The sequence below is a fragment of the Microcebus murinus genome, chromosome 3 (genome assembly GCF_040939455.1).
Source record: "Microcebus murinus isolate Inina chromosome 3, M.murinus_Inina_mat1.0, whole genome shotgun sequence".
NCBI lineage: Eukaryota > Metazoa > Chordata > Mammalia > Primates > Cheirogaleidae > Microcebus > Microcebus murinus.
In genome coordinates this window covers 21,055,891-21,291,165 of record NC_134106.1, presented here as the reverse complement: position 1 = coordinate 21,291,165, position 235,275 = coordinate 21,055,891, and the positions used below count along the sequence as shown (strand labels likewise).

The following is a 235,275-nucleotide window of genomic DNA, read 5'->3' as shown; positions in this document are numbered from 1 at the left end:
GTGCTCCTCTGAAAAAAGTCTCGGCCACCACAAAGATTGCTCATAAAAGAGTCCTGGATGGGAAAAAGTGGCCATGCCCTAGTTCCCTCTTGATGCTCAGTCATCTTGGAGCTGTGGTGAGTCCTGAAGGCCTCTAACTGGGGGAATCTCCATTATATCTGGAATCCTATGAGAAGGACCTACTAAAAGGACCTGGATATGAATTTTGAGCCAGCCAACAAATAGTATCTATGGGCCACATACCCCTACCTCAACACCATACACAAAATAAGTTTCAGATGGATTAAAGAGACAGAGGTAAAAAACAAAAAGCCTATACATTTATTAAAAGAAAATAATAAAGAAAATATAAGGGACATATTTCTATTACCTTGGAGTAGGGAAGTCCTTCTTAAGAAATACACAAAATCTACAAAATATAAAGCCATATTTTAAATTAGTTTTTATTTATCTCTAAATTTTAAGAAAGTAATTAATGCTAACATACCTGATAGTGAAAAGTGAGATGGTGTCCCCCTAAGATCAAGAGTAAGACAAGGATGTTGCCTCTCACCAGTTCTATTCAAACATTGTCCTAAAAGACCTAGCTAATGCAATAGGACAGGAAAAGGAAATAAAAGGTATACAAAATGGGAAGAAAGAAATAAACTGTCTTTGTTTGCAAGTAACAAATTATCTATGTAGAAAATTCTAAAGAATCAACAAAAAACTCCCAGAAGCAATAAATAACGATAGCAAGGTTCAGTGTACAAGGTTAATATATGCAATGAACAATTGAAATTTGACATTACAAACATCATACCATTTATATTAGAACAAGAAAGAGAGAAAAAGAAAGAAAGAAAGAAAGAAAGAAAGAAAGAAAGAAAGAAAGAAAGAAAGAAAGAAAGAAAGAAAGAAAGAAAAACAGAAAAAGAAGGAAGACAGACGGGCTGGTTTAGACATAAATCTAACTAAAAAAATACGTACAGATTGCATATGAGGAAAACTACAAAAATCTGATGAAAGAAAACTGATAAGTGGAGAAATATTCCATGTTCATGGATAGAAAGACTCAATATTGTTAAGATGTCAATTCTTCCTAACTTAATCTATAGATTCACAAAATCCCAATCAAAATCCCAATATGTTATTTTGTATATATCAACAAACTGATCTTACAATTTATATAGAGAGTCAAAAGACCCAGAATGGCCAATACAATACTGGAGAAGAACAAAGTCAGACATTTGATTTCAAGACTTATTGTAAAGCTACACTGATCAAGACAGTATTATATTGGTGAAAGAATAAATAGATCAATGGAACAGAATGGAAAGCCTATAAATAGACCCACACAAAGACAGTCAAATAGTCTTTGACAAAGAAGCAAAGGTAATTCAATGAAGAAAAGATAGTCTTTTCAACAAATGATGCTGAAACAATTAGACATACACACAATGAATCAATTGAATCATTGATTGATTCATTGATCAATGAATCAATTATTAATGAAGGAAATCAATGAATCTAGACACAGAGCTTATACCCTTCACAAAAATTGGCTCAAAATAGATCATAGACATAAATATGTAATGCAAAACTATAAAGTTTCTAGATAACATAGGAGAAAATCTAGGTGACCTTGGTTTGGTGATGACTTTTTAGATAAAACACCAAAAACATGATCTGTGAAAAAAAGAAATTCCTAAGTTGGACTTTATTAAAATTAAAATTTTCTACTCTGTGAAGGACACTGTTAAGAGAATGAAAAGACAAACCACAGATTGTAAAAAAATCTTTGCAAAACACATATCTGATAAAAGACTTGTATCCAAAATATACAAAGGACTAAAAACCCAATTTGAGCAAAAGATCTGAATAAATACCTAACCAGAGAAGATGCATAGATGGCAAATAAGCATATGAGAAGATGCTCAAGATCATATATCACTGGGGAATTGCAAATTAAAACAATCACAGCAGAGTGGCAGCTCATGCCTATAATCCTAGCCCTTTGGGAGCTGGGGCAGGAGGGATCACTTGAGGCCAGGAGTTCAAGACCAGCCTAAGCAATGTAGTAAGACACCCTCTCTACAAAAATAGAGAAAAGTTAGCCAGGTGTGGTGGTGCACACCTGTAGTCCCCACTACTCAGGAGGCTGAGGCAGGAGAATCACATGAGTCCAGAGGTTTGAAGTTACAGTGAGCTATGATGACACCACTGCACTGTAGCTTGGGCAAGAGGGCAATACCCTGTCTCAAAAACAAACAACAATAATAAAAAGCAATGAGATACCACTACACACCTAAAATGGTTAAAATCCAAAACACTGATGACACCAAATGCTGGCTGGAATGTGGAACAATAAGAATTCTCATTCATTGCTGAGAATGCAAATGGTATAGCCACTCTGGAAGACAGTTTGGCAGTGCCTTACAAAGCTAAACACAGGCTTCCCACACAACGCAGCAATCATGCTCCTAGGTACCCACCAAAATCCACACAAAACCCTGCACATGAGTGTTTATTTATAGCAGCTTTGTTCATAATTGGCAGTAATTGGAAGCAACCAAGATATTCTTCAACAGGTGAATAAACAAGCAGTGACACATTGGTACAGTGGGATATTATTTCTCAATAGAAAGAAAGGCAATATCAAGCCATGGAAAGACATGGAATACTTTAAGTGTGTAGTGCCAAGTGAAAAAAACCAGCCCGGAAAGGCTACATGCTGTCTATGATTCCAATTTTATGACATTCTGGAAAGGGCAAAACTGTAGAGACAGTAAAAAGATCAGTGGTTGCTAGCAGTTCCAGGGAGAGTGGGCAGGATGACTAGATGGAGCACACGGCATTTTAAAGGCAATGAAACTAGCCTGTATGACACTGTAATGGTGGACACGTGGCATTATGCATTTGCCAATACCCATAGAATTGTACAAGACAGAGAATAAACCCTAATGTAAACTATGGAATTTAGTTGACAGTAATTTATCAATACCAGTTCATCGATTGTAACAAACGCACCACACTAATGCAAGATGACAGTAACAGGGAAAACTGGGTATGTGTGCGTGGGGTTGGGAGATAGGCAGGGGATATCTGTACTTGATAGGCGTGGGAACTCTGTACTTTCTGCTCAGTTGTTCTGTAGAGCTAATACGGTTCTAAAAATAAGTCTATTCGAATTTTTAAAAGTAAGTAATATACTTGTAGAAAAATTCGGTAACAAATATAACAGACAATAGTAGGTAACCATACCTTCTAGTTTTCTCAGGATGCTTCTAGTTTATAGTTGCTGTCTTGTTGTCCCATCTTGTTTAGTATTTGTCACTCTCAAAAGTGTCTTGGTTTAGAGAATAATTTATATGGTCACCCTAGATTAAAAGTTATTATTCCTAATCTATAAAGACTCCTAACAAGCAATAGGAAAAAGATAAACCAGGAGAAGAATGGGCAGTATATATGAATAGGTGTTATCAGTTTGCTACAGCTGCCATAATAAAATACCACATATTGGGTGGCTTAAACAACAGAAAGTAATTTTCTCATAGTTTTGGAGACCAGAAATCCAAGATCAGGATGTTGGCAGGTGGCCCTTTTGTTCTACAGAGAGGTCAGCTCGCTGTCTATGGCAAATGCATCTTGCTCTTGCTCTGCAAACCTATCATGTCCTTCCTCAATAAACTTCATTTCACTCTTAAAAACATTTAAAAATTTAATAAAATATGTTAGAAGGCTTGTGTTTTTTTTCTGACACCACTGTCCTTATCTTGTAGATGGCAGCCTTCTTGCTGTGTCCTCACGCTGTCTTTCCTCTGTGCATGTAAAACTCTGTGTCCTAATCTCTTCTTAGAAGAACACCAGTCATATTGGGTGAGGACCCATCATATGATCTCATTTTACCTTAATTATTTCTTTGAAGGCCCCATTTCTAAATACATCATATTCTGACATGCTTGGGTTAGGGCTTCAATGTATGAATTTTGGGGAGACACAATTCAGTCCATAACAATATGCAATTCACAGATGAAGTACAATTGGCAAATAAATACATGTAAATACGTTTAATCTCACAACAAATATGCAAATTAAAACAGTAATGACACCCCTTCCTCTAATAGGACGAGCAAAGAAAGAATAAAAGAAAGACTGAGTCTATCTAGAGTTGGCAAGGATGTGGGGAAATGCTGTTGGTGAGAAAAATGGATGCAGCTTTTTTGGAGGGCAACTGGGCAGACTCTGACAATGAAAATATGCATATCCTTTGACCCAGAATTTTCACTGCTGAGACTTGATCCAAACACTCACAGAAGCACAAAGAGGCATGCATAAAAATATTAATTGCAGTAATGTTTATAACTAGAAAATTTGAAAAAAATTATTTCCATTGATAGGTAAATAAGCTATGGTACATCCATATTGTGGAATACTATACCTGAGTTTAAAAATAATGAGGAAGACATGATAAAATGGATACCATATATTAATAACATCCTATGAATAAAGTAAATCTATGATAAAATAGAATCATGGGCCAGGCATGGTGGCTCACGCCTGTAATCCTAGCACTCTGGGAGACCAAGGTGGGCAGATTGCTCGAGGTCAGGAGTTCAGAACCAGCCTGAGCAAGACCCTGTCTCTACTAAAAATAGAAAGAAATTAATTGACAACTAAAAATATATATACAAAAAATTAGCAAAGCATGGTGGCACATGCCTGTAGTCCCAGCTACTCGGGAGGCTGAGGCAGTAGGATCGCTGAGCCCCGGAGATTGAGGTTGCTGTGAGCTAGCTGATGCCACAGCACTCACTCTAGCGTGGGCAACAAAGTGAAAGTGAGATTCTGTCTCAAAAAAAAAGAAAAAGAAAATAGAATAATGAAACATATTAAGTAACTAAAAAAGAGGAAGTAATAAACAAAGAAGAGATGGGACAAATAGAATACAAATAGCAAAATGGTAGATTTAAACTTAATCATTATCTACAATGACATTAAATGTAAATGGTCTAAACATCCCAATTAAAAGGCATAGGTTGTCAGATTGGATTTTTTAAAAAATCATGATCCAACTATATAGTGCTGATAAGAAATCCACTTTAAGGCCGGGCGTTGTGGCTCACGCCTGTAATCCTAGCTCTTGGGAGGCCGAGGCGGGCGGATTGCTCAAGGTCAGGAGTTCAAAACCAGCCTGAGCAAGAGCGAGACCCCGTCTCTACTATAAATAGAAAGAAATTAATTGGCCAACTAATATATATATATAAAATTAGCTGGGCATGGTGGCGCATGCCTGTAGTCCCAGCTACCCGGGAGGCTGAGGCAGAAGGATCACTCGAGCCCAGGAGTTTGAGGTTGCTGAGAGCTAGGCTGACGCCACGGCACTCACTCTAGCCTGGACAACAAAGCGAGACTCTGTCTCAAAAAAAAAAAAAAAAAAAAAGAAATCCACTTTAAATATAGTCATAAATAGGTTAAAAGTGAAAGATTGCAAATACTCATCAAAAGAAAGCTGGAGTGAATATATTATCATACAAAGCAGATTTCAGAGTTTCCAAGGATTACAAAGACTCATTTCATAGTGATCAATTCACAAGAGATCAATTCACAATTCATCAAGAGGACATAGTAATCCTAAATGTATAGGTACCCAATAAGAAAGCTTCAAAATACATGAAGTAAAAGAAAAGAGAGAAGAAAAGAACTATAAGGAAAAAAAGACAAACCCACAACTATAGTCAGAGATTGCAAATCCTCTTGTTCTTATTTCACAATTTTCTGTTCTTGTTATATGGGAACTTCATCTCTTTAAACTTTCAATCAAATTTTAGGCCCTTTTCCGAGAAATTTTTAGCCTGCAGTGCCTCTGGTGTGAGTTATCCCATTTGTCAGTCAGTAGAATGTCTATCTTGGCATTGGACTTCCCCATCTATTTAATAGTTTTTTTCTGGGAGTTCATCTTCAACAGGAGTTTGGTTTTTGGTTTTTGGTTTGTTTGCTTTATAAGAGACAGGGTCTCTCTCTGTCATCCAGGCTAGAGTGCAGTGGTCTGATCATAGCCTTGAATTCCTCGAGCAATCCTCCTGCCTCAGCCTCCCAAGTAAGCTGGGACTACAGGCATGCACCACCATGCCCAGGTAGTTTTATTTGTAGAGATGGGGTCTTGCTATCTTACTCAGACTGGTCTTAACTCTTTCCACCTTGGCCCCACAGAGTGCTGAGTAACAGATGTGAGCCACCACACCAAGCCTTCAACAGGAGTTGTTTTGTTTTGTTTTGTTTTGTTTTGAGACTGAATCTTGCAACCTCAAACTCCTGGGCTCAGGCAATCCTTCTGCCTCAGCCTCCTGAGTAGGGGGGAGTACAGGCATGCGCCACCATGCCAGGCTAATTTTCTTGTTTCTATTTTTAGTTGCCTGGCTAATTTTTTCTATTTTTAGTAGAAATCAGGTCTCACTCTAGCCCAGGTTGGTCTTGAACTTCTGAGCCAAAGTGATCCTCCCGCGTTGGACTCCCAGAGTGCTAGGATTACAGGCGTTAGCCACCGCGCCCAGCCAGGAGTTATTTTTTACAGGAGTCCTGTAAGTGCCCTGGTTATTAAGGCCTCCTTTTGGGGTGATTTGACTTCTGCCTCCTCCTATTCTTTTTGGGATTTGTCCCTTCTGACCCATTATGGTTACAGATTTCTGAATTATTTTTGGTACCTAGAAATTTTGTTTTTCTTGCTTTTGAGCTTAGTTATGTTTTAAGGTGAAATTTTAAACAATTAGATAACATTTCACTATTTGGAATAGGTTTGGAAAATTCCCATGTCTGATTAGATTTTGGGTTTGGTTGTGTGAATAGTTCTCCCACAAAAAAACTTTGAAGTCAGCCTTCACCTTCTCTGTCTCCTTGTCATCCTTGTCCTGGAATTATAAAATCATTTTATGATAAGCTGAGTTTTTTTTAACTTGGGGAGAAAAATGACATTTTAGGATTTATAAACTGTGCCTGCCTTTTCTGATGGAGACCAGAATTTGCTTTGTGGAAGATGTTCCTTTGTTTTCGGAATGTACCACTTGGGAGTTGACTCTTTGAGCTATGCTAACATAAAGCAAGGACCTACAGCTCCCTGTCATTCTTGATGCGTGCAGGAAAACACTAAGGAGGGCCTGAAGGGGATTACTTAGTCTGAGATGTTAATACCCTTTAGTAACACACATTTAATGAATTTGTTGAATTATGTCCTTGAGGACACAGTTTATTTGGAGTACCATACCACCGTCTCCTAATTTGAAATTACACTATCCTATGCCTGAAATTGGTGTGGTTCTTGCAAAGTTGTGATTGCTACTCTGGGATCAGCTGTTTGCATAAGATAAGGAGCTGGGAGGGCGAAGCACATGGGAGAGAAGTGCTCACTTCCTTAGCTTGTGTTGGAGAAAACAGCTGTGCGAATGACCCCGACCAGGCCTGGTGCAGCCCAACCTGGGCCTGGGAGTCGGTGTTCCACATGAGGTGCTACTTTAACCTGGCCATCCCAGCTTTGGGGAAATGTCCTGGCAAGTATTTGTTTTAATATCCCTATTATCAGTAATGCAGGGAAGAGGCCAATTCTGGGGCAAGCAAGAGGGCTGGGGGGGGTAGATCTGAGATGTGAGCGCGAGGAGAAAACCCTCCCTGGGCTAGGGAGCTGGGAAGTCACTTAGGAGGCCTGGACTCCAAAGAAGGGTGATCTTTGTCATAGGTGTGGTGGTGGCAGGAGATTTGTCCCTGGCCACGTGGAGGCAGTTGGCAGATGAGGTAGGGAGAGGGCTCGTGAGGGACTCTGAAGTCAGCTCTGGGTAATGTGTTCTTGGCAGCGCTGCTTCTAAGAACAGTTATAGGGTACACTCTGCAGTGTACTTCCCCTTCCCCACTAAGATTTCAGGAAAGGCTGTTAACTTGTCTTCAACTGTGGTGTAGAGAGCTAGGAGGAAGCTGGCGCACGCTTTGCCAGGAGGCAGCGAGGCCCGACTGGCTCTGGGCGAGTGGTGCAGTGGCGCGGTGGTGCGGTGGGTGGTGCGGTGGTGCGGTGTGTGGTGTGGTGGTGCGGTGGGTGGTGCGGTGGGTGGCGCGGTGGTGCGGTGTGTGGTGTGGTGGTGCGGTGGGTGGTGCGGTGGGTGGCGCGGTGGTGCGGTGTGTGGTGTGGTGGTGCGGTGGGTGGTGCGGTGGTGCGGTGTGTGGTGCGGTGGTGCGGTGTGTGGTGCGGTGGGTCGTGCGGTGATGCGGTGGGTGGCGCGGTGGGTGGTGCGGTGGTGTGGTGTGTGGTGCGGTGTGTGGTGTGGTGTGTGGCCCGGTGGGTGGCGAGGTGTGTGGTGCAGTGTGTGGTGCGGTGGGTGGTGTGGTGGTGCAGTGGGTGGTGTGGTGGGTGGTGCGGTGGTGCGGTGGGTGACTCGGTGGGTGGTGCGGTGATGCGGTGGGTGGCGTGGTGTGTGGTGCGGTGTGTGGTGTGGTGTGTGGCCCGGTGGGTGGCGCGGTGGGTGGCGAGGTGTGTGGTGCGGTGTGTGGTGCGGTGGGTGGTGCGGTGGTGCAGTGGGTGGTGCGGTGGGTGGTGCGGTGGTGCAGTGGGTGTGCAGTGGGTGGTGCGGTGGGTGGCACGGTGGCGTGGTGGTGCGGTGGCGTGGTGTGTGGTGCGGTGGTGCGGTGGTGCAGTGTGTGGTGCGGTGGGTGGTGCGGTGGGTGGTGTGGTGGGTGGCGTGGTGACGTGGTGGTGTGGGGAGAGAGCTGGGCGGGGAGACGTCGCAGGGGAAGCTGAGCAGGCAGCCAGGGCCGGAGCAGGGAGGGCTTTGCAGGCCATTCAAAGGAACTGGACCTCATCTTGCAGGCGGTGGGAGCCATTAAAGGATATTAAGATGGTGATGTGATCAAACTTGCATTATACAGGAAGAAATTAAAAAGGAAAAAACAAGCTATGTCAATAATTTATGGACAGCTGCAGTGGCCATCTCCTGGCTTTGTCTGCCTGGCACCTCTGCCACCCCTCATGTGGTAACAGAACCTCTCTTTCCTGTGGGGAACCTATTTCATGTGATTTGGGCAGAGATGGCTATGGTCTTCTCAAAAACATGGAGTGTGCTTGTGACCCAGGGCCACCAAATCTAGTACTGCTGCAGGGACATGGCTGTGATCCAAGCTTGGCCCAACCAGCTGGGCCTAGGATTCTCCAACAGAGCTGCCAAGAAACACTGTCTCATTCTGGTAGGGTCTCTAAACTGAAAGGATATGAATCGAGGGCTGCTGGTGACCAAGAAGGCTCAAAGGATGGCATGAGACAAAGCCCTAAGGGTGTATTTTGGATCCAGCCATGGGTAATGCCAATTAGAAACAGACGGGAGAAAGAGAATGAGAGAATCCTGAGGACATGGTTGAGCTACTGGATCCAGCCATTCCTGAAGCTTGTTATTCCTTCCTTTTACATGAGCCAATACATTTTTTTTTCTTGCTTAATCTACTCTGTTGGATTTCTCTCATTTATGAGTGAGAGGCCTCCCCAATTTGCTCTCCCCTAGATTCAATATTCCTAATTCATTTTACATTTGAAATGTTTTCTCACTCCTCCCTCCCTCCCTGGTCACCCTCCTCTGCATAGAGATGCCCACAATAGTTCCCTAGGGAACACTTCTTTCTAAAGCTTGCATTACAATAAAGTACATGATGGACTCCTCTCTGAAGAATTGTGATATAAGGTCAGGTCACCAGCACGTGACACATCTACCTGGGGGTCAGGTGCTGGTGAGGCCTTTTGAGGGCACCTGGTCACAGCCATGTGTGATCTGAAAATCTATACTTCTTTAAAGCATAAAGCAACTTGGCTTGACCAGGGAGTTCTGAGGTCGGCACCTTGAGCCACTTCTGCTTCTAAGTGGTAGGGAAAGGAGTGTGTCATCGTTTATAGCCAAAAGGATCCCAGGGCTTTCCTGAAATACAAATGAAGCCACTCAGTCATCTTAACTGGCTGCTAATGAGATGATCCATAATTTAAAAGTGCCTTTAAGGAGCCCAAGAGGAAGGAGGCAGCGAAGGCAGGCAGTCGGACCTGTCCTTACTGTTGAGCCGAGGTGGTTTGTGCGTGTGTGGGTGGGGAGGATGGGTACACGCATGTGTGTGTGAAGCAGGGAATAGCGTGCCCACTTCCCAGGAGGGTTTCTGTAGTCCCCTGGGTTCGGGTGACTGACCTGGGCAGAACAGCCCTGGCTTTAGACTCTTAAATGACAAAGCCCCTCAAGTGCCCCTTAGGTTAGGGGCTGCCCTGAACCCCACTGAGTCCTGCTCTTTCTTCTTGCTAATCTCTTAGTTTGTTGCACACATAATAAAACCCAGATGTCTGCCATTTAGATGTTCCCAAGTCCTCTGGCCTCATGGAGCCTCCTGATGTTTTAATACCCAAGAGAAAGGGGATCAAGCCCTCAACCCACAAGAGGGGGAAACCCAAGGTCTCCTGCAGTAACTCTGGGCACATGTTGCCAGTCCCCTTTACTCTGGTGTCCTCTTTCTACCGAAGTCCCACCCTCCTTCCCTCCCTCCCTTCCTTCTTGCCTGCATACCTGCCTGCCTTCCTCCCTCCCTTCCTCCCTTCTTTCCTTCCTTGCCTCCGGAAGCAGTTTTCTTCTCTCTGCCCTGTGTCAAGACAAGTGTAAAATGTAGGCCCTTTTCCCTGATTTCCCTAAAGTAGTTCTAGTATAAGGCATATGGGACATATTTTTCCTACATGTACTTGGGAGAGCTGCATTGCATCTTAGCTAGAAAACACCTTGAAGTTGAGTGTCAGCTATTCCCTTGGCCATGTGCCCCACCCCATCCCCTCTCACTAGCCATCTTCTCCTCCTTGAGGCCCAGCCTCCACCAGGCCCCCTCTCTTCCCACCCTCTCTCTCTCTCTCTCACGCGCACACACACACACACACACACACACACACACACACACACGCACACACACGCGCACACACACACTCACACCCAACTCCCATCTCCCATAACCTCCTCTCTGATTCTCCGGTAAATTAGCTCAGAACCGCACCCCTGCCCCAGACTGCCCCCAGGCCAGTCTCTGCCTGCTCAGAAACCCACTAAGGCCCAGCTTTGAAATTACTTTTTCCTTTAACACAATCAAATTATTCGTCTCAACTCCTTCCCCTACAGCCTCTACAGGCATGTAAAGATTCATCATCCTTTCGATATGAATTATGCCACCCCCTTGGAAGACAGAAGTAGCCAGAATAATTTCGTTGGTTGTTTAAAAAGCAGCTTTTATTCCTGCTGCTCAAGGTTAACTATAGCCCAGAGATGTCTCTGTTGGTCTCACCCCACCTGGCTCCATCCCTCGCCTGTCAGCACCTCCCCAGCCGCACCCCACCTCCCCAATAAAGAGCCTTCTCGAAATAGCCCCAGCCCTCGTGTCCCAGTTCTTGCTGCCTCCCAAGCGGGAGGATCAGCCAGGGGGTGCCTTGAGCCATAGGAAGGCCCTTTTCCATCCTCCAGTGAGATCCCAGAGCCCTGCTGCCTGCCTGGGCCCAGTCTCTGGTGCCACTCAGCCACTCGGTGGCTGAGGTCTCACAGTGTGCTATCAGGGGTCCCGAGCACCCGGGGAAGTGCCTAGCTCACGGGTAGCCATCAACGTGTTCACTTGCTACGCCGGGGCTCTGCTGTATCCTTGGCCCTGGAGGGAAGCAGCCGCACTGGAATTTGGTCTCTTACATGTTGTGTACACTGAGGGCTGCTCCCCGGGCTGTCCTCAGAGTCCCTGACCAGGCGGCCTGAGAAAGACAAGGGAGCCCTGCCCGGAAAGTCCATACAGAGGCCAGAGCCCGGTTCTGCTTTCAACTGACTTCGAGCGTCGGGCAACCCCCTTCCCTATCTGGGCCTCTGTCGCTCATCTGGGAAATGAAGGCTTGGACCAGGTAAGGCCCAGAGAGTTAGAGCTGAGTCCTGGGAAGGGGCTGGTCTCCCCTGTGGCCGGAGTTCATCATGCTGCCTGCAAGGGCAGAGGCTGTGCTGCCCCAGCAGGAGGGGTGGGGGCTGTGCCAGATGCTGGCCTGGAAATTTCGGGATGCTGGAGCTCTGAGGACCTGAAGGGAGGCCAGCATGGCTGGGGTTGAGGGACAGAGCTATGCAGGATGAGGCTGCAGAGACCGGCAGGGCCTTGCAGACCACGGTGCCACGGCCGTATTTACTGCCAGTGCCACGGAAAGCCGCGGGGGGGGGGGGGGGGTGGGACCTGGCATGGTCATGGTCAGACCTGTGTTTTTAAAAGGCCCTGCTCCTCTGTTCGGAACAGACTACAGGGAGGCAAGAGGGGGTTGGGGGCCATGTTGGGGGCTAGTGCAGTGGTCTGGGTGAGAGAGGAGGGGGCCTTGGACGAGGGTGAAGCAGCGGAGATGGAGCTGTGTTTGGAGGTAGAAACGGTCGCTGTTGCAGTCATACGGTGGGTGAGGACGCTGGACAACCGTGTCTCTCGGCACCTAGTTCAGGGCTGCTTCACTGGCACTCAGGCACCTCTGGCTGTGTAGACAGTCGTGGGGCTCAGCCGGCCTTAGGAGTAAGGACTGTCAGGTTGAGCGAGGGTTCCCCACACTTTACCACCAGCCTGGAAGGTGACTAAGGCAGTAGGAGCCTTGTGACTCCTTCCCAGTGACCCCAGGAAGGATCAGAACTGGTGGGAGCAGAGGTGGGAGCCTGTGGCCAGGGGATGGAGCCTGGCCTCCCCACCGGGCCAGCACGGGGGGCAGCCCCCTGGCTGGCCGGTCTAATTTCAGGAGCCCTCTGTTCTAGAAGTGGTTCACGTCGGCTTGGTCCACTCCAGCTCCCAGAGGCCTTTGGGCTGATTTCCTGCTTCAGGCTGCACTGGCCAGGTCTGGCAGACGGGGTGACTCAGTCAGCTGGGCTTGGCTGGCAGGCGACCGTCACTCTCTGGGAGTGGAGAGAGAGATAGGGGCAGAGGGAGACCCACACACAGGGGCCGGGTGTGAGAGGGGTGGGCCACATGTGAAATAAAATTTAAATCCTTGCCACGGTGGCTGCCAAGAAGAGAGACGTGGCTGATGAAAAGCACGTGTCCCCAAGTAAGTGGAGAGAGGAGCCCTGCTTTGTGTGCGAGGGCAGTAGAGATGTGTCTCCTATGCAATGGAAAATTCTCCTATTTTAAAGAATACAATGTTAAGAGGCACTCTGAGACAAACCACATTTCGCAATTAAGTAGTTTACAAGGTCAGTAAAGGAAGGACAGAATAAACCAGCTGAAAAAGGTCTTGCTCAACAACAAAATTTGTTTAAAAGTTCAATGTTACAATCCAAAACTGTAATATAGGCTTGACATGTAGTTTTCGGAAAAAAATAGGCTAACGAGATGTTCTTCAGCGGTGGAGAAGCAGTTCAAAGTGCTGTGAGTACTGGCGCAGCTCTTGTATTTCCCGATGTTTGGGGAAAAAAGGGTATTTTTTAAAAATGTAAACGGTATCATTTTTTACTTTTTCTAAATCGACCCTGAGACAAACCAAAACCAAGACACAGACAAATATAACTACTGTTCACTTTCAGTCTGCAGAATAGAATTCTCATTTCTTCATCCAACATTCGAGGTCCAGCATGATGTGGTTCCAACTGTCCTTCCCTGAATTTCCCTCCACCGAAGGCTGCCATGCCACCTCCTGCCCCCTCCATCCTGTTTGCAGGCTGTCACCGTGGGGTGTCCTGGTTAGCCGTTCTTTAAGGATATCAATTTCCAAATTCTGTCCCTTCCCCTATAATTTCCACTGGATTCTTTTGCATGGATTCCAGTTCTCTGGTGAAATTTCTCCATCTTGTCATCTACTTTCTTGATAGTATTAATCACAGTTATTCCAAAGTCTGTATCTGATATGACTCTAATATCTGGATCACCTGCGGGGATGGTCCTATTATGGAAGCGTTTTTGGCTCTGACGGATGTTCTTTCATCACGGAGGATTTACTTTTGCTTGCCGGGAGACCGCTCGGGAGGCGGAAGGTCACCCTAATCCGGGCTGGCACTGAGCTGGTTTGAAGCTGGCTGTCAGACTTAGTGAAGGCCGCTCTATTTCTGGATCACCCTTCCTCCTAGTGCGTAACCCTTCTGGGGTTCTCGCTGGGAGGCTGGCTTGTTTTCTAGGGCCCTCCTCTTTGGTGGGCCTTCAATTCCAAGTTTGTCTTCCAAGCCCCGTGAGACTGCCAAAAACTGCCCGGCCGCCCGGCCTCGTAGCCCCGCTTCACTGCCTGGGTGGCTGCTGCTTACTCCACGAATGCCTTCCGGGGAAAGGGGCCTTAGGACCCCGAGCTCACCCCAGCGCGCTTCTCTCCTCCCAGGCGTCTTGGCCCTCAGGTCCTGTGTGCCTTGTAGTTTGAACCCCAAATTTGTCTCCCGGCCCCTTGACATGGCCAACACCCCTCTCACTCAAGTTCTCAGCTTCTCACCCATCGCTTTCTGCGTGGTGTGTCGCCTCTCGGTCCCACGCTGCTCACGAACCAGCAGATGCCTCGAGGGGAAGAGTAGCAGCGAGGCCACCTCCAGAGGCTTCTGTTCTCCCCGCACGCTGCCCTCTGCAGCCCCGCCTGCCCTGGATAGGTGGCTTTTGGGTTTTGTCCAGCTCCGTCCTGGTGGGAGGACTGGCCCCTAGGGAGCCTCTAAGAGTCCTCCGTCCACTCCATTAGAACGTAAGCTCCATGAGGGTGGGGACCGAGTCTCCGTCAACACTGCGGTCCCTCGCTGACCTCATCCATGGCTTCAAAGGTCACCGATGCCTGCACATTCTCAAATGCCTGTCTGCAGCCAGAAGCTCCGTTCCGAGCTCTTAGCCCCGCACGTCTAACTGCCCCATGTCATCTCCGTGCGGCTGTCACACAGACATCTCAGACTTGACATATCCAAACCTTGTTCTTCCACCCAAATCTGCATCTCCTCCATCCACCCTGCAGTCAGAAACCCGAGGTTACCGGTGACAACTCCCTTCCCCCGCCCCGCACCCTCCCCCTCAGCGCTGCTGATTCCACCTCGAACATCACATGAAGTCATCCGGTTCTCTCTTCTTGAAGCCGCAACCTTGCCCTCGACTTCCCCTGTAGGTTACTCAGCAGTCTCCTCACAGTCCCCCCGAGCCGCGCTGGCCTCCTTCCAGCATGTTTGTCAGCCACCCTGTGGGCACACGGTCCCTTGGAAACAAAGATCTGATGATGTCATTTCCCTGCAGAACACCCTCCATGACTTCCCATTGCTTTTACAGAAAGCTTTGAAGATAAACCCTTACGGAGCCACGGCCCTGCCTGGGCTGCCCCAGACCCCCCCCCCCCAGCCTCGCAGACTCCTGTCCTTGACACACGCCCTGTCTGCAGGGCCTTCTCTGTCCTTCACACGAGCCCTTCTTCCGCCAGGAGACCCCACCCCCATCCTTTAGGTTCTAGATAAATGTCCTGTCCTCAGAGGAGCTTCCTGGACCCCCAGAATTGGTTAGGTGGCCCTGCTAACTCACCGTCATTGCATCCCCTGCCCTGTTTGTAGTAAGTAGCAGCACAGTCGTAACTAGATCATTCCTTGAGGGGTCATTGACTTCATTTCTCCCCTACTAGACTCTTACCTTCTTGAGGCTGGGGACTGTGTCTGTCTGGGTCATCCCTGTATCCCCAGCACTAGCAACGTGCCAAGGACATCTTAGAAGATTCAGAAGTAATTTTCTGAATAAGTGAATACAAAGCAGCCAGGGATAGCAGAGGACAACAGCCTGAGACCCGCACCCAGGGATGGCAGAGCAGGGGCCCCCGGCAGCGAGGGTGACTGGGCAGGGCTTTTATTATAGCTAGCGAGTGTTTGACAGTGTGACTATGAAATTCTAAATTGCCATCCAATGCAGTCTTCTGATGGCCCAGAAGCAAATGGATCTGGGTTCCAGTCCCAGGCCTGGCACAGATCAAGACAAATGGCATTTTTATAATGCTTCACAGTTGACATGGCATTTCCACATATAGGCTCTGTGACCTCCAGCAAGCAGCATTAGAGGCCAGCTCTGCCGTCATCTCCTGTGTGTTGGGCTCCTCTGGGGCCTTGGTCTATTCATCTGTCAAATGAAGGCGTTGGACAAGATGAACTTTAAGGTTTGTCCATGAAATTTAGAATGAAAAGTCAGGACTGCTCACACCAGAAAGCCAGTGTTTTTGCATTCCCCCTTCTTCTCAAATAGCTGCTCCCCACTTTCAGCACAAGATGCATGACAGCATCATGAGAGGTTCCTGACAGTACCGGGGTGACCTAGCATGGCGTCACTTGAAAGAAGAGCCTAAAACCAGGGCTCTTGTGTGGCAGCTTGAGAGCTAATCCCAGGAAGCAGGAGTGAGGGGCTGGGGAGAGAGGCAGGAAAGAAGAGAAGCCCAGATGGGCATCCAGGTGTGTCCAGGTCACCTCTGTCTCTAAGGGCCCTGGTTCCACTGGGACCTGCTGAAAAGCCATAGAACCCCTCCAGAACTGTCACCCAGACATATGGGTGAGGGAGCCTTTCTCCACCAGCTCCCGTCCGCACTGGTCGGGAGTCACCTCTGGGAGCGTCATTCTCAACTGCTGGGCTGTGCACACCCATAGGCTGAGGAGGCTTCTTGATACAGAAGGTTCTGGGGCAGAAAATAAGGACTCGAGAGTCCTTGAGGTCAGTGGGAGATGGATGAAGCTCACATGGACCTGTCCAAACAGCAGCCCCTAAAATCACGGTGTGACTTGGGGTACCAGGACGTCTAACGCAAGTTGTAAAAGGGCAGGGTCACTGCTGTCTGCCTGCCCAAGAACCAGAGCTTGCGTTTCCCCCCACATCCTTACCAGCACTCTGCTCTCTGAATGTCAAGGCCCCTCACCGAAAGCTCGAGGCAGGTTCTAGACGTGTGCGGGCCCCCGCCCCCACCCAGTGAGCTCAGGGATGTTTCTAAGCACCCCTGCTCCACTCCTTATCCTTGGGTAGTGAGCACCTTGGACAGTCCTGTTTCCTCACTGCCTTCTTCATCCCCTCTGTCCCCAAGACCGGAAAGGCAGCGCTGCCACCCTTTTTCTTCTGCCTTGCCTAGGATGTCCCTATAGAAACTACGATGTGCAACCCCAGGCCAGCTTCTTGTCAGCCAAAGGAATTTAGAAAATCCTTCAACCTGCTCAGTTGCTGGGAGCTCAAACAAAAGTCCAGTTGACAGTCAGACCCGGGCAGCAACTCGCCCCAGCATGGAATGACTGCAGTGGGTGGAGCCCCCCACCCCCCACCCCTACAGGACTCAGGCTGAGGAGACAGATCTGACACTGTTCCAAATACATTCTCTCATTTACACATTCCTTTAATAATATTTACGGTAAAGCACTGACTTAGTACTTAAACACATCTTGAAAACTTTTTAATAACAGTTTTAAGATACAATTGACATTCCATACAATTCACTCTTTTAAAGTGTACAACTCAGTGGTTTTTAGCATATTCATAGAGTTGTATACCATCTAATATCAAAATATTTTCATCACCCCAAAAAGAAATCCCCTCCCCATTAGTAGTCACACTGCAGTCTCCCCACTCCCAGCTCCTGGCAATAGCTCCCAATCTACTTCTTGTCTCTATGGATCTGTCTGTTCCAGACATTTCCTGTACCTGGAATCCTACAGCATGTAGTCCTTTGTGACTGGCCTTTTGACATTCATTCCTGTTGTAGCGTGTATCAGTACTTCATTGCTTTTCATTGCCAAATAACACTCAATGGTATGGATATACCACATTTCATTTATGCATTCATCAGTTGGTAAACATTTGGGCAGTTCCCACCTTTTGGCTATAATGAATAATGCTGCTATGAATATTCATGTGCAACTTTTGTGTGGATGTAAATTTCATGTCTCTTGAGTGTGTATTTAGGAGTGGAATTGCTGTAACTCTGTGTAACATTTTGAGGAACTGCCAAACTCTTTTCCAAAGTGGCTGCACCATCTAACATTCCCACCAGCGATGTATGAGGATTCCAGTCTCTCTCTATCCTTTCCAACATTTACTATTTGTTGTTCGTTTTTGCTGTTTAAAAAACCTCATCCATGCTCACGGGTGTGAAGTGGTATCTCATCGTGGTTTTGATTTGCATTTCCCTGATGGCGAATAGTGTTGAGCTTTTTGTCATGTGCTTGTTGGCCATTCCTATATCTTCTTTGGAGAACGGTCTATTCAAATCTTTTGTCCATGTTTTAGTTGGATTATTTTCCTTTTAGTTATTGAATTTTAGCATTCTTTAAGCATTTTATTCTCAATATAACTTTCTTTTCAACTCCTCTTGAATTTCAAGAGACGTCTACATCAAGGTCAGAACAGGGATTGCAGTTTTAGCAGTCTGTAGAGTTCATTGCAAAATGACAGAAACCTTGCAAAAAATGCATTTTGTCCCATGTTGCAGGTTCCTGCAGGGGCAGACCCTGGAGGGGAAGGACGTAGAATAGTCCTTCCCTGGAACCTGCTCAGTTACACCCCTCTCCAATTCCGTGCTGGAGAGGAGGGGTGGGGAGCTGGTTGGTTTAGTGTATTGAAGGCAGACTCATAAGGAGGGAGGATTTTTCTTTCTTTCCTTTTTAAGCCTCATTGGCTTTTATTTCTTGGGCAAATTAGACGGTACAGAGAGAAGCATTATGGAATGATAAAGGGATATGCAAATGTAAGGTGATATTGTTACTAGTATTATTGTAGGAGCTAATTTCTGGGCCAGGAGCAGTGGCTCATGCCTGTAATCTTAGCACTCTGGGAGGCCGAGGCGGGAGGATTGCTTGAGGTCAGGTGTTCGAGACCAGCCTGAACAAGAGTGAGACCCGCCCCCATCTCTACTAAAAATAGAAAAAAATAGCTGGGCATGGTGGCACATGCCTGTAGTCCCAGCTATTCGGGAAGCTGAGGCAGGAGGATCACTTGAGCCCAGGAGTTTGAGGTTGCTGTGAGCTGTGCTAATGCCATGGCAATCTAGCACGGGCAACAGAGCCAGACTCTGTCTTAAAACAAACAAACAAACAAACCAAAACAAAACAAAATGAAAACCTTTTCTAGGATGAAATCACAGAGCCTGGGGGGGGGCATTGGGCAGGAGTTGGGGAGCTGGGGATGAAAAGTCAAGGAGAGAAGAGGCTAGCAGTGTTCGAAAACCTTAGTTATGTGTGTGTAATTCCACCTGTGTAATTATTTACTTAGTATTTTTCTTTGAATGGGCCCCTATTTCTTTTAATGAAACAGATAAAGGAAACCTTATATCCCAGTCATAAGTGGCAAACCTGCATCACCTTCAAAGTGGAAGATACCATAGAAACACACAGAATGAAAGCCAAACAGCGTTATTAAATGCCGGCCGGATCCGGTTGCCTTCCGGACCTGGAAAACTGCCCGCGACTTCTCAGCCTGGCTCCAGCGGTGCCTCCTCAGGAAGCTTCGATAACCCAGTCCCTGCTTTCTCTCTTCCACAGCTCGTGCGCTGGCTGGGGGTTGGGGGAGGGTGCTGTCTGTCCCGGGCACCTCTGTCTCCACTGCCCGGCTCAGTAAATAGTGGCTGAGTCAGTAGCTAAACGCTCGTTGCTGCAGGGCAGTTCTCTGCTTTGATTTTGTTTTCCTCTTAGAGCGTGCCAGCCAAGTGTTAAAGTCACAACCAGCCTGTGCCAAGCTGCCACTTCGCCTCGATGTAACCAAGAGGACTGAGCAAGACGTGAGAAGGAAGTGACCTCCTGGGGTGTGATCCCGCAGGTTACCGGCTTCCTGGGGTTTCCTACCCCATGCCTAGGGAACCCCCAGATCTGCAACTCCCTGGCTTGCCGGCTGCATGGCCCCTGGGCATCACCTCACCTCACCAGCTCCGCCTTGCCCAGGGCGAGGGAGGGATGTACACTCATGGCCTCACACAGCTGCCGTGAGCACCAGCGCAGTGTGGACACGCTTGGCAGACCGAAGCTGATCAATCCATGATGGTGGAAGCTCAAAGGGCTTAGCAGATGATGGGATTTAATTACCAACTCTGCTTGAGAAAGTCCTTCATTTCTTCTGGGCCCCACTTTTAAAAGTAATATTACTTACCCTTTATTGAGAACTCAGTATGTACAGGTATCTTGCCAAATAAGAGCTTTAAACACATCACTTTATTTTATCCTTGCAATAATTATAAAGTAGGGATTTATCATTCCCATTTTACAGATGAGGAAACTGAGGCTCAAAGTGGTTTTATGACTTGCTTGAGGTCATGCAGCAAGAAGTGACACGGCCAGGCCTTTAATATTCCAGAGCTCATATTCTTAACCACCACATTATGCAACCACTTAAATGCCGCCACCTACATGAAGACTTGCTGCCCAGCTATCCCTCTTCTAAATATTCACCACTCTGGACCATCATCTGTCTGCGACGTCTGCCTTCGTCGTCGCCCTTGGGGTGCGTGTGTGGCGCATTCATTTCTTGAGGGCTGAGATCATGCTCAGTCATCTCTCCCCCAGGGTCAAGCTGAGTCCCTGGCACATTGGAGATACTCTGCCTCTGTTGAGTCAACGAAGGAATGAGGGCTCTGGATTTTCCTTTGCCATCTCCATGGAGGACAGACACAGAAAAAGTGGGCAGTTGCATTTCCTGAGATATGAATCAGCTCCTTCAGAAAGCCACTGGGACGTGCACCTAGCAGAGCACAAGGAAGGGCATGTCCTAGAACAGCGAGACCAGCCCCTGCACGATGAGTGTGGGCGTGCAGCCCGTCCTGGAGACAGCAGAGGGGGAGATGGGTTTCGGAGGACACTCCTGGCCTGTAAGGTTGGTGGCTGTGCTGGACTCTGCCATCTGTCTTCTTGGATTTTCCAGATTTGCTGTCCACCCCACTGCACCATGCTTTCTGCCCCTGCAGAAGATCAGCGAGAGAGGAGAGAGTGACGCTGGCGTATTTCTTCCAGGCACCGTTGGGCCAGGGCCGGTGCAGCTCTGTTGTTACTAGCCCCGGATTCCGTACGGTGCCAGTGGTTTCCTTGACTACCCCTTTGGAAGAGTTCCTTTATCAGACCCTCTTCACATTACCTGATTTGAATGTGTCCTCTGTTCCTGCAGGGACCCTGCCCTTTGCTGTGCCTTTGGGGCCACTTCCTGAGGTCAGGGTCTGTGCTTATTCATTTCTTTATCTCCACACCTGGCACTGTCCTTGGGATGTGGTCCTAATGGCTAATATTTATTGAATATTTACTATGTGCCTGGCATTGTTGCCTGTATTTACTAACTCTCACACAATCCCATGGCTCATCCCTACTTTACAGATAAGGAAACTAAGACACACGGAGGTTAAGCAGCTTGCCCCAGGTCACATGGTCAGCATGTGACAGATCTGGGATTCGAACCCGAACAATGTGACTCCTGAGCTGACTGCGTGACTCTTAACACTGCCGGTGGACTGACTTTCTGTTTGTTGTTTTGGGAGTGATGTCTCTTAGTCTTGGGAATGAAAAGAAGCTGTTTCTTTGCCAACTCAGGGGCTCAGGTAGACTGGCAGAAGGTGGAATGTAGGTCACCATGGCAACTGGATCAATTGGTTGCCCCAGTTGGTGAGCCCTTGGGGCTGAGGTTCTACTGCGGCAGAGAGAAGGGAGGTTATGGGGCAATGTTTGAGGTACCAGATGCACTGGGAGGACCTAGAAGAGTACCAGGTGGGTAAGCAGGACAGAGGTTCTGGGCAGAGGTGAGGGTTCCCCAAGGTGGGTGGAACGAATAAGGAAACTGGCCTGAAGCTCTAGACATCACCAGGTGGGACAGTGATGGCTCTTGCCTTTGCCAAGCCTGAATCCATGTGGCCCAGACTAGTCCCTGAGGCATCCACCTTCCCCCATCTGTCTCCTGCTGCAGAGCCCAGGGTTCTAGTCTTGTCTCAGGTCCCCTTTCTAGGTCTGTGCCAACACCCTCCTTCCCAGGGCCATCAGACTGGGAAGAAGGAAGGGCACCATTTCCTCCTCTGCTGCCACCCCAGGCGCTCTTGACCTAGGGCTGGGTTTCCTCCAGTGCCCCAGCTGTGCACCGAGAGAATGGTTCCTCCATTGCCCCACTCCCCAAGGGGCCAGGGCAGGGCTGGATTGAGTGGACGGGTCACCTCTCTGTGATTTGTTGCAGGCCCTGACCTTCCTGACCAGAAATGAAATTCTGTGGTGAGTAGAGGACCCCACACCCTCTTCCATCTCTCTGCTCCTGTCCCCTGAGCTGGGTTCTTGCCCTGGAGCAGCCGCTTCTGGTCCCTGCTCAGCCCTGGGGAGGGGGCTGGGACAGGGCAGGCAGAGAAGGACCCCACTGGAGTGGAATGAAAAGCCAGGCCTTAGGCTGCCCTCCCTGTCCTGGGGTCCGAGGCGGGGCTTCCTCCTAGGATCACAGAACGGGACAGAGCCTCCTCGCCATAATGAGGAAAACAAGGGAAGGACTTAGAACTCGGTCTGAAGTCCACTGTGGCTGCTCACTGGCTGGGAAACATGGATGCGCCACTGAGGCTCAGCCCTCCTGAGCCCCTCCCGGTGCCTGCCATGTGCCAGACCCCAACGATGCACCAGGGGTGTGAGGTATGCTCTCCCAGTCCCATCGTGACACAGGCCCTGTCCCCTGGGGAAGACTCCCCGCCAAAGACAACCCCACAAGCAGGGACAGCACGGAGGTGCCGTGAATGCCGTCCCTGTGGAGTAGCGGAGTGAACGGCATGCGAGATGTGCGCACGCTCGGCCAGGCCAGGTGCTCGACAGAACCTGCGAGATGAACAAATGAGCTCACAGAGGCACTCCGGAGGGAGGGAGGGTGGGAGTGAAGGGACTGTTACCCTCTGGCCTGAGCCCCTCTCTTCTTCTCCTCTACTCAGACTCACCATCCCCGGGCACCATGTCCCACTGGGAGCCACGTTTCCACTCAGGGTCTCAGGGCAGGGGATAACTTTGCAACAGGCATGAGACTGTCCAGTTATAAATGGGAACAAGGGATGACCAGGGCACACAGAGAGCTACAGAAACCAGGGACAGTCACGGGGTTATAATATTTCCCTTTAAAAAAATAATATTCACTCACTTTTTTAAATATAGAAACATATGACAAAACTCCAAATGACCCATATCCTGTTACCCCATTGCTATTTTTAAAAAGTAACACATGAATAAAAATAAAATTAAATCTAAAAAAGTAGTATGTGAGCATGGCTAGAAAATTCAAATCGTATAAAAGTTCCAAAGGAAAAGCCAATGTCTCTGTTCTCTCCGCCCCATCCTTCTCCCTGAAGGCAGCCTCCTCTCGCTGTCAGTTTATCATGCAGCCTTCCAGAACAACTGCCCAGGCACAAACCTATGTGTGTATCCGTCTGCAGTTGTACCCCATCCACACGGTAGCATTTATTCTATTCACACTGCTTTGCACCTTTTTGTTTGTTTGTTTTGAGTTTTCATGTTGGCCACTTTTACACAAAGCACACAGAAACCTGCTTCATTCTTTGTTAATGGCTGTGAGCTGTTCCTTCGTGTGGATGAACCATAATTCATTTTACCAACCGCCTATTATGGGCACTTAAGTTGTTTATGGTTTTCACTTTTACAAATAATGCTATATTAAACATTTATGTGCAAAGAGCTTATCCAACAGGTGAGAGTAAATGCATGAGAGAAGTCCCTAGCCATAGAAATGCTGGACAAGGGGTAGGTACAGCTGGAACTTTGAGAGGGATGATCATATTGTCCTTCAAAGGGGTGCACCAGTTTATACTCTCAGCGATGGAGTAGGGCCACGCCTGCTCCCCTTCCCACCCCAGGGGCCTCCAGTGGTATTCTTCTGGTCCTGGGGATTCCCTGTATATGCCTGGAGTTGCGCACAGGGGTGGGGGCGGTCAGAGAAGAGGGAGGATGGGAGGGGCTCAAGTGCTCTGTCTTGAGCATCATCCGCCATTGTCCTTTGTCTCTGTTGGACTTCTGAGAAACATTTCCTTGGAAGCAAGCCGGGCTCAGGGACTCCTTCCTTCTGAACTGCCCACCTAGGCCCTGAGATGGCCTCTGCCCAGATGCTGTTTCCAGCCTATTTCCATCCTGGTTGAAGCCACGTTTCCCCCCAGAAGAGCCCAGCTTGATCTGGGTTTCGCTGGGGAGGCAGGTCCTGCTGGGCGCTGCGGGGAAGGCTCCACTCCAGCGAGCTTCTCTAACAAGCTCCTCTCAGAGCTCTTTCCGGCTCACCCCTTCTTCTGACGGCTCCATTCCTGAGCACAAGGGGCCCATGCCTGCCCTTGGGGGCTCCCACCCTTTGGGGACTCAAATAACATTAGTGGGTCAGTGCTGGGACGGGGCATGCAGATGCCACTGCATGAGGGAGGCAGAGTGGAGGGTGAAGGGCCTGACTCCTACTCTGCTGTTGTTTCTCCATAGCAGACACGTTCCAACGCCCAAGCTGTGGGGGTGGTATCAGAGAGAGCTCTCTGTGGCTTCAAACCAAGGTGAGTCTCCAGACCCAGGAGACTACACCCTGGGGAGCAGCTGAGGATGTGGCACAGTGGCAAGAGCTTTGAGGAATGGAAGAGGACCAGCCAAGGCTAAAGATACTAAAATGTCCAGAATCAAAATGGGAAAGACACTTTGGCCAGGCCAGTGCACTTGCATCAAGAGGACACAGGTGCGGCCGGGCACAGTGGCTCACGCCTGTAATCCTAGCACTCTGGGAGGTTGAGGCACGAGGATCACTTCAACTCAGGAGTTCGAGACCAGCCTGAGCAAGAGTGAGACCCCCATCTCTACTAAAAATAGAAAATTTAGCCAGACATGGTGGCACCTGCCTGTAGTCCCAGCTATACAGGAGGCTGAGGCAGGATCCCTTGAGCCCAGGAGTTTGGGGTTGCTGTGAGCTATGATGACACCATTGCATTCTACCCAGGGTGACAGAGCAAGACTATCTCAAAAAAAAAAAAAAAAAAAAGAAAAGAAAAAAGAAAAAAAAAGGGCATGGATGAAATAAATGCTGACACATTCATCAGTGGGATGCTGCCCTTACAGAGGAGGAAGAGGAGGAGGGGCTTTATGTTTGCTAGGGGGCCATCTCCAAGGTATATTATTAAGTTATGAAGCAAAGTTCAGGGGGCTTCCAGTTAACATGGAGATCAGAGCATCTTCCTTTATCTCTGTTTCCTCTACTAAAAAGAGAGTAAAGAAATTTTTTTTTTAAAAAAAAAAGAATAAAGAAACCCATAAGGACAAAAAGAACACAAGCAATGACAGCAGATGAGAGAGGTCAAGAAAAATTTCAAAAGCGCAAAGCACACAGAGCCGTGATCTAGACTTAGCTGAGCAGGAAACTGAAAGAAAATTGCCTTGCAGGGGTTGGATGAGGGAGTCAAGAATCCAGGAAGGCTCAGGAACCTCTGAACGCAGGATGCAGGGTCAGGTGAAAACAGAAAGGGACACTGAAAGTCTAATGGGATTCCTTCCCTCTCCCTGCAATCCACTTGGCACCCCGCCCCACCCCACCCCACCCCAGCAGGAGACAGGGGCCAACCATCTGGAGGGGGCTGGAGCCAGACAGGCCCCTGACTCAGGGCCACCAGCCACATCGAAGAGCAGGGTGAGCTTCTGGTCAGCATTCTTGAGCCTCCCTGTAAGTGTGAATCCCAATTATGAAAGCCAAGGGACACCAGATATTTGAGGAAAGAATAAAAAACAGCCTACGTGCACTCAGTCATGTCACCACGATATTTCAGAATGCCAGCGACGACAATAAGAAGGTCCCAAAAGCTTCCACAGAGAAAAACACAGACTGTATACAACAGAACCAGAAATCAGAACAGCTATGGACTTAGGTTGGAAGACAATGGCTAAACACCTTCAAAATTCTAAGGAAAAAAAATCAAATCTACAATTAAGTCCTGGCTAAACTATTAATCAAGAGTGAAGGTAGAATAACAATATTTTTTTTTAACATGCAAATTCAAAAAAATTATCTCTTGAGAAGCTTTTAGAGATTGTGTTCCATTAAAACTAGTAAGTAAGCCAAGAAAAAAGACGACACAGAATCCGGGAAACAAAGAGGAAGGCCTGTCGCTCAAGGGAAGTCCAAGGATGACAATTATGCCGCGGGCCTGGAAAGCAATCAGTCCAGTCTGGAATTAAGGAATCAGGGGTTCCCGGAGTGCTACCTCCAAGAAAACAAAATCAACCTATAGCTCATGTGATGTATATATCGTATTGAGAGGAACTTTACAGTTCTGCAGAAAGTTTGGGTATAAAATAATGATAGGTGTACTGAAACCTAAGCAAAAACCAAAAGCAAAACAAACAAAAAACCAAACCAAAGAACGAACTGATGATTAACTCTGGGGAAAACAAAAAGCCTTGCAAGAAAGAAAATGTAATCATGTCGCACTGGGGAACTCAGCTGTGAGCTATGTTTGAATAATACATATATAATACCGATAACATAAACACTGAATATTGATTTAGGCAAATTGTTTGCTATTGGGAAGTGGGGGGAAGGAAAAGAAACAAGTCCTCTTCTTTTTTACTAGGAGGTCACAAGATAATTCTATTAAAAAATAACAATAAACAGGAGTAGCAGCACAGTATTTAGAAACACTATATAAATACTAAGTAAAAAACAAGAGAAACAGCAAAATGTTTGTAAAATGCTGCCTCAGGGAACAGGGGTAGAGAGGTTTTGTGTGGGGTGTTGGGTATTAGTGATTTTAATCATGAGCTTTATAATACTGTTTGCATTTTAACCTATTTAACTGTATTACTTTGGTAAACTAGACTGGTATAAATAGGATACTACTGTTCTTGTAAAATGAGGGGATATTCATGCATACACGCCAAGGGAGGTACACACGCCCTGGGAGGGTACACACTGGAACTAATAGGTCAACTTCTTGGGGGTCCTCTGGGGGCTGAGTTCATTAGGGCGGGTGTGGGCGTGCTGTCTGTCCAGTAAACTATCAGCTCTGACAGGGTGCCCAGCTGTGCTGGCAGTGGCCCAGGGAGCAGATGGCATGTGATGCTCAGGGAGAAAGTGGCCATTGTGGGCTGCCCCCAGGCCAAGTTGGGCCAGACCAAGCCCTGGTCACTTTGGAATGATTTTCCTCTGTGGCCTCTGACAATATGTTGTGATTTTCCTATGAGTGTGACAGAGAAATGTGGCTTGGGTGACAGTATAGTTAGATGGAATTAGCGAGTTGAAAAAAGTATCTAAGAGACTGATAGACAGAAGTAACCTTTGTGGGCAGGTTGGCTCTGTCTAACAGTTTCCCACCTTCCTATTGGTGACTTGAGTAAGGACATAAAGGCCTGGTCACCAGATCTGCAGATGACACCTCCTAGGAAAGGCAGCCCACATGTAACAGACTCTGATCTTAGAGCCAGCCCCTTCCCAGTCCAGAGAATTGGCTTGGCCATCCAAGGCCAAGGGACCCTCCTGTCCCCACTTAGTCTCCAGCCTGTGGGACTTTTCTTTCACTTGTTTTGATCTCTGAAGAGCAGGGTCCCTGTGGCCTCAGCTTCAGGGCAGCCCTCTCCGACTTCTGGTTGAAGCGGCTGTCACAGAAGCCCCTCAGGCCCTTCCAGCCGTGGCTGCAGCCCCCAAGAGGGCACATGTGGCTTCCTGGGCAGAGCACAGCCTAACTTTAGTCCGGACCTCTTGGTCTGAGCTCTTTGGACTACTCGGCATTGCTCAGGCGTCACTCCTGACACCTTCTCGGGTTGGGTGGGGCCTGGCTTGGGAGCCTGAAGCTTTGCACAGGGTGACCCAGCCACAGGGCTGCTCTTTCTCCTTAGCACCCCTGGACACTCTCAGCACTTTCTAGACTCCATGGCCCTGCTGGACGTTAGCTCCTAGGGCCTCCCAGAGCACCTTGAGGTCAGCAGGTGGACTGGTTACAGGACTGTTTCCTGGAAGCCAAAGGCCTGGGTTTAAGGCTTAACTCTGCCCCTTAGAGACTGTGTGACCATGGATGGGTTTCTTACCCTCACCGCACCTCTTTCCCTTCGTATAAAATGGTGGGACATGACAGTAGCAGATCTTCAAGAAGTTGCTATAAGCACCATCAGAAAATCTGTGTCATTGTAAGGGCAATGCCTGGCACCTGGGTCAGGGCTGCGCATGTCGGGGCTGTTATCATCATGGTGTTATTATCCCCTTTTTGCAAGTGAGGAAACTGGCTCAGAGAAATGATTTCCCCAAGGTCACACGGATTGCAAGTAGCAGATCAGGAAACCAAAAGCCACATTTTCAGGCTAAAGAAGGGACATTTATAAAATATCTGCAGTCTGTACCATAGTGGAGGCAAAGGCCAGAGAGCTGAGCCCATGCTGGGACTAGAGGAGTGACACTTGGTCTTGGACTCGAGCCGTGTTCTTGATCTTGCCAGTGCAAAAGAAACACTAGGAAGCTTGTAGAACCTATAGATGGCTGTGCCCTGGCCTTAAATGACAGTCTGGGGGTGGTGAGGGGCACAGATCCTTTTATAAACTCCCTGCATGATTCTAATGTGGGACCCAGTTGAGAACCACTAAACTGGAGGGTCTCAGAGGCAAAGGACAAACAGGACACCAGAGAGGGCTATGGAAACCTAGAGCCACAAGGTGCCTAAACTGAAGGGAGCTGGGACATCACTGAGACTCTGATTGCACAGAGGGGAAACTGAGGCCTGAGAGGGGACTTGATGGGTCCAAGGACCCATGGAGAGTTAGCAGCCTGGTGTCTCCTCCCCTGTCTCAGGCCTCCAACCCTCAGAGGTCTCCTCCCTCCTCCCTGGGCTAAGTGTGGAAGGAGCCACAGGCCCTGCCGCTTGATTTCTGGCAGGCTGAATGTGTGAGTTTTTCAAATGGCTTTGACTTTCGAGTCCATTAGTGATTAATTCAGAGCTCCATTTAGAGCCGGCTGATCCATATTTGGAGGAGGAGAACATTTTGTGGCAGCCAAGATGCAGCCAGGATTCATCCGCGGGCAGCCTGCCCACTTGGCGGCTTGGGAAGGCGGAGTCCGGAGTCTGGGCAGGGCCCTGCTCCAGCACCCCCAGAGGGCTCCCCGGGGGCTGGGGGCTCTCACCTGGGCAAGGGTGGACCTGTTAGGGGTGGGCAGCACAGCCTGAAGAACTGACCTAGGGTTCAGCCCTCCACTTTGTCTCTTCTCAGCTGAATGACTGTGGGCAAACCCTTAAATTCTATGAGCCTCAGTTTACCCATCTGTAGAAACGATTGCCCCTACACCTGTCCTGCAGGGGGTGTTGGGAAGATTCAAGGGTTTGATGTGTGTGAGTGTGCCCAGTGCATAGAGTTCGGTCAGGAGAAGGGGGTGGTGAGGGTAGGGGGTCCCTTCTCTTTTCCTCGGCAGTCCCCAGCGCCTATCTTCCCTGGGCCCCTGGGGAAAGAGCTCTGGTCTGTACCTCTGGCATTCCTCACACTGTGTGGCCTCAGGCAAGTTGTTTTACCTCCTTGATCTTCAGTTTCCTCATCTGTAAAAGAGATCACGGTCCCTTCCTTGCATGATTGTCATGAAAAATGCCAAATGTCAGTGAGAGTTGGCAGCATACAGCAGGCACACAAGGCACCCCATGGCGGGGGACATCGAGAGCAGTGGCCCTGGGCACAGGACATAAGGGTGCATTGCCTTAGGGAATCTTTTTTTTTTTTGAGACAGAGTCTCATTCTGTTATCCCTAGCTAGAGTGCCCTGGCGTCAGCCTAGCTCACAGCAACCTCAAACTCCTGGGCTCAAGGGATCCTCCTGCCTCAGCCTCCCAAGTAGATGGGACTATAGTCATGCACCACCATGCCCGGCTAATTTTTTCTCTATATTTTTTAGTTGTCCAATTAATTTCTTTTTATTTTTAGTAGAGAGAGGGTCACGCTCTTGCTCAAGCTGGTTTCGAACTCCTGATGTTGAGCTATCCTCCCGCCTCGGCCTCCCAGAGTGCTAGCATTATAGGTGTAAGCCACTGCACCTGTCCAGGGAATTTTTAAAAATTAATAAAACTTAGTTTTTGTTGAAAACTGGTCTTATCAAAAATTGATCTGTTTTTTATTATCACCTTGCATCAGAAATTCTAACAGGAACAGTGAAAAAATGCCCTTTTGCCTGGGGCCGGCCACTCCCACTGCCCCTGCGCCTTGTGGGCAACTGGCACTTCAGCAGTGACCTCTCCTTCCTCCCTGCTGGTCTGCAGACCCCACCCCAGTACCTCCCGGAGAGTGTCTCCCCCACCCATCCCGCACCCTGCTTCCTGCTCCCTCCACACGTGAGCCGTCTCTAGTGACAACTTGGGGGTCGGGGTGCTCTGCCCGCAGATCCACGCACCCTGCCAGCTGCCGTCTGCCAAGCCCTCTGAGGAGTTGGCATGACGCTCTTGGAAGGGGATCTTCTTCCCATCGGACAGAGTCAGGATTTGAACCGGGGTCTGTCTGCTCGGGGAGGCCCGACAGCTTGCCTGGGTCACACAGCCAGAGGTAGAGAAACAGGATCCCCAGGGGTCAGCCAGACTAACCTGTCAGCGTCCCAGCAGGAGATGGGCGGCACAGGAGGTGGGGGCATTGAAGGTGCTTTACAGTGAAGGAACTGTCAGAGGGAAACATCTAGAAACATCTAGGAGCCAGCCATTACCACCGCTAGGCCTGAGACACCCGTTGAGAGCTGAGCTGTGGCCACTCGGGCACGGCGGGGGAACACAGACACTGCAGAGTGGTGCGCAGCTGGGAGGGAGGGGAGGACAGATCCCGCCTCCTCTCTCATGCCTCCACCCTCCTGCTGGGACCTTCCTTGAGCCAAAGCCACGTGCAAGGTGGAGATCAGCCTCCCAGGGCGCAGAGCAGGGGCTGGGCAGACAGGACCCCAGCTTGCTTCTGCTATTCTGCGGCTGGGAGGTAATCAGTGAGCCATGAAAGGGGGAGTGGCTGCATGAGGCACTGCCCCCCCCATCAAGGCCCTGGGAGAGCCATCTTCTCTACCTCTGAATCTCCACCCGCAAAATCGCCCCTCAGGCTCACCACTTAGTCACGTGTCCCTAAATTCCACCAATCAGAGGTTCATTTGAGTGAACAAACCACACGCCGTGGAATGTCCATGGGGGGCTGTCGGTCACGCTTGTGAATGCAAATTAGTTCCATCAGCGTGCTGGCTGCCCAGCGCCCGGCCAAGGTTGATGAGAGAGAAGAGGGGGCTAGGAAAGGGGCGAGGAGGGAGGGGGAAGGTCATTGCAGAGCTTGAAGAAGACCACAGAGGGAGGTGAGAGCAACCTGAGCCAGGTTAGTGGGCTCCTGGCATCACGGTCTAGGTCTGGGACCTGCCCAGCCAGAGAGCAAGGGACCCTGGAGTATGGGGAGGGACACAGACGGAGGTGGGAGACCCCGGGCTCTCCTCCAAGGCTCTACAATATAAGCACTCTCGTGCCAGACACCATGCTGACATCATGCACCTCCCCTCATTTATTACCCCATTGCACAGACGGGGAGACCGAGGCTTGGGTGGATTCAGAACTTTGTTCAAAGTCTCAGATCTATTAAGTGGCAGAGTCAGGGTTTGCCCTCTAGAGACAGTGCTTTTAACCAGCCTGTGGTTACCCCACCACCCACCACCCACCACTTGCACACCCGCCCCCCAGCACCCAGTCTCCTTCAGGCGGAACTCCCACCCTGCAAGACAGGTATTGTTCTCCTCCTTTATCCAGAGGAGGAAACTAAGGCTCAGAAGTGCCACACGAGTGGCCCAAGGTCACACACCCCTGCCATGGCCACTTGGGATCTGGCTTCCAGAGCTCATCCACTCTCTCCTCTCCGCTGGCTGCCTTGGTTGCTGGTCCTGCAGATCCAAGAGCCCTCTGCTGGGCAGGCACCTGTCTCCAGAATAGAGTGAGGGGACAGCTTGTCCTCTTTTCACCTGGGGCAGAGCTCCCTCCTGCCCTCTTCCTCTCCAGGGTCACACAACCATTTCTCCCTCTGCCTGTCACTTGCAAGCAAAATCTCCCAGACTGGAGTGCGGGCCTATAGACAGATACATTGATGACAGGGACGGTTAGGAAGACTGCTCCGTCCACAATCTGCAGGAACCAGCTTGTCGCCACGGGGCCTAGTGGGGCTGTGTGGTTTGCTGGCTGCAGGCAGCTGGGTTCTAATCCGGGCTCGCCCAGGCCCGCCAGTGACCTCTTTTCTCTGGGCTGAGGGCGGAGCTGGGCAGATGGCCAGAGGTGGGGACCCCGGCTTCCCCGAGGCCCTGCTGGTTTCTCCATCTGTAGCTGAGGGATTGGACCGAGCGATGACAGAGCCCCGTCCAGCTCTGACATTCCATAACTAACATTGTAGAGTGTGTTCCAGGCGACCGAGTACATTCACCTGCCTTTCCTCATCCCCCACCGTGTGCCGGGCACACTGGAGGGCCCAGGGATGTTTCTAGAAGAGTAGAAAGATTTATCACTGCCTTTTTTATGTCAGTCAATCCTGAGCCCCTTCCCCCCAGAGACCCTCCCCACAGAGACCCCCGCCCCCGCAGGAGAGGGGCTTTCCGCCTCCTTTCCCAGCCCGTGTGGCCATCGTGTCCTCTCTCTCCTCAGCATCCACGACACCTTCCTGAAGCTCTGCCCTCCCGGGAAGTACTACAAGGAGGCGACGCTGACCATGAACCAAGTCAGCTCCCTGCCAGCCCTGCGGGTGAGTCCAGGTGGGTGGGTGGGGGTGAAGGCCGCATGCTGGCTGCTGAGGGGCTGGCTCCCCAGCGCTTCCGGCTCTGGCCTCCCTCCCTCTTTGCACCGGGCAGGAGGTACCGGCTGGAGGGAGGCTCTCGCCCACCCTGCTGCGCTCACTGGTCTGAGATTCTTTTGTGCTTCTGCTTGTGGCGGTCGCCCGAGGCTGTCGGACTCTCACCCGGTGGCCTTCGCATCAGCCACTTCCTCCTGCTTTGTCCCCTCCGCTTGTTTCCAAAACCTCCACACTTGTCCTCGAGGGAGGCCACATCAGAAGAACGAAAACAAGTGGTTTGAGGAGAAGGAAAGAGAAGTTTTATTACTTTGCTGGCAAAGGAAGAGGATGGAGACTCCTGTCTGAAATGCCATTGTCCTGACATTAAGCAGAGATACAGAGCTTTCAGAGGGAGGCCACTCAGCTTCAGGCCGTTGCTGTTCAACTACCTTTGATGATTCTCATGTCCCATCTCCACTGAGGACAATCAATCTCCTGACCTCCACCCAGGACCTCCCTTTACCAGGTCCAGGCTGGGCCAGCTTTGTAGCAGAAATAACAAAAGACTGACCCTGCCCCTCCCAACCACTGGCCTGAGGCAGGATGCAGGTTTTTGTTCTCAAAAAGGAGTGCAGGGTGCTTTAAAGAGACAGAAAATAGTTTTTCTGGTTTTTTTTCAGGCCGTTCCCTCTGTGACATATGCCCCACTGTCAATATTTCCCTTCCATATCTGTGGGAGGAGGGTGACTACCCTGTTCCATGCTCTCTGTTGTGCCCCAAACCGGGCCAGCGGGAAGGCTGGGATCCCCTGCACGACACTGAGCCTTGGGGAAGCCAGGGCATCACCTCAGCCACCTGCCGGCCCCTCAGCCCTTCTCTCCTGCTCAGGTGTCCTCAGTGGACTGCCGCTTTTCTGGAGGGACCGAGACTTGACGCCCAGGCCTGTCGTTCCCACCTGCCCACTCCCATCTCCAGGTGTGACTGCAGGAAAGAAGGGCATTTTATTTTTGCTCTTGCCATCCTCTTTCTCCTCATCTCCCCCTCAATTTAGCCAGCCCTCCTTGACCTGGAGTTTCCCGCTAAACAGAGGGCTGAGTCACACACACACACACACACACACACACACGCACACACACACACACACACACAGCTTCCCCTTGCTATGGGTGAGTCCTAGCACTTCCCTGGGTCTCGGCTTCCTCATCTGTAAAATGGGTATGGTCGAGGGGTGGGGGAGGCTGGGAGTTTCCACACACTCTCGTGAATGGTGGCACTGTAACAGGTGGTGCTTACAAGAGCTGTCAGAGCTCCCCCACCTCCCAAATCATTTGAGCCTTTGTCCCTGCTATGCAGAGGCCCTGCCCTTCCCCCAGAGCAGCCTGGAAGAGCCCAAAGGCACACAATAAAAAGACTGCAAAATCACTCCTGAGATTTTAATTAAAATTTGTGCATCACATATAATAGAAAGGCAATGTTGGGTTAACAAATCATGGCCTTGTCAGGCTACCCTATTTTTCATTTGGATCTCTGCAGAATCACGATTTGAGTTTATTGTTGTGCAACAGGAGCCCATATTCATTTCTATCTAGAACAAGGTGGGCTCTGAGAGCCGTGGGCACTGCCTGGAACGGGCCTGGGGCCCTGGCTCCTGAGGAAGTGACACGGACGGGGCACACACGTAGGCATTCAACCGCCAGCCACATGGGCCTTCCTAAGTGCCAGGCCTTGAGAGAGCACGCAGCTGGGGCTTGACAGAGGGGAGGAATGAGAAGACAAGAGGATGAGAAGGGCATGGGCAGTGGGGTGGGGGGAGCTGGGAGAATCTGGGGTCTTGGAGGGGAAAGAGGTAGGATCTTCAGGAAGGCAAACTAACTAGAGACTATGGCTGTGCCAGAAACAACATGGTACCCCATGTTCCTGGCACCCCACACTCACGCACAGTCACCTCTGTGCCCCAGCCCACACTCGCACACCTGCACACAGCTGCACCCACACCCCACGTGCATGCACACACATGCACACACACATGCTCTATCTAGCATGTACACATGGCGCTGGGACTTATCCCAGACCTAGACCATCCCCTAGGGGATCTGGGCCAGGGGTGGACAGAAAGGCTCAGCTGATAGGAAGCTTTTCCTACCCAGGGTAGGGGCCTGTCACTGCTTAGTCCCTGACTCTCTGAATGTTAAGACTCAAAAGAAACCTAGAGACCACCCAGTCCAATCACTGCCAAATGCTCCTCACTATGATTTTACCTATTGGGAAACTGAGGGCCCCAGAGAGAAATAGCTTGCCCAGGGCCACGTGATGGCAGAACGCAGACTGGCCCTTGCACTGGGGGAGTCAGGCAGTGTCGCGCCCGCCTCGCCAGCAAGGAAGACGCGGCAACCGGAGTTCTTCTGACAGTGCTTTAATGGGGTTCCCTTTAGACTTACATGATGCGGAAGACCCAGCCCGGCAGCGCGCAGGCTGCTATAAACCCTAGAAGCACAACCCCTAAGTTGGGATAGGCCGCTCAGCTGTCGAGCCACCAAAGCATTAGTCCATAGCAGGACCCTTCGTTTGCATGCTCGCGCCACAGGGCAACCGACAATTGCGCATGCGCTGAACTTGTTTGCTGCTCTAGGCAAAGCCGGAAACAGGCGCCAACTTGTAATCCCATGCGGGGCCTCCACTTCTAATCAGGGCTTAGCTGAGTGTGACCATGTGCCTGATTCTGCCAGGCGCCCTGGGGTCAAGGGGAGCACCTGGCAAAGACCTGCCCTGGGGGTGGCATGCAGGGTGTGGGGGACCTGTGGTTCCAACATACCATCATCCAGCAACAGTCTTGTCCCAGTAGGGTCTGGGGGCTCCGTTGTGAGCCCCAAAAGAGGAAGCACTGGGCTAGGATCAGGAGGCTGGGTCTCGCCCAGCGCCATCACATTCCATGTGTGTTACATCTGCCCATCCATAAAGCAACATGAACACCTTGTGCTGGGTAAGGGACCCAGCGGGGTGAGCCATCATCCTCTGCACCCTTCCTCACACCCTCCACCCACTCCTCTATTCCACTTCAGGGGTGGAGAGTCCAGCTGTCATAAGGGTTGGGTGCAGCAAGGGGTGACGGATGGGGGAGGGGCAGGCCATGCCCGCAGGGCCAGGCTGGGATCCTCCCCAGGGCTTGTTTGTTGCAGAGTGGCTGGGAAGTTAGGTCTTAGGCCACACAACTTTAATTTGCTTTTCTTACTTAATCTTTCAAAATGGTCATTATGTTATTCTTTTTTTTAAAAAAAAAAAAATATATATATATATATATATATTTTTTTTAGCGTATTATGGGGGTACAAGTGTTAAGGTTATATATATTGCCCATGCCCCCCTCCCCCCTTGAGTAAGAGTTTCAAGCATGTCCATCCTCCAAATGTTGCACATCTTACTCATTGTGGTTGTATATACCCATCCCTTCCTCCCCCCTCCCACCCTCCTGACACCCGATAAATGTTACTCTTATATGTCCACTTAGGTGTTGATCTGTTAATACCAATTTGCTGGTGAGTACATGTGGTGCTTGTTTTTCCATTCTTGAGATACTTCACTTAGTAGAATGGGTTCCAGCTCTATCCAGGAATATACATGAGGTGCTATATCACCATTGTTTCTTAAAGCTGAATAGTATTCCATGGTATACATATACCACATTTTATTAATCCACTCATGTATTGATAGGCACTTGGGTTGTTTCCACCATTATGTTATTCTATCATACAAGTAAGAGCTAGTTCATTGAAGAAAAACTAGAAAACATAGAAAAGCAAAAATAAGATAAAAATCATCTATTAACATTACCACAAGGGATGACTACCACAACTATTTTGGCATATTTCCTTCTAGACTTTTTTCTATGTAGATACATAAATGTTTATTGGGATGGCATGGACTTTTTTGTATGTTGCTTCCCCACCCCTCAACTTTGGTTCCTTTGTTGCTTTTCCAACTGGTCTGCAACATCCAGGAACTGAGTACCCAGAGTCATTGCCATGTTAGGGACTGACATTATACTTCCCTGATATTATACTTATACTGACATTATACTTTCCTGATTTAAGAATTAAATTTAGTGAGTAATGTACGCACTCTGCCCAGAGCATTTGAGAGTAATGTGTTCTGGACAGGATCCTTGGGACAAACAAGGTTGTTGCCTAGGGGCATAACAAAGGACCTGAGTTTCTGCACTAAGGCAAGAGCTTCCCAGCCCCACGGCAGTGGGGGTCTGGAGGCCGCATGATAAACACATTGTTCCTGTGATTGCTGCTTAGCCCCATAAGATGGCTGGTTAGTCAATGAGGATAAGATCCCTCAAGGGAGGGGAGACCTAAGACAGGCACAGCCACAGGGGGATCAGCCTAAGAGGAACTGGGGATGGAAAATGCCCCATGTGGCTGCCTTGACCAACCTTGCTAATCTCAGTCTGTGATCTATGCCTGGCACCTAGAGCAACCACCTGGAAGCCTTGAGTCAGGGGACATCTGTGTCCTTAAGGCTACATGTTCCAGAATTTATGGCCATTGCTGTAATGCCTGGGTGGTCACGTATAAGGAACTGACTTTAATTTTTTAGAGTATAAAAATAAACTGACCCGGTGTATTCGTCACTCAAGTCATGTAACCATCTTTGTGTGTGTGTCTGTGTTTTTCTTTTGTGTTATGTGTTCATCCCCCATCCTGTAAACGGGACATAGCATTGCCCCATATAGAAAACCAGGCATGGAGAACTGGGTTTGAATTCACTTGCAAGCCACATGATCTTGGGCAAGTCACTTCACAAGAGGAACCATTGGAGAGGGGAGAAACCAAGGTCCCTAGCCAAAGACGACCGAGTGGTGCCAACAGTCTTGGCACCTGTTTTCCTGTAGGTGAAATGCTGTCCTTTCCTTTTAGGTGGCCCCAGGCACAAGTTCAAGTCCAAGGACAACGGCATAGGTTCCTCAACACTCCAAGGAAACATTATCTAAGTGTCAGAGATGGACACAGAGGCAATGAGCTCCCCATCACTGTGGGATATTCAGGCACTCTTAGGTGTCCACAGGAGATTGGACTGACACTTCAGTGCCCTCCTTACCCTCTGAGTCTGTGGTTCTGGCCCTAGGGCTTGGTCTTATTCTTTTGTGTTTTTGTTTGGTTGAGTTTTTGTTTTTTGTTTTTTTTGAGGAGGGACGAGAAATGACAACTTTCAGTTTTGCCAAGTGAGGACATTTTTTAAAAAAATGTCCTCCACAATCACTACCATTTCACCTTTAAAAAAATGTTAATTTTAAAAGAAAAATGTAAGAAACATCTAATTGCAGAAGAGAGAATAGTTGGTTTTTTGTTTTTTTTTTTTTGCCATGCACATCTCTTTTTGTCCTCATTCTTCTCCCTTTGTCACCTGTTGTCAAGAACTTTGTCACTGACCCATTCGTAGTCCTCACATTAGCTTTTGGGGATTTAGACCTAGGACTAAAAGTTCTGTGTCTTTCTGATCATGGACAAAGCAGAAATCTTGCTTCCCAAATGAGCAAGAAGAGGCTGGAAGGGAGGTGGGGCCTGGGTGTGCCTGTGTCCTCTGCAGCCTCAAGGACACCAGTGGTGTGACTCACATTGCCCAGAACTCCTCTCTGAAATAGGCTTTGAGAACTGGGCCCCAGGGAGCTCCGGGTTACTGATATAACTTGCCTCGGGGGCTTGAGTGGTCTGGGAAGAAAGTTCTGTTTTCTTAACTTGGATTTCACTTGTGGAAAAAGCGGGCCTGTTACTATGGGGAAGGGTCTGCCCATCGTCAGAGAACACGGCAAGAGAACGTCGGAGGTAGCAAAGAGCAGCAGGAAGAGCCTGCTGACGAGAATGCCCTGCTAGGTCGGATTCCGCACCCCTTTTCCACTCAGAAGTTTCTGGGGTTTTTGTCTGCCGTATTTGGTGTATCTAAAAGTGAATTAGCTCAATGTTTCTGTTTGTGTAAATAATGATCTCGCTTTCTGTAAACACGGATGAGTGTGGCGTGGTGTGACTCTGGTTTCTAGGTTCCCAGATCTGTCTTTGTGGCCACAGGGATGGCCAGTGGCAGGGCCTGAGAGAAGATCTCATGTTCTCAGGGTGGGTACAGTGGACCGGTGGACCGAGGCCACCTCACTGCGCTGGCTTCTTCCCACCTCCCCCTCCAGGGTTCCTGCAGGCAGATGGCCTTTGCGTAGCCTGCCCCTACTACGTTTTATCCCATCTGTCAAAACACAGAGAGATTTGGAAACCGGCCTGACATATAAGGAGGTGTGAGTCAGGTATGGCTCCTAAGGTTTCAGCTCCATCTCAGTTTCTATCTACCCCCAATTTTTCTGAGCTTTTCTGAGCTCTGCTGATGGCTGGTGCCGTCTGCTTAGAAGAGCTTGCAAAGAACTCACTCCCAAGGCTGAAAAGCGAGGAAAAGTCCTATGTTTATTTAGCCTTTCAAGAAATCCTTAAGTAGCAGGGGTAGGAATGGTAGTGTATTTTTTTAATTTGATTTTTATTTTCATTAAACATTTTTTTTTGTTTTTAAATTAAAATTATTCATGCATGCCAAGAGCTAAGTTGCCCTAGGATGGTTTCCCCATGTCTGTCTCTAAGGCAGCCATTTTCAGCTCTTAGCTGATTCTTTTGGTATTTACCTCCCTATCTCTAAAGAGCACACTTGTGTCAATCAGCCCTTCTGGATAGTTCTGCCTTGACTTTCCCCTAGAGATGTTTAGCTCTTTCCCTTCCCCCATGCCCATCCTACACCTCACTCCCACTCCCCTGACTTTCAAATATAGTTATATGATAAGTTTGGGTAGACCGATATTCAGTGTTTCACATTTCTATGACTACATATGCTATTCAGAGCTAAGTCATGAAATAAACCAGTTAATTTTCCTTTCTGCACATTTTTGTTTGTTTTTTTCCTGGATGTAATCATTGTTTTTGCTTAGTTTACTATGTACCTCATCGTAAAATCAACACCAAAACTCTGCCAATCTTCTGAACCTACTCCAAAGGCATTCAGAAGTGAGAATTTTTCTATACATTCATCTAATTTTCTTAGCACAATTTCCTTTGGAGCCTTCTGAACCACTCTAGTCAGGATTGGGTCATCCTCCAAGCCTGGTACATGTTACTAACCTGGGATCTCAGGTACGTGTTACCACCTTGGATTCCCAATCATCTCAGATTCTTTTCACCTCTCATTTGGATCTTGCATTTCCTGTCTTCAGCTGTCTCCATTTACTCCCCTTGTTTTGGTGGAGCACATCCTCTAGCAGCTTTCTGATAAAGGGTGCATGGGGGTAAATGTTTTGATACCTTACATATCTAAAAATGTCCTTATTCTCCAATTACAATTGACTGGGAGTTTAGATGGAATTAAATAGGTTGAATATTATTTTTCTTCACAATTTGGAAAGCATCACTCTCTTACATTTTAGCTTTCACTATTATTATTGAGGAGTTCAAAGCCTTTCTGTTTCATGATTTTCTATGTGACTTTTTTTTCCTTTCGGAAACATGTAGGCTCTTCTCCTTGATTCCAATATTCTGAACTTTCCTTTCCAACAATATTTTTTGGCATGTAATCTATTCTCTGTGTGTGAGGCATGCAAAAGACCCATTGGATTGGGAACTCACGTCCTTCAATTGTGGGATTTTTCCTTTAATTATTTCTTTGGTAACTTTCTCCCTTGTGTTTTCTTTGTTCTGTCTGGAATTCTAATATCCTGATGTTGTACGTACCAGATTGATTATTTATTTTTCATCTCCTCTTTCTCATATTTCATCTTTGTCTCTTTGCTCCTCTTTCTGGGAGATTTCTTCAGCTTTATCTTAAACTCTAATTGGGGTTTTTACTTCTGCCATTATGTGCTTAATTTCTAAGAGCTCATTTTTGTTCTCTGATCCTTTCCTTTTTTATACTATCCTCACCTTTTCCCCCGATGCAATATCTTCTCCGATTTTTCCTTCGAAGCGCTTTTTCCCAGTTGCATGTTTGGGTCTTTGGCTTCTATGTCAGAAGCCTTCCGGGGATATCTGGTCATCACTTGCTCATAATTAAGACTGGGAGGTGGTCGCTAAAAAGCTGTTTCAAAGCTCAAGTGCATGGATGGGGTTTATCAACTGGGAGCCTTACTGAAGGGTGGGTGAGCTGAGGGGCCATTTCTTGAGGATTCCCTAGAAAAGCTGGAGTAAATTTGCCCACCAGCCTCCTAGAGCCACGTTGGGAAAGAGGGCTGGTGGGGTCTCAGAGCTCAGTGCCGCTATGCTTATCTCCGCCCTAGTTCTCAACGGGTGTCTGACTTCCCCGGTGCAGAAAGCCTCTGCATACTCTCTCCAGAGAACAACCCTCTCATCTCCTGCAGGGGCTGGGAAGGGGCGGTCACCGCACAGCACGGGCGGGGAAGTGTCTAGAACTCCAGCTGCTTTTAAACGCTTGCAATCAACCCTCCTTTTAGCCGACCCCTGTTTCCAGCACTAACAGGTGCTTCCAGTTCCAGAGCCTACAGGGGATTCTGGGATGTAGGTCAGGCGGGTGTCACCCTCCCCACTGCAGGCTCAGGGTCCTGCTTCCTCACGGCCACTGGTCGCTCAACTGTTGTCCATCTGCTGCCCGCGTGTGTCACTGTGTGACTGCTGCTGTTTCCTCTCGTGGTCTGTGTTTGTGCACCGCACCGCTAAGGGGCCCCTCTACTCTTGCTTCAGTGGGTGCCAGCAGGGAGTGAGGTTAGGCAAAGTGTTCATTCAAACTGTCGTCTTACCCGGGAACAACACCTGCCTTCCTGACGTACATTAAAACGTCACATTTCATCACAATAGATATATTAAAAAAAAAAAAAAGTCACAAAACCCCTCTCCTCACTGTCACCCTCTGACTCCACACACACCCAGCTGTCCCCTGAACTTTTCTCTCCCCTAGACTTTTCTCTTCCACTCTCCACTCCCAGGGTCCCAAATGCCCTACTCGGTTGGCATCCTCAGAGCACCGCTCCTGTGCTGTCCCCCTTTCTGTGCCCACGCTGCACACCCTGCAGCTGGGCTGCTCGGAGCCACCCTTGCCCCCGAGCAGGCCCTGGGCAAAGACCCCCTGGGAAATGTTGCTCCTCTTCCCTTTGATTTCATTACCAGGGAGAAAAGACCATGGATAAGAGATATTTGTGGGTGCTGCCTGGTTCTCACGCCTGGTTCTCATCCATCTCCCCGTATTGCATTGACTGAGGGGGGAGCACTGAGATGGGTCTTGGGGGCTCACAGGGCTTCTTCTCAGGAATTCTGGGTAAAGAACAGGAATTCACAGCCACAGGACTTTGCAGAACTCAGACTCTGACCCCAGTGACAGAAGCTGGGCCCAGACAGTCTGGTCCAGGGTACCTGGCGGGCACACACCCAGTGGGAGACACCCTGGTCATGCTCCATTACCTCTGCTTGCCACTCCTTAGGAGGCTGAGTGGCTTCCTGGGCAGGCAGGTGAGTCTTGCCGCAACACCCCTCCCAGAGGGCCCGGGAAGGACCTCCCGGGTGCTGTCCTGAGCCCAGGCCAGGGCCGGGCACTCAGCGCACCTGCACATAGACTCTCCCACAGCACCCGGCCCAGCGGGACCCCGACCCCTCAAGAGAGGTCCAGCTCTCTGGCCCCATGAAAGCTTTCGTATTAAAAATGACAGTCCCACTTACCCTCAGAGAGTCTCCCTGGCTTGTTAAAAAAGAAGCAAACTGGATGGGTACAGCAATTCTACTTTGGGTACAAGCTGCTTTCACAAGGGTATAGGCTGCCTTGCTTGAGTCTCATGCAAGCTCTATAAGCAAAGTGGTTCTCCCCATTCTACAGATGAGGAAACTGAGGCTCTGAGAAGTTAAAAGCCCTATTCAAGCCCACACAATCACAAAAATACACTTGAAACCAAAGCTTCTGTTTGCTCTTTTCCATACTTCATCTACTCAGGGAGAGAAAATCAAGGTCACCAAGCAGGTGACACATATACGTACCTGTATGTGTGTACATGTCTACATGTATGAACATGTGTGTGGCATGGGGAAGCAGGAGGATGGGAAGGAGCTGGTGGCCTGGGCAGTTGGTGATTGAAGGGGATGGCTTTTCCCATCTGTAGCTGGGATGCCCTGCGGGGCCCATCCTCAGGCAACAGATCACATGTGCGTGTCCCCTGTGCTGGGGTGGCCTGGATTTAGGTCCAGCTCCCAGCACCCAGCCTCTCGGCTGCTGTGGCAGGCCTGGGAATAGCCTGGGAATCGTCCGTTTCCCAAGTCCCCACGCCAGGCCCCACCCCTGGTGCCCGGACTCCTGAGTGGAACAAATGTTCCACTGAGAAAGAGGAGAGAACAAAGGGTCCGGCCCAGCCTCCCAGGCTCCCACCCAGAGGCTCAGGCCTCCCAGGGCCCGAGGTCACGTGACCCTCAGCCTTTCATCCCATCGAGAGAAGCACTGTGGCTCTGCCAGCCCCCTGGAGATGAATACGGGGGGCTGCTCAGAGACCCAGCACCTCCCCAATGGAGCTGGCGACCTCAGCTCTCCCCTCACCCAGGGCTGCAGGCGTGGACACCACCGTGCACCCAGCAGAGCTTGGGCCCGCTGGCGGCCACACCCAGCCTCCCAGGCAGCCTCAGATCTGGGCTGTGCCAGGCACCGTGCGGAGTCGCACCATGTCATTTAATCCTCAAGGTAGCGGTGTGAGGAGGGCGTCCTTAGCTTCATTTACAGCTGGGAAGCAGAAGATCAAAGGGGTTAAGCAGCCATTCGTGGTCACACAGCTGATGGCACCAGCAGAGCCTCAGTCCCCAGCACCCGCCCCGCCCCCGGCGCCGGTGGGAGGGTCCCGACTCCCTGATGCCAGTTGGAGCTGGGAGGGCAATTTGGCAGCTGGCTCACTCCCTGCATTTTCAAGCATCATTAGATCTTTTTCTGACAACTTCATCAGTTAGCAGGGCTCAGAATTGGCAAAAATCCTTATTTAGACATTCAGCCAAAGAATTAAGAAGTGGTTTGTTTCAGAAAAAGCTCCGTGATGTAGGAGGCAGTCTCTGTCGTGGGCTGAGCAGGCAGCAGTGGAGGGACAGGATCCGGCCTCCGGCCTTGGCCTTGCCACTGACACCCGACAGTCTAGGGCACATCACCGCTCTTCTTGGGGCCTCAGTTTCCTCACCTTCCAAATGGGCGTGATGACACCTCCCACAGGTAGTTAGGAGAGACTGGGAAGGTGGCGCAGATCTCTGGATTCTAGTTTTAGCTCTCCCATCTGCTGGCTGGGTGGCCCTGGGCCAATTCCTCCCCTTTCCTTGGCCTCAACTTTCTGCCTGGATCCCAGGGCAGGGCTCGGATGACCTGAGGCTCTAACTAGGGGCAGGGGTGGGGGAGCCTGCGGGGATGGTGGGCAGCCCCCCCCACGCCCCGGGCACCCTGAGTAGGGGGATTCTGCACCCTGCAGCCTATGCATGGTGCCTCTTGAAGGGGGCGACGGGTGGGCGGGACTTCCCACTGCTCGCTGGGTGCCACTTGCTCTACCCATCCTTCGCGAGTCTGGGGGCAGGAGACAAAAAGGCACTTTGTTTCCATTTGTGCAGAGCTTAAGGGTTCCTGTCTCCTCACATGTCACATGTTGTTGGACCCCTTCATCCATCCTGGGAAGCAGCTGCTGTTACTGTCTCCAATTCACAGAGGGGAAAATTCGGGCGGGGGTAAGGAGTGGCCTGCCCACAGTCACCCAGCTAGTACCGGGCGTGGCAAGGGCCTGAACTCAGGCCAGGACCAGTGACCCCAGGGCCAGTCTCCTTGCTTTTTCCCAACCCTCTCCATTCCTGGGTTTTTTTCCCCTCATCCAGCCAGACCCACCCAGGCCTCTAATTGGTTCTGTCAGCGGATTGTGATTTCTCTTGAAGCTCCCAAAAGCAGAGTGCATTGTCCTTCTGTGTCACACCCGAGGGGCGGTTTAGTGTCGTGGAGGGAAAATAGGATTCCATGCAAGTCACTTAAGTTCTCAGAGCCTCAGCTTGTTTTCCTTTAAGATGAGAATGACAGGTGCAGGGTCGGGTAAGGATTTCTGGCCCAGCCCTTCCCTAATCGTGCTCTGTGCACATCATCTTCACTTCTCCCCCGGAGAGGTGCGTGGAGTCGAGGCAGGGTGACCAGCCCCATTTGACAGATAGGGACATGGAGGCTCGGCAGATGGAGGGAGTCCGAGGTGGCACGGCCAGCCCGTGAGCCGCTGGAGCTGGGCGCCGTGTGGCACACAGGCTCTGCTGGGCTCTGCCTCCTGGGAGAACCGTTCACGTGTCTGAGGTGAGAAGCGAATCCAGGCTTCCTTCCAGAGAAAGAGCCTCCTCCCTCCAGCGCAACGGACACACTGGTGGGATCATTTTAAAAGTATTGCTCGCGCCTGAATTCCCAGTGGCACTGAGGGGACAGGCCTCAGAGGCCTCAGGGAGGGGGCTGGTGGACCCAGGGACATGCTGGTCCCGCACCCTGGTCACAGTCCCGCGCTCACAGAGTACAAGATAAACAAACTCCATCTCAGCTTTTCAAAGGTCCTGGTCTCCAGGGCCCTTCTCAGCCCTCTGGCTTGAGGCTTTATTCCACTCACGTCTTTTCTGATAACTTCATTTGTGCCCCCAGAGGCCTCAGACTTGTTTAAAAATAGAAAAATAAACAATACTGTTCCTAAAGTGTCCCCTCCCCCTTGGGGCCTCCTAACGAGGTGCTGGCTTAGCTGGCTGGGGGCTGTTCCCAGGGTTTTGGACCCTCTGCAGGCCTCAGGCTGCTGCCGCCTCCCAGGCCCACAGTTTTTAAGGGCTGCCCTGAAGCCTGAACAGCTAGTGTGTGTGCACGGGGTGTTGTGTCACCTGCCTGGCGCTATTGGTTGCCACTGCTCCTCAAAGGTGGGGTGTGGGGTGCAGAGAGACAGGCCAGACTTAGTACAGGCTCAACCACAGAGAGACCTGTTAGGGACCTTTCCCCTCCTCTCAGCTCTGCTCTCAGCCCCTCACAGCACCACAAGTCCCTTCTGTGTGCCAGACACTGGGTAGGGCCCCAGAACACAGCCCTTGAAGTGTCTCAGGCTTGTTGTTGAAAGATCTGGACTTGAATTTGCAGTCTGTGTATGACCTCAGTTTTTCCCATCTGCAAAATGGACCTAATGCCGGCAGCCCTGCCTATGTCAGAGGGTTTTTCTGAAGACTGGACAATAGGATGGATGTGAAAATTCTAAAATGCTCTGGGAAAGTGAGTGGGATCTCAGGCAGCATTCCTGGAGGAAGTTCTATCAGCAGGCCAACCCAGTAACAAGGGGGACTAAGGCCAATAACCAAGACATCACTTCTCAGGTAGCAGAAAACTCCAAGATCAGGGATAGGTTCTCTCTGGAGACGGCTGGAAGCACCTACCTCATATGGCCCTGGCCCCTCTTGACGAAAAGCCCCTGCCTTGTCCCACACCCTGTGAGCTGCTCTGGGACTCCACCTTTAGGAAGACAGCCCAGGGCATAGCTGGGGGTGCAGACTGGATCAGGGACTGGTTCCTTCCCTGCACAGGCAGCACCTTGCCCGGCCAGCTACTCCTGTTCTCTCTCCTCTGGGCAAATGGCTTCCTGGAACAGCAAGAATTGACAAGAGAAGGGGAGGCTGCCCCATAAGGCCAGGCAGTTGGTGGTGGTCTCACCTCCTCCCTTGAATCCCATCCTCCTTAGTGAGGCCTCTGAGCCTCCAGGGACCCGACACCCCTGTGCTTTCCCAGGCTTGCACACCAAGAGTACAAGCAGCGCAAGGGGCCAACAAGGCTCTTAGCACCTCACAGAATTGTCAGCAAAAATGCCCACTGCTTGCTAGTTATCTGTCTTTGGCTACGTATCTTGGAAAGTGCCTGGAAAGGTACAGACATAGGTGGATGCTCTAAGATGCAGGGACCGTGAGATGAGCTGGGGCCATCTTCCTCTGAACCTCGTTGTCACGGAGCACAGTGCTTAATGGGACCCCCATGTCCTGCCAGCCGTTGCAGGAAAAGAGCATCCATTAGCCCCTTGCTGGGTCTGGGACCCAAAAGTCCAGCTCTGCCTGCACCCAGCTACTGGCCCGCAGAGAATGAAGCAGAAGAGAGATGCACACACTGCTGCCTCCAACCCCCTAGGAAGGAAAGTTGGTTTGCTTGCTAAGCAAATTATCTCTAGAGTGCACTTTCTTTTTTAACTTGCTTTTTATTTATTATCAAAATAGAATGTCAGCAATAAAATAAAATTTCTAAAAAGCAACTCTTTAGCACCCAGCCACCCCCACATAAGTTTTCATTTTCTATTTTCTTTTGCTATCCTTTCCCCTAGGCAAGCTCTATTTTATAACACTGTAGACATACATAGCTATAATTTTATTTTGTGCTTTTTTTCGTTAGGCATAATGCTTTTTCATGTTGCTGCATAGCCTGTGTAATTATCATTTAATGGTTGCATAATTGCATTGAGTACTGATTTACTAAACCATCCGTTCATTGCTGGACATTAACATTATTTCCAGGGGGTTATTTATTTATTTGTTACTATAAATAATTTTATAATAAACATCCTCATGTATTATTCTTTTTACTTTTTGAATTATTTTCTTAGTTTAGATATCCAGGTTCTTCTTGCTGGAGGCTCTAGATAGATAGGACTGTCCATTTTGGGAATTTGAACTATGCAACCATGCAAATGATAATTATGCCGAGTATGTAGCAACATGGAAAAACATTTATGCTTCATAGAGAAAACGCACCAAATAAAAAGTTTGGGCTTTTAAATATCCTTAACCCAGATCAATGATACAAGATAGAGCCCTGTGACACATCACTAGAGACCTTCCTTCAAGGTGACTTCGTTGCATAAAGGCTACGTTGCATGTGGTTTTTCAATACGAGGCGGGGCATGTGTTGCTGTCCAGTCCATTTTCTCCATCCTCCCACGCAGATATGGTGCAAGAGCTTCCTCAGGTGCCCTGTTCTGTCAGGGGGCCACGGCACCGCGACCCGAGGCTGGGTCAGCTTTCTCAGCATCTCCTACCAGGTGTGTGGCGGCCCCCCCCCCCAGGGCTCCTCTGCCTGCACTGCTGTCCTGGTGGCGCCGTCCTGGAGGGAGAGGTGTGGAACTTCACCTCACTCCCGTGAACGATCATCAGCTCATCCGGCCACCCCGGCACGTGCAGGGATTCATGGGACACTTCTCCACCCAGTTCTCCACGAGCAGGCTTGTTCCCCTTGGCTCTCAGCCTGGGCCCGTTTGCTGGCCCAGGAGCCTGACACCTCCATGTGCATTTTTTCCATTGTGACGCAGGGGCTTCCTGGAACACACTTTTCCCTGGAAAGAGCTCAGGTTTGAGGGTCAGGCAGACTTGGGATCAAATTCCTGCTTTTCCTCTTATTTGGTTAAGTGACTTAACCTCTCTGCTCCTAGATTAAGAATGCTCCTGCATTCTTAATCTATGGAATGGATTTACTGATTTTACTGTGTGGGTTATTTTAAGGGATTAATAGGAAAATGCAAGTGAATGTGGCTGACACAGCATCTGATCGGTGGTAAATGTGTAACCAGTTTCCATCCCTCCTTCCTGCCCCATCTTGGGCCCCAGGGAAGGTATAGGGATAAGGTGTGGTACCGAGAGGTTTAGGCCAACAGTAGGTGCTTAATAAATGCCTGGGTGATGATGAGTCATGGCTGGCTGGCTGGGCCGTCAGCAGTCAAGGACAGCTTGCTGTTACTGGGACAATGTCCCCAGGATAAAGGGGAGAGAGAAGAATAGAATGTTGGGGGTTTCAAAAATTCAATAATCCAAAATATCAGGGGCTGAAATAATAAAAGACCTTTGAGCTGCTTCGGTTTGGACTTTCTGGTGTTTAAAGAGTCACTAAGCACCGGAGAGAGAGAGGCAGCTGCTGGCGAGAGAGGGCTGTGGTGTGAGTCCATTTCCATTTATATTAGTTGATTCAAAGTGAGGAGCAAAATAGACCAATTGTTGTTGCTTCGATGTGTTGATAAAAGAGAAATTGTTGTCTTGATGCAAAGCTCTGAATCCTACAGAGTTCATAGGGAACATGGTTCCCAGGGTGCCCTGAGGTGGATGTCCCCAAACAGCTGCTAAGAAGCCCCAACAGCCATCGAGGCCCTCTGACAGCTTACAAACAGGAAGGCGGCTTGTAGACAGCAGGCCGGAACCAGGAGGGCGGCAGGCCCTGTCGCTTGCAGCAAAGCCCAGCCTGTTCCCCTGTGAGAAGCAAAGGAGCTAACAGAACGTCAGCTCTGGGCAGTTTTCTGAGCGTCTGGTGCCTGGTCTGGCCTTAGGTGGGTGACTTCATCACCTTAGTTACAGTCACTTGCTTTGCACTAACTGCCTGTAAAGCACAGGTACAGATTGTGTTTTAAAGGGTTTTTATATTGGCTGTTCAGAACTTTCTATTTTCCGCAGGAAAACCTATAAACTGTCATTAAAGTCCCCAGCCTGAGCCACCAGCAGCATTAAAACAGAGAAACAATCCTGGCTCCACCGTCCTGGAGCCCCAGCGCGCCTGGGGCTTTCCTGGTGCCCCCAGGCGAGCCGAGGTGGCTGCGAGCCACCTTCACTCCAGCCCTACGGCCAGTGAAAGCCCACACCCCCCAACTCTGCTGTTCTGTTTGGGGGGCTTTAGGGCAGAGGGGCTCCTGTGTTTTCCTTGCTTTCCTTCTGCCTCTATCTCCCTCGTCTGCTTCACTTCATGTTCACCCAAACAAAGCTCTGGGCCTCTTTGCTGACATACAAAACACTCCCTCATGACAAGCACTGTATGAATTTCGGTTGGCACCACTGAAGGCTGCAGAAAGGGTAGGTGGATCCCAGGGAGGTTCCCACGTGGGACCATTAGCACCGGCGCCTCCTCTCCCCCGTCCTCGTCCTCCCCAGGGGCCCCCTCCTCCCTCTGCTGGGACAAGCCCCTCACCCCACCCAGGCCTCAGCAGAGCAGAGGGGGCTTTTCATTTTTTAAAGCCAGTCAAATTTAGCAATAAGGGGTTGAATAAAAGCAGAGGGGTCTTGTCACTCACAAGACCCATCCTCCCCAGACACCAGCTGCTTCGGAGTGTCAGTAGCAATGTTTTTCTCGTTATCTTAGTGATTCCATAAAACAGCAAAGCTATAGAATTGAACTAGAGAGTCATTCATCTGGTGCTCTGGGAGAAGTGGTTTTCGTCAGCCAGGCTAAGGTGGTAAATGGAGACATTTCCTAAATAAATCTGGTAGAAATTGGAAGAGGGAGGGAAGAGGGAAGCCAGTTAAAGGGCACGTTTGCAGGAGAGAGAGTTTGTCACAGGTGGAATTGGCCGTGAGCAATGAGAGAGCAACAGAGGGAGAGGTGAGCGGAGGTGGCCCCATGGGGCAACGCGCCACAGCCACCTCTGCAAGGCCTGGCCGCTGCCTGTCAGAGGGGGCGGGGGTGGGGCGCTGGCAAGGTGTCTTCGAACCCAGTGCTTTCAGCTTGGCTGTTTGCTCTGGGGCAAGGCTGGGGCTGTCTGTGTTCCACGTCCCTTCTCCCCACAGCCCACAGCTCGTCCCTGCCCTTGCTGGGTGGCAGGTGCTGTCCTGGCGGGGCTGGGGGCAGCCTGTGGAGTCAGCCCCAGAGCATCTGGTGTCGTGTCTCTGCCACTTACCAGCCGCGTGAGTTTCGCCAGGTCATTTAGTGTAGTCTAAGGACTGTCCCCCTAAAAACCACCCGGGCAGCTTGTTAAGATGCAGACTCTCAGCCCCTGCCCCAGAGGTGCTGACTCAGAAGTCGATGGCGGGATCGAAAGTCTGGAGTTTGATTAAAGCTCCCTATGGGACTCAGACACAGCAGTGTTGGCGTCTCTGTGACTCCAGCCTCGGCTGCAGAATGAGGGACACACAGGTAGGCACACAACACGCTAGCTCCTCCTCGCCCCCTTCTCACCAGAGCTGCTTCGCTCGGAGGCCCCTGCAGGTTTCACATGGGGACGACGCCCACAGCAGCCTGGCCGGCCAGCCATGCCTCTGGCCAAGGTCAGCAGCTGGCCCTGGGGAGCCAGAACGCACATTTTTGCTGCCCCTGGGCAGGCGGGGCGAGCCCCTGGGCACATGCTGGCCCAGGTAACAGCTTTGCATGGGAGCTCGACACGTGCTGCTCTACCAGTCCCAGGAGTGCCAGACGCTGGAGCTCAGGAGCAGAGGGTGGGGTTACTCATGGCTATCGTTTATTGGGACCCTGCCAGTACTGGGTGTTTTGCAAATATGATCTCATTCGATCCCCACAAAACTCCACGAGCAAAGTTATGACTGCGCATTTTACAGATGGGGACATGGAGAGGCTCGGTGATCTACCCAAGGTCACACAGCTTGCTTTTGTTATTGTTGTTACCAGGAACTTGAATGCTGTTTAATGTGTTACAAGATATTATGGAGTTGATCTCAGGCTATTAAAAATGGTAATGTACAAATGGGAACAGGCACTTATTTATGATACAATTAAGTTCTATTTCGCCTAAAATAGATGTTGATAAACAAGTGAGGGGACAGCTGGCTTTTTGGTTCTGTTTTTTCTTTTATTCTTTTTCATTTTTGCTCTGAAAGATTACACTATTAAAATATTGAGATTGTATACACCTAGCCAAAAGCTGCAGGATAGCAAAATCTTGTAGATGTCAAATAAGAAGTGATTATACTAACTCCAGCCCAAGCCTCCCACAGCACAATGCCAGGCCCCTGGGCACCCTGAAAACTCAGCCCTGTAGTCCCCTGAGCTCTACCTAGGAGAAGGTGCCAGAGCAGGTGGCTCTTCTGGAAGGTTCCTCAGGGCAGTGGCAGGTACCACTGTTGGCCTGGAATCTGGGGAGAGACTGGTTTGGTGGGTCTGAGCCAGGCTCAGGCCACATGGGCTCATGGCTGTTTAATAATATTTAACATTTTTACTGCCTTTCTTCCCTGTTTGTTCCATTAGCGCTCTGTCTCCAGCTGCCGGCAGGACACATCCTCAGCCTGTCCGTGCCAGCCCATCTGTCACTAAGAGACAGCTCCCATACGGGCCTCTCTGTTTTTAGACTTCGGGAAAGTTGAACATCTAAAGCACAGAGACTGTCCCTTTTTCATAAACAACTGGTGAGAAAGATGTCTCTGGGGACCGGCCAAGGGAGAGGTACATTCACCTAATTGAATTTCTCACCTTCTCCTCTCCGCACTCCCACCTCTCCTGAAATGGAAATTTCAGGGTTCCCTCTAGTTTCACTCCATGCTAGTGCAACCTGGCAGCCTACAAGGGGAGGAGGGGTGGGTGAGGAAGGACAGGGGATTCCTACAGCCTTGCCCGTTTCCTATTCCCCCCCACAGCTTCTCCCTCGATCCCCCCGCATCTCTCCCCTTCTGATCTGCTCTCATCTCCGTGTTCTTCCTAGTTTCTCCTGCAGGGCCCTTTGTCTGTCCTACCTCCCAGCACACACTGGCCTGTCCTAGCTCTTGTCATTATATTGGCTTGTACCTGATTTAGACGCTTTCCCTATGCTGTCTGTTTATGAAGAGATGTCTGTAAATGCCTAGCCTGAGCCTCCTGGAGGGTAGAGGTGGCATCTCCACCATTTGGGGGGCCCCAGGACTTAGCACAGTGCCTGGTGCACAGTAACTCACCCTTATGCGTTTGCTACAAGGACTTAAAGTTCAGATTATGAGCTTTGTGTTTTTGTCTCTAGCTGAGGAAGCCACATCCATCACCCACACCCCCCTGCCCTACCCCTGCCCAACCTCCAGGCTTGTTCTCTGAGCACCTGCCAGCTGGCAGGGGCATGGGTCTCAGGGTGATGCCTTAAACACCGCCTGCTCTGTGTGTGTAGGTAGGAATACGATTTTGAGAAATTTTCTTGGGAAAAAATTAATTAAATGCCCAATGGAGTCAAGAGTAGCACTGTAGAAAAAGCATTGAATTAGGAGTTGGAGTCCCAACCTTTATTTAGCAAGTAGCTTCCCTTCCTTGGGCTTGAGTTTGCAACCTTTGTAAAATGGAGTGATAATATCTATCTTGCCACCTTCCTGTAAGATAGTTACAGCCTAACCCAATACCTTGCACACAGCAGGTGCTTACTTGTGTTGGGTTTATGAACCACTGAATGACTTTGACTCAACACTGCCACCTCCTGGTAGAGCTATTCTAGTGCTCAAGGGCGACTCCTGGTTCAGACCTGGAACTAGGAATTTCTCCTGGGCAACAGGATGGAAGGAAGAGGATCCTTCTATGAAGGGGTATCTCTCAAACTTGTTTCCAGGTGAGCCCTGCAGCTCTATCCAGTTGTGGCTTCCAAGTCACTGCTCCTGATGACAAGATCTTTCATTTCCTCGGGGGCAGCCACTTCCCAAGGTGTAGGTAGCCCAGAAACACAGGGTTGGAATGGGCTCCACCACCCACCAGCTGATAGACCTTTTCCTCCAGGGACCCACTCCCACCAATGGGTGAAGGACCTTTTCTTCATTTAAAACCTTTCTTCTTTGTCAGTATAAGTGTTTAATGCTGTTAATTTCCCTGTACACCCTGCTTTCACTGAATCTCACAAATTTTGATATGTTGTGTTTTCATTTTCATTTCCATACAGTATGTGGCTTTTTGGGTCTGACTTCTTTAATTTAGCAAAATCCATTGAAGAATTATCCACATTGTATGAATCAATGTTTTTTTTTTTCTTTAGATAGGGTCTTGCTCTGTTACCCAGGCTAGAGTGCAGTGGTGTCTTTATAGCTCACTGCAGCCTCAAACTCCTGCCTCAACCTCCCAAGTAGCTGGGACTACAGACAAACACCACCATGCCCACACCACTCCTGGCTAATTTTTCTTGTTTTTTGTAGAGATGGGGTCTCGCTTTATTGTTCAGGCTGGTCTTGAACTCCTGGCCTCAAGTAATCCTCCCACCTCTGCCTCCCAGAGTGCTAGGATTACAAGCATGAGCCACCATGCCCAACTGTGGTTTTTCCTTTTTATTGACGGGTAGTATTCCATTGTATGAATGTGCCATAGTTTGCTTATCCATTCTCCTGTTGAAGTACATATTGATTATTGTGGCCTGCCTTTTCATTCTTTTAATGATGTCTTTTGAACATACTTTTAAATTTTTAATATACTCCAATTTATGAAAATTTCCCCCATGGTGAGTGCTTTTATATATTGTTAAACAGTCTTTGCCCCAAGGTCATGAAGATATTTTTGCTAATGTTTTATTATCAGCCCTACACATTATATCTATGATCAACCTGAAATTCACTTTTGTGTATGGCATGAGGTAGGAATCCAGATTCAGTTTTTTTCCCCAGATGAATGTCCACTAAACCTAACACTACTTATTGAAAAGACCCTCCTTTCCCTGAGTGCACTGCAGTGCCATCTTTGTCATAAATCAGGTGGCCATATGAATGTGGGTATGTTTCTGGAATCTCTATGGCCATGAATCTGTTTGCCTATTCTTGCACCAACACCACACTGTATTAATTACTAGAGGTTTAGTATCAATCTTGATGTTTAGTGGTACGAATCCTTCAGCCTTGTTCCTCTTCTTTAGGATTAACTTGGCTGTTCTTGACTGTTGCATTGCCACATCAAGTTTATAGTCAGCTTGTCAATTTCCACAGAGGATCAGCTGGAAGTCTTAAACTAGAATTGCACCAACTCTAATTCAGAAAGAATCAACATTAATAATATTGCGTCTTCTAATCCATAACTATGGTATACCTGAGGTGACTTTTTAAAGGCACAAAACCATAAAAGGTTTTGTTACACCCCTCCTCCCCAGGGTATGGAATTTGCTCACCCAACCTTGCACAACCAAGAGGGAGCTTTCAGGCAGCACTTGCCTCAGAGTCTGCCCCAGAGAAACTGAGTTCTCTGCTCAAGATCCAGGAAGGGCTAACAGACACCACCATCTATTCCTTTCCTTGACACGTGCTTTACATTAGTTTAAAATGTTTTAAAATATAAACATGAATTATATCATTTTAATAAGAGTTGGCATCAGACAATGAACAAAAATGATGTGTTATTTGAAAATAACAAACTCTAGAAATTGATGAAAATTAATTGGCAATGAGAAATTTTAAATGAAAGAATATTTTTCGATCTTTTTTTTAAAAAATGAGATCTTAAAATTCAAAGTGCATCAATGACGTCATTATTGAGTCACTAGCATATTTTTGTGTGAATTTTTTCCAGCAACTGTAAAAAGCCCTTTTTGACTAGGCGCTAGTTGGAGAAATGGTGAGGAGATATTTTTAAGCTAAGTCCAAATATTTTTCCTCTGACTTTCATCTTCAAATCAAATCTCTTGTTCAATAACTTTAAGAAGATCTTTTTTAAAAAAATAAAAACGTTTAGTTTTTGGCAAGGGCTGCAATCTTTTTATTGTCAACAAACTGTAGTTTCTATTTCCAAAAAAAACTCCCAGCATTTGGGGTTTATTTTCATCATCTTTCATAGATGGAGATTGCACTACTGAGTTACCTGTATAAATTTCTGTGCTGACATGTTTATATTCCCCCTGTTCAGAACGACTTCAAACTAGGGTACATGTTATTCTTGAAATGGAAGCATTGCTTTGTCAACTGTCACTTCCTTCCTCCTCTGGGGGATTGAAGACTTCTAAATGAGCGTGAAATTTAATGCAGACTATAACTCTCTGGATAGATCCCAAAATTGACTGGTTGAGATTTCAGATTGTTAAAGTTACAGCATCAAAAATCTGGAATCCAGTAACCTAGGCCTGTGATCACTGAGTCTTGCTCTCTTAGCTGCCCCTTCTCAATAGTTCTTCTGTCTGCCCCGGGCTGAGCAGGCGGGACCTGAGGACTCAGGCTGAGCTGGCATTTGGTGCAGAGTGGAGAGCTCTGCATAGCATCATTGGGCCCCTTTGCCTGGATCTGTATATGTGCTAAGCGAAGCCTTGTCACAGGGGACTCGTGTCCTGGGACATCCCTCTGGGCAGTGATGAGCCAGCAAACCTCGGGGAGAGAGCAGCTGACCCTCGCTGGGACAGGGACAGGCCTAGGGCACTCTCCTGACAGGTGCCCACCAAGCCTCACAGAGAACTGTACCAGCTCCCCTTGGCCCCCAGGGCCCAGACGCAGCTCTGGTGACCCAGCCCTAGCCCTGCGTCCTCTCAGGAACAGTATCCCCTGTTCCCTACTCTGGCTGCTGCCCCTTCCCCAGCCTGGAGGCTCCATTCGGGGCTTCACCTTCCCCTCCTGCCCCTCCCTCCTGCCATGTTCATTCCCTCGGCCTTCTCCACTGCATCGCCCCTTCCTAGAGACAGACAGGGTCACTACTGGATAGCCACTGAGCTCATAAAGGCCACTTCTTAGTCTTCAATCTAGGCTCCATTTTTGTATATATAGCAAAAATATTTTTATTAAAATAAGAATTTATGTATTTGTTTATTATTATTTTTTTGAGACAGGGTCTCACTATGTGGCTCAGGCTGGAGTGCAGTGGTACATAATTCCTGGGCTCAAGCGATCCTCCTGCCTCAGCCTCCCGAGTGGCTAGAACTACAGGTGTGCCATCATGCCCAGCTAATTTAAAAAAAATTTTTCTATGGAGACAGGGTCTCACTAAGTTGCCCAAGCTGGTCTCAAATTCCTGGCCTCAAACAATCCTCCCACCCTAGCCTTCCAAAGCGCTGGGATTATAGGCGTGAGCCAATGCATCTGATTTAAAGTAAGAATTTTTAGGGGGATCTATTGCTAAGGTTTTCCACATTTTAATGGTGATATGCTTGGCCTCCCTTACATCTTTCCTTTTGATGTTTATTTGGCACTATGTGCTTTTGTGGAAATAGGGTAAGACACACTCAGGAGACTGGGATCTTAGGCTGGCTTTGCTACTCGTTGGCTAAGTGACCCTGGGTGAGTCCCTCTTCTTTCCCAGGGCCTCATGTCCACATCCATGAGATGAGTGGTCAGCCTAGATCACAGATCTCCAGCCATGCTTCATTGTGCACCCCCAGGAATAGAAAAATCTGGAGCATGCACCCATGATATGTGCATATGCATTTATAAACCATACATTTACTACTATAATAGTATGATGTAAATATGCAAAATAAAACATTTTAAAGGACAAGTTAAATATTACATAAAATACTCTAAAAACAAATTCCTCTTTATTATATATAACAAAATTATATATTATTTTATATATTATATATAACAAATTACATATAAAATTATATAATATAATTATATGTTCTATATATTATATAGAATATATTTATTATATATAACAAAAATTATATAACAAAATATATTATATTATAATATTTATTATTATATATTTTATATATAACAAAAATTTGTTATATATAACAAAAATTTCTTTTTTGCACTATTTTGTTTGCATAAAATTAACAGCAACACTGTAAGGGAAAGCAATGTGGTTGGATTTGCTTCATTATTCTTTGAAATCTTGCTTTCAGATTGAGATCAAGCCATGCAGAGGTCTAGTACTTGATCAGTTTATTTTTGATAGCTGTCATAATTGATCCAAAGAGAAGAAATGTATCATAGGCTGCATGAATCAAATCATGGTATTCATTTTCAACCCCATCCACCAATTAAAGGCTGTGGATAGAAATTAAACTAGTAATTGTCCATCTTCCCTTATGCCAGGTAATGGCTCTTTCATGCTGAAAAGTGGAAAGTATTGCATTTTTATATTTTTAACAAATGGACTCAAAATCCACTGACATTCTTTATTTGGACAACTTTCAAACAGGTTAGAAAAATCCGTTTCTATATTTTCAGGTATGCAGATGCAAGCATTTTTATAGGTGATACCACTGGATTTTAACAACAAAAATCCCATTTTCAAAATATTCTCTTCAAAACATGAGTTTCTCTAGGAAAGCAATATTGTTAAAATGGGTCACATTTATCTTGAAGAGTCAAATGAATTTGAGTTCTTTTTTTGGTGGATATCTGCTAGGTAGCAAACTGCCAACAGCCACTTGTCATTACGAAAAGGTCAGCAAATTTGGAACACTTGTCTTTTTGTGCAAGAAAAATGTAGAACTCATCTGTAAGTTTGAGGGCTCTTTTAAGAACTCCTCCAAGGGATAACCTGCATATCTCCATGCAGTTCATAAGATTTTCATAGTCACTTTTCTTCTGATTACAAATCATCGTATAAGTTTTACTTTATTTTAAACATTGTTTTTTTTAAAGAACCATTTCAATGCATCCTGCTGTACTTCGTGTATTTCTGGGTTTGCCTTCTTGACTGCGGTAGCCTGCAGGGAGTTAGCTCACGTGTGCTGCTGTTCCTGCCCCTCTCCCCAGAATCCTTTCAGCAGGGAGCAGCCACTCCATCAATGAGTGCATTCGATTTTCCCCGTAAGTGGTGCTTTTATTAAAGAAGTAATTTACCGTTTAGTCTGTTTCTTTTTTCCTTTATTGGCTCACAGAAATGTGGTTCCTCTAGGAAAATCATATTAGAAACATCTATACTTTTATTTAACTATTTAGCAAAGCTTCTGCAGTGTGACATTTGTTTGAATGCTTATTTCTCTACATCCTCAGCAATATTTTCTCTGCATCTTTCAACGAGCTCACCACGTTGTGTTCTATCTACTGCTCTTGCTACCACCAGCTACCACACCGACTGCCCTGTTTCCAGTCTCTCTAAGACAAGGGGTGTGTGTGTTTGTGTGTGAGATAAGAGGGGTGTGATGTGGGTCTAAGGGTGAGTGTGTCTGTGTCTTGGCAACCACCTCCCTCCCACCACTTCCAGCAGGGCCAAGCAAGGGGGACGCCCCCGGGGAAAGGAAGAGTGGTGTCTCATTGCAGGCTGGATCCGTGCTTGGGCAGGGAGGTTGCTGACCTGCCTTGCACCTGTCTGAGCACAGGAGAAGAGAATGGTGCAGAGACTTCTTGTTCTGTCTGCCTGGATTCTCGTGATTTCTACCTCATGGCAAAGAACTCATATTTGGAGTAGGAAAGGTTTCAGCGCTGTCGTTTTCTTGTTGTTCACTTGCATTTGCATTATAAGCATGAATGTCAATTGTGGTTTCCTTGCAGGAATCTTGTTAAGCTGTGTATCCATTTGTAAGAGTTAATGTAGTTAAAATTTGGTAAGGTAATCTGTAAAGCCACTTAGCTAGGGACATGTGACTTGGAACGCATCACAGCAGATAACCCTTACCAGCTTTAATTTCAGGCAGTCAAAGCAAGCATTTCTGGGCATGTTTGGGTGGAAGGATGGAGAAACCAGACAGAGCAGGAGCTTGTTTGTAGGTTCTAGCTGGGCGGTCTGGATTGTCCTGGCCCCTGGCCACTCCCAAAACATATATATGAGATATAGATAATTACATATAAAAATAATATATTAATATATAATTATATAACAAATATATAATTATATATAAGTATACACATTATTATGTTTTAATTATATATAAATGATATACATTAATAATTATATATCATTATTTATTTATATAATGATTATATGCAATAATATGTGATTGTGGTAAATAATTTATAATTATAGTAGTACTGATTATATTATTTATATATCAATACTAATAAAATATATTGATATATATATAATAGACTCTGTCGCCTGAGGACCTTATTTACAGGGCAGATTTCTGGAAGTGCCCGTTTGCTAAGGCAGCCGTAGCAGTGAACAACAGAAATGTACCGTCTCATAATTCTGGAGACAGAAGTCCGAGATCCAGGCGTGGGCAGGGCTGGTTCCTTCCAAGAGCTGGGAGGGAGACTCTGCCCCAGGCCTCTCTCCTGGCCTCTGGGGGTTTTCTGGCAAGCTTTGTGTCCGGTGGCTCGCAGATGCGTCACCCTGACCTCTGCCTCCATCTTCACGCGGTGCTGTCCCTGAATGTGCCTGTGTCCCAGTTTCTCCTTTTTATAGGGACACCAGTCATGTCAGATTAGGGGCTCACTCTACCCCATCCGACCTCGACTTAACCCCTAACTAGTTACATCTACAACGTCTCTATTTCCAAGTAAGGTCATATTCTGAGGTGCTGGGAGTTAGGACTTTAACATACAGATTTTGGGTAAGGGGGAGACATAATTCAACCTGTAACACTAGGTCACATCCCAGACCTTCTAGAACGAGGTCTCTGAGGGTGGACGCTTGGGGTTCTCTGTGTGTGTATACATAGTGTATTCCATGCAACACAGTATGCTGAACACATTTTTTTGGTAGTTTTTTTTTTTAAATTGTGATAAGAACTCTTAATGTGAAATATACGCTCTCAATAAATTTTTCAGTGCACAATATAGTATTGTGGACAATAGGCACAATGCCGTACAGCAGTTCTCTAGGATTCACGTTTTTAACAAGGACCCCAGGTGTGACTCATATGCTCACTAAAGTTCAAGAACTACATGGCCACCCAGGGCGACACGGAATGTCCCTCTCCCACCTCAAATACATAAGCATACAAATACTGTGTTTCCCCAAAAATAAGACAGGGTCTTATATTTATTTTTCCTCAAGAAGACACCCTAGGGTTTATTTTCAGGGGATGTGTTATTTTCCCCTCAAATCCTCAGCTTGCAGCACGCACAGGATGGCCGGGACCTGACAGGGGGAGCCGACCTTGTTGGTGGGGCTGCCCGCACCTTTCTGGTCACCTCTGAGATAGTAGCTGTCACGATGGGGCAGATGAGAAGGGCTGCTCCACTTCTTTACTGCTCCGCCACGAAATGCACGGGTTGTGCAGATCCGCTGCGTAGCCACGCCCATCACTAGGTCTTACTTTCGGGGTAGGGCGTATATTGCGCAAATGCTTAGAAATCCTGCTAGGGCTTATTTTATAGGTAGGTCTTATTTTGGGGGAAACACGGTAGAAGAAAACTATACATTTGAATATGTAGCTGAGTTCAAAAGAAATGAAAGAGAAATATTCATGGGCCCAAAAACGGAGAAATCAGACCAAGAGCTAAGCGCTGGCTGACAGCAGGCGGCCCATAGGAGCAGGCAGTGGTCCGGAGCCCTGGGGCTGGGGCGGGGGTTCCAATCCCCTTGATGGAGTTGTGTGCTTGAAGTCAAAGAGCTGGAGCTAACCCTTCTGCATGGATCCTGGAGCCATGAAGAGATGTCTTGTCCGGGAAAATGGATGGAAACAGTCAACTGGAGAGGACATTTCCTCAACTAACTAGAAATTTGGAAGATTGAGGAGCTCCTGGCCTCTGACCTCTGCCGTGTGAATTCACAGGATGCAGGAGCCTTCTTAGCTGAGGTGCATGCGAGGACGGGGAACTTGGGCTGGGGTGGGGGAAGCATCAGGTGGTTCTGGAACATTGAGCAGAGCTGGGATTGGAGACGGCCTGCAGGCCTGGGACACGCAAGGCTGGACACCTGAGCCACCGAGGGAAAGGAACCCTGGGAGGTGGGATGGGTTGGGGCACAGAAAGTCGGGGAGGAGGGCACCGAAGGTGAACTTGTCAAGCTTGTTCTGTGGGGTTCTCGGTTCTCCCTTTAACCCTCCTAAGACCTGCCCACCCCCCTCCACCCGAAGCCCACTCAACCTGCCCATTCCTGGGGCTGCAGGCGGAATAGTAAGGCAGCCTTAGCGAGCCCTCCCTGGCTGGCAGGGAAGTGGCTGGGGTGTCGCCAGCCCAGGCCATGGGTGCCAGCAGAGAAGGGCCCTCACGTGCCATATGAGACACTGGCCAGGCCCAGTTTAGGGGACCCAGAGTGCCTAAAATCACATGACCTTTACTCATTTGGGAACCTAATTTTAGAAATAGTTTAGTTTAAAAATGAAAATTGCTATGGCCATTATGGTATCTATAGTAGCTAGGTAACAACTATCTACCATGTGTTGAGTGTTAGTTACTGGGCACTGTGCGACTGTAAACCTACCCTGCTGAGTCCTCATGACAGTCCTATTGGGTAGATATAATTTGTATCCCGCCCTGTCTTGGACATGAGAAATCTTAGGCGCTGGGGGATTATATAATTTGTCTAAACTGAGTTCATGATCTAGTGAACAGTGAAGGCCAGGACTCAAAAACCCAGGCCTGTCTGACGTCCCCATCAATATGTTGGCCATGGCTAACGCTGGGGAGTGGATTTCAGATGGCTTTTATCCTATTCCTTATGCTTTTTTGTGATTGCCAAGTTTTCTCCATAAAATGGGGAAAAGTTAATAACCATAAAAAGATAAACACAACCAAAAAATGAGCCTCTGGAATGTGTGTGCAGGGGGAGATGGTGTGGGGGGGTGAGGTGAGGCAGGGTCCCTGTCCCCATAGTGGCACTCACAGAGCCAGTATCTGCTCCCATATTTAGGTTGTGGCTCTTCTCAAACCCAAGACCGGACACAGTGCTTGTGACAGAGGAGAGAGGCTCAGGGAGATGTAAACCCGACCCCTAAAGGCCTCTTGCCTTCCCCACCCACAGGTCAACCCCTTCAGAGACCGCATCTGCAGAGTGTTCTCGCACAACGACGTGTTCTCCTTTGAGGACGTGCTGGGCATGGCATCTGTGTTCAGCGAGCAGGCCTGCCCCAGCCTGAAGATCGAGTACGCCTTTCGCATCTACGGTGGGTGCTGGGGGGGTTGGAGGGGTGTGGGAGAGGGGGGAGGGGTGTGGGAGGGGGGAGGGGTGTGGGAGGGGGGAGGGGTGTGGGAGAGGGGAGAGGGCCACAGAGGCCGCACCACATCTGGAATCTGTCAACGCCAGTCATCCACAGGAGGGTGCTAACTGGCGTTGGCCTGTGTATTTGTGGGTATGTATCTTGTTTTGCAGGTACCGAGGAATAGAAAAAACACTGATTCAGACCTGTGCCTCCAGTGGGTAGTGCCCTCCTCTCCACGCCGTCAGAGGCCAATGGAGTCCTGGGTGCTAATATTTGCTGGTAGTGTGTGGGCATGAGAGAGAGAGAGAGAGAGAGAGAGAGAGAGAAAGAGAGAGAGAGACAGAGAGGGACTACATACAGGTATAAAGGAGCCATGCTTGTTTGGCAGAAGGAGCACGGGATGGGAAGTTAAGTAAACTTGAAAGTGGAACTAGCTGAGCCACCAAATGGCTGAGCAATCTTGGACAAATCATTTCACTTTTCCAGGACTCCATTTTTCTCATCTTTAAACTGAGGGGGTTGAGAGAGATAATCTCTGAGTCCTTTGACATTTTTTGGACTCTGAGTCTGTCTAGGGCAGTCCTCAGTCTCTGCTAAAGTTCTGCCCTTTGCCAGGCAGATGTCTTCTGAGCACAGCTGTGGTGCACAGAATGCTCAAATGGAATCAAAGAGAAAGAGAGAAATCTTGAGAAGCCTTCAAACAGACTGTGTTCGAGGCTTTAGTACATCATGGTGACTCTTTCCCCCAAAGGACTTGCATGTTGACACTTGCACCTTTCGGCATCTCACCTGCTGGGCCCTCCGAGGTCTCCACACGGTGGATACCATCTATTTCCACCTCCCCCAGGTGGACTTGGATAGAATGAGTAGAGGAGTGTTAAGCCAGATAGGCCTATGAGGGCTCAGTTTTCCCATCTGTAAAAAGGACTTAGTAATGTCATTGTGTCCTGTATCCTCAGGTTTGGCAGCCAGTTGGCACACATGAAATCACAGATATCCCTCCTGAGAACGGCTGAGGAAGCTTCTCTCGTATTGGTGCTCCTGCAGATAGCAACTGCAGACTCAAAACTAAATATAAAATCAACTAGCTTATGCGTGTGTAGCTACCAAAGCAAATAGATTCCACAGAGCTTTGACACTTGGGAGAAGGAAATGGTACTGGATGGGTTCTGTCCCACCACCTTTTTTTCTTTAAACATTTTAGCCAAAGGTGGGCTTCAGTGAGTGGTTCATGCAGGCTGATGGAAACCCTGAACTCTTTCAGACTTGAAGAGACAGAGAGTTCGAGGTACCCACAGCCCCTGCAAAGTGAGGGGAGAGTCCATGAAAGAAGGAACACAGACAGGGAGTCCAAATTCTGTGCATTAATTATGCCCGAATCTTTCTGACCCCTAGACCACAAACACAAGGGCAGCTCAGCTAAGGATAAAAGCACCGAATTGAGATTGGAGCTGCTGCCATATCTTAACAAGGCCCATGAGTGACAGGATTTCATTTTGAGTCCCACCAATTGCCTGATAAAACCAAAACTTCAGCACTCTCTGAAGGAATCCAGAGTCTCCACAACAAAACGTTTATAATGTTCAAGAGGCTATCCAAAATTACTCAATCTACAATTAAAAAAATTGATGCGTTATCAAGAATGGAGGCTGAGTGACATGACCCAGATGTTGGAATTAGCTAAGGATTTTTAAATAGCTATTATTACTATATTAAGCAAGATTCTCCAGAGAAACAGAATAGGATGTGTGTGCGTGTGTGTGTGTGTGTGTGTGTGTGTTTATGTACAGAGAGAGAGATTTTTTATAGGAATTGGCTTATGTGATTGTGGAAGTGGAAAGTCCCATGACCTGCTGTCTGCAAGCTGAAGAACCAAGGAAGCTGTGATGTAATTCAGCCTCAAGGCCTGAGAATCAGCAACACTGATGTCTGAGGACAGGAGAAGATGGATGTCCCAGCTCAGAGATGACAATTCACCTTCCTCCACCTTTCTGTTCATTGGGCCCTCAACAGAGTAGACACTGGTGAGGTTGAAATTCTTTACTCAGTCTATTGATGCAGATGCTGACCTCTTCCAGAAAAACTCTCACAGATACACCCAGAAATAATGAGTTACCAGCTATCTGGGCATCTCTTAGCATAGTCAAGTTGACACATAGCATAAACCATCATAATAACCATGCCCAGCAATGTGGGGAAAAAAGTGCTCATTTCAAAAAGAGGGAAAATCTCAGCAGTGAAGTAGAAACTATAAGAAAGAATCAGGCCAGGCGTGGTGGCTCGTACCTGTAATCCTAGCACTTTGGGAGGCCGAGGTGGGAGGATTGCTCAAGGTCAGGAGTTCAAGACCAGCCTGAGCAAGAGTGAGACACCATCTCTACTAAAAATAGAAAGAAATCAGCTGGACAACTAAAAATATATAGAAAAAACTAGCCAGGCATGGTGGCACATGCCTATAGTCCCAGCTACTCAGGAGGCTGAGGCAGAAAGATTGCTTGAGCCCAGGAATTTGAGGTTGCTATGAGCTAGGCTGATGCCACAGCACTCTGGCCCAGGCAATAGAGCAAGACTCTGTCAAAAAAAAAAAAAAAAAGAAGAAAGGAAGGAAGGAAGGAAGGAAGGAAGGAAGGAAGGAAGGAAGGAAGGAAGGAAGGAAGGATTAAATAGAAAATATAGAACTGAAAAATAAAGTATCTGAAATAAAAATTCACTGGATGGGTTTAACAGGAGAATTAAGATAACAGAAGAAAGAGTTGGAAAACTTGAAGATAGACCAATAGAAATAATCTAATCTTAAGAACAGAGAAAAATACTGAGAGAAAAGAACGCCAGAGCCTCAGGGACATGTAGGACAACAAAAAAGTCTAACATATATTTGTTGGAGTCTCAAAAGGAGAAGAGAGAATGAATGGGACAGAAAAGATTTTTCAAGAACTAATGACCCCAAATGTTCTAAATTTGATGTAACACAAATTTATAGCAGCTCCGAGCAGGATAAGTGCAAATGCAATTATATCGCCAAATCCTGTTGGCTTTGTAGGCCCCACCTGTCCACACTGCTCTTCCTTTTTCTGTACCCCAAGTATTTCTGGGAGTCCCCAATGCATCCAAGGAGTTCAAGTCCACTAGCCACCACTCCTCTCTGCCAGGCTCCCGCCACAGGTGGCAGCTGTGCTGGCTCAAGCCCCTGGCAGTGCTCTTCAGGCTGTGGCAGCTCCTCTGGGGAGATGCTGGCCCAGGGTCCGTGCTCATGTCAGCCAAGAGCCTGCAGGTTACAAGTCACAGAAACTTACCTACATAAAAGCAACTGATGAGGAACAGCAGTATATTCGCTTTCCATGGCGTGTGTAATAAATTGTGACAAACCTAGAGGCTGCAGACGACACACATTTATAAGCTCAGAGTTTCTGTGAGCTAGGAGTCCAGGCATAGCTTAGTTGAGTCTTCCTCTGAGGGTGTCACAGAGCTACGATCAAGGGTCTGGCCAGGCTGCCTTTGCCTCTGGAGAGCGCTTGACTGGGGAGAATCTACCCACAAGCTCACTGGGCCGTTGGCAGAATTCACTTTGTAGTGTCGACAGAGCTTAGGCTCTGGCCTCTTGCTGGATCTCAGCTAGAGGCTGCCCTCGGCCCCTTGCCACAAGGGCCTCCCCCTTGCTTCCTCAGGGACAGCCAGGGAGAGAGTCTCTTGAGTCACCCTGTTGTGAAGAGTCTTATATGACAATGTGATCATAGAAGTGACACCCCATCACTTTGGCAAAATCTGCAGGTTGGAAGGAAGTCACAATTCTCACCTGCACTAGAGGAGGTGGGGATTACACGAAAGCATGAACCCCGAGAAATGTGGATTGTGGGAGTGGGGCCCTAGAGTGTGTCCCCCACAAGCAGCATGATGCCCACAGAGCAAAGGGGACCTCCGAGGGCCTGGGTGCAGCTGAGAAGGGTCAGGGAGAGAGGCAGCTACTTGCTGCTTCCCACGGCACCTCCTTCATCTCTACTTCTCCCTCTGAACCTTCTTCTGCACACCCGACTCCTATGCCTCTGTGCCCATGGGCCAAAGACGACTGCCCAGCCCCCCATATGGCCTGCAGGCTTCACTAGGACCAGCCACAAGCACTTCCCTCTCTCCCTTCCATTTTCTCAGGAGATGCTGGTGGCCCAGCCGAGCCAATGATCTAGCTGCCCCTGGGCTGGGCGACCAGCCTTCCCAGTGAACTACAGCCGAAAAAGAAGCAGAGCGGCAGAAACAAGCACGGCTCCAGGGGCCTGCCACTTGGGGGGAGGGGGACACGCCTCAGTGATGGGAGAGCGTAGGCTGGGCGCATGTCCCAAAAGATGTCTGCCTCAGCTGTCTTTCCATGGTTTCCTGAACTAAACAAACAAAAACACCCGAGCCCTTCAGGAGCTGGGAGTGCAGCAGGTTCTCTTTGGACTGCAAGGCACGGTAGCCAAATCGTGCTCAGCTCCGAGATGGGGAGAACACCCGTGGTCCCGAGAGACCAGACTGAGAGCCTGGGGGCAGGTCGAGGACCGGACACCACAATGCCCCCCTCAATGTCTTTGTGTCTTACCCCACCTGCTCTTTCCAGGCCCCCTCGAACGTACGGTCTCCTTCCTCCTAGAGCCCAAGCACAAAAACGAGAAGCTCGCAGCCCTCGTGCAAATCACCTGTGCAAATAGATGCCCAGGGGCTCATAACCTCCCAGCCTTCATCAGACAGACTCAGACAGATCCAAATTCTCTTTGGTCCCCGAGGATTTGTTACTGACAGAGCTGTCGGCGGGATTAGAGGTGGGACGAGTGAATCCCGAGGCTGGTGCCTGGCAGGTGGCAGCTGCGTACTAAGTCAAGATGGGCGTGGTCTGCAGCGAAGGGAGAAGAAGAGGAATTTTAAAAAGGGAGAGGAGACAGAGCAGGAAAAAAGAAGATGGTCGTGGTGACAGTCATGGCGGTGATTCTTAGCAAAAATCCGAAGACCTAACTCAACGCCCTGACCCCATGTCACTCTAAGTGCAGCTCACGGACCAGCAGTGACCGCACCGCCAGGAAGCTTATTACTATAGCAACGCAGAAGCTCGGGCCCCACCCCACACCCAGCAAATCGAAATCTGCACGTAAACAAGACCCCAGCAGATTCCTCTGCACCTTGTTTAAGAAGCACTGCGCTAACCCTCCTGCTCTCGAGCTCGGCCGCACACTGGAACCACCTGGGAGCTTTAAAACAAAACAAAACAAAAAAAACAGACGCTTGGGCCCCAGCTCCAAAGACTTGATGTAATGTATGTCCCAGTTGTTGGGCTTTTTCAAAGCTCCCTTGGTGATTTTAGCGTGCAGTGGAGTTTGAGAGCTATTGCGCTAGCCTCCTACATCCGTGAGGATTGCAGCCAGTTATGTGGAACGGCATCCACGGGGAAGGAAAAGAAAAGAAAGGAAGGTCTGGAGTCAGGCAGTGCAGAGCTGAGGCGGTAACTCCAGGACATAACCAAGGGCCCAGGCTCCTTCAAGCTTCCTGACCTGCTAACGGTAGGGGACCATTGTCCTCATGGTCACAAAATGTTTCCGTGCCCACAGGCATCTCATCTTCATTCTAGGAAGAATAAAGGGGGACAGGAGAAGGGATAAGAACAAAGTGTACATCCAACATCCACAGGCAGAGTCCACTTTGCCTTCACAAGCTCTCTTGGAAGCCCCACCCAGCAGCTTCGGTTTATATTTAGTTGGCCGAAAGTATGTCACATGGCCATGCATAGCTGCAAGGGACACTGAAATGCTGTGTGTTTTAAGCTGGACATGGTGTTGTTCTGAAAAAGGTCTGCCATCCTGCTAGTAAGAAGACACGGAGAATGACTATTGGTCAAAAGTCTGGAAGGGCTGGATGCATCTCCCTGGTACTTACGTGCCGGGCTCCAGTTTCTGCCTTGAGCGACACTCCAGCCTCCAATTGATCAGTCCCCCTCTCTGTACTGCAGGGGGATTTTCTGCTGTCAGAGACCACCCTGCCAGCCATGCTTGCCTGCTCCCATCAGCACAGCCCCCACCACATCTGAGTCACCGCAGGCACGTGCCACAGGGTCAACGGCAGGTCTTCCCACACCTGCCCAGGACCTGACCGGCCACAAGGGGTGCTGGTGGCTGGGGAGAGGCCAGGGAGGAAGCCTCGTTTCTCCTGGGAGTCACAGTGGAAGCGTATTCCCCCTTACTCGACCAAACGGTTGATTTCTGTGAAAGCACTGTGTCAACTGCAAGGAGTAAGAACAACAGAGAAACATCAGGATGATGATGGTAAAAGTCTTCTGGGGAGACCTGAAGGCTGAGCCCCAAGTTCACTAGCTCTCTGAGGCCCCCCACCCATTGTTGGGAAACAGCAGGAGGAAGGCTCCCGGCTGTCCTGAGTGGCCCGAGGCTGTAGGTCCTGAGGCTGCCCAGGCCACGTGGGCTGGCCAGCGCCCCCACGCCCAGCCCCTGGCCCTCCCCGAGGCTGTTCTGACCCCAAAGGAAGGGAACTGCCCGGGACTACATTTTACTGTAGCAAATTGTTCTGCTTCCAGATGGCTTGGGCCCAAAGCCATGTCATTTGCCGCAGTCTCTGCACACGGGAGTTGGGCCAGCAGGATGCCTGGGGACACTGCAGGGTGTCCAGGAGATGCTGTAGAACTCCCCACCAGCAGTGCGGTGTCACTGCAGCTGCCCACCGCCTGCAGACCTCGATGGCGGTCCCTCTGCCCAGTTCACCTGCTCTGAGCCATTTCCCATGGTGGGCGGCAGAGCTGGGCAGGGGGACCCTCCACACACGTCTTGGGCCTCGGTCTCCAGCCCTGGGGCTGATAAACATTCACCAGGGGGAGGCACTGCTGACGGAGTGAGGGGGGCACTTGTACCTTCCACACCCACCCCTGCCTTGGTGAATAGAGACAAGTCTTGGCTCTTCCACTGAAGGACCCTGTGACATCAGCAGACCCTGGGCCTCGGTTTCCCTAAGAGCCCAATATAGCTCCGGCTCCCATTCTTCAAGGTGGGCTTATACAGTCTCTATGGTTTGCACTTTCAGTATTTAGCAATTGACAGGTGATGTTGAATTGAGCCTCTATTATATTTGATAAGTGTCTTTTATATTAAGCATCTTCTATATTCCAAACCCCATTTCAGATGACATCCATGTGTCTTCCTATTTAATCTTCACAGAAACTCTGTGGAGGTACTGCTATTACTCCCATTTTACGGATGAGGAAACTGAGGCTCAGAGTATGAATTAGGATTATATTTGGTAGTCAATGACAGCAAACCCCAAGTAACAATGACTTAAGCAAGATAGCCCCCAAGATGGCTAAAAGCTATGTATCTATTTCTCTAACATGTAGAATTCTAGGGGTAGTTGTGCACAGTGGTTCTAAAGCTGTCAGTATTAGGGACCTAAATTCCTCCTCTTTTGCCATTCTATCCTCCATTCCCAAGTTTACCTCATTGTCCCAGAGGACTACACCTTCTCTTTAAAGACAGTCCCAGAAGGTTCCTGTGCCTCTTCTGCTTATATCTCATTGGCCAGAACTTAGTCACATGTCCAAATCTAGCAGCAAGGGAGGCTGGGAAATGTAGTATTTGTTTTGGATGATCCTCTGCCTGCTAAAAGTTGGCATTTTGTTGCAATAAAGGCAGTTATGGGTGGTTAAGAACACAGACCTCCCATTGAGTCAGACTGCCTGGTTTGGTCCTGTTTCTGACATGCGACCTTGGGTAGTTCATTCATTCATTTATTCAGCAACTACTCATTGGGCATCTACTCTGTCCCAGGCACTGTTCTAGGAGCTAGGTTTACAGCAGTGAAACAAAAAGACAAAAATGCCTGCCCCTGTGGAATTTATATTCTGGTGGAGGGAAACCAACGAGCCAAATAAGGAAGATTGTGTTAGGGAGTATTTGGTGCTGGGAACAAAGCAGGGAAGGGGCAGGAAGTGCAGTTTTACACAGGCGTTGGGTGGTGCCCAGGGATCTCTGGGTGAGAGTGCTCCAGGGCGGAGGGACCTCCGTGCAAAGGCCCCGAGGCAGGGGTGCACCTGGCTTGCTGGCACACTAGCAAGGAGGCAGCGTGAGGGCAGGCAGACTCGGGGACAGGACTCTGGCTCTGCTCTGGGTGAGATGGGGGCGGTGAGAAGTGGGTGATGAGGAGGAAAGGATGATCAGCCAATCCCCGCTGCCGAGTTGGGAATAACTGAAGGGGCAGAGAGGGAGCAGGGGACTCAGCAGGAGGCTGCCAGGACACGCAGAGACAGGTGATGGTGGCCGGACCGGGTGGAGGTGGCGCAGTGGGAGTGATCAGAGTCCCACGCGCTGTCTTCTGAAGGCGAGTGGGAGGAGTTGCTGGCATGTCGCCTGTGGGGTACGAGGGAGAGGCAAGGGTGACGCCTGTCAGCCTGAGCGACTGGAGGGTGGAGCTGCCCGTTTACTGAGAAGGGGACAGGGGTGAGTGAAGCAGGCTCGGGGCAGGGGCCAGGGAGGGAGCATGGGGAGTCCGGGTTGGGAAGTGTGGAATCCAAGGACCTAATAGACTCCGGGTGGAGAGCGCAGGAAGGCAGGCACACAAGCCTGGAGCTAGGGAGGAGTCCAAGCTGGACGTGTAAATTTGGGATGGGCCAACACATGGGATGATATTAAAAGGCAAGAAGTAGGAATGAGACTAAGGAGGTAAGTATGGCTATTTAATCTCTGCATGCCTCAGTTTCTCCATCTGTGCTGTGAGGATTAAATGCAGTGAAATATAAAGCACTTAGACCATTGCCTGGCAATGCTCGTGGTGGTGGTTGCTAGAACTTGGCAAGGCTACTGCATCACTACCTGGCCAGCGAGTGGCTCAGGTGCTCCAGGGAGGCTGCCGAGAACACTGTGCATGGCCTCACCCCGGCATTCAAGGCCCTTCGTAGCTCTGCCCACATTCTGGACTTAGCCCCCAGCTTTTCTCCCTCCCAGACTCTCTCCCATCCTCTGCCCCCTCACACTGGATGGACCACGCCTGATGAACATCCCCATGTGGTTCCTTCTCTGCCTCTGTCCCTGGTGACCCGGCATCCTCTCCAACTGCCATCTCCATGGGCCCGCGCCCTTCAGAGGACTGTTGAGAAGAGACGTGGTGGCACTGGAGGGACGAAGGATGCCCTCCCAAGTGGCTTTGTGGGAAACAGGCTCACGTGGACCCCGGTTGTCCAGTGTTCAGGGGGCTGATGTGGTGACCGTACTTTCTTCCCCACAATAGAGGACCCAAGGTCTGACGAGGGCCAGGGCACTCCCCAGGTGGCAGGACAGTAGGTGGAACCTGGGTGTTGTCCTGGAGATCAGGGGCACCGGGGCTGTGGCCACAGGTTGAAGAGTCGAGCAGTCTGCACACACAGGAGCCAGCAGGACACACAGGAGTCTGAGAAGCTGCAGTGCCACCCCTGCCACCCAGCCCAGTGTCCCTGTGGTTCCAGCAGCACCGTGGGCTATTTGGGGGGGGGAAGATGTGTGGAAACCCCCATGGTCTGGGGGCTCCCTGTCCCCCCCTGCCTCACCTTTCTGATGGTCATGGCTTGTCTGGGATTTCTGGTTCCCACATCAAGAAGGAGGCTGCACAGAGGTACAGAAAATATTGCCTCTTGTCCCCTGACCCTTTGAGGACACAGCCAGAGTCCTTGTGGCCAGAGCCCCTGTGGACAGGTGGACCACTGTCCCCGCTTCACTGCAGAGCTGAGGGCTACTGCGCCAGCACAGGAGCAGGGACTGGTGCCGGGGCTCTGGCGCTGAATCTGAGCCGCCTTGCTCCTCCGCGCTGCCCGGCTCTCAGCCTCCAGGAGGTGTCCCGGCTTCCAAGTCTTGGGTCTCAAGGGGGAGGTTTCCACAGCGCAGTGGTGACGAGGGGCTTGGAGGTCAGCCCAGCCGGGCTTGAATTCCTGCCCTGCACTCCCTGGCAGTGTGGACAGGCCATATAACCCCTCTGTGCCTCAGTTTCCTTTTGGTAAAATAAGACAAATAAAAGGTTGATTGGAATTTAAAATGATTTAAAACAGGTAAAGCTCTCGGGACGGCCCTGAGCATGCAGTAGGTGCTCACTCAGTGCCTATTGTGGTTATTATTTAGCACACGTTTGTCTGTAGTCTGCCCTGCTACTGCAGTGCCCACGCCTTAGGCCTGCCCAGGTCTCCCAGAGTCCCAGGTTCTAGACCTGCCTGGGACAGCTGGGCTCCGCGGGGCCTCCTAGAAGCTGATGGGTGTCTGTGGAGTCCTGGCTGCTGCCCTCTGAGAGTCCTCAAGGCCACGTCCTGTTCAGCCCCCAACTCCTCTGACACAGGCCTGCCTCCTCTTTGCAGATTTTAATGAGAACGGCTTCATCGACGAGGAGGACCTGCAGAGGATAGCCCTGCGCCTGCTCAACACTGACGACGTGTCTGAGGACCTGCTGATGGACCTCACGAAACACGTGTGTACCAAGGGCAAGGGGGCCGGTTGTCACCCAAAGCCCCGAGATGTCAGGCACCCTCTGGAAGAGACCTGGGGCCGCGCCTGAGGCAGACGCGTCTCGGCCAGTGGTTCGCATGTTCTGTGGGGGCTGCCTGGAGTCAGGCAGCTCGAAGTGCCCTGAGGAACGGACACCCAGCTGGAGGCAACTGCCCCTCAATTTCTGTCCCTCCTCTAAGACCCTTCCAGGGTCCCCACAGCAGTGTGCCCGGCCCACCTGCTCCAAAGGGCCTCCTACCATTAGGGTGGTCGCCACAGGCTGGGGAGCCAACAGCAGCAGGACAACAGATGGACATGTCACACACCCCCTCCCCACACTGCCCAGCGCAGCACAATGCCCAGGCGTCCTAGGGTGACAAGATGTGAGAGCAGCCCCACAAACCCAAGACAGGGCATGCATCTTTGTTTTCAAACCATGACAATGCTCAAATGTCCCTGCTCTGGGTGGGAACTAGGAGGAAGATAAAAGCATGAGCACTGCTGTCACTCTGCCTCCCTGCCCTTGTCACCTGGCCCTTGCAGTGCAGAGCCCCTGCCTGCGCTGAGAACCTGCTTCCCAAGGGTCAGAGGGCCTGGCCCTGGCGTCTGGCGGCCACGTGGCCTGTGGCCTCTCTCCCTCCCTCCTCCTGTGTCCCCATGTCACTGCCTGACACCAGGTTCCACTCAGCCCCTTCTGTGCCCTGACCAGGTCCTGAGTGAGTCGGATCTGGACAATGACAACATGCTGTCCTTCTCAGAGTTTGAACACGCGATGGCCAAGTCTCCAGATTTCATGAAGTAAGGAGTTCTGAGGGGGGAGGGGCTGCCCAGAATAGTAGGGGGTAGGAAGGGTCCCCCAGTCTCCCCTCGGCTGAGGGGGCATCTCAGTCTTCTCAAGGAGATTGTGAATTGCCAGGGCACTTGGCAGATTTTTCTAGAACCAGCAAAACTGGGGCTTCTAGAAATACCATGGGGTAGTAAAAGGCAGAGGGGAGGACCGGATTTCAGGCTTTCCAATGACAGGAGGGGTCCGGCCTCAGGAGCATGCCCTGCGACAGTCAGCACAGCTGCATGCCCCCCTGGCCACTGCCGGTCCTGCTCCCCTCCCCCACCGCCCCAGCGGTCCCTGGGAGTTGGGGGTTTGTGTGGGGAGTGAAGGTGCTGGCGGTAGAGAAGAAAAGAAACGTGACAAGAGAAGCACCCAGTTCTACATCTTGGAGCAGGAAAGGGCCCTAATGGTCATCTGTGGCCCAGGTGCCCTTGAGATGATCGGCCATCTCCATATCTCCTGGGCCTGCAGAACAGCGTGTTCTGGATCTTTCCAGTTACGGGAGACGCACTCCCCCTGGAGGCAGCCCCCACCAAGGCCTTCATCACCTGTGCTGGTGTCTGTGGACGTGAGGCCTACTCCTCGGTCCCATTCTGCCCCTCGGCCTCATGGTCTAGGTGGTGGCAAGGACGTGTGCCTACCCGAGATGTTTTAGCAAACAAACCCCAACAGGACGGAGAGCTAGACCTCAGCGAGCACCAGAGCAGGGGGCAAGACAGCTCGGTCCCTCTCTGTGCCAGCGTCCCTGCCTCTGCCCTCGGCCCCCCATGCTCAGCTTACCCCGCACACCAGCAGTCCCCAAACGCGGCCTCCCTACGGCGGGCAGGTTTTTATCTCCTTGGGTTTGAATGGCGTTCAGTGGCTTCTAAGTGGTGTCTGACTCCGCACCCCCAGAGAGAACCTGACTGGGGCCGCGCCCTCTCCCAGCCACCTGGATGAGCGCGGCCTCCACGCCAGCATGCTTGCCAGGGGGCCGGGGCTTGGCTGCACCCTCCTTAGAGACCCCAACCAGAGGAGATTCCTCTTCTCCCGTGACAGCTCACCGAGTAATGGAAACTAGGATCCTGCGCACCCCGTTTCTCTCTGAATCGCTTCCCGCTGTCCCCTGATTACAGCACAGCAAGGTTCCGAGACCCTTTGCATTCTGGTGATGCTAAAAGGAGCTTTAGAGAGAGGGACGTGAGATTTGGGCCAGGAAGGGCCTGAGAACTGCAGGCTCAGCGGCTCACAGAATTCTCTCCTTCAGCTCCTTTCGGATCCACTTCTGGGGCTGCTGACGTGGCAGCCAGCACAGCGAGCACCAGATCCCGCAGCCTCGAGGGGGCCCGAGGGAATCCACCCCTCCAGGCACTGGGGGTTTTGCTTTGAAGTATGACTTTGTCCCAGCCCCATCCCCCACCTCTTGAATATTGTTTATTAAATAAAACACAAGAAAAGCCGTAGCCCGTCAGTTCATCACTGTTTAAATGCAGGATCGCATACAAGTACTTTGTATCAAGAACTGCTCATTCCAGGGCTTAGGTTTGCAGTGACCGCAACCAAGCTGGACGGCAGTCTTTCCGAGGGCAGGGTTCACATCTCAGCCCATGTCATAGCAGAGGACCAGGCCAAATGGGATGACGTTCACTAGGAAAATGCAAGTCCTTCCCTCCCATGCCCAGAACCCCGGCCCTCATCCTGCAGGCAGATCCGCACAGGCTGTGCACATAGCGGTCATTCCAGCCGGGGTCTGGGTCCCCAGCCTGTTCCCAAGGGAGAAGACATCTTGGCCCCCATGGCACCCCCAAGCCCTTGAGATGGGACAGCATGTGACCAGAGATCAGGGTTTATTTGCTTTGCTATTCGGCCAAGCTCTGGAATGAATTTGGCCACCAGAGACCCCTTGGGGCCCAACTAATCCAGGATTTTAAGACACAGAAGAGCCCCTCCAATAGAGCCATTGGATGCCCACCTGATGGGCACATGGGTTCTCTTATCTATGCTGTCCTGGGGGAGGGGTCCAGAAGCTGCCACAGAGCCAGGACTGTTTCAGCCTCAGTTATACTTGAACCCTGCTGTGGTCCCCTTACCCTCAGGGCCTGACTCACCCATTCAGGGGCAATAAGGTTCCCGTTGCTTAATGGGGTCCCCTTGATCAAATCCAGGAGGTGCTGGAATGTCCTGTGGTGTGGGTACACACCTGGCCTCAGGTCCTCAACCTAGAGCCCGTCTACCAAGGAGCTGCCAGCCACATGCTGCCCTTGCCCCAGCAGGCAGGAGCCTCGTGGAGGTGGGGAGCAGCAGACACTCCAGACCCCCCAAGGCCACCCCAGGCATGTGGCCTAGGCACCCACTCCCAGCGCTCACTCTGGTCGGAGTAGCTTAGTCCTCGGCCATTTCCTCCCATCCCCTTTCAGAATCAGCGTCAGGGTAGACGCCAGCTCTACCTGTCCAAGCCAGTCTGAGCAGAACGCAGGAGTGGCCGCTTCCCATAGCTTCTCCCAGGCACCCACCCTCCACGGGGTCCTTGTGATCCCAAGGGCTACATCATCCCTGCCCCTCCGTCTCCACATGGGCCATGGCAGGGTGTGTCGCGCAAAGACCAGGGAGTCAGCAAGACCTGCATTCTAATTCTTGCTATGTCACCTCCCAGCTGTGTGAGCTTGGGCAACTTCTCACCTTCTCTGAGCCTCAGTGTCTCTATCAGTAAAATGGGACAACAGAACCTCCTTGACAAGTTCCTGGGTGGACTGATGCAAGGCAGGCTCTGATGGGCATTCCTTTCCATCTCACTCCCTGCACAATTGTTCTGGGGCCACCTGTCCCTTGTTCTCGGACGTGGGTGATCGGGCTTCCTCGCTTACACCAGTGGAAGCAGGTGGGAACTCTCTACCTGAGTGACCTGCCACTAAGGCTTGGGAACTCCCCAGTTCCACCTGTCCCACCTTGGGGGAGAAGGTGGGTGGACCCGCCAGGTAGCTGGACTCTGCTTTTCCTCGGCTCGAGTCCCTTGGGCTGAGCTTCCTACAGGCCCTTAAGACACAATGCTGTATGACCCTCGGGGGTGCTTTCCTGCCGTGGCATATATCCCTGTGCCCAGAGGAGAGGTGTGTGGGATGGTCATGACTAAAGATTTTATTCCAAGCAAGCCAATCTGCTGGGGGCCGAGGCTCTCAGGCCACTGGACCTCATGCTCTGAACTCAAAGTAGCAGTCTCTGCTCCGCCGCTCTTGTGGAGAGACCCTCTTCCCTGATGGGAAGGTCTGGTAGGTCCTCAGGTTCTCAGGGGACACTCTTAAAAGGTTCCACTTGTTCTTCAGGCTCAGCGGAGGCCTGGGGGTGAAGATGGGGCCAGTGTTACACAGTTCGCTGGAGAGGGAGGGTGACACCTGCCCAGGCCCCAGCCCACCTGCCCCTGCTGCTGCTCATGAGCTAGACACTTGACAAGTCACCCGGGATGTGAGATGAAGACAGCCTGCATCTGTACAAGTGCTTCAGAGAGAGGACACAGGCCTCAGACAGGCCCGCATGGCTTGCAGCCCTAACTCCTGCTAGAAGTGCACACATAAAAATGGACTTGAGTTGCTGTCTCCCTCTTGGCTTTGTTTTGAGGAGTAAATAGGCAATGCTCATAAAGCCATACCATAAAGCTGCACAAGGAGCAGACACTCGACCAGTGTGCTGGGGAATGGCGCTGGTGGTGCTGATGGGGACGGAGCTCCAGGAGGGGAGGGACTTGCCCCAGGCCCCAGAGCCCATCACCGATGCTCTTATCCCCAACCACCTGGCTGGCCCTCTGTGCTGGGCATGAAACTGTCAGCAGCAGTGCAGGCTGCCTGGCAATGTGGAGAAGGAACAGAGTTGGGGTGGCCTGGGCTCCCCAAAGCTATGAGAAGGGCAGGTTGTGGCCAGAGCAGTCTCAGGAGGAGACGTGTCCCCAGGAGAGGCCCATTCTACCTCCAGGGACGAACTGGTTCAGAGCCACCAGAAGCACAAAGATGGCCAACCCAGAGTCCTGGAGTTGGTGATGGGAGATGCCAATTCTTTTCCAATCCCAGCCTCCAGCCAGCCAGGCCACCCAGCGGAAGTCCCCCAGGTGATCACCAAGCCTCAGTTTCCCTAATTATAAATTGGGCCCATCTATCTTGCAGAGAGGAACTTTCAGAGGCAGTGAAGTCTGTTTCTTTAAAAACCATTAAACTTTATGGAAACAGATGCTGCTTTAGCAGTAACAAAGACTCCGAGAAACCCAGATCTATCCACTGACCTCCAGGCACAAGAAGAGGCCTGGGTGTTAGGAAGGAGACAGGACAGTAACTGCCTGCCTGGATCATCTGGCAGGGAGGGGTGGGCCTTACAAAGGTAAACAAGCTCTCTCGGATAAAAGCATCAGGGGCGGGCAATGAGGAACTTTCACTTTTTTTTAGATGGACAGTTGGACTTGCAAGATATTTTCAAGCCCCTAGGAGAACATTTCCGAGTCTGCTCGGTGTAGTTCCCGTTGCATCCGCCAGAGGACAGAAGCCCCTTGCTGCTGGCAGCAGCCGCGTTTGGACCAGTGTAACTGCAAGGCTGCGGTTGCAGGGGAGCGGTCTGCAGGTTCCAGCCAGCTCAAGGTTTGCTCCCAAGCTCTCAGTGCACTCACAGGTGGGTAGGGAGGGGGTACCGGTCCCGCTCTGTCATAGGCAGGACGAAGTAGGAGACCTGGGGCATTGTGCCTGTCTTGTCTCGATAGTACTTCCGTTGCTGCTGCACCATCTACAACTCAACCAAGGAAGAGATGACAGATTGTTAGTGTGGAGGAGTGACCTCAGGCACCTGCAGCCCATGCCTGGCTGAACCTGGCCAGGAGACCCCGGGGGAGCCTCAGAGTTCCTGGGGCTCTGGCTCAACTGCTGGCCAGCTGGGTGTTCACTCTGAGCCTCCGTTCCTCATCTAATGTGGATAATGACATCCACTCTACCAGCTTTGCCACAGACAGTAAGTGAGACAAGGATCAGCTAAGATAAAGAATGAGAACCCAGCCGCGTGGGCACACACTTGCTGTGCACACGGGCACTGTGGAAGCCCGGAAGCTCCGTGTGGGTTTGCTCATCCACATTCTGTGTGAGAGCCACTGAGACGGTCCCACAGCACCTCAGAGGCTGATGGCATTGACCTTGTCCTGCCCCCGGAGCCAGGTGCCTCACTCATACAAGTTCTCTGCCCTGGGACCAGGAGGAATCTGTGTCCTGGAAACCAGGCTAAGGGTGATGTTTGCAAAAGGGCATGGGAGAGCAAGGTCTCCAGGAACACAGCAGAGAATGAGCCCTTGGCCCCACAAAGGGATGAGGGCCAGCTCAGGCCTGTGCACTGTGGCCCGCTGGGGTGTGTTGGAACCAGATCCGGGCAGGGGGGAGGTTTATGAGCCAGAGGAACAGGACAAGAACAGGGGTATGGGTGCCCCCTTCCTCCTCCTCGCTTCCCAGGGGGCAGTTGGTCGGGTCTGGGGCTGAGGTTGACTGGGACACACACTCAGAGGGACTGTGGGGCAGGGAGGGGGCAGGGCTGGGCCGGGGGTAGGGGGCTGGTGTGTGGCCTTTGCTCATATGTGACTCACCCTGTGGGTGAATCTTAGGCCCTTTATTCAGCTAAAGGGCAATTGGGGGTCCACAGGGCCAAGAGACTATGGGGGCAGAGGGGAGGGTAGGAACATCTCCAGAGACCCCCACCCCCTGCCCCTGGGTTGTGGTTGAGGGAACAGGAACAGAACCCACTGAGGCCCCTGGGGGTGGGAGGAGATCAGGGAAGCAGAGTCCTGAGCCCTCCCCCTACCCTGGCCAAACTCACCAGGTTCCCTGCAGGCGCAGGGGCTCTGAAAATGCCAATCAAGACACTCTGGATCAGGCGTCCTCAAACTACAGCCTGCGGGCCACATGCGGGTGTTTTTGCCCATTTGTTTTTTTACTTCAAAATAAGATATGTGCAGTGTGCATAGGAATTCGTTCATAGTTTTTTTTTTTTTTTTTTTTTTTTTTTTTTTTTTAACTATAGTCCTGCCCTCCAACGGTCTGAGGGACGGTGAACTGGCCCCCTGTTTAAAACGTTTGAGGACCCCTGCTCTGGAGGGTGTGAGGTCTGCCCTGGCCCCGCCATCAGCCCCTCCCCTCGTGGGGCCGGCGGGCAGGCGGGGAGGCAGCAGCTGACCTGGTAGAAGTGAGTGAGGTGGCCGGCGCGGTTGCCATCCAGGTTGAAGCGGGTGTAGCAGGGCGTGCGCAGCGAGTGGTCCCTGATGTGCAAGCGGTCGTCGGTGAGCATGAGGTCGGGGTTGGGGGCGGAGAGGGTGGGGAAGTGGCCGCCTTTGCTGTGCTCCATGGCGGCGTTGCGGCGCCTCTGGAAGTAGTTGAAGGTGGTGGTGCCGTAGGGGGAGCCGAAGGAGAAGGCCAGGCCGGGAACGTGGCCATGGTACCTGCCACGGCAGTGGGGCAGGGGAGGCACAGATCACTGAAGGGCCACAGGGCCAGCTCCAGAGAGGCCCTTAAAAACAGAGGGTGAGGCTGGGGGCCCGGCAGTCGGCTCCGGCCTCGAGAGCCTTCCTACGGCGCGCCCGCCCACTCGAGGGTTCGGGGAAGGCCAGTGGCAGGGTCTCTGCCTGGGCGGCCAGCTCTCCAGACCGGGGGCTTACACGGGGGCCAGAGCACCCGTGCCCCTCAGGCGGGCCCGGAGAATCACTCCCCTCAGTGGGCCCAATGTACTCAGGGCTGGCCCGAGATGTGGGGACCCCCTCCCGCGCTGACGTTCTGTGGTCATCTCCTTAAAGAGTAGAGAGGATGAGAAGAAGCTGTTGGGGACCCAGTCAAGGAAACGTGACGGGTGCTAGATTCCTTACAGCCGAGGCCTGGATCCCGAATGCTCTGCACGGCCTGGCCCCCAACACGACGGCCTCCCGAGGTGCTACTCTGATGGGCCGGAGACCTCGACCAAGGCTCTGAGCCCCGAGAGCCTCGCAAGGAGCTCCTCACCCTCTGCGACCAACGAGGTGCCGTGAAAGGGACAGGAGGCAGGTAAGCAGAGACCTCGGTGACACAGGTGCTCTCAAGACCCCTGGTGAAATGAGACTCACTCGGCCAAAGATTTGTTTGGGCAAAGCACGAGGAGAGTCAGGAACCCCCAAGGAGAACGGGCATCGGACTGTGGCCAACACGGAAAGGACCACAGCTTTCCAACCAGCACGACCCTTGGCCCCTCTCACCCCTCCCCCCTCCCCCTCTGAAATTGAGCCTCTGCCCAGGATGCCCTTGGAATCGCTCTTTGCGAGGCCACCAGCACCTCTCCTGCCGCTACTCTACTCGGGGCACTGCTCATCTCTCTCCGCCCCTGCGGCACTGGGCATCGCTGGCCTCTCCCGCTACACTTGGTTTTTGTTACACCGTCATTTTCTGTTGCTTTTCCCCTACACCTCGGACAATCCCTTCTCAGTCACTCATGACCCCCTCCTCTGCCCACCTCTTAAGTGCTGGTGCTCCTCTGGGGTCTATCCTGAGCAATGGCAGCTACGTCATGACCTTGACCACCACCCGCGTGTGATGACACCTGGTCCCGGCTCCAGCCTCAGACGCTGCACACGGTTGCATGCAGACACCTCTCTGGGAGGCCTCCCAGCATGACCCCCCCCTCCCACCTTCCCCGGCGGTCCTGTCCTGAATCCGTGATGCGTGCTCCCTGGCTGTCCAGGTCAAATGCTCGGGCACCCCCTCCCCCACATCCAATGGGTCACCAAGTCCTGTAGCTCCATCTGCACCCTGGGAGCTCTGCCACAGCACCTCGTCCCTGGGCTGTGGCCGTCACATCCTCTTTGTTCTCCTAACTGCACTCAGAACCCTGCCCCTCCAATCCGTTCTCCATGCCTCCAGCACACTGAGCTTTCCAGAGTCGAATCCTTAGCGTGGCATCCAAGGCCACCCGTGAGCTGGCCCTCCCTACCACTCTAGCCTCAGCAGCTGCCCGCACCCCAGGCCTCAAGAGCCACTGCAGCTGTCTAGATGCCACTGTACTCTCGCTCTCTCTCTCCTTCCACTTCCTGGGTTCTTGCCCTGGGCCTTGGGCCTCAGTCTCCTCACCAGCAGAATGGGTGCTGGCCCGGAATTAGGCAGCGATGCATGCTTTCCTTCTTTTCATCTTCAGGAAAAAGGCAAGAAAGCTAAGCAGAGTGACTGCTGACAGACCTTAACAGACCTTCCCATCCCCCTCGCCTCCACTGAAGAGTCCTTCCCTGGCTCCTGGTCCCAGCCACCCTGGACAACGGCACCTTCCAGAGTCTCGCAGCTGGGCCGGAGTGGCAGTGAGGCGGGGAGCAGCCACAGAGGTGAGAGGCTGCACAGGCCTCTCTCGGACCTCACTGCTCATGTGCCTGGACACTATGGACGTGCACCCTTGACACCATGACCCTGGCTGTCCTGATACTTCTCCACCTGCCTCAGTGCCCTTCCTCCTGGTGCCCTGATCCCCTGCAGAGGCCATGCCTCCTGGCCTGGGCAGACGGTGGGGATGGGGAGTGCCTTATTGTCCTCTCCCGTGAGCTGTGTGGCCACTGTAGCCACTTCAAGACACAGAGTCCTCCTCCTCTTTGCCAGGACACAGCCCCCCTCATCTGCACCCCTCCCCCGCTGCCCCCAAGGCCTCATCTCCTCAACCCATCTCTCCCTGTATTGCTCAGCTTCTGTCCCTCCTCCTCTTGGCCATCTTTAATGTCCCCTCCCCTCTTAGCTTCTTCTACTCTGCCTGAGAATGAGCCTTTCCTGGACTGCAGGGTCCCCAGGACACCTGGCTGCCTCTCACGACTGTCCTCCTCCTGCACATCCCGAGCCCTCCCTGTCCCAATCCTGCACCTCCCTTGCCCTCCCTTCAGTCTGACTTCACACCCACCCCTTAAACGTGACCTCTACTTCTACATGAAGGTGATATAAGATCATCCAGTTACCAAATCTGATGTCCTTGGCTCAGACATCAGCATTTGATGATGTCTCCCTGCAGCATTTGCATCAAGGAGGGAACGTGTCTGGAGGGAAACCTAGAAGCAGAGCTCCTGAGATACTTCGTGCTGCAGATGACACTTAACAGAAGTGTAGATTCGACAAATCAAGACGCCAAAGACAAGTGACGGGACATGCTGCTTCCTCTGTCCTGAGAAATCCTCCACAGGCAGGGAGCTCCACGCCAGCCCTGTTCCCCGGCCCCTTGCTCTTCTTGTGCTTTGGAGGTGGAGGAACATCTGAGCGGTGAGTTGAGAAGAAAAAAACGGGGCTGCTTGCGGGCCAGCTCTCCCTCCTGTGCCTTGGAAGCAAGGAAGTGCGCATCGCCTTCCATGCCTTGGGTCTTGGACGGACAGACTGCTCAGGGGAGGACAGCCCGCTCCAGCCCAGCCACCTGTCTCATCCTGAGAGTCAGGATCAGCCTCATTCCCCATTGGCAGCGTTTACTCTTTCATCTTACTCCGCAAGTGGTTCGGAACGTAGGGAATGAAAGACAGGCCAGCTGTCAGGTGCTGCCAGACCCCAGAAAAAAGAGAAAGCAACAGAATGAAAACTAAAGATTGTCTGTGACATTGTGCAGGGAAAAAAGCGTGTCACACTGGCCGAGTGGCCGTTCAGGTGTAAAGCCGGTCTTTCCTCGCATGAAAGAACTCAGGAAATGAAGCTCTTAGAGACTCTTCTTGAAAGTAGTGTTCAGTGACAGAATCCTGCCAGCCAAGAGGTGAGTCAAAAGAAAAAGCCAGCTCGGTAATGTAGAAGCGCTGTCGGAATGAGCGATGGTGAGCTCCCAGCCTACAGAAGCGCAGGACTGGGAATAGCAACTAGGTGAGCGTCGGTTGCAGCACAGAATGTAAATGTTATAAAACCTGTCACAGTAAAGCTAATTTAGGCAGCCAAAATTGGGGGGTGGGTGGAGGGGAGATGGGAACACGCTTACTAAGAATCTCTTTAAATAGAGTCGACCCAACCCGTGGCATCGAAAATGAAACATGTCGTTAAAAAAAACACACAACATAATGACTCGAAGCCTAACCCTTCAATGGTTTTTAATCTCCTTTCTCTCTCTCCTTTAGAGGGATCTTTTAGAAACTAATATCTCTTCTAAGGAATTGACATTTATCTAAAGTCTACTATTTTTTTTTTTTTTTTTTTTGAGACAGAGTCTCACTCTGTGGCCCTGGCTAGAGTACCATGGTGTCAGTCTAGCTCACAGCAACCTCAAACTCCTGAGCTCAAGTGATCCTCCTGCGTCAGCCTCCTGAGTAGCTGGGACTAGAGGTACAAAGTCATGACACTTGGCTAATTTTTCTATTTTTAGTAGAGAAAGGGCCTCGCTCTTGCTCAGGCTGGTCTCGAACTCCTGAGCTTAAGCCATCTCCCACCTCTGCCCACCAGAGTGCTAGGATTACAGGTATGAGCCACCGCGCCTGGCCTAAAGCCGACCATTTTATTTCAGTTTCTTTCCCTTCAGTGAAGACCTAGTAAGAGTAAATTTCATGCTTTTCATTTAAAAATAGCAAATATGATCATATTTTTATAAAATTGCCCTATCCTATATCCATCCGTCCATCTGTGCACCTCTCCGTCCATGTCATCTGAATATATAGAGAGAAGGAAACTGGGAATGAAGTCCACTAAATATTAGCCCTGGATAGTTCTGGGGGTTTGGATTGAGGGTGATTTATTTGTTGCTTTCTTCTTTGGACATATACCATTTTTGAAAAAGAATCAGATGGCGTTAAATGTTAATTTATTAGGAACCTACTGCTTGCTGGCACCACACTAGTGCTGGGAATACCAAGACCCTCCTTCCTCCAGCCCACCCCTTGTTCCACATCGACTGAGTCACCAGGAGCATGTGCCGGTGCCACACTGGTTCTGGCACAGGCACAACCAGCTCCCACACAAGTGGGACCATGGTCAAGGCTCTGATGCTACTAAACACAAGAGGGAAGGCCTGTTCCTCGGGTGGGCACTGGTGGACTCCATGAGTCATCTCTACTGGGGAGAACCTCAGAGCAGGGCATGGACTCTGGGTCTGGCTCCTTCCTTGGCTCATCTTCTGGGAGTTGGGGTTGCCCCGGGGCCTCTTCTCTCTTCAGGGACCCACTCCTTCTGGGGATCTCATCCATGATTTCCAACCCCTCCCAAGCACTGATGACAACCAGATCTGGGTGTCCAGCCTCAACCATTCCCCAGGCGGCAGATCCACACGCCCAGCTGCCCACATAGGGCTGCCCATGTGCCGCAGGTCAGCACGACTGAAGCCAGCCTCCTCCTCCTCCTGTGCACCCCTGCCCTTGCTAACACCACCCTGGCCACCCTTCACTGCTCCATAAACCAGGACTCCACAGCCCTGTGTCCTCCCTTCTCAATTACCCACCACACCCAACCCTTCCCTAAGTCTTGCGTAGGCCCCTCCTCAGCTGCCTGTCCACCTCCCTCCTCTATCTCGCTGCCACCAGCCTCCCTCCGCACCTGGACAATCCTGAATACCCTAGCTGGTCTCCCTGGCCAGTGTCACACCCTCCTGTCAGCCGCACTGATGTCAGCACGGTCTCTCTCCCCCGTCACTTCCCCAGCAGCATTTGTCACCGTCTCTGGGCCCCACATGCTCTCCAGGCCTCTGGGCCTGTGCGTGGAGTTCCTGCCTGGAGTGGCCTTGCACCTGCTGCCTACCTGGAGGTGTGCCACGCACTCCTACAGTGCTCTCTGCTGCCGTCCCTGACCACACGCCCTGTGGCTAGCACCTTCGCTCACTATTCGAGGTATCATCCTTAAGTCCATACTCGGATCAACACTAACACATCTCCTCCCCTGATGTGTGTTCTCCTTTATCCTGGGCACCAAGCACATGACAAGTGCTCAATAAGTATTCGCAGAGGGAGGGAGGAGTCCAGAGACCCAGGAGGCACCACGTCCTGCAGGCTGTTGAAGAAGAGCCGCCTCTGAGCCGCAGAGCTGGAGCCAGCACGAAGCATCCCGCCCACAGGGGTGTCGGGCTCCTCGGAAGAAAGGAGCCATAGAAATGTGACGTGTTTTCGTGACTCTTCTCTCCGCCACCCCCAAGCTCTCTGCCATAGTCCTCCTCTGCTCCCTGCTTTCCCACCTTCTCTGAATGCCAAGATATTTGCATCCCAATAGAATAGAAGCCCTCTCCTCCGCATCCTCCTGAGTTCTGCCTGGATTCCGTGCAGGGCTCGCTGCTCAGGAAGGTGTGTGTGCACATGAGCACATGCATGTGCATGTCCACATTATTTAGCGCTCAGAGAGCACACCTTGGCGAGCCAGGTCTGTGTCCCTGGTATACAGCTGCACTTGTGTGCCTTGAGCACAGCAGTATGCGGTACAGCATTCTGCAGCCTTGTTTGGATTGGTCTTGGGTCAGGCCAGGGTGGAGAGGAACAGAGGGGAATGGCAAGTCTTGCAACAGGGCATAGAATAGCCCTGATGGCAGCATCTGCTGCATTGGCTGGTGTCATCACCCTCCTCCTCAACCCCTTCATCTGTCCCCATCCCAGGCCCTCCATCCACCTGTCCCCCACACAATCCAGCAGACAATGCCAAGCCAGGCCTCAAGGCAATGGTCACACGTGGATTCTGAAGTCTACCGTGGGTTGCTGTGTGCACAGGGAGCAGTCTAATAGCACTGCTTGGCCCCACAGCTAACATTAAAATTAATTACCATGAGCCATCGGGGAATCCCATGAGCGCCCTTATTAACTAATTAACTTGTTACTATTCAGCACGTCCCCATTCCACAGTGCATCCTCTTCTCCACAACTGCTTCTGATCAGACCCTTTCCCTGCACAAGAACATTCAAGGGCTCCCCGTTGTTTGTGGCATCAAGAACAAGCCGAGCCAGGTTCTCAAGATCCTCCTCTTGGGCCTCTGGGAGAAGTCACTCCAGTGCTACCCACTTTCACACGCAGCTTCTCCACCCAGCTGGAGAGGCCATCGGCTGCTTTGAGACACATCTTGTGGGACCTCCACCCCATGCCTTTCCTCTCCGCCCCATCATGATCTTATCCACCCTTCAAGGCCCATCTCTAATGCCCTCTTTTCCATGGAGCCTCTTCCGATGCAGTGCATAGACCTGTGTGTCCCCTCCATTGAACTGTCTTTGCTCTTTGTACCTCTCTCATGTCTAAGTTCATAGCCCATTGTATCATAATGACCTCCGCCTTTAGAATACTCTTTCTTTCTGAATCTCCCAGAAAAAGAGGGCTAAGTTATACTCATGTCTGGCTCCCTGGCATTCCCGGCAGCCAGCAGATGCTCTGTAAATATTCATTGAATTGGGTTGACAAATGGAGGCACATTTTAAAGGGTTGGTCTCTCTTCTGGAGAGAAGGAAGTTCCCTGTTACAAAGCCCAGGTCTCCAGGGACCCCTGACCCCTGTCCTTAGGGGGCTCCTCAGTTCCTCAAGGTTGTGTGAGAGGCTTCAGTTACCTATACAACTGCCCCAGCTTCCTCAAACAGCTCAGAGGTGAATTCCAGAGAGGAGATAGGGGTCTGGCCTTGGGCCAGAGGTCCTGGGATGGGGATGCAAGGATGACATGGCTTATGAATCCTCAGGAAGAGAAGATACTGCAACAGATAAAGGCAGAGCAGTAGCCAGAGACCCCCAAGTGCCCAAGGCCCTCTGAGAGCCCGAGACCAGGCTGTCTCCTGGGAGTGGGAGGGAGGGGTGGCTTCCAGGGGCAGGGCCTGGAGGTAGACGGACAAGAGGGGATGTAGAATTCATTTTCCATTTCTGTATCTTGGGCTTGAATCTGGGGCAATGTTCTGCCTCCTAGGCAGGGATGAGAACCAACTGAGAGTGGCCGACTGCTGTGCCCTCAGCCACACCTCTCAGCCTGGAGGCAGGGTGGGGGGTGCCCAGGACAATGGCACAGGTGGGAAGGCCCCACACTGGAGTACCCCTCTTTCAATGGCTCAGGAAACGGGCCCACATCTGCTGGCTTATCAACAGTCCTCCATTGCAAAGGGGCCTTAGAGATTCTCAGACACCGTCCTCATCCCTGGCCACACCTTAGAATCACGTGGGAGGATTAAAAACTGCCAATGACATCAGAATCTCCAGATGGGGCCTGAGCCTGGGTGTTTGTTAAAGCTCCCAGGAGATTCTAATACCAAAGTCCGGGCACAGGGGCCTCCTGCATCCTGCTGGGCAGATGGCGTTTGTTTCATACTCCAGGCAGCACTGGCCTGTTTGGGGGCTGCACCTCCAATGCCAGGGCCTGAGTTGAAATGGAAAGGGCTTCGGAGATGCAACTGCCAAACCCTCCTGCAGGGAGGCTGTGGGCCTGAGGAAGCCATGGGGGCAGGCAGTGGCGTGCTACAAGCAGCCTATACTGGCTTATACCAGCGAAAAGAAAGCTGATTGCTAAGTTTTGAGGCATTCTTCGAGTCTGTTGTTACACAAGCTACTATTAAAAATTAAATTATATAAATTTGCAATTACATAACCATATTATAAACAAAGATGATACAATACTCAAAACTCATGACTCCCTGGTTGTTTTACTACCTTTTACTATTGTCTGTACTGTTGAGGCTATGTGCACGTGCTGCATCTGTGAGGGAAACGCTATGTAAGGGCGTGCTGCTGTGTGTCTCTTCCCAACTCTGTGATTAGGGATGTGATGTTGACAGCTTGAAATCAGCTATGGCAGGAGTGTTTACACCACAGAGACAGATCGATGCTACAAATTAAGGCTTTTTTCCTCCAGAGAACTGGTTGTTAAACATGTACCAGAGCATCCCTGGTTGGGCATGAGTGTTGCACAGGGATTTTGGGGACGGGGACACAACCGCCTCTGTGGGACCACTCTCCTGACAATGGTGAGTATGGAATGCACTGATTTTAGGACTCTAAGGCCCAGTTCAGTGGCAGATGTGGGCATAGCTGCCACTCCAGGCAGATGGAGGCAGGGGCTGCGGTGCAGATCCTCCCGCCCTCACTGCTGGTGACAGCCACTGGGCAGGAGCCGTGGGCATCAGGCGCAGTAGCAGTCTGGGCATGAATGAATGCACAACGGTAGGCCAAGTGTTTGCACTGCAAGCTGGGTGGTATGTGGAAGCCACCCAGGTCCGACCTGCAAGCAGGAGGCTCAGACTCTCAATGAGGCCAGTCTTACCCCTTCAAATGCCTTACAGTCCCAGAGACTCTGACCCAAGAGTTCCTGCTCATGGCAGGGATGATACTCAGGCCAAGGACCTTTGGGACCTGGAGCAGCAAGGGACCAAATGGAGCACCCAGGCTAACTAGTCTGACGACCAGCATCATCATTGTTGTGCCCTATTCCCTGCAGGGCCTAGAATCAGGCATTGAACACAGTAGGGACCCAACTAATGGTAACAGCTAACAATTATCTGGTGCATATTAACTAATTTAAGCATCTTTTTTTTTTTTTTTTTTGAGACAGACTCTCACTCTGTTGCCTGGGCTAGAGTGCCGTGGCATCAGCCTAGCTCACAGCAATCTCAAACTCCTGGGCTCAAGCAATCCTCCTGCCTCAGCCTCCCAAGCAGCTGGGACTACAGGCATGCGCCACCATGTGCAGCTAATTTTTTCTATATATTTTTAGTTGGCCAATTAATTTCCTTCTATTTTTAGCAGATACAGCGTCTGGCTCTTGCTCAGGCTGGTCTCAAACTCTTGACCTTGAGTGATCCACCTGCCTCGGCCTCCCAGAGTGCTAGGATTACAGGCATGGCCACTGCGCTCAGCCTAATTTAAGCATCTTTAACCTGCACACCATTATCATCCCCATTTAATAGATAAGGTAAGTGAGGCAGAGAGGACAAATAAGTTGCCCAGGGTAAGGAACGGATGAAGCCAGTGAACCCAGGTGGAGTGGCTCCAGAGTCTATCTCCTACTGTCCACCCCATTCCCTCCTGCAGTGTGAAAGGCCACTTGAGGGTTGGGGTAGATATCAGGGTGAGCTGGGGTGTTGAAGTCACATAGACTTGGCTTGACAACACACTCGTGTGAATGACCTTGGGCTCACTCATCATCTGGGCTGTTGTGATGATTAAAAAAAAAAAAAAAGAACTTTGTAAAGGGCCAAGCACAGTGCCTGGCACATAGTTGGCACTTATAACCGGGTTCATGGTATTATCACCAGGCATCGGGGAACCTGGTTCCAGCCCAGCTCTATCATCACCAACCAGTGTGGGGCTCAGGCAAGCCCTCCCCAGACCTCAGTGACCACATCCGGAACAGGAGGGGGCTGAGGTCCTTCCCAGCATGAATATTCTCCGCCTTTATGAATAAAGCTGGTAAGGGGGGTGATTTGAGTGTCAGAACAGACTAGCTGCGCTTTAAAATCCTGTGATTAATGTTTGAAAAGACACACAAAAATAATAATTATCCAAGTATGGTGGGGAATCTTGGATTCTTTCATTAAGTTAACAAAATTGCCAAAGAAATAGCGTTTAGAAACATAAAATGACTCCATTCATTCCTCGATGAAGGGACTCTTTAAGGAGAGCACATCCCTTCCAGAAAGATCCAGATGAGACAGCAGCAGATACAGGCTCGACTGCTCAAACTAGCCCAGTCCAGGCTTGCGGCCTTATTTGTGATCTTCTTGTCATCACCATTTCTCACTCAACCACAGGCCAGGGTGCTCACGGGAACTGCACCAAGTGGCAAGGATAGAAAGGGGACTTAGGGATGGCTCCTGAAACACGCAGCTCCCAGGCCGCCAGACAGAGTGGGGGACTCGCGGGGGCAGGGTTTACAGGAGCTCCAGGCCTTGCCCCACAGATAGGAAATGGTCAAGGAGTCAGACAATACAAGAAGTTCCAACTGGAGACTGTAGCAAGCTTAAGAAAAAAAAATATCAGTGTGTAAAACCAAACTGCGTGCTAGACACCCAGAACACTACTGTCCAAGGCTGCAAAATGGATTCAAACTAAACCCCAGACTGGAAGCCCCTCAAAGGCAGCCCTCACTTGTTTGTCTCTGTCTCCCTAGCATCTTAACACAACAGCTGGCCCATCCCGAGCACTCGACGTGTCATTATCAAATGTCTAAATGAATGAAAAAACAGGCAAATCCTAAGTCACCTCTTCTAACATGCCTGGCTTGGCTTCAAGAAACTGCTATGATCTAGTAAATCAGATCTGTCTGATGGGAACAAACCGAAGTAGCTTTGAGCTCTCTCTAAGGCCCAGAGAAAGGTCCTGCTCACAAACGGGCTGGGTTAAAACTATAGCACCAGGCCCTAGCTGCTGCTACTTCCCCCATGCACATTGTCCAGAAATGGTTTTAATTTTATAGCTCCTCAATGTCTTGCCTATTCTGCTTCAAAACAATCCAAACTTTGTACAAAATGTACTGTGAAGTCTTTTCCTCATTTTGCAGCCAGTTCCCTTTGCGGGAGAGAGCAATGTGGTTTTTTCATCCATTCGGAGGCCCTGTCGGCAGAGCTCTCAAGACCTTCACTTTGTTCATTCATTCCCTTCACACTCGCTGAAACCGCTCAGGGTCCTTCTCAGCATCCAGTTGGTGCCCTCATACCCATGCTGACTGGTAGGAGAGAGAAAGCAATCTTACACCCTGGAAGAGGAAGGTGGGAGTGAAGATATCAGACATTTTAGAATAAAGGACCAAAGAGTGGGAGGGAACAGTCAGACTTGCATCTTAGATGTTTGGAGTTTGGAAACATCCAGAGAAAAAGAAAGGTAAGAGTGACCCATCATTTGAAAACGCCACAAGCAAGCCAGCACTCAGAGCAGGTGGCTGGGATGCTTTCAAAATCAAAATTCTGAGAGGATAAAGTGAGGCCAGTGAAAGGTCCGTCCACACAGTCGGGGGATAGTGCACACCGTGTGCTCTGTTAACCATTAACTGCCCGTCCTGCCTTGCCAGATTCTTCGAGCAAGAGCCCACCGGTCTCCTTCCCCCCTTCAGCCAACACATGCTAATCTTGCGCGAATCCTGGGTGCCCGCATTGTGCTGGGGACGGCAAGGGACTGCAGCTTTTCCAGGCACTGCCTGCATTCTCCGCGTGTGCTCCAGGCTGCCGGCCAGGGGCTCCTCCAAGCACCAACCCCACACCGCGGCTCCACCTCCTCCCCATCCCCGCCGCATCCACGCGAGGTCCGGTCATGTCATCCGTTATCCCGGGCTGGTTGGACTCTGCTCACCAGGGACCCCGCGGGCGCCCCCACTGCGGGCTCTGAGAGAGCGCAAACCCCAAAGTGCAGGGCAGCAGAGTGGACCGACCGCCGAGGGGGCGCGTGCGGGGGTGGGGGGTGGGGGGAGGGGCAGATCCCAGGCTCTGACCATCAGGTGCCGGTGGGGCCGGGGTGCGCGGCGGCCTTACCCGGGCATGAGGCTGGGGGGCACGTAGGCGGCATTGAACTCGGTCAGTAGGGTGCCCGCGCTGCGGGAGGCCATGGTGGGTGAGGCGAGCGCGCGACGAACCCGGGGCAGTGGCTCCGCGCCCCACGATAAACAGCTCGCGGGTCACCCGGCAACGGCGCGCCTGGCACCTGGCAACGCAAGCTGCCCCAGAGCGGTCCTCCCGTTCCAGGGCACTCTACCCTCCCGGCAGCCCCCTTCCTGGAGCAGCCCCGCAGGGCGCTGAGAGACGCCGCCACGCCTCCACGTGCTCTGCTGCGCGACCCTGCACATCGCCGCGTGAGGGCTCAGCCCTCCGCTCTCCCACGTGCGGGGAGGTAGAAACTGGGTGGAGAGGCCTGGCTGGATCCGTCCTGCAGCGACGTGGCCCTGGCTTCAGAGGCGACGCAGAAATCAGCTGCCCCACTGTGGCTCAGGCCTGGGAACTGAAGTGGCCCCAGGAGCCATCTCTCCCCAAGGCTGCTACCGCTTCCCATTTCCGTGGGGACCGCGGGAAGGGGCTCTGCGCTGGGCCGGGCTCAGCGTGGTTGCCTAGGACGTGTGTGTTGAGAGGTGCATTTTTCCTGTTAATCTCGCCCCAGGAACCTTTTTGTCACCTCATCTTGCCCCTCAAACTACTCCACAGGAGTACTTTTTATAAGGGACAAAAAAGGCTGAGTGTGTGATTTACATCTGTCCCCAATTCTACGGTTCACTTTGGCTGTAAAATTTGTAGGGTTGGCCTTTGCCCCAGAAAGCAAACCTCTCAGGGGCCCATGTGAGGTCTGCTGTGTAACACGCCTCTCCCCACATGCTGGTTTCCCCAGTGACCCTCACACCAGCCTTGGTGGCATGCAGGACAAGGCAGGGCCTTATTTAGGTTTTTCACTGGGGGATGAGGGTGGTGGGGACAGGTTCCAGGAAGCCACGCTCTTTGGGACTTGGGTCCAGATCCTGCCGCTGCCTCCCTTTGCAGCAGTCTGCTATGGTTAAAAGGGCGCTGCGGTTCCCTCCATCTCCCTCCCACTTCTTCCCTCCCTTGTCAGAGGCAGAGAAGTGTCGCCTTCACGCTTTGACTCCTCGGATGGCAGCTGATGAAGACCACAAGCGCTAATGAGTTCACAGGATGCTGTTGCTGCTAGAACTCTCCACAGATTTTCTCTGACAGATGACAATGAACTTGCGGGAGCCACAGGCTTCCACGGGGCTCAAGCAGCAGCAGAGGTGGCAGGCGGGGAAGGGAGCTGCAGGAGAAGGAGTGGTGGCAGACTCGGTGCAAGGAAACCACCCGTCCTTCAGAATTCAGCCATGTCTGTGTTTTCCCGAAATCTCCTTGGGGAACAGGTGCTACCATCAGAAAAACATCAGCAAAAGTTGTTAAAAGAGCAACCCTCAGTTCAGAGGTGACATACTCCAGGAAGGCTTTCCAGCGACCACCAGCGGGGGCCGGGGTTGGGGGTGAGCGCCACTCCCTGCCCCCTTCGGGCCTCGCAGCCTCTGTGCTCCTGCCCCACACGCTGCTGCTCTGCCTGCGTTCCAGTCCACCTGCGCCTTCTGCTTGGGGTCTGATGCTGTACGTGTCATGCTCATCCCTGAATCCCAGCACCTGGCCCTGGAAGGAATTCAGCAAACATTCATTAAGTAAATTACATACTACAAGTTACTCAAATGGGTACTAGTCAGGAGAATGGAAGCTGAAAAGCAGGACCTGGCTTAGGGTTCGGAAGGGCCAGCTAACTCAGCTGCGGCCTGCAGAGTGGAGTTGCTACCGTTTCATAGATATGGAAACTGAGGTTCAGCAAAGCTCAATGTATTGGCTAGGGTGGATTCATGGTCTTTTTCCTAAACATGCACAGGCCTGTAAGAAGCCTCATGAAATCCACCCACTTCAGGAGAGAAGCTCTAGAAGGCCTAAGGAAGAGATGGCTTTTTTTTCCTATCAGGTGCCACCAAGCCTTACAAACACAGATCACCTGATAACCTCATGGATGGAAAATGTCAATGAATTTAGGTTCTTTTTAAAGAGACATTAAACTTATCTGTCTTTTAAAACAATAGACATTCCTTTGTATTCGATAAATACAATATTCTAAAATATTCTTTAATTTAATATGGTTAGATAAATATGAGAATGGTGAGCAGGGAATTGGAGAGGAAAGAGGGAGAAGGGGAAAAAACAGAAATAGAAAAAAAGGGCAAAGTAGCTAGGAAACATCTAGAAGGAGGGAAGAGGCTCTTGGGACACCCTGCACGTTTTTCAGACTTATTCGGACTGTAGAATTGAGAGGATAATCTCTTGTTATCATGCTATGAAAAATTCATATTTCTCTTTTTAAACCTTTAGAGTCTATTTCAGATAGGTCACTGGGCTTGCCCTCTTATCCTATCAACATTAATTGGGTGTCCTACTATGCATAGGGTACCCTGGGATACAGAGAGGCTGTGCTCCAGGGTCTCCACAGAGTTGGGGTGGGGGGAAGAGGCAAGTGGAGCAGCGCCAGGACCCCTGAGACGAGAGGCGCAGGAGCAGCACAGAGGAGGTCCCCCGCCCAGCCTGGTGCAGGTGCAGAGGCCGCCCCAGGAATAGGCACCTGTTGAGCTGAGTCGAGGGGAGAAGGCAGGGGTGGGTGGGAAGCATTCCCCCAGGAGCAAATGGAGAGCAAGGATACAGACGACCCTGCACGGACATCCCTTCTCCCACCCCCAGCAGCTCATGAGGGCAGGAGGCTGGACGATTCTGCTCCTCTCGCTGGAAACCAAACATCAGCCTGTCTCACCTCCCCCAGGCTAGGGTAGTGCCCCGGATCCTAAGCATGGCTCCTGGTAGCACTTAAACCTCTGCGCCCTCCACAGTCAGACATCCCTGTCATGCGTAGCCTGGTCCTGGCCTTTTCCTCAAGGGGCAGCTCCACCCTCTCCACCTCCCGACGTTCAGAAACAGCGATCCCGAGTCAGGAGCTCAGGACCCGGCCTCTCAGGGCACAGTCTCTGGGGGGCATGTGGGCAAGAGCATTTCCTTCTTCTCTCTGGGCTCCCCTGTGGGAGGGGTGCCACGGGCCCCTGGTGGCAGAGCTGGCTTAGCAGGGAGCAGAGAGCCCTGCTGAGGGGTGGCCGGGAGCCTCTGCCCCAGGCGCTGGGAGAAGACACCTGAAGCTGGACGGGGCTTTATCTGGGAGCCGGCAGCTGCTGAATAATGGATTCCGACTCTGCCTGCACTCCCAGGCTGCACACTGAGCGCACACCACACGTGCGCGCGCACACACACACACACAGATCCACACACGCTGGGCTGACAACTTGGAGGGGCGGGGGCTGGCAGGGCTGTGAGTCGCTGGAAGGAGCAGCTCGCTCAGTTGCCTTGGTCTCTGTGGGCAGCATCGCAGGGGCCTCAGGAGGAGGAGGAGGCAGCGGCAGAGAGCAGGAGAGGAGGGAGGCGTGTGCACTGCCCTGCGAGCTCCTTCCCGCTGCTCCCCCGCAGCGCCAGGCCCTCCACACCGGCATGGCCCTGCTCGTCCACCTCAAGACAGTCTCGGAGCTGCGGGGCAGGGGCGACCGCATCGCCAAAGTGACTTTCCGAGGTAGGGAAGCCCCTGTGTTAGGGGGACCCCAGCTCTGAGGGCTGGGCCAGCCATGCTTGGGGGCCGCTGGGGATAGGGCAGGCTGGGAGGATGGACGGAGAAAGTTCCAGCAGGGGCTGGGGCGATGGGCTTTCCACAGGTAGCCATCTGTCCCTGGCCGGACTGGCCACAGTGATTTCTTGAAAACCAGGGTCCCCGTGTTCCCATGTCTGCTTCTCCTTACACTTGCCAACGTGCCAGTGCCCTGGCAGGGTGCAGAGCCCTCTGCCCTGGAAGACAGACATGAGGACCCCACCCCTGGGCTCAAAGAGACCCAGGACTGAGGGGCCCAGCCCTGTGGAGCTTTCCTGGGCCGCCTCCTCTCTCCTCCTCTCCTGCAGGCTGTTTTCCTTGGGCACAGGGTGGGGGTGGAGTTCTGGAGCCTGGAAGACCCACCAGGGGGCTGGTAGAGACCAGGGCAGCCAGCACTGCTCCGGGCCCCCACGTGATGGGGGTACTATTGGCTTCTTTCAGATCTGCTCGTGGGCAGGGACCCTATGAACTCCCTGGCCTTTCCTCTGTCGAGTCCTTTCCTTTTCTTCTCACTCATGCACTCAGCAGCTGTTTGTTATGACCTACCGTGTGCCCAGGATGGGGGCTGGAAACATAAAGCATGACCTGGCCCTGGCCTCAGGAAGCCCACGTCTCAGGGTGGGGGGCAGGAGGACCAGCAGGCAGACAAGTAGAATAGGTGATGATGCAGCGAGGACGGGGACTCATGCAGCATGACAGCTCCAGAAGTGGCACCCTAACCGAGGCTGGGGGTGGTGGGCAGGGCAGTCTTCCAGGAGGAGGCAACACCCAACTGAAACTCCTGGGACTGGCAGGAGGGAGCAAGGTGAGGAGGTGAGGACTGAGCAGGCAGAGGGAACAGTGTGCCCAAGGCTGGGAGAGGGGCAGGAACTTGGGGCCAGCAGAGGCTGCATGAGGCTGGAGCCAGAGAGGGTGCAGGAGCGAGGCCGGAGAGCCAGGCAGCCACAGAGGTGAGGCCAGACTTCACCCAAGAGCAGTGGGAGCCCCTGAGGGTTTTAAGAAGGGAAAGGCAAGGCCAGGCCCACCTCCGCCTCTCTGCCTGGCCACTGCCCAACTTTGCAGGCACGTCTCTTGCAGACTTTGACCAAAGCCTAGAGTACTCCTCACTAGACACGGCACCTTCTCCCCAGAGGGGGGTCTAAGAGTGAGGTGGAGTAGTGGGGAAGAGGCTGAGAGAATCCTGCCATACCAAAGAGCAAAGTGAGCCCAGGCTGGACACGATATCTGCACCTCTCTTGGGGGGCAGTGTTGCGACCATTGGCAGCACTTTCCCAAAATGCCCCAGCAGGAGCCCTGGACACCACATCACCCACTCAGAGGCCCAGGCTTGTCCCTGCTGCAGGGTGTGCTCACAGGGACGGGCAGGGGTGATGGCAGCGTCTCTGCTGGTGGGAGGATTCAGGCAGGAGGGAGAGGTAGGGTGGGCTAAGCCACCTGTTGCTTCCCACCCCGATCCTATGACTGCTTTCTCTGCAGCACCCCGGATCTCCATGTGCCACCTGCCGGCTCGTGCTGGCTTTATTAAAAACAGGTGCATCCCTTCATCTGCGCAATGCAGCCCAGTGTTTCAGAGGCAGCACAGTGTTTGGCTGTGTAGCTACAGGTTGTCATGTTGTTGCAGCTACGTCAGGACGGTCCAGCTGCCCCAGGCCAGGCCTGGGTGTAGAGAGATCTGCATGACATTCGTGGAGAGACTGAGGCACAGTGGCCCCTGGTTGCAGGACCTCATGCTGGTTGCTCAATCCTGTCAGCTCTCGGTCTCCTCCTCAGACTCCTGAGTGTGGGCACCCTGTCTGCCTGTTCCCTTCTTCTCTGAGCAGTGAAAGCGGGTGGGCCTCTAGCCTCGCTGACCTCGCAGGAATTAGCCTGTTTGCAACCTGTGCCCTCCAGATGAGTGGAGAAATCACTTCCAAAGAGCCCCTCCCACATTTGTGGGAGGTGACCACAGGCAGAGCTCCTGGGGAAGAGAATGGGTGGCAGGACTAGGCAGGGGGCAATTTTCCAGCAAGAGTTCCTTGTTACAACCAGACATGCCTCTGCCATTGGCCTGCTGCAGCCAGCAGTTGACAGCTATAGGCATCCCAACATACACAATTCAGAGGGAACCAACCCACTCTAGAATGCTCCACAGCATCTTCTGGCACATACAGCCACTGGTGGCCAAGCAAATACTTTGTGAGAAGAAACAACCTGGTAAACAGTCAGAGAAGACACTGTCCTCAAGTTCCCTAAACGCCCTGAGTGGGCCCAATGCCAGGTTGGGTGAGCCCTGGGCGAGTTGTGCCCATCAGCAGTGGCCCCAACTAGGCCAGAGCAGCTGGCTCAAATGCAGCTTGACTTTTTGTGCTGTGCCATCCAGACACTATGGAAAGAGCCCTCCTGGGCTGTGGTAGAGAAAGCTCTAGATACTGAGTCAGAAGTCCTCAGTCCCACCTGGATTCTCTAGTTACTTCACCTCTGTGACCCTCAGTTTTCTCATCTGTGAAATTGGCATGATAATAACAGCCACATCACCAGGTTGCTTCGGGGAGACCACAGGTGTGGGAGAGTTTGAGGAAAGAGTATCCGGGTGGCCCATGTACTGGTCAGGACACCATCCCAGATCTCCTTGGCAGCAGCTGCCGGCTCCTGAGTCGTCTTCTCTCCAGCCCGGCTGCCTCCTTCTGTCAGCCAGCAATGAGCAGAGAGAGAGAACGGGGAGCAGAGAGCACATCTGAGGGGTGTCCGACCTGTGACAGGGGCAGGCAGGTCGGGCCAGGCCTCTGCTCTTAGGAGCCTTGGCTGAGATGTTCCACAGGAGCCAGGCAGGCTCAGACCCTCCCAGAGAGACCCAGTGGGCTGGTGTGCACAGTTTTGTCCATGGTCACCCTCTTTTCCACCACCCCCAGGCTCTGGGTATGAAGGAGACAAAGCCCAGCCCTCCAGGAACCCCTGTCCAATTGGGCCAGAGGTGAGACAGGGAGGCCTGGACTCCAGTCCCAGTCGTGCCTGCGGGACATGGGGTCTCGTGTTCCCATTAGCAAGATGGAGACTGTCATCCCCCTTGAGCTCAGAGGCCTGATGCTACCAGGAGTAATCAGGAATGGGCTGTCTGGGAAGGGGCCGTCTTGACCACAGGTTGATAGTCAAAGAGAGGATGTATTAGCTTCGGGTTTGTCCTTTCTCAACTCCTAAAATAATTCCCCGCATCAATCATAGAGCCACAGAACGCAGGGTGGGAAGGGCCTCTAAGTTCTTCTAGTGCAACCTCCTCTCCAGGGCTCAGCATCCCATGGGCCCCCAGGCCTGGGGACCCGAGCTGTCAGGAAACCAAGTGGCAGACTGCCTGGGGTCAGCTCTGTTCTTCCCCCTCACTCTCCAGCCCCTGAGGCCTCTTGCCAAAGTGTGAGGTTTGGGGATTTTCTGCGTGAGGGATGTCTGGAGGCTTCCATGGCCTGGGGTTGGCTCAGAGGTTCTCTCCAGCAAGGCTTCCCATCAGCCTTTTCATCCTCACTGCTCTCTCCCGACGCTACCCTCAGCTTCCCACTGCACTGAACGCCACGCCCCTTACTGTGTCTCGAACAACCACCCAGCTTGTGCACATGGAGATGCAGAAGGAGGGGTGAGGAAGGGGTAAGACAAGGCCATCCTGGGTGAAGGACTGGCCAGACCAGAGGCCAGAGGAGGGGAATCACAGTCAAGTGCAATGACAAGGAGGCCACTACATGTGGCTGGAGCAGAGGCTGGGGGAGTGGGTGGAGGGAGACCAGCCAGGAGAGGAGCACCAGGCCAGGTGGGACACCATGCTGGGAAGGGCTGGGCCCGGCCTGAGCACTGGGCACAAGATCTCCCCTACTCTTGGCTGCAGGGACCACCTCTGGCTCCAAATTAGATTTGTTTTTTCCAGTAAAATGGGGGAGCTCTCCCTCTTGATAATAAATACCATTTCTACCGGGAAACTTCTCTACCGACCCTGGTAAAGAAGTCAGAGCATCACACAACCCGACCCTGAGGTCGCCCTCGATGCCGGGGCCTGCCTGTGGACTCTGGTGCAGCCTAGCACCCTCTCTTGGGGGATATGGGCTGGGTTTTGCCCCCATAGAAGGCAGCAGTAGAGAGGACCCTCAGGACAGCCTGTGCAGCCCGGGCTGCCTGTGCTCTCAGCCCCGTGCTCGCGCTGTGGACCGAGGGATGTGCCCCCTGCATCCGCCACTCTTCCCAGCGCCTGCAGACCCCCTCAGCACCCCTGCAGGGGACTTTCTGCTCAAAGCCCCCCAAGTGGTGGATGTTCCCCTCTCCTCCCACCCAGAGCAAGCCCATGCGGACCAGAAGACAGCAGCCAGAGCATGGAAAATTCCTCAGGCTCTTCCTGCTTTGCTAAGAGGAATATGTTCTCATGAAATGGAAATGACTATAAACCTGTTTTCTGCTACAGAGGCCCTCAGCAAAAATGCTTTTGGAAATGTGCTTGAGAACAGACTTGCAAATAATTTTCCCGAATTGCAGAGCCGTGGTTGTCTTATCCACCTTTACTGGTAACATGAAAGCTATTATATTTCTCTCCTACCTACTTCCATCCCTGGGTCTGGCCCTTTTTTAAAAAAAACAAAAAAACCCCAACTTTTTATGTGTACCTCAAATATATACAAGAGCAGGGGAAATAGTATAATGGCACTATTATATCCCCATCCAGTTTCAACAGCCATCAACTCATGGCCGATCTTGTTTCATTTATACTCCATCCTACTCCCCCACCCCAAATTATTTTGAAGACAATCCCAAACATCATGCCATTCCATCTGCAAACATCCACTACCTAGCTATGGAGGATAAGAACTCAAAAACCCTGCCCATTTTTTTCCTGAAAATTAACAATAATTCTTTAACACTATCAAATATTCAGTGATCAAATTCCCAATTGTCTTATCAATGTCATAATTTTTTTCCAAATATGAAAAGCTTCATTTTAATGTCTTTTGTAAATCAAGTATTTAATCATTCACTCATCCGTGCTTCCTTTCATCCAGGTAACGAATATTCACTGAGGGGCAGGCAGGTGCCAGGTGCTATTCTAGAGCAGGGAATGGGACAGACATGGCTCCTGCTCTCAAGGGACAGGAGTCACCACATGTTACCATTCGTGTGAGTATTGTGGAAAGGGAGGCACAGGTGCCGAGGCCACTTAGCCCAGGAGGTCAGGAAGCTGCCAGAGTTAGTGAGGGAAACACAGACAGACGACGAGCAAATGGGAAGAGAAGTAGGGCTCCGAGTTGGCCCCTGCTCCATTCTAGGGGCTGACTGGGGCACAGGTGCAGGGGTGCGGAGATGCGTCACACTGTGGAGATGAAGGTGTTTTGTAAACAGAATGGTGTGTTAAGATCTGGTTTTAGAAAGAATATTCCAGAGGTCCGTACTGTAGGCAGGAAGCCCGGGGAGGAAGCAAGGGTGGGCGGTGTGCAGACAGAGGGCCAAGGGCCTCTGGGGGGGTCAGAGAGGAGGGAATAGAGCTGGGATTGGGGGAATGAGTGAAAGGGCAGGACGGGGTGTCTCTGGACAGGAGTAGAGGAGATTGTGGCCCCAGGGACCACCTTGGACCCAGGGATTTGGGGGGCAGGGCTTAGCTGATCCACATCTGGACTCCTGCCCGTTGCTGACACTTTAAATTCTAGCAGACATGAAGATGTCAGGATGGAAACACCTGGAGCCATCAGTACCCAGGTGGGTGCCCCCAGGGCAGGCCCCTGGCACAGACACAGCTGACACAGAAGTGAGGAAGGAGCACGGGCAGCAGGTGCAGCAGGAGCAGCTGCTGGGTTAGCAACAGGGGCCCCTCTGCAACCGCCACCAGGCAGCCCCAGGCAGGGATCCCACAGTTCCAGAAAGTTCTCCTGAGACAGAGAACACCATGTGATCATTTTTATCCCAGGCTTCCTGAGTGCTTTCTGCTTGGATTCATCCACCCCCTAAACATTGACTGTGTTTGTTTCTATTTTATTATTATTTTTTTCAAAGCAGAAGGGCTTATCTGCTTAGTTAGTGATCAGTTTTCACTCACTGGCTCTTTTTGTTAAGCCAAAGTTTAGGATGAAGTCAGGACTACAGTTTCAACAATGTTTTTATCTCACTTGAGGGTATAAAAAAAGTTTCCCTCTCACCGTGTCTCATTATATCCTCAGTGCCTGGCAAGGGATGGACGCTCTGCGTGCTTGTGGATCACTGGGACCATGAGCTCCTCCACGGCCACAGCAACGGGGAACCTAGGACCCAGCAGTTGCTGAGTGTGTGGCTGGCACTGTCCTAAGCTCAAAGGGAAACACCACATTGCTTCTCTGCCTCAGTGTTAGGGTCTGAAAAATGGGAACCAGAGTTACCAGTTAGTTACATGTCAAAGTCAGAATTTGAGTGAGCACCTAGAGGAAGTACAGGTTTGAGCTGAGCCAGAGAGATGGGGTTTATAATCCCTGCCCTGCCTCTGCCTCTCAGATAATCCCTGACCCAAGCCTAAATTTCTGTCATGTATACCTGGATGTTAACAGGGTGGGTTAAAGGGAAGTAAATAAGTAGAGGGAGAAATGATATTTGAGTAAGATTTGTGGAAAATAAAGGGGTAGAGTTACATGGGACCTACATTTAGCTAAGAAATGGGGACGATAGAAAGGCAACCTCCTATGGGAGGCCCAGGGACTCTGTATCCCAAATCTGGCTCTGTGACACTGGCGGTTTTCAGAGAGTATGCATTTAAGAAACTTGAGGAACAGCTGCTTTCCTGGGCAACTCTTTTTGAATTGAATTTCTTCATTCTACTGTGCCACCAACTGTCATTATAAAATTCACGATGTGTTCCTGACAAGGACAAAAAGTGTTATTATAAGAGATAATCACAAACAACTAGACAGGAAAATCCTTAGGGATATAGAAGATTTGACAACACCATCAACCACATTGACCTAACTGGCATTTCTAGAACATTACACTCCCAATCTGAAAAATATAGATTCTTCTTAAATGCACATGGAACACTCACCAAGCGAGACCATACGCTGGGCAATTAGACAAGTCTCAATACATTTCAAGACTGACATCTTACAGAGTATGTTCTCTGACCAAACTAGAATTCAACTGGAAATCAATAATAAGAAGAGTATCTTTAAAAGCCCCAAATATTTGGAAATTAATACCCTTCTTAAAAACCTATGATCAAAGAAGAAAACAAAAAATAAATTACAAAACATTTCTAAATGAATGATAATGAAAATACAACATATCAACATTTATAGTTTTAAATACTTATAGCAGAAAAGAAGAAAAGTGTGCACGGCATGGTGGCTCATGTCTATAGTCCCAGTGACTAGGGAGGCTGAAGCAGGGGGATCACATGAGCCCAGAAGTTCAAGGCTGCAGTGAGCTGTGATTGTGCCACTGCACTCCAGCCTGGGCAACAGAGTGAGATTCTGTCTCTAAACAAACAAATAAATAAAAGGAAAAGAAGTGTAAATCCCATAATCTAGGTTTTTGCCTTAAGAAGTTACCAAAAGAAGGGCAAATTAAACCCAAGTATTGAAAATATTATGCTAAATAAAAGAAGCCAGACACAAGACCACATATTATATAATTCCATTTACAGTCATGTGTTGCTTAATGGTGGGGATATATTCTGAGAAATGCATCATTAGGCGATGTCATCATTGTGCAAACATTATAGAGTGTACTTACACAAACCTAGATGGTGTGGCCCACTACACACCTAGGCTATATGGTTTGGCCTATTGCTCTTGGGCTGCAAACCTGTGCTGTAATCAATATTGTAGCCAATTGTAACACAATGGTAAATATTTGTGTATCTAAATATATCTCACTATAGAAAAGATTAATAGAAAATTAGTAAAACTAAAAGTTGTGTCTTTGAAAAAATTAATCAAATAGATAAGCCCTAGCAAGACTGATTAAGAAAAAAGGGAAGAATGTGTAAATTGCCAATAATGGGAATGAAAAAGGGAATGCAATTACATTAAAAGGAAAATAAGGGAATATCATATATATCTTATCTCAATGAATTCTACAACTCAAATTAAATGGACAAGTTGTCTTCTTTGAAAAACAACTTACCAAAACAAACATGAAAAAATAGAAATTCTTAAGAACCCAATATCTATTAAAGACATTTAAGGAAGAAATAATACCAATCTTACACAAATTCTTTCAGAAAATAGAGAAGGAAGAACACTTCCCAACTCATTTTATGATAACAAAACCTGACAAAGATTTTACACAAAAAGAAAATTGGAGCCCAATATCTCTCATGAGCACAGATATAAAAATCCCTAACAAAACACTAGCCAACTGAATAGCATTATATGAAAAGGATAACTCATCATGACAAGTGAGTGTTATGCCAGGAATGCAAGGTTACTTTAAAATTAGAAAATCAATGAAAATATTTTGCCATATTAACACAATAAAAGAAACAAACCCACATGGTTATATCAATAGATGCAGAAAAAGCATTTGACAAAAATCTAACACCCAGTCATGACAAGAATTCTTAGCAAGCTAGGAATAGAGGGAGATTACTCAATCTGATAAAAGACAACTGCAAAAAACATCTAGCTAACATCATTTAATTCAGAAGTAGTGAACATTGAGATCATAAGCAAGGCAATGCCTATGATCCACTCTCACCACTTCTCTTCAGCATTGTATTGGCGTTCTAGACAGTGCAATAAGGCAAGAAAAAGAAAAAAAACTCATACAGATTGGAAAAGAAGAAGTAAAACTGTCTTTATTCACAGAAAACTACATAGAAAATCCTACAGAATCTATTTCTAAGTTGCTACAATTAATGAGTGAATTTAGCAAGTTTTTAGGTATCTGAAATATACAAAAAATATTTCACCAAGACATAAAAGAACTTCACACTAAAAACAAAACAAAACAAAAATGCTGAGAGAAATAAATGAAACCCAAATATATAGAAAATATGTTCATGGATTGGAAGATTCAGAATTGTTAAGATGCCAATTCTCTATAAAAAAAAAATTTTTTTTTTTTGAAACAGAGTCTCACTTTGTCCCCTGGGCTAGAGTTTAGTGGCATCATCATAGCTCACTGCAACCTCAATATCCTGGGCTCAAGTGGTCTTCCTGCCTCAGCCTCCCAAGTAGCTGGGACTATGGACACACCCCACGACACCAGCTAATTTTTCTATTTTTAGTAGAGACAGAGTCTCACTCTTGTTCAGGCTGGTCTCCAACTCTTGAGCTCAAGAAATCCTCCTGCCTCGGCCTCCCAGAGTGCTAAGATTACAGATGTGAGCCATCATGCCCAGCCTATTTCTCTACAAATTGATCTATAGATAAAACATAATCCCAATAAAAATCACAACAGGTTATTTTATATAAATTGAAAATGATTTAAAAATTTATATGGAGCTACAAAAGATCTAGAATAGCCAAAGAAACCTTGAAAATGGAAAAGAGAGTTGGAGGGTTCACACTACAGCTGACCCTTGAGCAGCACAGGTTTGAACTGCATGGGTCCATTTATATGTGGATTTTCCCCTGCCTCTGCCACCCCTGAGATGATAAGACCAATCCCTTCCCTTTCTCCTCTTTCTCCTTGGCCTATTCAATGTGAAGATGAGGATGAAGATTTTTATGATGATCCACTTCCATTTAATGAATAGTAAATATATTTTCTTTTCTTTATGATGTTCTTAATAACATTTTCTTTTCTATAGCTTACTTTATTGTAAGAATACAGTGTATAATATATGTAACATACAAAATTGTGTCAAATGACTGTTTATGTTATTGTTAAGGCTTCTGATTAACAATAGGCTATTAGCAGTTAAGTTTTGATGGAGTCAAAAGCCATACATGGCTTTTCAACTTCTTCGGGGGTTGGCACCGCTAACTGCCATGTTCTTCAAGGGTCAACTGTATTTGATTATAAGATTAACTAGAAGTTATAAAAAATCAAGACAGTGTGCTATTAACCTAAGAATACATATATAGGCCAACGGGATAGAATACAGTGTCCAGAAACTGACCCTATGCATATATAATCAATTGATTTTCAATCTATGTGTTAGATATCTAGAAGAGATAGCTATCTATCTGAGTAAAAAATGCACTTCAAACTCCTACCTCATACCACCCAAAAAATTATTTCAACATGGATTATAGACATAAATATAAAAAAACTATAAGCTTTTAGAAGAAAATATAGAATATCACTGTTATATTCTTTGGGTAGACAAAGATTTCTTAAAGAAAATTAAAAAAACACTAGACATAAGAAATAAACTTCACTAAAAATTTGATAAATTGGATTTTTTGAAAACAGCTGTTCATCAAAAAAAAAAAAAGAAGAAGAAGAATATGAGAAGGCAAGCCACACATAGGATGAAAATACTCACATTCATCTGACACAGGACTTATAGCCAGAATATATAAAGAACACCTATAAATCCATAATAAAAAAACAAATGATCAAAATTTTTAAATAGGCAAAAGACTTGAACAGATATTCCATAGAATAAGATAGACATGTGGCCAATAGACATATGAAAATATGGTCAACATAATTAGTCATTACAGAAAGGAAAATCAAAATGATGAAGAGATACTATTTCACATGCACTAAAATGGCTAAAATGTAAAATCTGACCATAACCAAATGTTGATGAGGATGTGGAATAACTGAAGCATTTTTTTTTTTACATTGCTGATGGGATTGGGAAATGGTACAGTGACTTTGGAAAACTGTTTGGCAATTTCTTATAAAGTAAAACAGACACCTACCCGATGACCCAGCAATTCTGCTCTTAGATATTTCTCCAAGAGAAGTGAAATTAGTTTATGTTCACAGAAAGACTTTTATAAGAGTGTTCACAGTAGCTTCACTCATAATAACCCAACACTGGAAGCAACTCAAGAGTCTATCAGCAGAAGAATGGACCAACAAGTTGTGGTATATTCACACAATGGAATATTACCCAACCATAAAAATGAATAAATTGCTGGCACATGCAACAACATGGATGAATTACAACATTACATTGACCAAAACAAGCCAGACACAAAAAAAGTACATCCTGCAGGATATTATTTATATGAACTTTAAAACTGACAAAACTAATCTTTTGAGCTAGAAATAAAAGCAGTGGTTACCTAGAGGAGCTAGAAATCAACTGGAAAAGGGTGCAAGGGAGCTTGTTGAGGAAATGGAAATGCTCTATATCCTGACTGTGTGGTGAATACACAGGCATATGCATTTATTGAAACTCATTAAACTGTACACTTGAGATCTATGTCGATTTTATCTAGTTAAAAAAAGAAGAGATAATCACACCTAAACTACCTGAAACTTGACAAAATATTACATAAGATGAGGAAGAAATCGTTTCTGATCATATGCTACTAAAGATAAACTACAAATGTAATTCATAATAGAAGAGACCATTTTTATACTTAGCACGCAACTTAAAGGTCTAAAGGGAAAGCAGAACTCTTTCGTAGAATGATAATAGCTATTTCTTATTGAGCAATACATCATGCTCCAGATGCTGTTCTAAGTGCCATCGTTTCCTCCCCTGTTCAGATGAGGAAACTAGGGCAAAGAGAAATTAAATGTCAACTTCAAGAGTACACAGCTAGCAAGTGGTAGAGCAGGGACTTGAACTCATGCACTCTGGCCTTAGAGCCTTAACCTCTACACTATGCCCCCTGTGCTTGTAAGGGACTTGAGGGCTTACTCAAACTTGCTCAAACACAGTCTCTTGCTGATCCTCCCAACGGTCCCAGGATATAGGCTGGTGCCAGATAATTACCCCCAGGTTACTGATGACTCTGAGACCCCGGGGGTTGGCAGCTCCAGGCTGAACACCTGGCTCTTTTTCCTGCACACAGGGGTGCCTCAGCCCTGCTTCCTGGTGCTCTGTGGGAGTAGCTGGCCTTCGAAAGGAACAGGCTTGTCTAAACTTGAGAGCAGGGCCACACTCAGCCCCTGTGGAGGGCGAGAGGGCGAGGAGGTACCAGGACACGACACGGGAGAGTCGCAGGAGAGGATGGGGGGCTTGCTGAGCTCTCTGCAGTCCATCTTTGGCAAAGCATAAAATGGGGCTTTGTTGGTTTTAAATGAGCCAGGAGCAGAGTATTTTCCTCCATTTCTCAGCGCACACAGGGACGACAGTAACGGCCGGGACACGGGACAGAGGGCTGGGTCCTGGCAAAACCAGGCTGTCCCTGAGAATCGTCTCAGGACCTTCTCCTCCCCTTTACATGGCTCGCCACCTCACCCTCCACCCTCCTGGGCCCCCTTCAGTCTTCCTTGGCAGGGCTGCTCCCTGAGGGCAGACCTTTCACGGTCTTCCCTTCACCCTCGGGACTCCCCTGTCCTGTGTCCTGCTCCGTCTGGGCTCCATTCTGTGCTCCCTGCTTGCAAACATTTGCTCACACTGTTCTCTCTGCCCAGATTTCCTCCTCCTCCCTTCTCCACAGTCTCTCTGCAGATCTAGATTCCGTCTGGTCTTCCAGTGGCAATGCCCACGCCACTATAATGCCTTTTTTGACCTGCTAAATTGGGAGTCATTTCTCCTTTTCCTGTGTTCTCACTTTATGCTTTGTGCATGCCAGTGACCAAATTCTGCCTCATGTAATAGCCTTTTCCATGCCTCACATGTCCCCCTCTGGGATGTAATAAGCCCTTAAAGACATCATCCAGATTCAAATGATCTCTGTACAACTCCCCTCTGCTAGGGCCACGTGGCAGCACAGACACCTGCCAGGCGGGGAAGACCCCTGTGCCCAGGGAAGTGAACGAATGCACACGGGCTAGCAGCTGCGTCCCCACTCACCTGCTTTTCTCCAGGATCTGGCTCTCGCAGGGTAAACTGTCTGGAAGAGGGAGCCATTTTGTGCAGATGGGACATTTTGTCCCTTAAATCGTGTCACGTGGAAGGCTAGCACACCACCCTGCATCTGAAACAAGCGCTGAGCTCGCCTTCATTTAGGAGCATAGCTGCACTGTGGATATTTTAAAATGGCAAATGACATAAAAGTTATTTCTATTAAGCTCTGGAACACCTGAGCCCTCCAACTGGGGATGAGTATCTGCAATGCCATGGCATTTATTACACTTTAAGCACAGACTCTGCTGTTCATACTCCATTTATTGACTCAGGGAGTTTATTTCAAACCAAACAGCTCAGCTATCCCATGAGCAGCTGCGAAGGAAGGAAGGAAGGAAGGAAGGAAGGAAGGAAGGAAGGAAGGAAGGAAGGAAGGAAGGAAGGAAGGAAGGAGGGAGGGAGGGAGGGAGGGAGGGAGGGAGGGAGGGAGGGAAGGAAGGAAGGAAGGAAGGAAGGAAGGAAGGAAGGAAGGAAGGAAGGAAGGAAGGAAGGAAGGAAGCTGTTCAATTTTCCCCATCTCAACTCCTCTCTCGATCCGCAAAAGCCTCTCCATGCAAGGAAGGGGCTATTTTCTTTCAAGCTTTATTCTCAATCTTCCCTGTAGTTAGAAAGGTGATTAGATATTGGGATTTTTAATAGTTTTGTCTGCAAGTCATTTAAAATGAAGCAGAAATGTCAACAAGACGATATTAAATGGAGTAGATGTTAAGTGGAAAGGAACTTGAAACAAGAGATGGGGTTAATGGTCCCACTGGTAACTTGGAATGGATGACACAGGTCCCTGGCTCTGCTCCAGCGAGCATGATGGGGCCACCCGAATGATCCCTGCCCCTGTTCGTACAAACCAGCCTAAGAGTGGTTCTTCAAAACTGCTGAAAGACATTTAGTTTTTTTTACTAAGTTAGCCTCTCCACTGTTTCCATATAATTGATTTGTTTCGGCAACCCTTTTTTTTTTTTTTTAATATCTAGAGGTAAATTTTAGGTCATCCTATGTGAGAATATTCACCACATCTAAATCTCCAGGGCCTAAGTCAATGAGATTTTAGCACATTTCAAAACAGAAATGTACAAATTCTGCAATGGCTGATTTCACTGTATTTTACTTCCTCTCTAACAAGGCTATGGGAAATATGGAAGTGGGGAGGGTTTGAGCCTGGGTGCTTCATGCACACCCCAACCACCTTGGAGCACCCCCTCCCCACACCACCTTTCCTGCCCCCTCCCCCAACCTCTCCCACCCCAGGTTGCTTAGTTTTCACTCCAGGAGACCCTTGAGGACAGCCAGATCTGAGGCTCATTAAGATCTTATCGGATGAAAAGGCCTCTGATTACTCAGAGCAGCAGGGCCCTGGGAAGCCCCAATGCACAAATATGTTCACCTGATTCTCAGTTTATATTGTGTGCTACTTGGGGGAAAAATTAAAAGAATCTTATAGCTCAGGCGCCATCTTTCATGCTTCACTCTCCTCCCCTGGCTAGCTTGGGGTTTGTCGTTGAGATTTTTCTTTTTGATTTTTTGTTTTGTTTTGCCCCCCCCCCCCCGCCCTGCTCTCGCCCCACCTAGCTAGCGCTAACAATTCTCTTTTCCACCTTGTCTACTTCACACGGATGTTCCGTGCATGTAGCGTCTGCTTTACAGCTTCTTCCTCATTCTCTCAGCTGTGGGGCTCCCCACATCCCCTGCCCCCCAACATACACACCCTCTTCCTCAGACCATCCACCTTCCTCTGTTTCCAGGGGAGCTGACATCAAACCCCTGCCCTCCTTGTCAGGGGGGGTTTCTGTATTGAACCAGGACTAGCTCCTGGGTGGTAAAATCCTCCAGAGCGCCGGAGAGCTCTTATTAAACAGAGGAGGCCAAGGAGGCAGGAGGAGAGAGGCCTCCTGGTTCCTGGAGGACACAGGCTGCTTCGCAGAGCCTCCTTCCTCACCCAGCCCCAGTCCCATTTGGGGGAGGGGCAGAGGGATCTTTCATCCCTCTGACCCCTCCTTGGCGTACGAGGGACAACAGTCTGGGATGTCTGGGCCGGAGCCCCTGGTGTGGCTGCAGACTTGGTCACGGTCATGGGAGGAGGCTGGGCCTCACAGAGCCCGAACGCAGGCAGCGGCTTACCCTCGGCACCCGGCTTCTGCTCGGGGCAGCAGGCCCGGGGCCCCCAGCAGAGCGGGGGAGGCTGCAGGGAAGGCTGAGAGAGCCACTGGACAAGCAGCGTGGCGGAGGGAAGACCCAGGCATCTCCACCCACATCCACTCCCACCAGCAGGGCCTCCTGCGCTCCTGCATCCCTGTGCTCGAATGCAGATAACAGCCTTTGACCTGCCTACCTCCTGGGGCTGCTGGAGGCTCAGGTGAGAGGTTACCGGGGACTGGCCTGGAGAGCGCTGCGCAGCCCTGAGCTCTCATGGTTCACAAGTGCTTCCGAGTCAGATGCTCTTGGGACAGCTGCCAGGTTGCGGGGTCTGACCCATGCTTGTTGTCTAGCCAGGTCTGACTCCAGTGTCCTCTTCCCCCCACAGGGCAATCCTTCTACTCCCGGGTGCTGGAGAACTGCGAGGACGTGGCTGACTTCGATGAGGTAGGGTGCCTGAGACTCCGCTCCTTCCGCCCTGAGCCCTGAGGGCAACCAGCACCCCTCCCTGCCTCCTGCAGGCACACACTGGCCCCGAGTCCCTGCCGGCCGCATGCTCAGAGCCTCGTCCCTGGCTGCTTCCTGGAGGGGGCGGTGGTGGGAGGGTGTGGAGGAGCCTCTGCCCAGGAGAGGCCTGCGCACGCGGAGGGCAGCAGGCCAGGCCCACTCTGCCCGCTCTGGGCCCGTGTGGAGCGGTAGGTGCTGTAGGCCTGAACGCGAGCCACCGGCTGAGGGCCCAGGACGGGGAGAGCAGGGGCTTCCTCTCCAGTGTTCCCTGGAGCCCCCGAGGACCCAGGGGAACGCCACCTGGGCTTCCGACAATGCCAGTCTCACACAGACCACACCCCTTTGTAAGAGCAATTGCAGCGCCTCTCCCAGCCCAGCCTCCAGAGTTTCCTGGGATGGAGACACTGGGACACACACACACACACACACACACAAACACACGCACACAGTCTCCCTCAGAAAGCTAATGTTTTCTTTAGAACCATAGGCTCAGGGAGTTGAGCATATAAGTCATTTGCCCCAGTTTCTGGCCCATTGGTCCCTACGAGGCCTCGCTGTTGTTGTTACGCACATGTCTACGTATATATTCTCTTTTCTCTCCACTCTTTCCCTCCGTATACACCATTCTGATGTGTTTAATGCATATCTTTTGGTTTCCTATGTATTTTTGCAAAATGTGTACTGTCGTCTTGTGAGCATATGTTTGTGGATTTAAATAGCGATGTGTTAAATATTTTGTTTTCTACTTTTTTCCACTGTGTGCTGTTTTTAAGTTCCATCTGTGCTGCTATGTTAACCTGTTGCTTCTCCCTGCTGCATAGTACTCCATGGGACATACTCAACACACAGGTGACCAACCAACCTGGTTTGCCTGGGACTGAGGGGGTTCCTGGGACACAGATTTTAGTGTTAAAACTGGGAAAGTCTTGGGCAAGCCAGGACCTTTTGGACCGATGTCTGCATTTCTCTGGGATATACACCGGGATCTGGAATTGCAAGCTCCTAGGGGACGCATACACTTAATTTGACCCGGTACTTCCACCAGCAGTGCATGAGGGCTCCCGTGCCCAACTCCTCATCAACTCCTGGTGTTTTCCAGCTTTCTGATGTTCATTAGTGCAACAGTGACATGCCATTGTTGTTTTAATTTACATTTCTGATGAGTAACGGGTTTGAGCATTTCTTGATAAGCCTTTAGCCTTTTACTTTCTTCTTTTGTAAATTACCTGTCCAAATTTCCTGCCTTTTTTTTTCCTATTGGGATAGCTGTCTTTTTCTTATCAATTTGCAAGAGTTCTTTGTATATTTTAGATATCAACCCCTGTTGGTGCAGATATTGAAAATACTGCCTCTGAGTCTGTTATCTGTCTATTAACTTGGTCAGTTGTGTCCCTCATTGACTTTAAGTCCTTAATCCTCATGTGCCTTCAAGTTTTGTTGAAGTCTTTCTCCTCCCCTAGGTTATAACTATATTCTCTTACATTTTCCAATTTTAGTTATATCTTTTACATTGTATGTGGTATTGGGTAGGAGTACAGTTTTATTTTTTTCCATGTAAGGAGCCACTTTACCTAACAACTTACTAACCAACCACCTTCTCTCCACGTATTGGATACTAAAGTCTGTGTCTGAGTCTTCTATTTCATTCCATTAGTCTATTTGTTGTACTTGAACCTTACCACACTCCTTTAACTAATATTGCTCTTTTGTATGTCTTAATATCTGGTGAGGCAAGGTCTATCTCTATAGTCTTCTTTTTTATAATTGACCTATATGGGGATTTTATTCTTCCAAATAAATTTTAAAGTAAGTTTTAAAAGTTCTTCCAAAAACCAACTGGGAGTTTAATTCAGATGGCAATGAACTTAAAAATTAACTTAGAAAGATGTCCTTTTTTATGGTATTAAATTATCTATTCAAATTATCTACCATGCTTTACTAGAGTTTTAAAGTTTTCTACATAGAAGCCTTATATATTTTTATATATAAGAAGTCTTACATATCTTATTGTGTTCTAGATACTTTATGGTTTTGTTGTTATTGTGAATGGTATATATTTCTATTACGGTTTTTAGTTGATTATTGTTGGCATAGAGAAATGCTTTCAACTCCCTTTTTCACTAGATATAAAATTCTAAGTGCCAAGTTCTTTTCTTCTCAACTTCAGAAATATCATGCTATGTTGCTCTTGAGAAGCCTGATGGCCATGTGGTTCTTGTAGTTTTATGTATGATCTTCCCTTTCTCTCTGAAAAAAAATCTATAATCCTTTTGTCTTTGATATTCTTAAATTTTATTTTAATGTCTCTAATTGTGGGTTTTTCTTATTTTACCTGTTTTGCACTATTTTGTGGGCCCTTTTAAATCATGGACTTTGCTCTTTTGTTTATTATAGAAAATTCTACCTCCATTATTTTTTTCAAATATCTCTTCCACTCAGTTTCTGTGTTGTCCTTTCCTCTGCAGCTTCTATTATCAGATGTCAAGGCTGCTACTTCTACTTCTGGCTGCCTCATGTCTGACCTTTTATGCTGTTCATCTCCTAATTGTTTCCTGCTGTCTTCTGAGGGAGTCCTTCAAATTGATCTTCCAATGTTCTAATTTGGTCTTCTTTTTTTAATGATTCCTTGTCCTTGTTTCTTATTGCTAATATATGCCCTGATAGTACATTTATTCAACTAGTCCTACTCCAGTTGGTAAGTACAGTCCAGTGCGCTGTCTTTCTCTTATAGGAGATACACTCTCCGAGTGTCTCCTTATACTGCTGGGTTCAAGTTCCCCCAGTGTCAGCCACTGTCTGGTAATGCATTTTGGGGACACATCAAAAGCCAGTCTGTGTCGGTCCCTCGAGGCTGAAGAGAAGGACAGGCATGGGCCCTGGGGTAGGGAGTGGAGGGCAGTCACGACAGAAATGTTGTTGACCACCCCACCCAAGTCAGGGTCTCATCGCCAGACCTTTAAGGGGAAACCCAGGTGACAGAAGACAGTCTGGATTTTTAGCAGACTGGCTCTGGGGTTCCATGAAAGAAGATGTGCGCCATTGGTCTATCAATGCCTATTTTTCTCCATCCTCAGTCCAGCAGGGCTGTTGTCACACTTTTGTCAGGAAGCAGGCAACGGTGCCCCACGAGAACGCCAGGGAGAGGCAAGAGCAGAACTCACAAAGCTTTCTGCAACCTCTTCCCCCACTGCCCACTCCTTGCCCTCTGGCCCAGGCCGAGCGCCTTCATCCTCACGTACTTACCAGCTCCAGCAGCCTTTGGTCTTCTCAGGCTTCTTGCACTCTTTTGTCTATTTGTCTGTTTCTTTCTGGAAACCATACTTCCCTCTTGCTGGTGTGGTTTCTCTAGGGTTGACTTTGGGGCAAGAACCAGCAGTCCTGAGTCGCCATCTTGGCACAAACTGGAAGCTCTGTTGTGACCCGTGAAACAGTTTGCCGCTTCTTCCCTGGGCTTGCCGCTCATGTCCGGCCCTGCTTGGGCTGGGGAAGACCTCGTGGCAGACTCTTCCCTTTGAAGCTGGCCACTGGCATTCAGCTGAGCCCTCACCAGGCTGTGGGGCCACCTGGAACTAACTGTCTTCCCCTCACCCCCAAACCAAGCCACACAGTGTAGCTGTGTCCTTGGCCCTGAGCTGGAGGCAGGGGAGCAAGGCCTCAGCCCCCTCACCTGGGCTCAGGAGCAGCCTTGACTGGCATGGCCCCACGCTGTGCTCCCCCAGCCACTGCAGGGTCACTGTTGCCCCTGGCTCTTTAGATGTCCCCACTGCTCCCTGGGGCATTGAATTCCTCATTTAACCAGAGCTAAGGAGGGTTCTGCTCTGACCTCTCCCCCTCCTGGCTGTGTGACGTCCAGCCTCAGTTTATAAGCCTCAGTCGCATTGGCCAAATGAAGGCCTTTGCAAGATGCTGGACAGAATGAGAGGTTCTTGTGGTGGTGGAACCACTGCTGCAAACTAAGCCAGCTGTCTAGAGGCCTCAGGCTCACCCCATGACACAGCCAGCCTGGTCCCCCTGCTCGCCATTCCTCAGCCAGGGCCTGGACAGGGGAGGACCTGGCTGGGTAAAGATGCAGACGGCCTGGCCTAGTTTCTCAGTCCTGCCTCCCTGGGCCTCTGCCCCCAATCCACCACACATAGCATCCGACTCCCTCTCCTAAGACTCCCAGGGGACATGTCAGCCCAGGCCTCCAGCCAGTGAGCAACCTGATGCCCCTTCCAGGGGCATTGCCACCCCTTTCCATGTACTGCACCCCAGGACACCCAAGCCACAGGTATACATGACATTCAAACTTAATTACCGTGGCCTTCCTCTTCCCAACGCTGTCCAACAGGGGTCAGGTGGAGCGCCGGTCTCTGCTGCCCCTGAGCATGGAACCATGTTCTGAGCATCTGAAGTGTGCCAGTCCCAGACTAGGGAGACCCCAGAGGGAGGAAGCTGGGCTGTACAACCCATGAGGATCCACACGGGAACGTGGATATGAGGCAGTCTGAGTAGTGTGGGGAGAAGAGGAGGGAGTCGGAAGCCAAACAGGGATGACCAGGATCAGAGAGCAGTCTGCGCAACGGGGAGAAGTTCTCAACAAGGAAACCACCCCACTCACCAGGGACACAGGGAAGTTTCTGGATGTCACAATGGGGAACCCACTGGCAGTTAGTGGAGGGCAGGGCAAGGATGCAAATGGCTTGCAATTCTCAGGCCATCCCACACTCCCACTTGGGAAGCCCTGTGGGCAGAGGGTGGGATCCTCTGCAGCAGCACTGGGCTGCTTCCATGAAGCCCCTATTCCATCCAGTCTCCACTATTATCCAGACAGTGAAGCTCAGGCTCAGATGGCAAGTACCCTCCACCAGGTGACAAAGGGGGAAACAGCCAAGCCAGGATTCTTTAAGTCCAGGTGTAGATCAGATTCTGAGCCTTCTCTGGATGCCACAAGGGGAAGCTGCTTCAAGGCCTGACCCCCACTGCCCCTGCAAGGCCCTCACTGGGCCTCCCCACACCTGTTGCCTCTGTTTCTCCCTCTGAGAGCTGGCCCACAGCCTAGCCAGCCCAGTCAGCAGTGCACATCCCACAAAGCAGGGAGGCAACCCTCTACCCCCTGGGTCAGCCCAGTCCCAAAAAGAGCCTCGAGCTGCACCCAGGCTTACCCTCTCTCCCCAGACCCAGTGGACAGGTCCTAAACGTCCCTGGCTGCCCCTGAAAGAAACAGCCTGCCAGTGGTTCCAGACAAGCCTGGGGAAAAAATCCTTGCAAATCCCCCTAAAGCTTCCTGGCTTCCCAGAAAGTCTCTTCTCTCACCCTTACTCCACCCAGGGCCTTCAGGAACCAGCTTAGTGAGACACAGGGCACATTGACCTAGGCTTCAGTCCTTGCTGAGGTGACTTCTTTGGGCCTGAGGTTCCCGTTCTGTAAAATGGGATGTATTCCTTGTCCAAGGTTAAAAAAAAATGAAAGGAAAGACAAGAATGCAAATGTCTCTCCCTGCTCTACTCAGGTAAGGGATTAAGCAAGGGAGGGGCCCTCCTCTGCTCAGACGGGGTGACAGGGGCTGCTGCAGGCTGGGCTTGGGAACCTGAGTGGGGAGGAGGTAGCCATGGAAGAAAGACAATGCTCCTTCCAACAATGGGTGGAAACAGAGCCTGGACATGGTGTCTCCTTTCCCAAAGGCTGGAACCTGAGATCCTACATTTAACCTACAACTCTGCAGAAGCTGGAAGGAGAAGGGGAGGGAGTGAGAGTGAGACCCAGCCTTTGTGTCCTGGGAAAGCACGAATGGCCACACTGGAATTTGAATCCAAGTTTTTAAGCTCCCAAGACAGCCTCTTTCCATTGTACCCTAAAGCTTTGTAGCACACCTCAATCTCCCCCCAAAACCTAGAGGACTGTCCCTTTAAGGATGCTATCCTGCTGATTTAGGATGGTTCCTGGCCCAGTCAGTGGTCATTATCCAATGTGCATCAGGGAAACCTCTGTGGGGCCCTAGATCGCTGGGGCTGATAGGATGCAGAACTCTGTGCCCTGGCCAGCAGCAGCCAGGTCAGGGCTAAGCCTAGAGCAGACAAACTGGGTCACATCTCTGAGGCTCCCGATAGAGCTCCTCTTTCTCTCCCCCTACCTGTAATGCCAACCGCTTTATTATTGCTGTCAAGGGTCCTATCACAGGCTGCTATTCCAGGTCTGTGCCTGTCTCCAGAACTAACCAGGGGCATCCCGAGGACTGAGAAACAAGCCTGCATCCCTGCACTCTGCACAGTGCCATGCACAGAGAAGGTGCTCAGCCAGTGTTTGCTCCTGCATGGGGCTTGCTGGCTCCTGACATCTTGAGTGGCCATGTTTGGCTTAGCTGCTACCTGAGTGCCCCAGCAGTGCTGGGCGCAAGTCCTGCAGGTGTTTGGCGGCTGAGATAGAGTAGGATCTTAGATGGTATCCTGGATTTCCTTGGTCCAGTCTTTAGGCATATGATTTTCAAGGCACCCCCAGAAACAGAAGACGCCCTCAGTTATGGCCATAGGAAGCGAATCATGCTGGTGCTAGCCAGGCTAGAGGAGTGCCCTCCCGAAGTCCTGAAGTGCCCATCACCAAGAAGGCCAGGCCTTGCCTCAGTTCCTGGAACTAACAGCAATACAATAACAATCATTATAATAAACCACTATATTAACTGTGCCAGGTTCTATGCTAAGTGCTTGGCTAGCCTCAAAAATACCCCAAGAAGCAGGTTCTGTTACTGTTACCCTCCCTTTATAGAGAGATGAACTAACCTGCCCTAGCTCACACTGCTAGTAAGGAGGCAAGTCAGGCAGTTGAGACCTGTTTTCTGAGTGCCTGCTGTGTGCCAGGCACCATGACAGGTTCAGGGGTCAGTGAATGAGACAGAAACGTCAGCCTGATGGCTCTACTCATGCTCTGAACTGCTCTAAGAGTGACAGTCAAGGCTGTACTTGGAGTACTTGAGGCCAACAAGAAGAATAAGGAGCAAGAGAGCTGGTGTATTGGGGGCAATGCCCAGGGCATGAAGTCCAGCTCTGCCTCTGATGATAAGTCTCCCTGACATAAGTCTGACACTTAGAAAGAGGCACAGATAGCATGGAGAATGTCATAGTTATCAAGTGCTGTGTGAAATACCACCCAGAAACTCATAACTAAAATTATCAACATTGTAGTATTGCTTATGATTCTGTGGGTTGGCTGGGCTCAGCAGGGCAGTTCTTCTGCTCCACACAGTGTCACCTGAATCCAGCTGGGAGCTCATTGGGTGCTGGCTGTCATCCAGGGCACTGTGGGTCTCCCCCTCATGTCCTCACATCCTAGGGGCCTCTCTCCACATGGCCTCTCTACAGTAGGGAAACCTGGGCTTCTTTACATGGCAATTGGCTTCTAAGAGGGTAAAAATGGAGGTTTCCAGGCCTAGGTGCCACACAGTGTCATTTCTGCTACAATCTAGTGGTGAAAGCCAGTCAGAGAGCTAGCCTAGATGCAAGGAGATGGGAGGAGAGGCAAAGTCACAAGGCAAAAAGGAACATAGGGGATTGTCGAGTCTCCCTTTGGAGAGAAAGCACTGGCCTTAGAGGCAGGTAGACACTCCAGATAGCAGCACTAGTTGCAACCTCTGTAGCATTTACATTTACTCTGTGCCAGGGCCCAGGGTTTAGGTGACATTATCATCTCCATTTTACAAATGAGGCCACTGGGAGGGGAGGTAATTTGCCCAAGGTCACATAGCTGTTAAGTGGCAGGGCCAGGATTTGAACCTGGGCAGTCTGGCTCTTAACTATGAAGCTACTAACCACTTGTTTTAGGCAAATCTCCTCTGAGCCTTGGTTTCCTCATCTGTAAAGTGGGGATTCAATTATATAATGTTTGTGTAAAGTGTGTAACCAGTGTCTGGCACATGGTCAGCACTCAATAAATAAATGTTTTGTTGCTGACAACCTGGAAGGATGATCACAGCCACAGACCCCCTCTGAGACTCAGCATCAGCTAATCTCCCAGGCTTCAGGAGAGGGTGCAGTGTAGTGGATTAAAGCCCAGACTAACCATCCAGAGATTTAAGTTGGAATCCTGGGCAACTTGGGCAACTCTCACCTCTCCACTTTACCACTTGTAAAAGAAGCACATTTTTGCCATGTTGTTCCCCACTCTGCTCCGGGAGGGAACACCTTTCCTGCCCTGCTCGCTACTGTACCAGAGCACCCAGCTGGTGGCTGAGCAGAGGAAGATGTCAATGACAGGAGATGAGGCCGGACATACCACCTGGGCCCAGCAAGGGGGACTTTGCATGCTAGGAGGGGGAATCTCTACCTATTTCAGGAGGTAGTGGAAATTTTTAACAAAGGAGAGGTTAAAATAGAGAAATCAGCCAAGGAAATTTCAAACCAAAAAGTCACTTACCAAAGCCCATGCCTCTGCTTCCTGGGAAGGCAGATGGGAGTAGCCCCAAGTCCCAGTCCTAAGTCACTCCCCTCCAGCCTGCAGGCTGGTCACATGCTGCAGGCCCCGTACTGAGGCCTGGACCCCACCCAGACGCCTGTCTCAAGGCCTGGGCCTCGGGATTTTTTTAAGTCTTCTGGAAGTGATTCTAATGCACAGCCAGGACTGAGAACCAGAGAGAGAGAGAGAGAGAGAGACTGATACAAGATAAAATGGTGATTAGGAAGCAGAGGAATGAAACGAGAGAGAAGGAAAACAGAGAAATGAGGGGAAACTCTAGCATGGGTGGAAGGGGGGTAGAAAAGTGAGGAAAGGGAGGAGTATGTATGGGGGGAAGTCAGAGACTACAGGGGCTTCTGTGTCGCGGTGAGGACTGTGTCTTCTCTCTCCTGAAGGACGCTCCTGTCTGGCTTCCGTGGAGACCACGCAGGCCTGGCCTGCCCAGAGCTTACTCAACCCTTCTCTCCTCCTGTCCCCCCACCTGCTGGCTCTCTCCTGGAATCACTCAGCCTGGTCCCTCCACCGACAGATTCCTGAAAGGGCACGCAGGCCCCAAATCCAGATGTGCTTCCCCTGGACTGTCCTGTGCAGTCAGGACCCCAGGGCCCCTCAGTCCCCACCTGGCTCCTGCTCAGCAGGCTGGCCTGAGCCGCTGCCCTCTCCGGGTCCTTTTGCCTGGGCCTATTGCCACTGTTCAACGCCTCCTCTCTCTGACAATGCCATTTCTGTGGTCATCTCCTTTTTCTCCCAATCCTTCTCTCCTTCCAATGCCAAACCCCCACCTACAGACCCTCAGGTGGGTTGAACAACCCTGCCCCCTTCATCCCAAGAAAATTGAAATTTTGGTGGCTCCCACAGTCCTCTCCCTGCTGCAGGGTGGCTAATGAGTTGGGCCTGCCTGAGCAGCTTCATTTCCCTGCAGCCCCATAAAAGCAACTTCATTAAGGAAACCGCACACTCTGCAGAGCTGCGGAGGTATGGGGAGCTGCAGAAGCCGCTTAATGAGGCCTGTGGGCCGGGCAGCAGCCTCCACCGCCTCCCTCCCAGACCCCTCAGCCCACCCTCCTCCTCCTGTGCCCCTCTCGCCTGCCCAGCCCACCCCAGGGCCCTCCCCCTCCGCTGCTGCTTCCTCCCTACAAGCCCAGGTTGGGGGCCTCCCTGGGGACTTGACCAGTCCTGAAAGGGGGTGTCATGGAGGTCATTTTACCCAGACAGGCCCTGCCCACACTGAGCAGTGACCTGCCAGGCTGGCCCAGTGCACCTAAGCCCTCCAAGTCCCCAGTCTGGGAGGAGGACGCCCAGCTTCGGAAACAGCTGACTTGCAGGGTGGGCTCCCAGAAGCCTCCTCCCAGCGCCTGCTCAGCCACCAACAGTCCTCTGCATCACGTGACTGCTCTAAGCCCGAGTTTCTCTGTCTGGAAAGCAGAGAAGCCATTACCAGTCTCCTGGGCTGTGGGAAGGACTAAACGAATTAACACACACAAAGCATCAGACCCTGCATGATAAAAAGTTCTCTATAAATGGCAGCTATTACTATTATAGCTGCTAAAATTATTATTTATGACTGGCCTATTGAGTGGTCTGGATTTGGTGGGGTATAAAAATGAAATTAGAAAATAAAAAGTCACTGCCTTCCACCTGCTCTGTCAAAATCCCATTGGTACCGTCTCTCAGCTGTGTCATGGAGCAACCCCAGGCTGTCTGGTCATTTTCAGTTATGCAAAGTCCAGTCCCGAAGGGCTGACTACTCCAGTCTGGCATCTTGGTCACACTTCTCTTGCCTTCCCTCACGCTGTGGCTCAGGACAAGGAGTGGGGCAGGGACCCCTGCTCAGGCCCCCCACCTCCTCCCGACTCCCACTGGGGCGGGGACTGTGGGCTGAGTTCTTGGCCTCTGCCATGGACAGGGTCCTCCCTGTGCTCCTTGTGGTGTGGTGGCTTCTCTGGCCAGCTGTGGATGCTGCCAGCATGTCAGACCTTGCAAATGAGCCCTGAGTGGCCTGCCACATCATGTGGAGCCCCGTGTAGGGGACTTGGCTCTACCCCACCTCAGCTCCTGCCACTGGGGTACAGCCCCCCAGCCTCATCTGAGCTGAGGACCCCTCCCCTGGTGGGCAGCCTTTGGATGAGGTGTAAACCACGTACTTGCCACACCCAACAGTGGCACGCCAGGCTCCTCACCCTTCAGTGCTCCTAGAGGCTCAGGGACGGAGCAGCTGGTCCACTGCCCAGCCAGATGCCACTGGGAACTTGCATGCCAAGCTGTCCTTCTGGCAGGTGCCCAGTCTCTATGAGCTGTCTCCCCAGGGAAGCACCACGAAAATATTGCCCCTAGGACATGATTCTCCCCACCTCTGCCTTCCCCAGTCTCCTTTCACATCCAGGGAAGAGGAGGGGTGGGATGATAGCTGGGATAGCAGGGCCTTTTTGGGAGACCTAGAGGGATACCTGGATCTGCCTATCAGCAGCTCTCTCTAGAAAATGGAGCACGTGGTACCTTTTAGCCTTTATCTGGGGCCCTCCATGCTACTTCAAGAGCATCAGGAAAAATGCCACTCCAGTTCCTATTCATTATTATTATCGATTTAGGGAGATGGCAAGATAGAAGTGGTAAGGGTGGAATCTAGAAATAGTGAGTTGGGGCCGGGCCGTGGGCCTGGCCTTAATAGCACTAAACAGCTACCTCCTGTCCCCAAAGTTAGCACTGCCATTGAGGAGTGGTTTGACCTGAATGGGGGCGTCTGGGGCAGAGCCTGCTGCGGTCAGGATGGTTGTGACGGGAGAGAGCTGGAAGCTCACATCTCCATTCAGCACACACCAAAAACCAGCCTCACAGCCCGCAGCCTTTGCTATTGCCCTGGGCCCCGAGCACCACCCACTTGCAAGCCCCCCAGGAGCTAGGAGGCAGCAGGGAGGCGGTGGAAGGAGCACTGTGGGGGGAGTCAGAAGTCCTGCTTGGCCCACGTTCTTCCACTCACCATATGGTTTTGGGCAGGTCACCAGCTCTCTGAGCACTGTCTTTGAAAGAGGAGTGGGCCATACCCACTCTACAAGGTGGTCGTGGGAATTAAATGTGATTCCGGGTGTGAATGCTTTGTCCCGGGGAGCACTGGCCTGTGTGAGGGGCCACCCTGTTGCAGACCCCCTACCAGAGATTCCCCTCCCCCCACAGCCCCTGCCTGTTATTGCAGCCCAAGGTCACAGTTGTCCTTTTCTCTCCAGACGTTCCGGTGGCCGGTGGCCAGCAGCATTGACAAAAATGAGATGCTTGAGATTCAGATTTTCAACTACAGCAAAGTCTTCAGCAACAAGTAAGTTTGGGCGTGGGCACTGGAGAGGCGGGGACCAGCGGGGCTGGGTGCCTGCCCTGCTCCTGGGCGACCCTCTCTTTGGGGACCTGCACCCCCAGCCTGCCCTGGATTGATCTTCAAAGACTGAAGAGGTCTTGCGCTGGCCTTTGATCCTCACCCTGCTTCCTCATGTCATCCCAGAGTCCCCCAGCCCTCCCAGCCTTTGTCAGCCAAGAACACTCCATTCTCCGGTTCACCCCTGCTATCCCTTTCCTTAGATCTCCCTATACCGTGTGGGGGACAGTCACCCAACAGGGAAGCTGAAGGTAGAATGGATGGTGATGTCCTCCACCAGACTCTCGTAGCCGTGAGGACAGCCTTGTCCCACAGAAGCTGTGACACAGCATGGTGTCGTGGTTTAGCAGTCAGGCAAGCCTGATCTCAGATCCCCAGGTCAGTTAGGTACTGTGTGACTCTGGGCAGGTTAGATAACCTCTCTGAGTTCAATATACTTGTGGGAAAAGAGTATTGACCTCAAAGGGCACTCCGAGAATTCAATGAGATAGATGCGCATTTATTCATTCATTCAACGAATGTATACGAAGTGCCCATTGTATATTAGGCACTGGACTAGATGCTGGGAAGGCAGGGTGCATACCCTCATGAAGCTTTCATTGTGCAAGTGAAGTGCACCTACCACAAGAGCATCATCACTATGAAGTGTTCAATAAAAGCAGTTCCCATCCTTCTTTCTGGGGGGGAAGCAGAATTCAGAAGGACTTAAACAGTCTGGAATGGTGGCTAAATATAGGAAATGTAAAGTCCTGTGTAGGATTCAAAAATCACAACTGGCTGCAGTGGCACACCTGTAGTTGCAGCTACTCGGGAGGCTGAAGGAGGAGGATCCCTTAAGGCTATAGTGTGCCTTGATCACACCTGTGAATGAAAAGCCACCACACTCCAGCTTGGTGACATGGTGAGATCATGTCTCTTATACAAGCTGGAGGGGGAGTCAGGGCTGAACGCAGCAATGTGTCCAAAGAGGAGTAAAGCTGTTAGCTCACTGAGGGCTCAGCAGGACTCAGCAGTGGAGAAGACTACAAACAAAAGAAAGAAAAGCTGACCTAATCCTAGGTCAGATTAATGGAAGTAGAGCACCCCTGCTCTGAGCAGGAGACTCAGGGTTCCACTGTTCCTATACTGGTTGCAGAGAACTCTAGTAAGCACCACCTTGTAGTTGCCAGGGAGAAAAGGGACTTTAAATCTTACCTTATGACAAGTGGATGAGATCCTTAAGGAGAAAATCATGGAGAATATATTCATCCATTCACCCATCCATCCTTCCTCCCATCCTTCCTCCCATTCTTCCTCCCATTCTTCCTCCCATTCTTCCTCCCTCCCTTCCTTCCTTCCTTCCTTCCTTCCTTCCTTCCTTCCTTCCTTCCTTCCTTCCTTCCTTCCTTCCTTCCTTTTCTTCTGTCCACCCTTCCAGTCACCCATCATTACTAGGATGAGGGATTAAGGCACAGTCCCTTCTCCCCAAGAAGGTTTTCTGCCACAGAAAGAGGAAAGAGAGGTGTGTGCCTAGAGGCAGGATGAGGACCAGGCTATATTGCTGGACCACAGCAGGTAGCTGGAACACAGCCGGAGCTTTCTAACCAGGGCACTGCCTCAGGAACTAATGACTCACAACCGGGAGATGTTGAGTAGAAAGTGGACCATGTTGTAGAGCGGATTTCTGAGTTAGGAAGGGCCAAAGCACATGGCCTCCAAGGAGTCACTGATTCTGTGGGTTTTGTTAGGAGCCCTCAGAATCAGCTGAATACGGGTGTGGGCATTTCAGGCAGTGCCATAGGGAAGATGTTTAGGGCACAGAGGCCTCTCCTTTGCCTTTCAGGGTATCACATCATTCAGATGTTGTGAAGGGCCTTTGCATCCACAAGAAAGGCTGGTAACAGACTCCCCACCAGGGACCCCCGAGATGCAGCACAGTCCTCCTCACTAGGGTCAGATACTGGATGACCTACAAGGACAGGAGAAACAGGAACAAGAGAAAAAGGCCCCCACACAGACCAGGTGGATGTGAAGGAGGAAGCAGAATCAGAAGCTGAGCACCAGGAAGGGCGGCCTAGACCCCTGGCAGGAACCCACACTCAGAGCACCCAGGAGCCAGACAGCTTAGCCAGCGCAGCCCTGTCTGTGCAAGAGGGGAAACTGAGTCTCAGAGGGGCTCCTGAGGTCACACGGGTAGACAGTGGTAGAGCCAGGGCTAGGATGCTTCTACCTCCTCTTCCTAATCCAACTCCCAGAAACCAGAGTGTAGGAGCTGTCATGGTGGAAACTGAGGACATGGAAGAGAATATTAAACCATTTACAATGTAAAACCAACCACTGAAATTCTGGAAGCCCTTGAACCCATCAAAACTCCTGCTATAAGTACCTGGGAAATTGTTTGGGAAATGGACTATCAGATACTGAATATGCTGAAAGCTAAGTCTTCACTTAGGTGTTCTTAAGGGCAGAGGGAAGACAGAAAGGGGGGTAGTCCCTGTCCAAGCTCTCCCCTCTTCCCTCCATGCCCTCCCTGCCCTCCCTGTACCTACCCAAGAGAGGGCAGGAAACCCCACAAGGGAGGCTCAGGCCTGGCGGGAGAGGGTGCTGCCATTTCCTTGGAGGCCCAGAGAATGTCCAGGGCTCTGTCGGCTGCAGAGCTGGGATGGGGGAAAGACAAGGCCACCCTGCGGAGTGTAAGGCCCACCCTGACACAGGCCAGCTGGGTGTCAGAGTGGGAGGTGCGCCTGGAGACAGGTGAGACTCAGGTCTCCCCATCCTGGAGTTGGGGCTCTATTCTCCAGAGCCAGAGGAAAGGCCCACCTGGTGTTCGCCTGGGCAGGACAGAGGGGCTGTGAGGCCACCACCCTCAGTCCCAGCATGGCCTAGCCCGGTCCCCAGGCTCCTTCTCATGGGGCAGCTGAGCGGAGGGGGAGCCTCTCTGGGGTTTGCACTGGGCTTAGCAACCAGCAAAGCCACGCCCACTCCTGGGGACGATGCCTGGAACATAGCAGGCCCCCCGATTCGTTTGTGGAACAAGAGAATGAACAAATGTCCTCTTTGGGTCAGGAGGCAGAGGGTGACAGGGTGGGAGAGCCTGGGAGCAGGGATCTGAGGGGCCTTTCTTCTCTGAAGAGTTCGGGGCACTCAAGGGTGAAGCTAGCTTCATATGACTGGTGCATTTGGGGAAACTGAGGTAAAGGAAGCTAGTGTGAGAACGGAGCCTGTGAGCCTGATCCCGTCACTGGACTTGTCCTAGAAGCACAGGACAGCTTGAAAACTGGCCCCCCACCCTGTGGTTCTAGGGGCCGCAGGAGGTAGACATGGTGTGAAGGAAGGAAGTGTGCTAGTCAGAGACCAGCAGACCACGAGGTTTGCTCCACCCTGCATGGAGCAAAGGCCTCCTTCCAGGAACCTTGGGCTTCCCCGTGAGGACAAAGTGTTGGGTTCAGAGGAACCAGTGTGTCCAGCTCTGCCAGTCTGGGACCTCTGAGGGGCAGTGGCCTGGCCCTGCTGCCAGCCTCCAGGCTGCTGAGAATGCCAGGGCCTGAATAATTCAGGAGCCAGGACAGCAGAACAGGCCTGGTGGGGCCGAGGGCACCCGACACCGGCTCCCAGGGGAAAGCAATGAATTATTGACAGGATTCTGGTGCCAGTTGCCGATCTATTGTGGTCAGTCTGTGGGCCTGTCTGCACCTGCTACCTAATTACCTGGGAATCCTAGCCCTGCCCTGCCTGCCCTGCCCCTCGTGGGTCCAGACGGCCTCCAGTGAGTTGCCCTCTTTGCGATGGGTAACTGGGATGGGCACATGAGGCAAGCTGTCAGAGGACATGGGGTCAGCCACAGCTCTTTCACCTAACAGCGGGGAAACTGAGGCCCAGAGAGGGCTCTGGTCCAGAGTCACACTGCAACTGCACAAAGAGCAGGTGGGGTGGACAGGGTCACCTTTTGGGTCACCACCAGGGCCAGAGCCAGGGGCTTCCCCTGCCCCTTCCTGACCTGGCTCCTTCCCCAGAGAATGTCCACCCAGGAGGGGCTGAGGGTGGCGTTCTGGTTAGAATGAGCATCAGGGCCCTTGTTTTGAAGCTGTTTTCATGGCAAGCATTGTGTTTGCACAGATGGTGTGTTACAGACCTGTGAAAAGAGCAAAGTTTCATAAAAATGCTTTTCTTTATACTTTACATAAGACTGACTGAGAATATCAGTTGTCCATTTCAAAGAACATAATTTTTTATTTTTATTTGGAGAAGATTGTAGGGAACTATTAGGAGTTAAAGCCCCCAAGCCACCCCTGGGAGTGTGGCCAGTTGACTCCTCTGGGCATGCAAGGTGCTAGCGTCCCAGTCTCGCCCTCCAGGCCACAGACAGGCCCTGGCTCTGTGGGGCTGTGCGCAATTGGGAGGGTGGCGGCAGCCTGGATCTGCCCCAGAGCCCGTCCTGTATGGAGGCCAGCCCCACCTGGGCCCTCCAGACGGCCAGCCCCACACAGCACCAGGGAGGGAAGGGGCTGGCCTCTGCATGATGGCAGGGGAATTTCACACGAGCATTCTCCTGACCACTGCCCAGCGGAGCCAGCAGTGCCACCTCCTTTGGGAAATGAACAAGCAGGGCTCAGAGAGGTAAGAGAACTAGCCAGAATCACACAGCTGCCAGATGGTGGAAAGCCTTTAGATTCTGCGGGGTGAACCCCCATCTGTCTGGCTCCAGCACCCAGGCTCTTCCCGCTGTCTACACTGCCCTCCTTTAGGGGTGGCACTTAGTCTGCCCATGGACAGGGCTTGGGCCAAGGTGCGAGGAGGGAACATTTGCCAGGAGGCCAACCTCAGCTCCTTGCAGTGGCAGAATGATCCAGCAGTGAAAGCCACCATGGAGCAGCGAGAGCCCTGTCACTGTCACTGCCACTGTCTAGCAGAGGTTTGCGAGCATGTGTCAGGGAGGTTGTTTCAGGGACTCCTCCTAGAAGGAATGCGGGACAAGCTCTCCTGTAAGGCCCCTCCCAAGTCTGGAGTCTGAGACTCTCAGGCAAGTTAATCCTGGAAGGCACCAGAGGCTTCTCTTAGCACTTGCAGGGGAATAGCTCCATCCTGCCCCCTGGGGGTGTCTTGTCACATTGCAGCACCTCTGCTGATGGGGGCACCTACCTTTGCTGTGCCCGGCGTCTGAGTATGGGGAAGATGTGCCTGCTGCCCCACACTCAGCATTGGCAGGTCCTAGTGGAATCAAAGCAGGCCTGAAAAGCTGTCTGCAGAGGCAATGGTAGGACAGAGACTCTCAATGTGTCACTCCAACCAGCATCGTCAGCATCACCTGGAAACTTGTTGGAAATACACATTCTCAGGCCTCCTCCCATCTACTGAATCAGAGCCCCTGGGCACGGGGCCAATGGTGTGAACCAAACTTGGTGAAGGCAGTTCAGTGATTTCACATTAGAAGCCTGAAGTTGGTCATGGTGGGGTATTTACACCATGGAAATCGGCAAAAGCTACAGATTGGCACTACCCTCCCCTCCCCACCAGTTAACCATTTTCCAGAACATCCATGAAGGGGTGAAGCCCTGTCATTTGTGTCTTCACAGGCCCTCTGGGTGATTCTGTTCATGCTGAAATTTTAAAACTGTCAATTTAGAACCAAAAGAAGTGAGGCTGCAAAAAGGCCAACATATTCCCTCATGCCCATAGGCTATTTTTAGAATGTCTAAGCTCACAGCAGCTAAGAGCCCACCCCCTTCATTGTATAAAGACCAAACCAAGACTCAGGGGCAGCGGCTCCAGGTCCCCTGGCCCGGCCCAGCACCTCTCTCTCTGTGACGCTGCCTGCGCTGGGGAGAGGACGCTGGTCTGAGAAAAGCCCAGAAGCCAGTTAGGCTTTGAGCGGAGGAGTGGTGTGACCTTTCTCCCTCGGGCAGGCAGGCAAGCTGGCGGGTGGGGCTCTGATCTCCAGAGGGAATCGGTTTATATTCACCCTTCATACTCATCCCACACGGCTGCTCCCACTTCCTCCCTGCACAGATGGGAGGATTTTTTTCTTCTTAAATCAGTGTTCGCCCTCCACAGCCCTCAGGATGGTACAGACATCAAGCATGCCTGCCTAAGTCAGAATTCATCTGCTGTCTCACCACATCCAGACTGGCCATTAGCTATGTCCCTTCCCCTCTTGCGGCCTCACCTTCCTCCTCTATAAGTCACCAGCAGCACCAGGCGATCCCAAGGCCCCTTCCAGCTCTCACACTGCGGCTGTGTCCCCAGCCTTTGTCCCTTTAGCTGGGAATGGGGTGTGTGTTTTCATCCACCCCACTTGGATGTACCAAAAGCCCTGAGTGCCCTGTCCTCTCCCAGAGCAAGCCTTCTAACCGCGGGGTGACATGGGCTCGAGTCAATTCCATCAGCATTTATTGAGCACCCGCTGTGGTTCATTAATTCAGCCAACAGACACTGCGATCTCTGGTGGGCCGGAAATGTCAAACACAGGCTGGAAAGCACCCCGCGCCCTCGAGAGGCTCACGCCTGGAGCCATCACAGGAATAACGACTAGCCTGCTCTGGGGGGTGGGCTCTGTGCTGGGGACGCCAACACAGACTATCTCATTAGTCCTCTACCAGCAGTCCTCTATGAAGTAGGGGCTATTAGCTCATCTTGCAAGAAAGCCAAGGCTGAGAGAGCTGAGTAAGTCGCCCAGGAAGCAGGTAACTCACCAGCAGTGTCGGAGCTGGGTCTCACATCCCATCTCTCTGACTCCAAGACTGCTCTCAGCCTCGGGCCTGCGCTCCTCTGCCCCGGGTGCAGCTAGGAGTATGGGGGCTCTGTGGTCACGTGGGTCCCGGCATCAAGGCACACCCAGGTTGCAGATGTGGAATGAATGGTCATGTGGTGTTGGTGAGGGCTGGGGACCTCGACCTGGTCAGGGACCTGGGAGGAGGAGGAGCTGCTTACATGTCCGGGAGCCCTGGGTTCTGCTCCAGCAGCCACACTGGCGTCTGGACGCTGCTCTGCAGGGGCTCAGCTGAAGCCTGATCCCACGTGCCCTGACCCCCAGTCCTTGGACATCCCCCAGGGTGCTCACTGCCCCTTGGGGCTCCCCTGGGAAATGGGTCTCACACATACAGCCCTGGCTGGGACCAGGCCTGGTGCCTGGGCCACCCTCTTCAGCCCTGCATGGAGCCTGCGCAAGCCCACCTGTCTCCTCCCCAACCAGTCATAGCCCGGAGGATGTCGGCCTCGTTCCTCACTCTGGCCTCTTCCATGAAACCACCTTCAGCCTCTGCTATTCACAGGCTAATCGGGACCTTCCGCATGGTGCTGCAGAAGGTGGTGGAGGAGAGCCACGTGGAGGTGACCGACACGCTGATCGATGACAACAACGCTATCATCAAGGTGGGTGTGCCCCAGGGAGTTCCTGGGCTTCCCCATCTGGGGGAGCATAGGGTGGTCTGGGGGCGCTCCTCATGCATGGCAGGGTGAGGCGGGAGGAGGAGACTCGGCCAGGCTCTGCTGAGCTGCTCAATCTGACGGCTGCGTTTGGAGGCCCTGCGGCACGGCAGGAACTGCTGTCCCACAGTGGACACACCAGCCCTTCCTATGGTGGGAATGCAGGGAAGAGCTATGGGGCAGGGGGAGCGCTCCCTTCTCCACCGACAGGTCCTTCCATTTGGAGCCAGCACAGGAATCGCTAAAGAGGCTTCTCCCATGGGAAGGCCAGGCTGAGCCCTGCTGGCCACTCTGGGGCATGGCCCTTGCTCTGCACATCTGACTTGGCTCCTCTCTACAACAAGACATTCCGTGAAGGCAGGGACCTTGCCCTTCATTCTATTTGTCACATCCCTGCCCACATGCACGGACAATGCACAGTCCAGTCCGTAGGCACTTAGCACGTGTCTGACAAGGAGAGGGAGCAAGCCAACCTGGATGCCTCGACCCTAGGCTCTGCTCTGATCACTGGTCCCTTGAGTTCATTCATGGCCGCTCATGGGCAGTTTGGTACAGCGGTGAGGAGCACAGCCCCTGGGATGACTCCTAGTTAGACTACTCACTGTGTGACCTGGGCAAACTACATATCATCTCCAAAGTGGGAAAAATTATGGCATCTAGGCATCTAGGCACAGGATTGTTATGAGGATTGAATGAAAATACACAGAAAGTGCTTAGAACAGTTAAGTAAGTGCTCAATAAATATATCAAATAATATTGTTGGCTATTTCTTGGCCTCAGTTTACCCATGTGTAAAATGGGGCTGTACCATAGTCCCCCACCAGGGTCCTGTGTAATATATGGCCCTACATGGTAGCCAGCAGAAACAGCCTCAGAAGGCAGGACTGCAGCGTGGGGGACCGGAGTGGAAGGAACCCTCTCTGAGGAGTGTTCCACCACCCACCTCGGACACCCATTTTTATGGATGGGGAGGCTGAAGTCCTGCATGGGAGATGGATTTGGCCAAGGTCAGAAAGCTGGTTAAGAGCAGGGCCAGGACTGAGACCCAGGCCTCACCGTCCCAGGTCACCATTTCCCACAACATACTTGGTTATGACATTGGCCCAGTGGAGAGGACATGGGGCCTGAAGTCAGGCAGCCTGGGCTCAAATCCTAGCTCCAGCACTACCTAGCCGTGCGACTTCGAGCAAGTGACTTAACCTCCTGCTGTGTCGGGCAGGGCAGGTTGGAGTGTCGAGAGGATCAAATGAGTGAACACTGAGGCGTCTTAGCACGACGTCTAGCACAGGGAGGGTTCAGAAAATACGTGCACCTTTCCCTCCCCTTGGGGAAGTTAAGCCTGGGCATTGGGAGGTCCCAGCACTGAGTGAAGCTGCCTGTCCAGGACACACGAGCAAGTCACCTGTGAGGAAGGGCAACCACGCTGGGGCTCCCATCACCTGTGCGGCTTGAGGACGGTCCGTGCGCTGGGGGAAACGGGAGCTGAACGGAGGCGAAGGACACGGAGCAAGATGCCTAGTCGGGATTCTCCAGCACTAAGCTTAACCCCAGGCTCTGTGCTCTACTCTCTCCCAGAGCAAAACCCCAGAGCAAGCCCGAGTTTGCTCCCTCTCCGGGGTGGGAGGGTGGGTGTCGGATGAGCAGGAAGAAGCGCTGACTCTGCACCTCTAAAGGGAGCCCGGAGCATGGGCTCCTCTCCTGGAGGCCATGCTCAGCCCATTTTGTCACATTTCCAACCGGCTGGTCTTAGGCAGACCACCCCTCGAGCCCGCGGGCAAGCCTGGTGCTAAGGACGAGGAAGTGAGCTGATCACTGGGGACGCTGAATGGTGTCCTTGATTATGCATACAGCAGCCTCGGAGAACCCACCCCCGTCCCAGGCTCAGCTGTCCAAGGCAGGCTGAACACCTCACCAGCCAGCACAACCTTGGGCACTAGCGGGGAGTAGAGCCAGATCCCAAGTCTGCACGTGTCAGTCTTTCTTAGCCTCTGTTTTCTCATCTGCAAAATGGGGTGACTTCCTCCCGTGACTGTGTGAGTCAAGGGTGTGAATGCACTTTGGAAACATCTCGAAGTGCAGAATGTGGGGGGTTATGATGGCTATTGCTGTCCCAGCCGCTCACCACCACCCCTCCCCCTCCAGACCAGCCTGTGCGTGGAGGTCCGGTATCAGGCCACAGATGGCACCATGGGCTCCTGGGACAATGGGGACTTCCTGGGGGATGAGTCTCTTCAAGAGGAGGAAAAGGACAGCCAGGAGACAGATGGACTGCTTCCCGGCTCCCGTCCCAGCTCCCGGCCACCGGGCGAGAAGAGCTTCCGGAGGTAACAACAGGCAGGCCCCTGTGGCTGCCCACTACCCGCAAAGACACAGGGAAGAGGCCTGTGCCCCACCCCCCCGCAGGCCTCTGTAGGCCTGGCTGGCTCAGAGCACAGACATCCAAGAGGTGGGGGGATGTTTCTGCAGCGCCCCCACCCCACCCCCACCCCAGAGCCCACTCAGGTCAGGCCCTGAGCGAGTCCGAGCTCCAACACGAGGGGAAGGGGCTAGACTTTCTGCCCTCATCAGAGACGGGGGCAGTGGCAGGAGGAGGCCCTGGCCTCTCTGGCCCAAGACCCAGCCAACCAGGCCCAGTGACGAGACCCAAGAGAGTGTGGCCTCTTCCTGCCAGAGTGAAGCCCGGGTCCTGGCTGGGCCCAGCTTCTCCTCTGTTGACAAGAACACATGCAAGCACCAGTATCCTGCTGCACACAGATGACAGTAAGCTCATTCCACACACACTATTCTTATAAAAAAAAGAAAAGCAACTGTATTACTCTCACAGCCCAGAGAGACAGAATCTGGGCTAAGCTAGTAAGACATTGTCCGTACGTTCCCAGATCACGGGGATAATATGTAAAATGCCAGTAAGTCAATGATGCATCTAAAGGACCAGCTTGTTTTTGAGAGAAGAGATGCTCCAAGCCACTGGAAATATCTGCCTCTAATCTCCTTCCACCCTTTTCCTTTCCAAGTAAAGTTTATTCAGTTCCCCTGCTGGAAAAAACACAGGTCCTGAATTAGTGCAATTGAATTGATATGCTTTTATTGAACAAATATATTTTCCTTCTTTGCATTTGAATCACTTTGCAGCCCCTCACTCCACCCCCAACACACACACATGCAAGCATGCGTGCATGCGTGCGCACAGGCACACACACATGCACACGCTTGAGGAACCCCAGGCGCCCTGCGGGGATTCTAATGGTAATAAGGTCCGAGCAATGGTGCCTGCAGCCAACACGCCTGGACTATCGACTTCAGGCCAGCCACGGGGCGGGGGCAACCCTGGCCAGGCCAGCTTGGAGCCCACCCCTCAGACTCTGGGTAGTCCCAGCTCTGCCTCTTATTAGCCCTGTGACCCTTGGCAAGTCACAAAACCTCTCTGACCCTCTCTCCTCCCCTGTACAATGGGGACCATAGCAATGAACACCCCCACGCCCCGCCCTGTTGCTGGGAGAGCCAGAGGGATCATGGAGGAGCCCAGTGCTGCCCACACAAGGGCTGGTGACAAACAGGTTCTTTGTAGCAGGACAACGCAAAGTCAGGAATCTGGCTGGAAATGGTCAGAGGAGGAGCAGGCTGGGTGGGGAGCAAGGGTGCTGACTCAGTGGGCACACCCGCTTCTTCTGTCTCCGCTAGGAGAGAGCTGCGGGGGCTGGTTCAGAGGCTGCAGGCGGGCTGTAAGAAAGGGCTTCGCGAGAACAAGGGTGGAAGGCACATGAGGGCCGTCCGTTGTAGGGAAAGGAGAGCTGGCCTCGAATCAGGAGAGCTAAGGTCCACTAAGTCCCACTCTGACTGTGCCACTTGCTAGCTGAGTGATGTTGGGCACGTCATTAACCCAGTAACAGGGAGGGGTTCAGCTAGTGGACATCTGGCTCCCTCCAACTCTGATATCCTGAAGGATCCAGGGATGCTCTGGACCCTGTAGGACGCGCCATGGGACACAGCTCTCCTGGGAGCACTTGGCAGTGGGGCAGGCAGCCCTCTGGGTGGCTGTAGCTGAGGGCGAGCCAGTTTCTCTCTCAGGTCACAAGAGCCAGCCGTGTGGGGAACCCTGCACCTCCAGAGAGCCCTGGGACCTGGGAATAGACAAGAGGGCTCCTCCCCACCTTCCTCACAGCCTGGGAGGCTTTCCCACCTCTCCCAACCTTCAGGGGCCTGTCCCAGGGCAGCAGCAGGAAGCAGAAGCAGGGACGGGGTTTCATCCCGGGGATTGGGACCTGGGGGAGGGTATCTTCCGGGGCCCCAGCCTTGCATGCTCTTTCCCAGGCCTGAGGGCACCTTCTCCCTCCAGGCCTAGCCATGCAGCCAGCAGGGGGCTGTTGAGAAAACTCTAGGGCTGGGCCTTTGGTGAGGAGGTGGAGCCGGTTTAGAGAATGAGGGATTTTCCTGCAGCTTAATTCCGCCTGCCCACACATGCCAGCGAGTTCTGGGTCAAGGGGTGCTGAGGTGCCGAGGGGACCCTGGAAGCTGGCCTAGCAGCCCTAGACATGGTGTCTCACCCTTGTCACAGAAGTGCCTGGTAAGCCGGGCCTGCCAGCCCTAGGGCCTGGGACGAAGCCAGAGAGCCCTCCAGAAGGGACTTGGCAACCTCTTGGCCAACAGGAAGACACTGATTCCCTGAAGAGGACAGGAAGGGGGAAGGGGCTTCCGTGCCTCACCTCTGACCTCAAGTTAGACCCCCAAGTCCTGGCTTTTCCTGCACCTGCCCCTCCCCACCCCACATTTCACCCACACCTGGGAAGGCCAGTCCCTTATGGATCAAGGTAGTCAACGTGCGCAGTGCCCTTCTCATCCCTCCTGGACATGGTGAGCAGGAGAAGAACCTCCTTGCTGGCAGCAGCAGCGGCCCCCAGGTCACCTGGCCCTCGGCTGTGGTTGAGGATCTGCGGCTCCCTGTCTGGGGGGTGAACGGAGCAGGCGCGGCCCACTCTCCCGCAGGCTCGGGGGAGGCTGACACGGGAGATCCTCTGGGCACTCTGCGCCCCTCTCTCCAGGCCTGGGCCACCTCCCAGCCCTGTCCCCACTCTCGCCCTGTGCCTGGCCGGCTTCTCAAGGACTGCACCCCTGTCCATCCTGTCCTTGACCCAGGGGTCAGATGGCTCTCAGCAGGGGTGGTGTAGCCCCCAGGTCTCAGCTGCTGTGAGGGCCGCAGACAGGAAGAGGCCTCTGCAGGTGCCCACCTAGCAAGGCCACTCACTCCTGAGACCCTAAATACTGCCCTGAAGTCCCCATCCTCCTTAGGGAGTGTGTGTGGCCTGTCTGCCTGTTCACCCTCCGTGCCGAGGGCCCATCTCTCCTGGGCCCCGGTCAGCCGCGTGGCCTCTGAGCCCTCTGCCCACCGCTCTAGTCCCTGCCCCCAGGCCAGGGGCCTCCGGTTTCTGCCAGGTTCCTGCAAAGAGCCCCCGGGGATGCACCAGGAAGCAGTGCAGTGGAGAGCACAGGCCCAACCCCCAGCTCTGCTGTTTGGGGACCCACTTCCCATCTGTAAGGGGGACTCACTGATGCCCCACAAGAATGTTAGGATTAAAAGAGACAATACAGGCAAGTCGTCCACCGCGGGGCTTGGCGTGTGGTAGATGCCCAGCCAGTGTTGGCTTCCTTCCTCTGCACAGACTCCACGCTATCCTGACACCAACTTTTCCTACCCTGAGTGGCATCTGACCTTTTGGTTCGGGCACTGTCACCAAGCTCCTGCTGAGCTCCGGCACAGCCGCCCAGGGCCAGGGGCAGGGGCTCAGAGTGTTCCCCTCACCTCTGCCAGTGTCAGTGTCGCAGAGAAAGGATAAATTACTAACCTCATGGTCAGCAGCTCCCAAAGCAGCTCAGAGGAGCCAGGGGCAGCCGGCCATGCTGAGATTTGGGGCAAGTGAGACATGGTCCCTCTTCTCTGCAGCAAACAGCACTAAATTGGGGTTCCTTGTGTGTCAGCATACATCTGCCCCAGTCTCTGGAGAGAGGGGGGAGCATGTGCACACACACACACACATACACACACACATGCATGCAGGTGCCCGTGTTTGCATATAGTCACATGCACATACATTCTCTGGGTGACACCGGGGAGCAGCACATGCCACTGGATTCTGGGCTGTGCTGCTTCTGTCTCTAGGGGTCGTATCTTAGAAAGGACAAAGAAAGAACCCCCCCCCCAAATCTTGCAGTTGAACTCCAGAGACTTGGGCCTTTCCTCCTGATTCCCTGTATCCCACTGCTCTCTCCCCTTCTCGGTTTCTCCGCCTGGCCTGGCCTGCCTGCCCTCCATGACCCCCACCTCCTTCTGCTGCCCGATCCCTTCTCTGGTGTCCCTGGGGATGTAGGGGTTCCTGCTGGGCTTCTCTCTGCTGGGTCTCAGCTGGGGGGGAGGTAGGGGCAGGAGCCACTTTTCCTGTTCTCCTTATGGGTCATTTTTCTACTCCAGTGGAGACCTGTGGTAGCCAGGCATGTCCCTTCTATGCCTGGGGCCAGAGGGCAGCCGGGCAACGTGTACACGGCAGGTGCACGGGGCGTGTGCGCCAAGGGATGTGCATAAGTGTGTGTGTGTGGGTTCAGAGCACCCGGCCTCACTCCACGAGTGCTGTTTAATCAGTTCCCACAGCCCCCAGAGAGGAAAATCCTTCCCCAGCGCCTTTTTTGCAGGCTGAGCTCCAGAGCCGCAGCGGCTCCCAAAGCAGCTCAGAGGAGCCAGGCACAGCCGGCCACGCTGGGATTTGGGGCTGCTGAGAGATAGTCCCCCTTCTCTGCAGCCGCTTTCTCTGCTCAGTGGTCTCGTCTGATCTGGACAGCCAGAGACCTGGCTAATGTTAACTCCTTTGAGCTACAAACTGACCTGCTTGCCCAAGGCAAAGGTGGGCTGGCCAGAGCTGGGCTGCATCTAGGCCTTCGGGTCCTGAGCTGTTGGGGACAGTCAAGTCCACCTGGGCAATCTCTGTGCCAGAGGTCTTCTGCCTCACTCTGGGAGTGAGGAGAAGGAAAATTGCTAATTGTTATTCGCTTTCTTTTCTTCATCCTCATTGTCACAGCATTGAGAAAGCATGAGAGAACATTCCAGAAGGGCTCCAGAGAGCTAGGAGCTCTGAGCCCTGGAGCAGTAGCTCAATTACAGCCCCACTCCCACCCTAGCACCTCCCCACCTACCTGTCTTCTGGTGACTGGACGTCTTCCTTACAGCTCACCTGCTCACCCCTGGCCCTCTCAGGGCAGGCTCAGCCCATGGCTTCCCTCGAGGCCCCCAGAGGCTGGGAGCTCCCCACCCCATTGGAGAGGACTAGGGGAAAGGTCAGGTTGAAGCAGGGTGGCCCCAGCCGGAGGGTAACCAGGCTCCTCTAGCCCTGTGCTCCCTGAGGAAGCTGCAGCTCACATTCCGGAATCCCCACACCTTGGCCTGGGTGGAGGAGATCAGGGATACCCTGAGCCCCTCCCTCACCAGCCCCACTCCTGTGAGCCCTTCCCCTCTCTCCCACAGAACCAGGGGCCGTGGGACCCCTGCCCAGCAGTCTTGGCCCACAGCAGAGATTGCATGGGATCAGGGGTCTATAGGACAAGGGGCCCTGGGGAGTGTGGGGGCCAGCAGGGCCAGGGGCTAGGCTGCATGGGTCTCTGGTCCGCACCCTCTCACACAAGTCCCCTTGTCTCCTCGTTTCTCTCCGCGACTCAGCAAAGGCAGAGAGAAGACGAAGGGAGGCAGAGATGGCGAGCACAAGTAGGTGTCCCAGGCCAGGGCAGAGCTGGCGGGGCATGGAGGCCCCTCACCACAGGGCTGTGGAGGGTGGGAGGGCCCTCTGTCCCGGGTGGGGCTAGGGTGGGGTGGGCAGGTGGCTGGGCCTTCTGGTTTCCATTCTCAGCTCTTGGGGGCCACCCTCCTCCCTTCAGTGTCTCGTTCCTCCTCCACTGCCCCGTTCAGCTCCCCACCTTGTGGCCCCCAGGCGTCCCTGTGAGGGACGGTGCAGCTAAAGGCCAGGGCAGGGAGGGGCCCAGGGAGCAGTGGACTCCCCTTCCCAGAGTCAAGGCAGGGCTGGGCAGTTGGACATACAGCACTGGAGGCCCAGTGAGGACAAGCTCTGGGCACTGAGTGGCTGCAGGGCAAGCCTAGAGCATGAAGACCCAGAAAGCTAAGGAGAGTCCACTGCTCTGGTGGCCCCACTATCTCCATTCCCCCAAAAGGCTTCCTCGGGGAGGGAGATTGGGGCGCTGCTGTGTTGCGGGTTGAGGAGAGGACTGCAGATGGGAGCAGCCACATAGGGCGGGAAGGATGCGAAGCCTGGGCTTATGAATGGGTCGCACAGGCTCCCCAGAAGCACGTAGGTGTCTGGAGACTCTAGCATCACAGGAGACTCCACCAGGGCAGGGTAGCACCAGGGCCAACCACACTGGAGAGAGCCTCTGGTTGACCCTCCTCCTTACAGGTGATGAATCTGAGAGTCCCAGAACAGGGACAGAGCTGCACCTAAAGCACAGACTCTGATTCCCCAACAAACCCAGGAAGCTAGAGCACTTGACTCTACCTTAATTTAATCCTCCAAACACACCAAGGAGAGCATAAAAGCCAAGAATGTGGTCTTTATTTTCCAGATAAAGAACCTGAGTCCCAGAGATGTTAGGAGATTGGCTCAAAACTGGGTCTGCATATGTTAAAGATTAGTTCATATGAGGATATCACAGAAACACCACAATTGTGTGTTTAGGGGTATGAACTGATCAGTGCTGGTTCAGGCTTGGGGGCTCCACTTTCGTAAAGATTCCGGGGAACTCACAGCCTTGGTCATTGCTTTAACGAAAGCATGTTGAGTTCCAACTCACACTTGTTGCCCACAAGCAGAGGCAGTGATGCTTCGGTGTGGACGCTGCAGTGATGGGGGAAATGGCACCATGCGGGGAGGGCTCTGGCCCAGGGACCTGAAGGATGGAGGAGGTTGCCAGGTTCCCAGCAAGGGAAGACGTGTCAGGCAGTGCATGTGTCGAGGCTTAGCCAGGCAGCCAGGGAGCTGCAGGCTGGAGTGAATGGGAGATGATGGCGGGTGCTGAGCCAGGGAGGTGCTCTTAGAGAGAGGGTTCTGGGGTTCAGATTTCTCCATGGACACATAGATGTAAAAAGTGCTTAATGGGACATGAACAACCTGCCTGTCCCCAGGCTCTCTGTCTGAGATGGGCGATGTTCTAAGGCCCTTCCTGATTTCCAGCTCCACAGTCGGTCCCAGGCCAGACTCACAGGGAGTCAGACTGGCCGGATCCCTTTGACTGGCTACAGCTATAGTAGCAGGTGCCTCACAGCGTTGGCACACAGTAGGCCTACACAAGCGCTAGCTCCCCAGCTCTACCTCATCCTAACTTCTTGCCATCTCCAACTAACATATGAGATAGGCCGGACGCGGTGGCTCACGCCTGTAATCCTAGCACTCTGGGAGCCAGGGCGACAGGATCACTCAAGGTCAGGAGTTTGAAACCAGCCTGAGCAAGAATAAGACCCCATTTCTACTAAAAATACAAAGAAATTAATTGGCCAACTAAAAATATATATACAAAAAATTAGCGGAGCATGGTGGCGCATGCCTGTAGTCCCAGCTACTTGGGAGGCTGAGGCAGGAGGATTGCTTGAGCCCAGGAGTTTGAGGTTGCTGTGAGCTAGGTCGATGCCACAGCACCCTAGCCCAGGTAACAGAGTGAGACTCTGTCTCAAAAAAAAAAAAAAAAAAAAAAAAGAATTCCTGCACCTCTGAAGAGGTGAGATTCTAGATAGGTTTGGGGAGATGGGAACTATATTTCCATGATGCTGTTTGCTTGAGCCTTTTGAAGGGTTGGGTACCAGGGAGAAGTGAGGAACCAGCTTCCCTGGCGATGCTGGGGTCAGGATAAATACCTGCGGTTCTCCCAAGCCTCCTGGTACAATGCAGGCACATGTGCAAATGGGCCACTTTAGAGACAGGGTGGTTCTTGTATAAAGGGTCAGGTTGACCTCTCCTGCCTACTTACAGGAAGTTAATCGAAACTAACACACTTTCAAAGACACCTGTAAAGGCCGCAATTATGAAATCCCCTGTACTGGGGCATGGAAAATAAAAGAAATAAGCCTATCAATGGGTGCTTGGAGTACATGGCCTCAAGTCTTGAAAATCTGGCTGTTTGAGCAATGCAAAGAAGGACTGCAGACCCCATTTCTTATAGATAGCAGTTTGTTTCTCCTGATTGCCTGAGGCCTGAGCTAATGAGTCTAGATGGTTCTGACAGAAGCCAATGGTGGGGCAGAAGCCTTGGACAATGAGTAGTCTCAGCCTGCAGTTCATTTACAGTCATTATGGTCTGTCACAACTTTTAGAATAATACATAGATCTGGATTAATGAAACACTTAAGCCACTAAATTGAATTTGGTGAATGTTCCCAAGTCATGATAAATACCAAGCTCTTCCCTAGGACCTTGTGTGCATCACACAACCACAGCCACCTTCTTCCAAATCTGAGCCAAGAAATGAACAGAGAAATTGTCAGATCTGTAAATGAAAAAAAGTTTACAGTGAGTGAACTAATTTTAAAATCTTTTCCCTAGAAAGAAATCCCAGTCTAGATTGTAGGTGTATATCATTCTGACGATGGCAAATGCAGCGACAGGAAACCCAAATGTGACTGTGAATCCTCAGCGTTTCGTAGGAGGTGACCTTCCCTGGGTCCTGCTTCTCAAGCTTTAATAAGCCCATGAATAAGGAGCCACTGTTTGTAAAGTGCTTTCATCGGGCTGAGCACTGGCTTGTTTGCTTTGTCTGTTTCTCACCGTATCCTATTTTTAGTAATTGTAGAACACAACTAGATCAAAAGCAGAATTTTCTTTTGAGGAAAAAAAAGGCCAGGACAACAGAAACCTAATCAACATATTATATAGTTTTTGAAATCTAGGTCTTCAATGCAAGTGGATAATCTTCAAAATTACTTGATTACGTTAACATTATTTTAAAAATCTACTTTACCCTTTGCCAAGAGACATACTAGAGCTGCAATCAGGAGGAAAGAGCTCTTTCTATAGTGAACTTCTGATGTGTCACTGATCAGAAGGGCAGTGTCACTACAAAGGGTGGTGGCAGCCATGAATTGAAGAGTAAGTCTAGGAGAACAAACAGACACAGAGCCTATAGTCAGAACTCTGGAAACTACATCCTTCACCACACATTTCTGCATTTTTCATAAGGGGACAAACATCATTTTGAGATCTTCCCAGGCACACAGGGGTACTACCAGTGAGCCTGTCCGCTTCAGATGGTTAAAGTTATGTAGGGTTGGGAGAGAGGGATTTCTCCTTTGAATTGCTTTAGGAGGTTATGGTAGAGATGGCTGGATAAGTATAGTTTTGGGTTTTTTTTTAAGTCTCAATCTTTGCCTCCAAATATGTTTGTTTTAAGGAATAGAGTGATTTTCAAATTCGAGGGCCATAACTGCCCAAGGGATGCCTCAAGCCCTTTTCCACTTGGGTGGGTCCATGGGACGAGCATCTGACAGCCACGATTTCCCGCTACCTAGCACTCCCTTTGGGCCACAGGCAGCAGGGCCAGATCCCTTCCCAGGATGCCGGCAGCTGGCTTCTCCAGGCAGGGCCTGCCTCTGTCCTGCTGCCTCAGAGCACTTCCCCCGGGGCACTCTGTGTCTGGAGCAGGCTGGGATGGTGATGGCATTGTATAGATCACACATGGGACTCTAACAATAGCACAGCCCAGGAATGGTGGAAAAGTGATGATACAAAGTCAAACCCTGAGCCCTGCAGGAGACTGCTGGGTAATTCAGGAGAGAAGTAATGGGGCAGGGGAGCGAGGCAGAAAGGAATCCCAAGCACTGAGACAGGAAGGGACCCGTGCGAAGACATGAACCGGACTGAGGGCACACAGTAGCCACAGCTCCGGAGGCTGGGCCTGTGGCAGCCGTCAGAGGACTGCAGCCAGCACTCCTGCGCTTGGGGCCACCAGGTGGGGAGAAATCCCACAGGATGCTGCAGTGTGAGCCAGCCAAGATGGCCCCTTCCTCACCACCACACGATTGCTTTTGCTGGGTCCAATGATCTGGTGGATGTTATGTCACCAGCAATTTAACATTTATAGCAGTCTCTTCCCAAATGTGTTGATGCGCAGGTTAGTTTTGAACAAGCTGCTTCTCTGTAAACATGGGCATGGTCTGTGGGACTCTTCACAAATAACGGCCATCTGCAAACGTTGGCACAGGGACCACACCCGTGCCTATGAGTGCAGGCCCTGGAGTCTTTCTGCTAAAGTCCAAAGGGTCAGGATGGGCTTCATACTCTCAGAGAAGGCAGTCCCACAGCATCAAGGCAAAGAGGTGGGATGGGGTGGAAACATTGCTGGCCTAGGACACAGCAGTTTTTATGCTTCAATCCCACTTCTGCCACTTGCCATGTGACTTTGTGATTATTTTCACCTCTCCGAGACTCAGTTTTTCATTGGTCAAATGTGGAGAAGCATGTGTCCCTCACAGGATCGCTAGGAAGATGAAATGAGCAGACATCTGGAAAAGCTTTTGGCCCTATGTAGTCTCTTTTTGGCCATTTAATATATGTTTTATATGCATTTATGTATATATAACTTAACTCCCCTTATTAGAAGGGGAGAAGCTTTTAAAAATAATTCCAAAGGCATTAAGCTTGATTTTTTTAGAGCTCCTTTCTTTCCCTTTCTTCCCATTGTTACATTCCAGACGAGGCGCTACTGGAGGGTGCGGACACATCAGCCTTCTTTCTCCTGTTTTGAGGAACTCATGAACATGCTAGTGTGCCCTAAGTTGTGAGCTGGTGTCAGATGAAAGGGGTGGCTCTTGGTTGCTACCTCACTGGGATTCGGACAGGCCTTGTCCTGCATATGAACAGTAGCGAAAAGGCCTGGGGTTGGTACAGGGCCAGATTTGGGAGATGAGATGGGCTCTCCAATCCCAAATAGAGGGGCTTGAGGTTTCTAGGTCATCTCTACGAGCACAGAAAGGTTTTCCCCAACCTTTCATTACCCAGCATAAAGAACAAGGATCTGGGGGTCTTTGAAATCATGTCAGGCCTCCACAGGGGGATGCATGAACTTAAGAGAGAGAGTTCTTCTGGGAGCTCAGGGTTAGGGCCTGAGCCCAGCCCCACCTGGTCCCACAGGATGATGGGCTGCTCCCAGGGGGAGGGAGAACGGGAAGTGGAGGGAGTCAGGTATCCGCTTATGCAATATGGGTGGGGTAATGGAATACTGCACTTCACCCTCGCCAGTCCTATTCCTGGTCCCTTCTGGAGCCACGGACCACAGGCTGGGCTGCAGGGACATCATTGACTTCTTCCCTCAGCCCCCTGACTGCAGGGCCCTTCACCCAGGGCACAGGCCACACCAAGCCAGAGGAAGAGGTAGGAGCTGCAGATTCTGCCATAAATTCCTGGGATTGGGGGAAAGAGGGGTCCTGCAGTGACAGGGGCCAGGCAGAATGGGCAAAAGGCAGGACCAAAGAGAGACAGGAAGGGGCCCCGCTCCTGCTTTTCACTGGGGGCCAAGGAGAGGCGGGAGACAGAGCAGGCAGGCCGTGGGCACCAGGGCCATGTGAGACCCGAACAGCTAGTTCCAACCGCTTCTCCCACTGCCTCCTCGGCCTCTGCCCCCTCGGCCTCTGCCCTTCTGCTCTCACGCTGTCTGCGGTCCTAGGCCTTCCTTCCAACCAGCCCGGGAGGGCGCAGGGGCAGGGAGGATGAGCTTGGGGACACGGGCAGAGCTGGGGTCTCTGAGAAGACTGGACTGAGGGCGCTGGGATCAGGTTGAAAAGCCCAAGACCCAGAGATCTCCAGTGAAAACGGCTCTTCCCAGCTCAAGGCCCCCTTCCCCGCTGGCTGGGGCTGCATCCCGCCCTCAGTGGGGTGAAAGGATGGCGAAGGACCAAGCGGAGGGGGCGCCTCTGCCCTAATGCCCCCATGGCTCCGGCGTGGGAGTCAGACCCCAGCATATCCCGGGACCGCCGGCGAGGGCCAGGGTATCCATCCCCCCTTCTCTTCTGTGTTTGTGTGTTTCCTCCACGCGCCCCGCTCCCTCCACCGCATCCTGGCGGCCCCTCGCAGAGCCGGGAGGAGCGTGTTCTCCGCCATGAAGCTCGGCAAGAACCGGCCCCACAAGGAGGAGCCCCAAAGACAAGGTAGGACCCGCGCCCCAGCCCGAGGTGCAGCGCCCCTGGCGGCGCCCTCCCCCACCTCTGCAGGTGACCGTCCCCCACCGGCCCAGGCAATCCCCTCCCGGCCGCCCTGGCATTGGTCAGCCAGAGCCACCTGGGAGGGGTCTGGCTCTCATTGGCTGTCCCAGGAGCCAGGCCCGCCCCGGAGTCGTGGTCCTCTGGGAACCCCGGCTCTGGGGCCGAGGGCGGGAAGGCGGCTCTGCAGATAGATCTAGGATGAGCAGAGAGCGCGCTGCCAGTGGGCTGTTTATAAAGGCTCCCCCTGCCCTCATTGCTCCCCCGTCTTTTTCTTCACACGGAAGCCCCGAGATGTTTAATTAGAGAAGGGAATATCAAGAAGCGTTATTTGGCCGATTCCTTATTTCTGGGGAAAACCAGAGTCCCAGGCGGCTTGCTCAGAGGCCGGGCAGGTCCCTCGGGCACAGCCAGCTGGGGAGGAGGAAGACAGATGTTTCAGAGGAGGCAGGGACACCAGGCAGAAGACAAGGGGAGAAATGGAGCGGATGGGGGAGCTGTGGGGGGCCTCTTCCCCGTCACTGGCCCACCATCGGCGTTCCTGGCTGCCCTCCCTGGCATCCTCCATAGTGCCCAGTGGCACTCAGAACCCCCCACTCTCTTGCCGGCATGCCAACTCCAGCTGTGCCTTTCTCCTGCTGGACTGAGAGAGTGCAGCTGCTGGCTGAGGCCCAAACCCGCCATCTTTGGGTGGCTTCTCGGCATCGTCATTTCTTCATCCCGTTGGGGTAATAATACACACCGGCACGGATTAGCTTCTGAATTCCATCAGCTGTTTTATATGGATAAGTTCCTTCCTAAGCCTCAGTTTTCCTATCTGTGACATGATAATGACGTCCACCTTGGCAGGTCTTGACTATTAGGACTAGAAATATGTGAGTAAAGTTCCTGGTTGTGCCTGGCACGTAGTAGCCACCCAATAAAAAAAAAATGGTAGCTATTGTCCTGAGAGGAGCATAAATATGGATTCTTTATGCCCTACCTTCCTCCACAGAGGAAGTTCAGTGCTTAAGTAAGTAGATACAATAAAAGAGCATTCAATTAAAATAAATACGCAAGACCAGGCATAATGTCCATCAAAATCAAAGATCAAGATTAGGTAGAAAACACTGCAGATATACAGACCACAACATTCTAAGTAGATGCAACTAAGTAAACCTTGAATTTGACTCTCAGTTTTCTGGCTGCCAGAGTCAAAGGGGAAACCCAGTCACCATCCCACCATCGGTCAGCCCAGGTAACTGGCTTTTCGTCTTCCCCAGATGAACCAGCGGTGCTGGAGATGGAGGACCTGGACCACCTGGCCATTCGACTAGGGGATGGGCTGGATCCCGACTCGGTGTCTCTTGCCTCAGTCACGGCCCTCACCACCAATGTCTCCAACAAGCGGTGAGTGGGCAGCAGCCCTGCTTCCCCAGTTGCCCCACGATGTCAGGCAGGACCCAGCTTGCCATGCTTGGAACTTGGGTGGAAAAGAATCAGGACCCACGGACAGCTTCTTCCTAACCTTGCCATTTTCTTCTTTTCCTTGGATGTCTCTCCCACCTCTCTCCCTGCAAAGGCAGAGTACAGCAGCTGCAGACCTGTCCCCAGGTCATTGAACACCTCCCAGCCTAAGGAAGCCACAGAGCTGCCCAGCTCATATTTGAACCTCTTGATCTAATGTCTGTCTCCCTGTTTCTTCTGCCTTTGGTTAGTCCTCTCTGCTGGGGCCTCTGAGAACAACTAATCCCCATTCTGTTCAGAAGTCCTTGAAGTGTTTGAAGGCCATGATTCTGTCCCTCTGCCCTTCTCCAAGATCTGACCACTGCCAGTGCCCTCCTCCCCCACAAGCAGTCCCTGTACACTTAGGCTTGATGTTACATTCTCCTCCTCAGATCTAAGCCAGACATTAAGATGGAGCCAAGTGCTGGACGGCCCATGGATTACCAGGTAGGTGGGCACCTAGAGGCCTCATGCTTTTCAGACTCTGCTCTAATGAGGGGTTCCAGATAGAGATGCATTATAGACTCTGTTGAGGCATGGATCTGGGGTATCAGAGAGAACCACAAGGTAAATATAAGTTCCCGAAGTAAGCTGGTTCCTGGGAGACATTCCTAGAAGTATCATCAGTAGAGAGGTAGAAACCCAAAGAGAAGCTTGAGAACTCTGCTTATGCTGGCCAAAGCCCTTTCAGGATTTTTGTCCAGCACTGGACTTCATAAAGTAGAAAGCACCTGGCAAAGCCACAAACACACAAAGGAGAACCACACACATACAAAAAGTATTCAAACGGTTAAAATGAGAGCCTTTGAAAAAAGTGTTTTTGGCCAGGCGTGGTGGCTCACGCCTGTAATCCTAGCACTTTGGGAGGCTGAGGAGGGCGGATTGCTCAAGGTCAGGAGTTCGAAACCAGCCTGAGCGAGACCCCACGTCTCTACCAAAAATAGAAATAAATTAATTGACCAACTAAAAATATATATACAAAAAAAAAAAAAAAGAAAGAAAAAAGTGTTTTTGGTGTCTTTTTTAAAAAGTGTTTTATAGTATTTTATTGCTGGAAGTAATATCAATCCTGGTTATATCTGGATGTTGAGAATGTGGGTGACTTTTTCTTGGTTTTGCTTCTCTGCATTTTCTCAGATTAATACCTAACTTTTTTGTTTGTATGTTTCTAAAACTAGAGACAAAACGATTGAAACAGGGAGAGATTTACAGCTATAAGATTGCAGGGCAGGGGATGGCAGAGAGAAAAGAAAAAAACAGTGATGGCTGTCAGTTTATAACAAAAGCCACTGTACGACGGGCAGGATGGCGAAGTCCAAGAGCTGGTTTTCCAGCCTTTGTTGGAAAAGGGATTATCACCGGAGATGTGGCTGAGGCCTGGACATGTGGCTGAGGCCTGGACATGTGGCTGAGGCCTGGACATGTGGCTGAGGCCTGGACATGTGGCTGAGGCCTGGACATGTGGCTGAGGCCTGGACATATGGCTGAGGCCTGGAGCTCGTTCTCCTGCTGTTTACTCGGGAACTCTGTAAAAGGAGATTCTCAAAAACGATTTTGAAAGAGAGAGCTTTACATCTCTTTTCCATCCATTCAAAAGTTGTGCAAAACAGAACTGCTGCAGGGTGCCTGTTAGTAAGAGAACCCATGGGATTGATCTTTAACTGTTACTGGGGGAATTGTGGGATTAGGTATTTTCCTGTTATTTTTACAAGGCTGCCCCTTCCAGCCACCACATGCATGTGCAGTTTACCCCCCAGAGTGAGCAGTGCTTGGTACTTGGCTGAGAGGTTCTTGGTGGGTCGTGGAGTCTCGAGTCTCTTCCCTTCCCTCTCTACCTGCCACCAAGACTTAGTACATTTTCACCTCCAAACTTCTCTACAGTTTTCACCTCCACTTCCTCACCCCTTCCACTGACCTGAGGTCCCCAGCCTCAACTATGTGGTTGCAGGAGACCACTGCTACTTGGTCTCCTGCCCTCAGATTGCCTCCTCCACCCCAGCTCTATGCCACCGGGACATAGCTCTATGCCACTGTGCATTCTCAAAATGCAAATCTGGTCGTGTTGCACCTCTGCCACCCAGAGATGAGGGAAGGTAAAGGATGTTGAGAAGGACAGTCCTGCAGGGTCCACCAACTCTCACCTCCAGCTCCCAGCTGACGTTCCAGAAGCATGATCAGGTCCCTCAGAAGCAGGTCACACAGCACTTGGGTTCTCCCAGGACAGGGATATAGAGTTACCACTCAGCATTGTTCCTTGCGATGGCTTTCATGAAGCCACTTGGGGATTCTATCCCTTATCTTGAAAGGAGATCTTGGAATAGTCAATAATTAAAAGAGTCAGGCAGTCATTCGGTCCCAGTCATGGCTCCGTTTTCCTCCTCACCTCCCTGGGAAAATGGAGTTCTCTACTGATGTTTGGAGAAGCGGATGACCAGTCCCCTCCCTCAGAATGCTGAAGAATAACCACTTGTTTTTTTGTTTTTTATTTTTTTATTTCAAATGATGCACTTCCCCTTCCTAGAGCGCCAGGCAGGGTGGGAGTTAGCAGGGATGTCTGCCCTCATCCCCTCCCCCAGCACCATGCACAGGCCAAGTTCTCCAGGCTGCCCTCGGGCCACCCCTCCACCAGCAGGGAGCACCCTCTTCTCTTCCCCACCTCTGCTTCTTCAGGCCTCCGCCCTCCTCCCTGCTCCTCCTCCTCCTCCCTGCTCCTCCTCCTGCCCCCAGTGTCAGAGCTTCCAACTAGTGATTGCCACCATCTGCCCTGCTCCAGAGGAAGGTGGAAACTTATGAAACCTAAAACAGGGGAGGGGGAAAGGCTATGATCATGGCCAGGTCTCAAGATGGGAAACATAAAAACCAGCCAGCCTCTTGGTAGTGGGAAGGTGAATCTCCTGCCGGCATATCTTTCTCAGACTTGAGTTACAGGAGGCCTTTGTTGCTGTTGTTGTTGGGGTGTTAGTTGTGGCAAAAAAAAATGGAATTTTTTAAAAGCCTTTGGCATAAAAAGGTTCATGGAAGTTAACTCTATAAACTACTGTACAAAGAATATTCTGGAAGGATTTCTAGTGTCTGTTTACTCCCTTTACAGTGAACTTCTCAGAGCTAAGTTAGTTAGCCCTATTTCCTTCTTAGCTCCCTGAAGAAATTGTGATTATTGAACTTTAAAGTTTTGGATTCTATGCTTTGACTTTAGTCTCTTTGGCACTCCAAGTTCCAAATAGAAATGTTTGCTTTTATAGTTCAAGTGTTACTTCAATTAGTAAATATTCAGTTTCCCGTGTGTATGCTTTCCTGGCAATGCGCTCATTCATTGGCACTGGAGTTTCTGTTTCCTTATTGCTATAACTTCTGATGTGTGGGTTTTTCTTGGCCTTCAGAATATTTAAGACTTTGGCCACAGTGGATGATAATTTTAGTGCTTATTCTTTTTTTATGAAATGGGAAGATAATTCTCTCAAGTGAAATCATATTTAGAAGTTGCATCAAAGCACAGCAACTAAAATAGCAAACCTCTAGGGCATGAGGCACACAAGAGCAAGACTTACAATTTCATTAGAAGAATGTACCGAGGTCAATGCTAATACTAGCTGGGGAAAGGCTTTTTGTTAAAATGCAAGTTCGAGAGAGTCAAGTGAAATAGTCCTAAGCATCATACACGACCCCACCTGACAGACCAAACACTTAATGGAAGGTAGAGTCCATTTGAGAAGCTACATGTATGTAACTCACATTTTGTAGAGCTTTCTACATTTCAACACACATCATCTCATTCAATCCTCACACAACATCATGGGTAGCTAGTGTCTCTGCTCATAGCTAAAAATATTGAAAGCTAGTGAGCCTACGTGGTCCTCTGTGCTCAGACCTGGCAATGTGTCAGATCTGGGTCTCTATGAAAAGTCCAGCAACCCCAAGTCTGTGCCTCTTTCTATAATATTTTACCATAGTCACCCAATGTGAACTGACACCTCCAAATCCAAAGCGAGAACTGATGGCTTAAAATGAGAGTCCCAGAAAAGCAGTAGTAACATCAGAAATTACTGTCTTTCTCTCTTTCTCACTCCATACTTATATCTTATATCTTTTTAGCTATACCTATCTATTATATCTAGATATGAATATGTATCTTTTTAGCTTAAAATATGTAAGCCAGTCGTCATTTACAGTGACTCTACACAGGAAGGAGCTCTTTCAGTCCCTCTTGTGCCTGGCTCCGTAGATGTCTGGTAAATATTTGTTGAGAAAATGAGCAACTACAAAAGGGCTTCCCTGGATGGAGGTGAGATTCCAGAGAGCTGAGGGCCCCTGAAAGGGCGCAGTGGAACACGCGTGACATGCAATCAGCAGGCAAGAAAAGGTGGCTCGGGTGGGCACCAAAGCCACACTGGCCATTCAAACAAAGAAATTGAACAAAAGGAGAAGGCGCAGGAATGTGGAAAGGGGCCAAATTTCAGAAACACAAGGAAACATCAGAGGCCTGCAGGCTTAAATGAGCAGGAAATTTAATGCAAGTTAATGGAGACTTAAAAGCTGAATTCCCAAGTGCATGAAAACTGTGAAGCGGGTTTGACAGCCGTCTCTGACACAGAGCATCGATGCTGGGAGGGAACTCAGAGCAGTTGGAATCACCTCGGAGCTTTAATAGTACTGATGCCTGGGCCCTCTGCCCTGAGATTGGATTGGATTAGTCTGGAGTGTAGTCTGAACATCAGGGTTTTAAAACCACCCCCCACCCAGGTAATTCTAGTGAACACGCCCCTGTATAAATGAGGACACTGAGGCTTACAGAGGAAAGAGCCCAGGATCCCCCAGCAGATTAGGGGCAGTGGTCAGAGTGGACCCCAGGGTATGACTCCAAGTCCAGTGCTGGCCCCTGCGGCCCTCTGGCCCTGCAGGACCAGGCTCCCGGGCTCAGGCAGCTTTCCCCCGGCTTCCCCTTCTCCTGCCCTCAGGTCAGCATCACGGTGATCGAGGCTCGGCAGCTGGTGGGCTTGAACATGGACCCCGTGGTGTGTGTGGAGGTGGGCGACGACAAGAAGTACACGTCCATGAAGGAGTCCACTAACTGCCCCTATTACAACGAGGTCAGTGGCCCCGTGGCCCTAGGTAGGGAAATGGGCCTCCTGAAATGTGGCAGGAGGGTGGGCCCCAGCCCCACCCAGGCCCAACAGAGCAGCTGGAAGTCAAGGGACACAAAGGGGGCTACCAACAGGGGTGACGTCGGCCCACCCTGTTCCAACCCCAGGATGCTGACATGTGGTGTCGCATCCTCTGAATCCCCAGGCTGACACTGGTCTTTGAAATGAACACGTCTGTGCAGCTCCCAGCAGTGCCTGTGAACAACCGCACCCCACCCTCCCTGTGAGGCCAGTCCCCACTATTTTCCAGGCAGAGCCCTGGGGCAGGGCCACCTCATTCCAGCCAGTGGTGGCAGTGGCATCATTAACAGGCACTTCCTGGGTGCCAGACACTCTGCCAAATCCTTTGGGTACATCACCTCTTCCCACCTTCTCAACAACTATCAGAGGTTGTCACTGTTAATTCCTTTTTACATGACGGGACACTGAAACTTCTTGGGGAGGACCTTGCCCAGCCTTAGAGTGCCAGCATGGAGCTCTGAGTGCCCCCTGCGGGTCGGGCCCTGTGTGTTCCGCTCTCTGCTCAGCCGCCTTCATGCTGCCTGGACCTCTGTGGGGCTCCCCCAGAGCCCTGGCCTTGGCTTTAGGGTGTGAGAGAGGAAGCCCCTGGTACCTGCTCCTGTTCTTCACAACCATTTGAGGCCGTGTCAAGGGGTGAGGGACCTCAGAGACCTTCTAGTTCAATCTCCCCATCCTCCAGAGCAGGGGCTGGGCCTCCATGTGGGGAGGGGCTTCCTGCCGTCCGGCAGAGCACTGTTCCTGGGGCCTGCCCAGACCAGCCAGCACCCAGCCCATCGCTCCGCCTGCCATCACACGCAGCATCTTGACTCCTGGGCTCCAGGCGGGACCCCTTCGTAATCCACTCTGGCGCGGGGACCCCGGCCTCCCTCAGATGCCTGAGCACACGGCAGACTCGCCAGGAGCTGCTGTCCTGGGGGCCCTGGTGTCCCTTTCCTGGAGGGGCATCCAGTCTCTTTCTCCCGGTGGCTCCAGGCAGTGGGGGGGGGGGGGCCGGGCCGGCCCACGCAAGGCATCTGCACCCTGTGTCCCCAGGTGGGTGAGGGCTGAGGGTGCCCCCATGGCTTGGGCAGCTGGGGGCGCCCTCTGTCTGTGCACCTGCAGGAAGGAAGCCCAGGCACAGTCAGACTCTTGTGTGGGACACAGATGGCCCTGCTCTCCCGGCTGGTTTTCCACAGGCCCCCAGGGCTGTGCACCCTGCTCGGACCCCTCCCGCCCGAGTGCAGTCAGGACATTCAGGGCGCATCCCTGACTGGAGCAGCCTCTGGCCTAGATAAGGGTCTATTTCCCGTGACGGATGTGGAGACGGCCCCACCGCCGTGGTCACCTGATAGTGGAGAAGCCACACTGGCCGACTCCAGGGCTTGCCTAGTTGCACCGGCCCACGCGCCTCGGGTTTCATTCCCACTGTTTCCTCTTTCCAAGCACAGCGCTGCTCTCCCCACTCCCCGGGGAAACTCCTGCTCACCCTGCAGGGCCCAGCTCAAATGTCCTTGCCACTGAGCAGCCTCCCCCGCTCTCTCTGGGTCAGAGGTCAGCACCGTCCTCTCTCTGGGGTGATGACCTTCCTGAATTGCAGTTGGTCCTTCCTGTCTCTGTCCCCCGCTGTGAATACGTGCTCAGAGCCTGGCACATCCTTGGAGGTCTCCATGTCACTGTGCTGAATGGATACTCGCCCAGCGACAAAGCAGGCATTCCCTGAGCAGGGCTGGGTGCCAGGCAGTGGCAAACGGACAGTGTGGGACTGCAGGAACGAGCGAGATGCGTTTCTGCCCTGCACAGGTCCCCTGCAAGCTTCAGCCTCGAAACCATTTCCTAACCTCCGTATTTATATCCTCCCAGACTAGTCATTCCATTCATCTTTGGACCATCCTAAATGTATTCCAGATCCCATTTTTTCACAAACCCGAGTAGCTCTGATTTTGTTTCTGTCTGTTCCCTTTAAACTAGCGTTTGTCAAACTCAGCACTAGATATTTTGGACTGGATGTTTTTTTTGGTTGAATGATTTTAGCAACATCCCTGGCTTCTACCCACTAGATGCCAAAACAACCCCCCTTAGTTACAGCAACCAAAACTGTCTCCAAGCCTTGACAGATGTCCCCTGGGGTGAAAATCGCCCCCACTTGAGAGCACCACGCTGAGCTGTCTTGCCAGGATTCCTTCCAGCCCAAGGCTAGGGCTTTCTTTCCCTTTTCTTCTCTTCCTGTGCCACATTTCTTTTCAGGAAAAGACACCTCTCTGCCTATGGATAGGTAGTGCTTCTGGCTAATTCTCTGAGCTGGTGGGAACCTTCCTTTGGCTCCGCTAAACAACAGAGGGAGGTGGGGACTTTCAACAGGACTTGGCAGGTTTCTAAGCTACTACAAAAGGGAAATAGTCTCAGGTAACACGAGGAATGTGACACAGACAGCTCAGAGAGCTCAGTGGTCTGGCCCTGGCTCAGCTAGCTCCACCCCTGGGCTGGCACAGCTGAGCCACCGCCTGATGGACAGCCCCGCCTGGCTCCCAGCCTGCCTGGGTGGAGGGAGGTGCACAACCTCTGTCCCCGCAGAACAACCTGGCAGTTCACTGCCCGAGCCAAGGCCTCTTCCCTGTATGTGCATGTGGCCCCGCCCCGGGCACCTCGGGAGCCCCATCCTGCCTCCTGCCTGAGATCAACCTCCCTCCTTTGCCTCAGATCCTACTCTTTCCACATCCCAAAGAATCTGGCATCGCACCACCCTGCAACACTCCAACGTTGTCTTATTTTTCTTCTGGCTACTTTGCCCTTGCCTACAGGGTGTTCTACTCCAGAATATTCTAAGTACAACTGTGAAAGCCCATGTATGCACAACGGCAGGAACTAGGAATCTGCCATCCGTCCCTCTCTCTAGGCCTTTCCTCTTTCCCACACACCTCTGCAGTGACCACCCTTTCTCCCCTCCCCCACAGTCAGGCCATGTGGCGTGTCCCCGCCTCCTCCCTCCCAGTCACACCTCAGTCTCTGCCACTGTTTCTGCCCCAGGGCGGTGTCACTGACACTGCTCTCCTCAAGGTCACCAAGGACCTGGCTGCTCCTAAGTACACTGTCCACTATCTCCAGTCTCCCTTGACCGTGGGTTCCTTCATCCTGCTGCCTGCCCCTCCTCTTGGGGACTTCTCAGGCCACCTTCCTGCTCCCAAACCGCTCCAGCTCCTCCTCCCCAGCCTCCTTCCGTGGCTGACAGGCTGCTGCTTCTTGGAGCCCTGTCCTGGGCCTGCGTCCCCTGGAGAGATGCAACACATCACAGAGGGATAAACTGAGGCTCAGGGAAGGAAGTGACTGACTCAGCAGTAACTGCCAGGCCTGGCTGGTTGTGAAGTCGGCCTCACCTGCAATGCTCGAGGCTGAGCCTCCGGCAGCCAGGAGCGAATTTTCTTTAGACGTTTGCCCCAAGCACCGTGGCACCAGTTCTGCCTTCTGCCCACGAGTTCACCAGAGCAGGCGTCCTTCTGCTCACGGCACAGCCAGGCCAGGGTGGGGGGGGGACAGTTGCTGCCCAAAACACTATATTTACAGCTGATTAAGTGCTTTCATAGCCATAGCTCATCCTTTCTAAGACTTGCCTTATTTTACATTTTAACACCGCTGAAGTTGAGATGCATCTTCCAGGCAGCCTTGTGGTTTAATGGCAATGTCTATGTGGCCCATAAAACCACAGGATGTCTTACAATCCATGGCATTTTAGATTCGGTGGAATACTTTGTAGTATCTCCTCGAGCCTCATAACAAGACTCTGAGATGGGTGTCATTACCCCCAGAGGTTCAGAGAATGTGTTGCTCAAGGCCAGCTAGGAAGGGGCAGAACTGGGACTAGAACCCAGGTCTCCCAGCTCCCCAGCTATGGGTCCTTCTGAACACAGCAAATGTGTGTAGACGGGTCACCCGCTGCTCCCACGTCCTTCCCCACATAGCGGGTGAGGCCCCGTCCCACCCCACCCCACTCCCCAGGGCCAGTCAGGACCAGACAGTTGCCACAGCATCTCCTCCAAGCTCTGGGGCTCGGGGGAAATGGCCGGGGTGCCAGGAGGGAGGGGCCCGGCACTGCCGCAGGCCGGAGCTGCTGCCGTAGTGACCGCAGGCCCGGGTCCTTCCCCCCTGCAGTACTTCGTCTTCGACTTCCACGTCTCTCCTGACGTCATGTTCGACAAAATCATCAAGATCTCGGTGAGTGGGGGGCAGCCCCTGGCAGGCAGGGCCCCCACCTTAAACTGCACCTTTGCGCAGACCTGAGAGGCGCCGTCTGGCTGGCTGGACCGGGCATAAAAGGCAGCCCCTGCCTGGACTCACGGCTGGGCGAGCGGGCGCAGGCTGGATTCGGGTCCCCTCACCCCTTTAGCCGGGTCCCTCTGTATAGTGTACAACCTGGTCGCCTGTACTTGGCAGCCAGCCTCAGCGAGCCACTCCCGCCCTGCCAAACGCCCTCCCGCTTCACTGTAAGCCCAGGTCCCTAGAAAGACAGGTGGTGCCACCACCAGCGGGTCCCACCCTGCCCTATGGAAGGATTTATGCCTGCCCAACCTGACGGGGGGCTGGTGCTTCTGCCCGGAAGGTGATCCACTCCAAGAACCTGCTCCGCAGCGGCACCCTGGTGGGCTCCTTCAAAATGGATGTGGGAACCGTGTACTCCCAGCCAGGTGAGTGACCGCGCACCGGCTGGTGGCCCCGGGGCACGTGGCTCAGGGAGCGGGACCCTTCCCGCTGTGGCGGTGCCGGCTCAGCCTGGCGCGGACACACACGCAGTCTGGAGACAGCACACACAGCCATATGGCCTGCGGGGAAGTGGCGTGCGCGGTCTGTACACAAATGCGCGAGCAACTGCGTCCCAGTCTGGCGGTTCTTACTGATGATCAGGTCAGCGACTCCACCGTCTGCTCAGCAGAAGTGGCAGGCTGGCGAGTGCCTGCGTGTGCGCACTCTGGTCAGGAGCTGCAGAGGACGCCGTGAGGGAGACCTGTCCTCGCAGCCTGGGGAGGGGCTGTGACCACATTCCTGCCTCCCGGGCTGGCACTGCTGAGCAGGGAAGACCCCCCTTTCACCCTCAAAGGAGCCCCAGCGCCCCACTCTTACAGCTGAGGGGCCCGAGGCTCGGAGCCAGGCTTGGCCAGCCACACGGTTGGCGGCAAAGTCAGGCTGTGCGGCTCGAGAGCCCCACGGAGTCACACTGTCCAGTCCAAGTGTGGCGGTGACACTCAATGCCAAATGTCCTGTGGCAGACCCTCAGGGACTGGGCCTCTAAAATCGCTTTTTATTAATACAAAAATCCCAAGCCACCTGAGGAGCAGCCGCAGGGGGTCATGGCTGACTGGCAGCTCTGTGGGTGCTCGTGGGCCAACACCACACAGAGTTGGCGAGGGAACCCCAAAGGGTGGCCAGGAGAGCATGTGACAGTGGGCCAGGCAGAGGAGGGCCCTCAGCCTGCCAGGTGACCGCTCACCACGTGGCCAGTTCAGGAACCACCAGGTGTCCCTAGAGTGAACCCACTGCTCAGAGTATATTAATAAATAATCCCTTGTGCCCTTTGACAGTGACAATGTAATTTCACCTGAATTGTCACATTCATCCCTCACAAAAGACTGAGGCAAGCAGCCGCATGTCTTCCCATTTCACAGATGAGATAAATAAGGCTAAGAGGAATGAAGTATTAATACCTTGAAGATGCTGCTAAACTTACAGGTTGAACAAACTGATGATTTCTTGTCGTTCAACCGAGTAGACACTTGGCTGGAGCACATTATAATTGGGGCTCAGACTAAGGAATCCAAGTCCAAAATCCAAGATTATACACATAAAATCACAAAATTATAGAATATTTAAGCTGCACAAGACTTTAAAAATATCTAGTCTAATGTCTCTATTAAGATAGAGAAACTGAGGCCCAGGGTGATGAAGGGACGTGCCCAGAGTCTAGGAGGCCAGTGCCCTCGCCACTGCCCCACACGTGCCGTGTCCTCAGTAGAGGACGTCCTGCTGACCGTCCAGTGCTGCAGGGAGCAGGAAAGTCAGCCTGCTGCCACGTTCCCTCCCAGGAGGCACACACAGGTGTGGACCACTTGGTTAGAATGACATGGCATTCCCAAGGACAGGCTCAGTAGTGCCCCAGTGCCATTGGCAGGCCTGAGGCCTGGCATCAAGAGAAGGCCGGCAGGGGTGGAGAAAGAGACAGTGAGGAGCCTAGTATGGACCTCTGGGCTTCTGGGTGGCAGAGTCCTGGTGAGGAAACCACTGCCACTCATGGGGCGCCGGTAAGTGCTAGGCACTGAGCTAGGCACACTGTCCCAGCAGGCCCACCCGCCCAGTCGCATGTAGGCATCAGCACTCTCGTTTCGTGGTAAGGAAACGGAGGCTCGGCCAGCTTGCACAGTGGGCCCAGGGCCACACTGTGAGTGGCAGAACCAGGATGTGAGTCCAGGTCTGGGTGGGCCCAAAGCCCAGTCTCCGCACCAGGGTAACCCACCCTGCGACTTGCTGCTCCTGCTGAGTCTGTCCCTGAGCCCAGTGCCCTCCCAGGGCATGGGAGCCGAAGTCACACAGCCCTTCAGTGGAGCACAATGCCTTTGCCCTGACTGTCTGCAGTTTGGCCCGACCTTCCTCATGAGTCCCTGACCCCACCAGGGCATTGCTGGACAGCGTGCTCCCAGGGACACGGAATTCCTGGGTGCTGCTGGGAAGCTTTGGGTGGTGTCAGTATCTCTTGGAACTGGAAAGGTCTGCTGCAGGGCGACATTTGCAGCATCAGATGCAGCAGTAGGAAACCATTCACTAGCTGCTACTCTCCGCTGGGGGTGAGGAGGGGCCACACAGGGGCCCCGCTCCTCCTGTTGGGGCTCCCAGAGGAGGTGCGGCATGCTAGCAGCTCGCCCAGCCCAGCCAGCCTTGCCTGGCGGGGTCGGGGCCAGGCGGAGGCAGGTGAGACGACGTTTAGGGCTGGTGAGCACACAGTGCAGGGCCTTGAGTGGCCCTCGTGTCTCCGGCCTGAGATCACACAGTGTGAGGCCTGGAAGGGAAGGGCCTCAGACGTCATCAGTCCACTGTTAACCTGCCACAGGGACCCCTGCGACAGCACCCCTGATTGGTCACCCTGCTTCTGCTTAGGCCCTGTTTTAGACATCTCACTTTCTGTGTCAGACCAAAATCTGTCACCCTGTAACCTTCATCCCCTTCCACAGATCTATCTTTCAGGACATAAAGAAAAATCCATTCCCTCTTCAAATAGCCTTAAAGTTTGAAGGCAAATTTCATGTCCCTCCTGAACCTTATTCTCTTTCCTTGCTACATTTCTCAGTTCATCTAACCACGTACACATCTGTCCATGTACCCTGTATCCATCCGCCTACCCCCAGTCTGTCCACGTATCAGTGGGTCCTTCTGTGCATGAATCTATCCACTGTCTGTCTGTCTATCCACCGTCTGTCTTTCCATCCACTCAGCCAGCCATGCAGCCCACCACCCTGCCTCTGGGGGGTCCGCCTCCCACCCGGCCATCCAGCTGTGTGTCCACCTCTTCATCTGACACCCGTCTGCTGTGGCAAGGCCCTGTAGCTCCAGGGACACGGCCCCTCCGTGGGGGCATGCTAGCTCGCCTGAGGGGCTCTGGTGACTTCCTGCCCTCTAGCCGTCCTTGTCCTTCTCTTCAGAGTCTACTGTCTCTCCTGAGACACTGGCCTATCCCCAGACAGGCTGGCCTCTGCTCCCACACCTCAGGAAGCCCACCTTGGAGGCCAGGGCCTGGGCGGCAGTAGAAGGTGAAGGAGGAGGGAAGGAGGGCGGGGCTGAGCCCTGGAGAGGCCAGTGTCCGCACAGAACAGCAGGAAGAAGACGCACAGCAAGGCGCTGGCCTTCCCTGTGTTTGTGTACCGGGTTTACAGTAAACCTGGAGGGGCAAACCCTTCCTAAAGCGCCTCCTTCCCCGACGTCTGTCCTTGCCTCCGCACAGTCCTGGGTCCCGGGACACTGGAGTGAGGCTGCCAGTCCCTGTCTTTAGGAGGCTCTGAGTCTAAAATTGGAGGTAACAATACGCAGATAGTCCCAGTGCACAGCGGGAGGGGAGGCGTGTGTGTTACACCGAAGAAGCCAGGATCAGCTCTTCTGAGGAAGTCAGGGAAGGCTGCATGGAAGAGGAGACACTTGAGCAAAATGAGAAGTTTACCTAGTGAACGGGGAGGGGGAGTTGTGGCAGGTTGGGGGTTGGGGAGAGTGGGGATGAGGGCACCCCAGGCTCAAAGAACAGCAGACACAAAGGCGTGGAGGTTTGAAGCCGGGCCATGAGTTCAGAGAGGTAGGAGCGCCCAGCAGTGCCGCCCTCCCCACTGCAGAGCACCAGTTCCATCACAAGTGGGCCATCCTGTCCGACCCCGACGACATCTCCGCGGGGCTGAAGGGCTACGTGAAGTGTGACGTCGCCGTGGTGGGCAAGGGGGACAACATCAAGACGCCCCACAAGGCCAATGAGACAGAAGAGGATGACATTGAAGGGTGAGGCCCGCCTAACCCTGCCCCTGGAGACCAGCCTGGCCCATCCCAGCCCCAAAGGGAGCTCCCGGTGCGACTTGCCCCTGGCTTCCGCCCCCTCCCTCAGCCTGTCCTCGGCCCTCTCCAGCAGCCCAGCTCTTCAGGGAAGGACTGAGGCAGGGCAGGGGTGGGGTGGGATGGCTGAGAACTGCTGGAAGATGCTGGAAGACCAGAGTCCGGGAGCTGCTGGGGCCTGAGGACACCAGCGGGATGTCTCCAGGATGGCACAGAGATTTCTTTTGGTGCCATTTCCAGCAGCTGATGGTGGCTGTTGAGAAATATTCTAGGCCCTTGTCCGGACTCAGTGAGAAAATGCTGGAATCCGGTGAATCGGGTCTTCCACGGGCTGAGGGAGGGAGAGTGGCTATTTGTGAAGTTTTTGTCTGCGAAACACAGGCTATACCACAAAGCTGTGAAAGGTTAATAATGACCCTAAGAGTGTATCCTACTCTGCAATTTACAGAGCACTCACATGTGTTAGCTTCCTTGAGCCCCACCATACTCCTGGGAGGGGGGTGTTCGAATCCCACCTTTAGGCTCAGGAAACTGCAGCTCAGCAAGACGGGGAGATCTGCCCAGGATCCCACAAGCAAGCGGGTGCCGTGGACGCCAGCATCTGATTCTAGTGTAGGCCCCCTCAGCCGTCTTTCCCAGACTGTGCCAGGACCCAGGGGCATGTAGATGCCAGGACAGGGGTTGGGGACCTGGACCTGGACCTGGTCACCACAGCCCCGGCCGTATGTGCCAGCAGGAACCTGCTGCTCCCCGAGGGGGTGCCCCCGGAACGCCAGTGGGCCCGGTTCTATGTGAAAATTTACCGAGCAGAGGGCCTGCCCCGGATGAACACCAGCCTCATGGCCAACGTGAAGAAGGCTTTCATAGGCGAAAACAAGGACCTCGTGGACCCCTACGTGCAAGTCTTCTTTGCTGGCCAGAAGGTACTAGGGTACAGGTGCAGGAGGCTGGGGCTGGGGTGACAGGCATCACAGGTGAAGGGTGATGGCTATGGAGCCTGGGGGCAGGCACGAAACAAAATCTGAGCCTCCAACTGGTGGGGCTGGGAGACCGAGGCCAGGCTGGTAATGCTCACCCTTGCCACCTGGCGTCCTCAGACCGAGAACTGAGGAAGGCGGTGGTTCAATACAGGCACCCTAACCCTCACTTCCTCTTGCAAGGGCAAGACTTCGGTGCAGAAAAGCAGCTACGAGCCACTGTGGAACGAGCAGGTCGTCTTCACAGACCTCTTCCCCCCACTCTGCAAACGCATGAAGGTGCAGATCCGGGACTCTGACAAGGTCAACGACGTGGCCATCGGCACCCACTTCATTGACCTGCGCAAGATTTCCAACGATGGAGACAAAGGTCAGCGGCAGGAGACAGGTGGGGCCGGGTTGGGGGTGCGGGTGGCCTGAAGGGAAGGAGCAGGTGAGACGCCCCTCTTCACACCACCACCGTCACCCCAGACCTTGGCCTGACAGGGACTTCAGGGCCTGGTCAGCAGCCCCCACCTTAAGGGCAAGGTGGGAGGTCAGGATTCAGGCCTGCTCAGAGCCTGGCTGGCTGGATGTAACAGTAGCTGGGTGAACTTTGCACATTTTCCCCCATCTGTAAAATGAAACTAATGATGACTATGTAATAATTTCAGTGTAGATACACATGTAGAGTATATACATTGTATGTGTGTATAATTACAGTACATACACACCACTTCACATTAATAATCGTGCCTGTCTACAGATGTGGGTTCCACCACCCCCTAGGATCCAGACACTGTGCTAGGTGCTGAGACAAGATGGAATGAGACAAGAATCCATACCTGGGCCGGGCGTGGTGGCTCACGCCTGTAATCCTAGCACTCTGGGAGGCCGAGGCGGGAGGATTGCTTGAGGTCAGGAGTTCAAGACCAGCCAAGCAAATGTGAGACCCCCATCTATACTAAAAATAGAAAAATTAGCCAGTCACACACCTGTAGTCCCAGATACTTGGAGGGCTAAAGCAAAAGGATCCCTTGAGCCCAAGAGTTTGAGGTTGCTGTGAGCTATAATGACACCACTACACTCTAGCTGGGGCAACAGAGTGAGACCCTGTCTCAAAAAATAAAGTAAAGTAATCTATTTCTACCCTCCAAGTGCTCATTAAGGAGGCAGGTGTGCTACCAGAGGGTCGGACTTTATGCAGAAGACACAAAAGGCCACATATTGTCTGATTCCACTTATGTGAAATATCTAGAATAGGCAAATCCATAGAGACAGAAAGTATTAATAGATTATTGGTTTCCAGGGGCTGAGGGGAGGGGAGTTGGGACTAACTACTACACAGGTGCAGAGTTTCTTTTGAGAGGGATGGAAATGTTCTGGGATTAGATGATGGCTCCACAGCAGAGTAAATAGATGAAAAACCATTGAAACATACGCTTTAAAATGGTGAATTTTATGTCATGTGAAGTATATCTCAATTTTTAAAATGCTATAAATGTGTTTTTAAAAATAGGCAGTATAAAAAAGTAAACCAAAAAAAAACCCCAAACCATTTATGCTACACCTAAGACCCAACAAATCCCACCCAAGAGGGGAAACAGCAAGGGGGGACCTTGAGAGAGGAGGGGAGGGGTCCGCACGGGCCAGGTGGCACCGTGGTGGGGGGTAGACCTGCAGAGACGGTGCAGGGCCCCAAAGCCATGCTGAGGGTCTGGGAGGAGCTGGCATCTGTTGGCAGCTCCTGCTCTGAGTACCAGGAAGCAGAGAGCCTGGTTTTGCCTACGCATCACACCCAGCTCAGGCTCCCCCAGGGAAGAAGCAGACCCAAGAAAGTGCTCCCCACGAGTGCAGTACGAGAGGTCTGTCCCACACGGCTGGCGCACACATGAAGTCTCAGCTTCACCCTCTCCCCGCTGCCACAGGCTTCCTGCCCACGCTGGGCCCGGCCTGGGTGAACATGTACGGCTCCACGCGCAACTACACGCTGCTGGACGAGCACCAGGACCTGAACGAGGGCCTGGGCGAGGGCGTGTCCTTCCGGGCCCGTCTCCTGCTGGGCCTGGCGGTGGAGATCCTGGACACCTCCAACCCTGAGCTCACCAGCTCCACAGAGGTGCAGGTGGAGCAGGCCACGCCCGTCTCGGAGGTGAGGTCCCGGGCTGCACTCTCCCCAAGGCCCGAGCTCGGCCCCTTCCCAGGCGGCAGCCTGAGTCCTGGGCTTTGCCAGTTTCTGCCCTGTCTGCCTCAGGGGCCAGACCCCAGGACAAGGCTTCCTCTCCAGAAGCAGAAGCCCCCACTCTGCCCCCAGCAGGTCCTCAGTCCCAGGTCCACTGCCTGCCTGCACTCTGCCCCTCCTCACAGCCACGTCTGTCCCCGTGGTGTCCAGAGCCAGCCCTCCTTCTGGGGACATCCAGGCTGGACGCTATAGGGGTCTGGGCTGCCTGGCTCCAGGGCTGGGTAGGATGTCCCAGCCACCAGCCCAAGTGACATCAGCCCAGGCCCACAGTCCCCACTGTCCCCACCGAGGCTGAGGGATGGTTTGAACTATCTCCCCCACAGAGCTGCACAGGGAAAATGGAAGAATTCTTTCTCTTTGGAGCCTTCCTGGAGGCCTCAATGATTGACCGAAAAAACGGAGATAAGCCAATCACCTTTGAGGTCACCATAGGTGAGGGCTGGGCCCACAGGGGGTCTGCACCCAGCCCCTGGGGAGCTGTGAAGGACGCAGCACCCCGCAGAGGGGCCGACCCTTAGCTCCCCCTACAGGCCCAGGCTGTGCTGGGACCTGGGGAGGAAGGAAGGGAGCAGCCCTTGGAGAGGAGAGAGTGGGATTAGGGGAATGCAGGCCTCAGCCAGGCTGGGCCTTGCGCTCAGATGGCACGAGGGCTTCCAGAGGCCTTTATGGGGACTGAGGCCGTGGGGACCTCTCTTGCCAGTGTTTCTGTGGTGTCTGAGCCCCACGCCCTGACTTTCCCTCTCCCCTCCCCCAAACCCAAGGGAACACCTGTACTGAACAGCGGGCAGGGCCCAGTGGGGAGGGACTCAGGCCCTCTGTGGCCCTTCTGCCCGCAGGCAACTACGGGAACGAAGTGGATGGACTGTCACGACCGCAGCGGCCACGGCCGAGGAAGGAGCCTGGGGATGAGGAGGAAGTAGACCTGATTCAGAACTCCAGCGATGACGAGGCTGGTGACGGTGGGGACCTGGCCTCAGTGTCCTCCACGCCACCCATGCGGCCCCAGGTCACGGACAGGTGGGTGCCTCCTGCCTCCCGTCTTCCTGTGGCCAGCCCTCCCACCTCCCTGGGCCTCCAGAATCAACCTCCCACTTCCGCCCGCCCCAGGAACTACTTCCATCTGCCCTACCTGGAGCGCAAGCCCTGCATCTACATCAAGAGCTGGTGGCCAGACCAGCGCCGCCGCCTCTACAACGCCAACATCATGGACCACATTGCTGACAAGCTGGTCAGGGCCGGGCCGGGGGGCGGGGGCTGGGTGGGGGGTCCTGGGGGTCAAGTTGCTGCCTGAGGGCCTTGCCTGCCACACTCAAGGTCCCTCAGCATGGCAGCTCGCCGTGGGGCAGAGGCTGCAGGAATGGCCCTGGCAGAATCTCTATTCCCATCCCCTGCCCCAGGTCCCAGGATTCTGGGCAGATGCACCAGCAGGAACTACTGCTAGTCATTGCAGCTTCCAGAGAACCTGGGGCAGGAGTGCCAGCTTCCCTGATTCTTCTGGAAATCTTAAAAGCAAGGCTATTGTGAGGTGTTCTCCCAGCCCTTTGCTAGCGTCTTCCATCTTGTGACTGTAACCACAATTAAAGCCTGTAGCCTTTACCAGTGTGACCTATGCCTGCAGCCACCTGCTGGGCTTCCCCCTGAGAGAGGGGACTGGCTGCCCCGTGTCTCCAGGCCTCCCAGGGCTCTCAAAGCCAGAGCCATGTCCCCTCCCCAGGCCTCTGCTCCCATCGCCTGCCCAGGTCCCAGTGGAGTCTGAGGACCCTGGCCCCCGCAGTCCAGGGGTTTCCTGGGGGTGGCTGACCCCTCTTCTCTGGCCTGCACCAAGCCCCCTCTCCAGCCCTGAGTTCTGCCCGCCCCTGTGAGCCCACCAGGGCCAGACTCACAGCCCAGAGGCGGCTTCTTCAGGAACTGAAGACCCCACAAATGCCAAGGTCGTCAGGTTCTGCAAACAGAACCTGGGAAGCTGGCAGCTTCCTCAGGAGGGACAGATGCTCGGGATGGCCCTAGTGAGAGGCCCCAGGTCACAAGGTCCCTCATTCGCCTGATGAGTGGAGAGGAGACATTTGGGGAGGCGGAGGGGACTGCAGCTCAGTGTCACCCCGTCTCCGGGCTCACAGGAGGAAGGCCTGAACGACGTGCAGGAGATGATCAAGACAGAGAAGCCCTACCCTGAGCGCCGCCTGCGGGGTGTTCTGGAGGAGCTCAGCTGTGGCTGCCAGTGAGGGCGGGGTGGGCTGCGGCAGGGCGTGGTGGGCTGCATGAAGGGGACCTCTGGGGCTGGGCAGAGGAGGAAGCCATAGGCTCAACCCTGGCTCCCCCCACCCCAGCCGCTTCCTCTCCCTGGCTGACAAGGACCAGAGCCACTCGTCCCGCACCAGGCTCGACCGGGAGCGCCTCAAGTCCTGCATGAGGGAGCTGGTGAGGACGGGCTGGACCGCAGGGGGCGAGGAGGGTGCAGGTGAAAAGGGGGCGTCTGCCTCTGAGGTCACAGCTGCCGCCATCCTGGCCCGAGCTGCCCCCTGGGTGGCTGAGCTCCGCTGGCGTCCCCTCCCATGCAGGAGAGCATGGGGCACCAGGCGAGGACACTGCGGGCCCAGGTGAAGCGGCACACGGTGCGGGACAAGCTGAGGCTGTGCCAGAACTTCCTGCAGAAGCTGCGCTTCCTGGCGGATGAGGTGTGCGGCCGAGGGGAGGGGCTTGTCCTCATCTGGCCTGGCTCCCTGGGTCACTCAGGCACGGGGCACCCAGCCAAGAGGCCGGACACCCCTTACCCGCTGCCCCTCCCCCACCCCCAGCCCCAGCACAGCATCCCCGACGTCTTCATCTGGATGATGAGCAACAACAAGCGCATCGCCTATGCGCGGGTGCCCTCCAAGGACCTGCTCTTCTCCATCGTGGACGAGGAGATGGGCAAGGACTGCGCCAAGGTCAAGACGCTCTTCCTCAAGGTGCCAGAGGGAGGAGACGGGCGGGGGTCTGGATTCTTTCAAAGGGTCAGTCTCCCCTTGAAGGAGCCACAGCCCCACCTGGGTCTGGCGGGCTAAGCCCTCAGGTAGCAGGTGCTCAGAAGAGAGCCCCCATCTCCCTCCGTCTCCCATGCCCACCCCCTGCCAGGGTCCCACCCTCTGACCAAGGCCTCCACCAGCCCCTGAGCCTTCCCCACCCTGTGGGTCCTGGCAGCTGTCAGGCTCCTGGTGACCCTGTGCCCATCCCCAGCTGCCGGGGAAGCGGGGCTTCGGCTCGGCGGGCTGGGCGGTGCAGGCCAAGCTGGAGTTCTACCTGTGGCTGGGCCTCAGCAAGCAGCGCAAGGACTTCCTGTGTGGCCTGCCCTGCGGCTTCGAGGAGGTCAAGGCGGCCCAGGGCCTGGGTCTGCACTCCTTCCCACCCGTCAGCCTGGTCTACACCAGTGAGTGAGGACCCTGTGGTCTGGGTGGGCCCCTCACGCCCACCCTCACCCGGGACAGGGCTGGAGGGCTGCCTGCCCCCAGAGCCTCAGGCTGCTGTCCCCACAGAGAAGCAGGCCTTCCAGCTCCGAGCCCACATGTACCAGGCCCGCAGCCTCTTTGCCGCAGACAGCAGCGGGCTCTCGGACCCCTTCGCCCGGGTCTTCTTCATCAACCAGAGCCAGTGCACGGAGGTGAGGGCCTGGGGAGGGGGCGTGGCTCTGGCTTTGAGAGCCCTGGAAGGCCCAGAGACATGGGACAGCCAGTCCCCTAACTCTCAGGGGGAAGCCTGGCAGGTGGCTGCAGGCCCACGTCACACTGGTAAAGGCTACAGCCATTAACTGTTATGCTCACAAGACCGGAAAGACATTGGCAGGGGGCAGAAAGCAAACCTCATATTAGCCTTGCTTTTAAGACTTCCAGAAGAATCAGGGAAGCTGGCACTCCTGCTCCAGGTTCCCTGGAAGCTGCAGTGAGTAGGAGTGGCTCCTGCTTATGTATCCGCCCACCCACTGCCACTTGTGGCCTATCTCCCCATCCCATGCTGTAGGTGCTAAATGAGACCCTATGTCCCACCTGGGACCAGATGCTGGTGTTTGACAACCTGGAGCTGTACGGCGAAGCTCACGAGTTGCGGGACGATCCCCCCATCATTGTCATCGAAATCTACGACCAGGATACCATGGTATGGGTGGGCTCTGGCGCCCGTGACCCCCACAGCAGCACACCTACCCCTGTGCCTGCAGTCCACCTGCACGGATGCTGGGCTGGCCACCCCCTGACCCTCCTTGGCCAGATGCTTACTGGGGAGCCGAGTCTGGGCTGGTGACCAGTCTCTCCAGGTGCCTCCTGTGGGCTCTCGGCATCCTGATCAGTTCCTGACACTGTGGGGCTCCGGACGCCAGGCCCAGGCACCCCTGCCTCCTGCACACCAGCCTCCCACCCCAGGGCCCCCAGCCGCTGCCCACACACGTGCAATCTGTGACAGCCTCACAGCTCTCCGTGGAAACTCTGGAGTGGGCAGTGAGGGATTGGGGTGACCACCAAGGGTCGGGGAGCCACCTTTCTACAAAGCACCTCAGCTGTTGAGGTGCCTCAGAGAGCCCTGGACTAGAGGTAGGAGGGCCTGTGTCTAGTTCTGAGTCCTGCATCTGCCACTCACTCACTGGCCTTGAACGAGTGGTTCTGAGACTTGGTTTTCTCCATCTGTAAAATGGGTGACCACACCTGCCCCTTGCAACAAGTCACGGGCTGTGGGAAGGACTAGATGAGATCACAGGTGTGAACACCTCTGGCAAACAGCGAGCACCGGCAAGCCATCTGGGTTGTTTGTCGTGTCAGGGCAAAGCCGACTTCATGGGCCGCACCTTCGCCAAGCCCCTGGTGAAGATGGCAGACGAGGCGTACTGCCCGCCCCGCTTCCCGCCCCAGCTCGAGTACTACCAGATCTACCGCGGCAACGCCACGGCGGGAGACCTGCTGGCCGCCTTCGAGCTGCTGCAGGTGGGGCTGTAAGGAAGAGAGGCTGTGGCGGGGGGGCTCTCTCCTTCCCACCCTGACCAAAGCTGGGGGCCTGGGGCCGTTTAGCCGTCCCTGTCTCCCCATACCTCATGGCAGACAACCTGTGGGGAGCGAGACCTCAATCCCAGCTCCCCGTGTGTGACCTGTGACCCCCATTCCCCAGATTGGACCCACAGGGAAGGCCGACCTGCCGCCCATTGACGGCCCGGTGGACGTGGACCGAGGGCCCATCATGCCTGTCCCCGTGGGCATCCGGCCTGTGCTCAGCAAGTACCGCGTGGAGGTGCGTGCGGGGCCCTCGCTGGCCTGCCCTGCACAGGCTCCTGCTGTGTCTTCCATCCTGGCCCCTGTTCCTGCTCACTCTCCCTCCAGCGAGGGTCACCCGTGCTCTGCACTGTTGCTGGGCAGACTCAGCCATCTTGGGGACCCACAGTCACCAGTGGGAGCAGCAGCAGAGCCAGGCTCCCGCCCCAGTCTAAGACCTCCCCCTATGTCCCAAGTTACACAGCCATGTTCCGGGACTGTCCCCAGATGTCCCATCTGTATCTCTCCTCTGCCCACCCCCACCCCGCAGCCTAGACCTCACTGCCTGGAAGGTGACCACCCCTCCTCAGCTCTCCTGGCCCACTCCCACCCTCTGAAATCTCCCACCCCGCCACCCAATTCCTGTTCAGGTGGCCCAGTGTCCCCATGGCTGCCTTCCTTGACTGAAGGGCTGTCCCTGCCCAATCGTCTCCCAGGTACTGTTCTGGGGCCTGCGGGACCTGAAGCGGGTGAACCTGGCCCAGGTGGACCGGCCACGGGTAGACATCGAGTGTGCCGGGAAGGGGGTGCAGTCGTCCCTGATCCACAACTACAAGAAGAACCCCAACTTCAACACCCTCGTCAAGTGGTTCGAGGTGGTGAGTGCAGGCCAGGGCAGAGTGGCAGTGTGGCCCAGCTGGCGGGGTTTCTCTGCGCCTTCCCTGAGGCTCAGGCCCAGCATCACCAACGCCCCCAGGACCTCCCAGAGAACGAGCTCCTGCACCCGCCCTTGAACATCCGCGTGGTGGACTGCCGGGCCTTTGGCCGCTACACCCTGGTGGGCTCCCACGCCGTCAGCTCCCTGCGACGCTTCATCTACCGGCCCCCAGACCGCTCGGCCCCCAGCTGGAACACCACGGGTACGGTCACGCCCAGAACCCAGGCCTGGCCCCTCCGTGTCTGCAGAAGGGGCTCCAGTTCGCCACCCACTCCAAGCCGCTGCCCAAGTTTGCTCCTTGGGGAGCCCCCAAGGGGGCCGGGAGAGGGCAGGAAGGAAGGTCCCATCCCGGGGGCCAAGGAAAGCTGCCCAGGGCTTCCCGTCACTCCAGAGCCAGGGGCCAGACCTGCAGGGCCTTCAGGCAGATGGCGTCCGTGCGGGTCAGCGGAGAAGGCCCAGCCTCCTGCAGCCTCCCTCCCGGCTCCCCCTTCTCCCCGGCTCACTTTCCCCCCTTATGCACATCTTTCCTTCTTCAACTGTCCTATCCCTCCCTCTCCCCTCAAAAGGCTCCAGAATCAGCTTTAGAGGCCTTTGCTCCTTCCTGCCCCTTGACTCTCTCTGTCCCTCCTGCTCCTCCCCTGTCTGCCTGTCTGTCCGTCTCCCTGTCCAGTCAGGCTTCTCCGGCACTGCCACATGCTGCGCAATGGGGGTCCCTCTTCTCACCCCACAGGGGAGGTCGTGGTGAACATGGAGCCGGAGGTGCCCGTCAAGAAGCTGGAGACCATGGTGAAGCTGGACGCGGTAAGGCGGGTGGCTCAGCCCCACGCATTCTGGAAACACACACCTTCGTGCCGCCCAGCCCGAGAGCCAGGCCATCTGCCCCGAGAGAGCAGCATTAGGTCACATCTTCGGCATATGATAGTTAAAGACTGACCTTGCTTGTGTGTGCAAACAGCTCCATCCTAACCTGTCCTGGCATGCACACACGTGCGTGTACGTGTGTGGACAACAGCCATTCGCATGCAATGCTCCCAGGCCTGGGTTGGGGAAGGATTTCTGGGTGGAAGCTCCTTGTTCCTCTCGGCCTTGGCACTAAGTGCTATTCATCTGCCAGAGGGACACCTGTCGCCTGGGGCTGGGTGTGGATGTGGCTGATGGGCTGCAGACCCTGCAGGGGAGGGCAGGGTGGGGGCCGGCCTGCAACAGGCCACCTGAGGTCCAGACACTGCAGAGTGCCCAGAGTGGGCTTCCTTCCGCCACATCCTTTCATCCTGTTCCCAGCCGCATGTGTTCCACGCAGCCTGGGGCATCTCCTACCTTCTAAGGCCTGAGCTTGGTCTGAAACGACCTTCCCTTAACCAGTAGCCCTTGACTCCCATGGGCCCAGCCAGCCAGCGGGTTATCTCTGGCCGTCGCTCTTGGGAAAGGGGAGCAGGAGAGGCCACAGCCTTGGGGAGCACTGCCAGGAAAGCTTTCCCGAGGCCCCTCTTCCCCCTCAGTACCCACCTCCTGAGCCACTCCCTGAGCAGCCTCTCCTCCATAGTGGTCAAAAAGCCGCCTGGTTTCGGGCCATCCGCAGCACATGACAGAGGGTGGCACAAGCCTGGGCTTCCCTGGGGTCCCTCACCCCAGCTCTGGCGAGCCGTTTGGCCCCGTCCCTTTCCGGTGTGTGACTGTGTGTGTCAGCTGGACAGAGGCAGCCTGCCCTGGGAAGGCGGAAGGATGGGTGGCAGGCGACCTGTTTAGCCTCACCCAGGGCAGCCTTCCCTCCTCAGCCCCGACTGCTCCTTGAAATCACCGAGCAGTTCAAAATTATACCAGTGCCCAGCGCCTGCCCTGTGCACTCAGTGGGGTCCTGGCACTGACATCACTAAGAGAGTAAACTTCTAACGTTCTCATCACAAAAAAAGTTAAATATTTGCAATGATAGACGTGTTCACTAGCCTAATTTAATCATTCCACATTATATTAAAAAACTATAACACCACATTGCACTCATAAATATATACAACTATTCTCAACATACAATTTTAAAAAACTAAAATAAATAGAAAAAAGTTAATAACTCCCCGGGTGATTCCGATGTGCACCAGGGCTAAGAGCCACTGCCCTAGCACGTCTCAGGAAGTGTCAGAAACATCTTGAAGCAGACCCTTTGCTCTTCTTGTTCATGCACACTTGGCCTGTGGGTTAGGAGCTCCCAACACACAGGGGACATCTGTCTCCCTGTGAGCCCTCTCAGCTCCTGTCCCTGTCTCCCCCACACGCCCTGTGCTGGGCTGCTGCCTGCCACTTCAGGGCCCAGTGGCTAATTCTGTCCCTGTCTCCTTGGCTCCCCTCTGCAGACTTCTGATGCCGTCGTCAAGGTGGATGTGGTGAGTGTGGGACCCTGCAGGGGCTGTGGGGCGAGGGGGCCCCGCACTGGCAACAGTGTCCAGCCCAAGGGCCCAGAGTAGGGACTGAGCCAGCCCTAGCCCCTGGATGCTCAGGCCAGCACAGCCCCCCAAAGAGGCAGAGGGAGGGAGCTGGATGGGCAGCAGGTCCCTGAGTGCCAATCTGACCCTGGCCAGAAGCTCACATTGGCAGGTTATAGCCCTCTCTGGCCCACGGCATCCTCCTCCACCCCTTGGACATTGGTGGCCCCGCAGAGCCTCATGGAGCCCAGGGCTGCCTAGGGGCAGCTAGCAGGATGGGCAGGGGCCTTCGGGATTGTCCAGGGTTCTGGGAGGGGCCAGGAAGCAGCGGCCCATGCAGGACTCAGGATCTGGCCATGCTGCAGGCTGAGGAGGAGAAGGAGAAGAAGAAGAAGAAGAAGAAAGGCACCACGGAAGAGCCAGAGGAGGAGGAGCCAGATGAGAGCATGCTGGATTGGTGGTCCAAGTACTTCACCTCCATCGACACCATGAAGGAGGTGAGCAGCAGAGGAGTCCGGCTGGGGGAGGTGAACACTCAGACCCTCCCACCAGCTGCTTTCTCACCCACCCCACCAATACGAGCTCCCTACTGCCCCATCTCACATCCTTGAAGTTCTGGCTCAGAACTCACGATTTCCAGGGTGAAGGTCCAGTCTACCCACTTGTCTTCATTCATTCACTCCACAAACATCTCTTGAGTGTATGTGATGGCACCATCTGAGGTGCTGCCGGAGCCCAAAGATAAGACGCCACCCCTGCCCTCAGGCGCCTCCAGTACGCTGGACAAAATGGGCATGTGAATGGAGACTTACAGTGGGATAACAGGCCACTCAAGGCCTGGAAGAGTCAGGGAAGGCTTCACAGAAGAGGTGACCTTTGTGAAAAAGGAGAAACATGTTCTCAGAGGTCAAAAAGGAACAACTGCTTCTCAATGGTCCTTACAAGTCATCTTCATACTGTTCATTTTACTCAGCTTGGTCACTGGCACTGTGAAAGATTCTTTTCTTTTTGCATGTATGTGGGATTCATCTCCCGAGCCAGACTGCAGGTTCCAGAAAGTGCGTTTCTCCTCCCCCTCATTTGTCTCTTCTCCACACTGCGCACCTAGCTCAGGGCGCTCTAACTGGCCGGCTGATCAGGGGGACACGTGCCTGCAGTTGTGTTTCCTCAGTGGAGCCTGAGCTGATCCAGCCACGCTCTCTCCCAGGCCCTTCCCGTGAACCAAGCTGAGTGTGATGTCACCATCCATATTGGTCAGAGCACACATGAAGGTGCTGTTGCAAGTTAGAGTGGTGGGAACAAGACAGAAGTTTCTTCCTTTCTTATATGATGCCTTAGAGTTCAAGGTTAGGCTGGTAGAGTGACTCAGTGGTGTCAGGAACTAACATCCTACCCTCCTGTCACTGGAATCCGTAGGGTTACAGGTGGCTCACCAACAAGTCCTAAATCCCATGGGCAGAAAGGGTTAGAGAGGAGGAGAGGAGGCATAACCCTTTCCTTTTCAGGGCTCACGTCACTTCTACTCACATTGGCCAGAATCTAGTGTCCCTTAGCCATACTTAGCTGCAAGGGAGGCTGGGAAATGTAATCTTTTGCAAGGTGGCTGTGTGCCCAGCAAAGCTTCTAAAGAATAGGAGGGGAGATATAATTGGGAACAACTAGTAGTATCTTATCCCACCATCCTCTTGGATTCCAGTTGGCCTGGCTGGAGCTCCAGGAGGCCACCTGGTCTCATCTCTACTCCTGCAATTTCTGCAAACTACCACCAGGTGGCAGTGGTGAATTAGTTGAAACCTGTTAATTTCCAATGGGGTGTGAGTGAAAGAAAAGTACATTCTCTTAGTTTTACTTTACATTTTTAAAAAATCATTAATATCACTAAGAAGTGACATTAAAGAGCATTATATTTTTAAATGATACACTATTGAAAGATTTATAAATCCCTAAGTATAGTCATATTACACACATAATAAACTTTTTTAACCCGCTTAACCACTTCGGTACAGCGCTCACCAGCCGAGAAACCTTGCCCACAGCCGGCACTCATAGTCCACACGATAGTTTGTGCTGTGCATTGACGATGAATCCGTTTTGCTCTTGTGTGATGAGGAAAGCTTTAAAGCACTGAAAGCTTGTTTTACTTTACAGGCAGCTTTACTTGTAATGTAAATCAGAGTAGGTAACATATACACATATGTTTTTATTACATTATTTTTTTTTTTTTTTTTTTTTTTTTTTGAGACAGAGTCTCACTTTCTTGCCCAGGCTAGAGTGAGTGCCGTGGCGTCAGCCTGGCTCACAGCAACCTCAATCTCCTGGGCTCAGCGATCCTACTGCCTCAGCCTCCCTAGTAGCTGGGACTACAGGCATGCGCCACCATGCCCGGCTAATTTTTTTTATATAGATATTAGTTGGCCAATTAATTTCTTTCTGTTTATAGTAGAGACGGGGTCTCGCTCAGGCTGGTTTTGAACTCCTGACCTGGAGCAATCCGCCCGCCTCGGCCTCCCAGAGTGCTAGGATTACAGGCGTGAGCCACCGCGCCCGGCCTTATTACATTATTTTTAAATGTTCGCAATTTTATTTTGATAAATGAAAAATTAGAAAAGTCATATCACGGCTGTCGGCTAAAGTCGCTGTGCGCGTTCATCTGTGGCTATCAACTATAGTTAACACTCATACCGAAGTAGTTAAGCAGAGCACATGATGGATTCGAATGCAGTAGGAAAGAGTAGCTGATTCTAGTGCATTTAAGACAGGTCTGGGACCACAGTTTGGGGTCCATAGACCCCTCCCAAGGAAGCCCACCTTCCCTCCTCCTCACCTTGTCTTTTGGCAGCAACTTCGACAACAAGAGGCCTCAGGAATTGACCTGGAGGAGAAGGAGGAAGTGGAAAACAGCGAGGGTGAGCCCTGGAATCCCGGATCTCTGCCTCCTTTTCCCCTGCCCGCCTTACCACCTGCTTCTCTTTCCCCTCCCACCGCCCTCGCAGCTGCAGTAGCCAAGGGCGGACAGCAGCAGGAGTCCCTGGGCACCAGCGCAGGCTTAAGCCCTTTATCTAGAGTAGCTTCTGCTCTGACCAGTTCAGCAGCCACAGAATATCAGAGCTGGAATAGTCTTCAGAGCTCATCCCACCCAGCATTTTCCAGACCTTTTATTCACGGAAGAATATTCTAGAATATTCACAGAAGGGCATTCTAGAGGGAAGAGAGGGTTCTGTGGTCAAATCAGTTTAGGAAATGCTGATTTAAGCAGGTTCCTTTGGTACAGGATTTCTCAGAGCCTTTAATATGCAAATATTGTTACAAATCTCTGAAAGGAAGACAGAGTATAAAATATTTCCCAGCTTATCAGACTACAATAGCCTTTCTTTCTTTTTCTTTTTTCTTTTCTTTTTTTTTTTTTTTTTTTTTTTGAGACAAAGTCTCACTCTGTTACCCAGGCTAGAGTGCCGTGGTGTCAGCCTAGTTCACAGCAACCTCAGACTCCTGGGCTCAAACAATCCTTCTGCCTCAGCCTCCCAAGTAGCTGGGACTACAGGCATGTGCCACCATGCCCAGCTAACTTTATATATATACTTTTAGTTGGCCAATTAATTTCTTTCTATTTTTAGTAGAGATGAGGTCTTGCTCTTGCTCAGGCTGGTTTCGAACTCCTGACCTTGAGCAATCCACCCACCTTGGCCTCCCAGAGAGCTAAGATTACAGGCGTGAGCCACCACACCCAGCCTGCAATAGCTTTTCTTCTAAAGCATTCCAACATCACCTATACCTGGAACTCCACTGAATGCGGTTTGGGAAATGCTAATGTAGAATGAGCTTGTTAATATTATGGACAAGAAGAGTGAGGCAGGTGAGAGGGCAGGGTGCTGTGCAGCGACAGGCCATGCTCCTTCCTGCCCTGCACTGCCCAGGGGCATGATCTGAATGCACCTGCACCAGGCAGGTATGCAGGGAGAATGGTCTGCAGTTTGCAGCTGAGTACACAGAGCGCATAGAAGTGTCATTAGTAAAGTGCATTAGTGGCAGGGCTGGGTCCTGACCCCAGCCTTCCTGCTCTGAAACCTGCCCCCTTCACCACTGAGCTGCATGGGGCCTCATTTTCTGCTCCTGGCCAGGCCTGAAGGGGCCAACGAAGGGCAAGGACAAGGCAAGGGCTGCAAAGGAGGAGAAGAAGAAGAAGACCCAGAATCCTAGTCCCAGCCAGGGTCCTGAGGCCCTGGAGAAGAAGAAGCCCAAGATTGATGAGCTTAAGGTGAGGGTCTGGGCGTAGACACGCCAGGGAGCTGGGGGCGCGAGGCAGGATGAAAGCCAGTGACAGGCAGCAGACCCTGATGGCCTGGTCTGGCCCAGGTGTACCCCAAGGAGCTGGAGTCCGAGTTCGACAACTTTGAGGACTGGCTGCACACTTTCAACCTCCTGCGGGGCAAGACTGGGGACGACGAGGACGGCTCCACCGAGGAGGAGCGCATCGTGGGCCGGTTCAAGGTCAGGGAGGAGCCCGGGCCCAGCCCCTGAGCACCCCCACTGCCCCAAGGTCTCTCCCCCACCCTTGCCACCGCCCTGGCCACTCCCTCCCGAACCACTGCACTTCCCCTGGCCTGGCAGCTAAAGGGCTGAGGCCCTGTTGCAGCGCTGTCCAGACCTTCCCGTGCTGTGAGCTCTTGTGACTGCCACCCCTGCCTGTGCCCAGGCAGACCTGCACCCTGACCCCCACCCGCCTCCCCCAGGGCTCCCTCTGCGTGTACAAAGTGCCACTCCCAGAGGACGTGTCCCGGGAAGCCGGCTACGACCCCACCTATGGCATGTTCCAGGGCATCCCAAGCAATGACCCCATCAACGTGCTGGTCCGAGTCTATGTCGTCCGGGTGAGACTCCCATTGTGTCCCCTCCCCGCCAGTCCCTGAGGCCTTCTCTCCAAGAGGGACTGAAGCAGATGCAAACTGCATGCCCCAGATTGGGAGGCACCAGGGAGGCCATCTGGTCTAGTCCCCACCTTTTCTAGAGGAGGAAGCTGAGGCCCAGAGAGGGACAGCCACTTGCCTAGAGTCACACAGCAGGTCTCACTGTGGTCCAGTGCTCCTGCCCCTGCCCTTCCCCATCATGGGGCCCTCGGGCAGCCGGGCAGGGGCCTAGCAGAGGAGCCAGGTGTGGGGAGCCTGCTAAGGCAGCACCCTCATCCCAGGCCACAGACCTGCACCCTGCAGACATCAACGGCAAAGCCGATCCCTACATCGCCATCCGGCTAGGCAAGACGGACATTCGCGACAAGGAGAACTACATCTCCAAGCAGCTGAACCCTGTCTTTGGAAAGTAAGGCCTCCTGGTGCCCTCCCCTTCCTCAAAAACTCTCTCAGCTAGCCCACCCTACAACCCTCCTCCCACCCCACCCGCCAGGTCCTTTGACATCGAGGCCTCCTTCCCCATGGAATCCATGCTGACGGTGGCTGTGTATGACTGGGACCTGGTGGGTACAGACGACCTCATTGGGGAAACCAAGATCGACCTGGAGAACCGCTTCTACAGCAAGCACCGAGCCACCTGTGGCATCGCCCAGACCTACTCCATGTGCGTGGGGCGGGGCACGGGGTGTGCCTGCTCCACCTCAGCACTAAAACAAGATTCAGAGCATGGTGATTTAGGAAGGTGGACATACTGTGGTTTCTGTCCCAGGCCAGGCTTCTGTCCCTGCAGGCTCTGGGCACAGACTTCAGGGGACAGGACTGCAGAGTCCAAGAAAAGGAGAGAATCAGGGGATTCCAGCACATAGGAGGCAGGACAAGGAGAGAAGAATGGGCTGGGGAGGGGGAGAGGGGAACAGAGGAAGGGGGAAGAGTCCACTGAGGATCTGGGCCGGCCTCTGACACTTACAGGCTGTGCAACCCTGGTCAAGTCTCTTAACGTCTCTGGTTTTCAGTTTGCTCATGGGAGTCTTGAGGTTCCAGAGGAGTGGGCACAGTGGGGGATGGAGTGGGGCTGGTTTGGATGACACTGAGCATGTGGGCAGCAGCCCCAGCATCCCAGGTGAGCCTGGAGCCCAGGGCAGGCCCACTCGCTGACAAGGGGCAACAGCCAATTTCAGAGAACCGGCTGCCACCACCTGCTGCCCAGGGAAGGCTCAGTCCCAGCCGAGCCCCACCAGGCCTGTGTGTCCCCTCACGCAGACACGGCTACAATATCTGGCGGGACCCCATGAAGCCCAGCCAGATCCTGACCCGCCTCTGCAAAGACGGCAAAGTGGACGGCCCCCACTTCGGGCCCCCGGGGAGAGTGAAGGTGGCCAACCGCGTCTTCACTGGGCCCTCCGAGATTGAGGATGAGAATGGTAATGGGGTGCTGGGTGGAGCCACCTGCTCCCCTTCCAGGGGGTTCCAGAGGCCAGGAGAGATCCACACTTCCCTGGGGGGACCTCAAGGCCAAGGCTGAGTGCCCTTAGCCTGATCCCCCTCCGGTCTGCCCAGCCACTGCACTCCCACCCCCTCCTACACTGCACTTCCCGCTTGTTCCACACCCCTCCCCCCACATCCTGGCATCCCAGTGGCAGAGGGAGGTTAGCCCCATTCTGCAGAGGAGCAAACCGAGGAGCCAACAAGTTTCAGTGACATGCCAAGGTCAAGTGGCTCTTTAGAGGCAAAGTGAGTGTGTGGACCCAGGACCACATGGCTCCAAGCCCCAGGCTCTCCCCACTCCTCTGCCCATGGGTGCTTTCTAGAGAACCAGGAGGCATCCGTCCCGGGGGACTTGTGGCCATCACCTTCAGGTGCCTGGGTAGGAAGCAGATTCTCCCCTCCCTGACCCCTCTCTCACAGCCCAGCAGAGGACACTAAGGGAATAGACCTTTCTTGGCCCTAATAGGCCAAGCTGAGATCTTGGGCAAGCCACTTCTCCCTCTGTGCCTCAGTTTCCCCAACAGTAAAATGACGGCTGATGGCTCAGGGGCTTCTTTGCGCCCCTAAATCCCTGGCCCTAGCAAAGTTCTCTTGGTTCTGCTGAGCCCGTGAGAGCTGATCCACCGGCACCCACAGGTCAGAGAAAGCCCACGGACGAGCACGTGGCGCTGTCGGCCCTGAGGCACTGGGAGGACATCCCCCGCGTGGGCTGCCGCCTGGTGCCGGAACATGTGGAGACGAGGCCACTGCTCAACCCTGACAAGCCAGGCATCGAGCAGGTGACACTTGCCTGGCTGGGACCTGGGGTTCTTGAGTATTTGGGCCCAGGGATTCCCAGCCTGGGTCTGTAAAGGGAGAAGCTGGCCTTGCCTGGGAAGCCTGGCAGGTGCCTCCCCACCAAGACCCCTCAGGGTAACTCGTGGATGGATGGGTGTGTCTTTGCTTTGACTGACAATGACATCAGCTCAATAGAGACCTGGGTTGTCTCTCTCAGAAGCTGTGATTGGCTACTGGTGACATCACAGGAATTCCTGGCATCCAAAGATGGAAATTGATGAATGGGTCCTTGACAGAACAAAGGTTGGGAGGGAGAGGAGAGCTGACCTTCCTGGGCAGAGGGAGAAGTCCCTGGGAGATCTGCCATGTCCCCTCTTCCTCAGGGCCGCCTGGAGCTGTGGGTGGACATGTTCCCCATGGACATGCCGGCCCCTGGGACGCCTCTGGACATCTCTCCCCGGAAGCCCAAGAAGTGAGCTGCCCAGGCCCAGCCCTGTTCCCTCCCCACCTCCCCACTCCACTCCACCCACTTGTACCAAGGCCCAGCCCTTCCTGCAGGAGGCTTAGGCCAGGAAGGCCTACCTGGGTCAGTTGCAATCCCGGGCCCTGAGTGTGGCCACCAGGCCTCGAGGAAACAGACCAACCAATCAGTAGAGTTGTAGGCCTGCTCCGCGGGTCCTCATTGGCTGCGGCAGAGGCCACACCCCCCACTCCCACTCAGCCACTCCCGGCTCCCTCCAGCACACCTTTATCCTCACCTGCAGACTCACTCTCACACAGGCCCCTCCCGCACGCACAGTGCTCCTGGGAGTGCCTGTCACTTGCCTGCAGGGACCCCGAGAGTCTGCTCCCTGTTGCCTTCAAAGTGCTGCCAATGAGTGTGCAGGAGCGACTGCCTGGGTGAGGCGAGGTGGTAGCACCGGCTCAGGAGCCAAGCCACCTGCCCCTCCTTCCTGACCCTGGCCAGGGTCACTTTGGTTCCCTGGTCCTCATTTTTCCCATCCATGAAGTGGCAGGTTCAAATCTCTGCCCGCTCTGACAGCCTGAGTGTGTGGGTTCAGGACCAGCTTCGCGGGCGCAGGGGGCCGCACAGGGCCCCACGCTCATGGGGGCCCCCTCTTGTTTTCATGCTCTGATGCTGCCTTCTTGAACTTCTTGGTGACTTTGTTGCCCAGGCTAGAGTGAGTGCTGTGGCGTCAGCCTGGCTCACAGCAACCTCAATCTCCGGGGCTCAGTGATCCTCCTGCCTTAGCCTCCCGAGTAGCTGGGACTACAGGCATGCGCCACCATGCCTGGCTAATTTTTTGTATATATATTTTTAGTTGGTCAATTAATTTATTTCTATTTTTGGTAGAGACGGGGTCTCGCTCAGGCTGGTTTCGAACTCCTGACCTTGAGCAATCCGCCCGCCTTGGCCTCCCAAAGTGCTAGGATTACAGGTGTGAGCCACCACGCCCGGCCTTGGTGATTTCTTAACAAGGGCTCTGCATCTCCATTTTGTACTGGCCTGGGCAAATTATGCAGCCAGCACGGCCTGGACTATCCTCCAAGCCCGAGGCCATGAGTCCGCTGTGCCAGGGCCCAGCACTGGGAGGCACCTCAGCCCAGTGGTCACTCTGGACTTGCAGTCCAGGGCATCAGTCTGTTTCCGGAACTCCATGGAGAGCCAGGCTCCCATCGATTTTTAGTGGATGACTCAATATCACTCCTAATGATTGAAATATGACTATGTCATTCATAATTACAATTAAACCTTGAGGAAAAAATCCTCTTTGGGGACAAGGACATTCAGGAAGCCAGACTCCATGGGCTTCTATTGCTGGCTCCTGAGCTTAAATGTTAAATTTCTCTTGGAACTGGAGGGAAGAGTCTGGCCTCTGAAAGAAAGAACTTGCTCCAGACCTCTCCCCTCACCCCCCACCTCACTTCAGCAGCCAGCCCTCTCCCGGTCCTGTCCCTGTCCTTGGTCAACCTCTCTGCCAGGAGAGTGCTCTGGGTCTTCCCAGGGCAGGGCCAGCGTCCCTCTCACCCACGTGCCTGGCTAACTCTCTCACTGACCCTGGGGCCCCACTGGACAGAGGCCTCCCTGAGCCCCAGCCTGGCCCAGGCCCCGTGCCAAGCCCAGGTCTCCTGACAGCTTCTCCCTGTCACCTCATCTCCAGCCTCTGCCCCATCTTCACCCCAGGACCTTGGCATAACCCTGCCCCCAGGCTGCTGACGGGCCCCTTCCCCCTGCCCAGGTATGAGCTGCGTGTCATCGTGTGGAACACGGATGAGGTGGTCCTGGAGGACGATGACTTCTTCACTGGGGAGAAGTCCAGTGACATTTTTGTGCGGGGGTGAGTGACAAGTCCCCACTGGAGCGGCTGAACCCCCTTCCTGGGAGGCAGGAGAGGAGGTGGAGGAGGACCTAGGGCGGGGAGAGGTCCCACCGGGTGTGGCCGCAGGTCTGGAGGTGTGGCGCCCTACAGGTGGCTGAAGGGCCAGCAGGAGGACAAGCAGGACACGGACGTCCACTACCACTCCCTCACTGGTGAGGGCAACTTCAACTGGCGCTACCTGTTCCCCTTCGACTACCTGGCGGCTGAGGAAAAGATTGTCATCTCCAAGAAGGAGTCCATGTTCTCCTGGGACGAGACCGAGTACAAGATTCCCGCGCGGCTCACGCTGCAGATCTGGGATGCCGACCACTTCTCCGCCGACGACTTCCTGGGTGGGGAGCAGGGCAGGGGCAGGGCCTGGGATACAGAACTAAGGAGGCGCAGGGGTGGGGACAGGGGGAGTGAGCCTGAGGCTCCAGCATCATTCCTTCCAGTCTGTCAGAGCCAGAGGCATCAGATGGCCCCAGGAACCCACTAACCATGCCTGGGCAGATGTCCTCAGGGTCATGATCAGGCTGACAAGGTGCTTTGAGCACACCAAGGAGGGGACAGTCATTGCTGATGGGGGGATCTTCGAGGCTCCTTATGGGAGTCATGAAACTTCTTTGGGCCTCAGGTTGCTCCTCTGTAAAGCAAAGTTTCCCGGCAAAACTCTAATCTGATCTGCAAGCTTGTGGGTTTATCGGATTAGCAGGACTTTAACAAAGTGGAGGCATGGGGGGAACGGGAGAGACCCCTGCCAGGCTGAAAGAAGGGCCTGAGCAAAGCACAGGGGTGTGGGCAGTTGCCCAGAGACCTCGACTGAGGCCAAGGAGCTGGAATGAAGAGGGAGGATGAGATACGGGATTGGGGCAGTCCGCACTCAGCACACAAGGGGCCAAGGAGGCCAGAACCCCATCCCCGTGTCCCCCTACCCCTGCCTTGTTCACCCAGAGCTGACTCTGAGCTTGCCACAGGGGCCATCGAGCTGGACCTGAACCGGTTCCCACGGGGCGCGAAGACAGCCAAGCAGTGCACCATGGAGATGGCCACCGGGGAGGTGGACGTGCCTCTGGTCTCCATCTTCAAGCAGAAGCGTGTCAAGGGCTGGTGGCCCCTCCTGGCCCGCAACGAGAATGATGAGTTTGAGCTCACGGTGGGCACCACCTCCTGCTCGGGCCATGGGCGTGGGCAGGGCTGGCCCCACCTGGGGCACTGAGGGCCCACACCTGGCCTGGGCACTGGGACCTTTCTGTCCTTCTCTGCAGGGCAAGGTGGAGGCTGAGTTGCATTTACTGACTGCAGAGGAGGCGGAGAAGAATCCGGTGGGCCTGGCCCGCAATGAACCTGACCCCCTAGAGAAACCCAAGTGAGTGCCCTGCCTGCCTGGCCCTCCTGCCAGGAACAGATTCTTGGGAGCATTAGAACAGGAAGGAGGGGCCAGAACTTTCCAGTCTTCTATGCCCCTAGTACCCTCTCCCCAGGTACCCTCTCTGTCCTTTTCTGGGCCACAGCCTCATAGCAGGGGAGCCCCTTCCTCCCCTCCGCTGCCCCTGAACCTCACCACCTCCCTCTAAACCAGAGGATAGCTATCGGCTCAGGGAAGCAGTTCCTCTCCCAGGGAAGGCCCCACTGAGCAGAGCTAAATGCTCTCCCTGGGTTTTGCCAAAGCAAGCAGCTCCTGTGGTAGCATTTGGGGCCCGGCCAGCCTTGGTGGCTGGGAAGAAACCCAGAACTCCACACACGCAACCCAGCTCGCCTTCCCTCTTGGCCGGGCCCTCACCACAAGCCAGCCCTCATCCTTGCACGTCCCTCTGCTCTTGCACCGCTCCAGCCGGCCAGACACCAGCTTCATCTGGTTCCTGAACCCTCTCAAGTCTGCCCGCTACGTCTTGTGGCACACCTATCGCTGGCTGCTCCTCAGACTGCTGGTGCTCCTGCTGCTGCTCCTCCTCCTCGCCCTGTTTCTCTACTCCGTGCCTGGCTATCTCGCCAAGAGGATTCTTAGGGCCTGAGCCCGCAGCCTCCTGGGTCTGATACTTCTCCCTCCTTCCTCTGCACCAGGGGCTGGGAGGCATATGGAACACACACTCGCATATGCACACACGTGTCCACAAACACACATGCACGCACACATGCTCACATGTGCACATAAACATGATTACAAACAAACAGGCACATACATGTACACATGTGCACACACATGCTCACATATTTACAAACAGGCACACACGTGCACACAAGCATGTACACACGCAAGCCCACACATACACGACAACTTTCAAGTTGTTAAGACAGAATAATAGACTCTTGGAACTAGAAATGACTATTTTCCATGTTTACATACTGGGCCAGAGAAGTGAAGTCACTCACCCAAGGTCACTCAGCAAATTAGAGTAGAGCTGGGACTCAAGCCCAGGTTTCTGAGTCATCGATCCAGTGTTCTTGTCACTATACCCACTCCGCTCCCAGCAACGGCCCTGACAGTCTCTAACTCAATTGGCAGACAGAAGGGAGAAAGGATTTGGCTAGGATTAGCCACAAGTCCGGAAATAGTTCCCACCCGGGTGTGACCTCCCAATCCAGAGCTGTTTTCTGCCCTGCAGGATGACACTTGCATCCAGCTCAAACATTTAACAGCCACCACTGCCTAAGCACCGACTCTCATTCTCAGACCTCCACAGCCATTGTCCCCCTCCACCATGTCACCAGCCCCAGGAGGTAGGACCACTATTAACCCCATTTTAGAAACAACTGAGGCTCACAGAGGTGCCTAATTCACCCACCACAGCTGGCATTTGAAACGAGGTGCCCTGCGCCTGAGCCCTTTCCGTGTGGCCCCACCAATACCGAGCTCAGCTCTGGGGGTGCAGCCCACATCCACTGGGAGGTAGTAGTTTGAAAAAGCACACTGAATCCTTTATTTTTTTATTTTATTTTATTTTTTTTAAGAGAGAGAGTTTCGCTCTGTTGCCTGGGCTGGAGTGCTGTGGCGTTCAGCCTAGCTCACAGCAAACTCCTGGGCTCAGGCGATCCTTCTGTCTCAGCCTCCCAAGAAGCTGGCACTACAGGCATGCGCGACTCTAACTTTTCTATTTTTAGTAGAGAGGGATGTCTCTCTTTTGCTCAGGCTGGTCTCAAGCTCCTGAGTTCAAGAGTCCTAGGATTACAGGCATGAGCCACCACGCCTGGCCACTCAGTCCCTTAATTTTATATCTTCACATTTTATGAAATCTATTGTTTTTATAACACAAATGACAGTGAAGTCAGGTGAGCACTTCTTCACTAGGAGGCTGTGCGGAAGGTGGAGGAGATCTGGTGTGGGCAGGTCAGCAAGGCTGTTATGCGCCCCAGGGGGCTGCTCTGACCCTCGCAGGGCCGGGTGGGGCAGAAGTTTACGTCCGTCAGACAGGATGAGGTTGAGAAACACTGATCTCACTGAGGATGGGGGCAGCACACAGAATGCACTGCTCACCACAGGAGCTTGCTAACAAGTAGAACTGCAGGCAGTGGGGGCTGTACCTGCCCATCGCTGCAAGTGGCAGGTAGTGGCTGCATGGCTGCCCCACTGCCAAAAAGTGCCATCTAGGCCTTGGGAGTAGATGGGGCATCAGAGGTCCTGCAGGGAGGACAGAGTTTTATACGTAGCAAATCTGGTGCTTAGACCTGGGCTCGAACCCTGGCTTCAGCACTCACTGCTTTGGGAGCTGTGGCCATGACAGGGCCTCTGGGGGTCTAGAAGTAAGTGGGGGATGCCTGGGGAGCGGCTCTGGCCCACTGCTTGACTGGGTCCTCCCTCTGCTCCGCAGCCGGCCTGACACGGCCTTTGTCTGGTTCCTCAACCCCCTCAAGTCCATCAAGTACCTCATCTGCACCCGGTACAAGTGGCTCATCATCAAGATCGTGCTGGCGCTGCTGGGGCTGCTCATGCTGGCCCTCTTCCTCTACAGCATGCCTGGCTACATGGTCAAAAAGCTCCTGGGCGCGTGATGGCCTGCCACCTCCCACCAGCACCACTCCCAGCCGCCATGTTTGCCCCTCCTGCGGCCTGGACTTTCCCCCATGTCCCTCCTCGAGCCTTGGGCCCAGGGAGCTGCCTCCTGCTTGCTGGGCTGCCTTCCTCTCTGCCCTGGCTGCTGCTTGCCCCGCCCTGCCCCTCGGATGCCCGCCGATAGGTTGGGGAGCATGGGAAGGGGGCACCTGCACTGCCCACCTTGCTGAGGCTCCACCCTTCCGGCCTTGGCTCCCAAGGAGGCCGCCCCCAGGCCTGTCAAGTCTAGGATTAAAGCTTTCATGAGAGTAACCAAGGATCCTGGGCCGGTGCCCAGGGCGTTAAAGACAATGAATGAGCAAAAGGCATCCCCACCCTGTCCCTGCAGACTGCACCAGTCTTGGCTGTGCATCAGGGGCCTGGACCAACCTTCCAGTCCACAGGGCGGCTGCGACTGCCGGCTCTGCCAGCTCCTCCTCCTCCCAGGCAGCCGCCGTGGCCTGGGTGCACAAGCCCAGGCCCTGTCCTGCCTATGGGCTCTGTCACTTCCCAGAGCTCCCTCTGCCCAGGCTTCCACTCACATGCCCAGAGGAGGAGTGGTGACAAGCAGGAGAGTGAACCCCGAACCCTCCGCACCCCCAGGCAGCACCCTGCCTTGGTTCCCCTCGGCTGCGGCTTGCACTTCAGGTGCTGCCCCGCTGGTGTCTGAGTTTCTGTTGGCTGTTTTTCTTTTCCTGGGTGGTGACTTTTCTCTTAATAAAAGAAATCAAACACTGAGCTGACAAGTCTGCATTGCTCGGGTACAGGCCAGCCACAGCGTGGGGGCCAGAGTCAGCAGGGCTCTAGGTCGGTAAGTAAGCTCAATGCCAGCTGGGCCTGATGGCTTTTCTCCTTTGGGTGGCCTCTCCTGGCCCAAGGTTCAAGATGGACCTCAGGCCTCACACAGCCCAAAGGGCACACCAGGGTGGACCCAGGGGCCCCCAAAGCACCAAGAGTCCTCTAGGCCCGAGGACAGTCTGGAGGCTTAGATCCCCACAAGGGCCCAAACTCCAGCCTTCACCCAGAGAAAGCAGCTCTCCCCAGAGCCAGACAGGTGCTCTCTGCCGCCGGCCTCGGCCTCTGACAGTCCTCTCGTGGCACAGAGGTGGAGGCAGGGGCCGGGTCTCATAGACTTGACCTCTTTCAAGAGATTCAGCCACAACTTTTATTAATAAAACACTTTAATCGTAAGGGCAGGATGCAGGTAACTCCTCTTGCTGCCTTATTTTGACAGGCTATAAAGAAAACTCCAGAAAATCCAGAGAGCGGGCCCAGGTGCAGTTCCCTGGGCGACAAGTGCCAGCCCCAGCACCAACACCAGCAGCAGCCCTAACACGTCAGCCTTTTGAGGCCCAGCTCTATTTTGTGGGCATCCGCAACACCTGAGTCGGGGGAACTCGCAGCTGAGAGTTTATCTGGAAAAGAAAGGGTGACAACCATTACACTTTCCCCAGGGCCCTCCTTCTTCATGACCTCTGTGGGGCCCGTGTCCATGCTGGCCTTCCCTCGGGCCTCCAAACCCCTGCAAGCATTTCCTCCCCAAAGCTGAAAGGGGCCTCAGAAGTCAAAGGCTGCTTCCTTCAGGGGACAGGTCTCAGCTTCCGCCCAGCCAGGAACCTCAACGAGGTTCCTAATCTTCCCTCCCAGCCGCTCTCTTTGATCCTTCCCTCTCCTCTTCACGTGCCCATTCTGTCCGCGTCCTGACCTGCCCTTACCTTCTCCTCCCGTCCTCTTGTACACAGTAGCATCCATGCAAGTAGGGACCATGCAGTCCCCAAATGTCTGGGTCCTGTCATGGGCCAAGAGGCCATTATAATGCCAATGCCACCACCTCCCCCTTTCAGGTGTGGCCTGGGACTTGGGACCTGGTACCATGCTGCGGCCACATATCCTCTGTTCTTGGACTCGAGGCTGGCCTCTGTCACCTCACACACATGCAACTGATAGCTGCGTCAGGCGCCCCCGGCCCACAGCCCCAGCATTGTGGGAGGATCCGCATCCAAGTCCACACGCAGAGCACACAACTATTAGGAAAGGACTGTCCCCTTTCTCTCCCTGCCAGGCCAGGGGGACATTGCCACAACTGTGGCTGGAGTAGGCACAAGGGGAGGCCAGGGAATATCCATCCTCAGACCTGCTCCCCATGCGAGGACGACCCTCCAGTCGCACCACAGGCCAGAGAACCTGGCTGGCAGAGAGGAAGGGGCTCTGGACGAGTCACAGAGGGTCCTAGTTTTGATTCTCCTTATTGTGAAATGGGAGAATAATTTCTGCCCCAGCTAGCTCTCACAGCGGTAAAACGGCATGAAAGACAGAAACACAGCTGGAGAGAGCTGCCGCTGTGAAGCTACTCCTCACTTTGCTTTAAAAAGAGTGTCCCAACAGGAAGCTGGCACCAAAGACCACCAGCACCAAAGGGCTGCTGTCACACCCTGGCTGCCGTGCAGGAGGCCTGGGCAATATCCACCCCCTTGCCCAATAACTGTTGATTATTACATCACAGCTTGAAGCTCCCTTGCCTTGGGTAGGGGAGGGGACGTTTCCCAATGTCAGTGTCAAGCCCCTGGGCCCCCTCCGCGCCTCCCATCGCCCCTCCTTGGAGCCCCCACCACCCACCTTGGAGTCCAGATACTGCTGCAGCAGCATCTGCAGTTCCGTGTTCTGCTGCTCCAGAGCCTCGTTTTCCATCAGCAGCTTGGCCCTCTGCGTCAGCACAAGGCTTTGGGCAGAAGAACAGGTTAGAGGCCATCGACTCCTCCAGCCCCTGCCAGAGTCTCTGTGCTTCTGTCTGGGCTGGAGGTGGCAGGAGGCCCCAAAAGCCTCACCATTTACCTGGCCACCAGATGAGCCAGGCTAGCAGGCACGGAACAGGCAGGACAGGCCTGAGAGCCGGCCACCCACTGAGATCCATCCCCCGCAAGAGGTGCCAAAAGCAGTCTTCAATCCCAGATGTCATGAGACAGGGAGACAGCAAACGTGGCCATTCCAAACAACTGTCCTCATCTGCCTGCGAGCTCCCCTTGGCTCCTGGCCCACAACATCTACACTTACTGGTATTTCTGCAGGGCTGAGTAGAGAGCATCCCAGAGGTTCTGCTTGGTGGGAGAAATAACCGTGGTCAGGGCATGCCAGTACTCAGAGTCCCTGGAGTCATTGCGCGTGGCCTTCGGCACTCTCACTGGTGGCCGAGGGTCCCTGCAGGTCAAGAGCACTGGTACCGCCATCTCCACCTGGCACCACCCAGGCCCCCAAGCAGTGCCAGTCGCAGTGCCAGCCACAGACTTATTGCCTTCCCACCTGTCACCGTCCTACTCAGCTGTCTACATTTATTAGATGATAGCGGAGTCTCAGAAAGGACACACTTATCGTCAACCTTCCTGACTCTCAGTGCCGCTGCCACATTGTAAAGGCATCATTGGCGTTTCATCCACCCTTCTTCCTCCCAATCAGTTTACCTCTCTGGCTTTACAGCTCATCGCTATGCCCGTTTCTTCCACCACTGCGTCAGAACAGCTCTCCATCCTGTCATGTGCTCTCCGTCCCCTCCATGACAGCCTCAATCCAGGAGATCGCCACCTACCACCTGGACCAGTCCCTGGACTGGTCTCCCCATATCCGGACTGGTCTCCCTATATCTAGCACCACCCTCTCCCTGTTGCCAAAGTGATCTTTCTAGATGTAAATCTAATCATGGCTCCCTCTATCCACCATGCAGTAAAGACAATGATCTTAGGCACATCATTCAAGGACTGCCAAGATCTGGCTGGCTCCCCTCCCATTGATCCGCCCTCCAGACCCTGGACACTAGCCATACCCCCATCATGACTCTTGAACATCCAGGCCTTCCTTGTGCTTTTACTTCCCCAAATGCCCTTTCATCTACTTTATCCTCCTAGGAACACCCAGTTCTGGTGCCATCTGTCCCAAACCCTCTCTGACAGGCCAGATGGAGATGACCACTTCTCCCTCTGAACAACATTACATCTTGAATATGCTTTGGCTGTTGTTCTGATCACAAGGTGTTATCTCACAATGCCTACGCATGGCAGACTAAAAGAAATGTTTGTTGAATCAATGAATGATGAATGAAAAAAGCCCAGATCACTCACTACTACACCATATTTGGTTCCTGAGTACATCTGTCAATCCCTCTCGCCCTCCTTGGGAGAGCCATTTACTCTCTCCCCACATCCCGCCCCATGTCCCACCCAGACTCTTCCTCATTCACTAGCTCTGCGTGGCTGCCCCACCCATCCAGCGCCCCCCCCCAGGCAAGCGCCAGCACCAAGGCCCACCTGGGCTTCTTCAGACTCATGACAAAGGCCTCCAGGATCTTGAGGACATCGTTGGGGTGGATGAGCCAGGGGGAGGGCAGGGTCTTCTTCTCTTCCTGCTGCTCCCCCTCCTCCACCTGGCTTTCCTCCTGCACGCCTTCTTCCACCAGGTCTTCCTCCTGCTCTTCCTCCTCCTCCTTTTGCTCCTCCTCCTCCAGGTCTTCCTCCTGCTCTCCCTCCTCTTCCAGGCCTTCCTCCTGCTCTTCCTCCTCCTCCAGGCTTTCCTCCTGCTCCTCCTCCATCTCCAGCTGCTCCTCCAGCTCCAGGTCCGACGCCACGCTTGTCTGCTCCACACTTGCCTGTTGGAGGGGCTTGACCTGGAGAAAAGCGCGAGGGCAGCTGTGGGCTGGAGACACACGCATGTGTGTGTGCAGAGAGACAGGAAGAGGAGAAACAGAGAAAAGCTGACAGAAAGTTACAGACAGCTTGCAGAGGGAGACATTTACCAAGGACAGAAATAAGAGACAGGGGAAAGAGGGGGGATGGGATGGGGAAGCATCAAAACGACAATAATGGTCTATTTCTAGATCTGGGATCACAGGTGTTCATTGTGTTGATATTCGTAAAGCTTACATGCTATAAATCTCCTTTCAAATCATAATACAAACTAAATTTTAGGTTTAATTTTTAAATTTAAAAAGTCTTCCTCCTACTCCTATCTTGAACGTCATTGAATTTACCTGCCATGAGCAAACTAATTTTATCAAGTTTCTTATGTATCTTTCCAAGGAAATATTATGCCTATTAAACAAATACATATATAAATATATATACTTTTCCATATATATTTTACCTTCCCATTGTTATATAAATGATACTATACTACACATGTAGTTCTGTACTTCGCTTTTTAAAAATACCAATAAACCTTAGAGATCTTTTCACATAAATATCTAAAGAATTTCTTTGGATTTTTCACAATTGCATAGTATCCCATTGTGTAGATGCACAATATATTATTAAACAAATTCCTCAATGATGGACATTTAGGTTGTTTCCAATGTTCTGCCATTTCAAACAATGCTGCAGTGAATAAGCTACAGCAAACATCATTTCAACTGTATTCAGATAAATCTATAGAAGAAAATCCTAGAAGAGGAATTGTACCACAAAGTGTATACAATTTTGTAACCGATATTTTCAAATTATCCTCAGAGGAGGTTACAACAATTTATACTCCTACCAGCAACTTATAAGTATGCCAGTTTCCCATACCTCAGTCATCACTATGTGTTATCAAACTTTCAGGTTTTTTGCTAACCTGACAAGCAAAAAGTGGAATTAAGTCAGTTTTAATTTGCATTTCTATGCAATCAGGAAGACAATCAGGAAGGCTGATTGTCTTTTCATACATTTAAAAGTTATGTATTGCCTCTTCTTGGAGGTGTTCATTCATATTTGTTGTCTGTTCTATTGAGTTGTTGATCTTTGTCTTACTGGCTTATGAGAGCTCTTTATATATTAAGGAAATTCACACTTAACTGTGATGAGTTGAGAATATTTCTCCCCAGCTTGTCATTTGTTTCTTATCTTTCCTTTAGTGATTTTTGCTGTATAGACTTTATTCTGATATAGGCAAAGGTATCTTTTTATTCCTTTATTGCTTCTTGGTTTTGTCCACTCAACCAACTCTTTTTTTGGAAGTGTATCAGAATACTCACCATTGAGCTAGCAATACCAAAAAAAAATATTTTTTTTGAGACAAGAGTCTCACTTTGTTTCCCAGGCTTGAGTGAGTGCTGTGGCATCAGCCTAGCTCACAGCAACCTCAAACTCCTGGGATCGCAATCCTTCTGCCTCAGCCTCCCAAGTAGCTGGGACTACAGGCACGCACCACCATGTCCGGCTAATTTTTTCCATATATATTAGTTGGCCAATTAATTTCTTTCTATTTATAGTAGAGATGACGTCTCACTCTTGCTTAGGCTGGTTTCGAACTCCTGACCTCGAGCAATCCACTCGCCTTGGCCTCCCAGAGTGCTAGGATTACAGGCATGAGCCACCTCGCCTGGCCAAAAATATTTTTTAATTTAGATTTTTAATTTTTTTTTTTTTTTGAGACAAAGTCTCACCCTCATGCCCAGGCTAGAGTGCCGTGGCATCAGCCTAGCTCACAGCAACCTCAAACTCCTAGGCTCAAGCAATCCTCCTGCCTCAGCCTCCCGAGTAGCTGGGAGGTAGCTGTACCACCATGCCTGGCTAATTTTTTCTATATATATATATTTTTTTTTTTTGGTTGTCTAGTTAATTCCTTTCTATTTTTAGTAGAGACATGGTCCCGCTCTTGCTCAGGCTGGTCTGGAACTCCTGAACTCAAACAATCCTCCCACCTCGGCCTCCTAGAGTGCTAGGATTACAGGCATGAGCCGCTAAGCCCAGCATCTAGATTTTTAATTTTTAAATTAAAATGTCATAGTATTTTTAATGTGGTAACTTTTTCAGAATAGTAGATATTTGATTCTCCTACTGAAATCAGTTATAATCAAGAGATGTATTACAGACAGGCCCTGCTTTCCAGGAAGGTGTTTAAGGACCAAAATATGCAGAACTTGGTGGGCTCTGGTCTCACAGCGGCTGACACTTGGCTTTGAGGGAATGTACAGAAAGATCCCTGGGCCTCAACGTGAGAACAGCATCTCAGCCCCTGTCGTTCTTCCCTTTGCAAATAGAAAAATTAATAATAATAAGGAAAATGGTAAGTTAGGTATAACTGACATAAAACCCCTACTATTTCTCCAGAAGCATTATTCAAAGGCAACAATGTCCTCTGGGGCTTCCAGGGGAACTGAAAACACTCTTCTTAGCCGCACCGCGCCTTACCTGGACAGACAGTATGCGATGAGCTCGGTATTTAAGGAAGAAGTTCACCAGTTTGTACAAGTCATCCTCACTTTCAATTCCAAGGGCCTGGGGAAAAAATAGGATGGTTGTTCAAACACCCCGTCAAAGAGGCCACAGGCTTGGGGAGTTAGACTCTCGGCTCCTAAGAGCAGGCTTGTCCCCACAGCACCTCCCTGCCTGCCACGGCCCCTAGTAGAGGACAATCAGCCAACAGTGGGAAATGGCAGTGAAATCAGGGGTCTGTGCATCAGAACAGATGGAAACGTGCTCATAGTCGGGAACCGCTCTGCACAGACCTAGTGGGCGTGAGAATGCTAATGGGTGCTGAACACGTACCTGAGTTTGGGGGTGTGGGGGGAACCTACACTCTGACAGCCGGGCTGTGAGAGGAAGAAGCTAGTAGAGAAAGGGTTGGGTGGGGGGCATCTGAATGGTGCAGAGGCCCATGGTCGTGTGGAGAGTAAGTCAAGGCAAGGATGCGAAAGTGAGCCCGTCTTCTACTCCCGGGCCGAGGCAATGTAGGGAACGCATGGGCGCTCTCTCAGAATGGAACAAGCTGCAACCCACCCTGTCCCCTCAGCCCAGTGGGACTCACTGAGAAGATGGCATCCAGCTTCAGCAGATAGCGCTCGCTCTTCTCCAGGGGAAGGAGGAGGCTCAGCAGCTTGCTCTCTATGAGGAAGCCCTGAGGAGAGGGAAGAAGGCATCTCCTGTGAGACACAGGCTTCAGGAAGGAGTCCCAGGGTCTGCAGCTGCCCTCTGTGTAACACACCAGGGACGAGCCCAGGGGGCAGGCTGCCAGGGATAAGACTCAGCAGTGGCCCAGAAGAAGGCCTTCTCGGGATGCTGGGAGCCATTCCTGGGGAACACAGCCAGCCAAAAGCCCATCTCCATCAGGGTGGCTTGCCCCCACCTCATACAGGGGCTAACTCACCCCAGCCACAAGCCACTGGGCAGACCCCTGCGTCCCCACAGCAGTCAAACCTGACCAGCACAGGTTCCCACCTCACCCGCACTCTAGCCCCCAAACATCGGCAGAACACAGCAGAAGGCACTGAGCTGGAGGGAGGGAGGGAAGGGGGGAGGGCAGTGGACGCGCCACATCAGAACCAGTGCACAGGGAGCAGAGGAGAGGGCTGGCTGGGAAGCCGGGCGGGGGCGGGGGGGGGGCTCTGTGGGAGGTGGCCCCTGGTGTCAAGCTACAGGCAGAGAGGGCAGGACCCACCAGCTGACTCCTTCAGCAGGAGCTGCCCTCAGCAACAGGAGCTAGCCCTCATGCCAAAGAAAGCTGCCCCAACAACCACAAAATCTAAGCCAGCTGATCATGTTTGGTAACAACCCAACATCCAGCTGAGCCAGCTCCAATGCAGCTTTTATTCTATTTTTGCTACCACACAATGCAGATATCCAAAGCCTAACAACCCAGAGTAACCCTAAGCCAAGCTCCCAGACTAGGGCCAAATCAGTGGCTCTCTGGTACTCAGCAGGTGGGTTCATGTACTTGGATGGTGTCCCTTCTAGCTCAGAACGAGCACTGCTTTACATGCAGGACCCCTGCTGGCCTGGACTGTGCTTTGCTGACCCACTAAGGTGAGACCCATTTGCCAGCTGGGCCAGCTCTAAGACCCAGCTCTGTGAACTGTCCCCCGACGTCCAGGAGCCACTACCAGGCCTGGTCCTCAGCCCGGGTCTCTGGGCTTGGCCAGGGGTGGGCTTGGCCGGCTCCAGGCCACAGCTGGCCCAGCAGAATCCTCAGAAGCAGCACGCACGCGTGTGGCCCTGCCACAGCCCCAGCCCAGCCTCACCGACTCATCACACAGGAGCATCAGGATCTTTTTGGTGGTTCTTGCAGAAACTTGCTTTGGCAGGTCCAGGTAGGACTCTGGTTCTGAGGCGGTCTCTTCCACCTCCTCTTCTGCAGATGGGTCAGGGAGGGAAGAGAGAGAAAGAAAGAAAAGGAAGATAATTTCTTTTTTTATTATTTCAGCATATTATGGGGGTACAAATGTTTAGGTTACATATATTGCCTTTGCCCCACCCAAGTCAGAGCATCCAGAATGTCCATCCCCCAGACGGTGCGCACCGCCCCCGTGAGGTGTGTATAGGGAAGATAATTTCTTGGCCTAGTTGCCTTTGAGAAACAGTCAGATGGCTTTCCTTGAGAAAACCTTCCTCTAAAAAAGCCTCTTTGAGGCATTACCAGTCTCTTTGTGCTGAAGAAAGCCTTCTACATGCGGGAAAAGGGGACCGGGGGTTGGAGTCAGAGACTATCGGGAAAACTCAGCCATTCTCATCCAGCCTAAATGTCTCACTTTTCTAAACTGCATCTGCCTGGAAACATCATTCTCAAAATCCAGCCATGAACCAACAAGTGAGAGGGAGGGTGTGAGCCTCTTTATTCTTATTTTAGAGATGATCTAGCAAGTGTGCTATATGGTTTCTAAACCTGCAACAGATTAGAAGCAGCCAACTAAAAGTGCGGGGGTGCTGGGAGCAGCTGCCTCACAGAGCAATACTATCAGGAAAACTGACAGCTGACAGCAAAAGCCAAACATTTTCTTAATTAAAATTAAAAATGTTTAAATGTTTTGGACTATATATTCCTCATCTGAAAATGAGAATAAAAATCATTGTACAATCCAAGTTTTCCTGGCTATTCAAAAAGTAAAATGAGGTATCTATGAAAAGATTTTGCAAAGTACCAGACAGCAAACTGCTGGAGGGAACAGAAAATGGGGCCATCTATGCAGCAGTATCCAGCAAAATAACACAGGCATTTACCCTTCCATCCAGGAATCCTACTTCTAGGGATCTATCCCGGCAGTTCACTAGCAAAAATCTGGGAAGACAAATGAACAAAGCTACTCATTACAGCAATGTTAGTCATCACAAAAATAAGCAAACAAAAAACTGGAAATATCCCAATGATGATCAACAGAGGATTATTTGAATAAATTATGGCACAGACACATGATAGAATACCATGTAAAAAAAATGAAGAATTTTTTTTTTTTACCACTAGAAAGAGCTCTAGGATTATTTATTATAAGCAAAAAAAAGCAAGGTGGAAAAAAGTATATGCTTTCATTTACCTAAAAAGTTGGTTCATATGAATATATATATATACACACACATATATTTATCTATAATTTTAAAAAGCAATGGAAGAATAAACTGTAATTTTTTTTAATAGTTACATATAGGAGAGGAATGAAATGGGATATAGAGAATAAAAGCCAGACTTCTTTGAATATACCTTGTTTTGCACATTTGACTTTGGAAATGCAAATATTTTACATACTATAAAACAAAATTAAGTTGCAAAAAGCAATCCCTAATAATCAACAGTAAAATGAAATACTATAAATATATACAACTATGTACCAATAATAATTAAAAATTAAAAAATGTTTTTTAAAAAGTAAAATGAAACAAAAATACCTAAATTGACATAACTATACAGAAAATATTCCAAGTGACTTTAAAATGCAGTAATCTGTCTGTACATCCCTAAAGGGATATATCTTAAGAACAAAAAGAACTACAAAACAGTTTAAACTATTTCTAGGAATCATTTCTTGGTAGTAAGGCTAATATTTTCTCTGAGACTATTGTGTGGTATTATGAAGAAAGCGTAGGAGTAATTATTTTGGAGTCACTGAGTACTAAAATTTTCCAGCTGGGAGAAAGGAGATACACTTTGGTAAGGTTGAGTAAAAATCCTACCATCCTATTAACTAGGAACTATTAAGGTGAACTTATGATTTATAATTTAAAAAATCTGGCCAGGCACAGTGGTTCATACCTATAATCCTGGCATTTTGGGTGGCCAAGGCAAAAAATTAGGTGGCTTGCACCTGCAGTCCTAGCTACTCAGGAGGCTGAGGCGGGAAGATCACTTAAGCCCAGGAGTTCAAGGTTACAATGAGCTATGATTGTGCCACTGAACCCCAGCCCAGGCGACAGAGAGAGACCCTGTCTCTAAAAAAATAAAATTTAAAAAAATTTTAAATTACAAAAAATTCTATCCCCTTGGCTCTGTCCACTGAAAAGGCCTAGAAATAATAGCCAATCCAAAACAATGAACATGCCAGCATCTGGTCATTCTGGAAAACCAGGAAGCCATCAAAGACTACTAGGGCCATATCAAAAGGACCCAGAAGCCAATAAAGAGACTCCCACTTCCCAAAGATGGGACAATTTGAGTGCCAATAAGGATAATAACTGCAATAAACTTAAACACATCAAATTTGTTAAAATCTATGCATTCATACTGATATTTTTTAAAAAAATTTATTGGTACCTTTGGAAGATGCTAGAGATCCAATCCATTATTTTGAAAACTGACAAATAGAGAAAAAATAAGCATCTATCCTGCTTTTCCTCAAATTATCTCAAGATAGCAAATAGCTGAGGAGGGGAAGATGCTCTTTTCAGAAGTGTTCTAGCTATTAAATAAAGACATAATGATAGAATTTAAAATATCACCATTTTGCAACCCCTAATGTAATTAATGGATTTTAGACAAAATTATTAATAGTTGCTAACATCACAAAAAGAGATACGACCTGTTATTAATTTATCCCGATGGAGGTACACAACAGTGAACTTAGCAAAAATAAATTAGACCTGCATCTGATCAAGCTTCTAGACCTAACTGCCAGTTTATAATACAGGGGAGAGGGCAAAGCTATAAATTAGAGGAGAATTAAAAGCCATATCAACTAATCATACTCTATAGCCTCCTAGCTGTGAGGCCTCCTCCCCTCCTCTCCAGATATCTATGTCCTCAGAGGGCCCCTCTGGCTCTAAGGTTTAATGACTCTGCTCCAGTCACCTGTTTGCATCAGCACTTCCTCCACTATTTGCGTAGCACTCTTCTGCTGCTGCTGGGAGATAGGCCCCACATTCTTCAGGAACCAGAAATCAGGTGCTGTCCAGGGGAGCCCCAGGTGCTGGGCATGGATGATCCTGTCTGCAGCAAAGACTCTGTCTATTAGATCCTTCGCCTCGTCTTCATTCATCAGCCAAACATCCCGAAACTTCTCGCCATCAATAAGAGCAAAATGCCTGTGAAGGAGAGTCACCAAGCACAGCCAGCTAACCCCCAGGGCCTGGCCAGGGTCCCCTCAATTGACAGCAGGAAAAGAAAATGAGGAAGAGCTGTAGTAAATCCTAGGCCTGGCCCCAACCCTGGGCAGCCGATTCTCACCTATGACAAATTGGAAGCCATTCCAACGAGACTCAAGAAAAGGAAGGTGACACTCGAGTAAAGGGACAGGGGAACACAGCACAAAGGGTTCTTTAGTGCCTGGTTGAGAGGTAATGAAATCACTGCCACCACAAACTCTACCCCTGCCACCTCTATGCTAGGACAGGTGCCCAGGACTCACATCCCTAAGATAGATACCTCATGGCTTTCTGTAGTTCCTTGAATTGCATCACAAGACGTTTGTAGTCCAAGGTTAGAGACTGGTTCTCCTCCTGAAATTGCTTTATCTGCTTGGCATATTTTACTCTCAGATTGTTAAGTATATCATGCAGGCTGGTTGAAAGGGGGAAAAAAAGTTAATCTGCAGCTGAATAGAAGGTATAATGTATTTTCCTCTCATCCACCTGACTCAGCTCTACAACAAACCCTGAGTCAGATTTGTGGAAGGGCAGAGAACCCTCCCACACATTCCAAAGGTACTGGGGTTGTCCAGAACTAAATGCACTTGAAACAATCCACAAGCCCAGACCCACCACGAGGCAGTCTCCTGCCCAGGAGTGTGATGGAAACTTCAGCACACCATTTGTCAGTGTCCATATTTAGGGTCAACCTCACATACTTAAATAATCTACCTCAACTGTTTCATTGTCATGATTTGGATGTTCATTTCACTGCTGAAACAAGGAAAAAATTAAAACTACACACCTATCATATATGAATCCTTCAACCTCAAAGAGCCAATACTATAAACAGTTCCAGTAACTCATCTGTTTATTCATTCATTCATTCGCCAAACATAAAATGCCTTCGGTGCCAAGGATATGTTTGAATACAAGGAATTATCAGTCCAAAGACAAAGACAAACATTAATTAGAGTGCAGCGTGAAAAGTGCTACACGAGTTTCACACAGGGTTCCAGGGCAGCCCAGAGATGAGGCATCTAACTCACCCCGCCTTGCAGGGAGGGGATGGCCAAGCCTTCAGGGCAGCAAAAGGCAGTTACAAGCTGGCCGACAGCACTGTGAATCCAGGCATGGCACAGGTCACTATTTCACTGCTAACAGGAGCTCTGTGCATGGGAACTTGTCCCATAAAATATGCATGGTAGGCACAGTTTTCAGACCTAGGACCATACTTCAGACTTCAAACTACTAAAGAGGCATCTTACATCAATGCCCCATTTACACAGGAGTAGAGAAGTTGAAGGCCAACCTATTTTAAGTTTAAAAACTCTAAGAAATAAAATTTTCTCTCTCCTAAGCATTACTCTGAAGCAATCAAAAGTTCCTCAACTGCAAACATGTATCATTCATATTTTCACATTTGATAAAACGCAAAAAATTTTTAACTTCGTCTCTGATAAAAGAAATATCTAATCCATTTTCTTAACTACAGCAGTCTAGGAAGCTTTCCAAATACAGGTGTTAAATATATATAATATATATATATATAATTTTTTTAAGTAGTCATCCCAAAGCATTTCTTTTTCGATATCATGCAGTTCCTGTGTGTCATCTAATTATAGAAGCTAAGGATACAAGGATAAGCACCAGGAACATACTGAAGGCCTGGGCAAGATGGCACGTGAAAGAGTGGACAGGAAGAATAGCGACAAGAGGAGGCTCAACAAAAAGCCCAGAGTCTTTAGCAACTGGCTGAAAGCCAGAGATGAAGGGAGCAAGGCTGGAGACTGGAAAACTGGGAGAGGAGGCAAGTCTGGCTTCAGAACTCGTAGGCTGGCAATGACAGGGACTCTCCAAGTTGAACTGTTACGTTGGCAGCACCATAGAAAGTGAAGGAGTTAGATCGAGATTAGGGATATGAAGTTGGTAGTGATCAACAAAAAGGTGATATTCAGAACTATGAGACTGAGGCTGATGAAATAAACATAAAAAGCAGGCCGGGCGCGGGTGGCTCACGCCTGTAATCCTAGCTCTCTGGGAGGCTGAGGCGGGCGGATCGTTTGAGCTCAGGAGTTCGAAACCAGCCCGAGCAAGAGCGAGACCTCATCTCTACTATAAATAGAAACAAATTAATTGGCCAACTAATATATATAGAAAAAATTAGCCGGGCATGGTGGCGCGTGCCTGTAGTCCCAGCTACTCGGGAGGCTGAGGCAGTAGGATCGCCTGAGCCCAGGAGTTTGAGGTTGCTGTGAGCCAGGCTGACGCCACAGCACTCACTCTAGCCTGGGCAACAAAGTGAGACTCTGTCTCAAAAAAAATAATAAAAAATTAAAAATTAAAAAGCAAAGGGGTAAGGTAAGGGCTGCACTTTCTGGAATATCTTATGTAGATATTCAAGAATTGTCAGACAAGAAGAAGCAGAACCACCAAAAGAAACAAATAAAGAATAAATTTAGGCCGGGCGTGGTGGCTCACGCCTGTAATCCTAGCACTCTGGGAGGCCGAGGCGGGCGGATTGCTCGAGGTCAGGAGTTCGAAACCAGCCTGAACAAGAGCGAGACCCCGTCTCTACTATAAAAATAGAAAGAAATTAATTGGCCAACTAATATATATATATAAAAAATTAGCTGGGCATGGTGGTGCATGCCTGTAGTCCCAGCTACTCGGGAGGCTGAGGCAGAAGGATCGCTGGAGCCCAGGAGTTTGAGGTTGCTGTGAGCTAGGCTGACGCCATGGCACTCACTCTAGCCTAGGCAACAAAGCGAGACTCTGTCTCAAAAAAAAAAAAAAGAATAAATTTAAAAAGAAGAACAAATATTTTAGGGTCATAAAAACCAAAAGAGGCTAGGTGCAGTGGCTCACTCTTATAATCCTAGCATTCTGAGAGGCCAAAGTGGGAGGTCGCTTGAGGTCAGGAGTTTGAGACGAGCCTGAGCAAAAGCAAGACACTGTCTCTACTAAAAATAGAAACAAATTACGGCCGGGTGCGGTGGCTCAGGCCTGTAATCCTAGCACTCTGGGAGGCCGAGGCGGGCAAATTGCTCCAGGTCAGGAGTTTGAAACCAGCCTGAGCAAGAGCGAGACCCCGTCTCTACTATAAATAGAAAGAAATTAATTGGCCAACTAATGTATATATAGAAAAAGTTAGCCAGGCATGGTGGTGCATGCCTGTAGTCCTAGCTACTTGAGAGGCTGAGGCAGGAGGATCGCTTGAGCCCAGGAGTTTGCGGTTGCTGTGAGCTAGGCTGACACCACGGCACTCACTCTAGCTGGGCAACAAAGCAAGACTCTGTCTCAAAAAATAAATAAATAAATAAAAATGGAAAAAATTAGTCAGGTGTGGTGGAGTGCATCTATAGTCCCAGCTACTTGTGAGGCTGAGGCAGGAGGATGGCTGGAGCCTAGGAGTTATTATGCAGTGAGCTATGATGACACCACTGTACTCTAGCTGGGGCAACAAAGTGAATCTTTGTCTCAAAAAACAAACAACAAAAACCAAAAGAGATAATCATGCCACTGCACTCCAGCTTGGGCAACAGAGCGAGGCCCCATCTCTAAAAATACAAAAACAAAAAGAAAAGTCGAGTATCCAATAATAATAGGACAAGGCCTGAGGAAAAGGCATGTGTTTGGCTAGAAGGGCATCACTGATACCCTACTGTGGGAAGTTTTAGTCCAGTATTGGGGCCATGGTTGCTATGGCTTGAAGGCGTCTCCTCCAAAATTCAGTGTTGCCAATGTGATCATATTAAGAGGTGGGGCCCTTACTAGGCGATTAGGCCACGAGGGCTCCTTTCTCGTGAACAGGATTGCGGCACTTATAAAAGAGGCTTTCCAGAGCCTTCTGCCAGCCTGCTCGTCCACTCTTCTGCCATTGATGACACAGCGTTCCTCCCTTCACAGCCCTCACCAGAAACCAAACCAGCCAGCACCTTGATCTTGGAATTCTCAGCCTCCAGCACTGTGGGAAATAAACTTCTGAATTTCTAAATTACCCAGTCTCAGGTGTTCTGTTATAGCAGCACAAACTAAGACAGGAATTATGAAACATTCTGGGCGGGGGAGATGAGAAAAGGAAAATGGGAAAGAAAAGCAAGAGAAAAAGAAAGATAGTACTTAGAGAGAAGCAGCACGGTTGGCTGAAGGGTTTCAGGCTAAGGGAGACCTGCCTGAGTTTGAAGTCAGAGGAGAAAATGGAATGGTGGGAATGGTTCCGCTCACCTCCGCTCTGCCGTGAACATCAAACCCAAGCTCTGCTTCTAGCACCTCCTCCCGCCTCCCCTCTGACCAACTCTCTTCACCCACTGTGCCATCTGTAACTTTCTGACTCCTGCCCCCTTGCCTTCGGCCCTGCCGTTCCCAGCTACCTGCACTGTCCACCTGGTGTCTTCCCTACTCCCTTTGCCAATCCATAGCCCCACCCCCTCACTGTCCCAATCCCTCGGAAGCTTTCCCAGATGACTCCTCACTGTACTGATTTGTGTCTCTCTCTGATGTTCCCGTGTCTACTACAGTGCATAGAGTGGGAGTTTCCTATAAATATTGTCCCCTGACTACTCTCAGTTCTCAGATAATCAGGCTTAAGATACCGGCTCATTTATTCAGTATTACTTTCTGTTATAAGTAACTATCAAAAGGTCAACTGGTGTTTCTCTATACACCCAACATTTGCCCAAAGTGTATCATCAACCTATAAGTGGAAGAATTCATAAATAATAATAGGTTATTTGGGCTTTGGGGGAAATCCTCAATCTTGTCTCCTTTGAACAAGATGTCTCATTCTACTCTGATCCTCAGAGCCTAGCACAGTGGTCTGGAACTTAGGAGACAATTCTTAAAGGAAGGAAGGCAGAAGGGATGGAAGGAAGGAGACAAGGGAGAAAGGAAGGATGGGTGAGAAAATCCGAGCAATAGGTACCCTTCAATGAGCCACAGTGCCTACTCGAAAGCAGACTGGCACACTGTCATGAGTACTTATGTTGGTATTATTTGCAATGGCAAAAGAGGAATAGTCTGTGTGTCCATCAGTGGAGACTGGTTAAACATGCCGTAGCACGTCTGTGCAGTGCAGTACTAAGCAGCACAGGAAATCATATGAAAGCTCTCTATGAACTGATACAAACTGCCTTCAAGACACAGAACAATGTGCATAAAATGCCATCATTTGTGTAGAAGCAGAGGGGTGATGAGAATATTTATTTGTGTGTGCTTGTGTATACATAAAGAAATTCTGGAAGAAACGAACACAGAGGTGGGAAAAGGAACAAGACAAATGGGAATTGGAAGAAGACTTTAGCTATATTTTCTTTTTCTGAGGGCGAGAGGGTAGAAAAACTTGAATGTATTAACTTTTTCAAAACACTCTTTTAATAAGAGTTTGTTATATTTTTCATAGCTTCTACCCCTTTAGAAGACAAGAGTGCATACTCATCCCCATTCTCCACACAGAAGGGCCCTGCTTGCCATGCTGGCTTACCGATTGATCTTCCTCTTCTGCTGGGATTTAATCACTGTGCTTTCTTCATCTCTCTTCTTCAGCACTTGGAAGTTGTACTCTAACTTCTCTTGGTTTAGCTGATAAGTTGCCTTCATCGCCTGAAGCTGTTGCTCAAGAATCTAAAGTTAAAAATATGTATACTCATCGGCCCCAGTATAACCTGTGGTGCCTGCGAGCCCCAACAGTTTGTTCAAGTCATGTCAGAGGAACATTAGGGACAAGTACCTCAGCCGATTCTTAGAAAATCGATCACAGAGGCAAATTCAAGGTCAACTGAATAAAATACCAATCAATCAACTGCAAGCTATTAATAAAACCTGCATTCCTACAGCCTAAGAAAGATCATAGAGCTTTCAAGTCCAACTAACTTTGGTACTTTGCACCAGACCCTTTAAAGATATGAGCAGCCCCACTAAAATCACCACCAAAATTAACATTGCCACAAAAACTTGAAATTTCCCCTCTTTGACCTTCCAGTGTGGCAGTATTAGTGTTTAGCAACCCACATTCATTTAGAAGGAGGACAGACACAGTCATCTTTTCTTTTTGGGTTTCCATTAGCTACACACATTTGTTCAGCAAACATTTACTGAGTGCCTACTGCATGTCAGACACTTCCTGGGTGCTGCCGGGAAATACTGGTGAGAAAGGCCAAGACCTGCCCTGTCTAGGAGACAGACAAACAAACAAGCGCTAGTGACAGGAAGCAAGCCAGAGGTAAGCACAGGCTGTTTTAGGCCAGTATGAGGACCAGGGAAGGCATTCTTCAGGAGATGGCATTCGTGGGTCCACCAGAGACCTGAAGAATGAGTAGGTGACACCTGAAGGTAGAAAGCTCCAGAGAGAGGAAACAGCACATGTGAAGACACAGAGGTGAGAAAGAGGGGGAGGTGCTCTGGGGAAACCACAGGCAGATTAGCATGTGAGGCACAAGGCAAGGAGCTGTCAGAAAAAAGGCTGACAGCCACAGAGCCTGCCCAAGCGGGCACTTAAAGAACTGTCCTGAAGTCAACAGAGGGCCACTCCAGCTGGTAAGCAGGGGAGGAAAATGACCGGTCCAGGCACTGTGCACAGATCACTTTGCCTGTTTGTGAAAAACAGAGCAGAGAGAGGCAAGGCTGGAGCAGGGTCAGCAGGCTCTGCCTCTCCCTAGTGCAGGGTGGAGAACGTGCAGGGTGGAGAATGCAGGGAGGTGTGATCAGATGATGTTAAAGCAGGACTTCCAGAGCTCTCGAGCCTCCTCCTCCCCTCCCTCCACCAGGCATGGGCTCTCGTGAAGCAATCAGCAGAGGAAGGCATCCAAGCAGCCACCACAGTCCCCCTTTGGGTCATCACAAGGAGGGCAACTGTCTAGGAGGTGACATAGGAGAATAAAGGTGGTGACACATCATCAGGTCAGGAGGTGAGTCATTTCCACGTTTGGAGTGGAATCTGCTGACTCCCCAAATCGTAGTGGGAGAATGAGTCAAGTGCATTCTACTTAACCGTTGCAGAGATTTTTAAATCTCTCTTAGGAGTATTTGAACATCATATACTTCAGAGCTGTAATATCTACTCTTCAACAGATGGTAAATGAACAACCATATTGGTCACTGAGATCATAACTAATTCTACCTCCAAATTTTTCTACTTTTTAGTCAATTTTTTATTTTCTAGTTATATACTTTTGTTTGTAAAAACTTTTTCTGATTTCAAAAGTAATATTTGCTCATGGTAGAAAATTTGGAAAGTACAGCAAATGGAAAAGAAGAAGAGATAGAAGGGGGAGAAAAACTACCTCTAATTCCTCCACCAAAGGCAACTTCTGGTAACACCTTGGCATGTTGCCCTCCAGTGTTCTTCACATAATTGGAATCAAACTATGTCTACAATTTTATATCCTATGTGTCTCCCTTAATACTATAACAAGAACTTCCCATGTTAATAAAGTTTTATCAACATTATTTCAATGGTACATAATACTTTCCTATACTATTTTATCACATATGAAATATTTATGTTTATCATGTCACAATATTTTACCATTTCCCTACAGTTGTATTTTTATATTGTTCTGATAATTTTCACTATTATAAAATAAAGCTGGGATAAATGATCATCATCCTTGATTGTCATACACTGAATACAGTTTTTAAAAATTATAATTGATTTTGCTAAATGTGTGTGCTTATTATTCAATTACCCAAAGATATTTTGCAAAGTTATACTTCATGTTCCCAAGACTAATGGCAAAACACATCTGTGGTTTATGAGTCATTTATAAAGATTACAATCTAACCTGCCACAAAGGTTCCATGTTAAAGGTACCATAGGTGTTGACCTTCCCATTTCCTGGGCCAACATGAGCTTCTCCATAGTTGCTTTTCGTGCCATCTCCTGCCCACAGGCTCAGGGAAAGAGGCTGCCATGAGTGCCCCAGCAGAATGGAAATTTAAAAGAGCCTTTCTCTCTGGTCTTCTAGGCTGACTGCAGAGATCGCACTGGCCCTCTTTACGCCAGTCTCGAGCCTGGACTGGGCTCCCAGGATTCCCCATTGAGCCATAAGACTCTTTTCCATACTTCTGCCCTAACCCTCAAGCTCAACAGATTATAAGATCCTTGAGGGTAGGGACTGTAATCTCTGTGCTTTGCACTATGCAGGTTAACAAATTTATTAAGTAAATTAACTTATATAATTTTTTATGGGCCCAGCACACTTCCACTGCACAACTCTGCTTTAATTTTTTATTATTAATATTTTGGTACTAAAGATAACAGCCCCTAAATTTGAACTGAACCATGTTATAATTTTCAATGAACATTTAAGGCTTAAAAATAAAACCATTTGCTTTTTGCATTAGGAAGTAAATGTTTCCAGCAGTTTTATTTTGGGGTGGTGAAATCCTACTCAATCACATGTTTTCAGCCTTCCCTTTGCTCCAGTCATTAATAATGTGACTTTTACTGGCGGAAGCACTTGAACAGTCGACATTCTATTTTTTACTTCTTGTACTTTACCCACCAAACCAAATCTGTGTGCACTGGATCCTTCCTATTATATTTTTGTGGTTTACAAGAATTTTAGTTCCATATTTTAGAACTGATAGAGTGCTATGGATTAGTTAGGAACAGCAAATTTAATGTTGAGCTATATGCCCTATCTTCTTGACACAAGTCAATGCCATTGGACTTGAATGTCTAATGAAAGCATGATATGATATATATTGAACTATAATAAAGTTCAATCTCCTAAAATATTCCACATGTTGCAATATGAGTAGTCCCTGATTCAATGATTTTTTTTCCAGTTAAAGTGTGGAAAGTGGTACAGGTACTCTCAGTTTCCATCTGAGAGCATGGGAAAGAATTGTGAATGCAAAGGAGGTGCACCCCCTTTCCACCTGAATGCCCCCATTTGCCAGCCTCTCATATCCACACACGCCACCGTATGGACGTGTCCCTCTGGACAGGGACAGCCAGGAGAGCCATGTCTCCCAGGTCCCCTCTCTTTCTCTTGGCCCCCTACCTCCCACCCCTACCCCATCATCTCCCCACGTCCCAGAATTGTCGGCTTTATTCAAGTATTTGAACATCGGACTAAGAATATGAAATTCCATATATCTCACTGTTTAAGTCCAAAAGTACGTTGTTTTTTTCCGCATGATTCAGAAAGCTTAACAGTAGCCATTTTCAGGAAAATCAAAGCCCACAGAAGTAGTGCCGCTCTCTTATAGACTTGCATGAGTCTATAAGTCAGTAAGTCTCATTTCCATGACATTAATATGAAAAGAACCGGGGGAAATTCTCAAGACTGGTAAAGACGTTTTTAATCTAATGGAGTTTTTAATTTATTCTCGTGATCTAAAGTTACAGGCAGAATGAAAACTCAAATTCTACCAAAGGCTATGTGGAAAAGTTTTATCTAACATGTTTTTCTACACAGAGACTGAAATGAATAGACTATGCTTGAATCTTAAGATGTAATCACATTATATCTAAATGTAATTTGAGATGCATTTTTTTTTTAAAACTGGTGTTGAAACACAGAATCCTAGGCTTAGACAGAACTCTAGAAAGCAGAGAGTCTCCCCCTACGACTGCAGAAACCCTTCCAGAGAGACACAGCCATTCAGGCTTTGCATACTCTGAGATAAAGGACCCTTTGTTTTGGGGAACGCCTGTTTAATATATAGTGGATAGTTCTAGCTGGAAGCAGGTTCTTTCTGGTGGTGGGTTGGGACCTGTCTTACTGTACTTTCCAAGCATCAGTCAGGGACTGATTGGAATAAGGGAAGGATACAGGCTTTAGATCCAGACGGCCTGGGTTTAACTCCAGGGTTTACCACAAACTACATATGCAGCCTTGACTCTGAGCTTCAGTTTCCCGATGTATAAAATGCTGTTGGTGATTTCTCCCTTTCATGTTACTGTAAGCATTAGAGATACTGTTTTGCTAAGTTCCTGGAATATGGTAGACACTCATCAGATGGTTGCTGTTATTAGCAGTAGTAGTCCTAGCTTGTGCCCTCTGACACAGCTGCCTTGCCCTAGGAACACTTTCCCTTCACCAGGCTAAAGTGCATAATTCTCTCAACACTTCACAAGCCATGGTTTCCAGACCCCTGTAGCATCTTGGCAGTCCTCCTCCACTGGTTTCATAAAGAAAGCATTCCCCCGCATATATCCTGTACGTGAATATTCTCCCTTAGATATGATCATTTAAAAGAAAGCAGATAATTAATGTTTATTGAATATTTGTTAATCCTAGGCTAGAACACTATGAGTAGTCTCAAAAGATGAAACATTCACAGATGTTCACCATCTGCTTTGCCACCCAGACACCCTAGTGAGGAAAAATGCTTGCACCTGCACATCCTGCTCCAGCTTGATCTTGATCATGTTATACTCTTCACAATCCCAGATCCTCTGCTTGTTCAGCTCCTTCTCGTAGTCTTCTACTTTCTTAATGCGGTTCATGAGATACTCCAGCTGAAGGTGCAGGAAGATAAGGGAAAAGTTAGGGATCATCCCCGCCCCAACTCAATACTTCAGATGGCCTGATAAGTGTGACACTGGACGGTTTGGAAGTTTTATGATTCTGGAGGGAGTCTGGTGGCTTTCAGAAGTCCAGAAGTCCCATGGCTTTGAACTCTTGGGTCATGGCTTGTATTGCTTAATGGAGTACTTACTCCAGAAATTCTAAGAGGACTGCTCCATTAAGAAAGTAAGCACATAACAGGGTACAGTGGCTCATGCCTATAATCCTAGTACTCTGGGAGGTCAAGGTGGGAGGATGGCTTGAGGCCAGAAGTTCAAAACCACCCTGAACAAGAGTGAGACCCTGTCTCTACAAAAAATAGAAAAAATTAGCCAGGTGTGGTGGCATGTGCCTATAGTCCCAGCTAATTGAGAGGCTGAGGCAAGAGGATATATCTTGAGCCCAGAAGTTTGAGGCTGCACTGAGCTATGATGACATCACTGCACTTTAGCCTGGGCAACAAAGTGAGACTCTGTCTAAAAAAAAGAAAGAAAAGAAAAAATAGTGAAGCACAGACCCTGAAATCAGATGTTTATATTTCTAAAACATTCACTGGATCACTTCTTTGTTCTTTATGTCTCCAAAATAAAGTGATAATTCCACACCTTTTTAGAGTGTGTCATAAAACCCCTTGGGCCATAAATATTCACCGCTGGGGTAGATTCCCAGGAAACAAAGGAGAGTGACAGGGCCATGGAAGCCACAGCAAGCTGCCTAGGTGGTACTCCTCACCACCAGAGAGACAAGCCCATCTGTAAGGCCACGCTGATCAGCTACGAGGTGCAGTAATGAATGTGTGCCACAGCGATGCTACTCAAGACACGAAAAGGCCAGAAAATTCAGTCACGGTAGAAACCACCCCAGACCAAACCAATCACCCTTGACACCTTCGCACTCGTCTGCCACCCTTTTTACCTCTTTGGAATTGTGAGCCTGCAGCGCCCGCTCCCATTTCTTCTTATTACTGGTCAGTAGCTCTTGTCGTTCCACCTCAAATGCTTTCTACAGCCAAGAAGGAAAAAGGTTCCTGTGTCTGTTTCGATTGGGCAGGTTCCACCAGTACCAAAGAGCTTTTAGATAACTGCACAAGCGCCAAGTCACCAACCACACAAAGTCAAATCTAAATACAGACTTGCCAAGTTTCATGTGACCAAATGGCTATAGAAGGAGTTGCACGGAAATTACGAAGTCTATATTTCACACAAATGCAGAGAGGTAACGCACCAACAGCCCTGTGGCTTAGTCAACAGAAGAGGCAGGGAGCTAGAGGGAGGCCAGGGCCCTTGCTGGCAGTCACAGGGCAAATCCTACATGTCATTCAATCATGACTAGGCAATCATGACTAAGCATTGCCATGGCTGGGGGGGCCATGAAGCAAAGGCAGCATGCAGCTTGCAAGGGGTAGGCCTAGAAATGCAGAAATGAGTCTCCAAAGATCCACAGAGAGAGGCCCCTACCCTCCTGGCTCTCTTCCATCTTGAAAAGACTAAATCAGTCTCAATCTTTAACATTTCGTTCAAATTCAAAGTACTGCTGTCTGAATCCTGTTTGGCACTTCCCTTCACCATCGCCCACCCCCAGATGCTAAGAAGGAACAAATGAATGGCTCACATACACCCTATGGTTATGAAGAACTAACCTCCCTCTTTACTCCTCATCCTCTTGCCTGTCTTATTTCAAAGCATTTATTACCACCTGTCAAATTATATATTGAGTAATTTATTTGTTTATTGTCAAGCTGTTTCCTACTAGAATGCAGGCTCCATCGGGAACTTTGTTTTGTTCGAGGCTATATCTCCAGTCCCTGGAACAGTGCCTGCCATATAGTAGGCACTTGAGGAATGTTTGTTGAATGACTGACTGACTGACTGACTGAGTAAATAAATTAATGAAACCCTAGAGCAGAATCAGAAATTAGAGGACAGAGACACCCATAACCCTCCTTAGATGATCAGGACAGACCCAGACCTCCCCCCAGGGGCCTCCCAAGTGCTGAAAGCAGGTCTTTTCATACCCCATTACCTCAATGAGTTGGAGCTCCTGGCGAAAGTTTTTCATTACATGCTTCACTTGTTCTTCCATCCTCTCAAGAAGCAGGCAGATGTCATCTGACTGTTTCTTCAAATCCTTCACATACTGATCATCCTTTGATTTTAATTCCTAGAAAAGAGCATGTAAAAATGTTAGTCCCAACTGAAACAGAAGCAAGAGGTGCCTAGCACACTGTCCCTGCACCCCATTCACCAGAATCTGCAAACATGAGGATTTAAAACTATACGAAGAGAAAGTGACTTCAGAAGAGTCTGAGAAGACCCAGGGGAAAGCACAAGTAGATGGAGTAGAATAAGCTTGGCTCAAGGCAAAGCTCTGACCGAGCACCCAGGATCAAACTTTTCAATTATCACTAGCTGCAAATCTCTCTGCAAGCTCCCAAGAAGCCTAGAGCATCCCAGCTGAGCAATTAATGTCCAGGTTCCAGCACAGGAACATATCTACCGCAGACTAAGGTCCATTCCTTAATTAAGAACATAAAATCTGGAACAGCATTCGCTGTAAAAATACATGCAATCATGCACTGCATTTCAACCACAATGAACCATGTATGTGATTCTCAGTGTTCCCATAGGATTACAATATCATATTTTTACTGTACCTTTTTCTATGTTTAGATACACAAATACCATTGTGTTACAATTGCCTACAGAATTCAGTACAGTCACTTGCTGCACAGGTTTGTAGCCAAGGAACAATATGCTATTATAGCCCAGGTGTGTAGTAAGCTATACCATCTAGGTTTGTGTAAGTGCACTCTGATGTTCACACGACAATGAAATTGCCTAATGATGCATTTCTCAGAGTTTATCTCTGTCATTAAGCAATGCATGACCATAGTTCTATTAGGTAGCCAATAATTCTAAAATTATTACAAGGCTTTTTCTTCTGCTCAAAAGTTTATCACTTGAAAAAACATTCAATTTGGAAAAGAAGAGTGAAAATTATCTCTGTTCACAGATAACATGATCTTATTATATGCAGAAAAACTAAAGATTCTATACAAATAAAAAAACCTATTAGAACTTACTAACAAAGTCAGCAAAGTTGCAGAACACATAATAGGTTAGGTGCATACTTTGATTAATTGTACTATTTCTTGTTTGAGATATAATAAACTACATTCTTGATTTTAAAAAAAGTTGCAGGACACAAAATCAACATTCAGAAATCAGGTGCATTCCTATATACTAGTAATGACCCATCCAAAAAGGAAATTAAGAAAATAATTCCATTTACTATATCATCAAAAAGAATGAAATACTTGGGGATAAATTTAACCAAGCAAGCAAAAGACTTGGACACTGAAAAGTACAAAACATTGCTAAAAGGAAGCAAATAACACACAAAAGAAATGGAAAGACATCCTGTGATCATGGATTGGATAACTCAATATTGTTCAAATGTCCAGACTATCCAAAGTGATCTACAGATTCAGTGCAATCCTTATCAAAATCCCAACATCATTTTTTGCAGAAACAGAAAAACCAGAAAGTTGTATATTCATCTGTCTTGGCAACTCCAAAAAAAAAAATAAATAAAAATAAAAATAAAAAAAAAAAAGAAAGTTGTATGGAATCTCAAAGGGACCCCAAATAGCCAAAACAGGCTTGAAAAAGAAGAACAAAGTTGGAGGCCTTACATTACCTGATTTCAAAACATACTACAAAGCAACAGGAATAAGGATAGTGTACCACTGACATGAAGGTAAATATGCAGACCAGTGGAACAGAATAGAGAGCCCAGAAATAAACCCCTGTATCTACAGCCAAATAATTTTCAACACAACTAAACAACAGAGAAAGGACAATCTCTTCAACAGATGTTATTGAGAAAACTGGATATTCACATGTGAAAGAATAAAATTGGACCCTTACCCTACAGCACACACAAAAATTAACTCAAAATGGATTAAAGACCTAAATTTAGGGCTTAAAACTATTAAACTCCTAGAAGAAAACGTAGGGGAAAAGCTTCAGGACATTGGGTTTGGCAATGATTTCTTGGGCATGACACCAAAACCACAGGCAACAAAATAAAAAAAAGATGAATGGGACTGCACCAAACTCAAAAATTTTTGCACATCGAAAGAAACAATCAACAGAGTAAAATGGCAGCATACAGAATAGGAAAACATAATTGAAATTATATATATATATATATTTTTTTTTTTTTTTTTTGAGACAGAGACTTGCTCTGTTGCCCTGGGTAGAGTGCAGTGGCGTCATTACAGCTCACTGCAACCTCAAACTCCTGGGCTCAAGCGATCCTCCTGCCTCAGCCTCCTGAGTAGCTGGGACTACAGGTGCAGGCCACAATGCCTGGCTACTTTTTGCATTTTTAGTAGAGACAGGGCCTCACTCTTGCTCAGGCTGGTCTCCAACTCCTGAGCTCAAGAAATCCTTCTGCCTCGGCCTCCCATAGTGCCAAAATTACAGAAGTAAGCCTCAGTGCCCAGGCTTAATCATATATTTGATAAGGGGTTAATATCTAGAATATATAAAGAATTTCTACAGCTTGGCAACAAAAAAAACAAACAACCCAATTAAAAATGGGCAAAGGATTTAAATAGACATTTCTCCAAAGAAGATATACAAAATGGCCAATAAACATATGAAAAAGATGCTCAACATCTCTAATCATTAGGGAAATGCAAATCAAAACCACAATGAGATATCACCTCACACCCATAACTATAGCCACTATCAAAAGAAAAGGATCTAATAAGTGTTGGCAAGAATGTAGAGAAGTTAGAACCCTTGTGTATTGTTGGTGGGAATATAAAATGGTGCAGCCATCATGGAAAACAGTATGGAGGTTCCTAAAAAAATTAATAGTAGAAAAAATTAAAATTGCCATATGATCCAGCAATCTCACTCTTAGGTATATATCCAAAGGAATTCAAAGCAGGATCTCAAAGAGATATGTATGCCCATGTTCACAGCAGCGTTATTCACAATAGCCAAAGATGACAGCAACCCAAATGTTCATCCACAGAAGAATGAGTAAAGAGAATGTGATATATACGTACAATGGGATATTCAACCTTAAAAAAGAAGGAAATCCTGTGACATGCTACAACATGGATGAACCTCAAGGACATTATGCCAAGTAAAATAAGCCAATCACAAAAGGACAAATACTGTGTGATCCCACTCACATGAAGTATCTAAAGTAGTCAAAATCAGACAAAGAGAAACTCAGTGTTGCAAGATGAAAAAGTTCCAGAGATCCACTGCACAACAATGTGGCTACTATAATATAGAGTTCACATTACTGAACTACACATGTAAAAGTGGTTAAGATAGTAAATTTAACATTATGTGGTTTTTACCATGATATAAAAATTAAAGAAAAAAAGGTTTATCATTCAAGTTATGCAACATGCTAAGTAACGAAGTAAAGGCCTCCACATTTTTTCATTCAGGAGAAGCAAAACAGTAACCCATAAATCCCCCAGCCAGACCCCCGCTGGCCAGGATGGGGCGGGGTCTCTTGCCTGCTGCAGCTCGCTGATAAGCTTGTTCTTATCCTCGATCAGACCGGCACAGTGCAGCTGCTGCGTGTTGAGCATCTCCCACAGCTCCTGGGGAATCCTCTTCTGTTTGCCCTCTTCCCACTTTGAGGTGATTTCGTCGAATTTGTCCTGGCTGGTCTTAACTTCGTTTTCCAGCTTCTCGACTCTGCAAACACAAACATACAAACATGCCAGCCACGCCAGCCCTGCCAGCCCCGCTCCGGATGCCCCCTTCCAAGAGAGTCTACAATACAGGGCCGGCGCACCTGGCACTTCCCTCGGGCACACCTACCCCAAGCCAAACTAAATACTGAGAAATATTTCAGTTTAATGCTTGACTAGAAGTAACTTAGACCAGGTAAACAAAGTGACACATCACAAAAATGGATCAACATTAAGACTATACACACAAACACACGGATCAAGAAAGAGTCCACTGGGGAGAGACTATGCTGGATTATCCTGGTGTGCCCAATGTAACCACAAGGGCCCTTACAGAAGGGAAGCAGCAGTGTCAGAAGCAGAAGAGATGTGATAACAGAAGCAGAGAGAGAGCGAGCTTGGGAGATGCTATGCTGGTAGCTCTAGTGATGAAGGAAGGAGTCATGAGCCAAGGAACGTAGGCAGCTTCTAAAAGCCAGAAGAGTCAAAGAATAGATTCTGCTAAAGCCTTCAGGAGGAATGTAACACTCTCACCCACCTTGATTTTAGCCCACAGAGACTGATTTTGGACTTCTTATCTCTTTACTTTTAAGATAATAAGTGTATATTGTTTTTAAACCAAAAAGGAAAAAAAAAAGAGTCCATTGATCATATACTTCTGAGTAAGATAATGACACAATCATTAAACACTTGGTCAGAGGAGTCACACAGCTTGTGTGCAAGTCCTGCTTTGCTACTAACTGAATCTCAACCTTAGACAAGTTGCTTAAGCTCTGCAAGCCTCATTTTTCTCATCTGTAGAATGGAGAGGATGAAAATGTCTCCTTCTGTGTATGGCTGTTGTCAGGATGAAATCAGATGACGCCCAGCACAGGTGGTGGCATGGTAGTTACTTAATGGTACTTAAACTATTAATTTTTTATTAGCAGCATGACCTCAGTTGTCTGGCTCCTCCTCTCCCAAGTCACCAATAAATGACTAGTGGAATGCACAGAGAGAGAAACGCCACTACTGGTAATGGAAATAGGATAGCCTTCCTATAAATTCCAAAGAACCGCTGTGACAGAGGAATGGGGTAAGACTGAAGCCTCAGAGCTGAGCTGAAAGCCCCTAGACAACAGTGCTAGGATATTGCCAGAAACTCTCTCCTGATTTTAACAGTCTGGAGTTCTATGACCATGTTTCCAAACAACAACGCAGACGCCCTTAGGGACAGGAGTCACAACTTAAACGCCCTGGGACCCTCTGTTTCCCTTTCCCACTGCGCATCCCACCTAGCTTAGGCACATGGTACACATAATAATCTAATTGACTTTTTTATGGCAAGAAATGAGAAACAGCTGTCAGGTCATCTTTCCAAAACACATTTATCTTGTAATTCTGCCACTTGAGACCTTCAATCTTTTCGTCGGAGGCTGTAGGATGAAGCCTAACTCCTTCTCATGACATTCAAGGCCTTTCACAAGCTGACCCTGCCAGGAACCAACCAACTCAGTTCCTGGTACAACCAAGCAGTGGGAAGTTTCAAGAATAAAGTCACCGATTATATACTGGTAGAGCTGGCAAAGTTGCTAATGAGGGAATGCCTTAAGTGCAACGACTAAAAACAGTGTTGATTGTCCTGTGGATGTATATGGTGAGATGAGCTAAAATGGTCAAGTGGTTGCTCGTCTAACTGAACTCTGTTTAAGAAATGAATTGAAGAAAAATGCAAAGTAGAGGTTTAAATGAAAGCCTCTGTTCCTGCTGTTAGTCCATTTCTGTGTGCAAACTGAAGAAATCCAATCCTTAGTGGCTCATGCTTCCCATTGGGGAACCTGGGACCCGGGAAATGGGAGTGCAAGGCAGCCTGCCTGCTGAGGACTGGAGCTGAGGGTGTCACATGGGTTCCTGTCATCCTTCTGACCCTCCATCCTTCTAGGCATGGGACCTTTAATATTTTTTTAATACACTGCTATCTGTACACATAACACTGAGATGTTTGTGGGTCTGCGCATGCTGATCAGGTTAAACCCAGGTTAAAATCAGGACTGCCCATTCACCTTCTCAGCTTCATCTCTTCTTCCACCACCGCCCGCATACATCCTTCACTGTCGTGCCAGTCCCAAGAGTATCACGTGCTCTCGTGCCTCTCGCAAGTGCTCCCTCTGCCTAAAATGCCCACTTCTCAACTCCTCAAACTCCTACTCATCCCTTACAGCCCAACTCAAATGTCATCCTGCCTAGGAAGTTTCCTCCAATCTCTGCAAACAGAATTAATGGCCTCCTCGTGTGTTTCTACAATTCTTTACACATACGTTTATTTTACCACAAATTATGGTTGGGTGTTTCCATATCTATCTCGACCAGACTATGAATATTACAAGCAGAGGCCTCTCACTCCTTCTGTACCCACACGGCTTGCACGTGCCGGCAATGCAATGCTTGAGGAAGAGAGGAAGAAGGGAAGGAGGGGGAAGGGAGGAAAGGAAAGAAGGAGAGATGAGCGAGGATTCATAAAGGCAGGAAAGGAGATTCTACTAGTTAAGCTGGACAAAGTCACTTTGCAATGATTTGGGAGAATTTAGGGACCCATGGAGAGGATTACCTTCCCGCCCACCAGCTTGCAGAGCAGTGCGCTCCTTACCTCTGACGCTTTATCTCCTCCTCCTCCGCTCTCCTGTGGGTCTCTCTGATATCTGTAGCAACCTGGATATTTGTCACCAACTCAGTACCACAGAGCAGAAGTTTAGCCAATTTCTAAAACCCAAAAAATAAGAATATTTAAAGTTAGAACACTTTGTAAAGAATTTATAAAGTTAGAAACATTTTGCTCAATTGTCTAAACTGTCTAGCCTTCTAGCCATTCAAGCAGGTATCTAAAATTCAAACATCCAAACACTACTTCAAGACTTTTAAGAGTAGAATCTATTTAGCAACCCTTTTCTATCAAGCCACTTGTGATGTCATATTATAGCTTATGATTTAAAAGCACTCTGCAATTCTCACTGCACTTTATTTTCTTTACAGCAGGGCTCAGCCAACCAGTACCCTGGCAGGTACATCCCAGCCCTTTCCCCAGCAGATCCCTAAGTGACTGACACTGCCAGGGTCCCTTCTAAAAATCTCAGTTGGGGAGGTGAGACAGATAATGACAGTTGTCCTCCAATGTTCATTTCCCCTTCTACTTTTTGTAATAGAACACTCAAATTTTTGCTGTGCACGTAACCTCCCCAAATGGGCCTATTTCCCAGACTACCTTGCAGCTATAATATGGTCTGATCAATGCCACATGAATAGAAGTGATGTGTGCCACTTTGAGGTGTGTGCCACTTTGAGGTGTGTCTTTAAAGGAAAAGGTGTATCCCCTCTGCCGTCCACCTTCTGCCCCTTCTCCCAGGCTGGAATGTGGGGCTAAAGCATGAGGTGATGGGCAGATGAAGGCAACCTGAGCAATGGCAGGAGGAGGTGAGGTCCCAGTGTCAAACAGCCCCCGTATCAGCCCTCGACTGTTTATGCTTTGAACTATTAAAAGAAGCAGAGAAAGAAGTTTCTACCTGTTGCAGCTAATGATATGTGGACTCTTTGGTTACATAGATTCTAATACAGGAAAAATTTATAGCTGGTTGCACTGCCCTCCACCTTAATGGGCTCAGGGATTTTGCTATTGGTGTCACCCTGCTAAATCTCTCTTGTGAATTCCACATTCAGTATCTTCACTTCTAGCCTTGTTGTAATGTTGTGATTTCAAGATGCTAAATCCTCTCAACAAAAAGTTCAAGTATCCTTAGGTTTTGCCTAAGTTTTTCCAACTCTGTTTTGGAACTTACAAACTCTCAAATCATGTCTGAAGTAAGAACCTATAAAACTTCTAGACAAAGAAATCACCAAAAATGACCAGAGACTCCACTTCACTACACTATTCTCTGGAAATGTTGAAACGTAGCTCCAATGAAATCAGAATAGAGCCTTAACCCAGATATCCTCTAGATTTTTTTAAGGCCTAAAGCTTTATCGCTTGTACCAGATGGTTTTACGTCTATAAGAAAGTAATGGTTTTCCTGCAGTTTTGAGCAATTTTCTATTTTCTATTCAATGTGAACATCAGAAATTTCTAAAGCAAGTATTTAAGACTCAAAGAAAAATTAAAACTCCAAATGTTACAGTAAGAAACAGACCAACAGACATACCTCTAACATTTATAAGCTCCAGGAAAAGAGTTTAAATCGAGGTCTACATAGCATATATATATAAATATTTAAAAATTGTGATACCATGTAGAAACTGTTAAATAAAGCATATTCTATCCTCCTACTTCAATATCTTCATAAAAATTCAGAAGTCCTAGTTTGAATTCAGACTAGGTGTTCTACTCATAACTAGGTGCTTAAGGGAGAGCCAGCCTTGGCCTCATTCCTCAGTCCACCCCCAGCTCTGTCCTTCAAGCATGTGGATATCCCAGACTGCACATCCAAGCTCCATTTACACCCCATGGCCATCATCGGGCACACGAGTTGCATAACAGTGGCATCATCTGCCCTGAGCAGGATAGATCCTGGGAAGAGGCCCAGGCTGGCCTTGAAGGTGGGTTCAGAACAATTTGAGTAATTTTGGGTTCCATGGGACTTGGTGCTCTAAAGGGGAACTGGGGCTCAGAGTGGACTTGGGGAAAGTCCAATTGAGGGGTTGCATCCACAGGTGGGCTAGAGCAAGACACTGACCCCCACTGTCACCACTTCTATTCAACATTGTTTTAATTGCTGTAGATTTGTGTATGACAGGTCTTAATATCTAGTAGGGTAAGTCCTCCAACTGTGTTCTTCTCCCAGATTGTCTTCACTGTTTTTGACCCTTCACATTTCCATACAAATTTTAGAATCAGCGCTGAACTCGTGGAGGTTCCTGGAGGGTGGCACACCTGAGAGGGCATGGCAGCTCTGAGCCCCTTCCCCCATACCTCACCCTACACAGGTCTTCATCTCTATCCTTTGTGATGTCCTTTATAATAAACCAATAAATGTAAGAAAATGAAAAATAAATAAATAATTTTAGGCTCAATTGTCAAGTTCTATCCAAAAAGTGTGCTGGGATTTTAATTGATTGGATTTATAATCCATGGGCTGTAGGACCTATCTAACACAATAAGGGAAGAAAAAGAAACAAAAAATATAAAAATTGAACAGGAAGAAATAAAACTGTCATTATTTTGAGATGATATGATTATATATGTGTTAAGTTTTTAAAAAGTCCAAAAGAAATTACAGGTAACTATTAGAATTAACAAGTGAATTTGGCAAGGTCACTTGGTACCAGGTAAATATATAAAAACCAACTATTCTATTGTATACCATCAATGAATGATTATAACCTCAACAAAAAGAACAAAAACATTATTGAGCAAAATTAAAGAATATCTAAATAAATAGATGGATATTTTATACTCATGGATATCAAGACCTGTCATAACAATCATCGGGTGTCAGGCAGGTGGGAGGGGGGACGAGGGGATGGATATATTCACACCTAATGGGTGCGGTGCACACTGTCTGGGGGATGGGCACGTGTGTAGCTCTGATTCGGGCAGTGCGAAGGCAATATATGTAACCTAAACCTTTGTACCCCCATAATAATCTGAAATGAATAAAATAAATAATAGCTCATACTATAAAAGAAAAGAAAGACCTCTCATAAAGCTACAGTGATTAAAACAATGTGGAATTGGCAAATAAATATCAATGGAACAGAATAATCTAGAGGCAAAATCACACATATCTGAACACCTGATTCACAACAAAGGTGAACTACAATGCAGTGGGGAAAGGATGATCTTTTCAATTGCTGGGTCAATTAAAAATCTATGTAGATCCGGCAGGCCTGTAATCCTAGTGACTCAGGAGGCTGAGGCAGGAGGATTGCTAGAAGCTAGAAGTTGGAGACCAGTCTGGGCATCATAGCAAGAGACCCCATCTCTACAATTAGTTGGGCATGGTGGCTTATGCCTATAATCCCAACACTTTGGGAGGCCAAGACAAGAGGATCACTTGAGGCTGGGAGTTTAAGACCAGCCTGGGCGGCTGGGAGCGGTGGCTCACGCCTATAATCCTAGCACTCTGGGAGGCCGAGGCGGGCAGATTGCTCAAGGTCAGGAGTTTGAAACCAGCCTGAGCAAGAGCAAGACCCCGTCTCTACTATAAATAGAAAGAAATTAATTGGCCAACTAATATATATAGAAAAAATTAGCTGGGCATGGTGGCGCATGCCTGCAGTCCCAGCCACTTGGGAGGTTGAGGCAGAAGGATTGCTTGAGCCCAGGAGTTTGAGGTTGCTGTGAGATAGGCTAACGCCATGGCACTCACTCTAACCTGGGCAACAAAGGGAGACTCTGTCTCAAAAAAAAAAAAAAAAAAAAAGATCAGCCTGGGCAAGAAAGCAACATCCTGTCTCTGCAAAAAAAATTTAAAAATTAGCCAGGTATGTAGCACACACCTGTAGTCCCAGCTACTTGGGAGGCTGAGACAGGAGGATCACTTGAGCCCAGTTCAAAGTTATAGGGAGCTATGATCATGCCACCACATTCCAGCCTGAGGGCCAAAATGAGACCTTGTCTTTAAAAAAGAAAGAAAAAGAAAATGAAAAAGAAAGAAAAAAAGAAGGAAAGAGGGAGGGAGTGAGGGAAGGAGGGAAGAAAGGAAGGAAGAAAAGAAAGAAAGAGAGAGACTCTAATTAATATCCTCAGAGGGCCTTAAAAGGCATTATTAGCCAGGTACAGTGGCGAGAGCCTGTGGTCCCAGCTACTCAGGAGGCTGAGGCAGGAGCATAACTTGAGCCCAGGAGTTCAAGACTACAGCAAGCTATGATCGGCCACTGAACTAAACAACAAAAAATCAATATAGAAAACTGAACTTTGAGCCCTCCCCTTAGACTATACACAAAAATCAATTCCAGATAGATATATACAAAAATATAAATGGTAGAACAATAAAGCTTCTAGAGGAAAACATAGAAGAATAGCTTCATAAACTTGGAGTAGACAAACATTAAACAGGACCAAAAAAGAATAACATTTTTAAAATGCTTGATAAAGTACAAGGTCAAGGGTAGGGCCCAGCCTTCTCAGGCCTTAGGTTGGTCATCAATACCACCTTGATCTTGAGGAAAGCAGCAGTTTTTGTGTACATTTTCCCTTAATGCCAAGGCTCTTCACTACTTAACTCCTAAGTGAAAGGAACCTTGAAAACCTGCTAATGAAAAAAACATTATTTCTCTGGTTTTACACTCAATTAAAGAATTCTCATGATGAACTGTATATTGGTATTTTCAAGACTCTAATATCCTTTTATCCTACCCAGGAATACCCAGAGATCACTGACTTTTAAATGAAAGCTAAGTACAAAGAGGTGACATGAATCATCTATTTTGCAGTAGGCAAAAGATATGGAACAAGAGCCCATATCAGTCCGATATTCTTCCCACTATAGTAAAATACCTTATCCCTAACACAGTAAAAGTTATTCAATGACCTCTCTGTATCTCTATAATCATATTCAGTAACTTGAATTTTTTTCTCTCAGTAAATATACTTATTTCTGCCAGAAATGATCTCTGCTCTCCATCTATTTTTCTAAGACTGCTCAAATCCCACTTTCTCCATATAACCTTCCCTAACCAGGCCAGTGTGGTGAGCTCTTTTCCATATCTCAATTTACACAGTAACATTATCTAAGAGCCTTTTACTTAGCATTGATTAAATGTAGCATTTGCCAGTTCTGTTTTGCTGTTCTGAACTGCTATTTATCCCTCCTGCACCCCTTGTTTCAAGTCCTTTATTAAGCATCCCGGGAGCCCTGTCACTGCCACAGGAGAGCAATTGATGCTTTTCTTCTTAATGTTTATTGAATACAAACTACGCACTACTCCACGGCTATGAAAAGAGGCTCTTACTCTCAAAGAACTTACAATTTCGTTGGGCACACTGCATGCACACACATTTGAAAAGTCATGCAAGGCAGAAAACTTATCACAAATGAAATGAATGGCACAGACAAGAAGTATTCAATGTGTGGATTGAAGGAGTTCAGGCTGGGTTGAGGAAGCGTCCAAGGAAGAGTTGGGACTTGAGATGGTATTAAACAATGGGAAGGTAGCCTGATGAGAGGAGAGGAGAAAAGAAAATAAAAGGAGTGGAGAGGAGGGAAGAAGGGGAGAATGGAGAGGCCTTGTATTCCAGATGACCAAAGCCATGGAACAGGGATGAACAAGGCCCTTGGAAGTGAATGCGTGGATCAGCCTCTCCAGAGTGGAAGGCCCAGATTAGGTAACGATGGGAGATAAATTTGGAAAGGTAAGATGGGAACAGACTACCAAAGGCCTTGAATGTCCAGGCTACAACATCTGGACTTTATCATATGAATAGTGAATAACCAGCTACAATGCATGAGCAGAGAAGAAACAACCTAAATACAATAAAGTATAATCTGAAAGCTTGCTCCTAGAGAGCTCTCAAATGGGAAAGATTCCAATTCAGTTCTGCCTAGACAGCCACATGGAGTACCTGCTTTCTTCCTAGCTAAATATGGAAAGCATGGTATCACACCCAGCTCTCTAGTCTTCCAGGGCGAACAGGGCCCATCTGCCAACCAGTTCATACCAATCTGCTTTCTTCTTTCTGTTTGTAGCTCTTGCTTTGATCTTCCTCACTCTCCTTCTTCCCATCTAAATATTCTCCAAGTGCTTCCCTGTGATGGAAAAAAGGCAAAGAAATTGAAGTTATTTCTAGTATTTAAATTCTATACTTAAAGATTCCATTGTACTTCATGCCATATATAAAAATACATTCCATATGGCCAAACATTTAAATATTCAAAAACCATAATCATAAAAACATTAAATTAAATATAGGAGAATGTTTGTATAATCTTAGCACAGAGAACCCATCTTTTAGTATATGTGCTGCAGAAGTGAGCACAGAGAACCCATCTTTGAATAAGACCAAAGTCAGAAAAAAAAAGATTGAAAGATTTTATTTCCTAAATTTAAAAATTTTATCCTTGAAAGTCAAAGGATAAACTGATAAAAGATATTTGACAAAATTTGACTATCTATACAGGGTGTCCCAAAAGTCTCTATATAAAGGAAAAATTCTGTAAAATTTTGTAATGAATGTTTTGTAAATAAAGGTACATTTAGCTACAATTTTCCCTTTCCCCTATGTATGGTGACTTTTAGGACACCCTGTATAATAAGAAGTGCTCCTTCAAATCAATACTTCAAATCAATACAGAGACAAAATAGCAAATAGAAAATCCAGCTAGGATATGAACAGGCAATTTACAGAAGAAATGCAAATGGTAAATAGACATTTGACGATATGGTCAGCTTCACATACAATCAGAGAACTGAATCCCTGTGAGGTATCATTACTCTCCTATCAGACTAGAAAAGACTTTAAAGGTTGATAATGTCAGGGATGGACCAAGTGTGTGGGATCCCAACCATTCACACTCCACAGATGGGAATGTAAAGTATAACAACCCATCTAAAAGGCAATATGGCAAGATTTATCAAAAACTTAAACATGCCTCCCCTCTGACTCAACAACTCTATCTTTAGGAATTTTCTACAGAAAGTTTTCACAAGCACATAAAGAAATATGAGCAAGAATGATTATTGCAGCACTGACTATACTAGCAAAAACATGGACGCATTCTACATACATATTAATAGCTGACTGTTTAAATAATTTATGGGGAAACAATATAAGAAAATACTTTGTAGCCTATAAAAAGAATGATGTCAAACCTAGCAGCATGGGCCTGGCACAGTGGCTCACGCCTGCTAATCCCAGCACTCTGGGAGGCCATGGTGGGAGGACTACTTGAGCTCAGGGGTTCAAGACCAGACTGAGCAATAGAGAGTCTGTCTCTACTAAAAATAGAAAAATTAGCCATGTGCGATGGCTCGTGCCTATAGTCCCAGCTACTCGGGAGGTTGAGGCAGGAGGATCTCTTAAGCCCAGGAGTTTGAGGTTACAGTGACCTATGATGATGCCACTGCACTCTATTCAGGATGACCTAGCAAGACTCTGTCTAAAAAAAGAAAAAAAAAAAAACCTAGCAGCATAGAAAGATCTCGACAATAGTTACATAAAAAGAGCCAATTGTAGAATAATATGTAGAATATACAATATAAATTTCCTTTCTAAAACAGGCTCATATATGTATAGGAAATTTCCTGGAAGGACATATGGCAAAGAGATAACAATAATTATTAATACTTAAGGAATGGGAATAGGTTATTAATTATAGAATGGCAGATTTCCTTAAGTGCTAAATTTGACGGTTGATATCTCTGACATTTCACCTTGACGCTTCTTGTGTTTGGGTTTTTGTGTGTGTGTGTGAAGGTACATCCTCAGTCTTTCAAATGCATGTTTTGGCTTGTGATTATCTTTCAAAGTTATTTTAGAGCAATTTTTGTGAAACCATGGATAAGTCAAAAACTTGTGTTATTTTTTAATAAGAGTTACATCATGGAACCAACGAAATGCAGACAGCTCGAAATATCAACAAAGCGTTTGGGAAGGATGTGGCTAATGAATGCACAGTATGTCAATGATTTGAGGAGTTCCATTCTGGTGATTTTAATTTTGAAAATGAGCCACAAGGGTGACCTGAGACCAAAGTGGATAATGATGAGCTGAAAGCTATAGTGGAAGCGAATCCATCTTGATCTATGCATGAATCAGCAGCAGGGTTTGACATTACTATTCCAACAATATTGGACCATTTCAAATGAATGGACAAGGTAAAGAGCTGGATAGATGGGTACTGCATGAATTAAATGAGCATCAGAAGAAAAATCATTTTGAAGCTTGACTTTCTTTGCTGTCACAACATAAAGGTGAACCATTTCTGCATTATATAGTTATATGTGATGAAAAATGGATTCTTTTTGACAATCACAAGTGTTAGGCACAATGGTTGAATAAAGATGAAATGTCAAAACACAGGCCAAAATTGAGAATTCATCAAAGAAAGCTAATGGTGTCTGTTTGGTGGTCCAGCGCTGGTATTATCCACTACAACTTCATGAAACCTAGTCAGCCGATCCCAGCGGACCATTTGGACAAAGTGATGAGGATGCTTGTGATTAAGCCAAGATTGGTCAATAGAGACAGCCCAATCCTTTTGCAAGACAATGCTCAACTACATGTTGCACAAACAACACTGCTCAAACTACACAGGCTGGACTTGGAAACTCTCTGCCAACCACCATATTCACCAGACCTTGTACCAATTGACTACCACTTCTTCCAGGCTTTGGACCACTTCTTGCAAGGAAAAATATTCAATTCTCAAAAAGCTGTGGAAAATGCCTTTTGCAATTTCATCACCACTCGCTCTCCAGGCTTTTTCACTACTGTCATAAACAAGCTACTGTTAAGATGGCAAAACTGTGCTGATAGTTTAGGTGCATGCTTTGATTAATTGGACTGCTTCTTGTTTGAGATACAATAAACTTTTCATTCAAAATCAGACATTTCATATTTAATGACCTAATTAATACTTAAGGAATGGGAATTTAATGACTGAAGACTTCTATTTTCTACATTTTCATATTGCACGAATTTTACAAATAGCGCATGTGTGTATATGTGTGTGTTTTAACCAGAAAATAAGACTAAAAGGGAAAGGGAAGATGAGGTCCCAGCTTATGGACTGCTGTGCAGGAGGCATGAGGGATGACCTCGCCAACCCCACCCTACTTACATCACAGAGGCCCTGCTCTCACCTCTGGCACCCAGTGGCTATGAGAGTTCCCAGTACTGCCTTGGGAAAAATGAAACCAGCATCTAATGGCTTCAACATCCATCAAGACACCAGAAGATCCCTTTATCTCATTCTTTCTTGACCTTTTCTAACTCTGACTTCCATCTCCACTCCCTTTGTTCAAAGTCCAGCACAGTCTTACCTAGTGTTACACCAGTTTTGAGATAAGAGTTGAGTCACCATCCCCCACTCCCAATCAAACTGAAGCCCTTTTTTGTTGTCATTTCATTCACTTCCCTATTCTTATTGAACCTGCTCTTTGTTTTTCTACTAAAGAAACTAATTGTTCCATTTTGCTCAGGTCTTCAGATATTGACAGGCTTATAGTGTTCCCATCACTATGCTAAATGCACTCATTCCTTGACTCTCTACTTCAGCCACCAATTGATTACCAACACTAAGTAATCCCTTCCAACTACCTCCTAATGCAAAGATCAGTGCTTCAGAAAGAAAAGGAACTGTGTACTTCAGATATGCTACAAATTCCTATTATCCAGTTTTAACTTAAATCTCATCAGTGCCTTTTAGCCATCATTTTTGACTGCCTGGCACTGTCCTACCCAATATGGTTGCCACTAACCACATGTGGCTGTTAAGCACTTGAAATGTGGCTGGTCCAAACTGAAATGTGGTATGAGTGTAAAATACACACTATATGGATTTTGAAGAATTTTTTTTTTTGAGACAGAGTCTCCCTCTGTTGCTCCGGCTAGAGTGCCGTGGTGTACAGCAACCTCAAACTACTGGGGTCAGGCAATCCTTCTGCCTCAGCCTCCCAAGTAGCTGAGACTACAGGCATGTGCCACCATGCCGGCTAATTTTTTCTATATATTTTTAGTTGGCCAATTAATTTCTTTCTATTTTTAGTAGAGACGGGGTCTCGCTCTTGCTCAGGCTGGTTTTGAACTCCAAGGTTTTGACCTTGAGCAATCCACCTGCCTTGGCCTTCTAGAGTGCCAGGATTACAGGCGTGAGCCACCATGCCCAGCCAGATTTTGAAGACTTTGAACAAATATAAAATGCAATATATCTCATTAATATTATTTATGTTGATTGCATGTTGAAATGATAATATTTTTATATATTGGGTTAAATTATTTTTAATTTTGCCTTTTTCTTTTTTACCATTTTTAATGTCACTACTAGAAAATTTAAAATTACATATGTGCCTGATATTGTATTTCCATTATTCAGTGCTGACCTAGTATATTCCCCTAAGGAACTGTCTCAGACTTTTCTCTCCTCAGATTTGAACTCTCTTTTCGGGGCTGAGACCTCTTTGGGGAAGTTGTTTCCTCACCGAGGCAATATACATGGTCTAAATGGGAGCTGCCATAATCTTAAACACTCTACTTCCTGACCAATCAAAGTCATTTCCCAGGATTTTAAGAATTGGAACTTGAATACGATGTAGCCAGACTGTCGGGAGGTCTGAGAATCATTGGAGCTACCACAACCACCATGGGGCCCTGGGAAGAACCAGAGGTCCTGGTGTGGCACCCAGTGGTGGTAGCTTCAGAGCCCTCAGTTCCTGTGGGGCTGGAGGTGACATTGGGGGCCCTGGTGCTGCTGCTGGTGCTCACGCTCCTCTGCAGTCTGGTGCCTATCTGTGTGCTGTGCCGGCCCAGTGCCAACCATGAAGCATCAGCTTCCCGCCAGAAAGCCCTGAGCCTAGTAAGCTGCTTCGCAGGGTTGTCTTTTTGGCCACCTGTCTCCTGGACCTGCTGCCTGACTACCTCGCTGCCATACAAGAGGTTCTTGCAGCCCTGCATGTGACGCTGCAGTTCCCCCTGCAAGAGTTCATCCTGGCTATGGGCTTTGTCCTGGTCCCGGTGATGGAGCAGATCACACTGGCTTACAAGGAGCAGTCAGAGCCACCACCTCTGGAGGAAATGAGAGCTCTACTGGGAACAGTGAACGGTGGGCCGCAGCATTGTCATGATGGGCCTGGGGTCCCACAGGCAGGAAGAGCCCCAGCATCACCCTCAGCCCTACGTGCCTGTGTATTGGTCTTCTCCTTGGCCCTGCACTCGGTGTTCAAGGGCCTGGCAATAGGCCTGCAGCGAGACTGAGCTTGGGCCATGGAGCTATGCCTGGTTTTACTGCTCCACAAAGGCATCCTGGCCATCAGCCTGTCTCTGTGGCTGCTACAGAGCCACCTGCGGGCACAGGTGGTGGCTGGCTGTGAGATTCTTTTCATGCATGACACCTCTAGGCATTGGGCTGGGTGCAGCTCTGGCAGAGTCAGCCAGGCCCCTGCACCAGCTGCCCAGTCCGTGCTAGAGGGCAAGGCAGCTGGCACCTTCCTCTATATCACCTTCCTGGAAATCCTGCCCCAGGAGCTGGCCACTTCTGAGCAGAAGATCCTCAAGGTCATTCTGCTTCTAGCAGGCTTTGTCATGCTCACTGGCCTGCTCTTCTTCCAAATTTAGGGGGCTTCAAGAGAGGGGCAAAGGAGATTCACTATCAGGTGCCCTATTCTCCTTCCTCTCCCCCAATGTGTGGGAATAGGAAGGAATGCGGAAAGGAAGTACTGAGGACCCAAACATTCTCTGGGAGATAGAGATGGAGCTTTTGGGACTATCTCACCAATGAGAGGGAAGTGGACAGACAAGAGACTGGCCCCAGGCCCAAGGATCAAGAGATGGTCAAATCAGGCCGGGCACGGTGGCTCACACCTATAATCCTAGCACTCTGGGAGGCCGAGGCAGGCAGATAGCTCGAGGTCAGGAGTTCAAAACCAGCCTGAGCAAGAGCAAGACCCCGTCTCTACTATAAATAGAAAGAAATTAATTGGCCAACTAATATATATATATATATATATAAATTAGCTGGGCATGGTGGCACATGCCTGTAGTCCCAGCTACTTGGGAGGCTGAGGCAGGAAGATTGCTTGAGCCCAGGAATTTGAGGTTGCTGTGAGCTAGGCTGATGCCACGGCACTCACTTTAGCCTGGGCAACAAAGTAAGACTCTGTCTCAAAAAAAAAAAAAAAAGAAAGAAAAGAGATGGTCAAATCACTAGAGACATAATCAAGGGAATCAAGGGACATTAGAATTGGGGAAGACACCTGACTGCTACAATTAGAAGATGGACAGTATAGATGAGGACAGACTGATACTTGGGGGCAGGGGTGGAGGTGGGCACCCAGCTGCTGTGGAATAGAGGTATGGAGAGGGCATAAGCCCAGAGTCAGCATCCTGTTGGTTCTAGCCCATTTCAGACTCTGCCACTTGGAGTGGACCCCTCTTAATTTTTTTAGCTCCTGCTATCATATCTATCTCCCTCTTCCCTTTTCCCAGGGTACTAGCGCCAAATGGGTTCTCCCTGCCAGTTTTGGTACCTTCTCTGGCCTCTCAGTCCTTCCCACTCCTCTATTTTTAAAGTGCCAAACAAATCCTCCCCCTCCCTCTCAAAGCACAGTGATGTGGCACTGAGCCCTGCCCAACACCTCAATGAAGGGGGCCTGCTTGTTCTTTATTTTGGTTCCAGATCCTGGGGTGGGGAAGAAATGTTTTCTGGGCTGGCGTGGGGGAAGGATCGGACAGCTGCAGCCCCCTACTGTGGTTGTACGCTAGGAATACAGGACATGGACCTGGTGCCCCATGCTCATATGATAAACACTGAACTGCCAAAATGTCTTTTTATACCCGAGGAGCCCAAGGATGGAAGGGGAAGGCCTATCCTTAGGGTCATTTTGGGGGAAGGAGGGCTGTACCTAGGGCCATATTCTCTAAATCTATTTGGGACATGTTATCTAAATAAAAGATATTTCTATATTAAAAAAAAAAATTGGAACTTGATTGATGTTTGCCTGGGTTTAGTTCTAAGTTAGAAATAATTTTCTTTTGGTGTTTCCTTCCAGTGTTGCTATTTAAGAAACCCGAAGAAATCCTGAAGACTTTTTATCCATTACTCCTTTCTTTATATGTGACTATTTTAGGGGGTCTTGTTTTTGTTTTTTTCACTCTGGAAGCTTGTGGGCTCTTTTTTTGTTCTCGGTGTTTTTTCTCAATCGTGTGCCTTAGGGTGCGTCCATTTTCATCCATTGTGCTGGACATTTTCAATCAGGTGGTCCCCTTCAATCAGGAAACTCATGATCTTCACATCTGAGAAATGTTTTTTTATTCTTTCAGTGATAAAGTTCTCTCCCCTCTGTCTTCTCTGTCCTGTCTTTCTGAATCTAGAAAGGATATACTAGATCTCCTGTACTAGTCCTCTAATTTTTAAAAAATCTCTCTATGAGTCTGTTTTTCTTTTTGCTCCATCATCTAGGAAATTGTATCTCCTTTATTTCCCAGCCCTTCTGTTTTCCATGCCTATATTTTTAATTTCCAAAGAGCTCTATTTTTTTTTCCTATGAACACTCCTTTTAATGGCATTCTGTTCTCATTTCTTTCTTTTTCTTTTTTTTGAGACAGAGTCTCCCTTTGTTGCCCAGGCTAGAGTGAGTGCCGTGGCGTCAGCCTAGCTCACAGCAACCTCAAACTCCTGGGATCAAGCAATCCTTCTGCCTCAGCCTCCCGAGTAGCTGGGACTACAGGCATGCGCCACCATGCCCGGCTAATTTTTTCTATATATATTAGTTGGCCAATTAATTTCTTTCTATTTATAGTAGAGACAGGGTCTTGCTCTTGCTCAGGCTGGTTTCGAACTCCTGACCTCAAGCAATCTGCCCACCTCGGCCTCCCACAGTGCTAGGATTATAGGCGTGCATGAGCCACCACGCCCGGCCTGTTCTCATTTCATGGTTGTCATATCATCTTTTTTTTCTCTGAGGATCTTAATACATTTTTTTGTGGTTTTTTGTTTTTTCTTCCTACATAGCCTCAATTTCCTCTCAGCGCTTTTTTCTGCTTGTTCATTTTGGTATCTACCTTTTGTGTTAAAGACTTTCCTCAGACGTGTGGAAATCCGTGGTTACCACCTCATGATAAGACTAAAAAGTTAATGAAAAAAGTTAAATTAAAACATTGGTTTAGGCCGGGCGCGGTGGCTCACGCCTGTATTCCTAGCACTCAGGGAGGCCGAGGCAGGTGGATTGCTCGAGGTCAGGAGTTCGAAACCAGCCTGAACAAGAGCGAGACCCTGTCTCTATTATAAATAGAAAGAAATTAATTGGACAACTAATATATATAGAAAAAATTAGCTGGGCATGGTGGTGCATGCCTGTAGTCCCAGCTACTTGGGAGGCTGAGGCAGTAGGATCGCTTGAGCCCAGGAGTTTGAGGTTGCTGTGAGCTAGGCTGACGCCACGGCACTCACTCTAGCCGGGGCAACAAAGCGAGACTCTGTCTCAAAAAAAACAAAAAACAATGGTTTAAAAATGAACAAATAAACACTTAAAAGTGTTTTGCAAAAAAAAAACCAAAAAGAAATCCAGACAAAACAACTCTTATGAACTACTTTTTAAAGTTGTTTTCACTTATATAATTTGAAAACTTTGAGTTCCATATTCTAGGTGTTACTGAGTGTGTAGCTCTCATCATTTTCAAATTGTTCTCCAAATTCTTGCACATCTAGTCTGAGAGGTACCAAAGATCTAAAGCTACACGTATAACGGTAACTTTCATGACAGTTTAGGAAAAGGACACTACTACTATCAGTTTACATGTCACTATCTTCACAGGAGCTGCCTAGGTGTTGCTGAAGAAAGAGCTATCTTTAAAAAAAAAACTACCTAAAAGATGGTTTATTTACTTATACGTACACAAATACCTGATTATACAGAACCCAAGAATTTAGGGAAAATAGAGCCAATTTAGTATCATTTCAGTCTAAGTCTGTAAGTCATTTGGAATCCTGTAATATGGTGACAGGATAAAGAGAAAAAATACATTTTAATAGTATGACGAATATATATTTGAACACTTATAAAAAAGCTGACGGGAGCTCTGAGTGCAAGAGTGTGCCTTAGTAACTGTGAACTTCATTGTGGGCTGGTCGACTTGGCCTGTTCTGTGGGCAGACCTGGAAGTCAGTATCTTTAGCTCTTCTTTTTGGGCTGATCAGAGTCTACAGAGAAACTTCTCCAACCTCCTGCCTGGAGGGTGAAGGCTGAAGTGCCAGCATTCCAAAAACAGGGAGGAGGAGAACAGGAAGGTCTCAGCATCCAGTGTGAAGTGTTCCCTGAATCCCCTCGTTTTTAGTGCAGTATCCTTGCCTCATCTCTGTCCCACATCCCCGGAAACCATAGACCCTAGGCTTGACTTTCTCCAAACCTCCAGTCTTCTGCACTAAGGAGGAGAAAAGTTCTGAGCATCTAGCTATTAATTTTCCAATCAATTGTCCTTCTTCGCCTCAGGTGGAATCCTATACAATAAACCATCTGACCAGGTGACTTACTACATAGCAAAAGAGGTGCAGAAGTGGGCCTATGACTACTGGCCCTATCACATACTGTACATTCCAGAAGTGACCAGCCTGCCAGTGTTGAATGGCCTGATGGAGGCACGGGTGAAGCACCAGCTTGGAGGCAATGCACTAGAGTGGCATGCCATCATCCAGATGCAATAATTGCAGTGAGTCAGAGACTTCTCTATGACTGGCCCAGTAGAAAAAAATACATGGGCCTGACAACCAATGTGTAGAGAAGCTGGAGTGGCCCCACTTATCATCATTCATAATGACCCATTGGGGGACTTTGTGCTTCCTGTCTCCACAACTCTGGCGACGTCTGCAAGGTCAAAAGTCCTGGTCCCCACAGGGGTGTGCGCTTGCCAGGGCACAGAGAAAGGATCTTGCTGAACTATAAGTTATGAACTACAAGTCCCACCTGGGCACTGTGGATTCCTTATGCCCAATGACCAGAGGACAAGAAGAGAGGTCACGTCTGGTTAGAGCAACTGATCCAGACTGGCAGGAGAAGGTATAAGTGCTATGACACACGGAGGACATTCAGGAATTCAGGTGCCTTGTGGTCCTCCTTAGCCCACTGTAACTGTGAATGGACAGGTACAGCAACTCTAGCCTGAGATGCAGATGGTCAGGAGGGTCTCAGACCCTTCAGGAAGAAGGGTTTCTGCTACATAACCAGACAAGCCACTGAGACCAGCAGAAGTGACAGCTGAGGTCCACCACATACTTGTGGAAGGAAGGCAGGCTGGCGGGAAGGAGGACAGACCCCAGAGCGCAGGTCACGGAGGCCTGAATGCCCCGTGGGCGCCCACAGCGCCGGACAGATGGGTTTTTCCGTCTGACTTCACAGCAGTGTGCTGAATGTTTTCACATCCCACACTGCTTGAACCTTCTGGAAGAAACGTTCTCTATCTCATTAAGAGACCGCGCTCCCCTCAGGGCACACCGATCCCTCCCGGCAGGGCTCACACCCCAGGCAGGGGCCCTAGCTCCCCGCAGCCGGCTCGGGGCGGCGGACCGCCCAGCCCCGCTCACCGCCTCCGGGCTTCCAGGCGCGCCGCGATGCGCAGGCGCCGGGCCTGGATCCGCTCCTGAGGGTTATCGGAGTGTATCGAGGGCCCGAGAATCGGGGTGGATGACTGCTCGTCCACATTCGGCTCCAGGACCCCCAGCGACCCTGGCGGATTCATGGCAGGCGCCCCGGCTCCCCGGCAGCTCCGTGCGCACCGCCGCCGGACCGCCTCCCGGTTGCTAGGAACAAGCGGTTGCCAAGGAAAGGCCGCCTGAGCCGCCGGATGGTTGCGCGCGCAGCTCTCCAGGCCCCGCCCACCGCCGTTCGAAACCGTGTATCCCAGGTTTGGGCTTGGTTCCTCTCCTGAGGTTAGGGTGCCGGTACCGTCCCGACCCTCCACGAAGGCCCAGTCTTATTAGCGGAGCTGTGGAGTCTGACCGCGAGACGAGAAGCCTAAAGAGCGGGGCCGAGTTGTGGGGTTCCTCACCTACCGACCCTGACGGCTAATTCACCCTTCATTCATCAGACAGAACAGAGCGCCTACCATACGCCAAGCGCTGTGCTAGCGCTAAGGATATAGAAGTTGTCCTTTCCTCGTGGAAAGCACAGAATAATAGGTATGCTTTGTATGCATGTAGTCTCACTCTCGCTGGGGCTGGCCTCCAGCTCCTGGCCTCAAGCGATCCTCCCTCCTCAGCCTCCCAACGTGCTAGGATTGCAGGCATGAGCCACTGCGCCCAACCATCCATTTATTTTTTAGTTCCTACTTGATGCATCCGGCCCCCATGTCCTCCAGAATGTGAAACCACCCTGCCATCATACATATATTGTATATGTAGCAAGAGATTGTTGTCTTCCACAGCAGTTTTCAGTAGCGCTGAAACCTAAAACAATCCCACCATCACCACCTGCAATCAAATACTTACAGAAAGAGGATAAAGAAAAGGGGAGCCGAGGGAAATGGGGCGGGAGAGTAAAAGTTACGAATACAGAAGCACGCTTAAACTCTCAAAGCAGCCCTGTTCCCTGAAAGGCACTATTTCCTGGGCTTTTTGTGTCTCATTGCCAACAAAAATGGTGTTCTCATTGAGAATGAAAGCCCTTTAAAACCAAATTGGATACCATTTGACAGAGTTTTGTCCCATTAGCCACTGGGAAATTAACAAATGGGCACTGGGTGAGTAGTGAGAAAATCCTAGTCCTGCTCTGACACCTTGGACAAGTCACAACTTGAGGACCATGTTCTCAGCTGTTAAATGGTACTTTCTGGCTGCCTACTCAACTCACAGTTAACTGTGAGGCCAAGAAGATAACCCCTTTGTGAATAAGACCTAACCAGAGTCTGCAAGTGCTAGAGAGATTGAAGAGTGCCAGAACCACGGAATAGCCTGAAGAGTCAGACAGGTGCCTGGATCCTTGTGCATACCTGCCTAGATGGTGGTGGGAGGGGCAGGGGAAGCTTCTAGGCTTCAGGGCCCTCTGCCTAATCTCTCTCTCCTTTGGCTGTAACCACAAACTCTTTTGGGTTCTGTTCCTTATTTCCACTGTCTATCAAGAGAGAAACAAGTATATGTACATGCATGTGTGGCTGGGAGTAGGATGCCATGAAAAACTCAGTGGGAAAGAGCTGTTACATAATAGGTAGGTGAGAGAGCAAAGGTACCATAAAAATCCATAAAGAGTGATCAATGAGATACTTGGCCCTAAAGTTGTCTGTCCCCAGATGACACTTGAGAGGTCTTTTGTAATACGGAATCTGACTCCATGTTTTGCTGTTTGGGTTTGTTGACAGCTTTGAAGCTTTACTCCCTCTTTCTTCTCCATCTGGGCAAGCTGTTAAAAAAAAAAAAAAAAAAAAAAAGCCTGGGTGCTATCTTTTTTGGTGCTGGCAGGAGATTCCAGCCACAAGCACTGGTTATCCTCATCCCAGCGCCACACCACCGTCACAACAAAAGCCCCAACCCAGTCTCCATTCTTGGCTCTCTCCAGCCATTTTCTGACCAGCTACAAGGCCCTCCTTGCTGCAACGGACAGCCTCAATTATGTAATAAACTTTTTTCATAGGTGTGGGAAACTGAATTATCATAGGCAGTTAATGGGTCTAGGTTATAGCTCCTTGGGTCAGAATTAAATCAGTTTTACTCGGCACTGCACACATAGCACCTAGCACAATATCTGAGACGTAGTTAAGTGCTAACCAAATATTTTTTGAAAGAAATGTACACAATGTATCTGTATGCTCACTCCAATTCTAATATTAAAAACTGGATATGACACAAAATCCACCAATAGGGGAATTGATAAAGTAGTCATGGGATTCTAATACAATGTAAGAATGAACCTGACCTAGAGAGACATCCAAAATGTATCAAATGACAAAGGGAAGATGTAGCACAATATGTAGAGTATGAATCCAGTTTTATTTGAAATATAGTGTGTACATAAGAAAAATGGAGGGAGGACCACAAAGTAGTCACTATCTGTGGGGGCTAGTCTTATGGGTGACTTCCACATTCTCTATTCTTAAAAAAAAGTTTACAATCAACCTAAATCACTTTTGATTCAATAAAACAAAGCTTATTTATTTATTTGTTTTTTTAAAAGACAGCTGATGGGTTAGGCACAGTGGCTCATGCCTGTAATCCTAGCACTTTGGGAAGCTGAGGCAGGAAGATTTCTTGAGGCCAGGAGTTCAAGACCTCGTCTCTACAAAAAATAAAAAAATTAGAAAAAAATTTAAAAAAAAAAAGAAAAAGACAGGTGGTAGGAGATCCTGAAGAGATGGAGGCAGGCGGGATTAGGGCTATC

The 235,275-nt window shown here is 50.6% G+C and overlaps 4 protein-coding genes and 1 pseudogene across 6 annotated transcripts; 3 read left to right on the top strand and 2 right to left on the bottom strand.

The window, feature by feature from the left end:
* Positions 1–21,547: 21,547 nt before the first annotated feature.
* Positions 21,548–74,964, top strand: CIB4 (calcium and integrin binding family member 4). The gene is made up of 7 exons (XM_012788184.3): positions 21,548–21,647; positions 22,105–22,139; positions 32,521–32,617; positions 62,057–62,198; positions 72,568–72,677; positions 73,404–73,492; positions 74,770–74,964. The coding sequence occupies exons 1-7, from the start codon at positions 21,594–21,596 to the stop codon at positions 74,798–74,800; spliced, it is 558 nt and encodes a 185-aa protein (XP_012643638.1). The 5' UTR covers positions 21,548–21,593; the 3' UTR covers positions 74,801–74,964.
* A 1,601-nt stretch (positions 74,965–76,565) lies between these two features.
* CIMIP2C (ciliary microtubule inner protein 2C) lies at positions 76,566–92,000 on the bottom strand. Its single transcript, XM_012788183.2, has 4 exons — positions 91,858–92,000; positions 79,689–79,950; positions 78,148–78,260; positions 76,566–76,835 (listed from the first exon to the last, which is right to left on the bottom strand). Exons 1-4 carry the CDS (start codon positions 91,929–91,931, stop codon positions 76,691–76,693), a joined length of 594 nt encoding a protein of 197 aa, XP_012643637.1. The 5' UTR covers positions 91,932–92,000; the 3' UTR covers positions 76,566–76,690.
* A 3,210-nt stretch (positions 92,001–95,210) lies between these two features.
* OTOF (otoferlin) lies at positions 95,211–184,803 on the top strand. Of its 2 annotated transcripts, none has more exons than XM_076000616.1 (46): positions 95,211–95,452; positions 110,932–110,990; positions 122,696–122,784; positions 130,086–130,185; positions 132,382–132,563; positions 144,345–144,418; positions 145,732–145,858; positions 146,347–146,401; positions 150,910–151,041; positions 155,239–155,301; positions 155,687–155,771; positions 159,450–159,609; positions 160,397–160,583; positions 160,821–161,007; positions 162,545–162,768; positions 163,182–163,290; positions 163,695–163,875; positions 163,966–164,086; positions 164,976–165,076; positions 165,186–165,276; positions 165,417–165,533; positions 165,654–165,806; positions 166,075–166,264; positions 166,371–166,495; positions 166,852–166,986; positions 167,643–167,804; positions 167,986–168,105; positions 168,563–168,724; positions 168,823–168,985; positions 169,514–169,584; positions 171,129–171,158; positions 171,563–171,694; positions 174,037–174,103; positions 175,316–175,452; positions 175,551–175,685; positions 175,928–176,065; positions 176,383–176,510; positions 176,595–176,765; positions 177,362–177,522; positions 178,223–178,365; positions 178,747–178,835; positions 180,604–180,702; positions 180,835–181,076; positions 181,701–181,879; positions 181,992–182,092; positions 182,558–182,738. In XM_076000616.1, exons 1-46 carry the CDS (start codon positions 95,374–95,376, stop codon positions 182,736–182,738), a joined length of 5,937 nt encoding a protein of 1,978 aa, XP_075856731.1. In that variant the 5' UTR covers positions 95,211–95,373. The 2 variants fall into 2 exon arrangements, with proteins under 2 accessions (XP_075856731.1, XP_075856730.1); XM_076000615.1 differs by lacking the exon at positions 182,558–182,738 and adding an exon at positions 184,533–184,803 and having other exon boundaries at positions 95,212–95,452.
* Positions 184,804–185,918: 1,115 nt separating this feature from the next.
* On the bottom strand, positions 185,919–232,729 carry DRC1 (dynein regulatory complex subunit 1). Of its 2 annotated transcripts, XM_012788170.3 has the most exons (17): positions 232,491–232,729; positions 221,918–222,005; positions 215,918–216,030; positions 213,112–213,295; positions 209,583–209,720; positions 208,476–208,562; positions 207,389–207,511; positions 202,523–202,662; positions 197,339–197,473; positions 196,766–196,998; positions 193,734–193,843; positions 192,524–192,613; positions 191,908–191,994; positions 189,049–189,404; positions 187,805–187,948; positions 187,370–187,472; positions 185,919–186,168 (listed from the first exon to the last, which is right to left on the bottom strand). In XM_012788170.3, exons 1-17 carry the CDS (start codon positions 232,643–232,645, stop codon positions 186,112–186,114), a joined length of 2,343 nt encoding a protein of 780 aa, XP_012643624.1. In that variant the 5' UTR covers positions 232,646–232,729; the 3' UTR covers positions 185,919–186,111. The 2 variants fall into 2 exon arrangements, with proteins under 2 accessions (XP_012643624.1, XP_012643625.1); XM_012788171.3 differs by lacking the exon at positions 187,805–187,948.
* LOC105884371 (zinc transporter ZIP1 pseudogene) lies at positions 226,560–227,530 on the top strand (annotated as a pseudogene).
* Positions 232,730–235,275: the final 2,546 nt, after the last annotated feature.

What these genes read in the sequence shown, in the direction of transcription:
- CIB4 (XM_012788184.3), top strand. Translation starts at nt 21,594, where the DNA reads ATGGGGCAATGTTTGAGGTACCAGATGCACTGGGAGGACCTAGAAGAG. An exon ending in GTACGCCTTTCGCATCTACG is followed by an intron (nt 62,199 to 72,567) that starts GTGGGTGCTGGG and finishes TCCTCTTTGCAG; the next exon opens with ATTTTAATGAGAACGGCTTC. An exon ending in TGATGGACCTCACGAAACAC is followed by an intron (nt 72,678 to 73,403) that starts GTGTGTACCAAG and finishes TGCCCTGACCAG; the next exon opens with GTCCTGAGTGAGTCGGATCT.
- CIMIP2C (XM_012788183.2), bottom strand. Translation starts at nt 91,931, where the DNA reads ATGGCCTCCCGCAGCGCGGGCACCCTACTGACCGAGTTCAATGCCGCC. An exon ending in CCCCCCAGCCTCATGCCCGG is followed by an intron (nt 79,951 to 91,857) that starts GTAAGGCCGCCG and finishes CTGCCGTGGCAG; the next exon opens with GTACCATGGCCACGTTCCCG. An exon ending in TACCCCCTCCCTACCCACCT is followed by an intron (nt 76,836 to 78,147) that starts GTGAGTGCACTG and finishes CTTCACCCCCAG; the next exon opens with GCCTCCGCTGAGCCTGAAGA.
- OTOF (XM_076000615.1), top strand. Translation starts at nt 95,374, where the DNA reads ATGGCCCTGCTCGTCCACCTCAAGACAGTCTCGGAGCTGCGGGGCAGG. An exon ending in ACCACATTGCTGACAAGCTG is followed by an intron (nt 164,087 to 164,975) that starts GTCAGGGCCGGG and finishes CCGGGCTCACAG; the next exon opens with GAGGAAGGCCTGAACGACGT. An exon ending in TCTCCCCGGAAGCCCAAGAA is followed by an intron (nt 178,836 to 180,603) that starts GTGAGCTGCCCA and finishes CCCCCTGCCCAG; the next exon opens with GTATGAGCTGCGTGTCATCG.
- DRC1 (XM_012788170.3), bottom strand. Translation starts at nt 232,645, where the DNA reads ATGAATCCGCCAGGGTCGCTGGGGGTCCTGGAGCCGAATGTGGACGAG. An exon ending in AGAAAGAAGAAAGCAGATTG is followed by an intron (nt 216,031 to 221,917) that starts GTATGAACTGGT and finishes TTTGGGTTTTAG; the next exon opens with AAATTGGCTAAACTTCTGCT. An exon ending in ATGAGTCTGAAGAAGCCCAG is followed by an intron (nt 187,949 to 189,048) that starts GTGGGCCTTGGT and finishes CTTGACCTGCAG; the next exon opens with GGACCCTCGGCCACCAGTGA.